The sequence below is a fragment of the Delphinus delphis genome, chromosome 20 (assembly GCF_949987515.2).
Source record: "Delphinus delphis chromosome 20, mDelDel1.2, whole genome shotgun sequence".
In the NCBI taxonomy this organism is placed as follows: Eukaryota; Metazoa; Chordata; class Mammalia; order Artiodactyla; family Delphinidae; genus Delphinus; species Delphinus delphis.
In genome coordinates, this window is record NC_082702.1 from 38,843,464 (window position 1) to 39,054,177 (window position 210,714).

At 43.3% G+C, this 210,714-nt stretch overlaps 2 long non-coding RNA genes across 5 annotated transcripts; one reads left to right on the top strand and one right to left on the bottom strand.

The window, feature by feature from the left end:
* Positions 1 to 22,741: 22,741 nt before the first annotated feature.
* On the top strand, positions 22,742 to 117,985 carry LOC132417124 (uncharacterized). 4 transcript variants are annotated; one of them, XR_009517757.1, is made up of 4 exons: positions 22,742 to 22,912; positions 78,260 to 78,371; positions 79,854 to 79,926; positions 117,597 to 117,985. It is a non-coding gene; the product is annotated as an uncharacterized lncRNA (long non-coding RNA). The 4 variants fall into 4 exon arrangements; XR_009517758.1 differs by having other exon boundaries at positions 78,260 to 78,367; XR_009517759.1 differs by lacking the exon at positions 79,854 to 79,926.
* LOC132417126 (uncharacterized) lies at positions 39,570 to 148,947 on the bottom strand. Its single transcript, XR_009517760.1, has 4 exons — positions 148,817 to 148,947; positions 133,698 to 133,987; positions 48,647 to 48,785; positions 39,570 to 39,774 (listed from the first exon to the last, which is right to left on the bottom strand). It is a non-coding gene; the product is annotated as an uncharacterized lncRNA (long non-coding RNA).
* Between the last annotated feature and the right edge of the window lie 61,767 nt (positions 148,948 to 210,714).

Consider the following 210,714-nt stretch of genomic DNA (forward strand, 5'->3'; position numbering starts at 1 on the left):
CGATTACTGGTCTTTGTAGTATAGTCTGAAGTCTGGGAGCCTGATTCCTCCAGCTCCGTTTTTCTTTCTCAAGATTGCTTTGGCTATTCAGGGTCTTTTGTTTCTCCATACTAATTGTGAAAATTTTTGTTCTAGTTTTGTGAAAAATGCCATAGGTAGTTTGATAGGGATTGCATTGAATCAGTAGATTGCTTTGGGTAGTATAGTCATTTTCACAATGTTGATTCTTCCACTCCAAGAACATGGTATATCTCTCCATCTGTTTGTATCATCTTTAATTTCTTTTGTCAGTTTCTTATAGTTAGAAACTCTTTATTTTGCTAATGTTGTTGTTGCTTTTTATGTTTTTTTCTGTTTTTTTTTTAACCAAGAGACAACAAAAGTGGAGAAAAGGTCTGTGGAGACACAAACTCAAAACAATGATCAAAAAGTTAGAACTAAAATGTTACTATATCTTATTCTAAAAAGGACTGTAACACTGTCTCAAATTTTTTCACACTGGTTTTGGCATGGGGGTCAACTCACATAAGGGGCGGGGCAGTCTACCCTTTGGGTTGGGGATAAAGGTCCATACTTGTGTTTTCCAGACCTCTAGTGAGTATATTCTGACAGACCCCACTTTTTTTCTAGGAAAGGGTCATATTTGTAAAGACAGGTGGAAGGTCATGGTGTAGGCTCTTGACATATAGATAAAGGGTATGTCCTAAGACCTTTGAAAATTCATGTTCATATTCATGACTACCCCAGTTGCACACGATTTACCCCCACAGAATTCAGTAAAGCACAGCTAATAAATGGAAGTTGGTGACCCCACTAGCTCTTTACATGGTGAGAAGTAGAAGCAAACCCGCTTGAGTTGTGGGTAGCGGTAGGTAGGTTAGGAACACTCGGGTTGAGAGGGTCACGCGATTGTGCCAGTGTCACACTAAATATCCATGCACAGACCCCAGAGAAATGGCATATTATAGACCCTTGAGGCCTCAGAAGTATGGTCAAAATCTAACTTCCCTCTGCCAATGCCAATGCACAGTTTTTGTTAGATGCCTTCTGACACCCATGCCCACTGGCCAAGCCTGCCCTCAAATCTGTGCCTCTCCTTGGCAGCACCCCCTAGCCATTGTGGTGAATGAATTGTTTATTTATTTGACGTCTTTCTCCTTTGTTGGATGGTGAATTCTGTAAGGGAAATGTCTGAGCCTAGTGTAATGATCGACATGGAGCTGAGTAAGCAAGTGCTCAATGAACATTCATTAAGTGAATGAATCAACCAACCAGTCGCCAAGATGCTTCCTTTCTCCAGTATGACTGCACAGGCCTTTTCATTCACATGGTTGTGTCTCCTTCCAGTTACCATAGATATGAATAAAACCTCAGCTTTCCCCCTCCTTTTCCTTTCTTCTTTTGAGGTGTATACATTGATAAATTGCTCCATACTTTGAGGAATATTTAGAGGCTGCCACATACCTGAGACTATTTTCTACCACCATCGTCCCCCATGAGATTAATTTCTAGAGAATCATTATCAGTGTTATGTATGTATGGTTGTCAGCTACCCATCTTTTATCTTCCTTTCCTATAAAATAGTCCCTTCAGAGCTTGAAGAAAATTGTGTTTCTTCCCCATTACTCTGGCCTTTCAAAATGAAGCTTTCTGGGAGCATGTTTAAGTGGAAGACATTGCTCAAACCTTCTCATTTCATCTTTCTTTGTTGACGTGTCATTGTAGTCTCCAGTCAGTTCCCACCATTTGTACAATGAAACAAATTGAGATGTGGTATCTAGGGATCAGGTCTTGAGGAAGGTGCTGAGAACACATGGAGAACCAGACACAGTCTCAGCCTTCACGAGTTTATACTTGTTCAAACATCAACTGAGACATATTAAAAATTTTGAGTTTATCTGAGCACAAATCGCTTGCAATCAGGCCACACCAAACCACAAGTAGTTAGAAGCACTCTGCCAACAGGAGTAGGAGGAAGGACTTGTTTGGAGAAAGTGTGGAAGCAAAAGAAGGAAAGTATTGTATTTGATTGGCTGGAGCTGAAAGCCTACTTGTCTGTCTCTGATTGGTTGTCCTTAATGTTTCAAGTTCCTAGGTTTGAGGTGTTCACAGCGTGAGATTTTGGTGTGCTTTACATAGGCTGCCACAGGTTAGAGACGTATCAGTCTAATGGCCTCCTTGTTTCATTAATTTAACACCCTGGATTGAGGAAGGTAGGCATTAAGCAAGTGTGTTAAATGTAATGAAAGTTAACAAAGAGAATTTCAAAAATGTGGTGGAGGGCTTCCCTGGTGGCGCAGTGGTTGAGAGTCCGCCTGCCGATGCAGGGGACGTGGGTTCATGCCCCGGTCCGGGAAGATCCCATATGCCGCGGAGCGGCTGGGTCCGTGAGCCACGGCCGCTGAGCCTGCGCGTCCGGAGCCTGCGCTCCGCAACGGGAGAGGCCACAACAGTGAGAGGCCCGCGTAAAGCAAAAAAAATAAAATAATAAAAAAAATGTGGTGGAAGCATAAATCAAAGAACGTAGTTGAGTCTAGTGTGTCAGGACAGGCCAGCTGGAGAATGTGACATTGAAGCTGAGAACGAAAGGAACGGGAAGGAGGGAGCCAAGTGGACAGAACTGGGCTGGGGATACGGTTACAGGCTGAGGGAAGAGTAGGTAAAAAAGCCATCACTGAGAAAGAACAAACTATGTTCAAGAAAATAAAGGAAGCCAGAACACTGGCAGAAGAAACAGTTCTCCCAGCACAACACGCAAACTATTTTGTGCCCCTCCACCTTCTTCACTCCTGCGGTTCCCTTGGTCTTGAATGCTGTTCCCCTTCTCAATCTAGTGCACACTTGGTTCAGTATTTACCTATGTTCTGAAAGTTTGCCCAACATCTCCCTGATGGAATTACTTCTTCCCCCACAACTCTTTATACGAATTCCTACCATGGAGCTCATCTATTTGCAGTTTTGCTGTATCACTTATGTCTTATCACCACATGATGATGGCCTCAGTACATCTCATTTCCCAGACTTACACAGTGGCCAGTGCAGAGAGGAACTCAATGCTTTTCCCAAAATGAACTGAATTAAATTGTTCGATTCAGCAACTCCCAGAGGGGAGAATACCCCAGAAAGCTTCCAGCCCACAATCCCACCTAATAGTGGAACACTTTCTTCAGCATTTCTGACTGACAACAAGGCTTTACAGCTAATTATTATCCCCGAGAAGGTCCATAGAGGGCAATGAGTATAAGCTTCTGAGTTGGGAAATATCTATAAAAAAACATATTGGGAGAAAGATTTAACTTCGGTAAGAAGATTAATAGTCTGAGCTTTAAAATCATTAAGATGTGAGGGAGGAATGAGGTTTGAATAAACAAAGCCATGTCTAATGAAACTTTTTTTATATCAAAGGCACATTACAAGCAGTGGGACTGACATTGGATTTATAAACTTCAGAGTGTCATGGATATTGGGAGCAGGAAGACCTGTCCCAGAAAGATGAGGCCACAAAAATTAGGTCAGCACTGAAGATCCAAGAACATTCTACAAGTTGCTCTAAATGGGGGTCCTCGGTTCAGTAACTGAGTTCTCTGCTTGTTCCTCGGATCCAGCTTGCATGTCCTCAGCTATTCTCGTCTCTGGGACCCTCTGCTCTTATCTTGGTAGGCAGTCGAACCCGTCAGTCTCTTCTGCGCTTGAGTTTGTCTTTGGGCTTATCCCTAGCATGTAACAGGTGCTCAAAAGCAAAGGAATATGTAAGATAATAATAACAATAACAGCAACAGCAATAATGATGCATTATTTTCAAAATAGTCTCTTCACCTCTGTAAACTGCCCTCTCTCCCTTTGTAAAATGCAGATCCTGATGTCCATCCCTAGGGCATAGGGTGTCATCAGGAAACAGGCCTGAAACTATAGTGTGTACACATAAAGGACCATTGGAAACAGAAGCATCATGTTGTGGTAGAAAAGCATCAATTTTTCCTTAGGTGAACTGGAGCAAACCTGACTTTATTATATGCATTCATTTATTCAATCATTTGTTCATCCCTTTATCCACAAATGTTTATTCCATGACTTAGCTTAGAAAACTCGCTAACCATCGTTAGTAATGCTCCATAGTTGCTCCCTCCCACTCATCATTCCATACAGAGTTGCCAAGGTGAGGACATTTGATTGCAAGTCAAGGCATAGAGTCTATTGGTTTAGAGCTTGTATTTGAAATCAGTTTGTTTGCTGTTTTCATAGCACATAGTATGAAGGGATTTTCTGTTCCATTTGGCTGCCCTGGGGCGTCTTGTTGTAGCTCAGTGTCCACAGCTCAGGAATGCTGTTGTCTATTTCTTCATGGGGCCCCCGGAGCCACCCAGTAGGAATTTTTGCTTTGACAAATCGTTTATATTTTATCTTATACCTTACAAAATATACCTTTCCAATTGCCAGTATGCCATCAAGAGCGTTTGTGAAATGTGGTAACAGTAAATCATAAATGCAGTTTTATTCATATGGACACTGTCTTAAACCTTGAGCATATGATCCCAAGCAAAGATGGTCCAGCACCTGCCCTCTTGCAACTTAAAATCGACAAGGGAAGACAAAATGTTTTGTGAGAAATCACAGGAAAGTATGATGAGTGTTAAAATAGGGGAATAATAGAGGAACATGCAAACATATAGCAGAGACCTAACTCAATTTAGGGGTCAGTGACATTTATATAAATATTTATGAGGGTGTAATTTTTAGCAATTCAAAGGCAGATATGAGCTTATGCAAGGAAGCAGTGGGGACTGGGGAAAGAGTACTCTAGTTATAACAAGCTGGCATTTTAAATCTGGCTCCTAAGCATAAAGGTTAATACCAGATGCTAAGGTTCAAATCATATCTCTATAACTTACTGTGTGACTCTGGGCAAGTTGTGTAACCTTATGGTGCCTCAATTTCCACATTTGTAAATGTTAAAATACAATGCCCGATCTTGTAGTATTATTTTGTTACTCTGATAAGTTCACACATAACAAACTCTTAGAAGAGTGGATAGCTCATGGCAAAAGCTATGCAAATGATAGCAGTTACGATCATGAGTATAGTCATGATTATTACTGCTGTTATTATTGTTTGCTATGTAATTTCAAAAGAGGCAAATAAACACCCAGAGCCTCAGGTTCCTCATACATAAAATGGTAATACAAATACCTTCATTGCAGGGGGATTATTAACTGAAATGATAAATGCAAAGTACGTGTATCTTCTAGGTATCCCATAGGTGTTCAGTTGATACCACCTGGTGTTCATAACAATAGCCCAAACCTCATGGAATGCCTTGGCCTTGAGCTTGGCCCTGACTGCTGCTTATAGGCTATGTTCATGTGTACATACCGACAGGTCTTCCTCCTCTGGGTTTGCCTGGGGTAACAAAGCTCGTGTAGAGGTCAAGTCAGCTGTACCACCCTCACCCAGACATAAAGATGGGCCACCTTCATAAGTCTTCCTTGCTTGTTAGTGACCCTGGCACTACCTGATGACTACACGTTTCCTTTATAAGATTTTTAATGATGGTGCTTCTGACACCCCTGACTCTGGACAGTTTTCTTTGTCTCTTGCCCTGCGTGTCACATTCAGTGGGGGAAAGGACGGCAAGAAAGAGGAGGTAGATACAACTAGGAAACTCTTATGCCAACACCTGTCAAAGAGAGATGCAATGATCTTCCAGTGGCTCCCCTTGGGCTCTCCTCATTGCAAAGATGGGAGGCAGAAGACTGGGCTGCTCTCTGCAAAAAGAATCCATCACCCAGCCATTTTCCCAGGCCCCATTAAAATGCTGACACCATTAATCTGCACTACTTTACTTCTCATTATGCAGAAATGTGCTCTTGATCACAAGTCCCCTTGTGTAGCAGCCCGATTCATCACCAGTAGCTGTGGGCCACACACCAGAAATTCATAATCAACTGACATTATCCACCCAAATCATTCCCAGGATTTGAACAACTCAGAACACGTCCGTCATTGGGAAGAGGCTGCCACACAGGATGCAGTATGCAAATAGGCCTGATAGTTAATACATCAGATTTAACAGGTTTAAATTAAGGAATGAACTGCTGTCTCCCTTTTAGGTATAGTTGACCCTTGGACAGCATGGGTTTGAACTGCATGGGTCCACTTACATGTGGATTGTTTTCAATAAATACATATATGTAGTATAAATGTATTTCTCTTCTTTATGATTTTCTTAATAACAGTTTTCCTCTAGCTTACTTCACTGTAAGAATATAGTATGTAACACATATAACTTACAAAATATGTGTTAATCGACTGCTTATATTATTATAAGGCTTCCAGTCAACAGCGGGCTATTAGTGGTTAAGGTTGGGGGGAGTCAAAAGTTATATGCAGATTTTCAATTACAAGGGGGTCAGCACCCCTAACATCCACGTTGTTCAAGGGTCAACTGTATTCAGGTCACCTATTTTCAGAGAACTCGTCTGCATTGACCCCACATGGGAACTAACCAGGCTGGAATTTGGAGACAAAGGGGGACCTAGGCTAGGGAGACACAGCATCAGGGACACAAAGCCACTTGTAAAAGACAGAGACATTTCTACTACTCCAGGCTTACACGCTTCTGAGTTCAGTGCCCCTTCTCCAGCACCCAGGTTTGCCAGGGGTGTGTGAATTTGGTCCAATCACTTGTATCCCATCCTCACTTCCTTCTTCTATCTCTGTCTCACCAAGGAGCGACCTGGGTTAAGTAAAACACTGCAAGTGTGTGACTGTGTTAAGCTTCTGTGTCTGTTCTCTGGACAGTAACCCCTAGGTTGACTACCAAATTTGGGGTAAGAAATGGGGTCCTAATCAAGCTTGTTAATAAAACGAATAGCCACCTGATTCCCTCTGAGATGATTAGGTACCAAATACCGTGTGTGTGCTTTGCAAGCATCATCGCAGTTATTTGTACAAACTGCCGTAAACTCATAGGGTTGTTACGGAAATTTAAAAAAATAAATACGTATAAAATGCTTAAAATATAGAAAGCACTCAATAAATGATATCCATTAGCATTATGGTCTTTGCTAAACATTACATATATAGGGTTGCTTTGCCTCTGTTTGAACACCTGACAAGAGAGTCACTTCCTCCCGGAGGCCTCTATCCCAGTTCTAAACACTTCTGGCCATTGGGTCGATCTGCCATCACTTGGGCTAGGATCTGAATCTTCTCATTTCCAAACCACTGTTTCTACATTCGCCCCCTACATAGAACAAGCCCAATTCTTTCTGTTAGGAGAAATTCCTGGAATAATTTAAAGAGATGAATCCTAATCTTGTCAAGTCTTCTATTTTCTAGGCTAAAAAAAGGTCATTTCTTTTAGTGGCTCTTGTATGACTTGACTTGAACTTCACATCCTAACTTATTTAAAACTGAGAAATTTCCTCATCTCTGTACTCACACTGAGTAAACAGTGGTGAACCAACCAAACGACTTCTCCAGTAAAGCAAGAGAGGGAATAGGAAATAATCAGACTCCCAGGTACTTTCCTCAGAGATTAAACAGATGCTATCGTTTTGCCATATTTGCTTCAATTTTCTTTTAAATAATAAATAATACCGTATGGCTTCACCTCCCTCCCCCTCTCCAGAGGGGAAGTCAATATCTGGGAGTTGATATGTAACTTTTTCATGCATGTATTCATATGTGGATGTTTCCACAAATAATATGTAGTACTGTTGCAAGCATTTAAAATTTAAATAAATGCTTCCATACTGTGCATATCATTTCATGTCTTGCTGTCTGCATCCATGTTATATTTGTGTTGATTTATCTATGTTGATATACACGTTAATTCATTTTAATTGTATAGCAATTCACTGAGTGAGTTAACTGTACTTTATTTACTCAATACTATTATAAAGGCCACTTACCTGTAGGTTCATTAGGTTAATTCCAATTTTTAAAATTTTTATTGGAGTATAGTTGATTTACAATGTTGTGTTAGCTTACAGCAAAGTGATTCAGTTATACATACATACATACAAATACACACACACACACACACACACACACACACACACATTCTTTTTTCAGATTCTTTTCCCATTTCCCATTTAGGTTAATACAGAATGTTGAGTAGCGTTCCCTGTGCTATACGGTAGGTCCTTGTTGGTTATCTATTTTATAAATAGTAGGATGTGTCTGTTAATCCCAAGCTCCTAATTTACCCCTCGCCCTGACATTTCCCCTTTGGTAACCATAAGTTTGTTTTCAAAATCTGTGAGTCTGTTTCTGTTTTGTAAATAAGTTCCCTTATATGACGTTTTAAATTAGATTCCATGTATGAGTGATATCATGATATTTGTATTTCTGTGTCTGACTTACTGCACTTAGTATGATAATCTCTAGCGCCATCCATGTTGCTGCAAAGGGCATTATTTCGTTCTTTTTTATGGCTGGGTAACATTCCATTGTATATATATATATACCATGTCCTCTTATCCATTCCTCTGTTGATGGACATTTAGGTTGCTTCCACGTCTGGGCTCTTATAAATAGTGCTGCAATGAACATTGGGGTGCACGTATCTTTTGGAAGTATGGTTTTCTCTGGATATATGCCCAGGAGAGGGATTGCTGGATCATATGGTAGTTCTATTTTTAGTTTTGTAGGAACGTCCATACTATTCTCCATAGTGGTTGTACCAATTTACATTCCCATGCAACAATGTAAGATGGTTCCCTTTTCTCCACATCTCCTTCAACATTTATTGTTTGTAGACTTTTTGGTGATGGCCGTTCTAACCAGTGTGAGGTGATACATCATTGCAGTTTTGTTTTGCATTTCTCTGATGATTAGTGATGTTGAGCATCTTTTCATGTGCTTTTCGGCCATCTGTATGTCCCTTTTGGAGAAATGGCTATTTAGATATTCTGCCCATTTTTTGATTGGGTTGTTTGTTTTTTTGACATAGAGCTGCATGAGCTGTTTGTATATTTTGGAGATTAAGCCCTTGTCAGTTGCTTCATTTAAAAATATTATTCCAATTTTTTTTGAAATTAAGGTTTTATCTATATATGCATGCACATATATATATATACATACATTCTCTTCTCCATATATGTGTGTGCAAACATGTAAACACACATATACACAAGGAGACATTGTATATATATATGTTTCATATAAATCTGTAAGTGAAATGGTTGTATCACAGAATACACACATCTACAGCATTATTGGACATTGACAAATTGTTCTCCCAAATCACTATGCTAATTTATTATCACCATCAATATATGAAATTACATACTTGATCTCAAAGGAAATTAATAAAATTAAAAAGAAGAGATTATAAAAGAAATGAAATTGAGTTATTTGTAGTGAGGTGGCTGGACCTAGAGTCTGTCATACAGAGTGAAGTAAGTCAGAAAGAGAAAAACAAATACCGTATGCTAACACATATATATGGAATCTAAAAAAAGAAATGGTTCTGATGAACCTAGGGGCAGGACAGGAATAAAGATGCAGATGTAGAGAGTGGACTTGAGGACACAGGGAGGGGAAAGGGTAAGCTGGGATGAAGTGAGATAGTGGCATGGACATCTATACACTACCAAATGTAAAACTGATAGCTAGTGGGAAGCAGCCGCATAACACAGGGAGATCAACTCAGTGCTTTGTGACCACCTAGAGGGATGAGATAGGGAGGGTGGGAGGGAGGGAGGAGATATGGGGATATATGTATATGTATGGCTGATTCACTCTGTTATAAAGCAGAAACTAACACCATTGTAGAGCAACTATACTCCAATAAAGATGTTAAAAAAAAGACTATAAAATTCACATTCCTTAAAATCCAATAAAATTAGAAATAGTTACCAAAAATAAGCAAAATCAAAATTACTTGAAAATTAAGAAAAATACTCCCAAATAATTGAATTATAAACCTAGAAAGCAGTGAAGAGGTAAATACTCACATACCAAAACCTACGGAAGTTAAAAAAAACTGTACTGAGTAACAACATATTTTGCAATAAGCTTTATTTTCACTCTATGAGAGCGTGTGCAGAAAATAGCTATTCAACTTCTTGGAACAATAGTATTGTAAAAAATATATATAAATCAAAAATGCCCCAAATTTTCTCCTTATAATTGAACAATCATGTCCTTCCTAACTTTCAGAGAATTAGGAGAGTTAACAGAATAATGCAAAATTGACCACAAGTCACTAAGAATGTAAGGTTCACAAGGGGAAAAACTAGCCCAACAGTCTCAACAGTATTATAGTCTCCCATCTTGGGAGGGTAGAAATGCTTTACATTTATTGTGTATATGTTGTTACTAGAAATGGTATTTATGTAACTATAATTTAATGAAATAGCTAGCAAAACAGACTAGAGGCACAGCAAGATTATGACTAATGCAGATTCTTGCAAAGCAACAATTACATTAATAATAATTACTAATAGATAGCTTGAGTGTTAGTTAATTGCTACTGATGTCATTAACTTTGAGAAAAGACTTGATGTTCACATGGAAGGAGACAACTCTATTTTACTTGGGTTGATGAAAATGCTAAGTCAACAGTCTAGGCAAAGCAGAAAAGAGAAAAACTGAAAAAAAGAGGTGTTTGCTAATTTTTTTAACCTCATTTAGGGATGGAGTTAGATATTAAACTTGAAGATAGTGTTAGTAAACAGACAGCAATACTTTTACTGAATGTTGTTCCATTCCCCAAATTTCCATGATTCTCAAATTTTTTTTACAAAAACTGTACTCAGGGGAAAATGTATAGCTACAAATTAAATTCATAAATTAAATGCATTCATTTCAGAATTTAAAAATAAGAAAAAACTAAGAAATGTAATAACTTTAATCAGAAGAAAGAAAAAAGAATTTTATAAAGTGTGTCATTAATAAAAGTTTAAAAGTAGCAATGAAACCCAACAACTGTTTCCTTGGAAAGACCAATAAAATAGACAAATCAGGAGTTTTGTTATAGAGAGAGAGAGAGAGATGTGCAAGATTATGAGAGAGAAGACATGATTGCAAATAGAAAGGAGATTAAAAGAATTAAGGAGAAATCATACCTACAACTTTATGGAATCAATTGGAAAACTTAGAAGAAATGTATAATTTCCTAGAAAGAGTGACTCAAGAAGGGAAAAAAAAGAATACTATATTACCCTAGATAATATTAGAAACGTAATTTAAAATTTATCACTGAAAAAGGCAACAAGACAGACTAGTTCAAAGTTGACTTTCATCCATCATTTATAATACACAATCAAATGTTGTATAAGTTCAGATCATAGGAAAAAAATAGAAAACTAGCCAATTTAAGATGCAGCCAGCAAAGTACCAAAACCTAATGAAGGTAGTATAAAACTGCAGAGAACTTTCACTTATGAATATGTAAGCACAAGTATTAAATGTTAACAAGTTGAACCAGTAATATACCAAAGACTAAGGCCTGTGAGAAGCAGCAAAGGTTGCAAAGATTCATTTCAATCCACAGGAAAAGAGTGGATTATTTCAAAATGGTTTTGGCACAACTGGCTATCCATCTGAATAAAACCAATGTCCAAGACCATATACAAGAATATTTATATACATTAAAGTCTTAAATGTAAAAATAAAATCCTACATAAAAATGAAGAAATATGCATAAGATATATAGGGATTGGGGACACTGTAGATCAAATCTGAGAACCCAGAAACTTTAAAAGAAAATATGGATACATTTACTCAAGTCAAAATTGAAAGAAAATTTTATAACACAATATAGTACACACAAAGTTAATATGAAAATAGTACTTCCCAAATGTCTTTGCATTGCATATGACCCTGGTTTTATAATATTTAAAGTAACCTTACATACTGACAAAAGAAACTTCACAGGAAAAATGGCAAGGTTATGAATAAACACACACAGGAAAGCAAATCAAAATGGATCAACAAGGATTTAAATATGTCCAAATTCAGAGTAAGAGGCATGAAAATTAAATCAAATAATAATTTACACTTGTGACTGGTAACTTTTTTAATTTATTGAAGCAAGTTTGATTTACAATGTTGTGTTAATTTCTACTGTACAGCAAAGTGATTCAGTTATACATACATACATTCTTATACATACATATACATTCTTTTTCATATTCCTTTCTATTATGGTTTATCACAGGATATTGAGTATAGTTCCTTGTGCTACACAGTAGGACTTCGTTCTTTATCCATTCCATATATAATAGTTTGCATCTGCTAATCCCAAACTACCAATCCATCCCTCCTGCACACCCCCTCCCCCTTGGCAACCACAAGTCTATTCTCTAAATCTGTGAGTCTGTCTCTGTTTCGTAGATAAGTTCATTTGTGTCATATTTTAGATTCCACATGTAAGTGACATCATATGGTTTTTGTCTTTCACTTTCTGATTTACTTCACTTTGTATGATAATCCCTAGGTCTATCCATGTTGCTGCAAATGGCATTATTTCATTCCTCTTTATGGCTGAGTAGTATTCCAGTGTGTGTGTGTGTGTGTGTGTGTGTGTGTGTGTGTGTGTGTGTGTATGTGTATGCATACACACAAACACACCACATTTTCTTTATCCATTCATCTGTTGATGGACATTTAGGTTGTTTACATGTCTTGGCTATTGTGAGTAGTGCTGCTATGAACATAGGGGTGCATGTATTTTTTTGAATTATAGTTTTGTCTGGATATATGGTCAGGAGTGGAATTGCTGGATCATATGGCAACTCTATTTTTAGATTTTTGAGGTACCCCTATGCTGTTCTGCAAGGTTGCTGCACCAATTTACATTCCCACCAACAGTGTAAGAGGGTTCCCTTTTCTCCACACCCTCTCCAGTGTTTGTTACTTGAAGATTTTTTAATGATGGCCATTATGATCAGTGTGAGGTGGACCTCATTGTAATTTTGATCTGCATTTCTCTAATAACTAGTGATATTGAGCATCTTTTCATGTGCCTGTTGGCCACCTGTATATCATCTTTGGAGAAATGTCTATTTAGGTCTTCTGCCCATTTTTCGATTGGGTTGTTTTGTTTTGTTGTTGTTGAGTTGTATGAGCCATTTGTATATTTTGGACATTAAGCCCTTGTCAGTTGCATCATTTGCAAATATTTTCTCCCATTCTGTAGGTTGTCTTTTTGTTTTGTTTATGGTTTCCTTTGCTGTGCGAAATACCACACTATTTTGATTACTGTAGCTTTGTAGTATTGTCTGAAGACTGGGAGGGCTATGCCTCCTGTTTTGTTCTTTTTCCTCAGGATTGCTCTAGCAATTCTGGGTCATTTTTTTAAATTTTATTGAAATATAGTTGATTTACAATGTTGTGTTAATTTCTGCTGTACAGCAAAGTCTGTATGTATATTACAGACTAACATCTCTTATGAATATAGATGCAAAAATCCTCAGCAAAATACTAGCACACCATACCTAGCAACATATATAAAGAATTATACACCAAGGCTGAGTGAGATTTATCCAAAAAAGGCAAATTTGATATAACATCCAAAAATCAGTTAATGCAATGCATTCTATAAATAGAATAAAGGATAAAAACCGTATGATCATCTCAGTAGATGCAGGAAGAGCATTTGACAAAATCAACACTCTTTCATGATTAAAAAAAAAGTCAACAAACTAGGAATAGAAGATAATTTCTTTAACCTGTTAAAGGATGCCTATGAAAAACCCACAGCTAAAACTTAGTGGAGAAAAGCAGGATGCTTTCTCCCCTAAAATGAGAAAGAAGACAAGGATGACTGCCTTCATCACTTCTATTCAACATCATACCAGAGATTCTAGGCAGGCCGTGTAGATAAGAACAAGAAATAAAAAGCATTCAGATTGGATAGGAAAGTAAAACTATATTTGAAGGTAACAGGATCTTATACTTAGAAGATCCTGAGGAATTCACTTAATATTAAAACCTATTAGAAATGATAAATGAGTTTAACAAGATTCCAGGATACAAGAGCAATATACTAAAGATTAATTGTATTTCTATACACTAGGAATGAAATATCTGAAAATGAAATTAAGAGCTTAATAATAAAACACCCAATTTTAAAAATTGGGCAAAGGGTATGAATATGTATTTCTCCAAAGAAGCTACACAAATGGTCAATAATCACATGAAAAGTGTTCCTATCATTAGCCATTGGGGAAATACAAATCAAAACCACAGTAAGATACCACTTCATACCCAGTAGGATAGTTATAATGGAACAGATAATAGCAAGTGTTGGCAAAGATGTGAAGAAATGGGAACTCTTACACAATGTCAGTGGGAATGTAAAATGATGCGGCCACTTTAGAAAATAGTTGGGCAGTCCCTTAAACATTTAAACGTAGAGTTGTCATGTGAGCCAGCGATTCCTCTACTAGGTAGATACATAAATACATATATCCAGACAAAAGTTTGTACATGAATGTTCAGAGCAGCATTGTTCACAAAGCCAAAAAGTGGAAACAACTCAAATGTTGAACAGAAAATGAATGGATGAATAAAACGTGCATTACTCATATGATAAAAAGCAATAAAAAGGAATGACGTTCTGATACATGCTATAATCTGGATAAACCTTGAAAACATTATACCAAGTGTTAAGTCAGAAAAGACCACATGTTGTATGATTCCATTTATATGAAATGTCCAGAATAGGTGAATCCGTAGGGACAAGAAGTAGATTAATGGTTGTCCTAGATTTGGGGAGATAACAGAGAGAGACTGCTAATGGGTATGGGGTTTCTTTTCTGGGTGATGAATATGTTCTGGAGTTGAGACTGTGGTGACGGTTGCACAATTTTATTCTAATAGCTCTTGAATTGTGCACTTTAAATGCGTGAACTATATTATATGTAAATTATATCTAAATAAACCATTTTTTTAATTTTTTAAAAAAAGGAATAATGGATTGAAAGTTCAAAGATGAATAACACTGGCCCACATTTGGGGCCTGGTATTATGAAAATGTTTCTTTTCACCTGTGAGACTCCAGGCTCTTTTCCTGTTCCAGTGTTCATTTTTAAATGAAATAAAGACAAACCTTTTATTCTTCCATGGAAATTTGTATTACATGTAAACTACCATTCTGCTGTAGAATATAGGGAACTATCTCATAAATGGTATGCCTATCCCCAAACTCATAGCTCAAAACAGCCGAAAAGCATGTTTTGAAATTTTAGAAATAATTAAGTTAATGGAAAGACCTATTTATAACATCAACAACCTTTATGCCAAAATGAGAAAATTAATTGTAAAGTGATTTGACAGGGCTGGATCAATGAAATAATTTTAAAACTATATAGATATATATTGGATTGACCAAAAAGTTCTTTTGGGATTTTCTATAACATCTTACAGAATATATATATATATAACATATATATATTCACTATATATATATTCAGTATTAATTAGCTTCTTAATATAGCAAACTACAAACTTTTATCTTGGAATGTGCTAGTTACAAAAATGAATGTTAACTGAGTGACTTCCTTCATAGAGCTCAACTTTGAATGTGATTTTTTTCTTTAGTATTCATTTGGGAATGAATTGTTGACTCAGACTTAACGCATATAGACCTTTTCTAGAAGTGTTCTAGGAAATTAACTAATAATCAAGTATGACACACTGAAAAAGAAAAAAAACATGTATCAGGGCTGATTCACAAGTAAGATCCTTCTGGAGCACCTGATGGTCGATGTGTAGTCACCTGGAGTCTTTGCAGCCACCACAAAACTTGTGGTTACCATCTTCTGACCATTTTAAATGAGCCCCACAGGCCAGCTCCAGATTACACTGGGATCTCATAAAAGGCCACTACAGTGTCTTGCTTTTGAAGTTTCTCCACACCATCTCCTATCAGCATGATCCTGTTCCCCAGCTTTTCTAAGTTAAATTCCCCTCTTCCAGTGCCATGCCTTAGCCTCTTGGCCTCATTTTGATTTGAGACTCCAGACCCCATCCATCCATTTCTACCATTATGTGATATGCCTGGAAACTGTCAATGAATCATATCTTCACCCCAGAACCTCCACCCTTCTCACTGGCTGGAGGTAATGAGTCAGTAGTATTAAGCACAAAGTATAAATTGAGACTGACATAGGTGCTTTATACAGATTAACTTTCAATCTTCATGGCCATTCTCTCCCTTGGGATTTCAGTGGAAATGCTCTAAATGTTGTAGGACCTTGCATACAATTACTCAACTAATATGGGCAGAATTCAAGTACTTCACTCCTGCACCACTGTTTCTCTCAACCTGGACAAAGAATGCCTATAAGGTCACCTGGAAGGTCACACACAGGTTCTCTGGCCCCAGCCCAGACCAACTGAATCAGATCAGGTGAATGGGAGGGTAGTATCCAGAGTCTTAGTACTTCACAGTATCCACTGGTGATTCTGATACACACCAGTTTAAACAACGCTGCATTATTCTTCCTTGAGCGCTTAGTACAGCATTTCAGCAATTTCCTAAAAAGATTCAAATCCCCTAATGGCCAAAATGCACATTGCCAGCATCATATTCACAATGGATGGGGAAGATGTTCTTCTACTTCTCTTTCCAATCCTTATTTGTTATTTGTTCATGACACATTATGTACCAGAAAATCCAAAAGGAAAAAAAAAATCTAGCAACAAACTACTCAGTGTGTCTGCAGCACCACTTGACTAAGAGGATGAGCTCGGAAATCTGATTTTTACTAGTCATTATTCAAACATACATAGAGGACCCTCACCCCAACAACTCGAATGGCTAAGCTGCAGGCTTGTTCTAGGTCCACTAAACCCTCTTGCTGATGAACTGGAGTTGGGTTTACAATCATGGTCCTTGTGCTCCTGTTTTAGACACAAAGATCCATACATGGAGAGATGTTGACAATCTTCACACTCTTGAGAACAAGGCTTCTCAACATGGGAAGGGGTTGTTGTTTTGTTGTTGAGTTGTACAAATTCTTTATATGTTCAATATTTTGGATATTAACTCCTTATGGGAAATATGATTTGCAAATATCTCCTCTGATTCAGTAGGTTGTCTTTTCATTTTGTTGATGGTTTCCTTTGCTGTGCAGAAGCATTTAGTTTGATGTTGACCCATTTGTTTATTTTTGCTTTTGTTGCCCCTGCCTGAGGAGATGTATCCAGAAAGATATTGCTAAGATCGATGTCAAAAAGCCTACAGCCTATGTTTTTTTCTAGTTTTATGGCTTCAGGTCTTACATTCAAGTCTTTAATCCATTTTGAGTTGATTTTTGTGTATGATGTGAGATAGTGGTATAGTTTCATTCTTTTCCCTGTGGTGGCAACAGTTGGAAACTAAATTTTTGGTGATGAGCATGTTGTATACACAGAAGTTGAAATATGATGTCGTACACATAAAACATATGTTATAAACCAATGTTACCTCAATTAAAAATTAATTTTGAAAAAGAAAATTAAAAGGAGGCATGTGCACAAAAAATGGGAAGAGGGGAAAAGTTTTATTGGGTGCTTGGTAGAAAGGGCATATTTAGGATTTAGCTCATTAGTTGTATGTACTGTCCCCAAATTTAATCTTCACTAACACCCAGCACAATGCCTTGCTAGTGGTAAGTTTCTTCATAAATATTTGCCGGGTGAATGAGTCAAGATACTAATCGGTCTTGCGTGAATATCAGAAGTAGAAGAGACCTTTGAGAGACTTGATTCAAACATCTCCATCTCCTTTTACAGTTGAGGAAACATGATCACTGGTCAGAACTCAACTCCTTTCCCCAAAAGGATGAGGTCACTCTCATTTCTCTCCCCACATTTCAGAGCACTTAGCTGAGGGTGTTTTCCCATCCGAGCTAAGGTCTCTATGAGTCTCTGACCTTTTATAGATTTCTCAGCTGTAATATTGTTTCCACACATCACTGTGGCTTCAGGAAGTGCTGTTTCTCCTCTCACCCTTTCCTTGATACTGATAACTGCCATATTCCTGAGAAAGAAAAATTAAAAGCACACTTGTTGAGAGAACCAAAGAAAGAGGCGAAAGGAGATAGAGCTCACTGAAAGACGAGTGGAGAGAAGAGAAAGGTGCAGAGGATAATTTCAAGAAAAAAACCACATTGAGCTAAAAGTGTGAAGCCTTAGAACACCCCCTCTCAGGGTAGAGTTTCATTCTCACTGATAGGACAAAGGTTTTCCCAACAGAAGAAGTTTAGCACGTTATATAAATACCCCAATATGCGTATGCAGTGGTAGTAATAATTAGTTTTCTCCCCCTTTCATCTCCACTGTTTCTGCCTACACATGTTTCCTATTTTGAGCTTTGGTGTAACAAATGCATCTTTCAAACGGGAAACCCACGCCTTGTTTGCACAAACACAGGTCTCTTTATCGCCCCGTGCAGTCCCTCCATCTCGCGGAACTGAACAATGAGGCATTTTCTTCTCTCCCCGGCCCCAGAGCTCTGACAAAATTCATTTAATTTCCATGGAAAATGTAATCTGCAGATAATAGTAGGTCACTCACGGCAATATCATTTCACTCTCCCAGATCACCCGTTGTTGTGCTAATTGTGGGACAATGTAATAGACAGCTAAGGCTTGCAGATGGAATTAGACGGGGCATTTTGTTTTTGCGATGCTATGAAGAAGGATATAAGAGAAAGTGTCAGCAAATGCCATAGACCTTGTCCCCCTTTTGTAAAATGACTCAAGCAACAAAGGGAAGTCTCCTCGTGTACAGGGCATCTTCGATATTCTTGGTGTCACCTGCAAACTCCACAGGATTTTGGTGTTTCACTGGGCATCTTTGGACCACTTCAATGCTCTACCCCACCTGATGAAGCAGGTGCTTCGGAAGCTGAGAGTAGCCAAGTAATTGCCTTGGCAGGTAACGATCACCCACTAATCCATCATTCTTGCTTTGAAATATTTTAAAAATATCGATCACCTCTTAGGTTCTTCCTTCTGAGAGAAGCAGAGGCCCTTTCTGTGTAGAACGACTTTCCTCAGTGCAGAAGCCTACACCTGCCCATGCGTGCTTAGGTTCTTGGTCTGTCTCTTTCTTTTTTTTATTGATTATAATTGACATGTAACACTCTCTTGTTTTTGAGTTGGCAAAGTCAGGAACTATCATGGAATCACGAAAAGTGGGCCCAAAGATGACCAAGCTCAACACTCTAATTTATTTCATGACTGTTTTCTTCTAACAGAGATCATTCGTGGTCATTGTACTTTATTTGAAAGGGTGAAGAAAGCAGAAAGAAGCCTATCCTCCAGCAAATCCCTAAGTGCAGACAAGAAAGGTGAAGGAAATTATTCTCCTTGAAGGAGCAGAGCAGGGGTGGGAGGGTGTGTTTACAATGAGATTTGGGAAGCGGATACTTGAAAAGTGTGTGTGTGTGTGTGTGTGTGTGTGTGTGTGTGTGTGTGTGTGTGTCCCTCAGCCATCTGCATCACTGATGCGCTGTGTCTGACCCACATGTGCTGCCCACTGTATGATGCAGAGGCAGGACAGCTCAGGCACAGCCCCCCAGCTCCTCTCCTGCCAAAAAAACAGAGAGGCCTGCTGGGTCGGCTCGAAGCTTGGCCAGCTCCAGGGCTTGAGGCCAGATTGTCAGGCTCTGATGAGGAAAAGAGCTGGCCCATTCCCTGCTCTCATGCCCCAGCCTGGTTTTGGTATGTGAGGATGGAAAATATCCCCACAAGCTGGGGAAAGAGAGAGAAAGATGGAGAAGTTCAGAGATCCTAGGAGACAGGACAAGAGAGAGTGAGCCCCAGGAAGAAAGAGAACCAACTGGAGACAGCAGACGGAGCTAAAGAAAAGGCAGAGAAGGAGAAAAACAGGGTGATGAGAGGGAGAGGGGCACAGGGAGAGAGGAGCCAGACAGGGACAGAGAACGAAGGGCACACAGAGAGGGGGTGAAAAGAAAAGAAACACACGCGAGGAGGATTGAAAGAGACAGAGAGACCCAGAGACAGAAAGTAGAAACCAACAGGAGTGCTGTGAGGCTCTGAGGAGAGAGGAGCCTCTAAAACCGACTGAGCCTGAGGCTGGAGGTGAGTGTGTGCATGAGGCTGTGTGTGTGTGTGATGGATGGAGGTGTGGGAGAGTATGCGTGCGCAGGTGATGGATGGATGTGTGGAAGCGGCCTTGGACAGGCACAGGATTTGAAAGCTTTCTCTAACTTACGCTATGCCCTCTGCCGCATCTACCCCTAAATACCTCAAGCACTTCTGTAAGTTTCAAAAAGATGTTTTATCTTCATTCTTCCACTCTTCCTTAAAAACCTTTAGTATTTCCCCCATTCCAGTCATTTTCTCAGCAGCTCAGTGACTCTCTGGTTTATAACTCTGCACGCTGAGACGCAGCAGGGGGTCATTCTGAAGGGGAGTCCTGTAGGCCTGAAAGCGGTGTGAGGAGAGCGAGCTCGGGTCCATCGCAGGGGTCAGACTCAGCTTCCACAGGGCACTGAGGGCTAAGTTGGATTTCTAGCTCTAAGGTCACTGATGGAGGAAGAGTCAGTCCTGAACAGTCAGATGGGTTAGGTGGGTTAGTTATAGTTAGTTAGTTATAGTTATAGTTAGTTATAGTTAGTCAGATGGGTTAGTTATATCCACGCACATATGTTCCCCATCCTGGAGGACAGCCTCTGGTCCATGAGCAGAGTATAGCAGCACTAGAATGGAGGGACACTGGATCCTGGGCACAAAGACCAGGAGAAAATTCTAGGAGTTGATTTGGGGTGGGGAAGCGTGGTGAATAGATAGTTATGTGTATGGGCAAGGCAGCCTAGGGACATCGGTCTCTGAGAATGAAGGCAAGTGTGGGAGACCCAGCATGGAAAAATGGGGCTCCCCAGCAGACGCAGCTGGGCTTCTCCACCCCAGCTCACTGTGGGTGACTTCATTCAAAGTCTCACGAGACAGAGCTGGAGCCTCCTGCCTGTGAAAGTTGTCTCGAGCCCTGGACAATGGTGGACCCAATTGTGAGGAATGGAGAGAATATAGTCCAGTGTGGTCCCTGGCCTGTACATAGGAGACAAAGGCACACACACACACACCCTTGATGCTCAAACTGTGGTCCATGGCCCAGCAACATCAGCATCACCTGTATGCTTGTTACAAATTCAGACTCTCAGACCTCATCACAGACATACAGATCAGGATCTGTGCTTTAGGAAGAGCACATTAAAGTCTGAGAAGCAATACTCCACATGGCGGGGGACCACGGAAGGCTTCTCAGAGGTGTAATAATTTCATGAGTTGGGCATTACTTTCTTTGTCTTGTAAGTAAGGGCGATGAAGTTTGAAAGATTCTGTATTAGTAGCCCAAGGTGGCCTAGCTATTAAGTGACAAAGGCTGGTCTCAAACTCAGGTGTAAGGACTCAAGATTAAACTTGGTAAGCCAAGACTACCACTTACTCACAGCTACTGTGTGCTAAGCCCAGACCTGAGCACTTGATTACATCTATTAACTACCTGGATTCGCACAGCAACCAGACAAGATATATTTTCGCCAGTCCACAGAGAAAGAAACAATAGTCTCAGGGAGGTCAATACTTTTTCCCAATGCCACACAGCTGGCAGGAAGCAGAGCTGGGATTCAAATCCACAACTGTCTCACCCCTGACCCTAGGCTTTATTTTTGATTCTGCTCTATATTGCCCAGCGGTTGGCCACTATACCTTTCTGCTTCATTTTCTAAAGATGTAAAATCTGTTCTAGTTTCAACTGCCATCCTGTCCCCCTTTTGGTCACAGTCAGCCTGTAGGAGCCAGGCCTGTACCAGCAAGGCAAGATCACTGAAGCCACATGTTGAGGGCAGGTAGCAGACAGATCTGGGCACGTGTGATCAATAGCACTGGAAATAAAGACTCCTGATCAGCCCAGCATTTGGAACCCAGTGGTGGGGTCAGAACTAGAAATTTGTGTTCTTTATGCCTGAGACACACGGATAATGCCTTCCCATGGCCACAGGCTGGATCCCCTGGAGCTGCCAGCCTGGGAAAAGTTCAAGGAAATCAGGTTCCCAGAATGTCTCCAGGTTTTCTGGTAGCAAAATGTCTGGAGGACAGTCTGCTCGACTGTTTTCTCTAATTATAACAAGATGTTTCTCAAGTCCCCGCCCCCTCCCTGCTCAGTGCCCCCCCCCCCCAAACGTGTGCAAACTCCAGGTTGCATTTCCCGTCCTTACAAGCTGTCGCCTCAGATGCAGGCAGCGAAGAGTCCCTGCCCTTCTTCGCTGATCTGCAAAGAGCTGACAAAAAGAATGCCGGTGACTTCTCAAGACTTTGTTATCTGAGTTCCAAACTCCCCTAGCCCGTGTGTGAGTGCATCTGCCGGCAGGAAGGAGCGTCCCCAAATGCAAACCACATGTGCCTAGATCCAGAAAGCTTGTTGTATTATGCCATTAAATAAAGACTAGCAAAGCCCCCACATCAAATCAAATTTCAGAGGTGACTCTGAAAATATCCATGGATCATAACATCTCCCTCAGGGACACAACCATTCAGAAGTCTCTTGAGTCTCAATTCTGATTTTCTGAAGTGACTGAGTCATTCCTCTCCTGGGTTCAGCTTGCCCTCAGGCAGGCTGGAGGCCCGGGGGTGGGGCGGGGAGGGGGCGCTCTGCACAGGTGGAGCTGCTGAGTGGAGCAGGTTTCTAATAAGGCAGGTGTCAGCCCAGGGCGAAGACATCATTAATGATTGTTTGTGAAGGAGGAGTGGCTGCGCGCAGGGTGAGCCGGGAAGGGAGATGGCTGTCCGCCTGAGGGGTTGGTGGTAGGGATATAAGATCCTCGTGCCCCAGCGCGGCTGGTAGGGATTCAGCAAGCAGGGGTACGCCGCTTCTGTCCCCGTGTTGGAGAGCAACAACTCAGGACAACAAGCCATCCTGCTACGAGGTTCGGCATCACCTACAGGTACAGAAATATTTAAGGAAAGCGGGGCCTGTTTGGCTGCACTCACTGTAAAAGTACAACGAGGCAGGCTTGATGATTGCGGGAAAGTTACCCCGGGAATGAAAACATGGCTTTCAGCTCTACAAATGCTTTTGAGATTAGAGGAGCCCCTTGGTGGCTGTGACTTTAAGTGGAGGTTGTTCCCTTGAGACAAATCAGCCTCAAATTTTCGAGAGCTCAGGGGCATAAGGAAGGAAATTGTTCCAGCAGGGAGGCTTTTATCAAAGAGCCTGGGGTAGCGTCAGAAGTGGAGAAAGGCTCTGAACAGTCAGTGGGGTGGGCTGCTGGAAGCCCTCCGCGGAGAGAGGGCTGAGGGTTCTCTGCGGCCCAGCCAAAGGTCACCCCTTCCCAGGGTGAGGGCTTCTCAGGGGACTGTAGGCAGAAAAGCACAAGCATGGAACTTACGGAGACTCCTGGCCTGGAGAAACAGGACTGTCCCAGCTTCTCCCTTAACCAGTCTTATCCCAGAAGGATAAACATTGTTTTGGTTTTTAGTTTTTTCTAACTGAATTATTTACATACAAGAGATTTTTGAAAAGGTGCAGCTGATTGAGTTTTGCAAAGGTATTACTCCTGTAGCCACCATCCCAATTAAAATACAGAATATTTCCATCACCCCAAAATGGTTCCCCCTGCCCCTTAAAATGGTTCCCCCTGCCCCTTTCAGCCAATACTCACCCCACCTCCCTTGCAGGGGCAAACACCATCTTGATTTCTGTCATCACAAGGTGAGTTTTGCTTGCCCTAGAGCTTCATATAAATGGAATCATACAATATTATTTTATGTCTGGCTTCTTTCACCCAAAAGAATGTTTTCAAGATTTGTCTCTGCTGTTGTGTGCAGTAAAAATTGCTTCCATTTTATTGCTGAATAGTATTCCATTATAAGAATATATCACAGTTTATCCATTTACCTGTAGGTGGACATTGGGGTTGATAACAGTTTTGGCTATTACAAGTAAAGCTATGAACATTCTTGTACAGATGTTTGTGGAAATATGCATTCATTTCACTTGGATAAATAAGACTGAGATTTCTGAGTCATAGGTAGCTGGATTTTTATTTTTATAAGCATCTACCAAATTATTTCTCAGCATGGTTGAACCATTTTACATTCCCATCAAGTTGCAGGATATTCTGCATCCTTACCAACCCTTGGTATTGTCAGTCTTTCTAATTTTAGCCATTCTGATGTCTGTCAGAATGATATCTGTCAGAGTGATATGGTGGTTTTGATTTGCACTTCCCTAATGACTGTGTGGTACATCATCTCATATGCTTATAGGCTAGGTGCATATCTTATTTTGCAAGTCATTTGTCCATTTTCTTATTGGGTTATTTTATTATTGAACTGCATGAATTCTTTGTATATTCTGGGTAAAATTTCTATGCGAATATATTTCCCAGTCTGATTTTTTTTTCAAGAGCAGATTCTAATTTTTCTAAAGTTTCATATGTTTTTCTTTTTGTGATTAGTACTGAATCCTATCTAAGAAATTTTCATCTACTTTAAGGCATGAAGATATTCTTTTATGTTTCTTCTAGAAGTTATCTAGTTTTAGCTTTATGCTTAGGTATACAATCCATCTCATATTAACTTCTGTGAAAGGTATGAGGTAAGGATTGAAATTCCCTGTTTTTTTCCATACAAGCATCTAGTTGATCCAACACTGTTTCTTTTTTTGTTTTTTTGTAAGCGTTGTTAGAAACATCTTCCAATACTATTTCTTGAAGACTTTCCTTTCCCCATTGAGTTGCCTTGACATCTATAGATATGAGTTTATTTATAGACTCTCCATTTTGTTCCAATCGATTGGTTTGTCTATCCTTAGAATACAACTACACAATCTTCATTATTGAAATTTTTTGTTAAGTCTTAAAAAGTCCTCTATCTTCTTTATCAACATAATTTGGCTATTGTAGAGCCTTTGCATTTACATAAAAATTTTAGACTCCCCTTATCAATTAGTACAAATAGGCTTGCTAGAATTTTAATTAAAGACATTAATTTTTTAACATCTTTATTGGAGTATAATTGTTTTACAATGGTGTGTTAGTTTCTGATTAACAAAGTGAATCAGCTATACATATACATATAGCCCCATATCTCCTCCCTCTTGCTTCTCCCTCCCACCCTCCCTATCCCATCCTTCTAGGTAGATAAAAAGCACCACGCTGATCTTCCCGTGCTATGTATCTGCTTCCCACTAGCTATCTGTTTTACATTTGGCAGTGTATATATGTCCCTGCCACTCTCTCACTTAGTTCCAGCTTACCCTTCCCCCTCCCCATGTCCTCAAGTCCATTCTCTACATCCGTGTCTTTATTCCTCTCCTGCCCCTAGGTTCTTCAGAACCATTTCTTTTTTTTAGATGCCATATATATGTGTTAGCATATGGTATTTGTTTCTCTTTCTGACTTACTTCACTCTATATGACAGTCTCTAGGTCCATCCACCTCACTACAAATAACTCAATTTTGTTTCTTTTTCTGGCTGAGTAATATTCCATTGTATATATGTGCCACATCTTCTTTATCCATTCATCTGTTGATGGACACATAGGTTGCTTCCATGTCCTGGCTATTGTAAATAGAGCTGCAATGAACATTGTGGCACATGACTCTTTTTGAATTATGGTTTTCTCAGGGTATATGCCCAGTAGTGGGATTGCTGGGTCGTATGGTAGTTCTATTTTTAGTTTTTTAAGGAACCTCCATACTGTTCTCCATAGTGGCTGTATCAATTTACATTCCCATCAACAGTGCAAGACGGTTCCCTTTTCTCCACACCCTCTCCAGCATTTATTGTTTGTAGATTTTTTGATGATGGCCATTCTGCCTGGTGTGAGGTGATACCTCATTGTAGTTTTGATTTGCATTTCTCTAATAATTAGTGATGTTGAGCATCCTTTCATGTGTTTGTTGGCAATCTGTATATCTTCTTTGGAGAAATGTCTGTTTAGGTCTTTGGCCCATTTTTGGATTGGATTGTTTGTTTTTTTGATATTGAGCTGCATGAGCTGCTTGTAAATTTTGTAGATTAATCCTTTTGTCAGTTGCTTCATTTGCAAATATTTTCCCCCATTCTGAGGGTTGTCCTTACGTCTTGTTTATGGTTTTCTTTGCTGTGCGAAGGCTTTTAAGTTTCATTAGGTCCCATTTGTTTATTTTTGTTTTTATTTCCATTTCTCTAGGAGGTGGGTCAAAAAGAATCTTGTTGTGATTTATGTCATAGAGTGTTCTGCCTATGTTTTCCTCTAAGAGTTTGATAGTGTCTGGCCTTACATTTAGGGCTTTAATCCATTTTGAGTTTATTTTTGTGTACGGTGTTAGGGAGTCTTCTAATTTCATTCTTTCACGTGTAGCTGTCCAGTTTTCCCAGCACCACTTATTGAAGAGTCTGAGAAAGACATTAATGTTTAAAGAACAATTTTGGGGAAAAAATACATCTTAACAATATTGAATCTTCCAATCCATGAACATGGTGAATCTTTTATTTAGGTCTTTTAAATTTTTTCTCAACCATGTTTTGTAGTTTTCAGCATAAAGTCCTGGCTTAAATTATTTTTAAAAGTGTATCCTCAAATATTTTCTTCATGTTTGTTAATGTTGTAGATGGTATTACTTTATATTTCATTTTCTAGTCAGTATTTTAGTTATCAATTGCTGTATAGTAAACCACTCAACAAGGCTCAAAATAACAGTAATCGTTTATTAGCTCTCATAGTCTCTATTGGTAAGAAATTTGGAGTCAGTTAGATGGGAAGTTTCAACTCAGGGTCTCTCCTAAGTTTACAGTAAAAAGTAAAATAGGGCTGCGGTGATCTTCAGACTTGACGAGAACTAGATGATCCCATCACAAATAAGCTCACTTGTATGGTTGGCGATTTGATGCTGATCACTGTCCATATGTGAGACTCCCCATGGGGTTGCTTGACTATCTTCACATCAGGGTAGCTGGCTTCCTCTACAGTAAGTGATCCAAAAGACCAAGACAAAAGGTGCAGTGCCTTTGGTGACCTAGCCTCAGAAATCACACATTGTTACTTTTGCCTTTATTCTATTGGTCACTTAAGGCAGCCCTGATTCAATGTCTGTGGAGACTAGGCAGGGAATAAAATAGTGGGAGGCAAGGGTCACTGAGGACCATTTTAGAGAATAGATACCAATCCAGTCTATAGAAATAGAACGACTTCTATATGTTGATTTGTATTCTGTGACCTTGCTAAGTTGACATTAATTTTAGTACGTTTTTTAGATGCCTTAGGATTTTCTATGTAAACAATTATGTCATCTGTGAATAAAGATATTCTCTCTTTTTAATGCACACCTTCTATTTTCCTTGCTTTAGTGCATTGGCTAGAATATGGAGCACAATGTTGAACAGAAGTGTTATGAATAGAAACCCCTGTCTTGTGCCCAGTCTTAGGTAGAACACATCCAGCATTTCACCTAAAGTACAATATTGGCTATAGGTTTATCATGGATGTTCTTTATTAGCTTGAAAAAGTTTCCTTCTATTCCTAGATTGCTGAGAGGGCTTTTTCCACCCTCATGGGAATTGAATTTTGTTCAATGCTTTTTCTGCATCTATTAAGGCAGTCATATAGTTTTTCTTCTTTATTTTGCTAATGTGGTAAATTATATTGATTTAGCATGCCCAGATCAGTCAATCTTGCATACCTGGAATAAATCCCAGTGATTCATTACCCCTTTTATATATTTCTGGATCAATTTTTCTAGCATACTTTTAAGCAATTTGGCATTTGTAATCATGAGGGATATTGGACTATAATTTTATTTACTAATAATATGTTTGTCAGGTTTTGGTATCAGAGTAATGTTGACCTTATGAAACAAGTCAGATGTGTTCCCTAATCCTCTGTTTTCCTAAAGAGTCTGTGTGAGATTAGTGATATTTCTTCCTAAAATATTTTGTAGAATTTATGAGTGACTGTATGGGTCTGGAATTTTTTTTGTCAGTACATTCTTTTCCTAACTCGATTTCTTTAAAAGATATATTACTGTTCAAAATTTTTCTTGCATTTGCTTTGGTATGTTGTCACTACCAAGAAATTTGCCATTTTGTTTCAGTTGACAAATAAGTAGACACAAAGTTGTTAGTTTTGTAACATTTATGGGATCTGCTGTTATTTCTCCTGTCATTCCATTAGCATGAAATTGTCAATTCTGTAATATTTGTAGGGTATCTAATCATGCAGAAAAGAGTTAACACAGCAGGTCTGACTGCTATTATTTGGAAGAAATGATTTCAAGATTGGCCCTTGGGTGGCATCTAGAAACTTAGATTTGGGGAGGGTCCTCACTGTCCTTATCTGATAAGAGGAGCACACTGTACCTAAACTGTACGAACAACACGGTGTGTGCTAAATATGTGCTTTCCTTCTGGAATTTTGTTACATGCTGAACAGAGGCTGCATACGTGACCAGCCCCTCCCCATCCATGGACACCAAATCTCTAATAAGCTCATTAGACATTTCACGTATGTTGTCGTAAGTAACTTTGGGGAACCTAAACATGTCTTATGTGACTTCACTGAGAGCAGAATCTTGAAAGCTTACACCTGGTTTCCTCTAAACTTCACTCCATGAACCTTTTCCCTTCGTTGATTCTGTTTTGTATTCTTTTGCTGTTAAAAAAGAAAAAAAAATTCTTAGCCATGAGTATGTCTATATGCTGAGTCTTTAAGTCCTTCTAGCAAACCTGGGTAGCCTGGGGACCACCAATACAGTAGTTATTTCTCCTCTATAATACCAGTATTTGTCATTTATATTTTCTCCTTTTGTCCTTAGTTGGTCTGGGAATCCTTTTAGAGAACAAGCTTTAGCCTTGTGGACTTGATGGCTCAACATTGGTCATGGTTGGTCTGTTTTCTATGTCATGATTTCTAACCTCATCTTCATTATTTCCTGATTTTTACTTTGTGATTAATTTGTACTTTTATTTGCTTCATACGGTGGAAGCTTAGATCACTGATTTTTAAGCCTATCTCCTTTTCTCATATAAGCACTTAAAACTTACACATTCATCTAAGTATTTCTTTAGTTCCTGCCCACAAATTTTGATATGTTGTGCTTTCATTACAATTTATTTCAAAATATTTTTAACCCCACCTTGTGATTTCTACTAATTTCCAAATATTTTAGAATTTTCCGGATATGTTACTGTTACTGATTTCAAATGATATTCTACTCTTGGCAAAGAATATACTCTGTATGATTCCAACCAGTGGATGATTATTGAGACTTCTTTTAAGGGCCAGCAGATGGTCTATCTTTATGAATGCACCATCTGCACTATATTTTTGCTTTCAGCTCATCCATGTGTTTATACTTAAAGTATATCTCCTAAAAACAATATGTACTTGGTTCTTCCTTTATGTCCGGGATGACAATCTCTTCCTTTATTTTGTTTTAAATAAATTTATTTATTTATTTATTTTCGGCTGCATTGGGTCTTCGTTGCTGCCCCTGGGCTTTCTCTAGTTGCGGCGAGGGGGGGCTACTCTTCATTGCAGTGTGAGGGCTTCTCATTGTGGTGGCTTCTCTTGTTGCGGAGCATGGGCTCTAGGTGCACGGGCTTCAGTAGTAGTGGCACGTGGGCTCTAGAGCACAGGCTGAGTAGTTGTGGTACACAGGCTTAGTTGCTCCCTGGCATGTGGGATCTTCCCGGACCAGGGCTCGAACCCGTGTCCCCTGCATTGGCAGGCGGATTCTTAACTGTGCCACCAGGGAAGCCCTCTTCCTTTAAATTGGAATGTGTAGTTTATTTGCATTTGATGTAAATATTAATATAGTTTGGATTAGTTATGCCATCATGCTATTCATTGTTTATTTGTACTCTCAGTTTTTGTTCTTTTGTTCCTCCTTTGCTGTCTTCTTTTGGGCTAATCAAGCTTTTGAAATTGTTTTAACCTGTCTCCTTTATTGGCATTTTCATTCTTATTTAGTTTTTTAAATTGTTATTCTGATAACAGTATGCATCCTTAGCTTATCTAAACCTAATGTGAATTAACTTTATATCATTTCACATATAATGGAAGAGTCTAGAATAGTATGTTCCCACCCTGTCTCAGTGCTGTCATCACATATTTTACCACTACTTTATCAGCCTCACTTTGTTATTAATTTTGCTCTACAGAGTTCATTACATAGTAGAAAATTTGAGAAAAGAAAATACAGCTTTTCATATTTACTCTTTGTAGCGCCCTTCCTTCCTTCCCTTCTTCCTTCCTTCCTTCCTTCCTTCCTTCCTTCCGATTTATGGTTCATTTGGTATTATTCACATTCAACCTGAATAACTTCCTATAGCATTTCTTGTAGTGTGAGTCAATATATTTTCTCAGCTTTCATTTACCTGAAAAAATGTCTTTATTTTTTCCTTCATTTTTAAAAAGATATTTTCACACTTGGTAGAGCAATCTATGTAATAGTCCCTCGCTGCACATCACCCCCTGACACTTGAAGATGTCATCCCTTTATCTTCTGGTCTCCATGCTTTCTCTGTCTGTCTTTTTACATAATAAATCTGCTGTCTCTTCTCTGGGTTCTCCTGTGTACGTCTCCCCACCTTCCATTCCCCCGAGCTTGTGAAGTTTTCCGCTTACCATGTTTGACAGCAGTTTAACGGTAAGGGGCCCAGGCATGATTTCCTTTGTATTTGTTCTGCCTGAGGTTTTCTGGCTTTATTGGATCTGTGGGTTGATGCTTTTGCTCAAACTTTGAAAAAGTTTGGACAACATTTCTTCCAATATACACTTTTTTTTCCCCTAATTCTCACTTTCCTCTCTTCTTGGACACAGTTACAGGTTGGTTTTTTTGTGTGTTTTGGGGGGGGGTTTCCAATTTTTCTTTTTCTTTCCTCTGTTCTTAGTCTGGATAATTACTATTAATGTATCTTTAAATTTATAAATACTTTCTTTTGTTGGATCTAATCTTCTGTTGATCCCATCCAATGACGCTTCTTTTAAATTTTAGCTATTGTATTTGTCTATTTAAGATCTCTATTTGATTCCTTTCTTTTTTAAGTTTTTATATTTCTTCTGAAATTATCCATTTCTTTATTATCATTATCTCTAACATTTTCTCTTTTTTATAACATTTTCATATTGGTTATTTTTTAATGAAGTGCAAATGCTTCCCCCCCCCCAGTTTTATTGAGATATAATTGACAAGGTAACCTTGTGTCAGTTTAAGGTGTATAATACCTTGAGTTGATACATTTACTAATTGTAAAATGATTACCACCATAGTATTAGCTACCCACCTCTATTGGTCACATAGTTACTGTTTCTTTTTTATACTGAGAAAATTAAAGATCTACTTTCTTGGCAATATTCAAGTATATGATACAGTATTATTAGCTATACTCACCATACTCAAGATCCCCAAACTTGTTAACCTTAGAACCTGAAGTTTGTATCCTTTGAGCAGTATCTGCCCATTATACCCAACCCCTAACATCTGAGAACCACCACTCTACTCTCTGTTTCTCTGAGTTTGTCTTTTTTAGATACCACATATAAGTGATATCATTCAGTATTTTTGTCTTTCTCTCTCTGACTTATCCACTTAGCAGAATGCTCTCAAGGTCACCCAAGTGGTTGCAAACTCCAAGATTTATTTCTTTCTTGTGGCTGAATAATATTCCTCTCTGTATATGTTTAAATAATCACATAATTTTTTATCCATCCATCAGTTGTGGACACAGGTTGTTTCCATGTCTTGGCTGTAGTGAGTAATGCTGCAGTGAAAATGGAAGTGCAGATATCTCTAGAAAATGCTGATTTAATTTCTTTGGGCATATACTCAGAAATGGGATAGCTGGATTATATGGTAGTAATGTTAATTTTTTTTTTTTTTTGAGGAGCTTCCATGCTGTTTTCCGCACTGGCTGTACCAATTGCATTCCTACCAACAATGCGCAAGAGTTCCCTTTTCCCCACACCCTCACCAACAGTTACCCCTTACCTGTTTGTTTATTTATTTATTGCTATGTCGGGTCTTTGTTGCTGAGCATGGGCTTTCTCTAGTTGCAGTGAGCAGGGGCTACTCTTCGTTGCGGTACGCGGGCTTCTCATTTTGGTTGCTTCTCTTGTTGCAGAGCACGGGCTCTAGGTGCACGAGTTTCAGTAGTTGTGGCTCACGGGCTCTAGAGCACAGGCTCAGTAGTTGTGGCGCACAGGCTTAGTTGCTCCGTGGCTTGTGGGATCTTTTCGGACCAGGGCTCAAACCCATGTCCCCTGAATTGGCAGGTGGATTCTTTTTTTTTTTTTGGCTGTGTTGGGTCTTTGTTTCTGTGCATGGGCTTTCTCTAGTTGTGGAGGGCGGGGACTGCTCTTCATTCCAGTGCACGGGCTTGTCACTGAGGTGACATCTCTTGTGGAGCATGGGCTCTAGGCCTGCGGGCTTCAGTAGTTGTGGCTCGCGGGCTCTAGAGAGCAGGCTCAGTAGTTGTGGCACATGGGCTTAGTTGCTCTGTGGCATGTGGGATCTTCCCGGACCAGGGCTCGAACCCGTGTCCCCTGCATTAACCACTGCGCCACCAGGGAAGTCTCCCTCTTGTCTTTTTGGTAATAGCCATTCTAACTGGTGTGAGGTGATATCTCATTGTGGTTTTAATTTGCATTTCCCTGATAATTTATGATGTTGAGCACCATTTCGTTTTCCTGTGGGCCATATGTATGACTTCTTTTGAAGACTGTCTATTAAGTTCCTCCCATTTTTTAATTATCTATTAGGGTTTTTTTGGCTGTTGAGTTGTATTGAGATATTTATATATTTTTGATATTAACCCCTTATCAGATATATGATTTGCAAATATTTTCTCTCATTCCTTAGGTTCCCTTTACATTTTGTTGTTTTTCTTTTGCTGTGCAGAAGCTTTTTAGTTTGATGTATTTAGTTTTTAGTTTAGTTTTTTAGTTTGATTTAGTATTTAGTTTTTAGTTTGATGTATTTATTTTTGCTTTTGTTGCTTGTGCTTTTGTTATTACATCCAGAAAATCACTGCTGAGACCAATGTCAAGGAGTTTTTTCTTATTTTATTTATAATTGTTTTATGGATTCAGATCTTAAATTTAAGTCTTTAATTCATTTCAATTTCAGTTTTGTCAGTGTGTAAGATAGAGGTCCAGTTTCATTATTCTGCATGTTACGCACTTTTCCAGTCACCATTTATTGAAGATATTATCCTTTCCTCATTGAGTATTCTTGGCACCCTTGTCAAATATTAGTTGCCCATATATGTGGGAGTTTATTTCTAGGCTCTGAATTATTTCATGGGTCTGTTTTTCTGTTTTTTTGTCAGTACCATACTCTTTTGAATACTGTATAGTATAGCTTGAAATAAGGAAATGTGATGCTTCTAGCTTTGTTCTTTCTCAAGATTGCTTTGGCTATTTGAGGTCCTTTGTTGCTCCATAAGAACGTCAGCATGGATGTTTTTCTATTTCTGTGACAAATGCCATTGGAATTTTGATAGGAATTACACTGAATCTATAAATGGCTTTGGGTAATATGGACATTTTTAACAATATCCTTCCAGTCCATGAACATGGGGTATCTTTCCATTTGTTTGTCTTCAATTTCTTTTATCAAAGTCTTGTAGTTTTTAGTGAACAGGTCTTTCACCTCCTTGGTTAAATTTATTTCAAAGTATTTTATTGCTTTTAATGCTATTGTGAACAAGATTGTTTTCGTTCTTTTTCATGTTTTGCCGTTAGCATACAAAACTGAAAGTTTTCTGTATGTTGATTTTGTATCCTGCATTCTTACTGAATTCATTGATTAGTTATGTTTTTCGGTCGAAAATATATGTGTATATATATGTATATATAATCATATCATCTGCAAACAAAGACAATTCTACCTCTTCCTTTCCTATTCTGATGCCTTTTATTTCTTTTTCTTGCCTAATTGTTCTGGCTAGGATTTCCAGTACTATGTTGAATAGGAATGGTGAAAGTGGGCACCCTTGTCTTGTTCCTGCTCTTAGAAAAAATTTTTCAAACTTTCACCATTGAGAATGATGTTGGCTTTGGGTTGTCATATATGGCCTTTATTGTGTTGAGGTATGTTCCTTTTATACCCAATATGTTGAGCATTTTTATCATGAAACCATGTTGTACCTTGTCAAATGCTTTTTCTGCATCTATCGAGATGATCATGATTTTTGTCTTTCATTCTATTAATGTGCTGTATCACATTTACTGATTTGCATAAATTGAACCATCCTTGCATCCTAAATCCCACTTGATCATAGTGAATAATGCTTTTTAACGTGCTGGTGAATTCAGTTTGCTAACATTTTGTTGAGACTTTTTTGTATCAATATTCATCAGGAATACTTGTCTGTAGTTTTCTTTTCTTGTATCCTTATCTGGCTTTGGTATCAGGGTGAGGCTAGCTTCATAAAATGAGTTTAGGAGTGTTCTCTCCTCTTGAATTTTTGTAGGGGTTAGTGGATGACATTAATTTTTCTTTAAATGTTTTATAGACTTCACCAGTGAATCCATCTGATCCTGGGCTTTTCTGTTTGGGGAGGTTTTTGATTGCTGATACTGTCTTCTTCCTTAATATTTATCTGTTCAGATTTCCTGTTACTTCATGATTCATTCTTGGTAGGTTGTATGTTTCTAGGAATGTATCTATTCTAGGTTGTCTAGTTTATGGGCATATAATTGTTCATAGTAGTCTCTCACGATCTTTTGTATTTCTGTAGTAACAGTTGTAATGTCTCCTTTCTCATTTTATTTTTTCAGTCCTCTTTTTTTCCTGTTAGTCTAGCTAAAAGTTTGTCAATTTTGTTTATCTTTTTCAAAAACCCTCAGTCACACAGCTGCAAAAGCCCAGGCTGGCTGTGAGCATAGCTCCTGGGCTCTGGTGGAGAGGGAGGACCCAAGTGGCTGATGTTTTACATTTGCACTGCCACAGAGACCTTGGATGGCTACCGGTGTGGGTGCAAGCCCTAGCAGGTGGTGGGGGTATGAAGGGAGCAGGGAAGGACTGAGGCATAATTGATGTTGGTGAACATAAATACCTGTAGGGCAGCTGGCAAGATCTGCACAGCCAGCCCATGACTTGGTCTATGGTGGGAGCTGCCAAATTTGTCTGCAGGGAAGGTCTCCCTGAACCACAATCACTCCCACTGTGTGTTTGCTAATAATAGTCTCTGCTCTTCTTTCTTTTTCCCTATCCAGCTCTCTTTGCTTATCTAGGCAGGATAAAACTGAGCTAGACCTTCACACTGTGCTGGGAAAGGCTAAAGAAGCTAGTCACTTGCCCCTCTCTTCCTTTCCTGGTGAGAGGAACTTTCACTAGCTGGGAAGTTCTTTCTTGGAGCTGAACGATGCCAGCTTGGGTCATGAGATGAGCCAGGCAAAATCAAGCCGCCTTCTTTTTCTTTTTGTGCATTTATCCTCAGATATTTTGTCCCATGGTGTTCCTGAAATGTCCTAAGTGGAATCTAAAGGTCTCCTGGAGCTGTGTTTGTTTGTGGGTAGCTGACTTGTCATCGAATTTTGTGGGAGGACAGGGAAGCTGGGATTTCTTACATTGCCATTTCCCTGAATGCCTTGGTTATTTTAAAGTGATTGCCTGCTAATTCCAGCTTCTGAACATTTCAGATCTACTTTTATTGACTGTTTTCTCCATAACTAAGAGTTACATTGTCCTGTTTTTTCACACATCTGGTAATTTTTAAAATTGTATGTTGGGCATCATTATTATGTTGTACAGACTCTGAATTGTGTTAGCTCATTTGAAGCAATGTTGCTTTTCTGTTCTAGCAGTTGAGTAGTTATTCACAGATCACCTTGATCCTGCAGCAGCTCAGTTTTAGACTTTATCAGGGTGGGGCTATGTTGGCTTTGCCCTTAGTCCTAAAGTCTCTTAGTTCTCAGAGTCTTTACTTCTAAGTTACAGCCTCTCTTCAACTTTTTTGCAAAGCAAAAGATATTTACCAAGCCCCTCTCATGTAGAGGGATTCTAACTCCATGCTCTTATACCTCTTTGGTGGGCAGTAGATTAAATCTCTGCTTAGCTCTCTTATCCTTCCGCTGTTAATATTGCCTCTGGGCTCCACAGAGCCTCATTCCAGCGTTCATAGTTAAGTATTTAGGCTAAGATTAGAAAGGAATTCATATGTGGGTTTTTGGAGCTTCTCTTCTGTGATTTTGTTCTCAGAATTTTCCTCCTCTATGTCCCAGGATCTCTGGAAAGAACTCCTAGGGTCTCTTTTTGTTTCAAGGATCAAATCTTTACTGGCTTATGTCTACTTTGGGGCACTCTTGGATTCCTCTAATTTTTTTCCTTTTCTTATGTTGTATCCATATTTTTTGTTTTTTTTTCTGGAATGATTAGTTCTATGCAAGCTTCACTGATATCTACATTGGAATGTCTTGAGTAGTCTTTATTCATGTATTTGACAAGTGTTTGTTGAACCCCTACATGTGCCTTGTACTGGCCTAGACATTGGAGATAAAATGGTAAAATTAAAAACATAAAGGGAGTGAAAGAAGAAAAAAAGGTTATAATTTCCATCTTTGTGAAACCTACAGTCTACTAAAAGAGACACAGGGAAATAACCAAGTAAATGTAAAATGAGAGCATGTGGTTATGAGAGCCTATAATAGAGCAATTTGAACTGATCAAGGAGAATCCAGGAATATGTCCCTGGGGAGGTAATCATGGAGCTGCCATCTAAATCTGCTGCTGGCACCTGGGAAGTAGTCACGCGGTTACAGAAGCTGAGTCCCCTTCACTTGCTGAGACCATGGCCACCACCTTGAAATCAGTTGAGCAGTAAACCGTGCACTGCTGTGTCAGACCCAGCAAAGGAATCCAGTGATATGTTGGATATCGTGGTGCAAGGCTGTATCCTGGATATAAGCTGTTTGGGAAAGCATCCTCTATGATAGAGCCCTGGACCAGGAGAGCTGTGATTGGAGTTGGGAGGGAGAAAGGGGGTACCACCAAACACATCACTCCATGCAGGGACATGTGTGAAAGTAAATGGCCACTTCTAGCACTTTTAAATAATTGTGAATAGATTTAAATGATATAGATGGGATAGAATCTGAGAACTGCTTTTTCTGCTGAATTATAAAAAGAAACAGGAGAAGGAGAAAAACAATTTCCTATATAGATTAAAAATTCTGTTGGCAACAGCAGAACTGTGAGACATGCAGGATTTTGTTTCTGCAGTGGAACCCTGTGAGTCCACCGGCAGGGGTTCATGTTGAGATCACCTGGGGAGTGATCTCCCCGGGAGATCTCCCCGGGAGGCCATGGGGTGAGGCTTGGGGCGCTGGAAGTGTGCACTCCCCCCGCAAAGCTTGGAAAGGTGAGGGCGCTTGTTCACTCCTTCCGTCTTGTCATGGCAACTGCTTAATTCTCTTTTATGAAGATTTATTCTGAGTCCTGTCAGCCTTATGGTAACGTTTTCTCAACTTAATTTATGATTATTGCATAATTATACATGGGTGACACAGATACTTAGTCCCTCTTTTTCTTTCTGTGCAGTGGTAGATATTCTGCTTGAAACTCCTGGTCTGATTAGCCGACCCTGGAAGTAACTTGCCTTTTGTAAATCTTCCTAGTCTAGTGGGAACATGAAAAATATCTCTAAGAAGGCATTCATTCTTTTAGTATCAATGAGATTTTAGTTAACAGAGGTTCTTATTCCATGAAGAATATTTAAGAAAACAGAATAGTAGGGGGAAAAACATAAAATCTGCATAGCCTATTACCTAAAGCTCACTGCTGCTAACATCCAAGGTTAAGTGCTTAGTACCTGTTAACAGAAGCATCTGGACAGAAATCAGGACTGACTGTGGGTCCCAGCATGGCTGGGTAGATAAGGCAAGAAAAGATGAGGTGGAGAGGTTTGCTGTGGTCAAATCACATATAGCCTTTTAAGGCACATGAAAGATTTTAGAACTTGTTCTTAAATGAAAAGCCATTGAAGATTTCTAAACAAGGAATATTCTCTAATCCTATTCACATCTTAAAAACTGCCCTGACTGCACTGTAGAGAATGCATCTGAATGTGGTAAGGGTGCATGGGGAGAGGCTGTCAGGAGGCTCTTGATGTCATCCTGATGATAGTCAACAATGGCCAGGAGGAAGATGGTAGTTCCGGACAAGGAGAGAAGTTCACAGGCTCAGGAGATATTCAGGAAGAGCAACTGAATGTGCGTGGTGATTGAGTGGACACGGGATTCGCTCCAGGCTTTTCTTTCTTACATATAGGTTTCTGCTTATCTTAATAGTATTATCTTCTGTACACAAATACTATACGCTGATTATTTTTACTTAACATTATTATTATATGCTGTTACTGAAGGCCGTGTGATAATTCATTGAGCTTATGCACCATCGCTTAATCCCCTGCTCCCCACTGTGTACGCTGAGGTTGTTCTCTGGGTTTCGCTAATGCGTGTAATTCTGTGATTGATATCTTTGGGCATAAAGGGCTTTCTTTATATCTGATTATTTATTAAGAATAAATTCCCACCAAAGGATTCATCGGGCTAAGATATACGATCATATTACGATTTGTATGGCCATAATTACATCATTTCTTTGGGGAAACCCTCTCATGTCAGGTTGATTACATTGAAGATCCTTTCATCATGGAATGGATAGTGGTTTGTCTTCCCTGCAGTAGATACAATTTCTGGATATAGATTTGTCTTTCTTGCCCACAGTGTACTGTCAGAACCACCATCCGTGGACTAAGAGAACATTTTATTTGCTGTCCTGGAAGAGTACACAACATAGCTTATGAACACAGAACTCATTTTATAGCAAAAGAGCTTACACTCATGGAATTCAGTGGTCTTATGTGTCCCATTCTCCCCAAAGCATCCAGTATGCTAGAATGATGGAATGGTGTACTGAAGAGTCAGTTATAGTTGCCTAATAGGAAACAACACCCCGAAAGCTTGGGGTTATATCTTAAAATATGTGGTATATGCTTTCAGTAAGCAACTGATATACAATTATTTCTCCCACAGCCAGAATATATGTGTCTGAGAATCAAAAGTGGGAACAACTCCTCTCATTATTATACCCATTCACAGAATATTTGCTCCCTGTCCCCTTTGAGCTCTTCTGATTTGAAAGTTTTAGTCCCCAATGGAGAAATATTTATGCGAGGGGACACAGCGTTCCACTGAATCAGCAGTCTCGATGGCCATCTGCCCATTTCAGGCTTGTTCCACCACTAATCCAACAGAGGGAAAAGTTACTGTACTGTCCTAACTACATGTTAGTTCCTGATTGTCAAGAGGAAATGTGAGTTGCTGCTACATAATGGGTCAGAAAGCACTGTGTCTAGAACCTTGAGGATTCTCTTGGGAAAGTTTTAGTATTCCCGTGTGCAGTACTAGAAGCTAATAGAAAACTGCAGCAACCAAAAAAGGCGAAACAACTAAGGATTTAGACCATACAGGAATGAAGATTGGGTTATCCACCTGCTAAAGAATGATGATTAGTGTAGATAACCGGTAAGGGGAAAGTTGTCAACAGCAACCATGGCCTTATGACCAGCTACAGAAATAAAGATGAGCGTGCATACACACAGACACAGCATTTAAAAAAATTTTATTGGGGCTTCCCTGGTGGCGCAGCGGTTGAGAGTCTGCCTACCGATGCAGGGAACACGGGTTCGTGCCCCGGTCCGGGAAGATCCCACATGCCGCGGAGCAGCTGGGCCCGTGAGCCATGGCCGCTGAGCCTGCGCGTCCAGAGCCTGTGCTCCACAACGGGAGAGGCCACAACAGTGAGAGGCCCGTGTACTGCAAAAAAAAAAAAAAATTATTGAAGTATAGTTGATTTACAATGTTAATTTCTACTGTATAGCAAAGTGATTCAGTTATACATGTATATACATTCTTTTTCATATTCTTTTCCATTATGGTTTATCACAGGATATTGAATATAGTTCCCTGTGCTATACACTAGGACTCTGTTCTTTATCCATTTCATATATAAAAGTTTGCATCTGCTAATCCCAAACTCCCAATCCATCACACCCCCCCTCTCCCCGGGCAACCACAAGTCTATTCTCTATGTCCATGATTCTGTTTCCGTTTTGTGGATAGGTTTATTTGTGTCATATTTTAGATTCCACGTATAAGTGATATCATATGGTATTTGTCTTTCTCTTTCTGACTTCACTTAGTATGATAATCTCTATATCCACTCAAATGGCATTATTTCATTTTTTATGAATGAATACTATTCCATTGTATATGTGTACCACATCTTCTTTATCCATTCATCTGTCAGTGGACATTTAGGTTGTTTCCATGTCTTGGCTATTGTAAATAGTGCTGCTATGAGGTACATGTATCTTTTTGAATTATAGTTTTGTCCGGATATATACCCAGGAATGGGATTGCAGGATCATATGGCAACTCTATTTTTAGTTTTTTAGGAACCTCCATACTGTTCTCCATAGTGGCTGCACCAATTTACATTCCCACCAGCAGTGTAGGAGGGTTCCCTTTTCTCCACACCCTCTCCAGCATTTGTTATTTGTAGATTTTTTAATGATGGCCATTCTGACTGGACATACTCCCTTTTATTCTTTTTCATTTATCCTCCTCCTTTCTGCTTATTTTATATAAGACAAATTGGCAGTGTTTGAGAGCATAAGTGGTATCCAGTACAGTTGTTATATATTTTTTTAAATGGTTTCATCATGTATACCAGGGCAAAATGAACGAAATGGAAAATTTTAGGTAGTATGTGGGCAGAACCTAAGGAGATACTGCATCCTTGAAGGACTGGCAGAGACAGAAGGAGATGCTTGTCCTTAATGACCTATGGATTTCAGATTAACATAAGAAAGAAGTTTTTAAAAGCACTACATGGGAAGGAAATGGCCCCATTGTCAATGTAATAAGTTCCCTGTCACCGGGAGCCTAAATGATACTTGACGGTGCATTAAATGCAAGATTGTGAAACCAAATAGGGTATTATTGTTGTTGTTTTACATTTAAGAAAAATAACTGCGGGAGAGTTGATGCACCTTGCCTGTCCTCACACAGCTACCAGTCCATCTAATACCATTTTGCTGGTAACCCAACAGGATCATGAAGAAAGTTACTAAATTTTTTTTCTCCTTCTCTCTGAGAGTTTTGGCTCTTCTTGGGAGCCAAAGAGATCTTTCTGGATATCAGGCAGCTTCTGTGGGCCTTATTTTAATATGTATTCAAAATGCATTATTAACTGAATAGTTAACCCAATTATTTACCCCCTTAATCTCTAAAAATTTATAGCAAACTGGCATATCATTAACACAACCCAAAGTCAATTACTGTCAGTATATTTGTGATGCTCCCCTTAACTTACCACTCTCAGCCCCACACAGCATCTCACACTCACTCGCTCGCTCACACTCCAGTTTTTTCATATGTGTGTTTGATCTTTAGAAGTGTCTCATTGTGCCTACTGATATAATTTTTAAAGTGGGAGCTGGCTACATTGTTTAGATACTTAGGTGTTTTTGTACAAATCAATGTTTTTTTCTTCCACTTTTATTGAGATATAATTGATGTACAGTACTGTGTAAGTTCAAGATGTGTAGCATAATGACCTGAGTTATATATAATGCATAATGATTAAAACAATAAGTTTAGTTAATATCCTCATCTCATACAGACATAAAAAAAGCAATTTTACCCTTGTGATAAGAACTTTAAGGATCTACCCTCTTAGCAACCTTCAAGTATACCACCAGCAGTGTAAACCAAACTCACAAAGTAGCACACTGTATCTCCAGTACTTATTATTCATAAGAATAATGAATTTTCTTGAAGTTTGTGCCTTTTGAGGAACTTCATCCAATTCCCCTACCCCTACCCCTTGCCTCTAGTAACAAGTCTGATCTCTTTTTCAGTGAGTTTGTTGTTGGGTGGGCTTTTTGTTTGTGTTTAAATTCCTCATATAAGTGAGATTAGTATTTTTCTTTCTCTCTCTGACTTAATTAACCTAATTAACTTAGCATGATGCCCTCAGTGTACACCTGTGTTCTTGCAAATGACAGCATTTCCTTTTTTTTATTGCCAAATAGTATTTTATTTTTTCAAATAGTATTTTATTGTCAGGACTAGGAATTAACTCCGCAGTCCGGGGAGAGCAGCGGAACCTGCTCCAAGGCTGGCAGTGCTTTGCGTTTGGGGTCTTGACTCAAGCCAAGCTGCACCCCAAGTTCCCTGGCCAAATAAGGCCACTGGCTTTGGTCTACAGATGGTCAGTGCTGCTGGCCAAGCTCTTACCTCCAGTGTTGCTGGGCTAGGTAGCTTCTTGGTTGCTCCAGCCAGGTTTCCTGGTTGGGACCGGCCAGGAGCTATACTCAGCAGTGGGCAAGGCTATGACTTAGCTCCCCTGCCCAGGCAGAGAGGCAGACCAGGCTCCAGAGATGGCAAGACTCTTTTTCTGAAGTGCCAAGTCAGGCAGACGTGTGCCCCCACCAGATTCCCTGATCAGACTGTACCACCATCTTGGCTCTGCAGCTGAGCACAGCCGCTGGTTGGGACTTCTACTTGGGCACTGGCAATAGGAACTCAGTCTGTCAAGATCCAGATGCTGGTTCCTGCAAGACTCTCCCCTCTTCTCCATCACAATCCAGTGGTCAAGTCCTGCAGATTCCCCCACCATCCCCATGGGGCAGGACCCTAGTGGGCCTCCCCAGAAGCAACTCACAATGTTGGGGGAGCAGGATGTCTACCAGGGCCCTCATTTTCCCCCTGGAGGAACTATGGGATCAGGGAGGTTCTCTTACCCTTCTAATGCAATCTGTCTCGGTGCTGTGGCGCAGGGGTTATACTTCTGCCTCACCCCTGTGTTCTAGGGTTTTCACAGTGGTGTCTTTTTCATAAATAGTTGTGTTAGTTGTTCTTCTTGTGAGGGGGAGCAAAGTCAGGAATGACCTGTGTCGCCACCTTGGTTACATCACTCCTCCCACACCAATGTTTCTAGTTCTCTTATCTATCCAGAGACATGGAAGGATTATACTGCCCTGTACCTTTGAGGTTCACCATAGCCATGTGACTCGCTTTATCTGATGAAATGTGACCATGAATTATCTGAGTCACCCTGAAGCCCCGGAATACTGAGATGTTGATGTCATAAGATGGTAGCATCTCCGTCAGGTTGGATCCTTGTGGGACTGCAGAGAGCAGAGCCCCCCCTCCCAGACTCAACTGGACACGCAGCTTGCACAAGAAACAATCCTTCGTTGTTTTAAGCCGCTGAGAAGCAGGATTTGAATGTTAATGCAGCAGAACCTAATCTATCCTTACGGATACACGTGCCTGCCAAGCCGTATATTAGAGATTGAATCTGCAAAAATCTCTGTGAGATAGACATGATTATTTCCATTTCATAAGTGAGAAAACTGAGGTTCAGTCACTAACATGCCCTAAATCACACAGTGACTTAGAGCTGAAGGGGTTGAAAGAGACAGTGATCCACGTTTCTGAGGAAGATAAGGCTTTGGGTTTGACACTGGACAGAGTCATGGTTTCTCCAAAGGAAAACCTTTTCATAGGCTTTGGTCCCTTTCCTTAACTGCCTTAATCTTGAGAAAGATAGGACATCTCCAAGATTGAGTTCTCAGCTGAGGTCAAATGAGAATGAGGACGGTGGAGGCAGAGGGCTGTGAAGGAACTGTCTTTTAAAATAAGAAACCCTACATACAAAAGAAAGGTTTTCTCTGGAAATCGAGGCCCACAGAAGGCTGCAAATATATCCGAGTGGACTGCAGCTGTCTGAAACAATAGCTGTTTGAATTGTAGGTGATAAAACAGCATCATAGTAGTGGATGAGGTCATGTGGATAAGTGTGCAACAGGAGAAAATAAAAGACAAAGGAAAAGGAAGGAATTCAAGGTATCAATTCTGGTGAATTAGGTGTGGAAAAGCCACATCATACTATTGTAGGTTACAACCCAGGTGTTAACTGCACATCATCTAAATTGTCCAATGCAAAATCCATGGAGGAATGGCAAATTTTTTTATTGTAGTAAGTTTATAAGCTTTCAAAATGACTGGCCTATTAAAACCGTTTCCTTACTTGACCTGCTGTGATCGACACAAGATGATGGAAGTGCTTGCTTCTATACATAGAAAGCAAGAAAGGGAAGATGTCCAAGTTCATCTTCTTAAAATGTTGTCCCATCTCTAAAAGCAAACCAACAAACCAATTATCACTTTACCTGGAATGTTCTCCAACAGATGATGGAGACGTATGGTCCCTAAACACAATCACTGTCTAAAAGTGAACTATATAAACTTGTTGTTTTATGCATTAGGAAAACTTGAGCATTTTAAAGGAGGCAAAATGATGTGCTTGGGGTCAAAGCTTGAGGTGGGGCAGCACAAGGAAGCCCTCTGCTCCCCCTTGACCTGCAGATACTCATTGCAATGGTCTTGTCTGATGTGCAACATTCAGGTACTCAGATGCCCTCTTCTTCTCTTTCCTTAACTTCCTTGATCTGCAGGCTGACCATTGTCTTTTACTTCACTGCAACAGCCCCCAAACTGGTCTTCCTGCCTCTAGTCTCCCCCTTGCAATCCCGTCTCCAATAGATGACTGAATGACTTTTCAAAATAATTAGATCACATCAGTACCCTGCTTTTAAGGTCTTCCATGGTTCCCTATAACCCTCAAGTGAAATCAAAACACCTCTTAGCTGAGAAGGCCCTTCCCAATCAGGCATCTCTCTACCTATTTTTCTCCTATTCCCTAGAATGTGCTCATAAACACCCTTCCCTTCAGTTCTGTGGAACCACGTGCAGTTTCCTTGTTCTGTATTCTCACTCACCCTTTGTTTCCTTCCAAACTCCCATTTATGCTTCAAAATCCAAACTAGGCATTTCTTTCTCCAAGAAGCCTCCCTAGATACATGCCCCCCTTAGCTTTTTTGAGATGCATTTGATACTTTGTTTCAATCCTCTTTTGATTTGACCCTCACCACCAATAAATTTCAAAGTCACTGAGATCAGGGAGTCAGTCTCATTCATTTTTTATCATGAGACATAATATATGCCAGTCATGTCAATATAGGAAGGGAGGGAGGGAGGAAAAAAGGGAGGAAGGAAAGAACAAAAAAGGGAAGAAAAAAGAAAACAATGTACCCACTCCCATGCTCCCTTTCTCTTGGTCCAGTCTTTTCTCCCATTTTATGGCTGCTTTGGCAATGTCTATAAATAAAATGTGACCATGTAGATATTTTGATAGTTAGTAAAAATGATATTCCTATATCATTTTCTTCTAGTTCAAGAAGAATAGTTAATATAGAAGTAATAGAATGTCTACAGTGAGGAGTTCTTGCAGAAGTATTGCAGTCTCAAAACCTGGTGTTTGAGGTTGGGCACTGCAGCGAGATAACCGTAAAAAGATGACCATAAGATCGTTTGTTATAGGGTTATACAATCTTTAAATAGCCTCCATGGGTACTATCTTACCTGGTATTCAGAAATACTCAGAATGCTTGCTAGGCGGACATTACTGCTTCCATCTTACAGAAGAGGAAGTGGGAGAGACAACGTGATTCTTCAAGGTCACCTTGCAAGTCATTGGCAGAGCAGGAGACTGTATGCAAACCTCTGAACTTCACATCATTAAACTTCACTTTCCACACACCCTGCTGAGTCACTTTGCTTTAAATAAAAAGGCAAGGATATTTCCTTGCTTCAACTGCTGCCCTTTGTTTGGGGTTTTATATTCAGCTTTCTATGCAAGTTGTTACAACTCAGCACTTACCCACTAATTTTCTCCAAGGGAAAGAATAACAATCGTTTCCTTGGGCTTATACTCTTTTCCCTAAGATCTCAAAATTACTATTTCCCAAAGATTTTCCCTGAAGTTTAGAGGGTATAAAACAAGAATGTATCAAAGAGGAAAAAAAAAGCCATTGGTCCTATGAAGCCAAGGACTCTTTATAACCAAAAACCAATTTCAAATGAAGATTTGATCCCTAACTTAAATTTATGGAGGAATTTTTGCATTAGTATGGGGAATTTATGCTAAAATATTTATTTCTTTAAGTGTCCCCTGGGCCTTTTTTCTTTCATTTGTTCAGTCAGTCATTTAGTGAACATTAAGCTCCCCCCGCACCGCACCGCACCAGGCATTTTTTGTACATAAGGACTTTGTTGTTATTTCTAAGCTTAAAATCCCAGATCTGGGGAGCATCTTAAATCTACTGGCATCTCTCTTCCCTCTTCTTTGTGAATTTCATTCTCAAATTTTCTCTACATTTCCATGCCAAGAGACTCTTCTGCCCAGGTTAGAATTGCTCTGCTGATGAGAATCTCATTACTTCTGGAGCTTCCTGAAGTTCAATAGGTTGCTACTTCCACTTGGTCAGTTTTCGAAGTAGACAATTCTCTCACCCTCAGGGAAGGACAGAAACACAGAGAAGCCAACTCATTAGGAGACTTTGTACAGCTTCCCTACGGTATTGCACTGGACTAGCAGACTCCAGCCTGTTTTAAGACAAAAGAGACCCAACTGTAATTAAATAGTCACAGAAATCCCTTGTGGGTTTCTGCCTTTGCACATTCAGAAGGACACTAATTAAGTGGGGAGCCCTTGTATGCGAGCTCCCCAGGCACAGAGGGGGGCTGCTTGGGGAGGATTCTTCCCTGACCAGCAGTAGTGTTTGGACCCCTCACTGACTCTCTAAATTGTGTTTGCCCCATTACTAAAGCCCTAACGGTGGGGGCCGGCAGACCGCCTGCCTTTCTCCATCCAGGGGACTCTGCTGTCCCCCAGTGTGGGCTGCTGAGCATGAATGAGCCCTTTGTCTTCATCTCAAATGTTATGGCAGTGCTTCTGAAAACAGTGGTGAATGCTAAACCACATGGTTCTAATTGTTTTCTCTGGGATCAGACCGATTTTCTTAGGGCATCCACTGCCAGCACTGTGCGCGCGCACACACGCACACGCACACACACGCGCACACACACACACACACACACACACACACACACGGTGCTTTGAGATCAACACTGTCCTTAGACTTCCAGCTAATACCCCGAATTGTGAATTTTTTTTAGAGAAGTACTGACATACACACAATTTTTTTTTCAGGGAGAATATCTTCTCTACCCAAGTTTAGTTATCAGCAGCCAGGTGAAAACAACAGGGTGTGATTTCCTTTCCAATTAAAAGGAAGACAAGCCACCTGTTTATATCAAGGAAGCTAGGAAAACCTTCAGAAGAGTGTTGCCATTTCTTGAATGAAGGAACAAATGAGTAACAACAGCTGAATGTAGAAGAAAGGAAGGGGAGAAGGTGGAGGAAAGTGTTTATCCCCAAACTGTGCTGCTACGACTGGATGTTTATCTGGCCCCTGTCACTGCGTCAGGGTATCTCAGCTACCGACATCTGAGGCTGGGTAATTCTTTGTGCTACGTGCTGTTCTGTGCATCTCTGCCTCTACCTACGAGATGCCAGTAGGAACCCCACACCCCCAGCTGTGACAATCTAGTATGTCTCAGATCTTGTCAAATGTCCACTGGGTGGGAGGGCTGAGGGCACAGAAATCATCCCCGGTTGAAAAATCACTGAATGAGATGAATCAAAAGGATAAGAGTTGCAGAAACGTCAATGAGAGTGGGCTCTAGAGTTGGCAGCTGGATAAGAATCCCAGCTTTGTCTGTTCCTAACTCTTGCGCATCCTCCCTGAACCTACCTTATAAAGTCATGAGGATTAAATGAGAAACTACACATAAGGTGCTTAGCACAATGTCAGGTACACAGTGAACGCACGATAAATGTGGACTGGTGTCAATACCATCCTCATGATTATTTCTGCCATTCCCAAGATGACAGACCTCTTTGCTTGAGAGTAAGATGCTCTATTTCTGCATCTGCTGGGCTCATTTAGAGCTGTTCATGTCAACCGTCAATTCTGGAGTTTCCTGCCTTCCTATTTTCAGACTTAGGAACAGCAGGGAGTGAGGACTCTGGTATCACCCGTGACCCCTTGGCCCCCCTCCTGGGGTCTGCATAAGCCAGGGGCTGAGAAAGAAAGATATTTCCCACAGAAGAGATGGCTGCTGACATTTTAAGAAGCACACTTGGCAGGCCTTAGGACCAGCCAGGGTCATAGGTCAGATTCCTGGTTCTCACAGTTTCCTTCCTCCAAAAGGAAAAGCCCCATGGCGCTAATGGGATACCTTCAGCCTCTGGTTACAGCCTGAGAAGGATGAGGTGTCCCAGCAGCCCGGTTGCTACAAAGATCCCCACACATCACACAGATGCTCCCACCAACAGTCCCGTCCTCAGCATGGCCCAAACTCTGCTCCCCAGACCCGCCTCCTGTCCAGCCCTCAGCTGCTCTGTCTCCTTTCTACGGGCTTCTCACCGTCCTCACCTTGTGTTCTAGGAAGTCTCTCTGCTGCTTCCGAGATGGGAGACTTGCAGCAGCCTCCTCACCATCCCCCACCTCCAGGGCATCCTCCAAACCACCAACCAGTGTGCAACTATGATCGTCACCCCATCCTTAAAAATCTTCCATGGCTCTGCGTTTATTTTGGCCTGAAGTCCTCAGCTTGAAATATAAGCTCCTGAATGTCCTTTGCCCTTGCCCACCTCCCCTCATCTTGCAAGAAGTATCCACCCTCGCCATCCCCACTCACCCCCACTCACCGTCTGCTCCCTGGGCAAACAACACCGTGCGAGTCCCTGAAAAGGTCCTACTCCTTTTCAGAACTGGTTCATCCTCTCAGCCCTATATACAAGATGCTTAGGGCCAGTGATGTCAAGAGCCTGCAAAAGTGTTTGAGGTCTGGAAAATATAGATGTATTAGATTATATATGTGAAAAGAAAACAAATCAAAATGAATAAACATTTAATTAAACATCCACAAAACAATACATTGTAACTAGTCAAATATAACTCACCTTACACAATTCTGTATAAATAGAACAGATGAAATTACATAAATAATCTTCTTTTGCCAAAAGTGAAAATTGAAAGTACAACGTGAGCTGTGTGGGTGTATTTATGTTTGATAAAAATGAGGTGGGGCTCCCATCATCAGAAGAGACATGAATGTGAAAAGGTGTAAAAATGTCTCTTTGAACCGTAGATCTTTGCATGTATTCTCTTTTTTCCCCAGGATTTTTGAGATATAACTGACAAGCAAGGTGGTGTAAGTTTAAGGTGTACAGCAAAATGACTTGACATGTACATATTGTGAAATGATCACCAGAGTAAGTTTCGTTAACGTTTATCACTTTATATAGTTACAAATTTTTCTCCTTGTGATGAGAACTTTTAGGATTTACTCTTAATAACTTTCAAATATACCACACAGCATCGTTAACTATATTCATCATATTGTACATTACATCACCAGCATTTATAAATGGAAGTTTGTATGTTTTGAATACCTTCACTCAATTCCCCTTGCCTCTGGAAACCACAAATCTGATCTCATTCTATGAATTTGAGGGTTTTTTTAGATTCTACACATGAGTGAGATGATACAGTATTTGTCTTTCTCTGACTTATATCACTCAGCATATTGCCCTGAAGGTCCGACCATGTTGTCACAAATGGCAAGATTTCCTTCTTTTTTATGGAAATAAATAGCATTTTGTTGTACGTACATATGTGTGTGTGTATGTATATATACATATGCACACACATCTCATGTACTTTATCCACTCATCTGTGGGTTGACACTTAGGATGTTTCCAGGCCTTGGCTATTTTAAATAATGCTGCAATGAACATAGAGGTGCAGATATCTTTGACATAGTTATTTCATTTTCTTTGGACATATCCCAGAAGTGGGATTGCTAGGTCATACAGCACTTCTATTTTTAATTTTTTGAAGAACCTCATACAGTTTTCCATGGAGGCATTGCCAATTCACATCCCCACCTACAGTGCACAAGGGTTCCCTTTTCTCCACAACCTTACCAGGATTTGTTTCTCCACAACCTTACCAGCATTTGTTATCCCTTGTATTTTTGATGGAAGCCATTCTAACAGGCATGAAGTGATGTCTCATTGTGGTTCTGATTCACATTTCCCTAATGATTAGTGATGTTGAGCACCTTTTTATGTATCTGTTAGCCATTTGAATATTTTCGTTAGAAAAATGTTTCCATTTTTAAATTGGATTGTTTGGGTATGTTTTTTTTTCTGTTGAGTTTTTTGAGTTTCATATCTATTTTGGACACAAACCTGTTATCAGATATATTATTTCCAAATAGTTCCTCCTTTTCTTTAGGTTGCCTTTTCATCTTGTTGATCATTTCTTTTGCTGTGCGGGAGCTTTTTAGTCCCATATAACCCAACTTGTGTTTTATTTTGCTGCTTGCGCTTTAGGTATCATATGCTAAAATCATTGCCAGGATCCATGTCAATAAGCTTTTCCCCTATGTTTTCTTCTAGCAGTTTTATGGTTTTATGTCTTACATTTAAGTCTTTAATCCATTCTGAGTTAATTTTTGTGAGTGGTGGAAGATAGGGGTCTAGTTTCATTCTTCTACATGAGAATATCCAATTTTTTCCCAGTACTATTTATTGAGAAGACTGCCTTTTCTCCATTGAGTAATTAGTAGTCAAATAGTAATTAACTGTATGTGCATGGGTTTATTTCTAGGTTCTTGAGTCTGTTCCATTGGTCTAAGTGTCTATTTTTCATGCCAGTACCATTCCGTTTTGATAGCTTTGTAAGGTAGCATGAAGTCGGAAAGTGTGATGCCTCTAGCATTGACTTCTAATGATTGATGTGGCTATGTGGGGTCTTTTACGGATCCATATTTTTTCTACTTCTGTAAAAATTACCATCAGAACATTGATAGGATTTGCATTGAATCAAAAGAGGGCTTTGAACAGTATGGATATTTTAACAATATTAATTTTTCCAGTCCATAAACATACAATATCACTTATTTGTGTTAACTTCAATTTCTTTCATCAGTGTCTGATAGTTTTCATCGTAGAGATATTTCACCTCCTTAAATGTATCCCTAAGTATTTTATTGTTTTAGATGCTATTGTGAATGGGATTGTTTTCTTTATTTCTCTTTTGGGTAATTCGTTGTTAACGTATAGAAATGCTACTGATTTCTGTAAGTTGATTGTGTATCCTGCAACTTTACTGATTTTGTTGATTAGATCTAATGGCGTTTTGGTAGTCTTTAGGATTTTCTGTATGTAGGATTTTCTGTATATAAAATCAAGTATCTGCAAATAGAGACAATTTACTTCTTCCTTCTCAATTCTATGCCTTTCTTCCTTCCTTCCTTCCCTCCCTTCCTTTCCTTCCTTCCCTCCCTTCCTTCCCTCCTTCCCTTTCTTCCCTTCCTTTCCTTCCTTCCTTTGACTGATTGCTCTGGCTAGGACTTCCACTACTATGGTGAATAGGAGTGGTGATAGTAGGCACCTTTGTCTTGTTTCTGATTTTAGAGGAAAAGTTTTCAGCCTTTCACCATTGAGTATGACGTTAGCTGTGGGCTTGTCATATATGACCTTTACTACATTGAAGAACATTCCTTCTATACCTAATTTGTAGAAAGTTTTCATCATAAAAGGTGGTTGTATTTTGTCAAATGCTTTTTATGAGTCTATTTAGGTGATCATGTGATTTTTATCTTTCATTCTATTAATGTGATGTATCACATATTCATTTGTGTATGTTGAACCATCCTCGTATCTCAGGTTTGAATCCCACTTGATCATGGTATAAGATCCTTTTAAATGTGCTGCTGAATTTGGTTTGCTAGTATTTTGTTGAATTTTTGCATCTATATTCATCAGAGATATTGGTCTGTAGTTTTCTTGTAGTGTCCTCATCTAGCTTTAGTATCAGGGTAATACTGGCCTTGTAAACTGCGTTTGGGAGCGTTCCTTTCTCTTTAACTTTTTGGAAGATTTTGAGAAGGATTGGTATTAGTTCTTCTTTAAATGTTTAGTAAAATTCATCAGTGAAGCCACCTAGCCCTGGGCTTTTATTTGTTGACAGTTTTTGTTTGTTTGTTTGCTTTGTTTTGTCTTTGTTACTGATCCAGTCTCCTTACTAGTAATTGGTCTGTTTAGACTTGCTGTTATTTCTGATTCAGTCTTGGTAGGCTCTAATTTCTAGAAATGTATCTAGCTTTTCTAGGTTGTCCAGTAGGTTGGCATACATATGTTCATAGTAGCCTCTTATGATCTTTTCTATTTCCGAGGTATCAGTTGTAATGTCTCTTCTTTCATTTATAATTCTGTAAATTTTGGTTCTCCTTTTTCCTCATATGTCTATCTAAAGGTTTGCCAATTTTGTGTATCTTTTCAAGGAACCAACTCTTAGTTTTTTAAATCTTTTCTATTCCTTTCCTGTTCTCTAGTTTATTTCTGTTCTAATCTTTATTATTCCCTTCCTTTTGCTAACTTTGGGCTCACTTTGTTCTTTTTCTAGTTCTTTGAGGTATAAAGTTAGGTTGTTTATTTGATATCTTTCTATTTAGTTCATATATGCATTTATAAATGCATATAAATGTCTCTTAGAATGCATATAAATGTCTCTTTATAAGTGTCTCTTAGAACTATTATTTATGCATCCCATGGGTTTTGATTTTTTTCCATTTTTGTTTCTCTTAAGATACTTTTTAATTTCCCTTTTATTTTAATGTTTGATCCATAGGTTGTTCAGGAAGAGTGCTGTTACATGTATTTGTAAATTTTCCAATTTTCCTCCTGTTACTCCTGTTAACAATCCTCCTATTACTGATTTCTAGTTTCATATCATTATGGTCAGAGAAGACACTCAGTATGATTTCTGTATTATTCAATTTGCTAAGACTTGTCTTGTTGTCTAACATATGATCTATCCTAGAAAATGTTTTCTGTAGGTTTGAGAAAAATGTGTATTCTTCTGATGTTAGAATGTTTTTTATGTGTCTGTTAGAACCATTTTGTCTACAGTATTGTTCAAATCTGTTTCCTTATTGATTCTGTCTGGATGATGTATCCATTGTTGAGAGTTGAGTATTAACATCCACAACTGTTATTGTTTGTTCTTTTAGTTTTGTTAGTATAGCTTGATATATTTTGGTGCTCCAATGTTGGTTCCATAAATATTTATAATTACTATATCCTCTTGATGGTTTGACCCCTTTATCATTATATAATGACCTGCTTTACATTTTTAAACATTATTAGCTTAGAGTCTGTTTTGTCTGATATAAGCGTAGCTACTCCTGCTTTTTTGGTTGTTGTTACCATTTGCTTGACATACCTTTTTTGACTCCTTCACTTTCAGTCTAGGTATGTGTTTGAAGCTAGAGAAAGTCTCTTGTAGACAACATATTTTTGCATCTTGTTTTTAATTCATTCAGTCATTCTATGTCTTTTGATTGGAGAATTTAATCCATTTATATTTAAAGTAATTATTGATACATAAGGATTTACTACTGCCATTTTGCTAAACATTTTCTGTTTTTAGTTCCTTTATTCCCCTTTACCCTGCTGTTGTCTTTTGTAATTTGCTGACTTTTTTTTTTTTTTGGTATGCTTTGATTTCTTTATCATGATCTTTTGTGCAACTACTACAGGCTTTTACTTTGTGGTTACCATGAGGCTTACATATAATATCTTAAATTTTAACACCTTATTTTAAACTGATAACAACTTAACTTCAATAGCACTTCTAAACTTTACATTCTTACTTCCCCCCTCCCATTTTAGTTGATTGATATTACAATTTACGTACTTTATATTGTATATCCAATAATAGATTATTGTAGTCCTGGCTATATTTAATACATTTGTTTTTTCACTTTTAAAGTAGTGTTGTAAGTGAATTACATACCACTATTTCCATATTAGAGAATCTGATTTGACTATATATTTACGATTACCAGTGAGTTTGACACTATTTTCAGATATATTTTTTTATAATGTTAATGAGCATCTTTTTACTTGCACTCAAAGAACTCCCTTTAGCATGTCTTTTATGGCCAGTATGATTGTGATGAACTCCTTCAGGTTTTGTTTGTTAGAGAAAATTGTTATCTGTCTTTTATTTCTGAAGGACAGCTTTGATGGGTATATAATTCTTGGTTGACTTTTTTTCTTTCAATATTTTGATTATATCATTCCATTCTTTCCTAGCCTGAAAAGTTCCTGTTGAGAAATATAATAATCTTACATGGTTTCTTTGTATGTAACTTGTTTCATTTCACTTGCTGCTTTCAAAATTATTTTTTTTACTTTGGCTTTTGACAGTTTAACTCTAATGTGTAGTGCTACCCTATTCACGTTTAACCTATTCGGCGTCCTTTGGGCCTCATGGATCTGGATGTCTGTTTTTCTCCACATGTTTGGGAAATTTTCAGATTTGCTTTAAGTATACTATGTCTCTTTCTCTTCTCCTTCTGGGATTCCCATGATGCATTTATTGTTTCTTTTGATGTTTTCCCATAAGTCTTATAGGCTTTCTTCAGTCTTTTTTATCCTTTTTCTTTTATGCTTCTCTGACTGGATAATTCCAAATGTTCTATCTTCTAGATCACTGATTATTTCTTCTCCATGATTGAGTCTACTGTTGAAGCTCTCTCGTGAATTCTTCAGTTCATCCTTTGTATTCTTCATCTCTAGGATTTATGTTTGGGTTTTTTTTTATGTTTTATATCTCTTTGTTGAACTTCTTGTTTTGTTCATGCATTGTTTTCCCAGTTTCTTTTTGTTGTCTGTCTGGTGTTCTTGTAGTCCTTAAACATCTTTAAGAGGATTATTCTGAAATTTGTGTCTAACAGTTCATAGATATTCATGTCTTTAGGGTCAATTATTGGAGCTTTATTGGTTTCCTTTGGTGGTGTCTTGTTAACCTACCTGATTTTTCGTGATCCTTGATTCTTTACATTGGTATCTGTGCATTTGAGTAAGTTGTCCCCTCTTCCAGACTCTGCATTTTCACTTTGGCAGAGACAGTTCTTTATAGTCAGCTTAGCTTGGCGTTCTGGACATGTCAGCTGGTAGCATCCCAGCAGCAGTGGGGCTTGCTGTCTGGGTCTACATGGGGGAAAGGCCACTGCCCAAGCTCTGAAGTTGGGTGGGGGCGTGCTACTGGCCGAGAGCATTTGGATAAGACCGTTGGCTTGGTTCCCTGAACTAGTGCAGCTGTAGCATAGGCTCTGCAGTGGTCTAGATTCTCTGGTCAGGCTTTCTAGATGGTCAGAACTGGATACTATACTCAGCAGTAGGTAGGGCTATGAATTAGCTTCCCTGCCCAGGTAGAGTAACAGAACAGGCACCAAGATCAGCACAGCTGGTTGTTAAATGACCCATGGAAGGCAGGACTGCACACTGAATTCTCCAGTCAGAAGGTGTCACTGGCTTTACTCTGCAGACAGGGAGAGGCACTGGCTGTGCTCTCTGTTCAAGTGCTGCTGTATGGAGAGCCATAGGATGGGCTACACAGCTTCCCATGTGCTCTGGTTAGGTTCCCTGGTCAAGCGGGCTGAAGGCTATTTTCAGCAGTGTCAGGCTTTCAATTAGTTTCCCTACCTGTGCAGGACCACCATACAGCCCCAAGGCTGTAGGGTCCTTGTTTGGGACCAAATTAGGCAGAACTATGCACCGTGTTCCCTGGCCTGACAGGCTACTGCCCTGACTATGCAGATAGGCAAGACCACTAGCTGGATTCCACTGTAATCAGGGTTACAGGATGAGCTACAGATTCCCAGTAACTCTGGTTAAGCTTCCTGGTTATGCAGGCTGGAGGACGTATTCAACAGTGGGTAAGGCTGTAAATCAGATTCCCTGCCCAGGTGGGGCCACAGAATAGACCCCAGGGCTGGCAAGGCTCTTTGTTTGGGGACCAAATCAGGCAGGACTGTGTACCAAGTCCAGATGGGGCCACTGCCCTGGCTCTACAGATGGGCAGAGCCACTGGCCATACTCTCCACTAAAGTGCTGTTGGGCTAAGCAGCTTTCCATGTGCTCTGCTCAGGCTTCCTGGTCAGGTTGGAATGGGAGCTACACTTAGCAGTAGGAGAGGCTATGAATCAGCTTCCCTGCCCAAGGGGCGTGGCTGAACTGGCTTCAAGGCCAACATAGCTTCTTATTTGGGTTCTTAAATCGGACAGACCAACTCCCGGATGAATTCCCTGCTCAAACTGGGCCACCATTGGCTCTGCAGATGAGCAGGGCCTCTGGGATATACACGGCTACTGTCTCAGCAGGCACTTGGTCTGCCAAGATCAAGCACTGGTTGCTGTAAGCCTCATTCTCCTCCATCACTGCCTGCTTCCCAGTGTTCAAGTTTCACAGATTCCCTCACAATCCATATGAACTGAGACGTGAGTGGGCCTCCTGAGAAGCGTCCCACAATGCTGGGGGAGCTGGATGTCCACCTCGGGCTCTTTCGCCACTAGAGGAACTGGAGGTTTGGGGTGGGGTGCCCTCTTGGTGTGCTGCTACACCAGTCTGGAGGAGGGGCAAGGCCCTCAAAGTGTAGCTGTGCCTCTTACTCTTCTAACGTGGCCCATCTCGTTCTCTGTGTTACAGGGAATACTTCAGCCTCACCTCCATGTTCTAGGATTTTTACAGGACTCTCTTGTCCATAGATAGTGGTCAGTTGGTCTTCTCATAGATTTTCTAAAGTTCAGAACAACCTATGTCACCATCTTAATGATGTCACTCTGCATCTGTTCTTTAGAACGTGCTCTCTAGTCTGTCTATTTGGAACGTTGTTTCTTTTTCTTCAAGGCTCAACGTAGATGGTGTCTCATCTAGGAAGCTACCCTGAGGTCTCTCACAGCCAGCTTTCCCTCGGGGTTCCCTGTGTTCTCTCTCAGAACTTCTCATATTCTCTGTGAGTCTGTGTCTCTCACCAGACTGTAGGGTGGAGTGGGGTTAATGAGGAAGAGGGAGGATTAATGTATTTTGTTCATGTTTAAGCAGTCCCCTAGTGCCTGGAACTTACTGTACCGTGACAGTAATGACAACAATGATAGTTATCCAGGTGCACTCAACTGGTAGATCCAGAACCCTGAGTTCTGGTCTTTTTTCTGTCTCTGTGGACACATCAGGACACCCTGTGCTCTGAGTGTGGGTCACGTCACAACCGGTAGCCATTAGCTGGACAGGTTGATCTTCCTCATCAGTATGACAGGGTTTCTCTCTCCAGACGATGTGGTAATAAATGAAACAGGCCTGTCTCAGATCCTGTTCCTCTAGATCACTAGTACCTCCAGGACCTGGCATGGCCCCTCTGCTTGAAGTAAGATCCTGAGGGGATTTCTCAGGCTTCGAACAAAGGACCAGCTATGCTGGGGCTGTGGTGGCAGTGAATGGCTTTTGTGGCTGAGGAAATGTGGAAGGTGAAATTCTGAGCAATCCAGGCATTGTGGCTGCAGTCCCTAAGGATATGGTAGAAATGTCACAAGACACTGTTTCTTTTTCCCCTTTCAGGGGCTGGGATGGGAGGGAAGGGAGCCAGAAGAGCCACGTTCTTGGTTCATGAAACAGATGCTTTGTGTTTTGTTTGTGGTGTTTGTTTTGTTTTGTTTTTTTTAATCATTGCTGAGAAAAACTGGGAAAAACAAGAAGTACCCTTGGGTGGTAGAAAAGAAGTGGCTTTTGGTGTGAGTTGGGCTTGGGTTTGAATCCCAGCTCTGCCACTTACAGTCTGTGTGATTGGGGAAAGATTACATAACGCCAACAAGCCTCGATTTCTTCCTTTGTGAACTGGGCATAACACATACCTTGAGTATTTGGTGTGAGTTCTGGAGTTTGTATCTTCATGGTTCGTGTTCAGTGATGGTGCTGTTGTAGATTTTACGTGCTGGGTGAGACTGATCCCGGCTCCACCACCACACCCCTCATTCCTTCACTTAAAATGGATTTTCCATATTCAGGAACAAAATCCTCAAAGAGAAAAAGGCTTTCCTGAGGAATCCTGCTTTCAAGGACTCTACTTGAAAGCAAGCCATGGCAATGAACCATGCTGCAAATGTTGGGATTTGATTTCATTCTGAGTCTTCCTCCAGTTGACTGAAGACAACAATGACTCATGTGAGGGAGTCTCCCAGAGACATCAGAGAAAGCTCTGAAGTGGGAGTCTGGACATCTGAGCTAACGCCTTGGGGAAGAAGTAGCCACAATCAGTCTGTACAGTTTCTGGGAATAACACTGACCAAGTGCTTTGCAAACACACGAAGTTCCTTTCACAGATGTGGCACTTCTTTCATGCACTGGGAGGTATACCAGTTGTATTGGCCTAGGCCATTTCACTTTATCTTTCCAGTGTCTCTAAAAGGAGTATCTTCACCTATAATTATCGTGATTAATACAAGGGGTTTTCACTTCACAGAGGTGAAGTGAAAAGTTACAGCCAATAAGCGGCTGAATCAGGATTTGAACCCCCAGATCTGTCTGATTCCAAAACTGTACCACTGGGTAGAGTTCCCTGGACCTTGGGAATGGAGTTATCAGATATAACAAATAAAAATATATGATACCCAGTTAAATTTGCATTCCAGATAAACAACCAATTTTTTTTTTTTTAGTATAAGTGTATCCCAGTATTACTTATACTTAAAAATACTTGTTATTTATGTTAAATGCAAGTTTAGCTGGGCATCTTGTATTTTATTTGGCAACCCTCCTTAAGAGGCTCATGTCACATGAGCCGGTGAGAAGTGGTATATCAGAGCCCTTCCCTAGGCTTGTAAGGTTGTTCTGAAGGGCACAAAAAGGTGCCCTTCAGAAATAGTAAACACTGTCTCCCATGACAGAAGTTCTAAGAATTTTATAAAAATTTAGGGGAAGAAAATCTCAGAGGTGATTTAGGATGTGTTTTCTAGACAAACGTGATACAGGTCTAGATACTCCAAAGGTGTGCAGAGCAAGAATTCCAAATCACAATTGACATATACAATATACTTGGCTGGGTAGGCTCAGGTTCACCCAGCAGCTCTCACTCTGAACTTGTGTAGGTCTCACTTGGAAGCCATGGCAAGGACCTGACCTGGAAGCCAATACTTACTGAAACCCACCACTGGCCCTTTATCTACAGCATCTCATTTAGAATCATGGCAGTGCTTTGAGGTGTGATAACCCCATTTACTGACTGATATGCTGAGATAGAGGAGTCAAAGCCACAGCTCATGAGTGGTAGAGCTGAATTTGATGTAGATCTGTCTGAACCCGACACCAGCATCATGCTGTATAGTTCATGGGAAGTCAGGTGGGCTACAACCCAATGACTGAGATATTTGTTGAATAGTCCCATGTAACAGAGTTCAAACTGTTCTTTATATAGTCATGCTACCTGAATGTTCTCCTATCTGTTCATCTGTACCTATCTTGACTCATCCTTCAAGGCCTATCTCAAATCCTGTCTTTCATGAGCCATGCTGATGTTTTCAATGGGATGTGGCCCCTCCTTTGCACCCCAAAGTTTTCCCTGGCTTGGTTTACAATGGCCTACAGATTTGGCCTCTAACTGTAGGAACTGGACACTTCCTTGTACTCTACAAGTGGTCTTCCACAACTACTAGAGAAGACACATAGCATAGTGGTTAAGAATACAGACTATGGAGTCCCACTAGTGGGTACCAGTTATCAGCTGTCAGGCCTTGGACAAATTGCATAGCATCTCCATGCCTCAGTTACCTCAACTTTACAATAGAAGATGGTAATAAAAATACCTACCTCAAGGGGTTGTCATGAGGACCAAATGAGTTGATGTGCATAAATCACTTAGAACAATGCCTGTCACATAGTAAGTGTTCAATACATATTATATTATTCCTGTTACTACTGTGATATCTGTCATGATTGGAACTTTTAGTAGGTGCCAGGCCCAGAGCGGAGCAACACACGTGCATCATGTCGTTTTATTCTCACCACCACCTTACAGGCAGGTACAATTCTCATTCAGCTAGTAAATCACGGAGTGAGGAGGCAAACCCTGGCTGACCACGGGGCCTATACTTTCATTTCCAATCCTTTTACTCTCATGTTTTCTCTTTCTTATAGCTTCTTGGAGGTACTTCAACATGATAGTTGACTTAAACTACATTATTCTCTCTATTAACTAACCCATGAAGAGATATGAACATTGTCCGTCTTCACAGAATTGAATGCTACCAGATCAAAACCATCTTTGTGTATATGTGCAAGTAGAAGAATGTGTATGGCAGGGGTTAGATGAGGCCATTTAAGTGTGGGTGTTAAGGGTTAGGCCGATCTAGCTCTCAATCTGTGAGCTGCCTTTCATGTACAATGACATGACCACTCCAGGCCTCAGATTTCTCCTTGGGTCATGAGGGTATCAGTATAAATTAATTAGTTTGGGGAGCATCATATATATTCAAATACCTTATCTGCCCTTTATTCCTTGATACAATAATTTTTAAGTTAGCACTTTGCTAACCTCAAGCTGGGATGGAATAGGGGGCAAAAGCAAAGAAAGTGTTCACGGTGTGTATCATGCAAAATAATACCCATTAATACCCAAATCTCTCAGAACACATTGTACCAAGCAAATCATTTATCTTGAGCAAACCATTCTTCACCTGATCGTGTAATCATCAGAGCCATCTACCTCCATCCATAGCCTACAAAAGACCCTAGACAGTCAACTTTGCCAATAGAAAGGAGTCTTTTCTAAAAGCCCCGAGCAGGATTTGTCTCAGTCATAGGTGAACAAATGAAACGAAACACTCCAGTCTGAGACCCGCATTGGTAGCTTCAGAAAGATACCTCGTCTTCACAGACCAGCAAAGAGATCAAAGTTTATGAAAAATTTCATGTGGCCTCAAAAGACACCACATGAGAGATAGCATCCATCTTGGGAAGCATCCAGGGACACCATGTCTTCACTGTTTGGCCATGGGCAAGTTTCTCAAATTCTCTGAACCCCAGCTTCTACATCTATGAGTTTGTGAAAATCGTCCTACGCAGAACTGAGATAGGTACGAAATGAAGTCACAGGTATCAAAGTGCCAGATGTGACTGCTCTCTACCAATCACGTTCTTTTGTTAGGGAACCTGTTTTCCCAAGTATCAATCTTACCCCTTCACAGCACACATCTTTCTGATTTGGGGAAGTAAGGATTCTTTTATCAATCTGGTCATTTCTGTGGCCATTGAAATTCAAAGACTCTCATCCTTTACTATTTAATGGCACTGATTGGCTGGATTTTCCCTTCTCACCCACCCATAGTTCAGTTATCTGAGTGAAAAGACGAAGATGAGCTATAAAAATATGATTGCATTGCTGTTGCAACTTCCCAGACTCAGATGGTTATAACCTGATGCAGGACATTCCAATTTTAACTATCTACTGCTGCTTTTATTTCATAAAGCCACTTAAAACATCCTGTACTGCTTTTATATACGTCACTACTTTTATGGCTTTTGTGTCATAATGAAAGGCAGTTTGTTGGAAGCTGAGGGTTTTTTTTTTTTCCAGCAGAAGAAGAGCCCACCTGGAATAAGACATTTCTGTCTAGTTTCTCTGCCTTCTAACTCTGTCGCACGTAATAAGTCCACGTTCCTCCAGGCTGCCAGATTATTCTCCCCAAAAAGCTATTTATAAGGCATTACCCTGCTCAGCCTTTAAAGGCTCCCCATTACATTGATGGGAAGGCCCTATGTCCTTAGCCTGGCTTTTAAAGATGTCTATTGTCTGGCCTCATAACTGACCCATATAAAACAAAACACCTAGATTGCTCTTCACCTGTTTCAGTACTCATGATTTCATACATAATGTGCCTTCTCCACCATTTCTGGGAAGCCCTTCTGCCTTGCTTCTTTTTTGTTTTTTTCTCTATTTTTAAAAATTGAAGTATAGTTGATTTACAATGTTGTGTTTAATTTCTGCTGTACAGCAAAGTGAATTAGTTATACACATATATATAAATTATTTTTTTAATATTCTTTTCCATTATGGTTTATCCCAGGAGATTAGACATAGTTCCCTGTGTTATACAGTAGGACCTTGTTTTTTATCCATTCTAAATGTAATAGTTCGCATCTACTAACCCCAAACTCCCAACCCATCACTCCCCCACCCCCAACCTTGGCAACCACAAGTCTGTCCTCTATGTCCGTGAGTCTGTTTCTGTTTTGTAGATAGGTTCATTTGTGCCATATTTTAGATTCCACATATAAGTGATCTCATATGGTATTTGTCTTTCTCTTTCTGACTTCACTTAGTATGATAATCTCTAGTTGCATCTGTGTTGCTGCAAATGGCATTATTTCATTATTTTTATGGCTGAGTAATATTCCATTGTATACATGTACTGCATCTTCTTTATCCATTCATCTGTTGATGGACATTTAGGTTATTTCCATGTCTTGGTTATTGTGAATATGGATATAGGAGTGTATACCTTTTTGAATTATACTTTTGTCCGAGTATATGCCCAAGAGTGGGATTGCTGGATCATATGGCAGTTCTGTTTTTAGTTTTCTGAGGAACCTCCATACTGTTCTCCATAGTGACTGTATCAATGTACATTCCCACCAACAGTGTAGGAGGGTTCCCTTTTCTCCACACCCTCTCCAGCATTTGTTATTTGTAGACTTTTTAATGATGGCCATTTTGACTGGTGTTAGATGATACCTCATTGTGGTTTTGATTTGCATTTCTCTGATAATCAGTGATGATGAGCATCTTTTCATGTGTGTATTGCCCATCTGTATGTCTTTTTGGAGAAATGTCTATTAAGGTCTTCTGCCCAGTTTTTGATTGGGTTGTTTATTTGTTGTTAAGTTGTATGAGCTGTTGGTATATTTTGTAGATTAAGCCCTTGTCGGTCACATTATTTGCAAATATTTTCTCCCATTCTGTAGGTTGTCTTTTCACTTTGTTTATGGTTTCCTTTGCTGTGCAAAGCTTGTAAGTTTGACTAGGTTCCATTTGTTTATTTTTATTTCTATTGCCTTGGGAGACTGACAAAGAAAACACTGGTACAATTTATGTCAGAATGTTTTGCCTATGCTCTCTTCTAGGAGTTTTATGGTGTCGTGTCTTATGTTTAAGTAGCCTGTGAAGTCATCTGGTCTTTGACTTTTGTTTGTAGGGAGTTTTTAAATTACAGATTCTATTGCACTTCTAGTGATCAGTCTGTTCAAATTATCTATTTCTTCTTGATTCAGTCTTGGTGGGCTGTATGTTTCTAGAAAGTTGTCCATTTCTTCTAGGTTGTCAAATTTGTTGGCATATAATTATTCATAGTATTCTCTTATGATTTTTTTGTATTTCTGCAGTATTGGTTGAGATTTCTCCTTTTTCATTCTTATTTTGTTTATTTGGGTTCTCTCTCTTTTCTTCTCGGTGAGCCTGGCCAGAGGTTTATCAATTTTGTTTGTCTTATTGATTTTTACTATTGTTTTTAAAATCTCTACTTATTTCCTCCCTGACCTTTATTATCTCCTCCCTTCTGCTGACTTTAGGGGGTTTTTTGTTCTTATTTTTATAATTCTAGGTGGTATGTTAGGTTATTTATTTGAGATTTTTCTTGTTTTTTTGTGGAAGTCCTTTATCACTATGAACTTTCCTCTAAGAACTGCTTTTGCTGCATCCCATAGATTTTGGATGTTTGTGTTTTCATTGTCGTTTGTCTCAAGGTATTTATTTAATTTCCTTTTTGATTCCCTTGTTGACCCATTGGTTTTTTATAGCAGGTTCTTTAGTCTCTGTGTAATTGTTTTTTTTCTCATTTCTTTTCCTGTGGTTGATTTCTAGTTTCATGCTGTTGTAGTCAGAGAAGATGCTTGAAATAATTTCTACTCTTAAATTTGTTGCAGTTAGTTTTCTGCCCTAGTATGTGGTCAATCCTAGAGAATGTTCCATGTGCACTGGAAAAGAATGTGTATTCTGTTTTTGGGTGGGGGGTGGTTGCATGTAATGTCCTGAAAATATCAATTTAGTCTAACTGTTCTATTGTATCATTTAGGATCTCTGTTGCCGTACTGATTTTCTGTCTAGAAGATCTGTCCATTGATGGGAGTGGGGTGTTAAAGTCTCCTACTATTATTGTATTCCCATCAATTTGTCCCTTTATGTCTGTTACTATTTGTTTTATGTATGCAGGTGCTCGTATATTAGATGCATATGTATTGATGAGTGTAAAATCCTCTTCTTGCATTGATCCTTTACCATTATATAGTGTCCTTCTCTATCCTTCTTTATGGCCTTTGTTTTAAAGTCTATTTTGTCTGATATGAATATTGCAACTCCTGCTTTCTTGTCATTTCCATTTGCATGAAATATCTTTTTCCATCCCCTCACTTTCAATCTATGTGTGTCCTTTGCCTTAAGGTCAGTCGCTTGTAGGCAACATACTGTAGGTTCTTGTTTTTTCTCCAGTTTGCCACTCTGTCTTTTGATTGGAGCACTCAATCCATTGACATTTAAGGTAGTTATTGATACATTGTATTTATTGTCATTTTAAACCTTGTTTTCCAGTTGATTCTGTTTCTTCTTTGGTCCTTTCTTTCTCCTTTTGTGGTTTGATGATTTTATTTTATGCTTGTGTTCTCTTCTTTTTGTTTTTTGTGAATCTGTTGTATGTTTTTGATTTGTGGTTGCCCTGTTTTTCAAGTATGTTAACCCTTTCCTGTATCTGCTTGCTTTAGACTAATAGGCATATAGGCTCAAATACATTCTAAGAAAAAAAATCTACATTTTTTTACCCTCTTTCCCCATATTTTATGATTTTGATGTCCTTTTTTACATCTTCATATGTATCTTTTTGCTATTCCTTGTGTACATCATTGCTTTCACAAATAGTTTTTTTCTTTTTGATCTGTATACTGGCTAATTTAAGTGATTTACTTTCCAATTGTGATTTCCTCCTTCCTATATCTTCTTCTTTTCTATTTAGAGAAGACTTTTCAGTGTTTTTCTTAGGGTGGGTTTAGTATTGCTGTGTTCTTTTAGTTTTTGCTTGTCTGAAATTCTTTATCATTTAGAATAGGAGGAGAAAGAATTTTGCTGGGTAGAGCATTCTACGTCACAGATTTTTCCCTTTCAAGATTTTGAATATATTTTTGCCACTCCCTCTGGCCTGCAGCATTTCTGTAGAGAAATCAGCTAATAGCCTTATGGCAGTTCCCTTAAGGGAAAGTTAAAAGAGTAATTAACTATTTTTTTTCTCTCTTGCTGCCCTTAGAATCCTCTCTTTAACTTCTGCCATTTTTATTATAATATGTCTTGGTGTAGGTCTGTTTGGGTTCATCTCGTTTGGGACCCTCTGTGCTTCCTGTATCTGGATATCTGTTTCCTTCTTTAGGTTTGGGAAGTTTCCAGCCATAATTTCTTCAAATACATTTTCATTCTCCTTCTGGAATCCCCATAGATTGGCATGCTTTATATTATCCCATAGGTCTGTTATAGTGCTTTCATTTGGTTTTCTGTCCACTGTTTTGATTGGGTAATTTCCATTATTCTATCTTCCAGATCACTTATTCTTTCTTCTGCATTATTCCTTCTGCTATTCATTGCCTTTAGCTCAGCTTTCATCTAGGCAAATGAATTGTCTAATTTTTCTTGGCTCCTACTTACAGTTTCTAGTTCCTTTTTACACTAGTCTGCATTTCTGGCAATAGCCTTTATTAACTCCTTCAGTATTTTCATTATCTCCTTTTCGAACTTGGTGTCTATTAGACTGAAGAGGTCTGCTTCATTGTTTGTTCCTTCAGGGGAATTCTCTTGGTCTTTCAACTGGGAGTGGTTCCTCTGCTTCTTCATTTTGCTTATATTTCTCTTACTCTGGGAATTTAGGAGAAGCGATTATCTATTTTAGTTTTGGAGGACTGTTTATACATGGGAGCATCCCTGCATAACTTGTGTGGATTTAATTTTTTGGGGCATGGGGGCTGTTTTTGGTTTGGATGCTTGCCGTCTCTTTACTCAGTGTGTGCTTGCCATTATCCCCTTGTTAGGGGGTGTGCAGGTATGTGGCCCAGGTGCATTCCCGAGAAGGCGGGGGCAATGGTTGGTGCCCAGGCATGGGACCCTTGGAGGTGGTGGGTTGTGCACACGCCTGAGGAGATGGGGACAGTGGTTGGTACCCAGTTGTGGGACCCTGGGAGGCAGCAGGAGTCCGTGCCTGCCTCTGGAGTCTTAGATGGCAGCAGTGGCTCACACCTGCCCTTGGAGTGCAAGTAGGCAGTACCCTGCCACCTGAGACCGCATGCCTGGATAAAGAAGCTCCTATGCTGGTCCTGCCCCTCTCCTCGCATACCCCCAAACAATGGCACCTTGCCTCTCTGGCGGGCCCTGGCTTCTTCCCAGACTCCCTTGGTTGTGGTGCACCACACCCTAGCCCCCTCAAGCTGTCTCCATGCAGCCAACCCCAACCCAGGCCCTGCCTGCCCCAGCAGGGGAGCATGTCAGGCTGGGGAGTGCCAGGCAGTGGCACGGACTGTCTGTGTAGGTCTCTCTCTGCTTTGCCCTCTGCAAACTGGTTGCTGCCCTTTCCTCCAAGTCTTTGAAGCTCCTCCTCTGTCTTGGCTGATCTCCCCGCCAGTGAGGGGACTTCCCAGGGTGCGGAAGCCTTTCCTCTTTCATAGCTCCCTCCCAAGGGCGCAGGGCTTGTCCTGATTCCTTTTTTTTTTTTTTTTGCCTTTCTTCTTTTTTCCTACCCAGCTATGTGGAGATTTTTCTTGCCCTTTTGGAAGTCTGAGGTCTTCTGCCAGCATTCAGTAGATGTTCTGTGAGAATATCATTTCACATGTAGATGTATCTTTGATGTTTCTGTCGGAGAAGGTAAGCTCCACGTCCTACTCTTCTGCCATCTTGATCCGATCCCTCCTTGCTTCTCTCCCTCAGTTGAATTCTTATCAATAAAAACCTAGCTCTCTATCCAGCTTTTCCATGAATTCCTCCCTGGGATTTCTCCCTCTCCTAACCCTTAGCAGAACTTACCGCTCCCTCTTTTCTTTCAACACAACCATGTTCTGCCCCGTCAGGTGGCTTTGGTTGTTGCCTTGTGTTATCACTTGTGTGATTCTACAAATCGAGGTCCAAAGTTCCCTTAGATTAGGAAACAGGTGTTATATCTTTAGCCTGCACTATGCCTGTACTGCACATTGTGTAATGATACATTAGAAAAGGGAAAGACTCTAGGAGGAAACTCAGCAGATGCCTCCTTTTACAGAGATTAAGTGCCTTGGCCCTGGTCACATGGAAGTTTACAGGAGATCACTTGAAGCCCACTACAGTGTACTTTCCAGGAATGGGGAAGAGAGGGATGGATAGATGGATAGATGCATGTATGCATTGTAAGTAGGTATCTGTCAAACTCTTGATTCAAGGGTGTGGGGAAAACCTGATAATAGAGAAATGACAACTAATGTGTCCAGTTCATAAGAGATGGAAGTTCCTCTCTACTTCCGCCAGACTCACAAAAGGTAACCCCCCAAGACCTTGGCAGAGCAGCCAACAGGTCCTGGGGGGAAAGACGTTAGGTTCCTGGGCAACATTATAACTGGTTGTTCTAATGGTACATTTTGAATCGAAGACCTGGCCTCCCGTACTATGTCCTCCTCCCCAGTCAGAGCTCTCCCTCGCACTTCAGGGTCTTTGCCACTCAAATCCCAAACCCACTTCACTAAGGCAACTGACTCCAAGGACTGATATATGATTAGTGATTTATATTATAATGTGTCCACCATAGTGGACTATGTTTATGCCATTGTGGCATCTTAGAAAATCGCCTATCAGGGCATCTCTCACACGGACAGATCACCTGACAGGCGACTCTCCAGACTCTGATAATAAGCATCTAGTGACAGAATTGATAACCAGCCCAGGAAGTCCTTATACTTTTCAGACAATTCTGACTCCTATAAAGTCCCTTGTTGAATACGTTTAATCACTTTGTTCAGCTTGTCAACAAACAGTTGTTAATATTGGATGGCGTGGTTGACACAATGTGACACATGGAGATTACGGCATAGACACGGCCCCTTGTCTTAAGGCACGTTCAGTCTAGGTAAAATCTCTTTCTCTGTAATCCCCCCCTCCCATTAATTCTTGGATCAAACAGAACATTTTGATTATCATTGAATAACCAGCCCTAGAGGAATGTGAAAAACAAATCTTTCCTTCCTTACGAGCATCTCTCCTCCTAACTAACCATCTCAGTGCCCTCCAGTTCTTGATAATATGCCATTACCTGATTTTCTCTACATTCTTGGCCACACCGTCTTTGACCGCCTCTCACTCTTGGGAGCATGAGAGTTACAAACAAAAGAGCCATGTATGTGATTTCAGCCCTTGATACTGATAGAAACTCTCTAGTCCAACAGTCCCTTATTATAGACCATAAAGTAGGTTAGGTGAATTCAGACCAAAGACAGATCAGTAATCCCCAGCACTGGAACATCAAAGTCATCACTAACCTAGAAACCATGACATCTCACTTTCATAGTAGGTGGCTATCCATCTCCAAGGTAGCCTGCTGTGAGAGGAGTAACTTCAGGTGTTAATGACCTAAATATCTAAGGTCCCCCAAATGCATCCTCCGCATGGGTTTCACGGATGCTCACCTGGCCTGGCCTGTTCAAAAAATTCCCACCATGCCCCATGATGTCCCTGATATAGTAGAACCTTCTGGAGGGGACCTCATTTTGGTCCAAATACAGGTCCTTCCTTAACCACATACCTCAAGTGATGGTGTTCCTGTAATAGGTGACTATAACTTTTTTTTTTTTTTTTTTTTGGCCGTACGCGGGCCTCTCACTGCTGTGGCCTCTTCTGTTGTGGAGCACAGGCTCCGAACGCGCAGGCTCAGCAGCCATGGCTCACGGGCCCAGCCGCTCCGCGGCATGTGGGATCTTCTCGGACCGGGGCACCAACCCATGTCCCCTGCATCGGCAGGCAGACTCCCAACCACTGCACCACCAGGGAAGCCCGACTATAACTTTTAATGAGAAAATATAATACGTGTTAACCTCACATTCATCTTCCTGCCTTCTTCACATGTAATACATAAATGGTGCTTTACAGGAGATTAAAATAAGACAAAGGCTGGAGCACAGTGTGTGTGAGCTTACCTATTATCAGTATTAGGAGTCAGAATGATTCATATATCCAACAGCTTCTACTGTATCTGGCTCTGAGCTTGGTTATGTAGTACCAAGATGAATAAGGGGCATTCTGTCAGATATGATCTAGTAAGAGTGTTAAGGTAGTTTTCTGCTTCATCCCCCACCCTCACGTTTAAGAAAATCCATGGTACTTTATTCTGATGTTGGCACCAGTGAGGAAATATCTAGGAAAGTCTGACCTCACCTTGGGGTTTCTCATGATGATACTTTTGTCACCATCATATTGACCCCTAGAAGTCCTATGATATCACCAGTGTGGATACTGGCTTCTTTTCATGTGGTACCAATAAAACACAGATGAATCATTAAGGTGAAATTTTATTAAAGGTTCGTAATTAACAAGAAGGAAATTGTCGCGTTAGAACTTGTGCTCTGCAGTCAGATCTGAGATGTGAATTTTGGCTTGGTCAGCTTGTATTTCTGTGAACTTAGACACATCATTTAGCTTTTCTGTATCAAACCATCTTCATATTAAAATTAAGGATTGTAGTATTGACCACATTGGGCTGTTGTTAAGGGTTTACTGAGAACAATAGAAGATGCCAGGTACCAAAAGAATTGGCTACAGTTAAACACAGGACAGCAGTAATCTGGCTTACGTGGAAGGTCTGCTCTCAAGACTTCCCCATAATTGTTAGTCTACTTTTATACTGTAGGTAACAACCACGCACCAGACTTTCAAGAACATACCTCAAAACGCAGACCCAGAAAAGAATGACACCCTTGCCCTTCTCATCTCTTAAAATGCAAACTTTATTTGCTTCACATTTTCTCTCCAAAGTATTAAACATATGGTATTTCATCTGTCTCCGTAAAATTTTAAAGCAGATACAGATGTTCTTCTCTACTAAGTGTTGAATTTAGAGTCAGAAGACCCGGTTGTGAATTCTGCCTCATGCACTTATTAACAGTGGGATCTGAATCAGCTGGCTTCCTCTCTCTGAGCCTTGGTGTCCCCATCTGCAAAGGAGTAACAATGATGTGATGATGGTGGCAGTGATGGTAAGACAAGGATGCCTCACAAACTTTTAGACTTAGATAAACTATTGTGTGATAATGGTTGCAATGTTTAAACTGGAAAGTCCCCATTTGTCTTATTATTTACGATCAGGGGAACCAAAGCTCATGGCATAGAGAAGAGGCTCAAGGTCACCCGTAGTCAGACTGTGCCCATGAATGTCAAATTGGGACACTCCCAATGGAATGAGTGCCTGTACAACCTCTGGAGTTTGTTCACCTTTGGCCCAAATCTGGTTCACCTTCAAGATGAAGTTTCCATTTTCCCCCTGGACCCAATCGGAGATGCCATCAACTACAGTGTTATTCCACACTGGCTCTGTGAGGACACAACAGTGAGTAAGACAGTGGCAGGGCCCTCACGGCTTATAGCTTATTACAGTCTAATAGAAGTAGAATGACCTTAATGATAGTCTGGTTTTAAGGCTTCCTTAAAATCATGAGGCTGCTGAGACTTATGGTGACTACATAGCTTGTCACACCTCATCCAGGGAAAGGGGAAAGGTAGACTGTGAGCTCAGATTTTCCAGATCCCCAGGCTCATGCTGAGTCCCATGTAACTCTGACATAAATAAGTCCTGCCACTAATTCTTTTCTGTTTCAAATAGGATCGCCCTGTGACTTCAGAAGATAGTTTGCTTAGGGTATTAGGCATTAAAGAATTAATCCACCTTCTTCATTCCTACTTTGGTAGAATACCCATGGGCAAGAGGAGGTCCAGCATCTTCACATATGGATGGTTTTAATGTGATGGACAGACATCCCTCTGCAAAAGGATGGTATTTAAGCTTTTAACTTAATTAACACCCTATCTTAATTAGGGCACCTTTGGCTAGCTGAAGTAAATTGGGGGATTTACTGGAAAGCTCCTAGGGTGTCTTGTGAAACTGATGCAACAGCTGAACTTGGCAAAGGAGATAACCAAAGAGGCTCTGGGGATTCCGTAGTAGAAGCTGAAGGCCATAAAAGTGGCCTCTAGAGGTGTGCTGTCCAATACAATAGACACTAGCTATTAAATGTAAATTTAAGTAAAATTAAAAAGTCAGTTCCTCAGTCACAGTAGCCACATTTCAGTTGCTTGGTATCCACATGTGGCTACTGTATTGGACAGTGCAAGCTACAGAACATTTCCATCACTGAGAAGGTTCTACAGCAGAGCACTGCTCTAGACTGATGCATTCAAGTGGCTCATTCCTAAGACTCCCAGACTCGGTATCACCTTCTTCCAATTTTCTGATTTTCTGGAGAGAGAACTTAGCCAGGTTTACACTGTGTCTACCAATCAACTATGACCGGGGAGGACAGGGTCATTTACTACAGACCTTGCCCGGCTCTGGCTGGCTGCCTCCACGGGGGTGGGGCCTGTAAGAGATCCTTGCCAGAAAAGGGTGTGGTCATGTCACCTCCTAGACTCTCCAAACCTGGTCTTTTTTTTTTTTTTTTAAAGGAAGTATAGTTGATTTACAATGTTGTGTTACTTACTGCTGCACTGCAAAGTGATTCAGTTATACATATGTATGTTCTTTTTTCATATTCTTTTCCATTATGGCTTGTCATAAGATATGGAATGTAGTTCCCTGTGCTATATACAGTAGGACCTTGTTGTTGATCCATCCTATATATAATAGCTTACATCTGCTAACCCTGGCATCCCACTCCATCCCTCCCCCAACCCCCTTCCCCTTGGCAACCACTAGTCTGTTTTCTGTGTCTGTGATTCTGTTTCATAGATAGGTTCATTTGTGTCATATTTTAGATTCCACATATAAGTGATATCATATGGTATTTGTCTTTCTCTTTCTGACTTACTTCACTTAGTATGATAATCTCTAGGTCCATCCATGTTGTTGCAAATGGCATTATTTCATTCTTTTTTATGGCTGAGAAGTATTTCATTGTATATATATACGCCGTATCTTTTATATGACTTTTCATCATTTAAAAAAATTGTAGTTGATTTACAATGTTGTGTTAGTTTCAGGTGTTCAACAAAGTGATTCAGTTTATACACACACACACACACACACACACGTTTCAGATTCTTTTCCCTTACAGATTATTATAAAATATTGAGCATCGTTCCCTGTGCTATACAGTTGGTCCCTGTTGGTTATCTATTTTATATATAGTAGTGAGGGATTTTTTTTTAATAGATGTTTACTGGAGTATAACTGCTTCACAATACTATGTTAGTTTCTGTTGTACAGCAAAGTGAATCAGCTATATGTATACATATATCCCCACATCCCCTCCCTCTTGAGCTTCCCTCCCACCCTCCCTATCCCACCCCTCTATGTCGTCACAAAACACTGAGCTGATCTCCCTGTGCTATGCTGCTGCTTCCCACTAGCTAGCTATTTTACATTTGGTAGTGTATATATGTCGATGCGAGTCTCACTTCGCCCCAGCTTCCCCCGCCCTGCCACTGTGTCCTCAAGTCCATTCTCTATGTCTACGTCTTTATTCTGCCCTGACACTAGGTTAATCGGTACCATTTTTTTAAAATTCCATATATATGCGTTAGCAAATGGTATTTCTTTTTCTTTCTGACTTACTTCACTCTGACAGACTCTAGGTCCATCCACCTCACTACTAATAATTTCATTTCTTTTTATGGCTGAGTAATATTCCATTGTATACATGTGCCACATCTTCTTAATCCATTCATCTGTCAATGGACATTTAGGTTGCTTCCATGTCCTGGCTGTTGTAAATAGTGCTGCAGTGAACATTTTGGTACATGTCTCTTTTTGAATTATGGTTTTCTCAGGGTATATGCCCAGTAGTGGGATTGCTGGGTTGTGTGGTAGTTCTATTTTTAGTTTTTTGAGGAACCTCCATACTGTTCTCCATAGTGGCTGTTTCAATTTACATTCCCACCAACAGTGCAGGAGGGTTCCCTTTTCACCACACCCTTTCCAGTATTTATTGTTTGTAGATTTTTTGATGATGGCCATTCTGACCGGTGTGAGGTGATACAGCATTGTAGTTTTGATTTGTATTTTTCTAATAATTAGTGATGTTGAGCATCTTTTCATGTGCCTCTTGGCCATCTGTATGTCTTTATTGGTGAAATGTTTATTTAGGTCTTCCGCCCATTTTTTAATTGTATTTGATTTTTTGATATTGAGCTTCATGAGCTGCTGTATATTTTGGAGATTAATCCTTTTGTCCATTGTTTCATTTGCAAAAATTGTCTCCCATTCTGAGGGTTCTCTTTTTGTCTTGTTTATGGTTTCCTTTGCTGTGCAAAAGCTTTTAAGTTTAACTAGGTCCCATTTGATTATTTTTGTTTTTATTTTCATTACTTCAGGAGGTGAGTCAAAAAAGATCTTGCTGTGGTTTATGTCAAAGAGTGTTTTTCCTATGGTTTCTTCTAAGAGTTTTATAGTGTTTGGCCTTACATTTAGGTCTTTAATCCATCTGGAGTTTATTTTTATGTATGGTGTTAGGGAGTGTTCTAATTTCATTCTTTTACATGTATCTGTCCAGTTTTCCCAGCACCACTTATTGAAGAGGCTGTCTTTTCCCCATTGTATATTCTTGCGTCCTTTGTCATAAATTAGTTGACCATATGTGAGTGGGTTTATCTCTGGGCATTCTGTCCTGTTCCATTGGTCTATATTTCTGTTTTTGTGCCAGTACCATACCGTCTTGATTACTGTAGCTTTGTGGTATAGTTTGAAGCTGGGGAGCCTGATTCCTCCAGCTCCGTTTTTCTTTCTGAAGATTGCTTTGGCTATTCAGTGCCTTTTGTGTTTCCATACAAATTGTAAAATTCTTTTGTTCTAATTCTGTGAAGAATGCCATTGGTAGTTTGATAGGGATTGCATTGAATCTGTAGACTGCTTTGGGTAGTAGAGTCATTTTCACAATATTGATTCTTCCAAGAACATGGCATTTTTATCCATCTGTTTATGTCATCTTTAATCTCTTTCATCAGTGTTTTATAGTTTTCTGAGTACAAGTCTTTTGCCTCCTTAGGGAGGTTTATTCCTAGGTATTTTATTCTTTTTGTTGCAATGGTAAATAGGATTGTTTCTTTAATTTCTCTTTCTGATTTTTTCGTTGTTACTGTATAGGAATGCCAGAGATTTCTGTGCATTAATTTTGTATCCTGCAGCCTTACCAAATTCATTGATTAGCTCTAGTAGTTTTCTGGTGGCATCTTTAGGATTCTCTATGTATAGTATCATGTCATATGCAAACAGTGACAGTTTTACTTCTTTTCCAATTTGTATTCCTTTTATTCCTTCTCTGATTGTCATGGCTAGGACTTCCAAAACTATGTTGAATAAGGGTGGCGAGAGTGGACATCCTTATCTTTTTCCTGATCTTAGTGGAAATGCTATCAGTTTTTCACCATTGAGTATGATGTTTGCTGTGGGTTTGTTATATATGGCCTTTATTATGTTGAGGTAGATTCCCTCTACCCATTTTCTGGACAGTATACATATATATTTTTTTGTGGTACACGGGCCTCTCACTGTCATGGAGCACAGGCTCCAGACACACAGGATCAGTGGCCATGGCTCACGGGCCCAGCTGCTCCGCGGCATGTGGGATCTTCCCGGACCGGGGCATGAACCCGTGTCCCCTGCATCGGCAGGCAGACTCTCAACCACTGCACCACCAGGGAAGCCCTGGACAGTTTTTATCATAAATGGGTGTTGAATTTTGTCAAAAGCTTTCTCTGCATCTATTGAGATGATCATATGATTTTTATTTAATTTGTTAATATGGTGTATCACATTGATTGATTTGCATATATTGAAGAATCCCTGCATCCCTGAGATAAATCCCACTTGATCATGGTGTATGATCCTTTTTAATATATTGTTGGATTCTGTTTGCTAGTATTTTGTTCAGGATTTTTGCATCTATATTCATCAGTGATATTGGCCTATAATTTTCTCTTTTTGTGATATCTTTTTCTGGTTTGGGTATTAGGTTGATGGTGGCTTCATAGAATGGATTTGGGAGTGTTTCTCCCTCTGCAGTTTTTTGCAAGAGTTTGAGATGGGTGTTAGCTCTTCTCAAAATGTTTGATAGAATTTGCCTGTGAAGCCATCTGGTCCTGGACTTTTGTTTGTTGGAAGATTTTTAATCACAGTTTCAATTTCATTACTTGTGATAGGTCTGTTTATATTTTCTAAATCTTCCTGGTTCAGTCTTGGAAAAGTGTACCTTTCCAAGAATTTGTCCATTTCTTGTGGTTGTCCGTTTTATTGGCATAGAGTTGTTTGTAGTAGTTTCTTATAACTTTGTATTTCTGCAGTGTCAGTTGTGATTTCTCCTTTTTTATTTCTAATTCTATTGATTTGAGTCTTCTCCGTTATTTTCTTGATGAGTCTGGCTAATGGTTTATCAATTTTGTTTATCTTCTCAAAGAACCAGCTTTTAGTTTTATGGATCTTTGCTACTGTTTTCTTTGTTTCTATTTCATTTATTTCTGCTCTGATCTTTATGATTTCTTTCCTTCTGCTGACTGGGTTTTCTTTGTTCTTCTTTCTCTAGTTGCTTTAGGTGTAGGGATAGATTGTTTATTTGAGATTTTTCTTGAGGTGAGATTGTATTGTTATGAACTTCCCTCTTAGAACCGCTTTTGCTGTGTCCCATAGGTTTTGGGCCGTTGTGTTTTCATTGTCACTTGTTTTTATGTACTTTTTATTTCTTCTTTGATTTCTTCAGTGATCTCTTGGTTATTCAGTGATCTCTTGGTTATTTAGTAGTGCACTGTTTAGCCTCCATGTATCTGTGCTTTTTACAGTTTTTTTTCCTGTAGGTGATTTCCAGTGTCATAGCGTTGTGGTCAGAAAAGATGCTTGATACAATTTCAATTTTCGTAAATTTTCCTTGGCTTGATTTGTGACCCAAGATGTGATCTATCCTGGAGAATGTTCCATGTGCACTTAAGAAGAAAGTGTAATCTGCTGTTTTTGGATGGAATGTCCTATAAATATCAATTAAATCTACCTGGTCTGTTGTGTCATTTAAAGCTACTGCTTCCATATTTACTTTCATTTTGGATGATCTGTCCATTGGTGAAAGTGGGGTGTTAAAGTTCCCTACTATCACTGTGTTACTGTCGATTTCCTCTTTATAGCTGTTAGCATTTGCCTTATGTATTGAGGTTCTCCTATGTTGGGTGCATATATATTTATCATTGTTATATCTTCTTCTTGGATCGATCCCTTGATCATTATGTAGTGTCCTTCCTTGTCTCTTGTAACATTCTTTATTTTAAAGTCTATTTTATCTGATATGAGTATTGCTACTCCAGCTTTCTTTTGATTTCCATTTGCATGGAATATCTTTTTCCATTCCTTCACCTTCAGTCTGTATGTGTCCCTAGGTCTGAAGTGGGTCTCTTGTAGATAGATGGGTCTTGTTTTTGTATCCATTCAGCCAGTCTGTGTCTTTTGGTTGGGGCATTTAATCCATTTACATTCAAGGTTATTATTAATATGTATGTTCCTGTTACCAGGAACTTCTGCCTCAGTTATTCTGTTATTGATTCCTTCTGGTGTATTTTTCATTTCAGTTATTGTGTTGTTCATCTTTGTTCTTTAGTGCTTCTAGATCTCTGTTAAACATTTATTTCCTCAATCCATGTCTCCATTCTATTTCTGAGATTCTGGATCATCTTTACTCTCATTACTCTGAATTCTTTTTTCAGGTAGATTGCCTATTTCCTCTTCATTTATTTGTCTTGTAGGATTTTACCTTGTTCCTTCATCTGTGACATATTTTTTTGCCATCTCATTTTTTTTTTTTTTTTTTTGGATGAGTGGGATTGTGTTCCTGTCTTACTGGTTGTTTGGCCTGAGGCTTCCAACAGTGGAGTTTGTAGGCTGTTGGGTAGAGCTGGGTTGGTGCTGAGATGAATATTCCCTGGGGGTCCGAGGGTCTCTGTTAGTCCAGTGGTTTGGACTCAGAGCTCTCACTGCAGGAGCTTCTCCCTGACCCCCAGCTTGTAAACCAAGATCCTGCAAGCTGTGCAGTGGGGGTGTGGGGGGGGGGGAGAAAGTGGAAAAGGCCTTGGCTGTGGAGGGCAGGGCCTATGCTTAGGACCCAGAGGGCTGGAAAATGCCCTGGGGGTGTGGCTTATAGAATGGAAGGGGCCCAGGCGTGCCTCCTGCCTCTGGTCTCAGAGGGTGGGGGTCCCCACCTGGGAGCCCAGCAGGCTTCCCGGGCCTGAGTGGGCGGGGCCAATGTCCTTGCTCCTCTCCTGCTCTTCAGGTCCTGGAGTGCCCCTCCCACCTGCCTCCCTCCTATGCCCCCAGGACCCACGTGGCCCGGAGAGGGCTTTGTAGGGCAGGGGACTGGCATAAGAGCTCAGTAGGGTTCCCAGGCTCGAGTGGGCGGGGCCAACACCCTCACCACATCTTCTTTATCCATTCATCTGTTGATGGACATTTAGGTTGTTTCCATGTCTTGGCTATTGTCAGTAGTGCTGCTGTGAACATAGAGGAACGTGTATCTTGTTGAATTAGCATTTTGTCTGGATATATTCCCAGGAGTGGAATTGCTGGATCATATGGTAGTTCTGTTTTTAGTCAAACGTGATATCTTAACAGTATTCTGCATAATGCCTCCCAGAACTTCCTGTTCATCTCTATAGCATCCTGAGATGATGAAATGGAGAATCTGGGAGGTAGATTCAGGGTTCACAACCCACTTCCTGCGTCTTGTTTGCTACATTCATAATGCCTTCTTTCACATTCCTCTTTTAAAAATCTAATTTATTAGGAACAGTATTTATATTCATGTTCTTGTTCATTTTAGAGAGCATTCTTGAAAACATCCTAATAAACATCAGCCCTCTTTTAAGAAGTCCCACTGGGCATGTTAATAGGAACAAAACGCCACCTGTTTATGTCTCTTCATCTCAAGGTATATAACCCAATGTATATGGGGCTGTGTACACCAAAGGGATGATTTATTTTAAATCTAGCGAACCCTCTGAATGCATGATCCATTTTTTAGAACGCAAGTTCAGAGGAATGACAGAAAAGCCAGAGAGGTTTCACTTAGGAGCTTTTGTCCCTTCTATGAAAAGCATCTGCACTAATAACAAACTGAATGCACAAAACTAATTACTGGAGTCATTTTCAATTAACCTGGCCAGCTAATGCAATCCCTGGAACATTTGTTTATCCATAGGAGTTTTATCTTGAAGACAAAATCATCACTGGTTTTTGTACTCATTGGATCAGTGTGGATTGAGCAGCATCGAATCCTTGTATCGAGCGGACGTGTTTGCAGATCTAGGTCGGTAAGTGGGCTGAGGGAGTTAGTTTCCCCCACTGCTTACAATTTCTCCTTGAGTCTGTCTCCCCATAGACTTCCTTTTTTAGGTCTCCCCCAGAACTCTCAGGTCTTGTGTCTTATGGTGTCTGAACTCTATGCATACCCTGGCTCAGAGCTGCTGTGTGTCACCTGTCTGCACACCCAGTGGTGTTCTGAGGATGCACACACCTGAAAACCTTCCAGGGTGGCAGTTCTCAGCCTTGCCTGCACATTAGAATTGCCTGAGGAGCTTTTAAAAAGACCCAGTATAGCTGTACTCCAGGCCAATTAAATCAGAACATCTAAGGGAGGGACCAGCATCAGTGATTTTTACAGCTTCCCAGGTTACTGCAAAGATGCTGCTGACCACTTACTTGAGTGGCAAGTAAGTGGTCAGCAGTGTGAGTGCCACCTGGGTTTGTTAGAAATGCAGGTTCCCTGACACCTCCCCCCACCCAGACCTACTGAACAAGGATCTGCATTCTACTACGGTATCCTAGGTCTGTTCAGATGCATATTCAAGATCAATAAAGAAGCACTGCCCCACTAGGAGCTCTCAAGCTGGAGCATGCATCAGAAGCACTTGGAGGGCCTGTTACAATGTAGGATTCTAGTTCTAGGGTGAGGCTGTGCATTTCTGGCAGTGACGTAATACAGGTGATGCTCCTACCAGGCAGGAACCATCTAAGGCATACTTTACCCCCAGTTCATTTACTCTCCCACTATCTGGGAGGAGCACATGAAGATTCTGAGGCACAGGGGCTACTGTAGTGAATAAGGAGTTAAATTCTAGAGGAAGTCCAGACAATAAATAAGCAGACAAACAACTAAATTACTGAAAAATTGCAGATCATGTTAAGTCTTTACGAAAAAAATTAAGTGGTCAGGTAAGGCCTTTCTGAAGGACTGCCATTTGAGCAAAGACCTGATGGATGAAGGTCTGAAAAGCACAACCAAGAAAAGAACAAGAGAAACCGGGTTCTAGGCAGAAGGAAATATAAATGCCCTGACCAAAGGTAGGCTTCGTAAACTCCAAGTAGGATGGGAGGGCCCAGGGAAAGAGGTTCCTCCTCCACCTCCAGAGCCACAACCTACTGGCTGAACGATTTGGGGAATCCTACCTTTCCTTTTGTGGCCTGTTTACTCATCAAGCTTCCCTCGTAGCATTCTTTGGAAGATTAGCAAGAATTGAATTCACGCTCTATTCACACCGAAGTTACACTTGCCTGCTGGCATCAGGTCTCCAAGGGGGAAAGAAACCAGAACTTTCCAACAGCAGTGGGTGAGCCATCCATCTCTACTGTACCTTGTAATAGAGACATATGAAGGATGCAGTGATTTCACTGCCATCAGGAAACCCTGAGAGGCAGGAGGAAACGAGAAGGCTGCACAGGTATGAATTACGGGGTGGGGGTGATGCCATCAAGATGGCGCCATGGGGAGCTACTGATTTCATTCCCCCTCGCAGAGCAACTATTCCTGGACAAGACACGGCTGAGAAAATCCTAGAACACAGGGCGGAGACAGACCACACAAGAAGGGTAAGACGAGCAGCTACACACTGACCACATTGCCCCTCCTCAGGCTGGTGCAGCACCACCCCCGGAGGGCTCCTCCAGTGAGAAAAGAAGGCCCAGGGTGGACATCCAGCTGCCCCAGCAACGTGGGTAACTTGGGGGAGGGAGTCCCCATTCAGAATCAGATTGTGATGGAGAAGAGGGGAGGGGTTTGAACAACCAACAAACACTTGGATCTTGGCCAACTGAGTTCCTACCTGCAGTGCCCAAGTAGAAGTCTTAACCACTAGCTTCACTCATCTGCTGAGCTGAGGTGGTGGCAACTCAGTGGGGTACAGGTCTGCCTGATTTGGGGCCTCGGAGGAAAAGCTGAGCCTGGCCCCTATACCCTTAGGGGAGCTAACTCATGGCCCTGCTCAACCAGGAAGCTGCAGCACCCGGAAAATGACTTAGCATAGCAGCACCTGAGCAGGGAGCCTGGCCAGGGGTTCTGCCCATCTGGGGTCACTGGCTGGTCTCTGCAAACAGTTTGATAGACAGGACTGCCTCCTTAGTCCCCAAATGGGTCTTATCAGCCTCGGGGCCTTTTCTGTGGCTCCCCTGCCCGCCCTGTGCAGAGAAACTAAGCTGTAGCCCTGCCCACTGCTGCATACAGCCTCTAACCAGTGTTCCTGGGAATCTTGGTAGCATAACCTGCAGGCCTGATTACAGTGGTATTTGAAGAGAGAACATGACTGGTGGCTTTGTGCCTGCAGAGTCAAGATGGTGACCCATCTTCTCCAGGGAGCTTAGCATACAGGTCTGTCTTATTTGATTCCCAAACAAACAAAGCCCTTGCTGGGCAGGGAAGCTAACGTACAGCCCCACCCAACAAGGAACCCTAACCAGAGTTCCCAGGAATCTGTGTAGCCCATCTTGCACCTCCAGTTACACTGCCACCAAGAACCTGGTCGGTGGTCCTACCCATCTGTAGAACTGGGACAGTGGCTACTGAGGCCAGGGAACTTGGGTACCAAGTTCTGCCTAATTTGACCTCCAAATAAGAGCCTTGCCAGCCTTAGAGCCTACAAAGGGCCCTGTTGAGCAGAAAAACTAATTTGCAGGAACCCAATTCTGACTACAGCCTGCTAACCAGGGGACCTAAACAGAGCACATAGGAAGCTGTGGAGCCCATTTAACAGCCTTGCTTACAGTGAAGAGAAAGCAAATCCCAGGGTTATCCCCATCTGCAGCACAAAATGGTGGCCCTGTCAGGCAAGGAAATTCAGGGCGTAGTCTTGCCTAGTTCAGTTCCCCAAACAATGAGTCCTCCAGACCTTGATGCCTTTTTCTGCTGCCCCATCAGGACAGGGATGCTCATTCATGGCCCTCTCTACTGCTGAGTATAATATATACCCCGTCCCAATGAGAAAGCCTGACCAGAGAACCCAGGAAATAGCTGAGGCCATTGTACAGTCCCATTGGGGCAGGGAGCAAAATCAAGAGTGGCAACACCTCAGAGCTCGGGCAAAAGCCTTGCCTAAATAGACCCCACCTGCCAAGGACATTGCAGACTGACACATGCAGAAACCCAATTAAGTGGGCTGGTAAAGTCTGGAGGAGGAGACGCCTTACTCAAGCATGTAGATACCAGCATAAGAAATCAGGGATCACAAAAAATGGTCAATATGACACCACCAAAGGAAACTAATTAATAAAGCTCTTATAACTGACCATAAGAAATGGAGACCTATGAACTGTCAAAGAATTTGGAATAAACCTCTTTTAAAAAGTTTAGTGAACTACAAGCACACAAAGACAACTAAATGAAATTAGGAAAACAATTCATGAACAAAAGTTCAACCAACAAATCCCAAAGGAAAAGGAAACTACAGTAGAAGTCAATAGAGAGCTTGAACAGTAGATTCATCCATGCAGAAGAATCAGTGATCTAGAAGACGGGGCATTTGGAATTAGTCAGAGGAGCAAGAGAAAAGAGTGAAGAAAGCCTACAGGATAAATGGGACAAAATTAAAAGGAAAAACAGCCATGTTATGGGAATCCCAGAAGGAGAAGAAACAAGGAAAGTATATTTAAAGCGATAATGGTTGGAAATTTCCCAAACCTGGAGAGAGAAATGGACATCCAGATCCATGAGGCCTAAAGGATCCAAAATAGGTTGAACCCCAACAGGACTACACTGGGACACATAATTAAATTGTCAAATACAAAGAATTTTGAAAGCAGCAAGGGAAGAGAGGGAAGTTACATGAACGGGAATCTCCATAAGACTATAGGTGCATTTTTCAGTAGCAGCGTTCAGGCCAGGAGTGGGTGGGATGATACATTTAAAACACTGAAAGGAAGACACTGTTAACCAAGAATTATTCAAAAATGAAAGAATAACTTTCCTGAACAAACGAAAGGTAAGCGAGTTCATCACCTCTAGACCTGCCTTACAAGAAATGCTAAGAGGAGTTCTAGTGGAAGTAAAAAAACACCAATTAACATCATATAAAACATAAGGTATGTCATAAAACTTACTGGTAATGGTAAATTTATAATCACAGATTTTTCAATATGGTAATGGGGGGATGTTCCATTTACAACTCTAGTTTAAAAACTAAAAACAAATGTAAAAATAACCTGTTATGGCTGTGAAATATTAAAAATATGTAAATTGTAACATCAAAATAGGATGTTCTAATTTTAAGATACTTCATGTAAGCCTCATGGTAACCACAAGGCTAAAAACTGTAGTAATTACCCAAAAGAACATAATAATCAGGTTAAAGCATACTAATACCAAAAGGCTTCAAAACACACATGCAAAAGAACAGGATAAGCAGCAAGGAACAGTGTATCTACAAGCCAGTCAGAAAACAATTATGGCAATAGTAAGTCCTTACCTATCAATAATTACTTTAAAAGTAAATGAATTAAATTGTCTAATCAAAAGATACAGCATGGCTGAATGCATTAAAAAAAATCAAGATCCAACAATATGCTGCCTATAAGACTCACTTTAGCTCTAAAGAGATGCATAGAGAGAGTAAAGAAATGAAAAAAAAGATATTTCAAGCAAACGGTAATAAAAAGCTAGGAGTAGCTATACTTACAATAGGTAAAATAAACTTTAAAAATATTAAAAGAGACAAAGACATTATATAATGATTGATAGAGGCATCAGTCCTTCAAGAAGATCTAACAATTATAATATTTACAATTACCCTATATCAGAGCACCTCAATATATAAACCAAAAACAGAACTAAAAGGAGAAATAAACAGCAATACAATAATAGTTGGGGACTTTAATATCCCACTCTCAATAGTGGATAGATTATCCAGAGAATCAGTAAGGAAACAGTGGATTTGAACAACATTATAGACTAGATGGACTTACACAAAACATTTTATTCAACAGCAGAATACACATTCAAGTGCATATGGAGTGTTTTCTAGGATAGATGGTATATTAGGCAACAAAAGTCTTAGAAACTTTAAGAAGATAGAAATCATGTTGAGTATCTCTGACCAAAATGGCATGAACCTAAAAATCAATAACAGTAGAGAATTGGATAACTCTTGAACACAGAAATCAGACAACTCTCTCCTGAACCACCAATGGATTAAAGAAGAAATTAAATAGTAAAGTACCTTGAGACAAATGAAACTGGAAACACAACATACCAAAACTGATGGGATATAGCAAATCCAGTTCTAAGAGGGAAGTTCATAATAATAAAGGCCTACATTAAGAAACAGAAAGATATCAAATAAGCAAGCTAACTATGCTTCAAGGAACTAGAAAAAGTAAAATAAACCCAAAGTTAGCAGAAAGAAGGAAATAATATTAGCAGAAACAGGACAGGAAAACAATACAAAAGATTAAAACAACTAAGAGGTAGTTCTTTGAAAAGATAAAAAATAGACAAGTCTTTAACTAGACTAATAAAGGAAAAAGGAGACATTACATCTGGTACTACAGAAATGCAAAGCATCCTAAGAGGCTACTATGAACAGCTATATACCAACAAACTGGACATCCTAGAAGAAATGGAAAAATTCTTAGAAATATATTACCTACCAACACCAAATTAGGAGGAAACAGACTATCTGAACAGATCAGTTACTAGTAAGGATATTGAATCCCATGCTCTTGGATTGGAAGAATTAATGTTATTAAAATGGCCACACTACCCAAAACAATCTACAGATTTAATGCAATCCCCATCAAATTACCCAGGACATTTTTCACAGGACTAGAACAAATAATCCTAAAATTTATATGGAACCATAAAAGACCCAGAATTGCCAAAGCAATCCTGAGGCAAAAGAATAAAGCAGGATGCATAACCTCCCAGACTTCAGACAATACTACAATCAAAACAGCATGGTATTGGCACAAAAACAGACATACGGATCAATGGAATAGAAGAGAGAGCCCAGAAATAAATCCACACACCTATGGACAACTAATCTTGGACAAAGGACGCAAGAATATAAAATGAGAAAAAAAACAGTCTCTTCAGCAGGTGGTGCTGGGACAGTTGCATGTAAATCAGTGATGTTAGAACACACCCTCCCACCATACACAAAAACAAACTCAAAGTGACTTACACGATACCATAAAACTACTAGAAGAGAACACAGGCAAAACATTCTTTGACACAAATCATACTGACGTTTTCTTAGGTCAATCTCCCCAGGAAATAGAAATAAACACAAAAATAAACAAATGGGACCTAATCAAACTTATAAGCTTGTGCACAGAAAACACAACCATAAACAAAATGAAAAGACAACCTATGGACTGGGAGAAATTATTTGCAAATGATGTGACCAACAAGAGTTTCATTTCCAAAATATACAAACAGTTCATACAATAACAAAAAAACCCAAAACAACCCAATCAAAAAATGGGCACAAGACCTGAATAGACGTTTCTCCAAAGAAGACATACAGTTGGCCAAAAGGCACATGAAAAGATGCTCAACGTTGTTAATTATTAGAGAAATTCAAATCAAAAGTACAATGAGGTACCACCTCACACCAGTCAGAATGGCCTTCATTAAAAAGTCTACAAATAAGAATTGCTGGAGAGGGTGTGGAGAAAAGGGTGTCACACACATGACCAGGAGAAAGCAGTCTGAGCAGTGTGAGTTGGGATGGTGGCAGGGATGTATACTCTCAAACTGAACTAACCTTTGGCCAAATACATGGATCTGACTGCTTAGTACAGACTTGGATCTGCTGAGATGATAGTTTGGGCCTGAGACCACAGTGCTTTAACAATGCTGTTAGATTCTGTGAGATGCACAATTACAAGGTTGGGACAGTGGCTTGTGCCCTGTGAGTACTTAGTATATGAACTGATGAATTATGAAAAGTATTAAAATTGCTCTATAATATTAAGGACAGTTAAAGAGTGTAGGTTCCTCCTACACTGTTGGTGGAAATGTAAATTGGTGCAGCCACTATAGAGAACACTATGGAAGTTCCTCAAAAAACTAAAAAGAGTTGCCATATGATCCAGCAATCCCCCTCCTGGGACAAAACTATAATTTGAAAAGATACATGCACCTCTGTGTTCACAGCAGCCCTGTTTACAACAGCCAAGACATGGAAACAACCTGAATGTCCATCGACAGATGAATGGATAAAGAAGATGTGGTATATACATACATACAATGGAATACTACTCAGTCATAAAAAAGAATGAAATAACGTCCTTTGCAGCTACATGGATGGACCTAGAGATTATCATACTAAGTGAAGTAAGTCTGAAAGAGAGAGAAAGACAAATACCATATGAGATCACTTATATGTGGAATCTAAAATATGGCACAAAGGAACATATCTATGAAATAGAAACAGACTCACAGACATAGAGAACAGACTTGTGGTTCCACGGTGGAGGGCGGGTAGAGGAGGGCTGGATTGGGAGTTTGGGACTAGCAGCTGCAAACTACTGTATATAGAGTGGATAAATAAGGTCCTACTGTATAGCACTGGGAGCTATATTCAATATCCTGTAATAAACCATAATGGAAAAGAATATGAAGAATATATACACACACACACATATATATACACATACATATATATGTATGTATAACTGAAAAAAATAAACTAGTAAGGATATTGAATTAGTAATTAAAAAAAAAATCTTCCAACAAAGAAAAGCCTAGGACCAGATGGCTTCACTGGTGAATTTTACCAAACATTTAAAAAAGAATTAATGCCAAACCTTCTACTCTTCAAAAAAATCAAACAAGAGGGAATAGTCCCAAACTCATTTTACAAGGCCAACATTACCTTGATACTAAAGCCAGAAAAGATTCAAGAAAACTGTAGGCTGATATCCTTCATGAATATAGATATAAAAATGCTCAATAAAATACTAGCAAACCAAATTCAACAGCACATTTAAAGGATCACTCACCATCATCGAGATTTACCCCTAGAATGCAAGGCTGATTCAGCATATGTAAATTAGTTACATCACACAAATAGAATGAAAGCAAAAAATTGTGTGATCATCTCAACAGATAGAGAAAAATTTGGATTTGACAAAATTCAACATCCATTCATGATAAAACTCTTAATAAATTGGGCATAGGAGGAATACACCTCAACATAAAAGCCATATATGACAGGTCCACAGTTAACATCATACTCAATGGTGAAAGGTTGAAAATTTTTCCTCTCACATCAGGAACAAGACAAGGGTGCCCACTCTCACCACTCCTATTCACCACAGTACTGGAGGTCCTAGCCAGAGCAATCAAGAAAGCAAAACAAAAAGTAAAGGCATCAGAATTGGAAAGAAAGAAGTTAAATTTTCTCTGCAGATGACATGACTTTATAGATAGAAAATCCTAAATATTCCACCAAAAAATTCCTAGATCTAATCAACAACATCAGTAAAGTTGAAGGATACAAAATTAACATGCAAAAATTAGTACTGTTTCTATTCATTAACAAAAAATTATCTGAAAAATTAATTTTTCTCATTTACAATTCCATCTAAAACAATAAAATACTTGGGAATACATTTAACCGAGGAGGTGAAAGATCTCTACACTGAAAAATACAAAACATTGATGAAAGAAATTGAAGAAAACACAAATAAATGGAAAGGTGTCCTGTGTTCATGGATTAGAAGGATTAATATTGTTGAAATGTTCAAACTACCCACAGGCATCTGTAGAAGCAACACAATCCCTATCAAGATTCCAATGGCATTTTTTACAGAAGTAGATAAAACAATCCTAAAATATATGGAACCATCAAAGACCCCAAATAGCCAAAGCAATTCTGAGAAAGAAGAAGAAAGTAGGAGGCATCACACTTTCTGATTTTAAACTGCATTATAAAGCTATAGTAATTGAAACAGTACAGTACAGGCATTAAAACAAACACATAGAACAATGGAGCAGAACTGAGAACCCAGAAATAAACCCAAGCATATATGGTCAACTAAAATTAACCAGGGACCCAAGAATGCTCAGTGGAGAAATTGAAGAATGCTTGAGTAAACGGTGCTGGGAAAAAAGCACCTATAAACAAAAATGAAGCTATACTCCTGTCTTCTACCCTTCACAAAAAACCAACTCGAAATGAATTAAAGACTTAAATGAAAGACCTGAAACCATAAAACTAGAAGAAAAGATAGGGAAAAAGCTCCTTGAGATGGGTCTTAGCAATGATTTTTTTTAGATATTTAAAAATAAACAAGTGGGATTACATCAAACTACAAAGCTTCTACACAACAAAAGAATCAACAAAATGAAAAACTATAGAATGGGAAGAAATATTTGCAAATCATATATCTGATAAGGAGTTAATATCCAAAGTATATTTAAAAACTCATACAACTCTGTAGCAAAAAATAATTCAGTTAAAAAATGGGCAGGTAGTTCCCTGGTGGTGCAATGGTTAAGAATCTGCCTACCAATGCAGGGGACACGGGTTCGAGCCCTGCTCCGGGAAGATCCCACATGCCGTGGACCAACTAAGCCCGTGCGCCACAACTACAGAGCCTGCGCTCTACAGCCCACAAGCCACAACTACTGAAGCCCGCGTGTCTAGAGCCCGTGCTCCACAACAGAAGCCACCACAATGAGAAGCCCGCACACCACAGTGAAGAGTAGCCTCCACTCGCCGCAACTAGAGAAAGCCCGTGGGCAGCAATGAAGACCCAATGCAGCCAAAAGTAATAAATTAATTTTTTTTAAATGGGCAAAGGACCTGAATAGACACTTTTCCAAAGAAGATAGTTGATTCAAATGGCTAACAGGTACATGAAATGGTGCTTAGCGTCACTGGGGAAATGCAAATCGAAGCCACATGAGATATCTTCTCACATCTGTTAGAATGGCTCTTATGAAAAAGACAAGAGAACAAATGCTGTCAAGGAGATGGAGAAAAGGGAATCCTAGTACACTGTTGGTGGGAATGTAAACTGGTAAAGTCACTATGGAAAACAGTATGGAGGTTCCACCAAAATGTAAAAACAGAACTACCAAAAGACCCAGCAATCTCAGTTCTTGGTGTATTTCCAAAGGAAATGAAAACACATGTTGAAGAGATATCTCCACCCCCGTGTTTACTATAGCATTATTTATAAGCGCCAAGACATGGAAACAACCTAAGTGTTTATCGATGGATGAATGGATAAAGAAATTGTGATATAATATCTTTAGATAAGTACTATATATACATATAAATACAGATATACAATGAAATATTATTCAACCATTAAACAAGGAAATCCTGCCATTTGCGACAACATGAATGGACCTTGAGAGCACTATGCTAAGGAGAATTAGGAAGACAATACTGTATGATCTCACATTTGGAATCTTAAAGAAAAACTCATAGATATCTACAAAACAGAAATAAAGATGTAGAAAACAAACTTATGGTTACCGGGGGTAAGGGGTGGGGGGTAAATTGGGATTGACATATACACACTACTCTATGGAAAATAGATAACTAATAAGGACCTACTGTATAGCACAGGGAACTCTACTCAGTACTCTGTAATGACCTATATGGGAAAAGAATCTAAAGAAGAGTGGATGTACGTATATGTATAACTGATTCACTTTGCTGTACACCTGAAACTAACACAACATTGTAAATCAACTATATTCCAATAAAAATTTAAAAAGAAAAATTCATAGAAAAAGATCAGATTTGTGGTTGCCAGAGATGGGGCGGGCGCTGGGGGGCATTGGATGAAGGTGGTCAAAGGTACAAGCTTAGAGTTATAAGATAAATAAGTACGGGGGACGTAACGTACAATGTGTTTACTCTAATGAACACTGCTGGATGGTATATTTGGAAGTTGCTAAGAGAGTACATCCTAAGAGTTCTCATCACAAGTGAAAAAACACTCTTTGTGTGTGTGTGCGTGTCTATATGAGATGATGGATGTTAACTTACTGTGGTAATCGCTTCACAGTATATCTAAGTTAGGTCCGTATGCTGCACACCTTCAACTTACACAGTGCTGTATGTCAGTTGTATCTCAATAACTGGAAAAATTGTGGAATGCACAACTGGGAGCTACCACAAAGACTAAAGCAGTCCAGGAAGGATACCATTAGAGGTGGGGTTTCAAGGAGGCATTATAGGGGGAGTAGGGCTGGAATAAGAGGCCCTATATAAATATATATGAATGAACCATATAATTGTATCTGTTTGTTTTTTTTTTGTTTGTTTGTTGTTTTTTTTTTGCGGTACGCGGGCCTCTCACTGTTGTGGCCTCTCCGGTTGCAGAGCACAGGCTCCGGACGCGCAGGCTCAGCGGCCATGGCTCACAGGCCTAGCCACTCCGCGGCATGTGGGATCTTCCCGGACTGGGGTACGAACCCGTGTCCCCTGCATTGGCAGGCAGACTCCCAACCACTGCGCCACCAGGGAAGCCCTATCTGTTTGTTTTACTGAAGAGCTACGTGCATAAAGTCTGAAGATGATGCTACCAAACGAACTTTAAACACCTTGTCTTCAGAGTTTACAGGCCTCATCGTTCTGCAAAATACCTTCATTCCTTATTTCCCTCCCTGACTTCCCTTCTGGGAAGCACAGAGTCAAAATTAATACCCACTTAGAGAAAACATATTTGCATACGTTGTATATTAACGATTTGCCTCTTTCATCCACAGCCTTAATATTATATAATAATAACATTTTAAAAATTACCCAAAGTGGGAATTTCTTGACCTTGGGTTCAAGCAGATCTATATTTGAAAGTTCCAGTAATTTTTAGCTTTGAAGGAATAAGTAAGTCTTAAGGTCACTGAACATCTATTTCTTCATATAAAATGGAAACTTTTAAAGTCACTATTTACTGAGTTTGTTGTATCATTCTAGAAAAAGCAATATGTAGAAGCGAAAGGGTTAGTTCCTGGTGTATGGTAGGTGCCCTGTAAATGCCGTTTCCCTTTACTCCTGCGTTATGGGAGTTGCCATCCCTCTTTTCTGCCCTGGTCTGAACAACACAGAGTCGTCCTATGTTTGATCAGAAAATATTCCCATATGCTTAGGCCTAACTGATGTTCCACCTCCAGCTCCCTTCCATCCCAGCCCTAGTTAAATGCTGCATAAATGATCCCCAGCTCACACACATTTTCCCCCCTGACTTCCCCCTAGGTAAATAACAGATGCCATTGTCTTCTGTTAGGCTCATTAGAGATGTTTAATCATCCGAGCCTCTACGGTTGCACAGCCATAAAGGAGATGGCCTTACCAGGGTGTGGGGAGGGACAGAGCTTCACTTTTGTGAGTCCTAAAATTGATGAGGGAGTTGGCAGTGCCTCTGAGTCCCACAGCCTAACGTCAGGGGAATCCCCCTTCCTGATTTGGATGTTCTGTTACTTATTATATTTGAAATGTCAAAGAATATTTCACAACTGTACTTCTCCTCCTTTAACCCTGTCTGATGCCAAAAGAGACCTCTCTGGTCAACAGCTGTTCGTAAGGGACGAATGAAACAAGATGCATTTAGAATGTTCCTTTAACAGCCTAAGCGAAAAGCAAGGCAGCCTTGGAGCTGGGCTTGTTTGGAACGTTGGCCAGTTAGCCAAGTGCATAGGAATGAGGGTTATTTCAGTCCAATTCTATGAGGATTTCTGAGCACGTGGAGTCCACCACCACCCACGCCCTAGCTCCATCTCCAGCTCCCACGCTGACCAAGTTGACCTCACAGGCAGAAGCAGTGCACATGCAGGTGACTCCGTGACAAGGGCACAGACACCAAATTGACACCCAGGTGCTTCTCTTCATTAAGTCTGAAGACTTTGAAGCATCTGTACCTGGCTTTCGTGGTGTCTACTTCTGAGCATCTGTTCATGGGTCTATTTCAGGGACACGTCTATGGATTCCTGGTGCACCCGGTAGTTAACATTCATGTCTGGCCGCTCTGGGTGCCAGACATAATCTTCTCCTCACTCTCCTCCGTGTCCTAATACAGCGGATGCTTCTGGCGCCCAGAGTAACATCCCTTTGATCCGCATCTGATTTCAGCCACAGCTGTGGTTGACAGCTCAATTCACCCTGAGAGCTCCCCAGCTTAGTTAATGCACAGGGCAAGGGGTCCTGGCTGATGGGTAAGAATAGCCCATCACAGCCCCAGCATCTTAGAACAACTTGGTTCATTCTCTCCCGCCTTCGCTCTTTTCCCTCCCCCCATATATAGATACGAAGATATGTCATAGTTACAGAGATCTGAAAGTGGGGTTCATGGGTTAGCAACATCATAAGGTTTACCTGAGAGACTGACAGAAATGCAGGATCTCCGGTAGGTCCCATCTCAAACTACTGTATCCTACTCTGCATTTAAAAAAGATCTTCAGATTATTCTAATGAACACTAAAATTTGAGAAGTGCTAGTCTGGATTGTTTTATGCATAGGGAAAAAAAAACGTCTGACCCAAAGAAGCTCATCAGCCCTGTGTCTGCTTACAGATAATGATGGCGGCTCTAATATGAAATGGAGTAGACAAGACCCTTTTTTTTAAATTAAAGGGGAAAACTGCCTCATACTGTTCCCATGTTATATTTCATTGTCAAACATCAAGAATCATTCACTTAATTAACTTGGAAAACAGTTACTTTAGATTACTGAATGCAGGTTAATTCTGGTGCTTAAACACCGGCAGTGCCAGAAAGAATAATTTCCTGAAACCCTCCTATTGCCACACAAAGGAAGTCATTCTTGAAAAAAATAACAGTCCTAATATAATCGCTTTTCATTTGCACACATGCAGGAAGTTGCCAAATGTTTGCGCTTACCCGCTCTATCAAAAAGTTGCTTTCTTGCCATAATTAAAATATACGTTGGCTGCCCCATTAGCCATGTCATGACACTGGCCCAGGTATTGAGAATTTCTCAGCTAAACCTCCCTGTTATGAGTAGAGCTTAGGCTGTTGAAGCTGGGATAGGCTTTATGCATGAATCTGGACCAACTCCTTTATTTTATAGGACACACCATGTGCACAAGTAGGCGTGAGCTCACACATGGGGGCTTCAAGGAATTGTCATAGCTGGAATTCTATTACAGACCCCTCAACTCTGAACACGAGTCTCTCCCTATGTCTTTTCAATGTATGAGCATTTCTTTCATCAAAAGAAAGACTGGAAGTTGAGAAAAACTAGTTCATTCTAGCTGTATCTATATTTACCTACCTATCCCCTATTCCTTCCCTCCCTTACTTCCTTTTCTTTCATCTACCTACCTACCGACGTTATCAGCAACTGTTTAAAGCTAAATAACATTAATTTGAGCAAACTCAGAGACACCCAGCATGGAACATATCTATCCCTATAATTTTTCATGTAAATTCTGTCAGTGGTAGCTGGTGTTTGGCCCTGCACGTCATGACATGAAGAAGCATTCATTCCTCTGAGTTTGGGCTAGATTTGCTCCTTTGGGTCACCTATAATCACATTCTAAAGACAGCTGGCTGGGCGTAACTTAGTAGCTCTACTCTGTAAATGGCCACTATTTCTGAATCCTGAGTGACTTCTGGTTCCTGCCCATATCTCCTTTGGGTTCAGCAAGGGGAGAATTTCTAGTTCTGTCTTCAGAGGCCCCAGGAAACACCCTGTCCGCTTCTGGAATTGGCATACTCCAGCTCTTGTAAATAATCGGGGTTTTTTGTTGTTTCTTTTTCTGAGACAGAAACCTACCTCTTGCTGTTCACCAAGCTACAAGGGGAAAAGGAATGCCTAGAATCACACACAGGCAGACCCCACAAATTAAAGGAATGAAGTCACATCTTTTCATACAAGTGACACTTCCTTATATCAGCCCAAATGCTCATTTTTTTTTACATCGCATGCATCACCCAATTTGACCGTCATCATCACAACCCCATAAGATGGGCAGGTCCTACACCTTTAGTTCCATTTTACAGAAAAACAAAAGCTTGAGGCTCAGAGAGAAAGACTTGCTGCTCATGAGGTCACCTCCTCGGTTCTAAGAAGCCCTGGTCTGAATGTTCCCATGGCTAGGAAAATGCCTGGCCTCAACAGGCACATCAAACCTCTCTCAGCCCTCATTACAGATTATTCTGGGCCAGTTTTGCTAAAGAAACTGAATGGTGTACAAATGCAAAGGGGCCTGGAAGGCATGCCTTCAGGAAACGGTGTTTCTTGGGATGTGGACACCATGTACGGCTCACGCTTACTTACAGTGCTAAACTTTAACTTCTTGGCCGTGGGTTTCCTCTCTCACCTTTTTTTTTTTTTTAACATCTTTATTGGAGTATAACTGCTTTACAATGGTGTGTTAGTTTCTGCTTTATAAGAAAGTGAATCAGCTATACATATACATATGAAAAAACCCAAACAACCCAATCCAAAAATGGGCAGAAGACCTAAGTAGACATTTCTCCAAAGAAGATATACAGATGGCCAGCAAACACATGAAAGGATGCTCAACATCACTAATCATTAGAGAAATGCAAATCAAAACTACAATGAGGTATCATCTCACACCGGTCAGAATGGGCATCATCAGAAAATCTACAAACAACAAATGCTGGAGAGGGTGTGGAGAAAAGGGAACCCTCTCGCACTGTTGGTGGGAATGTCAATTGATACAGCCACTATGGAGAACAGTATGGAGGTTCCTTAAAAAACTACAAATAGAACTACCATACGACCCAGCAATCCCTCTCTCACCTTTTAAACTCTCACACATGAAGCCTACTTGACCACTAATACATTGTGATGGCTTCAAAGTAAGTCCCCACAAATGGAAGCTGCTCTTTAATTATTCAGAAATATGACAACACGTATCATCAGTCCCCAGGTCTGAGTCACCCTGGGACCCCAGCAGCAGTTCAGACATTCTGAACTGCCCTGTCCACAGCCACTTGGACAAGAATAACAGCAGATGCTCAGGCTTCCTCAGCAACTGACCCAGGGATAAACCCACCCCTTGGGGATCTGTCCCCTGGCTGTTGCCTGCCAGGATGACAAGGGTTTTCAATCGGTGCTATGAGGCCAGGAAACCACCCTCCCCCAATACATACACAATCACATTCACACACTCATGCTCATAATGTAAATCAGTCTAAGAAGCAGACTAAGAATGAAAGATCCGTAAACTATCACTCATACCACTATTATTTTTGTCTTTTTAGGCAAACCTGTTTGCCCCACTGCTTTCAACCAGTTACTGTAATTTTCATAGTGATGGTTAGATACTCTATGCATCTCCTTACTATATCCTTCTTTATGCATTCCCTTTGTTCTGAGCACTTAGTTTCTGCTAAGCCCTGTACTGGGCACTGGAGTGTTAGGGACAAGCATCACCAGCCCCTTCACTGAAAGACAAACCACACCAACACTATATGAGACACTGCAAAGAGTAGCTGGGGGTGGTCCAGCTTACTGTAGGCTGGGCACCATGCCACGCCCATCCATCATTCATGTGCATCATCTAATCGAGGCCATGCCCTAACCTGTGACAGAGGATCTGCTGTCATTCTGTTTGTTTCACAGATGAGGAAACTGAGGCCTGGTGATGCTTATGGACTTTGCTCAGGCATAGCTAGAGTGGCTGCTATGGTCTGAATGTTTGTGTCCCTGTAAAATTCCTGTGTTGAAATCCTAATGCCCAATGTGATGGTATTAGAAGGTGAGGCCTTTGGGAGGTGCTTAGGTCATGAGGGTGGAGCCCACATGAATGGGATTAGTGCCCTTATAAAAGAAGCTCCAGAGAGAACCCTAGCCCCATCTACCGTATGAATACACAGCAGAAGGCATGAGTTATAAACCAGGAAGAGGGCCCTCACCAGAAGGCAACCATGCTGGCGCCTTGATCTTGGACTTCTCAGCCTCTAGAACTGTGAGCAAGAAATTTCTGGTGTTTGTAAGCCACCCAGTCAGTGGTACTTTGTTACAGTAGTCAGGACAGGCTAAGACAGTGGCCCATGCTCTGGCCATCCCAACATCCCACTATAGAGATATACAGATTTTTAGATGGAGTATTATAGGACACAGAAGAGGGCCCCAAACTGAGATGGACAGAGGTGAAGCAGAGCCTGGGTAGGCTCTCCCCAAAAGATGACCCCTGAGGTCAGTGCTGACAATAAGCAAGCAGCAATTATTCATGGAACGGACAGTGGAAACAGCACCCCAGCAGGGAGAGTAGCACAGCATGGGCACAGACATGGCACCACGGAGCAGCAATAAGTCTTCAGGATGCTCACCGTGGCTGGAGGAGAGTGGATGCAGAGGGAAGGGGAGCGAGAAAAGGCAGAACAGTCTCGGGACGGGCTGTGCTCAGCCATAGCCAGCAGTGCTGTGCTGGGGGTGGGGGCAGAGTCCCACAACAGAGAATCGTGGGGCCGCTTCTGGTATCCTGATGTAATGTGACCATACCTCCCTGCCACGCTCACAGCACACACCCTGAGCAGGCGGTCCTGGGGGGCTGGAGACCCAAGCAGAGCCACATGGGCCCAGGAAAGACAACCAGACGGCATGGTTGGGGTGCAGGGCATACTTTCAAGGGGAACTACCCAGGGTGGGAGGATATCCTTTGTTCCAATTTTAAAGGCGCTCTAAGGGCTCAGAAAGAACAATCGTGGGGGCATGTGGACCAAGAGGTGGAGACTTCTCTACAGCCTCAGAGTGCCCTGGGGCCGGGTGGGCACGGGGCGTGGATGACCAGCAGGGGTGCTGAGCAGGAAGACCCTACCACCCGCCCCTGCAGTCACGGGAGGGGCCTGCACCTCTTGGGCCTCAGCCCCCAGCCCACTCTCAGGCTGGGGGAGACGTGTAGCCCTCCTTTTCTGGTCAGTAAAAGACAGGAGTGCACTTGTCCTTCACAGCCCAAAAACTGCACACTGATGCTTCTGTAAATGGAAGCTCTTTGCACAATATGTCTGTAATGTGCTGTAAGTGAGCGTGAAAGAGTGAGCTGACAGTTTTGGGTCACAGTCGCCATCCCCGGGGGTAGATGCAGGCAGTGTGACATGGGAAGGCTGAAGAGGAGGTGGGAGAATGGGGCGTGGTGTGTGTGTGTGTTTCATGCCACCAGAATGAAGGCCAGATCGTTCCCTTCCAGATGCGGGGAAGATGGCGACAGGAGAGTGGGACAACGATGGGACGGAAGGGAACCCAGCCTCCTCTTCTGCACCGGGAAGGCTTTGGGAGAGTGAGCGAGCGTGCTGATGTACAGCTGAGGGTGGACCTGCCGGGGTTCCGAAGGAAATGAGATAAAATCACAAACTGAGCAGCTGAGTCACCCCCAGCCTTTCTGATGGAAATACAGATGGTCCAGGAAGTGGGGACGTGGAGCCTACGGAGTCCACCTGCCATGAGTCACCTAGTGGGTCATTTCCTCAAGGCCAGAGCCCAGAGCACCTGGAGTGAGCTTCCTCCTCCTACTACTGGGGGCCCCCCACACTCATGCCTTCTCTGTTGAACCCTCCAGCTGCACTGGGCAACCTGGAGCCCAGAAGTAGGCTCTGACAACACAGAACTTTGCCAACCCCAGCTCCCCCAGGACGGCAGGACGATACCCTGCACCCCGATACTCTAGGTTCTGTGCTGGTCCAGGCTCAGAGGGTAAAGGGACCACGATGGGGCAATAATGCCAATGTGTGCCTGAAGCCATGCTGATGCCAACCCAAAGCCCCTGATGCTGAGCCTACCCTGTGTGTGGATGCCAGTTTAGAGGTAGCCAATCCCCCCCCCCCCGGGACAGCGGGATTTATTCCTACCTGGGACCCCAACCTGACACCCAATTGTACCATTAGATGGGCTCCCCAGGTCCTGATCCCAACTCGGCCTCCCTCACCTGCCAGCCTCTGTGGAGGCTCCCACAGGCCTCCCCACGATGCACAGGTGTGGGTCCAAATCGGCTCCACCTCCCTGCTTTGGCGCCCACGTCTATCACGTGGCATGTCATCCTCCCTGCCAGGTTGTGTCACTCATAGAGCTTCTGGGCCCTCATCCTCATCACTGTTAGAACTACTGATCCGACAGTGCTAAGAGGGGTCAGGTTCACTCTATGTGAGCAGTTTCCGAGATCACCTCCACCTTGTCCATTGGGAGGTCTCCCCACAGGAGGTCAGTTCCTGAGACACAGGGACCATGGCTGTGCGGCTGCCAGGCTTGTGAGGAGAGAGGGAGCTAACAGGGGGAAGGCCGAACAGGACAGTGGTAAGGACCCTCCTTCAGAGTGAGGCATGCTTGCTGGAATGCTGCCTCTAACATGGACAGCTGTAAGACGCTTGAACAGTTCTCTTAGGGATGAGAACAACTTCTTGAGAGCTATTTAAATAAGTTCTTATCAGGATGCAAGGTGACCCACCGTGCACGCAGCCTGACTGAGCACTGTGTAGAGGTGACTCCCCCTTGGTCCTCTGTGTCATCCCTGGGAACCAGGGATTATTCCCATTTTACAGATGGGGGGAGTTGGGCTCAGAGAGAGGAGATGTAAACAAGATCCCATGATGACGCAATACTGAAGCCAGTATTCGGACCTTGGTCTGGACATCTCCAAAGCCTACGTTTCTTTCCCCACCACACACAGCCTTCCTCTTTGTCTCTCGTGACCATATTAGGAGGAAACGTCAAGTATAATTCCTGAATCTTGAGCTTGAGAAAGCTTGAGAAAGTGAGGCCAAGAAGTGCAGCAAATATAGTACACATGACAGATCTGGTGGGAAGATAAAAAATGTCAAGTTTTGAAACCATGAATTATTTTCCTTCTGTTTCCTCAAATCAGAACAAGCCCATCTGTGTGTGGTTTTCCTAAGGCAATATGCTGAGAACAAGGTTCGTCCAGGTCTGTCCCACTTCCTTAAGCCTCCCATGACATTATCTGAATATGCACAGAAAGCACAAGGGTTAGAAAAACGGTGACTGCCTTGTAGTAGATTTCAGAAGCCCAGGCAAGACCTTGAACCCTATTCCTAAATACCCAGCCTGGCTGCAGATACCTCTCCTTAAATTTCTTTTCTTATTAATTGTTAAATGATAAGAAAACATGCCTTCATTCCTCAATCAGAAAAATGGAGCTTGTTAAGAAATTCCCCAGGACAACACGTTCTAAATTTCTTACTAAGGTGTGCATGACTGATACTAGGGAGAGGAAGAAGATGCAGGTTCAGCACTTTATATACATTTTCCCATTCATCTTTATACTAACCATACAGGGTCTGTGCTGTTATCATTGCTCCCATCTTACAGATGAGGCTCAACCTGATGGAATATGTTTTTGTAATCAGTGACTACTAAAATCCAAAGAACATTCCTCTGGGCAAACACAGACACATTCGTGGAAGAGCTAGAGTTTGGACTAAGGCAGATGAACTCCAGAGACTGCAAATACTGGAGCACTGATAGACTCCTTAGAGAAAATGTGACCCACTGTTCCCATTTCATAGATATAGAATGTGAGTCCCAGACAAAAAGACGTGCCTTGAAAGTGTTTACATAATACGTTAGAGTCTTTGTTCTCTAACGTATTATGCAGGGTCTGCTTAGGCTCTTATTTACTCACACTTCCAATGACACATCTTTTCTTAAGTGCTCTGAGAACTAACTACCTGAAGTGAACACCTTTAGTTATTCTGCCTAGATCCTCTTTTCCAGGTGGGGGCACCCATCTCCCAAGTGCTGTGAATGCCGGTTGCTGATGGCTCACAGCTGCAACCCTCTCAGGTGACTTGCCCTTGACTGATGGGAGCCACATGACCTCAGTGGACTGAGAGGCGATTCCCAGGCTGTGCCCCCCACAGGGGCATTGCATAGCCAATGAATGACTCATGTGAGAGTGTGTAAGCCCAGGCCCCTTACTTTATGATGGGGCCATAACTCTCCAGAGCTCCTCGTGAGATCAGGCTAAAAACAGGTCTCCGGCTAAAAACAAAACATCCTTTCTTAGCTTATTTTCCTTTACCCTATTTTTACTTCTCTCAGTTTCCTCTTCCTTAATACACTCCTTCCATAAGTCACGTGCACGAGAAGCACCCCTGCCTCAGGCTCTGCTGCTAGGGAGCCCATCCGAAGACACTGTCTAAGGAAGAAGGGGGACGTCGCACAGGCAGGTCATCGCGAGTGGACGCCGAAGACTCTGCCTCGAAACTGTGCTCTGGGTATTGTACTACAATGTGTCCTAGGGTCTCAAAATAAGACCTCCATGTTGTTTAAACTCAGAGCGGCCTTCAAGACATCTGGTCAAGCCTTTCATTTCAGAGACGGGATGGCCAACACCCAGTGAGGGGGAGCAACTTACCCAGCTCACACAGACTTGGAACTCCGATCAATTCCCACAAATAATAGTACAGTCAGACCAAAGGCAAGCCACATTCCTATTCTACTATGGAATGTGTATCACCAGCTCCAGTGGAGCTGGGAGAACGTCTCTGTGGTGGAAGAAGGTGGGGTTGGTGCTCAGAGGTTTGACCAGATCTGATCTGGCTATTCGCTCTTTTTTTTTTTTTAAATAAATTTTATTTATTTGGCTGCAACGGGTCTCCGTTGCTGCATGCGGGCTTTCTCTAGTTGTGGCGAGTGGGGGCTACTCTTTGTTATGGTGCCCGGGCTGGCTTCTCATTGTGGTGGCTTCTCATGTTGAGGAGACAGGCTCTAGGTACGTGGGCTCAGTAGTTGTGGCACGGGCTCTAGGGAGCATGGGCTTTAGTAGTTGCGGCACACAGGCTCAGTAGCTGTGGCTCACGGACTCCAGAGCACAGGCTCAGTAGTTGTGGTGCACGGGCTTAGTTGCTCCGCGGCTCCGTGGGAGCTTCCTGGACCAGGGATCGAACCCGTGTCCCCTGCATTGGCAGGTGTATTCTTAACCACTGCATCACCAGGGAAATCCCTGGCTATTCTCTTGTCTATAAACCATCGCTCATAGAATGAAAGCCATGCTCCTTGGCCCAATGTTTAGATACAGTTAAGTCCCCTAAATACGAACAAGTTCTGTTCCAAGAGTGCAACTGGAAGTCCAATTTGTTTGTAAGTCCAACAAAGTTAGCCTAGGTACCCAACTAACACAATCAGCTATATAGTACTGTACTGTAATAGGTTTATAATACTTCTCACACAAATAATACATAAAAAATAAATGCAAACAAATGAAGAAAACATCTTTAATCTTACAGTACAGTACCTTGAAAAGTACAGTAGTACCACCTACACCACCGCTTCTTTTATGCTTGCTTCTGGACACCCTGGGCTTGAAATAAAGATACTGTACTACTGTACTCTATGCAGTTCTGTACAGTAAAGAACACAAACGCACAACCACTTGTAGAGGATGCACACACGTGACAATGTACATCAGACACATGAACTAACTTACATGATTGGACATGGAAACGCACGTCTGCATCTTTGAAAGTTTGCAACTTGAAGGTTTGTATGTAGGTGACTTACTGTACTTTCACACAGCAATGCCCTTGAGCCTTTGTGCTTGACATCCCATGCTCCCCAAGACACTCTGAGTTACATGTGCCCCTCACCTTTCCCTGAGCCCAAGCATGCTGTGGTATTGCTGGTCCATACTAGAATATATGTAGAATTACAAGATAAAATACAAATGCCCAGTAAAATACGAATTTCAGTTAAACAACAAATATGTTCTGGGATAAGTATATCCCAGGTACTGCATGGGACATACTCATACAAAAAAAGTATCTATCTAATCTGGCATATTGTTTACTCCTTTTGCCTGAAATCCTCTGCCCTACAGAGTCTTGGGACGGGGGGAACCTCCTCATCCTCCAAAACCAGATCAAAATGAACTTTTTATGGACAGCTTTCTCTAATTTCGGAAATAGTCACTGTCTCCTCGGGCACAATGCCCTGGGTTCTGCTCAGTTAGAGTACCACTGTTAGTGGTATAATATGTTATCAGGAATGGCTTCAATGCTGGGATCACCAGGAACCACATGGAAAGGAGGGGTCTGTACTTTCCTTCACACATTTATTCATGCACATGTTCATTCATTCCATAACATGTACTCAGCACCTTCTCTATGTCCAGCTCATGTTGGGTGCAGGGTTCACACATCAGTAAATAAGACAGTTATATTGTCTGGCATAGTAGGGCTTACAGCCCCATGGATCAGGAAGGTATTGGAAAATAAATGAATAATTGATTTTAAGTTATGATCAGTCCTACAGAGGAACAAACTAGGCACTTCAATAAGGACATGGGCATTCATCCCAGGGTCACAGGATGGTTCAACATATGCAAATCAGTCAATGTGATATACCACATCAACAAAAGAAAAGATAAAAATAACATGATCATCTCAATAGATGCAGAAAAAGCATTTGATAAAATTCAACATCCATTTATGATAAAAACACAAAAGTGGGTAGAGGGAACATATCTCAACATAATAAAAGCTACTTATGACAAACCCACAGCCAATGTAATACTCAACAGTGTAAAGATGAAAGCCTTCCCACTAAAATCTGGAACAAGACAAGGATGCCTGCTCTCACCATTTCTCCTCAACATGGTATTGGAAGTCCTAGCCACAGCAATCAGACAAGAAAAAGAAAAGGTACCCAAATTGGAAGGAAAGAGGTAAAATTGTTACTATATGCAGATTATATAGAAAATCCTAAGGACTCCACACAAAAACTACTAGAACTGATAAATGAATTCAGCAAGGTAGCAGGATACAGATTAACGTACAGAAATCAGTTGCATTTCTTTACACTAACAAAGACATATCAGAAAGGGAATGTAAACAAACAATCCCTTTTTAAAAATCTTTACTGGAGTATAATTGCTTCACAATACTGTGTTAGTTTCTGTTGTACACCAAAGTGAGTCAGCCATAGGCATCCATATGTCCCCATATCCTCTCCCTCTTGAGCCTCCCTCCCAGCCTCCCTATCCCACCCGTCTAGGTCATTGCAAAGCACTGAGCTGATCTCCCTGTGCTATACTGCTGCTTCCCACTAGCTATTTTACATTCGGCAGTGTATAAATGTTGATGCTACTCTCACTTCACCCCAGCTTCCCCCTCCCACCCCATGTCCTCAAGTCCATTCTCTATGTCTACATCTTTATTCCTGCCTTGCAAGTAGGTTCATCAGTACCATTTTTTTTTTTTTTTTAGATTCCATACATATGTGTTAGCATACAGTATTTGTTTTTCTCTTTCTGACTTACTTCACTCTGTATGACAGGCTCTAGGTCCATCCACCTCACTGCAAACAACTCAATTTCATTTCTTCTTATGGCTGAGTAATATTCCATTGCATATATGTGCCACATCTTCTTTGTCCATTCATCTGTCAATGGACATTTAGGTTTGTTCCATGTCCTGGCTATTGTAAATACTGTTGCAATGAACATTGTGGTACATGTCACTTTTTGAATTATGGTTTTCTCAGGGTATATGCCCAGGAGTGGGATTGCCAAGTCATATGGTAGTTCTATTTTTAGTTTTTTGAGGAACCTCCATACTGTTTTCCATAGTGGTTGTATCAATTTACATTCCCACCAACATTGCAGGAGAGTTCCCTTTTCACCACCTCCTTTCCAGCATTTATTGTTTCTAGATATTTTGTTAATGGCCATTCTGACTGGCATGAGATGATACCTCATTGTAGTTTTGATCTGCGTTTCTCTGTTGAGCATCTTTTCATGTGCCTCTTGGCCATCTGTATGTCTTCTTTGGTGAAAAGTCTATTTAGGTCTTCTGCCCATTTTTTAATTGGATTGTTTGTTTTTTTTGATATTGAGCTCCATGAGCTGTCTGTATGTTTTGGAGATTAATCCTTTGTTGTTTCATTTGCAAATATTTTCTCCCATTCTGAGGGTTGTCTTTTTGTCTTGTTTATGGATTCCTTTGCTGTGCAAAAGCTTTTAAGTTTAATTAAGCCCCATTTATTTATTTTTGTTTTTATTTTCATTACTTTAGGAGGTGGGTCAAAAAAGGTCTTGCTGTGGTTTATGTCAAAGAGTGTTTTTCCTATATTTTCCTCTAAGAGTTTTGTAGTGTCTGATCTTACATTTAGGTCTTTAATCCATTTGGAGTTTATTTTTGTATATGGTGTTAGGTAGTGTTCTAATTTCATTCTTTTACATGTAGCTGTCCAGTTTTCCCAGCACCACTAAAGAGGTTGTCTTTTCTCCATTATATGTTCTTGCCTCCTTTGTCATAAAAGAGGTGACCATATGTGCATAGGTTTATCTCTGGGCAAAGAGATATCTCTATCCTGTACCATTTATCTATATTTCTGTTTTTGTGCCAGTACCATACTGTCTTGATTACTGTAGCTTTGTAGTATAGTTTGAAGTCAGGGAGCCTGATTCCTCCAACTCCGTTGTTCTTTCTCAGGATCGCTTGGCTATTCTGGGTCTTTTGTGTTGCCATATAAACTGTAAAATTTTTTGTTCTAATTCTGTGAAGAATGCCACTGGTAGTTTGATAGGGATTGCACTGAATCTGTAAATTGCTTTGGGTAGTATAGTCATTTTCACAATATTGATTCTTCCAATCCAAGAACATAGTATATTTCTCCATCTGTTTATGTCATCTTTGATTTCCTTCATCAGTGTTTTATGGTTTTTTTGAGTACAAGTCTTTCACCTCCTTAGGGAGGTTTATTCCTAGGTATTTTATTCTTTTTGTTGCAGTGGTAAATGGGAGTGTTTCCTTAATTTGTCTTTCTGATTTTTCGTTGTTGGTGTATAGGAATGCCAGAGACTTCTGTGCATTAATTTTGTATCCTGCAACCTTACCAATTCATTGATTAGTTCTAGTAGTTTTCTGGTGGCATCTTTAGGATTTTCTACATATAGTATCATGTCATCTGCAAACGGTGACAGTTCTACTTCTTCTTTTCCAATTTGTATTCCTTTTATTTCTTTTTCTTCTGTGATTGCTGTGGCTAGGACTTCCAAAACTATGTTGAATAAGAGTGGCAAGAGTGGACATCCTTGTCTTTTTCCTGATCTTACTGGAAATGCTTTCAGTTTTTCACCATTGAGTATGATGCTTGCTGTGGATTTGTCATATATGGCCTTTATTATGTTGAGGTGGGTTCCCTCTATGCCCATTTTCTGGAGAAGGATGGGTGTTCTCATCAAAAAAATTTAGGAATAAACCTCACCAAGGAGGTGAAAGACTTACATGCAGAGAACTACCAAACATTAATAAGGGAAACTGAAGATGATTCAAAGAACTGTAAAGATATCCCATGCTCTTGGATTGGAAGAATTAATAGTGTTGAAATGGCCATACTACCCAAAGCAATCTACAGATTTAATGCAATCCCTATCAAATTACCCATGACATTTTTTATAGAACTAGAACAAATAATCCTAAAATTTATATGGAACCATAAAAGACCCAGAATTGCCAAAGCAATCCTGGGGGGGGGGGGGCGGAAAGCAGGGCACATAACCCTCCCAGACTTCAGACAATACTACAAAGCTACAGTAATCAAAACAGCATGGTATTGGCACAAAAACAGACAAACGGATCAATGGAACAGAATACAGTGCCCAGAAATAAACCTACACACCTATGGACCATTAATCTTCAACAAAAGGGGCAAGAATATACAATGGGGAAAAGACAATCTCTTAAGCAAGTGGTATTGGACAACTGCATGTAAATCAATGCAGTTAGAACACACGCTCACACCGTGCCAAAAATAAAGTCAAAATGGCTTAAAGACTTAAATATAAGACAAGACACCATAAAACTCCTAGAAGAGAACATAGGCAAAACATTCTGTGACATAAATCATACCAATGTTTTCTTAGGTCTGACTCCAAAGGCAATAGAAATAAAAGCAAAAATAAACAAATGGGACTTATTTGACCCTTGCTTTCCCTATCTGTAACAGGACCTTTGGACTTCCATCTGACACTTTTCCATCCAGGAAGAATGGTGTCCCACTGTTTACATGCCCCCACTGTAAAGAAAGTTATCAGAGAGGTATTTTAAATTCTCAGAACCCCCATCCTCACTGGAAGGGGCTTTGGTCTAAAGAAGAGCTGAAATACAACTTAGCAAACTTTACCAAGTAGTATTTTGGCTTTTAAATTAAATATCAGCACTGGATTTCCACTGGGCATCTGGCCCAGGCTTCTGGAGAGCAAGATCTGATCAACAACACGGGTCAGACCCCCAGGATGGGGCACAAGAGAAACTACCTTCAGGACCTGGGAGGATGGCTTTGCATCATCATAAAGGAGAAAGTGATGGAGGAAAGAATGATGCTGTCCACACTCCCTTCCCCACAGTCTACCCTCTTCATCCAGGGAAGACCCAGCACTGAGGATCTTACAGGCATCTTCTGTTGAGGACCTAACCCATAGGCACCAGGATATTAACTCCCAAAGCTGGGGGAGGAAAAGAAGGAAGGGTCTGGGAGGATCTCCTTTCCTGCTTTTTTCTTCTTGGCTGGGATTTTTTGAACCTCAAATAAAGTCCATATGCCTTATCTCAGGAAACTATGGTCTCCAAAATTTCCCCTAATGTATTTCAAGTTTGAAAGCCTATTGCTCCTCTTCTCTTTCGCAGCCCACCCCACCCCCAACATACCTTACACTGCAATCAAACCTAAATACTCTTTGCTCAAAAACTCTCTCCCCATTTTTATTTTCACCTCCCAAATGGCAAAATTCTTAGCACCCATCCTAGGCCTCAAGGTCTTCTGGCCTACCCTACTCTTCCTCTGCACTAGTGGGAAGGTCCATACCCTGCCCTGAGCACCCACTGCCCTGCATCTGGACCTTTCTCACATCCTGGCTGTTGTCCACCACATGCTAAGGTCAATTACATCCCACCATAGCGATCAGCTCTTTAAAAGCCAGGAATACCAGTTCTCCCTCTTTGAATGCCCCGCAGGGTCAACCTCCATTGTTGGACGAAGGAGAGAAAAGAGGCAGAGAGCAATACTAACTAGCATCTCATCTCATTTTAATTTTTATTTATTTGTTTTCATAAATTTATTTATTGGCTGCATTGGGTCTTCATTGATGCACACAGACTTTCTCTAGTTGTGGTGGGTGGGGGCTACTCTTCGTTGCAGTGCACGGGCTTCTCATTGCGGTGGCTTCTCTTGTTGCAGAGCACTGGCTCTAGGCACGCAGGCTCTAGAGCGCAGGCTCAGTAGTTGTGGCGCACAGGCTTAGTTGCTCCACGGCATGTGGGATCTACCCGGACCAGGGCTCGAACCTGTGTCGCCTGCATTGGCTCGCAGATTCTTAACCACTGCGCCACCAGGGAAGTCCCTCATCTCATTTTTACAACCCTGCATGATAATCCTACTATCCACAATTTTCAGATGAGAAAACTGAGGCTCACAGAGGTTAAGCAAAAACCCCAATCCCCTAAGTCCTAAGCATCCAAGCCCATCTAATTCTAAAACTGGTGTCTCCCCAGCCCCCATTCAAGGCCACCCAAACAAAGCTACTTCGCTTTTTAAGACTATCTGCCTCCCTTTCCCATCTGTTACACACTCTTCCCCTGCACTTACTGCAAAGATCATTTGTACCACATCTCACAGCTCTCCCCCAGCCCTTCCCTGAAATCTGGCGTTTAATGGGAGTGAGCTAGCTAAGCCTCCTGCAAACACTACAGGACTGTAGGGACTGTTTGGTTTCCAAGGGACCAGCTTGGACCAGAAGCACCAGAGTGTCGTACATCTGCCACAAGAGCGATGAGACATTTTGGTCTTCACTTGTTTGCAGATCTCATCTGGAACATTTCTCAGAGAAAGCAAATGTTATAGTCACCAGCAAAAAAAAAAAAAAAAAATCATTTTACCCTGCTCTGCTGGTCAGAAGTGGTTACTGAGAGCAAGAAGTCTCCTTCTAGTTGACTACTGCCAAAAAATAAACTCTCCTCTGCAAAGGCTGAGAGACTTTTTGTGATCAGGCCCCTGTTCCAGTCCACCCACAGCTGGGCTCTGACCACACAGAGGGCTGAGACTGCCCCCATCCCAGGACCTTAACATGAAATTAAGGCTACACTCCTGGTGTTCTTTCCTCTACCTAGAATCTCTTCCTATCTATGTTTCCTTGTGAGCTTCTTCTCAACCTCTAAAATGTATCTCACCAACAACCCTTTCTTGCACCTTCTCTGAATCCCTGTGACTTTGTTAGCAGAATGAATCACTTTCAAAAGTGATGAGAACACAGCACCTTGTACAAGCCTCTAACCATCATTCATACAACAGCTATATATGCATCACCTGCTTTGTACCAGGCGCTGTGTCCAGCCCTGGGGATACAGCAATGGATCAAAGAAATTAAACCCCTTTCTTCATGGGATTTATGATTGCCTCACCATATGAGGCTCCTCCAGTGCACTGTCGGTATCTCCAGCAAAGAACACTTAATTCCTATCTTTGTTTCTCCAGGACAAAGCATGGCGCCCAGCACTTGGTAAACATTCAACCATTGTCTTTATGTTCAACCGGGGAAGACACATGTCATGACTAACGCTCACCAGGAAGTCAGGATGCCTGGCTCTGCCCCCAAACAACCTGCATGATCTGAGACCAAAACCAGTTCCCATTCTCAGAAATAATTCCCTTGCTGAAACTGAGAGCCAGGGAGGAGATGCTCTCAGGGGTTACTCAGGGCAATACGCTTCCAATGAACTACATAATCCACAGTGTGTTTTTCATAGGAGAGAAAAATAAAATACAAAGCTCTGGGCAGATCCTAACTGGATTTGGAGTCAGAATTACCAGGAAGTCTCAAGATCTTAGTCAGTTCCTTCTGATCCTAAGCCCAGGGCCTGCTGGCAACCTGACAGCCTATCTTCAAATCAATCCCATTGATGTTGCTCTGAAACAAAGCCACTTCCCAACAGACCACAGCTCGGAGGTGCTTATTGGGGTTTCCTGCCATCCTGTGTAGCAGATACAGACACAGGTCTGTATCTCTATGCAGAGACAGAGGGTGTATGAGGCATGTCCAGAAGGGTTGACCCTTTTTGTGTTAATAGTGTGACAGCGACCTTTCTTCCTGACACAAAATAGTTCTGCACGTGGTGTGAAGGAGAACTTGAAACCTCACCAATCCATCCTCCAGATACAGACAGTTTCTCTCACAAAATAGAGGAGACAAAGGCATTTTGGTGGATTTTATGAACAGAATGGGGAAAACCCCTTAGGTTCTTTTCTCATCACCTAGAAATGTCAGTCATTGTGACCTAAAGATGGTTAATGACTGGAGGAATAGAACCATTTCATCACTATGTCTTAGGTCTTTGTATGGAAAGCCTCCTCTCAAGGTTGAAAAGAGGAAGAATGTCCAAGTGGGGAGGAGTCATTGGACCTCCCAGCGTGAAACCCATCCCTTGATAATCACCCTCAAGAGACTTCTCACCACCTCCTGCTGCCAAGTCTACACTGGCTTCTGGGGGCGCTGTTTCCCCTGTAAACTTGCTATCCCCAGTATGGGCACAGGACCCTGCCCTAAATTCTTTGTGCCACAACTGAAACAAGAGCTGGAACCTCCAACTCAGGTTGATTAAAGACCTAGGCAAAACAAAAGGGAAATCCACTCAGAGGACCGTGTAAAAGTTGAAAATCAGATCACTCGACTTAGCAGATTCGACTTGACCTCTGGACTCGGGGGCGTCTCCATTCTAGCAGTAGGTTGGCCTCCATGAAATCACACCACCCAGGAGCCCACAGCCTGAGGTCTGTCCTCTCGGCATTCCAGGCACAAGAGAATGAACCTCAGAAAAAAAGGCAAGAGAGCGTTCCCCTGTGCTGTTAAGGTCTTGCTTAGCAAGATCCAGTTTTCTAAGGAACACAATCTCCTGCTGGGGGCCTGCCTCCTGTAGAAGGGACCTCAGTTCTACTTCATGGCCTCAGGGTTGACCAGGTGAAAATTTAGCTCAATAAGGCCAACATCCTCCTTCCTGACAAGTGATAGATTTGTGTGGTTTCAGAAGAGTTGGAGTTTGCTGTTTGTACATCCAACTGCTTGTTGGACGTTTCTTCCAGCTCCTCAAAGGCAACTCAGGATCACCTTCCTCCTGGACCCCCAGACTGCCCCTCCTCTCATCCCCCGTTTCAGACACACCAGACACCCCGCAGGCAAACATATAAGCTCTCTGCATTCTTTCCCTCAACCTTTCCACGTCCCCTCTTCACCAAGCCGTGGTGACATTATCCTGACAAGTCCCAGCTGTCCTTACTGTCCACCTCCACAGTTTCGTCCTCTTTCAGACCACTGTCTCCTCTTCCCCGAATAGCTGGAACATCCTCCTAACTGGTCCTGTTTACCCTGGATCCCTCCTTTACCAAGCACATGGCTCTTGGGATACAGTTCCCTGAAAACAGCTCAAGTCTTATTATTCCTCTGCCTCAAAACCTCCAGAAGCTTCCCATGGCCATAAAAACAAGGATTTTATTCTCAAGCGTTGTAGCGAGTGTTCCACAGGCTAAGTATAATACAAAAAGAGATTTCCTGAAAAATACATCTGGGAAACTAGGTTAATACACTTGAAAAATGTGTTTAAATGCAGGACTTCTCAGTGCTTTTGATAAGATATTGATAAGTAAATTGATAAGTATATTGAAGTTCCATGGGTGTAATATATTGGGCAAATTCCAAAGATTATTTTATCAACAAGTATTTTAGCAGTATTCCATGGTACTGTATTTAAACATTCTTGTGTGTAATATGAAGCACAAAGCCTATATGCTGGCATTTAATGTACTGTGTAATTTAACTCCATTTTTGCTTCTTCAATTTCATCCACGAACAATGCTTAGCTTATTGGGTTGTTTTGTTTTTTCTTTTTTTTTTTAACATCTTTATTGGACTATAATTGCTTTACAATGGTTTGTTAGTTTCTGCTTTATAAAAAAGTGAATCAGTTGTACATATACATATGTTCCCATATCTCTTCCCTCTTGCGTCTCCCTCCCTCCCACCCTCCCTATCCCACCCCTCTAGGTGGTCACAAACCACCGAACTGATCTCCCTGTGCTATGCGGCTGCTTCCCACTAGCTAGCTATTTTACGTTTGGTAGTGTATATATGTCCATGCCACTCTGTCACTTTGTCCCAGCTTACCCTTCCCCCTCCCCGTATCCTCAAGTCCATTCTCTAGTAGGTCTGTGTCTTTATTCCCATCTTACCCCTAGGTTCTTCATGACCTTTTTTTGGGGGGGGTTTAATTATAAAATAAATGCATGTTTTTTTATGAAGTTAAATAAGAAATTTTGTAAAGAATTTAAAATTGATTTTTTCTTCAAACTAGTGCCTTAAGGTAACAAAACGATACCATTTTTATCATTCTGTTTCTCTCTTTTGCTATGCTTATAGACACAGAGACAAAGATATACAGGCTTCCTTATTCTTCTTCCGTCTTTTTTCTTTTCACTAAAGTAATCGTAATATTTCATACATTATTCTGCAGCTTCTTTTTATGTCATTGACAGTGTTTTCCTGGACATCTTTCCAGATTAACATTGATCTTTATCATTCACTGAAGTAGCTTTGTGATCCACTACAGTACAAATGCACCAAAACACCACAGTTTCTTCAATCGTTCCCCTATTAATGGATTGCTAGCATTCTAGTTGTTTCCAGGATATTTATTTTTATTTTTTGTTTAACACATGCAATGCTACAATAAACATTCATAATTAAATACTTTCATTTTATTTCTGAAGGATTAGTGCCCCAAAAGTTGACCAAACTCATTTTTTTTTTAAACCAAAAACTCATATTATTCACTTTTAGTAGCTCTTGGGTGTGATGAAAACCTACTGAAATGGTCAAGGGGAGATTCTAAACCCCTGGCTGGTGCCCATTATTCTAAATGCCAGATAAAATGACCTTCTGCCCTTTTGAAGTCAACTCTTAGGATGCCTTTCTGGACATGGTGGGCAGATGGTCAGCCTCCTGGTTCATCACAGGACACTGGTCCCCAACCACCTCCTTCCTGCCTTTACTCACGCTCCACGATGATCCCTCCTGAGCTGGGTCTCAGTGATGCCTTCCTTTAGAGAAGAACCAAAAGACATCGACCATGTGACCACAGCAGGAGATGCACAAGAGCACATGACTCAGAGACTGCTGTGCCCACAAAGTCCACGAGAAGGACTCAGGAGGGAGCGGAGCTGACATGGGGACGGGGGGTGCTCTCAACCTCTAGAGAGGCTATGCATTGCACACGTGGACTCCGCCTGGAAACTGAATTCCAGTGGACCCCGTTCAGGGGAGTCAGTTCTGGGAGACTTCAACCTTCCTTCCTCTCCTCCTCACCGTCTCTCCCCTTTGAAACCCATCCTGCTGACCAAGCTGCAAGTGACCCTACAAGTTACTCACACATTTTGTTCTCCTGGCCTCAGTTTCATCAACCATAAAATGGGAATCATAGTAACATAGGGATGTGAAGATTTAATAAGTATAATTTATTTCCTTTCAAATCAGTGTCCAGATGTAGACAGATATAGATATAAACATAGATATTATACATATAAAGTGCTTAAAACAGTGGCCTGTAGCAATCTCCCAGGAAGGCTTAGCTCTTACTATTGGCTACATGCTCATCACCAGGCCAGGTCTCCCTGGAATACTCCAGCCCGAGACACCATGGACCACTCTTTGTTCCCTACACATGGCATGATGCCAAGCCCCTGCACCTTTGCCCATGTCCCTGCCTCCCCTCAGACTAACCCTCCCCCAGTCCAATGCCTGCTTGCCCAAGTCCTTCTCCTCTTCAAAAGCTCACTTCAAATCAGCTCACTTCTGAAGCTAGAGCCCTCCTATGGGCACGTGTCCACACACCTCACCAATTCGTCATCACCTGTGCCAGAGCCCACATTTTAATCTGAAATGCAGTGTCTGATCCAACTGAAATGGAATACAGGGAAGGTCGAATCCTATTAAGTCATCAGACCATAAAGCAGAAAGGTATAAAGTTGACAAATTGCTTCTCCCAGAGGCAGCAGCTGTGAGACACTCAGCAAGGCTGGGCTCCGACCCAGGAAAGGGCCAACAGATGGTCACTCCTTTTTCCCAGAGCCTGGTCTCAAGGTGCAACATCCTCTCCCAGCCGAGGGGGCTTAAGTGTTTAATGAGTAAGTGTTTAGCACGGTTCCTTGTATTTTGTTCAAACAGAACCTGGGTGTACCAGGTCAGGTCAGCCTACTGGATAGTAAGTCCACAGTAACTCCTTAAAAAAGGATTTCTGCCAGTTGTGCACCAAGTTACAATTGCACAAGTCCCACCATCCTGCCCTTTCCCTCCCAGACAGTCCTGGGAGGAGCTGAGGCTGTCGGTCATATGTTCCTGAGTTCTCGTGGCTCCACTGGAGTATGCACCCTACTCCTTCTTTTATGCTCTGTCAGCCACCAAGGTGACTGTGTCCAGGAGGGGGGAGGTTAAGGAGGGAGGAAAATGGTGCGTACATTTCATCTACATTATCCCCCAGAATTCTCCCTACAACCATGTAATGTCCGTATTATGGCCCCCATTGTAAAAATGAACAAAGAGAGGTCCAGCGAGGATAGGTACTTATCCAAGGTCAAGCAGGTCAAGCAGCTAGTAAAAAGTTAAGTTGGATTCAAGGTTGAATCTTCCTGATTAAAGGTAACATTTAGTCCATCACATAACACACTTCTCTTGCTTCCTCCAAAGCCCCTACTCTAGTCCACAACTGCCTTCCTGAAATATGAAACGCAGCACCCTCCCTCTAAAAAGTGTGCTTTACTTGTTCCTAGGTTTCCGTTCCTTCCAGGACCTTTCAATGGACTTTACAACTTTCTAGAAACAGCCTGCTAAGAGTTCTGTAAACAGAGCTATGCTGCTGGCCTCTGGCCTCAGTATTTCTCCAGGGCACCTGCCCATTCGACCCAGACAGTTCGTGCTCTTAGACTCACTGCTATGCTGATGCCCACCCCCTACCCACCTCAGCTCTTAAACGTGGTTCTCAGTTCTCAATTCAGACCCCTTGGTCTGATGGGCTATTAGGAAAAAAGCTTAGAAAAAGCTCTGAACTGCAACTGTTCTTTGCTCAAATAGAATTTTGAAATGGGACTCATAGACCATAGGTAAGGGACCCTTTTTCCTTCTACTTAAGCATGCTAGTGAACCTCTGTAAGTCTCAGTTTCCTCACCTGTCAAAGGGATAGTAATTGTTCCTCTTTCCTTGGACATAAAAGGTCAGTCCTGTCCTATGCATATAAAGTGCTCAGAGTAGTAACTAGCACAGAATGAAAGCTCAGCAGACGTTAGCCCATCCTTCTCCTCGTCAGCCACTCTGCACTGGGCTTCAGATCTTTCTAGGGAGTCTATATTCCTCATGCGAAGGCTCTCATGGCAACACATCCCGCGAGCTCTCCAAACACTGGAATCCATTGGGTTGGGAAAACTTTTTTTTTTCCCCTCAAATAACGTAGAGACAGAATTAGGGCCACCACTCTACTGACTGGGTCTTCCCCCCTTCCTCCTTCCTCAGCTGCAGTTAGTTATAACCATTGGCAACTGCATCCATCCTTAACATCCATACTCATTAACTGGTTATTTGAATAGATTGTTTAACTCTACCCAGGAGATTCCAAATCCTGACTTCTTTCAGGAGCGTATTTTAATTTTCAAAGTATAAACTTAATAATAAAGAATAGTATTATAAGTATTACAAATAAATCCAAAACAGATCCCAGAATTACAATGGAAGTATTTGCATAGTGCCGTGGAAGCACAGAGGAGCGTTAGTCAGCGCCGTTCTCTCTGAAAAAAGACTAACCTGATGCCGTTCTACTCTCGGAACATGCCTCCCTCCTTCAAGTTGTGGCTCAAACTTCAGCTCCTTTGGGAAGCCATTCCAATGAACAATTTAAACTTTCAGGAAAATATAGCAAATTCCAAGGACTGAAAGCAGGGTTACTGGGTTCCATCTAAACTTCGTCCTGACAGTTTGGGGAATACAGTTTGATCTGGGAAGTAACTAGATTTGGAGTCTGCTGAGCCACACAAAAATAGGTGTTTCCCAGAAGTTCTCTTGAGCACGAGGAAGAGGAGGAATCTAGGAAACTCTTCCACCTTTTCGGCTGAAGCTTCTCAACATCTGGGAGGTTCTTACCCCAATCAGTGGTCTTGGGAATTTCCAAGCAGACTACACCGTGATGCACCCCTCCTTCCACTGTAGGTCTTTTCATTTTGTATGTGGAGGGTGGAGAGTGGGGAGTGGGTTTTTTTTCTGGGGAAAGCTCTGAAAAAGGCTTGTCATTTGTAATCTGTTAAGTCAATTATCACATTCAACTAATGATTAGATCCAAGAATAATTAGCAACCATTTCACCCAAGGGGCTACTTTTCTTCAGAGAGCACCAAGGGGCTTCTTAATTTTCCTAACTGTTTTGCTATTAGTGCTTCATTTAATGCCAGAAGGCATCAAGAACAATCCCATTCCCCTTCTCACCTACACCATTCCCATGACTGCACAGGCACGAGAATTCAGTGACAGAGATGGGGGAAGGCACTGATCTTTGCTTAGTCAAACCTTCAACTTTCCTAATTGGATTTAGGAAGACATGATTATTTTCATTCATTGTTCTCCCTACCGAATGTAAAAGGAGAGAGTCAGACTCATGTCAGAGTTCCAGCTTTTCACACGATGGATCTAAACAATATTGCCTCTTATGAGCAAGTCTGGTTCTGTAGCACAACCTCTGGTTATGAATGAATGATGACTCCTTCCCCCAGTCAGACAGTGACTCCAAGATTTGCATATCCAACCAAAATCTGTATCCTGAGAATCAGTTATCACTGAACACCCCAGTGCACCAAGGCGTAAGTTCATCATCTCCCTCCCCATATCTTCTTCCCTCTGTGCTCCCATACTGGTGAAGAGGCCACCCAGCCTTGCACTTCAGGAACCTGTGCACCATCTTGCAATTCTCCTCCCCCTCATCTCCAAGTCTTACTGAGTCTATCTTCTTATAATCAATAATAGCATCTTTTCTCCACCCCGACCTCTATGACACAGCTCAGCTCCTTATCACTTCATGCATGAATTCCTTGAATATCTCCTGCATGTGCCCCACCCCCAAGCTTGACCTGCCCCCTAAACTTTCCCTACCGCCCTAGTAATCTTTCTCCAATGTAAATCTCATTAAGTCACTACATTCTTTCCCTTATTGCTCATTTCCCTTCAGGATCGATTTCAAGTTTCTTACACTTCCTGAAGAGCCTCCATCCTCTGTATCTGGTCCTCCTCCTGGCCCCTGCCCTAAATGCACTCTATAATCTGTGGAAATATTTACATCCCTTCATCATGAACATTCTTTTATGACTGTGATTTAGTGTCCCTGTGGCACATGGCATAGAGAATGATTGGGTTTTATCTCTCAATCTGAGAATCACTGTCTTTTAGCAAGTGACATTAACTCGTTCATAGAATTGGACCTAAGTGTCCAGGTGTATATTAGTAATTACAATGCTGTGAATGAGTTAATTCAGTCTCTGTTTGCTGCTCTTTCTGGTTATTTCCTTATTCTTTGTTTCTTCTCTGACTTGTCTTGAATTGATTGAGGTTCTTCTGCCCTGCTTCTCCTGACCTGAATATTTAGTGGCTTAGGGACTGTACTCTAGGTCTATTTTTATAATTATTACTTTACACTTTTGATAAACGTACTTGAACATGGATTATTCAGGACAATTTTAAGGACAATCAGCATGTATATTCTCCCTATAACAAGAGTCTCAGCATGCTTTAAATTCCATCTGCCCCTTTATGCAGCACAAGCATGTTGCATTTGGAATCAGCTGAAGTATTTTAGTTAGAAAATTAATTTTTTAAAACATCAAAATAAGGTTTTTCCTGGTTTATTTGTTCACAGTTGTTTCTTTTTTGTCTTTTTTTTTTTTTTTTTTTTCTTTTTGCGGTACGCAGGCCTCTCACTGCTGTGGCCTCTCCCGTTGCGGAGCACAGGCTCCGGACGCGCAGGCTCAGCAGCCATGGCTCACGGGCCCAGCCGCTCCACGGCATGTGGGACCTTCCCGGACCGGGGCACGAACCCGTGTCCCCTGCATCGGCAGGTGGACTCTCAACCACTGTGCCACCAGGGAAGCCCCACAATTGTTTCTTTTATCCTACTTCTTCTTCTTGGATGTTTCCCCCCCCCCGGCTCATAATTCTTTTCAAGGGATCTGCACATGGCAAATTTTCTAAATCTTTGCATATCAGAAAATCTGTGGATTTTACCCTTCAGCTTGAATAAACTTGATTAGATATAGCAATCCAGATTCAAAGTTAATTGTCTCCCTGACGTTTGAAAATATTGCCCCATTATCTGGTGTATCAATAGCTGCTGCTGAGAAGTCTGGTGTCAACCTGATTCACATCCCTTTATAGGTAATCAGCCCGCCCAGCCCACTGTACCTCACTCCAGAAGCTTTTGGAATTTCCTTTAATGACCTAAAATTTCACCATATAGTGTCTTATATGGATTTAATTTTTCATTTATTTGTTCTGCTTGACATCTAAGATTTGCCTTTCTGTCTAAGAAATTATTAGATTCTTAAATCCTATGAAATCACCTTCTAGTATGTGTTTTACATATTGCTGGGTACATTCTGCTCTTCAACTCATGTGCTGCTGTTTCTTCTTTCAACAATGTACTTTTTAATATCTTGCATCTCTAGTTATTCTGTCTGGGATTATTAAGAGCTGCCAAATTGAGTTCTAAAAAGTGTCTTATTAAGTGGAAAAATCATGCTAGAATGAGTTATTATCTGGATTGAATAGCTTGGAAACAAATGTGCCCAATTTCATAAATCTAGTTTTCACTCTAGAAGTTTGTGACAGACCTGAGAAATTCAGGATTTTAAATCCTCAGATGGAGTAAGAGAAGGCAAGGAAAGCATAGCTCTGGACAAATAACTGGCCACATACTTCTGTGGTGGTCTTCCAAAGACCAATCACACCCTTGAAATCAAGGTACCTCTGGTGGTAGTGAAACTGCAGGACCCTGTGGGGCTCCTGGGCACAAAAGCCTTTCTATGTCCCCCATTTCTTGTTTGTAGGGAATAGGCTCCAGCCTCCATGACCTTCCCTGAGTTCCAAAGGGCAGGTTCAAACAGTTGCTAATCAGGGAAGGAAGGGACTCCAAGACAAGGGAGGACCAGTCAAAAAACAACAGTGCGGCCTTGGGACAGGGTCCTGGTTCCACCTCAAGGGATACACATAACAATATCTTTGCGCTCTTCTACAGAACTAAAACCCTCAAGAAGTGGAAGACGTTAACTACTTGATGAAGCATTCTTCATTCCAGAGAAAAAGTCATGGTTTGATAACCCTGAGAACCTCAGAAGCTCATCAGGACACCACCTGAGGCCAGATGAAAGGAATGCAGGCCCTGCACACACCCCGATCTTTATTAGCAACTCCACCCTTGAACCATCGCTATAAAACCCCTCACCAAATCTCCCCAGGGTGGGACACACACTTTTGAGGGGCACAAGCCCTCTGTGTCCCCCTTTGCCTGGCAAAGCAATAATACTATTCTTTTCTACTTCACCCAGAACTCTGTCTCCAAGATTTGATTTGGTACTGGTGCACAGAGGCACTCTGAGCATCAGTAGGTGTACAAAAGTAAACGACTTAAACACACCCTAACAAAACAAAGAAGACAGTGTCCCCGTGGCATCTTTCATGCATCCGCACCGCATCCACTTAAGTTGAATTAGTGCTTCCCAGTGCCACGTGATGCACACGAGCCAGGGAGAGCACGGATCCGTCTTCGCTTTTGGTATTCGGAGACCCTGGGGTATTTATATTCTCAGCTACACTGTTTTATTGGCCTAGTGTATGCATTTAACACCTAGTTTCATACTGAAAACATGTAGATGGTGAATGACTTTGAGCTCCTTGAAAAAGCCATGAGCTCCAAATAACAAAGGCAGTGTGTTAGAAGATGTTGTTATTAACTCCCTAGACATCCTTCAGAGTGTCAAAAGCATCTTCCCAAGGAGCAGGGAGTCTAATATGGGTACAGATTCCCCAGATCTTGACATTCAATTTCAGGGTTTTAATTTACTCCAGACTCACACATCCTGTGTCCCATGAAAGACAACAGCCAACTGCAAGATCTCATCACCACCCTCCCCGCAGACTGTCTGAAACTCTGGGGACTCCAAGGGAAAGATGGAGAGATTCTGTCAGATCATTAGCACCCTATTTTCAGAGGTCTTCCGCGAGGCGGAAGTGGAAATACTTAACCTGAGTCTGTGATCAAGTCCCTCAGCTATCAAAGACATGCATCTGGAAAGTTTATTACATATTAAAAAAAAATCCACCTGTTATAATACTGGCCTTCATGACCCTTTCTGGTCAAGGCATTACCCTTACCCTGATGAAACAGGAAAAGGTATAAACAAAGCCCCATGCTAGTTTTCTAACATAAAAGAAAGAGAAGGGAACTGATTAACTTAGTAAATCTAATGTTTACCACTTGGCTTCACTCTCTCTCTGTCTCTCTCTCTCTCTCTGTCTCTCACACACACACACAATTATAGATATAGAGATAGTCACAGACACAGATATGGATGTTCATTTTCCCCAATATAATCCTTTGAGGTAGATGGATTATCTCATTATTGGATGCGCAAACTGAGGCACAGAGCAATAAAACCCCCTCGGGGAAGTGATAATGTGTTCTCAGTTGTTATTTTTCCCAGTTGCTACTCAGGAACTAAATCTGTTTCATTCATCCCAGGATCCTTCTGCCTAGCAGAGAGTTTGGAACATAGTGGGTGGTCAGTGAAATGTGAACCCCTGTCTCTAAAGCCTGTCATTCTTCATTATAACTTGTATTACTGCCACATCAACACCAGCTCATTTACTCAGTGAAATTTCACTGACTACCTCCTATGTGCCAGACCCTCTGTTAGGCAGAGTGATACAGGAATGAATGAAACAGAAATAGTCTCTGACCATCTAATGGGATAAATAACAAGAATTCATTATTAGCTGAGCGCTAAAAAAAAAAAAAAAAAAAAAAAAGGTTCCTGCAAAGGAGATGACCTTCAGAAGTGGGAGAGGAGTTGGTGGGTGATATCCCACCTTACATTAGATATCAGGGCTAGGGAAATCCTATCTCTCAGGAGGTCATCATGACCTTTTGTCGTATCCACACACCTCAAACCACATGGTCAAGATCTGTTGCCTTTGGAGCACACACACACCAAATACTGCATTTCCTAGAACCTGGCATAGCCAGATTTAGCAAATTAAAACACGGGATTCCCAGTTAAGTTTGATTTTCAGATAAACAATGACTTTTTACTATAAGTATATCTCAAATATTACATGGGGTATACTTACACTAAAATATTTTTGTTTATCTGAAATTCAGAATTAACTAGGTGTCTTACACTTTCTCAAACTTACTAGAGAATCATTCAATCATTTTAAAGGTAAATGGAATAAAATGTAGAAATAGAGGTTGGAGACCTCAATTTGATTGGGTGTTAATTACATACTTTAATTACTGAGAAGAGTTAACTTTCAAAGAAGAAAGCAATGTCTGCATAACCTCTTTATCTGTCATGATTAATGCAGCCAATGAAGACAACAGGACACCAAGCCTTGTACACAACAGACACTCCATATCAACTGTGGTTGTTTATTTTCATTATTGCTGGGGGTGTGCTCATCAATCCATTATGCTAAAATCAAAGGAACCTTATTATTTTCCAGGCACTGTATGTACACGATCTCTCTCAATCCCTCCAGCACCCTTATGAGAAAAACATTATCATCCTGAGTTTACAGATGAGGAAACTGAGGCTCAGTGGTGAGAGAATCTGTGTTTTAACCTAATTCACCCCTCATTCCAAGTCCTGTGGCTTCTCCATCATAATAAGTGCAAGCACAGGGTGTTTGGGTTTTAATTTAAAACCTTACCATAAAGGAAGGAGAATGAATTCAAGAGAGATAATTCTAATTAAGCAGTGCTAAATATATCTAGCATATTTTTGCAGTAAGATTCTCTTTGCTGTATGTGGTTACTTGTGACAGGTCACCCACCTATCTTCTTTGCAGGCATAAATAACTCCAAGCATTTGCAAGGAGGTGTGGAAAGCTGCAGAAAGAACAAAGGAACTTTGGTACAGAAATGCCACATTTGCTAGAATAAACAGGAGCCAAAAACAGCAATGGATTGCGGGCCTTAGACTCTGTGCTACTGACCCAAAACAAAGAGGGGATGGGACGGAGGGAATGAACCCAATACCGCTGCCCTTAAGTGTAGTGAGTAGGTACCACTGCGAGGTGGAAAGGGACTCAAGTTGTCTGGGACACTCCTTAAGCTCCTTGCCCTCCAATGTAATGTTCCATCAGCTAAACATTAAGGGTGACAAAGCCTGTGAATTCCTGGGTTGTCCATCCAGTAACCGGAAGTCCCCAGACAGGGAGGAGGTGTTGCACAGAGTGACGGACAGAGTCGCAACAGCCTGCAAAGCTCTTCTTCTGGGTAAATGTGAGTAATAAAAATAACAACAAAACTGACATCCCCAGTGTATAATTTCCAGAGCTCCCTGTAGTGTAAGTATGATAGTCATAATTAACGCTCATTTTGCAGCTGAGGTCCCAGAAGACCTGAGAGGTTGGTTAAGCTATTCTCCCAGTTTCAGAGCACACCGCAGGAGAGCTGGAAACAGAAGGTGGGTCCAGAGCACGCACCAGAGGTGCTGGATCTCGTGCTATTAAAGGTGTCTCATCTATCTGACTGTCCATGTTTTCCACCTTCTCTTTCATTGCTAGAGATGAACCTATCTGAGGCCAATTTCCCCACTTGCACAAAAGCCCATGCTCCTTTTCCCACCCAAAGACATCATTCCAAATATTAAGCCCTCCAGTCGTGCCTTTGCTCCTTGATCATCCTCATCCAAATGCTGCCTATGTACAACCATGCCTGCACATACACACGTGGATACGTACACGTAAACAGAGAGGTCTTCTCTCTCCCCATCTCACCCCAGTGCTGCCCCATTTCTCTACTCCTTTAACATAAAAAAGGATGGATTGCTAAGTGGATATACAATTGGATAAACAGCCATGAGAAGGCAAATCTATTCAAAGGTTAAGTATAGAGAGCATATGGGTATTTACTGTACTCTTCTTTCAACCTTTCTGCATATTTGAAAATTTTCAAAGTAAAATATGGGGGAGGGGGAAACTGTCTCCATTTTCTTTCAACTCCTTTCCTCCTATTATCTTCTGAAACCACCCCAGTAAGACTTTCACCACCACTATCCACCAGTTCCTATCAGTCACCCATGACCTTCACATTGCTGAATGCAGTGGTCACTCCCCAACCCTCTTACTTGACCTGCTGGCAGTGTTTGACTCTCTCCTTCTTCTACCACTTTCTCCCCACCCCCACTCAGTTTCCGGGATGTCACTATTTTCCTTATAGGTCATTGGCTTCTCCTTCTTAGCCTCTTTACCTGTTTTTTTCCTCACCTTCCCAACAGCTCAACAGTAGTGAGCCTTAGGACTTATTCCTTAGACTTCTCTTCATACTCCTATGCTGAGTTCGCCCAGTCTCATGGGTCTAAGTGATATCTTTGTAGATGACTTCCAAATATATGTCTTTAACCCAGACCTTGCTCCTGAACTCTGGACTCCTATGTCCAGCTGCCTATTCTATATCGGCCTATTCTATATCTGTATCATCCCAATCTTAAAACGTCCAAAGTCAAACTCCTGGTTTTATACCAGCACTCCCAGTCTCACCCAAATCTGCTTATCACCCTACGAACAAGCCCAGCTTAGCCACCTGGAGGACGAGAGGCCACGTAGAACCAAGGCATTCTGTCAACTGCCAGACATCTGAGTGAGGCCATCCCAGATCAGCAAGTCACCAGCCAAGAAACCAGCCACGGTAGATGCATGTGTGGTCTCAGGAGAGATGAGCTGAGTCAACCAAGCCAACTCACAGGATTATGAGACCAATAAAAGCCTGCTTTGTTAAGCCATTAAGACTTGGGATGGTTTGTTCTTGATGAAAAGTTCCAGAATACCTAAATTATTCTAGAAAGTACGTGTGAGTTTAAGCAGAAAGGGTCACTCTTGAAGAAAATTACCTAATTCTTTAAATGCATGAATTGGGAGCTGGTCTTGTCTTCTGCCCTTATTTTCCTGAATAGGGTCCCTTAAGCTGCCCCCGTTTTCTCACCTTGGAAAGTTTTCATGCTAGGACAGCTTCTTTCAACTACCTTTGAGAGTCTTGGGTGGAGCCTTATGCATGCTTCCTCTAGGATGTGAAGACACCTGAGTTGATACACTACCTTCTCAGTGAACCTGCAGACAGGTCTATACAGAAGTGTCCTCTTTTTTTTAGTTTAACGCCATGTGACAGTCCCTGGATTTTAAAGCTGATTAGTATGGTCTACATGGCAAATACTCCTCCATTTTGTATCGATTAACTTTTGAGATCGAATCGAAACATGCTGAATTATTAAAAAATTAATTTTTGACTCTGGACTGAATGCCAATCTGTTTTCAAAATTTATTATATTTCTAAAATTTTTCCCTTAAATTGTATTAGGAAGCCATTGAGAGGTACCAGTTTTGCCCTTGATCTGTTAGAGTGGTCCAAGGACTTCACAACCACATAGGCCCCACATATGACCCAGAGCAGTTACATTTGACTTAACAAAATATTGTTAATGAATCAGCAGCCTGAGTGGATTGCTGGAGGAAAACAAAGATACTGCAGGGCCCACTAAACCCTAAAGATGACTACTGCCACACCTTTTCTCCTTCTCATTTGCTTGGCTCCCTTCTATATTCGATCACCTGGAGGGATCTAGGCCCATAGACCCCCTGCCTGAACCCCTCCCACCTAGCCTCATTTACATGATTCCCCTCTGTGCCCTCACACCTCCCTTTCGGACATCCGGTTAGCTCGTAATGTATGGCATCGCCACTATGAGTTTATCAGCCTTCTGCCCTACTAGACTGATATTCCTTGAGGTCAAGCACTAAGTCTTATTTATATCTGCATGTCTTATACCCAGCACAGGATTTGACATAATGCTGGTGCTCCCAATAGGGCTGTTGATCGAATGAAATAAATAGCCTCATGTCTCCTTATCAAGTACAAATCTCCCCCAAGAAGCTTCAGGACCGATGACATCTGTACAAGTGTGTTACCATCATCATCATCATCATCACGATCACTCATTTCATTTCGATAGCTGTGCTTCCTGGATTTCATTTGTTTCCCCAATCTTTATTATCTCGGAAGCAGCGGGAGGCTGGGCAGAAATCCAGGCCTCCTGGCTCAGAGTCAGTTAATCCTTCTGCACAACATTATTACCGTTAGCCTGATGGAAACCCAGAGAGGTCATCAAAGCCAAAGTGGCAGAGACAAGTCTAGAAGAGCACATCAGAGCCACCGCCCCCAGGAACGAGCGGCAAGAACGTTACCATTCAGAAAACAATAACTCTGTCCTATCCTTGTGCTCGTCGCTCTGTTTCACCTCTTAAAAAAAAAAAAACCCAGACTTTAGTTTTTCAAGCAGTTTTAAGTTCATGGCAAAATTAAGAGGAAGGTGCAAGAGATTTCCACATATTCCCTGGCCCCATACACACCTAGCTTCCCCCCATTATCAACATCCCCACCAGAGTGATACATTTGTTACAACTGATGAACCTACACTGACACGTCATTATCACCCAAAGTCCATAATTCACATCAGGGTTTACTCTTGGTGTTGTACATTCTATGGGTTTAAACTATGTTGAATGACACGTATTCATCATTGTAGAATCAGAGAGAGTAGTTTCGCTGCCCTAAAACTGCTCTGCACTTCGCCTATTCATCTCGCTCCCCAGCCCCTGGCAACCGCTAATCTTCCTGTCTCCATAGTTTTGCCTTTTCCAGAATGTCGTATAGTTGAAATCATACAGTATGTAGCCTTTTCAGATTCGATTCTTTCATTTAATAACATGCATTTAAGTTTCCTCCATTCTTATTCATGGCTTAATAGCTCATTTCTTTTTAGTACTGGATAATACGCCATTGACTGGATCTACCACACATTAGTTATCTATACATACTCAAGGACATCTTGGTTGCTTCCAAGTTTCGGCGATTATGAATAAAGCTGCTATAAACATCCGTGTGCAGGGCTCTGTGTAGATAAAACTTCTTTACTCCTTTGGATAAACATCAAGGAGTGTAACTGCTGGATCATATAAGAGTATGTGTAGTTTTGTAAGAAACTGCTGAACTGCCTTCCAGAGTGGCTGCACCGATTTGCACGCTTCACCTCTTTTTAATTCTTACATTTCACCTCTTTGTAATTCTTACATTTCACCTTTTTAATTCTTACAAGACCACTATGAGATCAGGAATAGTTTTACAGATGAGAAAATGGAGCTGCAGTGAATTTTCTAGGCAAGGCAGTGAAGAAGTGACTCACCACTCACCACCCTTCAAACCAACTTGCCATCCTAGATGTTCTACAGATGTTCCTACACAGCTTTAAAAAGTTGCCCACAGCCCTATCTCCAGGTAAAAGAGAAAATCTATGACCTCCATTAACACGGTCAACTTTATTGGAGGCTGGGTAAAGAGGAGAATGCTGTTAGGAAAAACAAACAGAAAACTATGCCTCGAGGACCGAACGGCCCTTTAAGTCGGAAGGAGGACTTAAGCAAGCATGCTTTGTGAATATGAAACTGTCCTTATCCAAAGTGTCTGAGCCCTGGAAAGTTTAAATATGTGTGTGTGACGCTCCCAGCCCATGGGTTTCATAGGCGTTCTGAGAGCTTGGAGGATTTCGGAGGAGGATACCTCAGAGGTGTTGCATGGGGCACCCAAATAGTGCACGGAGCACACTTAAACTAAAAAATGTCCTTTATCTGAAATTCAAATTTAACTGGGTGTCTGGGTTTTTTTTGTTTGTTTGTTTGTTTTACTATATCTTGCACTTACAAAGGTCTCATTTTGACAGTGAGGAAGACTGGTCCTCCAGTGTCACTGACCAGAACTGTGACCCGTGTTCATGCCTGTATCCACCCTTAGCAAGGGGGGTGGAACTTCCATGCATGACTTGAATCACTGTGGATCATCTCTCTGAGCCTCCGGAAGCACAGGGTCGTGGGTATAAAGTAGGGCTTGTGAGCCCCAGGGACGGGAGGTGGGATCTAGAAAGGCAACCGTCAGCGTCAGCCCCATGACCATCATCGTTCCATGGCTCACACCCTCTTTTCCAGTCCCAGCCGAGCACACAATTCTTAGGATTTAGGCTGAAGCCCCTATAGAAGGACTTGGATACATGAAGCAAGGAAACGTCTAGTCTGCTTTATTCTTTACTTATTTTCGGCACATCCTTCAGTAGCCGCTTCCTGTCCCTCACTTCCTTCAAGACAACGCCTCAGAGGTCTTGCTGTAGAAAGTGAGCTGCCCTGCCTTGCTGAGCGATGGCTCCAGCTCTGCATCACGTGTACCTTTGGGCAAGAAGCCTCCTCTTCCCGGGCCTCCGTCTACTCCCTTGTGAAAGGGGCGTGGTTACTATAAAGGAGGAAAGTCCCTTCTCCCTCTGTCTTTTCGCATAGTCGCCTTCCGGCCCCTCCCACCTACACCAGCTTTGGCATCTCTTCATAGTCACTCTTTCTTTCATTCTTTTCTCTCTTCTCCTTCTTCTTCAGAGTTCTAAGAAGTGGCAGCTAGATCCTGGGCACTATTCGGCAGGTGCTGCCGATAAAAGATAAATAAAATGTGTTCCCCGCAGCCATCCCTGAGCCCACAGTGCAAGAGGAGAGACAGACATGCACACAGCTAAGTGCCGTTCAAGGTGGGAGTGCCACTGCAGTTACAAAGAATTAGAGGATGCCAGAGGACGGAGGGAGCAAGCACCCCTGTGTAAGGGAATCTGGGAAGAGTTTAGAGTTGAACTGGCTCTGGAAAGGTAAGTAGGGCTTTACCATTCAGGTGAGGCGCCTGGTGTGTTCAGGGAGCAGTTAAGAGCTTCATTTGGATGAGAGAAGTTTCCATGATAATGACTGATGATGAAAGGAGGGGGAGGGACTGCTTCCATAGCAATGGGGATAAAAGAGCAGAATGAATCCATCAGCTGAGGTGAGCATCTAGAAGACAATTATTCCTAATGCCTCAATTCTTAAAATGCCTTTCCTGGCAACATAAATTCACTTTAGGTGATACTGAAGCCTCTGAGAAAAATAGGGCTGCCAGCCATGCATCTCCTAGTGACGTGATGCGAGATCCTGGAGCGGTGCTTAAATGCAATGAGAATGTGGCATACTTCGAGGCGTTTGACTCATTTGTAACATGGATCCCAGCAGAGTGGACACGTTCCACAAGCAGTTCCTGTCTTTCTATCTCGTGGTGTTTTATCACGTCCTCAACATAAATGAGGCGCCTGGAAGGATGAGTGGTGGCTTTCAGGTTGAAAATCAGTGTCTATTCCTTTTAGAGGGAAGCTGATATCTCAGTTTTTAAAGGTGACATGCCATTACAGAGATGCATTGAAAGGTTAAAATTCGAGCACACTCTCGAACATTCTAAGTGGCACACGAGCTAGAAAGGAGCTCTCATTAGTTGTAATGGCCCTTCTACCTTGAAATGCGGGAGAAGGACACACGCTGAGAGAAAATATAACAACACGTGTTGGGTAAATAAACACACTCGCAAAGAAATCAAACAGACTGGGTTTCATTCAAAATGGCGCAGCCCCGTGCATCTCTGGAAAAAGGGAGCCGAGCCGTATGTAGACGGAGCTCGGATTTGTTAGACGTCTCCTTGCAAAAATGGCCACGGCCAAAATGCTGATGTATAAGCTAAAACAGCAATTACCGATGAGCACTTCAACAGCCCAGGATTAAGAGACTTAGTCTGGTGACTCTTATATACCTCAGATGATATATTATCACAATGATTCTCTTATTAACAGGAAGAAGTTGATGACTAAGTAGGTTGCTATGAAACGGGTCCAGGGATTGACACAGTTTAGTGAATGAATAGTTTTGCAGGGGGAAAACATGAAGAAACTGGTAAGAAGAAAAATTAAAACATTAGAAGATAATAATTTTTAGTAAGTCAATAACTCTAAAATAATGTCTGGGTGTGTGACATACATTTTTGTTGTGTTGGTATTTGAGAGGGAGCAAATATTTGATCCTTAGCTTTTGCTATTCTGAGTATCAGTGGATATACGTACTCTTTAGAAAGTAAAGAAAGGAGATATGAAAAAAAAATGGCCATGGCACTGTGCAAGAGCATGGGGAGGACAGCTGGATTTCCAGCAAGGGCCATTTAGTTACCTTTATCATCATCCCATAACAGTATCTGGGAATGACATTCACCGAGCTTGAGTGATCTAAGAGTCTTCCTCGCAAAAGCCTCCCCAAATGAATGGACATTATAATCTCCACTTTGAGATAAGGACACAGAGAGATGGCTAAACATCATCTAGAGAGTGACAGTACCACAGTAAATCCAGGTTTTCATGAAACCAGATGGAACATCTTTCTGCTGAAGCCCAGAGAAAGTAAATGATTTACTCAAGTTCACTAGACCCTGAAGGGGGTTGGAATTTGAACCAAGAACCTCGTTTTTCTCACTAAATTCAGATTATGCCCTTTCAATATGCTGAGAAGAGCTTCCTCTCTCCAACCTCTTGACCCACTTTAAACTTTGTCAACTTTCCTTCAACAACCACCGTCTCTGGTATTGCTGCTCTGTCTGAAAGGGAGTAACTTGATAACCTTTAAAAGCTTTCTTTAGAGGGAAAAAAAAAAAACAACCCAGCTATACTCCTGCTGCAATCCTCAAGGCTCTACCTGCCTCTGAGCTGGCTTCCTTGGCCTCCCTTGTACCTTGGGCTTTGGTAACAAACTCTCTTTGAGGGCAGGGTGAGAAATGGTAATTCAGCCACTCACAGGGGCGACAGAAGGCAAGCCTGTAAGGTTTCCAGACAGCCAGCAGGCACAGGCCACATTTTCAATGGATAAGAACAAAAGAGTCAAGAGTCATTTTCCCCATGTAGCCCTTATGAGCCTGCATGAGACAGAAAGGGAGGAGGACAGGGCAAGAGAAGGGTAAATAGAAGGAGAGATTATACCAGGAGCAGGGAATCATCAGTTTAGGCTTTTTCAAAATAAATTTAACTTTTGGGCAGAATCTTGGTTTCCAAGGAGGCTTACAGAATCTCCATTTTTCTCATTCCAAAGCTTCCTATTGCATCCAGCATTTCTACAAATATTTCTTTGTAGAGAAGTAGCAGTATAAGAACAAAGAGGTGCCATAAAATAGAAATTGGGACACAACACATTCTCCTCCAAACAGCAATGTATCAAAGGCGTGGTTCTGACCCAAGGAGGGGAAGAATTCCCAAGGTGAGGGGTGGTTTGAATTCTTCCTGCCCACCTGCATGCCACAAGCTGAGAAAATATAAAAACACAGCATAGTCTTCAACACTCTGTATGTACAAGGAAGAACTGGCCAAAACTACAAGAGTCACCCCCGTGGATGGGTGGGATGTCAGGACCCAGGGGCCCAAAGCTCTGACCCTATTTTGCCATTTCCCTGCAGGTAACTCAGTTTGCTACCCACTGACCTCATTACAACACACTCTGGGGCATGGCGTCCTGCTTCCCACCTAAGACCTGAGTCTGGGCTTCCATGTTTTCCTCTGTTTCCTTTAGCATAATTAGAGGAAAAGATTTTACTGAAGTCTCAGGGAGAAAGGATTGAAAATAAACTCAGTGAACATAAAGGCCATAAAGATGGGTGTAGTTGGGGGGAGGGGGAATCTACTTTTCAATCTTCATGTTTCTTTCCTGTAAAACTCCTTTGAGCTCTAAGACTCATATTTAGACACAAAAGAAGACCTCAAACCAGCTTCCAACTTGAAGCTCATCAGTTAAAACCTGGGTGCAGAGGACATGGGGAGGGGGAAGGGTAAGCTGGGACGAAGTGAGAGAGTGGCATGGACATATATACAATACCAAATGTAAAACAGATAGCTAGTGGGAAGCAGCCGCATAGCACAGGGAGATCAGCTCCGTGCTTTGTGTCCACCTAGAAGGGTGGGATAGGGAGGGTGGGAGAGAGACGCAAGATGGAGGAGATATGGGGATATATGTATAGCTGATTCACTTTGTTATACAGGAGAAACTAACACATCATTGTAAAGCAATTATACTCCAACAAAGATGTTAAAAAAAAAAAAGAAAACCTGGGTGCATGCTTATATATACCATGGAGTATTATTCAACCTTAAAAAACAAGGAAATTCTGACACATGCTACAACACGGATGAAACTTGAGAGCATCATGCTAAGTAAAATAAGCCATTCATAAAAAGACAAAACTGCATGATTCCACTTATAGGAGCTACCTGGAGTAATCAAATTCACAGACACGGAAAGTACAACGGTGGTTGCCACGGGCTAGGGAAAAGGGGAAAAGGGGTAGTTATTTAACGGGTAGAAAGTTTCAGTTTTGCAAGATGAAAAGACTTCTGGAGAAGAATGGTGGTTGCACAGCAATGTGAATGTACTTATACCACTGAACTTTACACTCAAAAATGGTTAAGATAGTAAATTTTATGTTATATGTATTTTACCACAGTAAAATTTTTTTTTAAACCTGGGTTACAGTTAACATCATACTCAAAGGTAAAAAAGAGGAAAGCTTTTCTTCTAAGGTCAGGAACAAGACAAGGATGCCCACTCTTGCCACTTTTATTCAATATAATATTGGAAGTCCCAGCCAGAGAAATTGGGCAAGAAAAAGAAATGAAAGTCACCCAAATTGGAAGAAAAGTAAAACTATCACTATTTGCAGATGACATGATATTATATACAGAAAACCCTAAATACTCCACCAAAAGGTGTTAGAACTAATAAACAAATTCAGTAAAGTTGTAGGTTATAAAACAAACATAAAAATCTGTGGCATTTCTATTCACTAACAACAAACTATCAGAAAGAGAAATGAAGAAAACAATCCCATTTACAATTGCATCAAAAAGAATACAATACCTAGGAATAAATTTAACCAAATAGGTGAAAGACCTGTATGTACAATGAAAACTATATACCATTGATGAAACAGATTGAAGATGACACAAATAAATGGAAAGATATTCCATGCCCCTGGATTGGAAAAATTAATATTGTTAAAATGTCCAGGACTTCCCTGGCGGCCCAGTGGTTAAGAATCTGCCTGATAATGCAGGGGACATGGGTTTGAGCCCTGGTATCGGAAGATCCCACATGCCACAGAGCCACTAAGCCCATACACCACAACTACTGAGCCTGCTCTCTAGGGTCCATGAGCCACAACTACTGAGCCCATGCACCACAACTACTGAAGCCCATGTGCCTAGAGCCCGTGCTCCACAACAAGAGAAGCCACTGCGATGAGAAGCCCGCACACCACAATGAAGAGTAGCTCCTGCTCGCCGCAACTAGAGAAAGCCCTCATGCAGCAACGAAGACCCAATGCAGCCAAAAAATAAATTAATTAAAAAAAAATGTCCATACGACCCAAAGCAATCTACAGAGTCCCATTAAAATTCCAATGGCATTTTTCATAGAAATAAACAATCTTAAAATTTATATGGCATCACAAAAGACCCCAAATAAGCCAAAGCAATGTTGAGAAAAAAGTACAAAGCTAGAGGCATTCCTCTCTCTTATTTCAAATTATATTACAAAGCTATTAAAATCAGAACAGTACGGTATTGGCATAGAAAACTGACACATAGATCAATGGAACAGAACAGAGAACCCAAAAATAAACCCATGCATGTATAGTCAACTAATTTATGACAAAGGTGCAGGCTAGAAAGTGGGCAAATAAAACTATGTGGCTATGAGTTTCTAATTGAATTCTCCTTCCTATCTAAATGGAATTAAAGGGCTATTGTTTTGCCTACATTCACAACAACTCATTTGATTCCCATATTAGTCTATCTTTCTGAAACACCCACCCTGGCAGTTCCCAATCCTGGCTCATCAGAAGCATCACTCCGGCTCCCCTAGAGCCACACATCAATGTGAAGTTCCGAGTGGAGCTGAGGAGAAAGAGATTTTGGTGTCCTAAGTGTGTAGGCAGATGGTGGAAGAAGCCCGTAGGCTTCCAGAGGTTGTTCCAGCAAAAGACAGTGAGAACAGAGGAATGAGGACAAAAACCTGAAGACCATCAACACCCAAGGGAACGAGCAGAGACGTAGAAGGACCAGAAGAAGGACGGGTCACCAGATTCACAGGAGAAAGGGGCTGGGAGCAGAAACTCATAATCAACAGCATCTAATGTAGGATAAGAAGTGGTGAGTCATTAGGATGTAACACTTAGGGGGTCCCCTGGTAGTTTTAGAAAACCGTTTCCATAGAGTTGGGTGGTAAAAGTGATAGTGACACGAGAATAGAATATGATGGAGCAAATAAATGCGGACAGTTCTTTTAAGATGATTGACTGGGAAGTGAATGAGGCAAGGAGAGAAGTCTCAAAGGGAGGTAGGTGGATGCAAGGCTGGGAGGTTGTGAAGGTGCTCTCTGTTGTTGAACGTGGGTTGGAGTTGAGTACTTTTGTAGGTTGTGGTCAGAGTGATTTGGAGAGAGGGGGAGAGAGAGAGATTGAGATTCAAGATGCAAGAAGCAGAAGTGTGGCCAGAGGAGGGAAGATCCTAGGGTTGTGATAGATGGGAGCCAGAACCAGACAGGAGGGCATGCCCTACATGGGAGGAAAAACCCTTTTACAAAGGAAATGCAGACCAAGCTCAATGCCTCCTCTTCCACGGAGCCCCCATGCAGACCCAGCTTACCTAATGCCAGTCCCCTTCCTCCCAGTGGCAGGGCCTGGTGCAGAGCAATTACTTCTAGCCAACGGGATAGAGAGGCTATGTCTCACAAGGCTCAGCAATGGACTCCGTGCGGAACCCTGAGTGCGGAGCCAGCTCCGTGTGGGCATGGCCAGCAGGGGCTCTGCCCAGGGATGGCTGCTGCTCTCTGATTCTCCGACTTTGCCCCCTCCTTCCCACTTAACCCCCATCCTCTGATGTCTTGTGCATTTCTCTTCCAGAGGACAGAGACCCTGGGGCGTTCTGTCATGTGCTGGGAAAACCCAGAGCCCTTTGTGAAAAGGCAGCCCGAGCCTTTCTTCTTCACCACGGGAGACCTGAGCAGTGCTCAGCCAGGCGGTGGGAAGGGCTGCTCATCTTCCTCCTTCCCTCCCCTCCCCTGTCCCCCAACCGGCATTTTTCTGGAAGCACGAATGGTGCCTCAGGTCATGCGGTGCCCAGCCACGAAGTGAGGCCCACTCCCCTGAAGAAGCCAGCAGTCACCTGCTTCGCAGTAGATGGGAGAAATGGAACACTTAGCAGCGAGCTGGAGGATGGGGGCATCCTGTCTGCCGGCTGCCGCCCTGCCCACCCCTCTCCACCGCCCCACTCATGGGCTGATGGACCCAACTGAGAGGCTCAGCCCAGCCCACGGAAGAAGGGCAGGCCCCCCACCTGGGGCTGACTTGCCCCCTTGTCCTCTCTCTGCAGGTGGGCTTCACTCCCTGCAGGGGGGGTGCAGACCCCAGGCCTCCTCCTGAGAACTCGGCTCTGCCTCAATCCGAAGGCAGCCCCACCCTGTGTCCCAGACTGAGTCTTGGGATAACCGCCTCCCTAGAGATAAAGCTGTCGCTACCCTCACCTTGACTGTCCCCGCTGTGGGACATGCGCTCTGCTCCCAGGCAGCAGTCTCGTTCATGAGTCCCCACTCCCGTGCCTCAGTTCCAAAGCACAGACAGCAGTCGCCTCCCTCATTCGCCCTGCACCGCCAGGACACCTGGCGGAGACCCTCCAGTGCGGATTCCTCACCTGAGCCCCGCCACCCTTGCCTCACTGAGCAGCCTTTCTCGTTCCACAGTGGCCTCAGTTTCTTCCACTGTCAAATGGGCACGATGACAGCACCCACTTTACAGGGTGGCGTGAGGCTTTGGTGAGATGGAGAGGTGGAGCGTGCCTCTGACGCCTGCACCTGAACACTGCCCGTATCTTGCTCTGGTCTTTGAAAGCACCTCTGGCAGCCTCTGCTCCTAGCCGGCGGTCCTACCTCAATCTCGGCGTGCACAATGTACCCCCAAGAAGGTGCCCAGCTGGGAAACAGGCAGACCAGCATAGATTCGAGTCCAGACAGACCCAAGTTCGAATCTAGACTCCAGTACAATCTGTGTGACTGACAGTGACATCATTACCCCCTAGAGCTTCAGCGTGTTCATCTATAAAGCGTCCCTAGTGGGTATTATGGGATAATGAAGTGAGGCGACGTAGGAACCCACCTGGCTTCCGTAGGCATTGAAGTCTGCACTCCCGGCCATCATCCTCTCTTCGGAAGAAGCAGACAGGCCACCCGGGCTTTGAGCCAGACCACCTCAGGATTCCCTTGGAAAAGCTCTGGAGCCTCGCCCCGGAGGGAACTGTGATGCTGGTAGCACATGCGGTCGCCTCCTCCATGGGCCTAGGGACGCGTTGGATGTGATCAACAACTGCCCGTGTCTGTTGGCTGAATCCCGGCACGCAGGCTTGCATCTGACGAGCCTGCTCCCGTTCCTCCAAGTTAAAGGGGAGCCTGGGGAGAGAACGACTTGTCAGGATATGGGGTCAAGAACGGCCCTCCTGTTCTCCTACGATGGTTATTTACAGCTGTGTGCTTCTCCCTGGCCGAGTGTTAGCTGCTAACAGCAACCTTCTCAAGAAGGACTGGAAGGTGTATGAACGGGGCCCCGCCAGCTCCTCTGCACCAAGCCGGCTCAGGAGGGCCTGGGACGGGGTCTGGGGAGGTGTTGAGGAGCGAGGGCTCTGGGATCACACTGCCAGGGCCAGGTTCCCAGCTTACTAGCTTGACTAGTTTGGGACTCTAGGAAAGTAACTCTACCTTTTTGAGCCCCTGTTTCCAAATCTGTCAAGTGGGCATTACAACATCGCCAGAGGGTGCAGTGTGGCAAAGTGCATGGCAAGGTGCTGACGTGCTGTAAGTGCTGGCATCGTGATTAGCTAGAGTTGAATGATCAGTACACGAGCTCTGGGTATTCTGTTAATGGAGAGGAAGGGAAAGCAGCGGTGGCGTAAAGCACGTACTACGTGCTTTTGTATTTAATCCTCAAAACAAGCCAGGGAAGTGGGTGCAGTATTCCCATTCTAAGGGAGAAGAAAGCCTCAGAGGTTAAGTGACAGACTGAAACTGGTATCAATAGCAAGAGATGTTCAGCCACATGTGCCTGCCTTCTGGGTACCCTGTGATGCCAGGAGGCCTCGGGGGCTGCGGGGAGATTAGCAAGTCACAGGTGGGCTGGGCGGCTGCCTCCTCTCCTCAGAGGAGGAGAGACGACATGAGACAATGGGGCTGACTCACTGAGGAGGACAACATCCCTCCAGGACACACCCTGAAGCCTCAGGAGCAGGCATGCAGGGCACTGCCCATGGCTGGTCCCCCACCCCGAGAGCAAAGGGGCTTCCTCTGGCCTTTCGGCACCAGACCGAGGGAAGGGAAGGCATCCAGAGGTGAAGTAGACACAGCTAGGTCTGCTGTAACCACCCAGATCAAAGCAGCCCACAGCCTCCAGCCTGGATACCCTCCAGAGGCACGCTGGGTCCCCAGCCCTTCCTGCATGTGCTCCCTCTGCTTGGAACTCTTCTGCATGCTTTTCGGCCGGAATTCCTGTCTCTGTATAAAAAGCCCTTCCCTGGGGATCCCTCCAGGAACTACCAGTGTGAGTGAGAGACTCTGTCCTGAGCTCCCAAAGCATCCTGCATTCTGCCTGTCCTGGAACTCTGCTACCCCCGTACCCTGTGCAATTGGCCACCTCCACCCAGACTATATGCTCCGAGAGGACGAGGTCTGTGTCTGTCTCACTGCCCTGCTGCATGTAGTTCAAACTCCATCACACAGGGTGGGGTACGCTAACGTCGTTGCTAATGATATCATTGCTGAGTGAGACGCCGTAGGTGAAATTCTGTGTACACGGCGCGGTGATGTACACGTGGGCAAGGGGAGATGCTCCAGGTGGGTTAGGTACAGTCTTTACAGTGAAACAGGTTCTAGGCTGTTGGTGGAAGTGCTTCTCCATCCATTCACTCATGTGTTCATTCATTCAGCACGTGTCTTTTTGGTGTCAGGTGAAACTACGTAGAAGATCCAAACGTTGGTAAGACATAAAGGATGGCGGCACCGGGCATAAAAAGGCATGAATGCCGCAGTGCGTGGCAGGTGCTGTGCTGGAGGTCAAAGGCAGGGAGTGCATGATTCTACCTGGGACCAGCAGAAAAGGCTAGTTTGGCAAACAAGGAGAAGGCAGGACCTGCTGGGCCGCAGGGAATCATGACGGACGTGGGACAGAGGTGCAGCTAGTGGGGTTCAAAGTATTTCCGTCCAGAATGAGGGAGCATTGGGACATTTTATAAAATCCCCAAGAGCACTGACGTGCCAACCAGAGAGAGAGGGGAACGAGGACTCAAGTCTTCAGCCCCGGTCCTATTTCCTTCTTGGGTGGGCGTCTAGGCTGGGCTGCATGGCAACCTCTGCCCAGCAGTTAAGTCCTGAGTCCTGGTGAGTGTCAGTGTCATTGACAAATGCTGAGACAGTCTGAGCTGCCGCTCTCAGTGTCCGGATGTGGCTGAAACATGACACATTAGAGACCCCGGCTGGAAGGGGGTTGCTTTAGGGGACTCCTTCCAGGCTGGGACTGTCTTCATCAAACCATCTCCCCCTAAAAGGCTTTTCCTTCTCACTCAGGTATGATTAGAAAAATGACCAGGCTTTAAGCTAAAAATACGAATGCTTTATGTTCTTCCACAGGGGGAGAAAAATAAGACAAGAGAACCTATGAAAGTAACAAGGAATTTCATCCTTCAGCGGACTCCAGAATGGGTATTTTAGACTCAGCCATCCATAAACACTGCGTAATAGCAGACTCTTGTAGTGCAGAATGGATTCCACAGAACGAGCCACAAATCTGCATTGGGCCCAGCAAGGCGCAGGGCTGAGGGGCCGGGGTGTCTCTATGAGCACTGAACAATCTAAGTGATGACTGGCAACCTCTGTGCCCAGGTAAACAGATGGCACCATCAAGGGCCAATCCACCGAACAGCATCGTCTGCTGGGATGTGCAGAGGGGAGAGCCCAGGCAGCTCGAGTCTCCTGGGGACGGGGTTTTGAACCGAAGGAACCCCGATCTCATCCACCCCTTGCCTGTGACCTGTCTTGGATCCTAGCGGATGCAGGGCTTGTGAGGTGCTGAGTGATTTGGCCCCAACTTCTGCCCGGGCATTATCTCTACAACCCGCTTCCATTCTCACCCTCGACTCAGGGCGACAAAGCTGTCTGTCCCTCTAGCTGTCCTCCCTCCATCCTCTGCAAGCCCTGGGATTCTGTGCTTGCAAGTCCCCCCGCCTAGTTTAGCCATTCCCCAGGACTTCAGCTTCCAGCTTAAGCATCACACCCTCTGGAAGGCCCCCTGATGGAGATTAGCTGCCTCTTCTGCAGTGACTTGTTGATTTGAGGCAGTAAATGCCAAGCCTGCCATACGCTCAGTGCCACCTCTCTCCCAGCCCCACCCGCGCCCGGGCTTCCTCCTTGTCTTGCTGCATTAACCAAGCTACACACACACACACACACACACACACACACACACACACTCACACACACACACAACTCTCTCTCTCTCTCTCCCCCTCTCCCCCTCCCCCCCCCCACCCTGCCAAACCTATGAGTCCCCCATTCCTGGAGCCAACGTCCTTCCCACATCTAAGTCTCCATCTGTGCAGTGATTTAGGGAACTTCCCATCTTTGTCAAATTGAATTAAAAACTCAGAACCTCCTCCTCTTCCTTCAGTGCTGAGCTCATACGTCACCTCCCTGAAGCCCCTCCTAACCAGAATCCACAAAACTGCCCTCTCTCATTTGTGCCCCTACATCCCCTCCACCTCCCAGCAGCAGTCTGTCCACATGGGTGTCCCAGTCAGCCGAGTTCAGACCATAACACCTGGTTCTAAGCCACTTTTAACATCCCTGCTTTCTGCACTGCTCCTGACACACAGGAACCTATGTCACTCCAACACCAGGAACAGGGACACTAAAGGGGCTTCCTTCCCTCGTTTTATGAGCTTGTACCCTGGGGCCCACGAGGAAGGGGCTTGCAAAGACTGAGGGTCTCAGAGGGTTACACCCACTCCTCCGCTCAATTCAGGAGCACGTGTCTGAGATTACCAAATAGGGGGGCAAATTCTGCCTCAGGAAGTCCGCGCTCTGTCCATTCTGGGTTTGGGAAAAGAAGGTAACAGTGTTTACTAAAAGCCAGCATTACAGGTTGGGGATATACAAAACAGCCAGCAGTGTGGAGGATTCGCGGTGTACCGACCCAGCCCCACGCTACACATCTTACATCCCTTCTCTCCTTTATCCTCAAAACAACCTGATGAGCTAAGTTCAACTACCCCGGCTTTACCGAACAGGAAATCAAGACAGCGAGTAGCAGAGTATCTGCCTGGCCGGCCACACAGATATTAAGTGGTCAAGCTGCCTTTCAGGGTTCAAGCTCCAGTGACCTGGGCCCAGGGCCGCAGCTCAGAACTGCCGTGCGAGCCCCAGCTCTCTGCCTTTGGATTTCTTCAGCACGTATCTGGAGTCTGGCTGGCGCTCGGAGAGACCGAACAGCTTGCACACGTTTAGGTCAACTTGTCAACGGCAGGCTTGCTCACGACAGATCTTCCCCATCCATCCTCCCCTGACTCGGGAGGCTGACAGAGTGGTATATTGGATTTCCAAAGGTGTGTTTCATTAGAAAAATACATTCTTTTGATCACCCTCTGTCTTCCCAAAGTCACAAAGGCTGAAAATCAAGTTGCCCAGCGGAACTCCATTCATCACAGACATAAACATCAACCGTCTACTCCTCCTACCGCCACCTTCAAAGAGCACATGTCACCTGGAGGGAGGACAAGACGACGGGGCCAGGGACTGGGGAGGCCTGGGTTTGAATCCAAGCTCTGCTGCTACCCTTGGGCAAGTGTGACCTTGGGCAAGTCACTTCTCCTCTCTTGGTTTTTGTTTCTCCATCTGTACAGCAAGCCTGGCCTGTCTAAACTATGAAATGACTGAATGAATGAACTGATGAATTAATGAATGATGTGATACACCCACCATCTCCCTGCCCTGAGATACTATGACTCTGACGCATTGATCTAGTGAACAGCACAGCCTGGTTACTAACCACACCAGAACCCAGGCACGCAGACGCGGAACCAGCATGATACACGTAGTCTCTTTACTTGAGAAGACTTAAAGCAGCAAGGCTTTAAGCTAGACCCCAAGCAGGATGAGAGGTTTGTGAAGGTTGGGCCTCTCCTTTTCTGCTCACACTTGAACCCAGCTGCCACTCACAGGCTGCCAGCATGGGGCGAGGGGCTGCCCAGGGCTGGGGGCAGCTGAGTTGAACACAAGCTGACCCCTCAAGGTCGCTCCAAGCTCCAGCTTCTCTGATTCAGTATAGTGGCTGTGAATAATAGATCTGGTCTCTGACACTGTGCATGAAAAAAGGACCTGGTACAAAGTCCTATTAAGATAAATCACATTTAAGTTTAGGAAATTATATGTTTGAATCCTGTAATTTAATGTCACTGTGACGCAGGAGAGGAAGGTGAGGGAACTCAATTAGAGGCTGATTAGACCACGTGACTCAGCAGTGCTGGGTTGCCTCCTGCCTCTGCTGAAGAGAGTTAAGCATGGTAACTCCAGCCCTCATGCCTGTTTTCCCGCCTGTAAAATGGGGACAGTCCTAGTGAAAGAGAGGAAGTGTGGCCTTGAATCAAAGAGAGAAGCAAGGGCCCCAAGGAAAGGCCTGAGGGTCCCCAGTTAGGCACCGCCCCCCCCCCCCAGCCCAGCACCTTCTTTCTTCCCTGACCCTGGCGGCTCCTCCGGGGGTCCCGGGTAGGCTTCAGAGAGTCTGTAAACTCTGCACCACAGGACGTAAGATCTGTGTGGGGGTCAAGTTTGCAGGGAAGGTGGGTCTCTCAGAGCTTCCATCAGACCTTCAGAAGGTGGCAGAGCTCAAAACACCACAAACCGCCACACCTCTCCATCCTCTGCTTCAGCATCGGCTGCTCTAAAATCTCTCCCTCCCTAACCAACACTCAGCTTCCTGCTGCGACCCCTCTTGGCTAGAATCACCATCCTAGCTTCTCACTCTGTCCTGCCGTTACTCCCATCTCCCCCTCCCACTCCTACCGACACTGCTTGTTCCAGCGTCACCGCTGGTCTCCTAGGAGCCACCTCCATCAGTCTTCATCCATCTTGACATCTCTCCAGCATCAGCCACTCTTTGCCATTTCACTGAATCCCCATCCCCTTTCGGCATCTGTGAACCCAGACATAGTCCTTCCAGAATCATTGCCAAACAAGCTTCTCTTGTATTTCTCCTGGGTTCCAGCCTCTTCCCTTCTCCACTCATGCAGCGTGGTCTCCCTGGTCAGCCCTTCCAGCACCTCCAGGTTGAGGGGGCCCAGGTTAATGCCCACACAGACATCTTCTTGAAGGTTCAGACCCATCTATCCAACTACCTCCTAGATCCCACGGAGACCCCTGGCATTCAGCATTTAAGAACAAACTCATTCATTTCACATCCATCTCATGTAGCTGAGATCACTACAAACTCAGCGGCTACAAGCAGAAGATTTCCTCCTAAACTTCATATCTCTTTTATCCCCAATATTCTGTTGGACATCAAGAGATGTCCTTTGAGGGGAGGAATATTCCATCAGGGGAATCATGAGGGTCAAGGATCCCATGAAGAGGTTAAGGCATTGAGGGAGGTTCTGTAAGGATGGAGCGGAGGTTCCAGAATGCGTGGGGTGGAAGTAAGTAGGTGGGAGAGGGTGGGTGGAGGCTGAGCGGGGGTGTGGAGGCCATAAGGAAGGAGGTGAGAGTGCTCGGTCCAAGGAGACGTGTCACTGACATGGAGACGGTGATGGGTAGAGTCAAGGGCAGAGTGGGATTTGGGGAAAGGATACAGATGAGCTGAGCTGACATCTACGTTCAAAATGGAACATGGGGGCTTCCCTGGTGGCGCAGTGGTTGAGAGTTCGCCTGCCGATGCAGGGGACACGGGTTCGTGCCCTGGTCCGGGAAGATCCCACATGCCGCGGAGCGGCTGGGCCCGTGAGCCATGGCCGCTGAGCCTGTGCTCCGCAATGGGAGAGGCCACAACAGTGACAGGCCCGCATACCACAAAAAAAAAAAAAAAAGGAACATGGGTGCAAGTTTTCTGTAGTGCTGCCACAAATGTGCTGCCCCCCCACCCCCTGCTTTCTGCCAGAGTCTGAGTCCACTTGTCTTACGAAAGCTCAGTAGGTGAGCTAGTGAGGGGGTGAGAAGAAAGATCTTAGCAAGGGATGCAGGCCTATCACAGCACGGCAACCAAGCTCTACAAGATGGAGGTGGAAGGAAGCAGCATGGGAGTCCTGGGGGCCCGAGACCAGCACGAAAGGAGTGGCAGAAACAGAACACGGGTGCTCGGTCTCCAGTAATTAATATCAAAGAAGGATTCCCTTTACGACTGCTTCGACCGAATGATGATGGTGACTGTGACGACTCTGACAGAAATAATAAAAGAAGAGCTTCTCTTTCTGCAGCACTTCCTGAGTCTTAGCGAAGTCTTAAGCTTTAATAGCTTCAGAGACAGAAATGCTATAAATACACAAAAAACTCATTTGAAAGTTGGTCTACATTTCTTTTGCATTTATTCACGTTGGTGAATTTTTTAAAATAAGTCTTTAAATTTCCTTTTTTTTCTTCCCAGCTCCTCCGGCTAAACACAGCGAATACTGACGGAAACAAAAATTTAAATTAAAAATGTATAAATTCACAAAACTAAACACTTAAAGAATGGAAAAGCTTCAACTTTCAAATAATTCATTTGGTAGGTTTATAGCATGTATGCTTCTGATGTTATTAAAGCTCAAAATTGCACTGAAGCTTTTGGGACACTGCATTTAAAAGGCATCATCACCTTATCCAGTTCTCACGACAATCCCCCAAAGGTAGGTACAGTGATCACCCCCATTTTAGAGACAAAAAACTGAGGGTCCGTGAGGTTAAGAGACTTGCCTGAGGTTACTCAGGGAGAAATTCTGGAACAGAGGCTACTGCCCCTCGTAATCAAAATGAAATTCCAACTAAGGAGAGTTTGGGGAAGGATGTCCCCCAGCTCAGGCAACGGCCTCTCTCAGAGGACCTGCCAAGCAAGTTGCCTTATGAAATAGCAAGGAGTCATTTGAGCAGACCACAGCATGGAAGGAAAAGCAGAGAGTGGGCCTGAGAGATTGTCTCAGGAGGAGCGCTCTAGGGTATAAGGGGAATCAGCCTTGGGCTGGGCTGGGCGGGGACAAGCTGAGGCGTTTCAGCGCTGTTTACACTGACTGCACTGGGTTCTTCAGTCCGTCCTGACTGGGGGTGTGTGGACCAGATGGGGAAGGACTAAGGGAGAATAAAAGGAAACCCAAAGGGCGAGGCGAGAGTTGCAGGAGCAGAAATGGATGAGAAACGTGGGGCCTGGTGACATGCACACCCTGCACGGCTGCTCAAATATTAATCCACAATGTATTTTAATGACACAGACACCAGTCAGCCTGAGAAGGAACATGAAGGGCTTCGGATACCCTGAATGACGGTGTTGTCACTCCAGATTTTCATGGTCTCATCCTGAGCAGGAGCTTCAGCAAAACCCCCAAGCAAATAATCAAGGTGCCGGATGCCGGCTTCCGTACGTGAGCCAGCGGCTCCCTTACGATCGCATTGCATCTGCATCCCCTAAAGCAACAGACCTCACAGACCACATCTCAGATCCTACTGGGAAAGGGTCAGGCTTAGGGGCTGCTCAAAAAATGAGCCCCTGCGTGCCCTTGTGCACGTGATGGAACACCTGAAATTCAGTTCTGACGTCTGTGAAGTGGGAGGACGTTAGGCTTGGGGTGAACATTAGCGACACGGCGTGTGAGAGGACCTGCGTGGGCCCAGGCACGCAGTACGTGCGGAGACCAGCTCTGGACCCTTACGTTCCCAGGGCTCACCGGTTCCCAGCACTTCCTCATTGGGGCTGCTTGGGGTTGGGGCTCCGAGCAGAGCAGCGAGTCACCCACCGTCACACAGCTTGTTGTAGAAGGACGGGGCCCTCGGCTCCCCCAGCTGCTGTGTGCTGACTCCTCCCAGAAGGGCCAGCCAGCCGTAGGGGGGCAGAGGAAACCTGGCTCACTCCCGTGTGACCTGGAGAGACCACCCCTCATCTTCTAAAGATGAGAAGGGATGAAACGCTAGTTTTCTTAGACCCATGGTAGAGAGAGACTCTGAACATGGATGTGAACAGAAACAGGACTTAGGGGCTGCCTCTGAAAGCCACGGGACCCTGCTTGTTCCTGAGGGGGACGCAAGACAGCCAGCACGTCCATGGTCAAGGGCAGGAAGAGAGACCTCACGCGCTGGACACAGGCAGCCTGCTTGAGAGCGTCCATCTACAACGCCTTCATCCTTCAAGGAGACAGAATGGGCTCAGGAAGCAAGTGCACGGCCCAGGGTCTCTCAGCTCCTCAGCGGCCACAGTGAGATGAGTGAGCCCAGAATGCAATGCTCCTGACTCAAAGGCCCCATCCGTGCCCCACGGGGCTACCTCTCCAAGGCTCAGGTCAGGTCAGGGAGACTAAAAGACCCCAATCTGGGTCACCTGCAGGCCGTTCACGTTCCAACCTTCCTGCCAGGACAAAGGGAGCGGGGTGCACACCTGGGAGGAAAGGGCTGGCATCAGGCTCGGGGAGGACACCCCACGTGGGGACGTGATGCGGGGAAGGGCGGGCCTACGCATGAGTCCTGGCTCCCCCTTCAGCTTCAGTTTTCCCAAGCAGAAGATGGGAGCGACAGCAGTAATACCCGTCTACCTCACAGGACGCTGAGGGTCAAAACGCAGAAACGCCTCCGACGTGGCAAACACTACACAGGTGTTGTTTGCCTCTTCCCCTCCCTTATGCAGCCACAGAATCATTCTTCCAAACGGACCTCCACATGCCCCTCTCCTCACAAGCTGCTGGCCTCAGCTTCTACATCAGAAAATCTGAGGCTGTGAAGCTGCCTTCCAGGCCGGGCTGCCGCAGACAGCTGCACAGGCTGTGCACTGTACAAATCCAGGGGGCGCCACATGTAAGGAGCACCCCTGGAGCTGAGCAGAGCTGTGATCTTTCATCCAAAGGGGTACTGTGAGAATTTCATTTGTTAGATCAGTTTGGAAAATGCCAAAAACTGAGAAGATTAGCCATCATCACAATAGCTATCAAAAGAAGTCTCACAATTACCCTCTCTCCACTGATCCTCTATTGGCAGAGTCTAAGCATTTGCAGTACTTACTCTCCACCGCACTGTCCGATCAGCAATGACGAACACACACACAAATTATTTAAACTCAGGTGTTAATCACAACCCCGAAGATTGCTCTCTCTCATAACGCGGTATTTTCCAAACTTGAATGTGTATGTGAATCATTTGGAAAATGTTGTGAAAATGCAGATTCTAACTGCGGGGGGGGGGGGCGGGGGGAGGTTTAGGAGGAGGAGAAAGAAGAGAAGGGAGGTGCTGAGACTCTGCCTTCTGACCGTCTCCCCAGACCTTGTTACGTGAGGCTGATGCCGCGTTCCACTTTGCGGAGTGAATTCGTTAACTCCCGCACCACCATGCCTCGGCATGAGGGATGTACTTTATTTTCCTCTCGATTTGTTGAGGACCAGCTAGAAATGTTGGGTCAGGAAACTGAGGCCCACAGGCCACATCTAGCCTGCTGCCTCCTCTTGTAAATGCAATTTTATCCACGCCCATGGGGCTGTATTTATAACAGGGTGGTGCTTATTTATCCACATATTGTCCACAGCCCTCTCTGCACAATGGCAGCAGGGCTGAGCAGCTGTGACAGAGGCCATACGGCCTGCAAAGCTGAAAATATGTACTCTCTGGTCCTTTAAGAAAAAGCTTTCTGACCCCCGAGTGAGACGACCAAGCCATTAAAGGGAGACAAACTTGCATTGGGTGGGTGCAGGGGCCAGGGTGAGAGAGACAGGAGGGAGGAATGCTGAATTTAAAACCAAACACACTCCATTACACTGTGTTTTTGGCCCCAGGGCCCGGCTAGCCCACTTGTTTCAGAGTTACTGTCGGTCCTTCTCCACAGCATGATGGTAGATGGGGTCTCCTCAGGTTTCCCTGTTGGTGGAGAAGCGGATACACCCCGGGAAGCCGAGGCGAGTCCATCCTGGCCTCCATCACACAGGCCTAATGGAATTGGCAGAAGCCGACCTGTACGCAGGGGAATGTGATCTGTTTATTGCGTCCAAGGTGTTCTAGGAAACCCAGCTGGCCCCGGCTGTGTCCGCAGGCATGGCCCGCCTCCCCTCAGAGAGCCAATTCATCCTGACACTAAGCCACCCAGCAAAGGATCACTGTCGAGGGGCTGGCGATAAATAACCCTTTGGGGTGATTTCAGCATTTGTTCAGGAAACATGTATTTTATGGTTCTAGAGACTCTCCAAGCCGGGCTGCTCTGATCCCTCCAGTGAGTCACAAAATTCTCTCAACCAGAGTTCTGACCAGGTGACTCCAGCTTCTGTTTGAACACTTCTGGTGATGGGGAGCTCACTACCACACACACACACGTGCCTGTGTAACTACTTGCAAGGAAGATACTCCGTGAATAGAGTTCACACTTGCTTCCACGTGACTCCCATCCACTCTCCGAGTGCTGTGTTCCAGAGCCAGAGAGAAAGTCTCACCCGTGTCACCATCGCAGAGCTTCAAACCTCTTCTTGGAGGTGAACTTGGGTGGATACACTGCTTGACCCCTTGGAGCCTCCATTCCCTCACATTTGCACGAGGAAGGCCCTGAACGAACACGTAGAATGTGTGTGAGGGTCAGTTTAGCAGCACTCGTCCAGCTGTCCGCAGTATCACATGGCATGCTCACACCAACTGTGTGGAGTGGAAATCAGTGATTCTCATTCTACGAATAAGGAAACTGATGCTCAGATGGGTAAGTGACTCAGCTGGGGAGGGTTTCAAATCCAAGCAGGCCTGATGCAGACTTCATGCTCTGTGGGTCTTCTCACCTCCCTGGAACGTAGGGGACCAATTTGGGAAGGAGGAAACCCTCAAGCCTACGAATTCCAGATCTGAGGGTTCCAAAATAAGCCCGTGAAGGTTTGAAATGAATCAGTCAATGAAAACCTCTCTGTTTAGAAAAAGGAAATGTTTTCTCAACTTCTCCAACAGGAAATCTGATTTCCGTCCTTGTCACCACTTGATCATTTCTTCCCAGCTGCTACCGAGATCACAGCTTCAGAGATGGTTAAATGTTTGTCACATTTAATACTATCATCCCCATTTTTCAAGTACGGGAAGCTGACGGATGCTTGAAATGCTGGGATTAAAACTCCACTGCCTTATACCGTGAGAAAACCATAATTCAAAAAGAGTCATGTACCACAATGTTCACTGCAGCTCTATTTACAATAGCCAGGGCATGGAATCAACCTAAGTGTCCACTGACAGATGAATGGATCAAGAAGATGTGGCACATATATACAGTGGAATATTACTCAGCCAGAAAAAAAAGAAATTGAGTTGTTTGTAGTGAGGTGGATGGACCTAGAGATTGTCATACAGAATGAAGTAATTCAGAAAGAGAAAAATACCGTATGCTAACACATATATATGGAATCTAAAAAAAAAAGTGGTTCTGATGAACCTAGGGGCAGAACAGGAATAAAGGCGCAGACATAGAGAATGGACTTGAGGACATGGGAAGGGTAAGCTGGGGCGAAGTGAGAGAGTGGCATTGACATATGTACACTACCAAATGTAAAAGAGATAGCTAGTGGGGAGCAGCCGCATAGCACAGGGAGGTCAGCTCGGTGCTTTGTGACCACCTAGAGGGGTGGGATAGGGAGGGTGGGAGGGAGATGCAAGAGGGAGGGGATGTATTATACATATAGCTGATGCACTTTGTTATACAGCAGAAACCAACACAACATTGTAAACCAATTATACTCCAAAAAAGATATTAAAAAAATAAAAAATTAAATTTAAAAAATTAAAAAAAAAACTCAGCTGCTTGTGCAACTGTGTGTGCAGGGCCAACGTGCACACTGCTGCCCAGACGTTTGTCATGGGGGTGGCATAGGATGGGGTCTTCTCTGACATGCAGGAGCGAGGCTGGGCAGCCAGAGACAGGGGCCGGCGGGGTGCTAAGTCGTTCTCTGCACCCATGTCCCTAACATCCCCCTTTCTGTCTAGTTGTTCCCACCACCCCTGCAATTTTTTTTTTTTTTTTTTTTTTTTGCGGTACGCGGGCCTCTCACTGTTGTGGCCTCTCCCGTCACAGAGCACAGGCTCCGGACGCGCAGGCTCAGCGGACATGGCTCACGGGCCCAGCCGCTCCGCGGCATGTGGGATCCTCCCGGACCGGGGCACGAACCCGTGGTCCCCTGCATCGGCAGGCGGACTCCCAACCACTGCGCCACCAGGGAAGCCCCACCCCTGCCTTTTTGAAGGCATCCATCTCTCTCACCTGCTGACTTCAACCCCATCCTCCATGCCAGTGTCACTGGCTCCCTCTGCAAACTTTTTCCCACATTCCCCACACGGCCACCAGAGTGATCCTCAGGTATAAATCAGATCGTGTCACATCCCTGCTCAGAATCCTTCAGTGCCTTCCTGTTGTCCCCAGGGCAAATCCCACACTCCATGACACGTCCCAACAAGGTCTGCTCTGCTTGACCTCTGCCCTCTCTGAAGCCTGGTCCCTGACTGCGGCCCCTGCAGCCTCGGGTCCAGCCTCTGAGGGCTTGCTTCCCATCACCCCCACTGGGTCAGGCTCTCACCTCTGCACTCTGCCTGGAACCCACTTTCCAGCTCTCCATGATGGCAGATTCCAGATGGCCACGGACGCCTTGGCCCGTCTCCGTCAACAGCGGCGGCCTTCGTCCTCTCCCCTTGAATCTGGGCAGGCTCCGTGGCTGCCTTGAGCAGCGGGGCTCGGGGAGGGAACACCCTACCAGCTTGTGGCCCCAAACCTTAAGAGACTGGCAGCTGCCACCCCCTCTCTGTTGGACCCCTGCGTGGCCTGCAAGAAAGCTGCCTGCCTACTGGAGAGGCCAGCCGCCAACTGCCCCCTCCGAGGCCCCGGGCGTCAGAGGCAAGCCCTCTAGGATCCACCAGACCAGACTAGCCTCCAGCTGAATACTGTCAAAGGGCCTCAATTAATGCCACATGGAGCAGAATTCCCCAGATGAGCCCTATCCAAACTCCCGGCTCACAGAATCGTGAGATACAGCAAAATGGTGGCTGTCTCAACCACTACGTTTTGGGGCAGCTAGTTACACAGTAACAGAGAACCCCACACTCTCTCTCCCTCCCCTCTGTTGACTAACAGGCATGCACCCGTTCCTTGGGAAGCCTTTTCAGATGACACAAGTCCATCTTAGGTGCCTCCGCTCCACATTCCCACAGAAATCCACACCTTGCCCATCTGAATGTGCCCAACTTCTCTCCCAATGCCTTAAAGGTCATACAGAGTGAAGTCAGTCAGAAAGAGAAAAACAAATACCGTATGCTAACACATATATATGGACTCTAAAAAAAAAAAGGTCATGAAGAACCTAGAAGCAAGACGGCAATAAAGACGCAGACATAGAGAATGGAGTTGAGGACACGGGGAGGGGGAAGGGTAAGCTAGGACAAAGTGAGAGAGTGGCATGGATATATACACACTACCAAATGTAAAATAGCTAGCTAGTGGGAAGCAGCCGCATAGCACAGGGAGATCAGCTCAGTGCTTTGTGACCACCTAGAGGGGTGGGATAGGGAGGGTGGGAGGGAGATGCAAGAGGGAAGAGATATGGGAACATATGTATATGTATAACTGATTCACTTTGTTGTAAAGCAGAAACCAACACACCATTGTAAAGCAATCATACTCCAATAAAGATGTTTAAAGAAAACAAACAAAAAAAAGGTCTCCAGAGGCAAGGATCCCATGTCTGTCTGCCTCAGCCCTGTGCCTCTAACAGGGAGCACAGTCGCTGTCCAGTAAATATGAATGAGGAATGCAACACCGGGATTTCTAAGGGGTTCCTGATTAGGGGTGAGAAGTGAGCTAAGGACACAGCCAAATTCTTAAAGCCAGCAAGCAGGCTAGGAAGGAACTGATGCATAAATTATGTCCAGCCGAGGAGGCTGGGCATACAGATATTCCAACACGTGACTATTAAACAGCTCTAAACATTTCCATCCGTGATGAGCGATTCCTAACAATATTACTTGATAAGACAGGTGACAACTCCCCCGCCGCCAACACCCCCTCCAGACACTTGCACTCACCTGAACACTGGCCTGGTTTATTTGTCCATCATTCCTCCATGCATTCATGTGTTCAAGAAGCGTCCATCACGCATCTCCTGTGTACCGGTTGCTTTGCCAGTTGCTGGAGGTTTAAAGCCAAAAAACCACGAGGTCACCAGGGCCATGACAGCCAGACCTGGAGCACCTCAGACAGACTCAGTGCTAATCAGGGAAGGCTGCTCCCTTGCAGGACCTGGGGTGAGTTCTTGAGGAAGCAGCCCCAGGTAGAGAACTCCCTGCATGCCTCGCTCCTGAGTCATCAAGAAACCGATTCCTCGTGGCTGCTAATCATGATATTCAAAGCAGCTGAGGACTGGGGCTAAAAAAGGGAGGTATCCTCAGTGGTGGGGCAGGAGCAGATGCTTCTCAGAAGAGAGAAATCAAACAGGCAATGCCCAAGGCTTTCAGTGATGGAGGAGGGCTGAGACCTGTTACAGAGAAAAAAAAAGGAAAGCTTGAGGCAAAACCCAGAGTTAAAGCTTAATTAAGAAAGCAGGAATTTTAGGTTCACACAAATAAGCAAACAATCCCCTCAGCCCCTCCTAATCATCACCAAGTAATTGCTTCAAAGCTGTGGTTTGCTCTGCCTGGACGATCCTTAAATACAAGTTGATAAAAGCCATGGGCATACGAGTGAGTGGAGAAGACGCCCCTTGACACCTCACTTCCTAGCTTGACCTTGGCCGTGTGTGACCCAGGCAGGTCCCCTCTCCCCGGTGGCGTCTCTGTTTCCCTCCACCCCAAACACCAGGGTGTGGGGGATGAAGTCAAATGGATCCTGCGTCTCCCCTTGTCCCGGAGCGTGTGACCTACTTTGATATTTGGCACAAACTCACTTTGAGTGAAATCCACTGGGGTTCACGCCTTACCTCCATCATTTATGACCTGTATGACCTTGGGCACAGCACGTTAGCACTTGGGACTTTGTTTTTTCTCACCTTCAGATTGGAGTTTTTAATGCCAACCCCCTACTTCTGTGAGAATTAGGGAAACCAAGGTCCAAAGCTCAGGACACAGGTAAGTTCATCTTATTTCTCCACAGGAGAGCTGCGGCTGTCTCTCACAGGGCACTGCCCAGCCAGCCACCATCAACAACTCCAGAAGGCCGAGTGGTGCTCTCATGCAAAGGATGCTGGCAGCGGCATCACCAGGGGCTTGTACTGGCTCTCCCGCTGCGTGGAACAGTTCCTTCTCCCCGGAAGAGGAGCTCTTGCTTGACTAATAATCCCTCCTTACTCTCCAGGCCATGACTTGGGAGCCCCTTCCTCCTGGGTGCTACCCCAGAGCCCCAGGTTCAGGGCTGATTCTCTTGCTACCATCAGACCCTTCAGGACGTACACAATTACCCACCTCTTTGTCCCCCCCATCCCTCCCTCCACTCCCAGGACTGGAAGCTCTGTGAGGGCAGGGACCGAACCTGTTTCCTTCACTGCTGGGTCTCCCGGACGCTGTCTGACACTTCATAGCAACGCCATGACTGTTATCTAGGTCAGCTTTTTGAGTCATTCCAACCCTGCTCCTGCATGGCCACTAGCTAACTGCCTCATCTTAGGGAAAACAAAACACATCTAGTTTCTAGTTTCACCTGTGAAATGCACTCAGGAGTAACTAGTATATTACTAGTTACTCACCAGAAGACACCATCGATTGCAGGACACCTGTTTTCTTATATATCACTAAGAAAGAAAGACGACTTCCAAAAACCTTTGACCTGATGTTTTTTATCTCTTGGAATTTTCATTTCATAATTAGCTTAAAGTCTCTTTGAGATTTAATTGGCGTAGATTTTATCCCATGTCACTCTTGGGCACACATAAAAAGGAAAACTGATAAATGAATCAAATTGGTTGAAGTATTCCTAAACGTTCTTCATATTCAGAGTCACTCTGCCATCCAAAATCATCAGATAGGTAACTTTCCCCGGCCCTCCGTGTCATCAAGATTATTGGTGACACAGCATTTCTTACAAGAATCCTGAAAAGAGCCAAAAGTCGTGTTTGCTGAGTGTTTAATCTGGCTTTGCAGCAACGGAGCACTGGTCTACTATCGATGTCTTCCCCCCAGACATTGCTAAATAGCTCTGATCGGCCAATTCTGCATCCCTTCCTCCACAATTGTTTGATTCCTGGGGTCTAAAAGAATGCTCCTAGAATGCTTCTAGGATTTTCTTCCAACTTGCCGACACCCATTCTGTGGGTTTTGATGCTTGTACAAACACAGCCAATGACAGGTACATCACGATGCTACAGGACCAACAGCAATTATAAGATGACAGCAGTGATAAGGCACAGCCCAATTTCCAGACATTAATGAATGAAAAAATATGCCTCTTGATACTGATGAATTACAGTGCCTCGTGGGGGCTGCCCTTAGCATGAAAGCATGACTGTTTTGAAAAGCTTCTCGCATAGGGCCTTGCACACGGTGGGAAATAACATCATGTTTCTTTCTTTCTCTCTTTTTTGCCAGCCTGGAGATGTTACCTCTGATTGTAAGTCTCCTGACTATGATGAGTGGTTGATGGAAGGGAAGGGAGGTTTCAACACACAGAATGAGCATCTGATGGGAAACAGGGAAAAGATGACAGGCAATATAGGGCACTGGGTTTCTAAACCTACATCTACAGTGACCGTATCATTTATCATCCAAGCCAGGACACTTTTGACAGTAACAAAGGTAGCTCTCAATAATTTCACTGGGCCCATAATCAAAAACTGAGGCTGGCCCAGAAGATCCTGGGTGTATGACAACCTACCATATCCCATCTTCCATCCAGAAAGTCAGGCTGAAATCACATGCAAAATCCACTCTGCTTGGAGTGCCTTTTTGTCCAAAACGAGAAAGGCCATGAGATAACTGATGGGCATGCAGGTACTCTTGGTGCCCATCCCAAGAAGGCTTAACAATAAATTCCAAAATTGGTTAAAATACGAAGTCGCTGTGTTGTGGGAGATGCTCCCCTTCCCCAGCTGTTATTTATGGTGCAGAGAAAAAGGAACTGCAATGATGATAGATCTGCTTTTCTTGGATAAAAATGGGAGGGACAGTAAAAGATCATGGTGAGATAACATGCAGAATTTCAGGAGGACACTTTAAAAACGTGTATTAGAGGAAATGAATTTTTCACTGGCTAAAATATATCCATTTACAGTCGGAACATTCCTATATTTATGAGTGTTTTTAGCTCTCAAAATAGTAACTCAGGACAGAATAACAAACAGTCTCTTAATAGCCCTAATTTATCAGACTCAGCAGTTTAAGAAGAATAAATAAAAAGGAATAGGAATGTGAGAGAGAGAAAGTAGGAATCCGAAATACTGGAAATGGTACCGCCCAAAAGTTTACCCCATGTCAGTCTTCTTAAGAAAATGAATCTTAGAGAGATTTTAGCTCAAAGAAAGCCAAGAGTGGCTTTAAAGGCACCCAAGGTTGGGTGCTGATGGGGGCGATGCAAGGTGGGGGTGAGGAAAGGAGCTTGGCCGTGTTACTCCATCTCCCTTTTATGAATGAAGACCTTTGCCTTCACATCTTTGAACGTATTTCTTTGAGGACTCCAATTCTCAATCCCCTAATTGTTTTCTTCACTCTCCTGTCTCTTTCCTTGCCTGGTCTTTTCTGTGGGCTGCAACCAATTTATATCTGCAACATCACTTGGATCACCACCTCCCTCTGGGTTGCCAAGATGCCACAGAGTGGAAAGTACACAGAAGTTGGAGACAGACAGACAGACCTGCGTTCAAATAACATTTCTGATGCTTTGTGCTGTGTGACCTGTGGCAAGTTACTGGACCTCTCTGAGTCTCAGTTTACCTCTCCATGAAATGAGATTAACACAGAACCACTAATCCCTTCTTTGCATAACTTTCCTTTGTCACTAGAATTGTCGTCTTCATCCATTCATGGCTCAACTGCACAGCAGAGATGGGCACAACGTTGTAAATCATCTACGCTTCAATAAAAAGAGGATAAAAACCCAACATGGCTCATAGTGTTCAACTCACTACGATTTCAACCTAAGGAAAAACATTATTTGCCACATAAATATTAGTTCCCTTAATATATAAAGATTCCTAAGATATTAATAAGAAAAGCATAGCCAAAGCAAAATAATCATAATTGTAATGAGAATCATAAGAAAGGACGTGAGCAGGAAACTGGCAAAAGAAGAAATAAAAATGACCAACCAAAAATGACTATTTAAAAAGAGAAAATCATCCAAACTGGTAATTAAAGAAATCGAAATTAAAACAATGCCTGTGAACTTTTAAAAGTTCAAAAAGAATAATAGTAAGTGCAGAAAACTGGTGCTCATGGAGCTGTAAAATTGGTAAAACTTTTCAGGATGGCAATTTCAAATACCTGTCCAAAGTCTTAAATATCTGGCAACACTTCGGCTTTAAAATTTCATTCAAGAAATTTATCTCGGGGCTTCCCTGGTGACGCAGTGGTTGAGAGTCCGCCTGCCTATGCTGGGGACACGGGTTCGTGCCCCGGTCCGGGAGGATCCCACATACCGCAGAGCGGCTGGGCCCGTGAGCCATGGCCGCTGAGCCTGCGCGTCCGGAGCCTGTGCTCCGCAACAGGAGGGGCCACAACAGTGAGAGGCCCGCGTACCGAAAAAAAAAAAAGAAAAGTATCTCAAGGACAGTGTTTTTTTTATAAGTTCACAAAGACTTAATGTATAATGATGTTTATCATGTTATTTAAATTATAGAAAAGGTGAAAACATTCTAAATGTCCGACAACAAAAGATGGGTAATGTTAAGTAAAATAAAATGAAATTCATTGCAGACATTTAAAATTATGCTTTTGAGAAAATTTAACAACAGGCAAGTGTGCATAAAATAATTACTAGATGCAAATAGTAGTTATCTCTAGATAGTGGGATTATGAATGACTGTTCTCTTTGCAAATTTCTGGATTTTGAAATTTTCGTTTTAAAGGAAGGAAGGAGGAAAGAACAGAAGAGGGAAGGAGGAAAGAGTGGACACTGGCAAGAGACAAATTTGTTTCTACGATGTCCTCTACTGGATGGCAGTGCAAATATTAGAACGAGTCAGGAAAGAGGAGGTGGAATTGGGTGATGGGCTTGTCACTGACGTACAGTGTGAGGTTCTGCTCTTTCCTTCACCTTGCGGCACCGCAGTTTCCTCCCCTGTCAGATGAGGACAAAAGTTGCCAGCCCAGCTTATGTGCTGGGCTGCTGTGAGGATCAAAAGGGGTGCCACGTGTGAAAGCACTCATAGAACTGCAAAGTGCTCTACAAGTCCTGGGAAGCGTATTGCCTTCGTTAGTGCGATCGTTCTCTCTTGCTCCATTATCCTTTGCTGGAGAGCTGCTTGTCAGGCGATGAGGCGCACTCGGTATTTCCACATACGCAAAGTGAACTGCATGGGGCTACCCAGGTCTATTTCAACAGATCTGCCATTGAGACATCACCAAGCAGGCACCAGAGACCTCTGTGACTGTGGGCGGGAGCACACGTGGACCTAAGAGAACAAACCTGGCACTGGGCGACCGGGCTTGGAGTTAAACTTGTCCATTGTAAGCTGTGTGGACTCAGACAACCTGCTCCAGCTGCCTGTGTGCCACTCATTCATCTGTGAAATGGCGATAGTAACGCCAGTCCTAATTCCATCACGTGATCCTTTGGGAGGATGCGTTCAAAGCATGTGATTCTTGATGACCACCAACATTGGACACAACATTGAGCGTGCTGTGTAATCCTGGCCATATGGTTATATTGCATAGGAAATACAAGCCCTGCAGGATGGGGTTCCTCTCGAACTAACAAGCAATATTTGAAAGAGGCTGCATGAGCACATTCTGCAGAATCACTGATTTTAAACAATAATAAGTATTATTATAATAAAACAAGTTTTTGTTAAGACTTCTCAAAGGCCTTACTATGCTTTTGTATATGTGAATCTCCAAGAGTAGGTTCAATTTCCCAAAGACCTTGGGCCATGGAACCCTGTTTTTATGAAGCATCTGCCTCACGTTCCTTAGCACAAACCTGGTAGATGTTGACCTGAAACAAAACCAAGCTGAGGGCCCCGGCTGGGTTCTAACCTTGTCTCTCCAATGCATTGCTCTCCAGAGCCCTTTTATCCTGAACCAAAGATGGAACATCTAGTTTTCTTAACGGAAATATCACTCTTACCCATTTAGGCATGTTAGTGCCAACATGTCTTATCCACTCACCCATCGCCTTCCTATTATTGGTTTTTAATTAATCCATCTATCTATCCATCTATCCATCTGTCCATCCATATGTTTATTCCTATTTTACAGACTGAAAAACCAAGGATCAAGAAGATGAAGTAATCTGCTTCAGGGTAAGCAGAGCTTAGGCTCAACTCTAGATGTCTGATTCCAGGGTCTGCTGTCTTTTCATTGGATCACCGTGCCCCACCTCCCCACCGCCCCTGCCAGGCCCCAGACACCAGAGAGTCAGGAAGTCAAATACAGAAGTAGGAGAGGAGAAGGAAGCCACAGCTAGACTATCACGCAGGAGCAGCTGTGAGCCCTGGAGTGGCAGGGAGCTAGCGAGGGCCGGACTGGAGAGAGACTGGAGCTCCCTCCATCCTGTGGGTGTGAGCTGGGCCTGAGAACTAGGCTCATCTGGCCGCTGTACTGGGGCCCTCACCGAGCTCACTTTTCTTCTCAATCAATTGTGATGATAATACCTGTTGGTCAGAGGCTCTGAGAATTCAGTGAGCTCATGTGTATAAAGGCCTTGGTGAAGCTCTTGTCCAAGGGCTCGGCAAATGGTACCATGCCGCATTTCATCCCAAGTCCATATAGCCCGGTCACATACCAGCTTCCACTGGTGGAGTCATCACTTACTGGATACCCACCATAGGTCAAGGGTGTTTTATGGACAAAAACCTAGTTCCTCCCCCGCAAGAGACCACAACCTATTTGACCTCATTCGCATCTCTGCTCTTCTTGGCAGGGAGGACTTGAGGTATCAAGAGGCTTCTTGACAAGCTCTGGAAAATCAGCTGAAACATCCAAGGCTTGTCTGTATCTGATGAAAAGATTGTCAGAGAGCAAATTCATGAACTCTGAGAACACCAAGTTCTAAGAGATTATACTACTACTATTATTAATAATAGTAATAACAGGAGCAGCAACCTTGACCAAAGTCACGCTATACATTTCCTAATGTTATCTTTCCTCAACGGTGATTTTTGTTAACCGAAACCCAATAAGTAGACTTTCTCATCCCTGAAAGACCCTGTAATTTCCTTTTCTCTTTTTGTTCATTAAAAGCAAAAGAAGAAGAAAGTGTTTCCTGTTAAAGATTGTCCCGTGCTGCAAAGGGCACTGGATACAAGGATTGTGTTTTAGTCGAGAACACAGAGAGCAGAAAAGCTTGACTAATTATGTTCTTAATCACTTAAAGCATCTTCCATTTGACAATATAATTATGCCAGAGTGAGTTGTCTCAGTTACTGAGAGGAAGGAAAGAAGCCCCCTCCCCACCACCCTTCCCCTTGCTGTTATTTAGGCTGGATTTAAAAAACTTTTTGTCGGACTTCCCTGGTGGCACAGTGGTTAAGAATCCACCTGCCAATGCAGGGGACATGGGTTCGAGCCCTGGTCCGGGAAGATGCCACATGCTGCGGAGCAACTAAGCCTGTGCACCACAACTACTGAGCTTGAGCTCTAGAGCCCACATGCCCCAACTACTGAGCCCGCGTGCCACAACTACTGAAGCCCACATGCCTAGAGCCCGTGCTCCGCAACAAGAGAAGCCATCACAGTGAGAAGCCCATGCACCGCGACAAAGAGCAGCCCCTACTCGCCGCAACTAGAGAAAGCCCGCGCGCAGCAACAAAGACCCAACGCGGCCAAAAAATAAATTAATTAATTTTTAAAATAAATAAAAAACTTTTTCTCAACTCAGAGGTTATTTACCAAAAAATGAAGCCCCACTCCTCTCTCTTCAGCCATGACAGGCTACGTACAGGCTGGTTACTTTTTCCTCCAACAGCAGGAATTCCATAAATAAATAAGGTTTGCTCAAAGGAAACAGACCTCTCAGGGACTATCCACCTACTCTATTGTCCTCAGTTAAGGTTCAGTTCTCAGCAGGGTGTGACCTCCAGCAGAATCTTTAAGAATATTCCAGAAGGATTAAAAATGAGAAGGCAAATAATAGTTCTTTCTTGTAGTCAGGTTCTAAACATGCCAGGATTGAAGTGGACGTCAGTTCTGAGATGCCTCCAGTTAAAAAGGTTGGTAGATGCAAGCCAGGTGCAGGGGCAAAGAGATTGGCTAAAGGGAGCAGAATGAGACACAGAGGGATGAGCAATTGTTAATGAAATCCTTGCACCGAGTGACTTGTCAAGTTGATGGTGAAGCAGCCCTGACTTCTTCCCTCATCCTCTTGGAACCACAGTTTCCTAAATGGTAAAACAGCTGGTTGGGTGAGCTTGTGTGGTCTACAGACCAGCTGCATCAGCATCACCTGGGGGTTTGTTAGAACTGCAGAATCTCAGGCCTCTCCCCAGACTTACTGCATTTCAGAAAGATCACCCAGGTAATTCATGTCCACATTAAAGTTTAAGAAGCTCTGGAATAGCGTACATTTCCTTTCACCCTGACATACTTCCTTTCACCCTTTCTCAAAAGACAATCTCAAATTAACATATTCCCCCAGGCCCTTCCTTTCATACATTTCTAGAAAGCCTCTTGACAGACCAAGTCACCTGCAGGTATGGAAACTACTTTTCATATCTGATTGATTAGTACTGCCTACCTGGAGTGCTGTTTGGGTAAAGGATAATTAGGCAGCATCAAAACCCAGCAGGAAAGAACTCTGTGATCAATTAGTGATGTCTGCCATGGGCACAGGCTGGGGATTACAGGTGTGCTCAATTAGATCTCAGAGGGTTTGCTTCTTAAAAGAGGACTTGGAGGCAAGGGGTGGGTAATGGGCGAAGGCCCTGGGCACTAACCAACCTGGATTCCTGGGACTCCATTCTTGGTTTCAGACCTCAGATGCGAAGGTTTTGGACTCAGATCAGAGAGGACCTTACTACCCTGATGTTCTTCAATCCCACCACCTTTGATCACATGCATATACAGTCATCATACCCGCTCGTGTTCTCAGGAAAGCAGGTTTTGTTCCTATGTCACAACAGCCGCAGCTTCCCTTAAACCAGAGCCCTCGTCTTAAATAATAGTCTGGCAGTGGAAAGCGGAAGCCGCCAAGCACACTGGCCTGAAGCAGAGCCCAGCCCTCTACCTCTGCTAGGCATCTGTTTCCAATGAAGCTAAGGAAATTCCTCACCCCACTCCTGCATTCTCTGATTGCTGCCTTGCCCTCGCCTCCACAGCAGCCTCTCCCCTCTGCGGGCTCTAAGCTAAGCCAAAACTCCCCACGGGCTCTCGGGGGCCAGGAAGCAGAACAAGGCCTGGCGCCCTGACTCCCCTGGCGTAGTGAGCTGCCAGATTTGATTCCCAGAGGCTGCCTAAAGGTGCCTACGAGGAAAATCCACCTTCATAAGGTGTTTGAAGTCTGCCTTCGACATGGCTGTGTATTAGGAGAGTTCTAAACTGAACCCTCAGTGATGTGCCTTTTCTAGAGATACCTGTCCACGTGTATCCAGAAATTACCTGCTACTACCCGACACTGCAGAACAAAAGCTGAAAGTGCACCTGGGAAGCCATAAGTGAGAGGCAGTGCTTCTCAACTGGGGGAGATTTTACCCCTCTGGGCGCATTTGGCAATGTCGGGTGACATTTGGGGTTGTCACAAATGGAGGGGACAGTGTTACTGGCCAAGGATGCTGCTGAACATCCTATCATGCACAGGAAGCCCTGCACAACAAAGAATTATCCAGACCAAGATGTCCATAGGTTGACCCAGCCGCCGGGTTTATAGCTTGGAAAACTGCTGTCCACACAGGAATCCAGACCTGCTCCAGTGAGCTGGCAGTAAGGCTAAGCTAGGTGCTCCAGCCCCATATCTACCCAGCTGCACAGCCAGGGAAGATGGAAGAAGAAGACTGGTCCTGAGGATGGCCCCGCCCAGGCTCATAGCGAGAAGCTGAAGAGAAGGAATGGAACATGGGAATGAGGAGCTTTAAGGTACAGTCACCAGGCCCAACAGCGAGACACAACTCAGTGGCTCTCCTGGATCATTCAGGTTAACAACACCTTCCTGCTTACTGGTAATTAGAAAGGGGAGCGGAAAGAGAGGAAACACACGGAGGGAAGGAGCTGAGGAGACTACATTCCCCATAGACATACTATGAGCCACAAAGAAACCCAAACAGCAGGTAATTTGTTTTTGTTGTTGTTACTGTTATTTGCAGTTTTTCCTCTAGAAAGTGGTTCTTTGGACACTGTTTTGAGATTCATCCAAGTATGTCACTGGCTAGTCTCAGGGAGTAAGTACCACCATCATTCAGTGCCTCTGATTTACAACCTCCATCATGAATCAGGCAAGTGGAGAGATGGCCCCCACCCATGATCCAGATTTAGGTCTGAAGTCTGAAGTTCTGGGCCAGAGCAACTTCTTTGCCATCTTGTTTCCAAGTTATTCTAATCACCCTGCTGTTGTGACATCGGTGCCTTCAGAAGTAGATGAAGCAGATGGAAACACTGACATAAGCCTCTGTCCCCTGATCTCCATCTGGTTAAGACCGTCCATAGTCACTGTGTCCAACCCAACCAACTACCCCGTGTCATCCAAGGAGATCCTTTTACTACAACTACCCCACCATCTTACATACATGCACAGACGTGTTTGAAATGTCCATTTACAAATGGCCCAAAGTGATGCTAAAGGTGGGGCTCATTCTGGAGGGTCTTTACAGAGCCTGTAGCCTCACAATCTCTCTGATGGCTCTGCCAACTGGCCCTCACCACTGTCGTTCCTGCAGCCTATCCAGAAGCCAGTCCCACTTTAAAAAATCAACATGTTTTCTGATTTTAAAAGCAATCCACATACATTGCAAAATACATATGCAAAAGAAAATAAATGTCACCTGAAACAGCCCCAGCAAGAAATGATCACTGTTAAGTAGTAGTGCATATCCTTCTACATTTTTTCAGTAAGTGTGTGTACCTGCATCTATATCTACCCCTACGGAGCATACACAAATACACAGAAATATTTGAATTTAGTCTCGTTGCCTAAAAACTTTCACCACCTGCTCTTTCATCAAACTATATGTCATGTGTCTTTCCCTGCCATTATGTCCTTTTCTGCATCATCACTGCATGGCATTCCATCATCTCAATCTACGCTAATTCAATGAACTCATACCTTACAATTAGATGATATTTTTCTTCTTTTACTGCTGTAAATAACACTGTAATGAACATACTTACAATACACCTTTGAGTGCATCTATAGCTTCCTAGGGTGAATTCCTTACAGAGAAACCGCTGGGACAAAGTCTATGTACCATTTTTATGACTTTTGAGGCACACCTTCAAACTGCGAGATCAAACTTTTGAAAATATTAGGAACCCCCTTGAAACATGCAGGTGTATAAATCCCCACATTGGAAAAATTAGCGGAATGACTCTTTTGTCCAATATTTGGGAAGTTAAGATCTAATTCTAGTCCTAAAAACATTACAGCTCACTCCTCATTGGTTCTATACTTGCAATTCAGTAATTGACCACTAGTGGCCACTCTCTGGCTTTGAAGGATGAGGGCAAGACTTACAGGAGTCACAGGGGTATCCAATACTGTAAACCCACCAACATTATAGCAAATACTATTCACAACCCTGTTTCTCCCTTCAGAAAGAGATCCTCAAGGGAAGGTGCCACATATATTTAATCTCAGAAAGCCTAAAGATAAGCAAAGTGTCTGCCACAGAGTACACGTTTATTTTATGGTTCGTAAGTTGCCTTCAACATCTAAACATAAGCCTTAATAAAATTTACATAGTAAAGGTGCCACTAAGGCCCCAGTGAATTTTGCTTAATTAAAAAGGTGATGCCATCTCCAGTGTGAATCTTAGTGCCAGTCCAGGAATAAGTGCATTTTTTTCCATTCTCCCAGAGGGAGGAATATGTTTAAATGAAGATATTTCTTAGAAGAGAATGATAATTTTAAATACGGGAAAAATAAGAAAATAAAAAGAAGGTGGTTTATGGTATTTTAGGGTAACCAGCCAAAGGATGACATTTCTTTCCTGGTTTTCAGTGCCTATTTCTGGGAACAGATTAGGCTATAAATGGAAATAAGAGTGTGCATCATTCCAGGTCCTAGAAAACAGACGGTGAGAGGCAAGTTGGTTCCTTTCAAAAACAGAGGGTCTGACTTTGAACTGCTTGATGGCGAATGAACCAACCTTCCCTGAAATGTCTGGCTAAGGCTTCTGTCTACACTGAGTGCCAAGGACATTTAAATGTGTGATATTTGATTTGCTGGGTGCAAAGCTCAGATGGGGCCTGGAAAATCCATCTGTACACTCATAGCTTTTCAAAGGGAAACAAGGTTATTAACATTTATGTAGGCTTTAATATCATGGGTCAGGCACCAGGAGTATAAGAACTCACCCAATGGTATGGATCCTATGATAAGCTCTCAAAACAGTAGAGAGGATGGTGAATTCTGGCCAGGCCTGGAAGGCACATTAGGATCATACTCTTTAAGGTGGAGAAAGTAAGCCCCACAGAAGGAAAATAACTCACCCAAGATGACCCAGCTAGCTAGAATCCTACCTAAATCAAACAAATAAACAAAAATTCCTGGTCTGTTAACCTGCAGATTAATTACTCTGTCCCTCTTCTCAATTCTGTTTTGATCTTCTGTCTCGTGTTTCATTTCATGGAAACATAAAAACTGGTGATAAATAAAAGCATTCCTGCCTGACTAAGCATCATTCTCTACAGGCTGAGTGACATGACAAGGGGTCTGAAAAGACCACTGATACTTGAGATCTGGTGGACAGTATTCCAAACGGTGGAATGTCATAATGGCAAGGGATACCTTTTGGGTCAAGGATACAAGGAATTTCAACTCTAGGTAGGATTTTGATTAAGGATATCTCCAAACCTTCTCCTCCCCTCCAGCCCTGGGGCAACACCCTTACTTAGACCGTCACATATTTTACATGTATGACTCCAATAGACAGCTGTCTCAGTCAAACAGAAAAACAGAAACCGCTCTAAGTATTTAAACAGGAGGAACTGAATACAGGAATGTGGTTATACCAGTGTTAGAAGAGCTGAGAACCCAAATAGGTGAGGTAAAGTAGAGACTCTAAGAAGCTGCTGTCTTCTTAGATTTCAGGGGCAGAGGGGTGAGGGGACATTATTGGAATCCAGGGTCTGGAATCATGTGGGGAAAGTTGAAACCATGGCAGGCCTGTTTCGCAAAGAGATAGGGTGAGGGAGAGGGAAGAGGGAGAGAGAAAGAAAAGAAGATATAGTATCCTGGCTTCCTCCTGAAGCTAGAAAGCAGAAACAAGGAGAAAGCTAAGGGATGAGTCTAAGTGTCAACAGCTCCAAACCTAAATTTTGATCCAACTCCTAATTTATTTCATTGCCTCTCATCTCTCCCTTGCAGAATCTGTCCTGAGTGATCTAACATACAAGTCTGACACTGTCATCTCCTGCTTGACATTCTTCTTGGGCTTCTCCTGCATTTTGGGGAAATGACCCTCACCTCTAGCCTAACATACAAGGTTCCTCTCCATCTGGATGAATGTATGTAAGGCAGACCAAAGCTACTGAAGTTTTCACTCTGGAGCGGCAAATCCACTGGGCTTCAGGAAGGAGGTGGCCTGTTGTGAGCTGCACCAGGCTGGCAAGTGAGGAAGAAGGGCGTGAACGGAGGCCCTTCCAAGTGGAGGAGGATGATCCTGGGCGGAGAGGGAGAGCACACGAGGTGGGGGCCCAGGGAAGGCTAGTGGTGGGCTTCAAACCGCGGTCCCCCTGGTTCCAAAGCCCACCAATGAGAAAAGGGATGAGTTGGGTCTTTGTAAGAGAAAATTCCTTCTTCACCCCATGTGAATCTCCCATGTGAATGGGTCAAGAATGTGGGAGACATTCCAGGCATGCGAAAGATAATAGTTTGAGGATAAAGATGAAAGTACAACTTAGGCCAAAGAACTAGGCCCTTGAATGCCCTCCCAATGAGCACAGACTTCACTCAGCAGGCAGGTGACATAAGCCCAGCTGGGGGACAGAAAGCCCACTCTCACCCCACTGTGTGGCATGGCCCGGCCGGGGAGGAAGCTGGGAGGAGGAGCCTCCTGTGGGGCTGGCTGCTGCCCCCTGCCCAGCGGATGCAGTGGGGGGCCTCTGCAGCCCCGACTCAGGCCCACACCCCTTGCACCAAGAGCTGTACCTCGTGTTCTTCCAAGGCAGAGAAGTCAATCAACTCGTTTTCTCACAGAAAGAGGATGTCTTTGGGAAGGCCCTGGGGAGTTTGTCTGCAGAGCTGAATTTCTGTTGAAGGCTCCTGAGTAGGCAAAAATAGGGAAGGAGGGGCGCGCAGGAGGAGAAACCGAAAGCGCTGCCATCTGTCGGCTGAGAGCTTGACTTCACCAGGGCTTTTAGGTGCATGATCTCATGCGATGCTTGCCACAGCCTTGGGAGGCGGGAGACTGTGAGGGCAGGGGTAGAACCTGGAAGGGGTCAGGGAGGCCGTCTGATCTCTAATACGACAGAGAATTATCAAGGGACTCTGGGCGCCGGGCATCCAGCCAGGTGCGGGGGACCCAGCGATGGACGTGACATCATCCCTTTCCCCAAAGATCTTTCAGTCTTGTGTTGGAAAATGACACGTTGAGAGGCCTTTAGAGCCCGTTTCCGGTGCGTTAACCTCCACTCACGTTTCCGCCTGATCGCCTCTGGGAACCAAGAATGGTCACCTCTCAAGAAATTTACCAAACATCTGTAAGTATATGACAGACGTTTCTTTTCCATCTGCATTAGCTTTCAAACACCTGGATGCATCTTAAAATTGATACAGGAATTGAATGTAGTTGATTTTTTCCTTAAAAGAATATGTACACATATATACATATGTATGTATGTAGTGTTATTGAATCAATGGTGTGGATCGATAGCGTCTCCAACCTGAGTAAGCATGGAAAATGTTTATAATCGAGACGTTATTACCTCTCATTTGGGAGGCACAATGTAGAGTGGGGGGAGGTGATGGGGGATACAATTTACATCCCTTCTCTCTGGTGATGCATGCCCATTTCATAAACATGATTTTAACTAATGTCCCATGTGAGTCAATTAATGTCACCATGAAAAACAAGCCAAAAAGGAGATGTGCTCCTTCATGTTACTTCACATGAAAATGCAGCTCTTGGAGGAGGACGAGTGTGGACCAGTTCAAGCTCCAGTCTCTGACCAATGGCTCAGTCAAGATGGGAATCTGGATGCATGTGAGGAACTGTGTTGGTAGCATTCTTGACAAGGGAGCAACACGGACCATCACAAAACATCCTGTCTTTCCGTTTGTTAAGCCACAATCACACGTGAAAACATTTCAACTTATTTGTGGACCCCAAACTCAATTCCATCTGACTTACAAATTCCCCAACCTTCCTAGAGTCTGAAGATTGAGAATAATATGTAGGTTTAAAAAGGATGCAGAATGCATTTCAGTTCCCCTCTGGAGTGGTCCTAAATTCAGTGCAGTGGAAGGAAATGGAGGTGAGACATCTTGGGTGCATTTGCAAAAGGTCACACACAGGGCTGGATGTGTGTTTGGAAATGAGGTGGCTTCAGAAACACACTGGGTCCATCAGAAAGTGGGGTCACCCAGGCCACGTGAGCTGAGCAGGATCATTACAGGCTCCTGCTCTCCTCTTCCAAATGGGATACGAGATAATGTGATTAAAAACTAAATCTCCTCAGCTCTGGGGATCTCCAGGGAACATTTGTTCTGATGAGATTTCAGGCCTGATTTTCAAGAAAAAGGAGGTGCCAATTATTTGTACAAGCTCCTCCAACAGCATGATCTCTGGCCCTTAGGAGATTTATCTTTTATTTATACAGAGTATTTTTAAAAGCCTGTTACTGTAACAAAGAAATAACGGAGAGGCTTCATGTAAAAGGCAACACAAACATGTTTTTAGAGGCTGCATTTAAAGAAAATATGTGCATAATATTATAAAACAACTGAGTTGAAGGATAGGTAGAAGATTTCAGTCATTCACTTAAACCCACTTTTAATTTGGCACTGGTAGGCACAGGGGAGGTGAATCTGAACACAAGACATTGTCCCTGAGGAAGGAACGATCTGGAGGAGGGAAGTGATTTGTAAAAATACTAATTTCAGCTTTGAGAGACACAAGGTAGAATAAAGAAGCCACAACACAGAGAAGAAAGAGTAACTACTTCCCTGATGGAATCAGTGAAGGTTTTCCTGAGGCCGTGGCTTGTGTTTTGTCTAGAAAAAGTACATCCTCTTAACCTAGCATCTATGCTAACGTATTAGATATCTGTAGCTACATGACAGATGACCGTAAAATTTAGTGGCATATAATAAAAATAAACATTTATTATTTCACATAGTTTCTGTATGGCAGGGATTTGGGTACTTCTTTGCTGATTAATTCTGTTTCAGAAACTCTGATGATGTTACATTCAAGATTGGTTCAGAGCTACGGTTCTCTGCAGGCTGACTGAGACCGGAGGATTTGCTTCCGAGGCAGCTCTCTCGCATGGCCGGCTAGCTGGCGCTGGTGGGAGCCTCAGTTCCCTACTGTGGGGACCTCTCCACAAGGCTGCTTGAGTGTCCTCACAGCATGGCAGCTGGCTTCACCAGAGCTAGTGATCCCAGGAAGAGCTAAGCACAAACTGCTATGTCTTTTGGGATTCGGCCTCCTCAAAAGGCATTCTTTATCCTATCCACAATATCCCATTGACTACACAAATCAGCTCTATTCAGTGTGGGAGGGAATTACATGAGGGTCTGACTACCAAGAGGTAAGAAGCATCAGAAGCCCCCTTGGAAGCTGGCTACCACAGCTAATGATGCTGCCTGAGGTGCCGGTAGTTTGTTATTATATTTGGTCTGTAGTGATTGGGGTAAGAGTGATGGGGGAAATTTATTCAGTGCATAGCAACATCAGACTTGTGAACCACATAAGTCTCGGTTCAAATCTGGGCCCATCTGGCTTCTCTGCTGGTGGGGAGATGATAAAAGCTGGAAAAGCCACATTAGATGCAGGATGGAAGCCATATGTTGAAACAAGCCAGCCACACCCAGCAGTCCTGGGTCACCCTCCTGTGGACTATTATGGGAGAAAAAAGTAAACTTCTACCATATTTAAGACATTGTGTTTTAGGGTCTCTTTGTTATAAGAGCTTCACCTGTACCCTGATGTATTTTAATTGGTACAAAAAAGTTTAACCTCTGAATCTAATGTTCCTCATCTGTAAAGTAGGGATAGAAAAACAAACCTCACATTTTTCTTGTGAAGGAAAATGAAATAAGGAACGAAAGTATTTGTCCAGTGTCTGGCCCAGAATTCACACACTCATCTTTGTCACTCTTGTCCAGTTTGAATTTATGATCAGTGTCAACATACTGGAGGCAATAGAAATATTCAGTGAATTCAGCAAATGTGTGTATCCATCCACCAACAGTGTCACTCCCAGGGAGTTTAAAACAATTTGCTTTGGGAACTTGTGGGGTTTAAATAAACACGGCATTGGTTTCACAAAAAGATCTTTCAGTGACTGGTTTGGGGCCAAGATCTGCCATAAACATCTTGTCCTCTCGAGTCCTCAGTTTCCAACTCTGGAAAATGAAAGAGAGAGAAAAAAGAGAAGGAATGAAGGAGGGAGGGAAGAAAGAAAGGGACAAGATCGATGTTTCTCAAATCCCCGAAGTTCCAGAAAGCAACCGCAGCACATAGTTCTGCTGTTTCCCGAGTTACAGCATCAGCTCTGAATAGCATTTTGCTGAGGAAAGTGTTCTATTCTATAAACAAGCTTGCAAACCACAAGATGGACAAGATGATCCACAAGGCACAGTCTGGTTCTGTGAATGTTTCCTAAGACACTTCATCTCCAGTGATAACTCCTGCTTCAAGTCAAAGAAACCCCCTACTTCTTCCACTCTTAGGGGTGCGCCGTTTGTCCCAAAGGAACTTGACAAAAGACAGACACAAGTCCACAGAGGACTTCCTTAGCTGTGGCTAAATCTCTGCAACTCGGCCAGTCTGAGCCATGCCATCTAGTGAACAAACTGGGCAGTGAAGCCTCCTCCAAAGATGGGCTAAGAATTCTCCTTGCAGTTGCAATGGCCACTTAAATACAGAACTAAAATGAGGAAATGAGTGATCCTGCTGAAATCTCAGCTCTAGCCAACGTCCTGGGCCTGAAATGATCAAAACTGTCATTTTATTTTCTCCTCTCTTAAAATGACTACTTTTAATTTGCCTTCTGAAGTTTCTTTGGCCAACTCATCCAATTTTCCATCAAAATTACCCACAGAATTAATTTGTATGCATTGGCACAAAAGAATGGGCTGATAGGATGGGCCACATCCAAGTGAAAAGTAAACAAAAAATGCCCCCCACCCACCAAAGGAATCCAGTAGACGGAAGAGTGGGGTGACTGGTGTGAATGCCAGAAAGTACTGCCCACTGAATTCCTGCCTTCCCTCCTGAGGCTTAGTGTCTCACACCCACAGCTGCAGAAGCTTTTCCTCACAGGACCAAAGTCTGATGCCAACAGTTCTGTGTCCCCTGGACCCTCCTCTGCAGGTAGAATCTGAGTTATGAATGAACACCTGGGGCAGCTCTGGCTGGATCAGGAAGTCCCAGAGGGCATGTTGACAAGAAGAAGGGAGACATAAAAAATAAAGTCGAGCCTGATGATGCCAAGTCAGTAATGACAATAAACGTACGGTCACACATCTCTTTGGTTAATTAAATATATTTATTTATTATCGGGCATTCTTCTTGAGGAGGGGGAGAGAGGGATGAAGACAAGATGGTCAGGGCCCAGTAGGTTAAGGCTAGGCTTCAAGGCAGAGTCCCCGGTTGGTTCTAATGATTTCTAGATATACAGATAGTACATGAATGACCTTGGGCCAGATGACAACTTCTTTAAGCCTCAGTTTCTTCATCTGTGAAACAGAACTTACACCACTCTCCTCAGTGTGGTTATGAGGATACGTTATCCTCAGCCTCTTTTAATCCTTTCTGGAACAGTGTGAGGTATTAAGAAACAAGATGACTGAGGCCAGGGGCTTGGGTTGCATTAACTGTATAATAAGTGCTGGTCTCCTTGCCCCTGGGGCTGAGCTATCCACCCTGTGAAATCTTTCTCTCACTGCCTCTCTGGGCCCGATCAGGAGTCAGGAAACAGCTGAGAAAAGCATCAGGGAGCTGGTGAGTCCCGGTCACGGCAGCGTCAATAACGCTGTTACAGTGACACAAGATATCAGCCCACTCTGGGCTCTGATGCCCAAAGGTGCCCCACAAGGTCTAGACGCATAGACACTCAGATGCTCGTAGATTTCATCAGAAATTGCTGTTTTTTTGTAAACCTGATCTTTGTTTAGTTTTGCAACTATTTAATAAGTGCTCCCATTCAGTCAGAAAGCAATTATTTTGCATTTACTCCGCCAGGCATTGGGCAAGGAGTGTGAGAAACAGAGAAGCACCAGTCATTTGCATCACGCCCTCCAAAGGCTTGCAGCCTACTGGAGAAGACACGACCATAAAAGCAAAGTCCTGGGACTTGCCTGGTGGTCCAGTGGTAAAGAATCCGCCTTACAATGCAGGGGACTAGGGTTCAATCCCTAGACAGGGAACTGAGGTCCCACATGCCGCGGGGCAACTAAGCCCGCGCAGCACAACTACTGAGCCGGCGAGCCTCAACGAGAGAGCCCACGCACTCTGGAGCCCACGTGCCACAACTAGAGAGAAGCCCGTGCACTGCCACGAAGATCCCACATGCCTCAACGAAGATCCCGCATGCCACAACGAAGACCCGATGCAGCCAAATAAATAAATTAAATAAATAAGTAAATACAAATTAAAAAAAAAAAAAGCCAAGTCCCCTTACAATGGCTTATAAGTGAGAACAGCACAGAGGTGGGGAAACTTCTACCTGCAACAACAGAGAAGGCTTTCCAGGGAGCGAGCCCTCTGATGAACTGACAGGGGTAGGGGGGAGGGCGGATGGGAACATCTCTCAGCCAGAGGGCACAGAGTCTGCAAAGAAAGGCAGGGAGAGCTTGCCCAGCCCGCTTGGGGAAGAGCTACGATATCAGAGTGGCTGGAATCAACTTTGCGAGAAGACATTTTGTGGTGAACAAGGTCAGGAAGTTAGTAAGTCGGGGGTGAATGAAGGCCGTTGGGAGCCAGGATCAGTAGGGGAATCCAGGTGAGCTGGTACCTTTCACAGCTTCCAGGCAGGGAAGGCTGTGTGCTCTGCCTGGAGGTTTAGTTTGAACAATGCTCTGCATACGCTGGCCGTTTGGCTGGGTGCACAGCGGACGCTCAGTAAATGGCTCAGGCGGTCAGATGAAGAGTCCATGGACTCATAGGAAATCTTTGTCAACTAATTTGCACAAACTTACACGAATATGTTTATGTGCTTTAGCTGAGCGACACACAAAACAAAAATGGGAGTTCCTGGGACATTTTCTCATGCTGTACAAAAAAATTACCTGAAAGCTTATTTTCAGAGAAACCAAATATGGGACCCAGGGGTCTGCATTTCTGGGTCTTAGAGAATGACGGAAACTTGAGGAGGTGTAGCCCTCTCCTTGACTCCTGAGAGCCACAGGCGCCCGGACCCCAGGCCCAGTGATGGATGGAGGGTTACCCTTCACGGCCAGCTGCAGACATCCGTCCCAGGCAAGAGGCCGAGCTGTTGCCTAGATTCTGTCTATTTTCTACCATGTTAGGAAATTTATCTTGAGAAAGCACATTCCTTCTGAGTTCACCCCATAATTAGCATTTTGTACAAAAAAAAAATAAAACTCAGAGCTGAAATTTCTTCTCCTGCCTCCGCCTAACTCAAGTCCAGTTGGTTTTCATTTATTTCACTGTGTACTTTGGAATCGGAGCCCTGCGCTTTCCTTAACTCCCACCACCTGGGGGATGTTATTTTGTGGGGGGCAGGGACTCTGGCTCGTCCCCTGCACCCACCTCTTTCTCCACATGGCCTCCCTCTACACAGAGGGAGAGAGAGAGGGAGAGGCAAAGGGAGAGGGAGCGGGCCTGGACCCTTCCTGCATTCAGGGTAGTGACTGCCTTCAGCCAGAAACTGCAAAGCCAGAGCCAGCAGGGGCATGGTTCTCTGAAGCGACCCCCTGTGCTTGGATCACATATTGGGGGGAGGCTAATCAAGATGGGATGTGTGACTTCAAAACAGCTGGGAAGCATTACAGGTCAAAAGTTGAAATCAAGTTAACAGCCATCGGAATGCACAAGCCCCGTTGTTTCCAATCTGTCTCCCCCTCTAGTCCGCACCATGCTCCTTGTGGACAAGACGTCTCAGGCAGGGCTGGTGTTGACACAGGGGCCCAGGAAGGTACGTTCGTGAAGGCGGGGCCGCAGAGGCTGTCTGAGCTTATTTCTTGGCAAAATAAAGAAGGGGTCAACCCCAGGGGAAAATATAAACGAGAGACATGTAGAGTCAGAATACGAAAGCTGAAAAGATGAATCATTCAAACCCCTTCATTGCAAGTGTGAAAACAGGCCCAGAGAGGCGAACATATTAAATCATGCCACACGCCTGTCCCAAACCCGGTGGCCTATGCTTGCCATTAAGATGAAGTGAAATTTCTCTGGCCTGTGAGGCCTTGGGTGATCTGGTTCCCCTACTGCTCTGTTTGCTGGGGCTACACCTCACCTTTGCCACCGTCCTCCTGGCATCTTAGCATCTTCTCCACTCTGGAGATTCATGAAGTCCTTTCCCACTTCTGAGTTTGAGGACTCGTTATTTCTCCTTTCTAGAAGATGTTATTTTCCCCTCAGTTCCTCTCTCAGCCAGCAGGTAAAACACTACTTCCTCAGCCTGGCCTCTGATGAAACTGTCCAGAGTCCTTCCACAGGAACCCTCTCTCTTGTAAATTAGCTCAGGTCCTTCCTCGCACCCGCTCCATCATCTTCTCCACTTGTTCCTTGGTTACAATTGCCCCTCCCATTCCAGCAGTAGAAGCTGCTGAGGAGGAAATTGTCTGTATTCTGTTTTGCTGTTATAGCCTGGTGTCCAACACATGACAATTGTTCAATAAGTATTTGATTAACAGGTTAATCAATCAACCAGTTAGAGAATCAATGAATTCAATGATAGCCTCTTATTGTCTCAGAGATTAAGCACTGGGATGTGTGGAGATTAAAGATGGCCAAAAATCACTTCGGGAGGGGGCCTATGACCCTCCTCTGGAGTCTAGGCGGATCCTGCGATGTTTTAGTTAATAGAAAAATGTCAGAAGTGGCCTGTGCCACTTTCTCAGCTTTAAGAGACTGACAGCTTCCACCTGCAACTGTCTCTGGGAGCCCTGAGGGGCTACCCTGAGATGACCACCAACCTAGAGAGACCACATCAAGTTGCTTCAGTCACTAGCCCCAGCAAAGCCCCCTGCCCAGCCATCCCTGACAAGTTACCGAGGAAGTGGAAGGAGTCACTTTGGACCCCCATCTCCCAAACATCTCAGCCACCAACTGAATCCCACCAAATGACCTCAGCCAATACCACACGGAGCAGAAGAAACACCCAGCAGAGCCCTGCCCGAATTCGGTGACTGTAATTGATGGGGATTGGTTTCAGCTGCTACATTTCAGCTTGTTATGCAGCAATAGATAACGACCACAGGGCTCTATAGCCAGATGGTTTGGATTCAAATCCTAGTCCCACCATTTCTTTAGTATCTGGGTGACCTCCTACATGTCAATCTTCCTTAACCATCAATAGCTGGATCATCTGCAAAAGGGGCACGGCGGGATTCCCCACCCGAAGAGTTGTTAGGAGACTAAATGAAATCCACGTCAAGCGCTTAGCAAGGTGCCTAGCTAGTGCTGCCAAATGATCAGTAGGCTTTGAGCTAACATTATCCGTATGCTCTTTGACACATCCTTCCAGCTAAGGAGAGCTCTTCTTTCATATGTGAGTCACGAGAGAAGAGATTCCATGCACTCAGATCACACCATTCACTTGCCATTAATTCATCTATAGGTCCCATCCCCAAAGGAAAAAGTCCAAAACTCATTATGATTTGCAAAGCTCTTGCCCTGCCTATACTCAGAGCACCGTCCCGGCCCCTCCTCCTCTCAAATCCTGTTCTTAGCCCTACCTGCCCACCCACACACTCCCAACAGCAACAGGAAGGAAATGGATAAATATTTCCACAATGAATTCTTCTGAGTAGAAGGATTATAGGCTTATTTGCTTCCTTCCTTGTGATTCATTTTTGTATTTTCTAAACCTTCTACGGCAGACACTTTATTTTCATAAAATATAATAAAGCTTACAAACAACAGGAAATGACGATTTCTTCTACTAGAAGACAAAGACGCTACTTTACTTGTCTTCCTCATAGGATCCACCTGAATGTCTCTTGTACTGTTGAATAAATGAATGAATGAGCTAAGAGGGGTGCACGGTTCATTGTGTATACATGGGCAGAGTAGCCTCAGTTTATACACTAAATATATTTGTAAAAATATAAACTTTAAAAGTTCTTCTTTTTTGATTATCAGTTTTTGCTGTTTTTTTTTTTTTAAAGATACTTATGGTGAAGCCTTTTTTTTTTTTAAATGAAAAAACCCTTTGGTGAAGTGACTCATCATTCTGCAATTCACTTTTTTGAAACCAGTAAGCCAGAGTTTCTTAACATGAGTTTCTCCTTCTGCATCTAGGTTGATAAACTAATGACAGGCTCTTAAACATTCACTTAGCAATGAGAAAGTTCCAAGACAGTGCGCTATATTCTGCTTAGGAGAATTCAGTTTAACCAAACATATATAAACGGCGCATACCCCAACAGAGATGAGGTCTCCGGGAACAGTCAACCCCAGAGTACAGATCTGTCGCCACAAACAAGTCTTCTCTTGGGGCAGCACGTGAGCTGACTGGATGGGGCACAGCCTTGGGGGCCCTGCCCAGGCACACTGGATAAGCTTCTACAAGTCCTTTTCTTCCCCTGTGTTTCTTTCTGCTGCCTAGCTTGCTGGATTCAAAGACCTTGCATCTCCAATTCTTTCACAAGTTTTCTGAATAGGTTACTAGTTCATGTGCTGGAGTTCTGGGCTCTTGTCAATTCACCAGCTCAGTGTAACCCGAATCAGTCCAGCCTGTGTGAGATGAATTCAGTGAACATGGAAAGTGCTTCCAAGTTCTTCACGCCTCCAACGCAGACACAGGCTCTCCCTGAGCTCCCGTTTTGGATTCCTTTTGCATTAGCAGGAAAGCCAACCACTTCGAACATGCTAGCACTCCCGCCTTCCCCCTTCTCGTCTGTATTATCTCAGGAGAGTTTTGACTCTAAGTCAGCCCAACAGCCTTCTTTTTTTGGTCATTTCTCATCACTTAGATCTATAAATATTAATTACAAGCCTCATATTTTAAAACCCCTTTGAGCATACTAACTATGTAGCCACATAAATCAATCCTAAACTAATCTTAGTGGTTCGTGATACTTTTGCAAGTTCCAGAACTTTCTATTTTAGCTCCCACGCTTCACTGTTTTTGCTACCAAAGTTATTTAATACCTTTTCAACCTACTAGGCCTTCTTTAGATAAAAGGAACAGAAAGGGAAGGGTGGAGCAAGGGAGGGAGAGAGAGAGAGAAGTGGGGAGAAGAAAAGAGGGAAGAGGAGGAGGTTGTTAAGAGAAAGGAGAAATGAAGGAAACACAGGTGAGGGGGATAAACACCGCGGGGACCTGAAGATCAGGGACCTACTTCTGAGTCTCTAACTGGCCCTGGGAGTCCTGAGAAAGTCACTTAGCCTCCCTGGGGTTGGCTTGGTTTAGAAGCTGGCTCTAGCATTTTCTTACTGGCAAATTATCCTCCTACCGTAAGATCTAGAGTTTTCTCTCTTTGTTACCAGATCACCCTTCTAAAAGGATCCCAAGGTAGCACAGAGGTACCTCTTTTCTAAGTACTCACCTGAGCAGGTCAAGAAATCCAAGATTACTGGCCAACAGGGGTCCCCAACCCCTGCTTCAAGATTCACTGGAGGACACAGGCTCGGTGGGTGGGTATTTCTACACAGCCTGTATTCAGGTCAATTAGCTTTCAGGGTGCATATGAAAACCTAGTTATATGAAAACCACTCAGCTCCCCTAGGAATACCTGGGGAAATCCTAATAGCATGGATTGCTTTGCAGCCGCTATCTTAAGAAGGATCAGGGCAGGGGGTTGGGGAAGTGGGGAGTCAGAGTAACAGAGAGCAGAGGCAGACTGGCCAGGGCTCGAATACCGGCCCCCGCAACGTGTTCAACAGTACACCAGGCGCCTCACCTCCCAGAGATGCATTTCCCCCACCTGTACAGTAGAGAAGCTTCTGCGTGCTTCATCTGGCTGTTATCCAGAACAAAAGAGACACTGCTCCAATGCACACCACTCGACACCTGACTCAGTTAGCGTTCAATAAATGTGAGCTTTTATTATTACCATATTTCCTCTATGCTGAGACGCCATCGATCGGAAGTCAAAGCATCAATTTGATAACTTCTCGGGTGGGGGGGAACATGTTCCCATTTTAAGACATCACAATTTCAACAATATTAAAAGGTGAAAAGAAATGTGTCTTAAAAATCAATGAATTACGGTCTTATTACTGTCACATTTTGGAACCGTTTTAAGTCATTTGCTCGCTTACTTGCCTTTTTCCTGTTTGTCTGGCTTACCCCAGGAAGACACCTAGGTTCCATGAGAATAAAGAGATAGTTGTTCATCACTGGGCTCCCAGTGCCTAGGACAGGTGGCAAATAAATATTTGTTTGATAAGATGGTTCTGTGTCATCTTTTCTTTTTAATAAATTTATTTGTTTGTTTGTTGGCTGCGTTGGTTCTTCGTTGTTGCGCGCAGGTTTTCTCTAGTTGCAGCGAACGCGGGCTGCTCTTCATTGCGGTGCACGGGCTTCTCACTGCGGTGGCTTCTCTTGTTGCGGAGCATGGCCTCTAGGCGCACAGGCTTCTAAAGCTCGGGCTCAGTAGTTGTGGCACACAGGCTTAGTTGCTCCACGGCATGTGGGATCTTCCCAGACCAGGGCTCAAACCCGTGTCCCCTGCATTGGCAGGCGGATTCTTAACCACTGCACCACCAGGGAAGCCCCTCTGTGTCATCTTAATATGAGGGCATCACTGATGAAAACCCCACTGATGTTGCCATTGGTTCGTATAATGAAATTTTACCACGCCTTTCTCAATCCATTTCAACTCAGTTCCTTACCAGCCTTGGAAGAGAGGTTTGTTTGTTTGAATGTGTATTTGTTGAGAATTGGTATTTTCCTTGAACTATACACACAAGAAATGAGGATGAAAGCAGATAACAACTGCAGAGCATCTACCGTAACCCCTGACATAGAGGTAACGGTCATACATCACACTTGAAATTGAATGCAAAGCAAGGGTGGGGTACGGGTCCTAGTCGGCTTAAAAACTATGCTGTCAATTTGCATGTCCTTAGGATCTGTAGATATGCATCAGACATTAATAAATATCTATTTATGGAAGCAACTAAAATTTCAACTTACAAACCAAAAAAATAAACATTAACATCATCTCCCCAGTGCAAATGACTTTTACTTGCCCATTTATAAACCAAACATTCATTCTTTCAATCAGCAAGTATTTACTGAGGGCCTACAATGCGCTGGGCGTGTGCCAGGTGCTGGGAGTAAGAAGAAAGCTAGGATGGCCTGGAGGACAGGGAAGATGAATGAGGAAAACTTCTGTATTTCCATTGCTCCATCTCAGGTAGAAACAGGCACTGGCTCATGGCGGTGGAGCCCCAAGGTAGGGAGCCGGAATGATTTCAAAGAAGAGAGTGTTATCCCCAACAAAATGACTGGTGGGGGGAATCTCTGATTTTCCATCACTCCAGCCCTTTCAGAAGATTTCCTATAGCATTAACCAAATCCCAGGCCAGGACACCTGTCAGACTCCAAGGGATGATCTAGGGTCTTGTTGAAAATGAAATGGCTTCTAGGAGAGGAATGCAAATTTTACTTATTCACTTGCCTTGCAGGGGAGCGGGGAGGTAATCACACAAATAAAAGTGACTTTTAACTTATCATGAAATAGTAGTTTTCAAATAATTAACATAAACAAGCAATTGGGTCCCCTTACCGCAATCATGAGGAATGTGTTTGACAAGAGCCTGTGCCAGGGTGTCCTCCTCCTTAATGACAATGAGGAAGATTCATTAGAGGGGTAAGGAAGCAGCCTCTTCATGTGAACAAGGACTTAAGAGGAACTGAGCAGTAGAGAGAGCTGTGAGCCTGGCTCTCAGGCCCAGCTCTCAATAGGTCATAGCTGGACTGACCGGATGGACAACATGAGAAGTCCCAGGATGTCAGACTCGGCTTCACAGAGATGGGGGCAGGAAGTGTTGTTGGAACAGGATGGCCCTTGGCTGGTTTTCAACCATAAGAAGAAATTCACTATTAGCAGGAAGGAAGGAATGTCACCATAGGCTGAGAGAGCATTGGAGCCGCCAAGGGGCTAATCCAATATGGCGCCAGCATACAGAGAGGAAGTTGGTGACGAAGAGGGAAGTGTGGGCAGCAGCTCATTCAAGGTGGATCTCCATTATACAAGGAGCTCAGAGTTGTGTTGTTTCAATTTGCTTCAGCTGGCATTGAGGATACAAGTTTTGAGCAGGAAAGTGATACTATCGGATGTGTGTTTCAGGAAGGTAATTCTGGTGGTGCTGAAGTTCAGCTGGGAGAGATGAGAAACACAGGAATGGAACACAGTTACTGCAATAGTTCAGGTGACGGATGGCAGGGTCAGAGCTCATACACTGAGGAGGCGGATGGATGAGGCTTGGAGATCAATTAGCTGAAAAGGAAGCGGGTGAGGAAAAACACCCTGCCTGCTACATTAGTAGACTGACAATGGTTAACCCCTTACGTTCTCCTAAAGGAATATACTGGAACACTTACAGCAGCACTCTCCCTAATGGCCACATGGAAGTTACCCAACGTCCATACAGGTATGAGAGAAAAGCTCCCCAACAGAACGGTCAACATGGGTGAAATGCACACACCAGACCCTCCAAACACCCACCAAAAAACTCAACCAACCAACCACTAAACAACGACAACAAAACAGAGTGTATACCGTACGATCCCATTGATGATAAGCTCAAAGCCAGGCAAAATGAACCTACGGTGTCAGAAATTATGAGTTAACGCTTTGGTGGCGGTTCCCACCAGGTCATGATCCTGGGAACACGGGCACCCGTACAGTGAGTTCTGGGGTTCCAGTTCCAAGTTCTGGTTACTTCGGTGTGTTCACCGCGTGAAAAATCCATCTAGCTGTATACACACGATCTATGTGTACTTTCACGCAAATATATTATACTCAGAAATTACAAAAAAGAAAAGTATCCTTATGTGCAGTGCCTGCTGTACAACATTAAAGCAATGTCAATAATCCCAGCAACAGCAACGATGCCTTTCACTCAGGGCAGGCTAATCCTATGTGCTAGAAACCGGTAGGTGCTGGCGGACAGCCCTGTGTGAGATCAATTGTAACTCCCATTGTACAGATAAGAGCGCGGAAGCTCTGAGATGTTAAGTAACACCTAAAGCCACCACATTCTTTAGAAACAGAGAGGGCACTGGAACCCAAGAAGCCCTACACCGGGCTGCCTCATGATTCTACAAGAGTGTTTCAAGAAATCTGGCTGTGATTTTCTACTTTAGGCATGGACTCCGCTGTGTCTATACGACCCTACTTTCCCACGATAAGCCGGATCTGTCACCCACGTATTTCCAAACATCTGGGTTATCTATGTACTATTTTAGCACCCCACAACGTGCTTATTCCATCCACAATCCGAGACCTCTCCCACACACGTCTTCCTTATGAAATTTTCAATCAAACAAATGAATTCAACCCCGAAAAGCAAACACGTTTTGGATAGAACACTTGCCTTTTTTAATCAGTTTTTGTGTTTCCTATATAAACCTGCAGCCCAGAGGTACTATTTCTGAAAGCATTTTGTAATGGAAGATTTTACCTAACTGCTGTTTAGTATTGTCATTACTATCCTTGTTATTAATAATAATGATTTATAGAAGAGGGTGAGGAGACACCGCTCTCTAGAGAGTAGGAACAGCAAACCTGATCTGACACTTAAGTCAGCAAAGGTAATAAAGAGCAGACGCCAGGGGAGGAATTAAAACAGACGGTTCTGTCTTGGGTCGACATTATCTTCAGGGACCAAGAAGCAGGTAATATGAAGAACAGGTTCAGCAAAAATGGAACTCAAGGACAAACATTTCCTCCACGACGACACAGCAAGAGATGCGGTCTGCTGAAATTCACAGAGCCTCGCCAAAGGCTGGGACACCTTGACAAATTAACTTCCGACATGGAGACATACCAGGAGAGTTTCCAGAGCGGTTCAATAAACAAGATGGCACGTGACCTTTGCAGGACTGCTGAGAGCTAGGCAGGGGTGGCAGAGCTTCACACCTCCACGCCTGTCATACTGGAGAAGCAAAGCATCACACGACCACATTACAGAACACCACCCTGACGACTCTGCCCTGTAAACGGGCTAGAGCCGGCCGGCAAGGGATCTCAGGAGCTATCTTGTCAGCAGTTCACAGATATCACTGACTAAAAAAGCCACTTGGGAATCTTGATAAGGATGCAAATTCCTGGATCCCTAACAAGGATCCCAGCCCCATCTTAGACCCGGGGGGGGGGGGGGGGGGAACCAGGAACTTCTATTTAACAAACCAAACTTCCTAAGGAAATAATTATAGAAATGAAAGAAGAACTCAGGTCTTCAGAATGATAGACTCACTGACAGCACTGCAGAAGATGAACAAACAGAAAACCCTTCCCTAGCATCCTAAGGAGCGTCCAGACTAGCAAAGATGAAGAGAAAATCCTGAAAGCTTAAGAGGAAGAAAGGTGTTATCTTCAATGGGACGGTAATCAGATTCGCATCAGTCCTCGCCTTTTGAGGGAAAATGCATTTCAATTATACACTAAGACCACATACATATAAGGACACTAACGTTTCTGCAGAGAATGGTTTCTGCAAAACAGCAATAAAATTGAGAATATACTTCAGCGAAATGAAAAAGAAATCCAAGGAAAATAGAAAAGGGGTCCAGGAAATCCAGGAAAGAATGGAAACTAAACCCAGAGACGAATAAAATGAAATCGCAGGATGACAAGTGTGCAGCAAAAAGCAATCAGTCCAGATGGGAACAGGAAGCCGACAGGTGCCAGAAATAACATAGTCAAGAGGGGAGTTGACTCTGTCATCTCATTTGTATGATGAAGAAGCTGCAACCCCTTAATGGGAAAACGAGGGCATAGATTTTTCTCTGTCAGGAAAAACTAAAGAAACCTCCCCCCCCCCCCCCCCCGGAAAAACAAAAGCATGTATATGAAAGGCATGGGCTAACAATGAAAAACTAAAATGCAGTCTATTTCTGAGGAATTCATTGGGCATAAGAAAGAAAGTTGTTATGTTTTCCCCGTAGTCCTTCAAGTGCTGTGAGCTTAGGGCACAGCCTTGCATTCCCTTCTCTGAGTCCAGCCAGCCCACGTGACTGCGGTCAGTGCCGTGGACACTGAGAGGTCACAGAACATACTGGCTCTGAGCAAGGGCTCTGAGGTCATGGACGGAGCTCATACTGCATCTGCTGCTTGTTCTGTGTCCTTGGAAAATTTACTTAACTTCTCTAGGCCTCAGTTCTCTCCTTTCTAAAATGTCACCGACCTCAGAGGAATGTTACAGAGATTACATGAGCTAATATATAATGTATTTAGAATGGTTATTGAAATAATAAGCATGCAAACAGTAGAGGTCATCACTGTTACTGTTACAATATTAAAATATAGAAAGGACAGTTGATTTTTGATGTAAAGGCTGTTATTAAAATCAGCCTCTTACCAAAACACAGAAGACTAAGCCAGAATTAAATATCATAAACTAGGGCTTCCCTGGTGGCGCAGTGGTTGGGAGTCCGCCTGCCGATGCGGGGAACGCGGGTTCGTGCCCCGGTCTGGGAGGATCCCACATGCCACGGAGCGGCTGGTCCTGTGAGCCATGGCCGCTGAGCCTGCGCTTCCGGAGCCTGTGCTCCGCTACGGGAGAGGCCACAACAGTGACAGGCCTGCATATCGCAAAATATATATATATATATCATAAACTAAATGTAAAAATCAAGAAGGGAAAATAAAAATACAGCTGACAAAGCAGAGAGGAAGGAAGGAGATGCCGCAGAAAGAGGAAGGGGGTTGTTAATTCCTTCATCGAAGATGGAAGCAACCAGAGACTGTACAAGATAAATAGATTAAGCAATAAAGAGTTTTGAGCATAAATATATAACTTAAAATATGTAAATAATTTTTCATTAAAATTGTTTAATTTCTCAGTTATACTTACGTAAGTATATTTTACCTACAAATTATCTATAATATTTATAATACATAAACATACAGAGAAATAATGTTGAATGTATCTACACATTATATGTAATTATAATAAATAATCAACCCATTCATTTAAATGTAATTTAAAATAAGAAAACAAACAGTAAACATGATATTTCTAAATACCAAAAAGCAGGTGGTGGAGAGGGAAGGAGAAGTGAGAGGTAACAACCGCTGACCTTGGCATAGTGCTTATTCCATGCCAGGCACTGTTCTAAGGGCTGTGCATATATTATCTCATTTAATCCTCTAACGACCCTAAAAGTTAAATATTATTATGCTTCTGCTGATGACCATTTTACAGATGAGGAATTTGAGGCGGAGAGAGACCGAGTGTCTCCCCAGGCCACTCGACTAGTGAAAGACCAGTGACTCTTAGCCACTGCCTTCTGCAACCTCTAACAGTGCTCAGCTTTCACAGCGGGGCAGTGGTCATAGTGGTTTACAGGTAGGATTGAGTGTTAGGGTGGCAAATGCCAAAGGAAAAATGAACAACTGTAGTGGGATGAACGGTGTCCCACAAAAATTTGATGTCTACCCAGAACCTCAGAATGGGACCTTATTTGGAAATAGAGTCTTTGCAGATGTAATTAGTTAAGATGAGGTCACACTGGATTATAGTAGATCCTAAATCCAAGGACTGGTGTCCTCCTAAGAAGACGAAAAGAAAACACAAACAGGGAAGAAGCCCAGGTGACAACAGAGGCAGAGACTGGAATGATACTGCTACACATCAAGGAACAGGGATTGCTGGGAGCCACCAGAAGTTAGGAAAGGGCAAGGAAGAACCCTTCCCTAGAGCCTTAGTAGGAATGTGGCCCTGCCACACCTTGATTCCATACTCCTAGCCCCCAGAACTATGAAAGAATAAAGTTCTGTTGTTTCATGCCACCCGCTACGTGATAAGTTGTTATGTCAGCCTTCGGAGACTGATGCAGCAACTAACCAAAAACTTACAAGAAAAACAGTTAAAATGAGTGGAGAAAAGGACAATTTGACCTTGTACTTTACAGCTTTCTGTACCTTTTGCTTTAAAAAATAAAACAAAACAAAACTATCAGGTGTTACTCTTTGCGGTAGGCAGGCTCTAAGGTGGACCCCCTTATCCTGCCTCCTGGTGTTCTCACCATTCTGTAACCCGCTCTTTCCTCTTCTTCAGTGTGAGTGGGACCTACGATGTGTTTCTAACCAATAGAACACAGCACATCCAGGTGACAGGATGCCTCCTCCATGATTATATCATAGAAGACAGTAATATGGTCTTGTTAGACTCTCTCCCTTGTTGGCTTTGACGAAGCAGGTGGTCACGTTGGGGAAGCCCACATGGCAAGGAACAGAGACACATCTATGGCCAACAACTATCTGGGACCTAAGGGTGGTCTCAACCCACGGCCAGCACGAAATTGGGGCTCCTAGCCCAACAGGCTAAAAAGAACTGAATTCTGCCGACCATGTGGGCTTGGAAACATATCCCTCCCCAGTCCAACCTCAGATGAGACCACTACCTCATCCAACACCTTGGTTGTTGCCTGTGAGACCCTGAAGCAGAGGACTCAGCCAAGTTGTACACAACCCCGACCCACAGAAACTGATATGATAAACGTAATAAAGACATGGGATTTTCAGCCGCTAGATTTGTGATAATATTGTTATGCATCAATAGATAACTAATATTCTCCTATAATTAATAATAGTAATCATAATGATACTTGGAGGTTTTTTCAATTAGCAATAGTTTGCTACAATTAAAAATAAATTTAAGACAACAAATAATTCTGATGATCCATCAGGTTTGGGAAAAACTCCCTTATTAAACACATAAGGAAACCAAAGCACAGAGAAGTGGAGCGGCAGGGACAGGTCCAGAGAGGAGAAACAACATGCACACACGTTCACACAGATCATCTGTAAACTGAAACGTCCCTCAAGACACACATCCCCAAGGTGGGGAGGGCTCTCCATCCTCCATCTCCTTGCTGCCTGCACAGTGACAACTGGAATTAAAAAAAAAAAAAAGTAGTCAAGAGCAAGATAATTGCTCAGATCAAGGGCAAAGATTCAGCTTTGTCTTAGGTTATATTCATGGCAAGTGCCATTCCTGACATCACCCCAGCTCCTGGGAGGGTAGATGTGTTAAACAGGCACTTATTAGACAATTTTTTTGATAGCTGCTGCCTTTGCAATTACTGTAGTATATTTTTTTCTTCTGAATAGCTCTAGATTTGTTTTTGTCTGAGCTGAGGTGGAAAATTGAAAAATAACGGATCTGACGATAATTGACTTTATTAGGAATATGAATGTATTACACACGCCATATATTAAAAGCTCATTGCTCTTATATTGGCCTCACACACTGTATACTACTTTTATGGGTCCCGAGTCTCCAATGCTCCCCCTTCTGTACTGTTCCCATCCACTTTATGTTCCTCATTCCCTGTCACGCGGAGGAAATAAATGGTTAAAAATCTACGTGCTCATCAGACACAAGCCAGAGTTAATAAAGGAAAGCGTGCAGGCTTTCATAATTTAAGATATTGCTATGAGCTGGTGTTGCCAAAAATGATGCACTTATTGAACCATAAACACAAGCAATTAAGGTGAGATGTTGATTACTGTGAAGAGAAGCCCCCAACAATATAGAGAAGCAAAGGCCCCAGAGGGAGTCTAATTTGCATAAATATCTCTGGAATCCTGGGAGATCCAAGGAGAGCTGCAGGAGACCCTTTTGCAAAAGGATCCTGGTTTCTCTTGGGAGGAATCCTGAGAAAGCCGCTGCACAGGGAATCACAACCACCAGGCACAGAGCAGAGACAAAGGCTGACTGTTTCTTTAGAGCACAGTCAGGAAGGAAAGCAGTCCCTCTGAGATAGAAGGAAGGCCTAAGACACGTGGCAAACCACAGCCGGAATGAAATGCTGTTGAATTTTACCTAGCACAGCATCGCTCCAGGCCAGCATTGAAGAACTCACTGGAGAAAGCTGGGAACTCAGAGAAAGAGGACGAGACCCCCTGCTGCTATCTTGAATGGCTGGACGCCCCCCCCACCCAGGTTAGCCAAAAAAGCTGCTCTGATTTGAAGGGCTGAGCAGAAAAAGCCTGGATCGACAGCTGGCAGAGTGCTGGCTGATGCCCGTCTGCAGAAGGGGCTAGAACCACAGAAGCGAGAATGTATCTTAGTTGCCGCAGAGGAGGGAACGATGTAGGGATGGTTGGAAACAGAACTAGGTGACAGGTCTGGACAAATACTTAGCAAGAGCTGATCCCCTACTCCACTCGGCCCTAAGCCCTCAACCACCCCTGCAGCTAGAGGTGCAGGAACAATTAATGACACAATAGGAATCTCTGAACACTGATTGTGTTTTCATCTCTTTCTGGAGTAGAAAGGCAACCCTGATTATGGAGAACTGTACCTGAAAATTCCCAGGAGCACGGCACATGGGAGATGCCCCACAACAGTTCATGGGAGAAAGAAAGAGAAAACAAGGGATGGATAGATGAACAGATGGAGTGAATGGAATGAGTGAAGGTGCCACTGAGACACCACGTAAGGCCAGGACTGATGTTCTGAGTTTCCTTGAGGAGGCAGCGTAGTGGAAAAAGCACGCCAGGCAGAGCGCCCTGAGACACATGGTCAGCCCGGAGCAGGGGGAAGGCAGGCGAGGAAAGAGAAATGAGTGGCCAGCCAGCCACACGATGCTGGCTCAACTAGGTCCTTCCCCTTCTGCCTGGAGAAACTCTGCAGCATGCCTTACAGCCTGACGATCAGCCTCTGCGAGCAGTGATTGGCATCCGTGAACCCAGCACCTTCAAGGAGACTGACATTTGGGCAGACAGGTCCAAATGTCACCAGCCAAAGGCCACAGTGCTTTGCAGCCTGGCCGGGGCCACTCAGACAGGGAAGGTGACCCTCAGACCAATACAATCACCCTGAGTAGTGGTCTGAAATTCACTGCCTGCAGCCAGTTCATTTACGCAGGAGGCATCTCTGCGTTGGAATAGATGCCTCTTACCAGGGTGTGGGAAGCCAGGGAAAGGAAACCAATGTGTAGAGATCACCTATTTGGGGCCAGGCTCCGTACTAAGGGCATAACACCAGCCTGTCGAATAGTCAGCAAAACGCTAAGTCAGGGTTACTAGCCCTCTTTTAAAAGAACTCGGGCTCAGATAAATAAGTGGTCTTTTAAAATTCACATGGATGATAAGAGATAGAACCAGGATCAAATCTGGATTTCCTGAGCCACGGAAGTCCTGTTCTTCCTACTGGTCTACACTTTGGACACTGACTCCAAGAGATGCAGAGCTATGCAAGGCGAGATATTTTCCAAGGCAAAGAGGCAGAGAGGGAGGAATTTTTAAAGTGTTTCTTCGGACACTGCTGTTGCTATTCTGCAACTGAAGGAGAAATAATTCCTGAGGCAGACGGAGAATAAGATGCTCCACAGGGGTAGCAAGCAGAGAAGGAAGTGTCCTGTTGTGCACTGGGCTTTGTATTCGTCCAGAATTCCACGGTGCATAAGATGGACGCTGGGAGCAGAGTTGAGTCATTGTTGCTGGCAGGATTAGGGTCAGGGCAGACGCTAAAGCAGGGGGTCCCCAACCAGGCTGCACGGCAGGAGGTGCGCGACGCGGGGAGCGAGCGAAGCTTCATCTGCCGTTCCTCATGGCTCCCCACTGCTTGCATTACTGCAAAGGACCACCAGGAAGGTAAAGTAAGTGAAGTCCAGGAGCCTGGATAACTTCGATACATTGTGCCAAGTGAGGCAAAAGAGACAAGGGACGCAGAGGTCCAGGATTCATTCAACAAACATTGCTGAGTGTTGTATCTGCTGCCCTCAACCCCATGGGTAAAAAAGCTCAGGGGAGGAAGTCTTGTCTACATAGCAGTTGGAATCAAGGAGGAGGACAGACACGGGGAAGGACATGGGCAAGGTTACAAGATGATGCTCTCTCTAGGGAAATGTAGCTTCCAAGACCAAGTCTGTAGGATTGTGTGATTTAATTCATTTATTCAATAAATATTTATTGAGTGGCTCCCATGGGACAGACGATTATAGGCGTGGATCAGTGAACAAAATAGATAATAAAGTCTCTGATCTCCTTATGCTTGTGTTCTTGGGTAGTGTATCATGTCTATGCCCGGTCTCGGCACATTTATTTTCCACATGTCTATCAACATAGTCCTGTGGTCTCCCTCCTCAGGGAAGTGGATGGCAGGGATTGAGGGTGAGGTTTTTATACACAGGCAGCCCTAGATTTGAATCCTGGATTTGTCACATCCTAACTAAGAGATCAACTAAATCTAACACATTGCAAGGGTATTTTCTTCCTTATAATAATTAGGGGGACAATAATCTTTTCCTTGAAGGGGTTTGAGACAAGTTCATTTGAGTATGTGTAAGTATCTAGACTGACATATAGACACTGAAAATACAACACTCTCTCTTCCTTAGTTGAGTCCTCTAACTCCCCCAAGCCTAAATTACTGTATCAGATTGTAAACCACATACCCTGCTTCCAGTTCCAGCTCTGTCCCCACAGCAGCTCCTGCAGACTGTGGACATCTGCGTCAACTGGAAACACTAATTATGTTATCCCACCATAGCACATAGAAAACTCAAATCATCAACTGGGGAAGTGGGGGAGGGAAGAAGCGGGGGAATAGAGGCAAGGAGACCAAAACAAGGCATTTCTCTGGTCAAAAACAACAAATGAGACCCTTTACTGGGACTGTGATCACGTAGACCAGGAAGAAATGCTTTTGAGAGATTTCTGGGAAGTTCTTATCTCAACATCATGCCTGCTGACGAGACATTAGGGCTGAGACAAAGGGAAACACTCAGCATGGCCCAGTTTCTGATCTGGGCTACTGGGTACAGAAGAGTGTTACCTATAAAGACTCAACAGGGGCAGAGCAGAGTTACAAGCTGCTGCAGATACGTTACATGTGATGCGTCTGGTGTGCAGGCAGGTGGTGAGAGCAACAAGGAGTTAATGTAAGACTGCATCCTTTATTGGAGAAGACTGGGCAGATCAAGATGCGGGAGCTATTGGGATGTAGCTGGTACCTCTTACCATGAGAGGAAATGAGGTGGTTGGAGGAGAGGTAAGAGAGTGAGAGGAGGGAACTGGGGGTAAAGGACCAGGGACACTGCTGTTTAAAAGTGGACAAGGAGGGGTTCCTGGTGGCGCAGTGGTTAAGAATCCGCCTGCCAATGCAGGGGACATGGGTTCGAGCCCTGGTCTGGGAAAAGCCCACATGCCGTGGAGCAACTAAGCCCGTGTGCCACTACTGAGACTGTGCTCTAGAGCCCGTGAGCCACAACTACTGAGCCCACGAGCCACAACTACTGAGACTGCACTCTAGAGCCCGTGAGCCACAACTACTGAGCCCGCATGCCACAACTACTGAGCCCACGAGCCACAACTACTGAGACTGCACTCTAGAGCCCGCGAGCCACAACTACTGAAGCCCACGTGCCCAGAGCCCGTGCTCCTCAACAAGAGAAGCCCACGCATTGCAACAGAGTAGCCCCCGCTTGCCACAACTAGGGAAAGCCCACGCACAACAACAGAGACCCAACATAGCCAAAGAACAAAAAAGTGGACGAGGAGGCAAAGTCAACGAAGTGAATACAGAAGAGGCAGGCAGAGCCAGAGGCTAAGAAACTCTTCAACTGAACTGTGAACAAGCGTTGGCATCAGGACCAAGGATGGAGAAACCTGGCCAAGTCCTCTCCCTTAACTCATAACAGGCAGGATGGGCACACCAAGAGCTCCCTGGGATGTACCCTTCTGCAAGGACTGCAGAGAGCTGCCTTGGCAAATTACAAGAGCAGCCATAAGATTTGCCTGAAAAATGTAACACTGGAGGAGTCCCAGACCCAAAAAAGCAGAGTATCAGGGCAGCAGTGACCAAGAGTGTACCTCAGATGGGCTGCTCTGAAGATGAAGAGTGTTCATTTGGTTTCCTGGGACTTTCTGGACGATTCCTCCCTCCCTTCGTCTGGGAGGTGGAAATGCTTTAGAAAGGAATCTTCCCCGGTTATAAATTCTCTCAGTTCCTTCTTTTTTTTTTTTTCCTAAATTTTTTTTAAAAATTTATTTATTTTTGGCTGCATCGGGTCTTCATTGTGGTGCGTGGGCTTCTCATTGCGGTGGCTTCTCTTGTTGTGGAGAACGGGCTCTAGGCACGCAGACTTCCGTAACTGTGGCACGTGGGTTCAGTAGTTGTGGCTCGCGGGCTCTAGAGCGCCAGCTCAGTAGTTGTGGTGCACAGGCTTAGTTGCTCCACAGCGTGTGGGATCTCCCCGGACCAGGGCTCAAACCCATGTCCCCTGCATTGGCAGGCGGATTCTTAACCACTGTGCCACCAGGGAAGCTCTCTCGGTTCCTTCTCAAGCAGTCAGGCAAGACTGATGGTTGACACAGGAGGCTGACACAGAAGCAACTGGGAATATCATTATTTGCCTTGTATTTATCTGCATTTATGTTAATGGGTTTGTTCTTGGTCAGAGCAGCCACTAAACTAGGGTAAATATTTATTGCACTTAAAGTTTTCCTGTGATGAATTATGTGGGAGTCACAGAATAGCCAATGCACAGACTATGTAGAAAACATTTCCCCTTGTTTTTTCTTGTCTGCTTCTGATCCCAATAGCAGAGGCCTTCTGCATACTTGGGACTAAATCAACTCAATATTTCATATTCTGCTTTCTCAGCTGATTGATTTAATGCTTCTTGTGGTCAGACTTTGCAGAGAAAAAGAACACACAAACAATTTCTCTCTCTGGCATGCTCTCTGTTTCTTGATCTTTTTTTTTTTTTTCTTTTTTTCTGATGGGCAATTTCATAAAATCACAGGGCTGGGAAGGACCTTTGTGTGCAGTCCTTCCCAGCTCCGTACTGTACAGAAGCACTTGGGAGAAAAAAGAGATGGAAAGAAGTAACTTTGGGGAGATCTTTCACAGGTCAGGCTGTGGGCTCAGAGGCCTCATTTGCATTCTCGTATTTAATCTTCATAAAACTCTATTGCCCCCGTGGTGAAGATGGATACATTGAGGCTTGGAGATGTAGGCCACAGGTTGGCCAGCTACTGCCTGTGGCCCAAATTGAGCCCACTTTCTGTTTATGTAAATAATGTTTTCTTGGACGGCAACCATACTCATTTATCACCTTATGTATCATCTATAGCTGCTCTCAAGCCACAACGGCAGAGCAGAGGGGTTGCCACGAAGACCATTCAGCCCACAAAGCCTAAAATCTTTACTATCTGGCCCTTTATAGAAAAAGTTTGCTAACTACTGGTTTATTAGTTACATTGCCCTAGTCACAGGTAGTCTGTGACCATGCATGGAGTACAGATCCCGTTCTCAGTCCAAACCCTCTTTCTTCCCTGTTACTGCTATGCCTGTTCACAATATCTACCACATGGAGGACGAACCGATTCAGGTGGCCTCTCTGTGTGATCTACTCCAAAAAAGTACCCACCCACCTACTTACACACCAGTAAGGTTTCCTGCAGCAAATTACAGGAAGCAGCAAGGAGATATCTGCATGGAAGTATTTGCAAAATAGGAATTTAGTCTCCTTCTCACCCTTCACCCCACAGTGGGTTTCCTTTTCTGTTTTGCAGAAAGGAAATCAGAATGGATATTAGCTTAATATCATTTCATAAAGATTTTAATATTCTTAATAACTCCCTTTAGTAGAAAAGTCTTCCTGGCAAAGGTAGAATTTGATGTGTTTTTCATGTCACTGGTTATATAATGGAAAGGAAAATGGTTTTGTGAGATGAGGAGATTTACCCAAGATTTCACAGTTAGCAAGTGGTAGAGACAGGATTTGAACTCAGGTCTGTACACAAAGTCCACCGTCCTTCCCCTGTAGCACTTCTTGAATGAGGCCAGCAGATAAAGAAGTAACTTTCAGAACTGGTCCCCAAAGTAGTGTCCAAGTTTTCTCAGGGTTAGCTTTTCTTAGAGGTGAAGTAAACTTGACTGAACAGATACCAATCAAAGGCAGATATTCCTATCCTGATGGGAGTTAAGAATCTGAAGATGAGAGAAAAAGAAGGTGGGACAGATAGAGGGTGTGAAGAGAGAGGGCTTGAGGGGAACCGAAATGGACAGAAAAAAAACTCTGAGTGCAGGCTCCCTGCACTGGGAGACTGTGGGGACCAGTCAGAGCTAAGAGACCCAAGAGAGACCAGATGTCATCCGTCCATGGAGCTCCAGGCTACAAGGCATCAGAAGGGTGACACATCTGACCCTGGGGATTTGATCTGAAGTGTGATTTCCACAGAAGCAGAGGGTCTGATTAATCAGAGAATTTTAGGACATCAGGCAAAGAATGGGAGTTACGGGTCATCGGGTCTGATCTTTCTTCTGATCCTGACACCTCTCTACAATGCCCACCACCAGGGATGCCCAGACCCTACCTGATCATGTCCAGTGACAGAACACCTAGTTCCTACAGCACCAGGCAGCTCAAGCAAGACAGGTGATTCCCCTGTGACTGGAACCAATTAATCCCAATTCTCCCTGCAGGAGACATTCAGGACAAACAGAACTACCCTTTCACAAAAAATTTCTTAAAAGACACAAAGACAGCTTTGTGTATTTTACGACTTTTAGGACCTTTACAACCGTCCTCTCCAAGTTAAACATAAAAATCACTATTTGTAGACGCCTTCTGTGTATGACCAGATCACCAGGAACTTTATTTCTTATATCCCTAAGAGGTTTTCATTCCTACACCCACTTCACAGGAGAGAAAACTGAGGCTCAGAGAATATAAGTTCCCCATGGTAACATCAACATGCAGGGGTGGCGAGGGGCAGTGGAGAACAAGAGCCAGATTTCCAACATAAGTCATTCTTTGAATCCCATGCGGTTCCTGATACCAGGATTTTGTTTTCGTTTTTGTTTTTTTTGGCGGTACGCGGGCCTCTCACTGTTGTGGCCTCTCCTGTTGCGGAGCACAGGCTCCGGACGCGCAGGCTCAGCGGCCATGGCTCACGGGCTCGGCCGCTCCGCGGCACGTGGGATCCTCCCGGACCAGGACACGAACCCGTGTCCGCTGCATTGGGAGGCAGACTCTCAACCACTGCGCCACCAGGGAAGCCCTGACACCAGGATTTTGAATTCCCTCAGCAATATGGTACCTTTATTTTGGACTTAAAAAAGTAGAAAAGAATAAGTGGGCATGTTTTTATTTGTTTTTTCATTATATCGACATGGAAGAGAAAAAGTAAGTCAGGTTGAGTCAGAGCTATATAAGAAGGACAACTGACCAGTTGAAGAGTATCTTCTTGTAAAATTCCTTAGGTTGTTTCTGATGTTTAAAATAAAAATCCGTGGTGCATGTCTCTGTAAATTTAGGAAAGAAATTCACCAGTCTCCCAGGAACAGTCAATAAAATCATATTTCCTTATACTCATCAAACAGCGGTAATATATATTTGGCATTAATGGAATAAACTCCCTCTCCTTGTTATTTTAAAATCAATAACATCTTTAAAATGTATTTTCATGATAATTTCCTCTAAGAAAAAGTGTCAGAAGAGACAGTTTCATGGGCTATAACTTTAAAGACAACGAGGTTAATCAAGCTGGATCCATTTTCAAAACTGGCCATGAGCTCTCAAGCCTCCAACGTCACAAAGCAGAAATCAACTATAACATTTTTGTTTGAAGTGGCACCATAAAGGCCAACGCCAGTTACCATTTCCAGCTCCTCTTCCTTCAATTCTCATGCCCAATGCTATTTCAAATCAGGAACTGGACTTCTGTGGGCACCTTCATGAAGCTGTAACTCCTGTGAGTCCTTCATCTGGGACAACTCCCTTGTGTTACAGATGAAACATCCACCGCCTCATGAGCTGAAAGTCTGACTTCCAAATGCCCAGGGCACTCACTGTCTGACACACACTTACTTTTTGAATATTTTAAAGACAAGGGGATTAGACACTTAAAAATAACAGATTCTGCTTTGCATGAAAATATGTTTCCATCTTAATAATGTAAAAGAACAGCTTGTTATCGTGGTGCATCCGAAGAAAAAACAAATTATACATGCAAATGTTTTTATGGCTAATTAATTCAACTCTGAAGATAAAATTGGGACAGTACAGAATTTCAAGCAGATTCCTAATAATTTCTGGAATCTAACAATTTTTAACTAAGATACCAGACCATCTATTTCCAGGAGATGAAGCTTCTTGCAGACCCTTATGTTGGTGCCTGATTTATTCCAGGTTTGCAAAGAGCCTTAATAGGCTGATTCGTTATTTGTCCCATCACTTGTACTATGTAAAAAGTTCAGGGTCAAAATTTAGACTGAATAGGTGAAAGTTCTAGTTAACTTGCACAAATTAAAATACCTCCCAGGAAAACAGACTTCATCTACTGCAGTGATATAAAGGCGACATTATAAAACCTATGCCAGTTACACAATTAAAACGATCTTTGAATCTGAAGGCACAACTCCATTTAAATTAGTGGAAAGTACTTGGACTTGGAGTCACACAGATCTGGATTTGAATAATGAACCTGCCAGCTATTTGCTATGTAAGAGGGAATAATAGTTAAAAGCCCTAATACATACTCATTTTTTTCAGCTGTAAAGTGGGATTTAAAATGTTCATCTTTAAGGGTTTTTGTTGTTGTTGTTTGTTTTCCTTTTGAGGAGAATTAGAACCAAAAATGTATTTGTGTTGGGGGAAAAAAACAAAAACAAACTTTACAACCCCAGCTGCCTTTTATGTATGTTGGTTCCTAATAAAAGAATCCTTTTGTTCTGCCACGAGAGAAAGAGGCCTTGAAAGTCATAAAAATCTTGAGGAAGGCTTTGGACTTCCACGAGGCGTGGATAGAAAAGGTGATTAAGCTTGTCTCATCCGGAATTCAGGAATCAAGAAAGACTCTAGATTACACAGTAAAGAAGCTATCTCAGAGCTTGTGTACTCAAGAATGTATTTCTTTCCCATCTAAAGGCATCGTTTCTGTGCTATATAGTGCCCCAGTTTTCTAGAAGGAGTATCAAGAAGTTCACATCTTGTTACAGGAGCATCGAATTCCTTCAGCTCAGAAGCAGAAAGAGAGAATTTTTATTACACACCTGATGGTGGCCCCAGAAAAGTGGCCGGAGGTCTAGGAAAAGAGTATACAGAAGGCGCATAAAGTGTGTGCACATAGAATCAACACACCCCAACCTCTGGCTGGGAAAGATGCTACTGGTCTATGACAGAACTGCCTGGGACTCCAGACCTCCACACGGCTAAGGACCTGAAGTTGGCCTGAAGGAATAAACACATTTCCCATTATTCGTGTATTCCAATAAAAGGGGACTTTTTGGTGTCTCTGCCCAGGATCACCTCTCTGAATGTCCCTGTCAGTCAGGACAGAAAAATACTGAGGGTCACTGGCTGCGAGGCTTGCCATCAGATGGACTTGTTCAGATCACAGAAATCAGGGTTTTAGTTTGTAGTCAAGGGAGACAAAGACCACCTGAACTGGTGTCCCAGAAAAGAGCTGAGAGCAAGGCGAAGGGGCAACAGAACCAATAATGGTCAGGGCAAAGAAGAACCAGTGGGGCACGGACAGAGAGCTGAAACAGGGCACTGAGCCTAGACAGGGCCAGGCAGGGGCACCAGGCCAGGACATTGGATTCCCAGCATTTCCCATGTCTTGACGGACTTAGACCAGGAAGCAGGGTTGAGAGGAAGATACCCAGAGCAGAAGTAAGGGGAAGATGTGAGTCTAGAAAACTGCTAAGGGGCCACAGGCATGGCAGCCAGGACTGGAAGCTTGACCCAAGGATGAGGACTCATGGGACTCCTGTAATGCTGCCACCCCAAATAGTTTTCATCTCCAAGGAATGCCTTAAATCTTGTACCTATCTGGGAAAAGCCCAAGGGCAGGCAAAAGCCATTCTTCCAAGTCAAGGTAGCAGAGGTCATTTTGATCTTCCTGATGGTGGGAATGAACCCCAAATCCCTTCAAACCATGCTGAATGGATCCAACATGATCACATAGTCTACACTGTCTCTTCTCTAAAATACCACACCGACATCTCTTCCCTTAAATGCTTCTGAATTACTGCCACTGACATTGATTTCTCTGAGCACCAGTCTTCTCATCTATCAGCTGATGAGAATAATATTTATTTTTTATTTTTATTTATTTATTTTTTTTGGCGGTACACGGGCCTCTCACTGTTGCGGCCTCTCCCGTTGCGGAGCACAGGCTCCGGACGCGCAGGCTCAGCAGCCATGGCTCACGGGCGCAGCCGCTCTGCGGCATGTGGGATCCTCCCGGACCGGGGCACGAACCCGCAGGCGGACTCTCAACCACTGCGCCACCAGGGAAGCCCGAGAATAATATTTAGATGGTGGTAAGTCTCAAGACAGAATTTCAGTAGGAACTAGGGAACTATCCTAGCTCTCTGGCTAAGCAACTCTGAATTCCAGAGTTACGTCTGTCTCATTATTTTGGCTCCTATTTCATGATCTCTGAAATTCAACTCTGAAACAGAAAACAAGTGACTTCCCTGGTGGGACAGTGGTTAAGAATCCACCTGCCAAGGCAGGGGACACGGATTCGAGCCCTAGTCCAGGAAGACCCCACATGCCGCGGAGCAACTAAGCCCGTGCGCCACAACTACTGAGCCTGCGCTCTAGAGCCCACGAGCCACAACTACCGAGCCCGCGTGCCACAACTCCCGAAGGCTGCGTGCCTAGAGCCCATGCTCCACAACAAGAGAAGCTACGACAACGAGAAGCCCATGCACCGCAATGAAGAGTAGCCCCCGCTCGCCGCAACTAGAGAAAGAAAGCCCGCACGCAGCAACAAAGACCCAACACAGCCAAAAATAAATAAATAAACTAGATAAATAAATAAGTAGAAAACAAGGCCCCCATGGATGATCTGAATCCCTTCTTGGTTAGAGCCCTTTGCCTCCATCTCTAACTAGTGAAGGAGCAGGATTTACGCAATCATGTTTTATTTTGGCAGCACAATGTTTAACTTGGGCAAAGACCCAAATGGCATCAGGACTGTTAGGAGTTCAGAGAAACCCACATTCATGTGGAAATTGTTCAGGATTCATAAGTACAAGGAAAAAAAAAACAATTTCTTTTGCTTTATTAACAGCACTCTGACACCACATGTGTGGGGATTTTCCCACACCAACCAATTCTCCAGTTCTCCAGACTCTGACTGGGTGTTCTATAGTTCATATGACCCTAACTACCTAGAGTCAGTACAGACCCCAAAAGTTAGGGGCTCAGTCACATAAGGCTCCCCCCGCAACTTCAGATGCCAATAGCAGTAGTGGGTCCCAGGTCACCACACTTCTGTCCCACCTGGCTACTCAGCAGCTCCTTTAACCCCCTCCTTGGATTCAGGAACTTGCTATAACAGCTCACAGAACTCAGGGAAACACTTACTTATGTTTACCAGTTTATTATAACAGATATGATAAAGGATCCAGGTGAACAGTCAGAATGAAAGATACACAGGGTGAAGTCTGGAAGGGTCAAGGGTGCAGGAGCTTCTGTCCCCGTGGAGCTGGGGTGCACTACCTTCCAAGCACGTGAATGTCATCACCAACCTAGAAGCTCTCCAAATCCCCTACTTCAGGGATTTTTATGGAAGCTTTATTACATTAGTGTGATTCATCATTAACTCAATCTCCAGCTTCTCTCTCCTTCCCAGAGGATGATGGGGGGCAGGGCTGCAAGTTTCAAGCTTCTCTTCATGGCTTGGTCTTCCTGGTGATCAACCCCCATCCTGAAGCCCACCAAAAGTTGCCTCATTAGAACAAAAGATGCTCCTATCACCCAGGAAATTCCAAGAGATTTAGGAACCAGGGTCAAAGACCAAGTATTAGAATAAAAGATGCTCCTAACAATCCTATCACTCAGGAAATTACAGGGGTTTTGAGAGCTCTGTGTCAGAAACCTGGGACAGAGATCAAATATATATATTTCTTATTACGTCACAAGAGGTGATCGCTATGCAATCCCTATGAAATTACCAATGGCATTTTTCAAAAAACTAGAACAAAAAATTTTAAAATGTGTACGGAAACACAAAAGACCCCGAACAGCCAAAGCAATTCTGAGAAAGAAAAACGGAGCTGGAGGAATCAGACTCCCTGGTTTCAGACTATACTACAAAGCTACAGTCATCAAAACAGTATGGAACTGGCACAAAAATAGGAATATAGACCAATGGAACAGGATAGAAAGCCCAGAAATAAACTCACAGACCTATGGTCAATTAATCTATGACAAAGGAGGCAAGAATATACAATGAAGAAAAATCAGTCTCTTTAATAACCTGTGCTGTGAAAACTGTACAGCTACATGTAAAAGAATGAAATTAGAACATTCTCTAACACCATACACAAAAATAAACCCAAAATGGATCAAAGACCTAAATGTAATGCTGGACACTATAAAACTCCTAGAGGAAAACATAGGCAGAACACTCTTGACATAAATCACAGCAATATGTTTTTTGATCCACCTCCTAGAGTAATAAAAATAAAAACAAAAGTAAACCAATGGGACCTAATTAAACTTAAAAGCTTCTGCACAGCAAAGGAAACCATAAAAAAGACGAAAAGACAACCCCCAGAATGGGAGAAAATATTTGCAAATGAGCAAAAGACAAGGGATTAATCTCCAAAATATACAAACAGCTCATGCAGCTCAATATCAAAATAAAACACAAACAATCCAATCAAAAAATGGGTGCAAGATCTAAATATACATTTCTTCAAAGAATACATACAGGTGGCCAAAAAGCACATGAAAAGATGCTCAACATCACTATCAGAGAAATGCAAATCAAAACTACAATGAGGTATCACCTCACACCGGTCAGAATGGCCATCATCAAAAGGTCTACAAACAATAAATGCAGGAGAGGGTGTGGAGAAAAGGGAACCCTCCTATACTGTTGGTGGGAATATAAATTGATAAAACCACTATGGGGAACAGTATGGAAGTTCCTTAAAAAACTAAAAATAGAGCTACCATATGATCCAGCAATCCCACTCCTAGGCATACATCTGGAGAAAACTATAATTCGAAAAGATACATGCACCCCAATGTTTATTGCAGTACTATTTACAATAGCCAAGACATGGAAGCAACCTAAATGTCCATCAACAGAGGAATGGATAAAGAAGATGTGGTACATATATACAATGAGATATTACTCAGCCATAAAAAAGAACGAAATAATGCACTTTGCAGCAACATGGATGGACCTAGAAATTATCACACTAAGTGAATTAAGTCAGAGCGACAAATATATGATATCACTCATACGTGGAATCTAATTAAAAATGATATAAATGAACTTATTTACAAAAGAGAAACAGACTCACAGACTTCAAGAACAAACTTATGGTTACCAAAGGGGAAGTGTGGAGGGGGAAGGGATAAATCAGGAGCTTGGGATGAACATACACACACTACTATATATAGGATATATAACCAACTACTGTAGAGCACAGCACCTACTGTATAGCACAGGGAACTCTATTCAGTATTCTGGGATAACGTATATAAGAAAAGAATCTGAAAAAGAATGAGTATATGTATATGTATATCTGAATCACTTTGCTGTACACCTGAAACTAACACAACACTGTAAATCAACTATAATCCAATAAAATTTTAAAAACAAACAAAGAGGGCTTCCCTGGTGGCGCAGTGGTTGGGAGTCCGCCTGCCGATGCAGGGGACACGGGTTCGTGCCCCGGTCCGGGAAGATCCCACATGCCGCGGAGCGGCTGGGCCCGTGAGCCATGGCCGCTGAGCCTGCGCGTCCAGAGCCTGTGCTCCGCAATGGACGAGACCACAGCAGTGAGAGGCCCGCTTACCGCAAAAAACAGAACAACAACAACAAAAAACAAAGAAATCACACAGACACACACACACACACACACACACACACACACACACACACACACACACGGTGATTGTTGTTACTGTGGAAGGACTCAGGAAAATTTTTGAAACCTCGTCCTCCTCACTCTTCACCTGTCAAGGCAGATGGGTCTTTATGGTAATATTAATAATAGCTAACATTTATTGAGTGTTCACTATATGGCAGGTATGGTTAAATGTATTAAGTGAATTGTCTCCTTCTCCTTATAAGAACCCTAGGAGATGAATACTACTGCTTATCCTCACTTTAGTGATAAGGCAACGGAGTGATGTGGGTAAAGAAACTTGCCCAAGGTCGCCCCCCTATACAGTGGAAAAGCCGGTATTTGAATTCAGGTGGTGATTGCAGAGCCCTAGCTGTAAGTCTCTGTTACACAGTATTCAGAGTTAGGGGAGGTGAATGACTGGGGAAGGGATTTTCAGTGGAGGAGGAGAGGGCTGATTTCTATAAACATTGATCACAATGTTCTCCTTGAGGCTGAGACTCAGGTACCATAATGCCAGGGGCATCATAAATTAATAGAGTTGACTATACTATATGAGAGTCAGGCCTGTCATGTTCTCTGTAATGACTCCAGCTCCTAAAGGGAAGTTTAGAGGAGAGGGGAAAACAAAAGACCAGAACACTGACCATCTTCCTGAGCCTTTCTGGGGCAGAGCCTGGTCCTGCCCCATCTAATCCTCTAATTGCATTGATCTTCAAATTCCCAAAGCCTCACCCATGCAGGAATGTGGTGGGGCAGACAAGTACATCATCCTTGCTTTCTAATTCCTTTTTTCATCTTCTTATCACAAGTTCTTTGGTAATTTTCCGATTTCAAAGGAAATATTTGGAAGGATATCTGAGAACTGGATGCGTTGTTTTACACCAAATGCTTTCAACATGAGAATCCGCCCCATTGTACCTAATAAAAATACCCTTCCTGAGCTGGTACCAGGAGGTTTCATTAAAATAGCAGTTGATAACAGAGCTGATTTGGCACCGAGGAAGAAAAAATCACAGGCATATCAGGCCTCTGGAATTCAAGAGTGCAGCTGACTCTAAGCCCTTGTTAGTGGTCTTAGGACCTTATTCTGAGTCTTGCCTGTCGGACACTGAGGAATATATTATGCCAAACAGTGTTGAACGGTCAACTTGAGAGTAGTATTAGAGGTCTTTTCTCTCTCCATCTGGAAGCCATCATTGCCACAAGGGAATTGGAAGGAGGAAGGAATTATTCCCAGCTGGTAGAAGCACGGAAGGCTTCCTGGAGGAAATGGCATCTAAACTGGGCTTTGATTGTGGGTGAGACCTGGGCATCAAAATGGGAGAGGGCATACTTGGAGGGGTAATTAGCACAAGTTAAGAGGATGCGAGACCAGGGCTGGGGGTGACCAAGGGACATACAGGGAATAATTACAAGTTCAGGCTGCCCCGGGTTACAGGGCTGTGGAGGGCATGAGGGCAAAAATGGTCAAACCATCGTCATTGGCTTCTGCTATTTGGATATAAGTTTATTCATTAACCCAATGCATATGCTGAGGTCTCTTCCAGCTCTGATCATTCCTAATTCTAACTCCATCATTTTGATACAGCTGAAACCTTGGGTATTCTGTAAGGATGAAGGGGATACTGAGAACCATGAGCTGAAACCCTGGCAAGCAAAAGCCTCCTGAAATCACTCTAATTTGTGTTTCTCTAGTCTAATTCCAATCCTTTGCGCACGGTGTTTCCCCTGACTGACGTCCTCTCGGCTTTCTCTACTCAACGTGGTTGGAGAGAAAGAGACTCAGCTCAGATATCGCCTCTTCTGTGTCTAAAGGTTGTCCTCTTCCTGGCCACCTGGCAGCTCTGAGCTCCTGGTTTCCTCTTCCGCTTTCCCATGACACTCTGCCCACCCCTTCAGCCCTGGCCACACTGTGCTGAGTTTATGTGTGTCAGTAACAACAGCAATGGTAACTGTGGATGCCGTTTTCAGAGCTCTCAGGGCCAGCTGGGTTCTCCCTGCAACACTCCATCACTTCCTCAGATAGCCTGGAATTCATTAACAAGAGGACCTTACCCTAGAGTGAAGAGCGTGGGCCCTGAAGCCAGGCTGCCGGGGTTTGCATCCTGGTTCTGCCACTTATCCAGCTGGGTGAATTTGGGTAAGTTACCAGCCGCCCTGGGCCACAGTTTTTCTCATCTGAAATATGGGGACAACAATAACACTCATCTCACAAGTGTTATTAAAACTGCCATAAACTATCTGAGAAAACGGAGGCCCCCGCGGCTGTGGTGGAGGTTCAGTGAGTTGATGATATATATAACACACTTAGTGCTTGGCACAGAGGCGGTGTTCTACACAGGCATGTTTATTTTATTATGTTTACGTTTGAACTCAGAGTTTCCTATGTCTCGCAACTGTGTTGAATACAGGAGCAGATTTTCCCAAGGTTCCTCCCAGCTCTAGCATTTTCCAGTCCCAGCTGTCACTCAGTGGCCTGAGGGGAGGGCAGGGCAGAGCCCTTGGGAAGGCCCTGTTACCCCAGCACATCAGGGCAGCCCCCAGCCCAGGGGCACGTCTGGATACTCATCACACAGACGTTTCAGGTTAAAGCCTGTGTGACTTAGTAGAGCTATGGAAAAAGCATCCTTCAAAAGATTTTACTTTTTTATTTCCAGGACATGAATTAGGTCTTAAAAAAAACAGAAGAAAAAAAAAAGAAAAAGAAAAGTAACTGATCTGTTATGTGCTAGAGCTGTCCCGTGTCTCCAAACACTTAATCCAGCCGCTCTCATTGTCTGGGATCAAAGCGCCTTCCCCACACGCCGGCTTTGTTCTACTTGGAGCAGAGGAACAGGCTGAAAGGAGAGCTCCTCCAGGCTTCCTGCCCCTCCCTCTCCCTGAACTGTGAGAGAACAAAGAGATTTACAAGGCGAGGATCCCAACTACAAGGTGCTAATGATCAGAATCACATGCACGCAGGTCTGTACGAGTGTTCACAAGTCAGAAAGCTTCCGGGCGGGGGAGGCGCTGTTGGGGGGCGCCCAGCGGAGCCAGGAACCCAGAGCTCGCTGGATTTGCCTCTTGGAACGCAGCGCACTCCCAGGCAAAAGTGCGTCTCATCCAGGAAGAATCCCGACCCCCGGGGTTGCTCACAGGGTTCTCAGCCCTCTAGGAATCAGGAGGCTTCACCCGGCCCAGGTCCCCTCTTGCACAGCACCTAGAAGTTACTGTCTAGTCTGTGCAGACAGTGGGCAAAGGGTTTGCTCAGAATGACAGAGCACAGGCTCTGGAAGGAGACCTGTTTAGCATGAATCAGAACCACCTCCAGGGCTTGTTGAAATATAGATCGCTGGGCCCCAGGCTCAGAGTTTCCCATTCAGTAAGTCTGGGTAGAGCTTGAGAATTTGCATTTTAACAAGGTCCCAGATGCTGCTGGTTCAGGGACCATTATCGGAGAGCCTCTGCCCTGTACAACTTACTCTTACAAAAATCATGCAGGGGGCTTCCCTGGTGGCGCAGTGGTTGAGAGTCCGCCAGCCGATGCAGGGGACACGGGTTCGTGCCCCGGCCCGGGAAGATCCCACATGCCGCGAAGCGGCTGGGCCCGTGAGCCATGGCCGCTGAGCCTGCGCGTCTGGGGCCTGTGCTCCGCAACGGGAGAGGCCACAACAGTGAGAGGCCCGCGTAACGCAAAAAAAAAAAAAAAAAAACAAAAAAAACAACTCATGCAGGGCCTGTTATGGTCTCTCATCTCAGCTTCTGGTTGTTTTTCCCCAAGGAGCAGGAGACCCCATGAGCAATGGAGCTGAGTGAGTGGTCACTGCCCACGCTGGGCCTCTCTTCTCCCTGGTGCCACACGGTCAGGTCAGGGTGGAAACCTCACATCCTGCTCTAAAACCCTTGGTGTAAATCACCGAGATACACGGGATAATGTTGTGAAAAGCAGAGTGGCAGCACTGTGGCAGGGCAGAGGGAGAGGACATTGCTCAAGCAGACTCTCTGGGTGGGTCCTGGAAACCCACGTAGTAGCTGTGGCCAAGTTACTGCAACACCATGAGGCTCTGTCTCCTTCCTGGAGAATGAGGAATGGGATAGACTGCTCCTTGCTGAGTTGTTAGAGATTCTAGAACCCAAGTATCACCTCAGATCGGGCTCTGTGATAATGTGAGTTTAAAAGCCAACCTCACCTATGTAACCTGCCTCTCTACCTTAAACTCTGTCCTTTCTGTGAGCTTAGCTTTTGCCTGCAACCCATGGTGGTGGAAGGGATGCTTTGAACCCCAGAGAGCAAAATAGATGCCTTCCTGCCTGAAGTCCCAACAGAAACATGGACACCAGTACCTGTGTATCCCATTACCTGACCCACCCCCAGTGGCAGGGGCACACGGCATCTCTGTTTAACTTGGCCACGCCCGGGATTCTGACATTCCGGGTCCAGCCTGTACTGCCAGAGAAGCTCCTGTTTCCAGGGAAAGACGCTTGCTAGGGAAACGGTCTCATCACTTGGGCAGGTAAGAACTGAGGCTGCTAGGATTTCAGAGGGATTCTTGCAAGACAGCCTCAGGAAGGAGATGTTAGCTCACACTGGCAGAACAAATGGATTCCCAAATATTTTCCATTTGAAACAGAAGAACTAAAAGTAAAGTGTGGTGACTTTCCTCATCTAGTGAACATCTATAAAAAGGCATCAGGCCTGACTCCCCCAGGACGCTGCTCAGGGGAAGCCTTGAAAACACATCAGCTTGCGTGTTGCTGTAAGCACTTTCTGTCCACAGGCTGAGCGTCTGAACCTCTTGGTGAGCAAGTTAAGACCTTCTGCGTGGTCTCAAAAGAATCCAATCAATGACCAGATACCTCCAATGTCACAGAGCTGAAGCATCTGTGAGGGGCAAGGTGGCTCCTGGGCTGCCAGCTGGGCTCAAGTCCCCATAACCTTGAGCCAGGCACACACAGCAGACCGGGGCCCCGCTGCTCAGAGAATCGAAGGAGAGGCTGCAGGCCAAGGCTGAAATCGGGGAGGCCAATAGTGCACCAGCCTCATGAGTGAGAACTGTATAAAGAAACTGTAAAAAATAAAAGGCATGAGCTGCTCAAATCACTTTTTCAAATATCAGTAGAATAAATGGTATTTCCACGAAAATACGTGGTCAGGGCAAGGTGTCTCCAGCCAGTCTAGGTGGTCCTTCCTTTGGGGAATCCAACCAAGTGCTGTTTCAGGTCCTCGGCCCTCGGGTTTTGACAGCATTTGAAGGGCAGGCCCATCTCACTGGGCCAAACTCCCACCTTTTAGGCTCAGAGAAGCTGACAGACAAAGGGCCGATCTATTCATGACCCTCCAGAGGCACAAATGCCGCATAAGCCGATGCTTGCCTCTGCAAGACCGGTCTGTTCTGTCCCTATCACCCACACATTACCCTGTCCCAGGGTAAAAGGTGCCCTGCTAGGCCTCAAATCAGCGCAGGGGCCAAGCTCAGGGTCCACAGTAGGTGAAGGTCAACTCAGAGGACCAAGTACACTCGTGGGTCAGAGTTTCTCAGACTCCAGCTCAGGCTGCTAGGCTGATGTGATAAACTGAAGAGCAGCCCCCAAAGACATCCAGGTCCTTATCCCTGGAACCTGTGTTACCTTAAATGCCACAGGCGGGGGAGGGGGAGGGGTGCAGGTGTGATGAAATTAAAGCTCTCCATACAGGGAGATTGTCTTGGAGTACCCACGTGGGCCCTAAACGTAATCACAAGGTCCCTATAAGGGGAAGTCAGAGGAGATTTGATGGCAGAGCAGAAGATAAAGGTGATGTAACGACTGAAGCAAGATGCTTCGCTGCTGGCTTGAAGATGCTGGCAGAAGGGGCCAAAAGCCAAGGAATGCAAGGAACAGAGCTCTAGAAGCTGGAAAAATACAGGGCTCTCCTGAAGCCTCCAGAGGGAGTGTGGCCCTGCTGACACTTTGATTTCCGCTCAGTGAAACTGATTTGGGACCTGTGATTTTCCGAATTCTGAGAGAACACAGGTGTGTTGTTTCAGCCACTAAATGTGTAGTGATTGGTTACAGTAGCCGCAGGAACAAATACAACTGGGCACTGCCTCACTGAACGGCACTCTTCCCGGCTCCCTGTGGAATTACCCCTATCCTGCTGTGGGCACCGTCTTTCCCAGCGAGGCACCCACAACACACTGGTCTTCATGTACCTCAGTCCTGCCCACAGGTGATAACCCCCGGTCACTTCAAAGGAGGGTCATACAGAGTGAAATAAGTCAGAAAGAGAAAAACAAATACCAGGAAGACACAAACAAGTATATATGCTATCTAGAAGACACCCACTTCAGGGAAACATACAGACTGAAAGTCAGAGTATGGAAAAAGTTATTCCATGCGAATGGCAATCTAAAGAAAGTTGGAGTAGCAATTCTCATATATCAGACAAAATAGACTTTAAAATAAAGACTATTAGAAGAGACAAAGAAGGACACTACATAATGATCAAGGGATCAATCAGAAGAAGGTATAACAACTGTAAATATTTACGCACCCAACATAGGAGCACCTCAATACATAAGGCAAATGTTAACAGCCATAAAATGGAAAATCGACAGTAACCCAACAATAGTAGGGGACTTTAACACTCCACTTTCACCAATGGACAGATCATCCTAAATGAAAATAAATAAGAAAACACAAGCTTTAAATGACGCATTAGACAAGATGGACTTAACTGATATTTATGGGACATTCCATCCCAAAACAACAGAATACACTTTCTTCTCAAGTGCTCATGGAACATTCTCCAGGATAGATCATACCTTGGGTCACAAATCAAGCCTTGGTAAATTTAAGAAAATTGATATCATATCAAGTAACTTTTCCAACCACAGCGCTATGAGACTAGATATCAATTACAGGAGAAAAACTAAAAAATACAAACCCATGGAAGCTAAACAATACACTGCTAAACAACCAAAAGATCACTGAAGAAATCAAAGAGGAACTCAGAAAATACCTAGAAACAAATGACAATGAACACACGACAACCCCAAACCTATGGGATACAGCAAAAGCAGTTCTGAAGGGGAATTTTAGAGCAATACAATCCTACCTCAAGAAACAAGATACACCTCAAGTAAACAACCTAACCTTACACCTAAAGGAATTAGAGAAAGAAGAACAACCCCCCCCCAAAGTTAGCAGAAGGAAAGAAATCATAAAGATAGATCAGAAATAAATGACAAAGAAATGAAGGAAATGATAGTTAAGATCAATAAAACTAAAAGCTGATTCTTTGAGGAGATAAACAAAACTGATAACCCATTAGCCAGACTCATCAAGAAAAAAACGGAGAAAACTCAGATCAACAGAATTAGAAAGGAAAAAGGAGAGGTAACAACTGACACTGCAGAAATAGAAGGATCATGAGGGATTACTACAAGCAGCTATATGCCAATAAAATGGACAACCTGGAAAAAACGTACAAATTCTTAGAAAAGCACAGCCAAGACTGAACCAGGAAGAAGTAGAAAATATGAACAAACCAATCACAAGCACTCCAGTTGAAACTGTGATTAAAAATCTTCCAACAAACAAAATCCCAGGACCAGATAGCTTCACAGGTGAATTCTATCACACATTTAGAGAACAGCTAACACCTACCCTCTGCAAACTCTTCCAAAATATAGCAGAGGAAGGAAAACTCCCAAACTCATTCTGTGAGGCCACCATCACTCTGATACCAAAACCAGACAAAGATGTCACAAAGAGAGAAAACTACAGGCCAATATCACTGATGAACACAGATGCAAAAATCCTCAACAAAAGACTAGCAAACAGAATCTAACAGCACATTATAAGGATCATACACCATGATCAAGTGGGGTTTATCCCAGGAATGCAAGGATTCTTCAATATACACAAATCAATCAATGTGATACACCATATTAACAAATTGAAAGATAAAAACCATATGATCATCTCAATAGATGCAGAAAAAGCTTTTGACAAAATTCAACACCCGCTTATGATAAAAACTCTAGAGAAAGTAGGCATAGAGGGAACCTACCTCAACATAATAAAGTCCACATATGACAAACCCACAGCCAACATCGTTCTCAATGGTGAAAAACTGAAACCATTTCCTCGAAGATTAGGAACAAGACAAGGTTGCCCACTCTCACCACTATTATTCAACATAGTTTTGGAAGTTTTAGCCATGACAATCAGGGTAGAAAAAGCAATAAAAGGAATCCAAATAGGAAAAGAAGAAGTAAAACTGTCACTGTTTTCAGATGACATGGTACTATACATAGAGAATCCTAAAGATGCTACCAGAAAACTACTAGAGCTAATCAATGAATTTGGTAAAGTAGCAGGATACAAAATTAATGCACAGAAATCTCTTGCATTCCTATACAGTAATGATGAAAAATCTGAAAGAGAAATTAAGGAAACACTCCCATTTACCATTGCAACAAAAAGAATAAACTACCTAGGGATAAACCCAGCTAAGGAGACAAAAGACCTGTATGCAGAAAACTTAATACACTGATGAAAGAAATTAAAGACGATACAAACAGATGGAGAAATACGCCATGTTCTTGGATTGGAAGAATCAACATTGTGAAAATGAATATATTACCCAAAGCAACCCACAGATTCAATGCAATCCCTATCAAACTACCAATGGCATTTTTCATGGCACTAGAACAAAAAATTTCACAATGTGTATGGAAACAAAAAAGACCCCAAATAACCAGAGCAATCTTGAGACAGAAAAACGCAGCTAGAGGAATCAGGCGCCCAGACTTCAGACTATACTACAAAGCTACAGTAATCAAGACAGTATGGTACTGGCACAAAAACAGAAATATGGATCAATGGAACAGGATAGAAAGGTCAGAGATATACCCATACACATATGGTCACCTTATCTTTGATAAAGGAGGCAAGAATATATAATGGAAAAAAGACAGCCTCTTCAATAAGTGGTGCTGGGAAAACTGGACAGCTACATGTAAAAGAATGAAATTAGAACACTCCCTAACACCATACACGAAAATAAACTCAAAATGGATTAAAGACCTAAATTTAAGGCCAGACACTATAAAACTCTTAGAGGAAAACACAGGCAGAACCCTCTATGACATAAATCACAGCAAGATCCTTTTTGACCCATCTAGAGAAATTGAAATAAAAACAAAAATAAACCTAAAATGGGACCTAATGAAACTTCAAAGCTTTTGCACAGCAAAGGAAACCATAAACAAGACGAAAAGACAACCCTCAGAATGGGAGAAAATATTTGCAAACGAAGCAACAGACAAAGGAATAATCTCCAAAATATACAAGCAGCTCATGCAGCTCAATATCAAAAAAACACATAACCTAATCCAAAAATGGGCGGAAAACCTAAACAGACATTTTTCCAAAGAAGATATACAGATTGCCAACAAACACATGAAAGGTTGCTCAACATCACTAATCATTAGAGAAATGCAAATCAAAACTACAATGAGGTATCACCTCACACTGGTCAGAATGGCCATCATCAAAAAATCTACAAACAATGAATGCTGGAGAGGGTGTGGAGAAAAGGGAACTCTCCTGCACTGCTGGTGGGAATGTAAATTGATACAGCCACTATGGAGAACAGTATGGAGGTTCCTTAAAAAACTAAAAATAGAACTACTAAATGATCCAGCAATCCCACTGCTCAGCATGTACCCTGAGAAAACCATAATTCAAAAAGAGTCATGTACCACAATGTTCACTGCAGCACTATTTACAATAGCCAGGACATGGAAGCAACCTTAGTGTCCATCGACAGATGAATGGATAAAGAAGATGTGGTATAGATATACATGGAATATTACTCAGCCGTAAAAAGAAACGAAATTGAGTTATTTGTAGTGAGGTGGCTGGACCTAGAGTCTGTCATACAGAGTGAAGTAAGTCAGAAAGAGAAAAACAAATACTGTATGCTAACACATATATATGGAATCTTAAAAAAAAAAAAACGGTTCTGATGAACCTAGGGGCAGGACAGGAATAACGATGCAGATGCAGAGAATGGACATGAGGACATAGGGAGGGAGAAGGGTAAGCTGGGACGAAGTGAGAGCATAGCATTGGCATGTATACACTACCAAATGTAAAACAGATAGCTAGTGGGAAGCAGCCGCATAGCACAGGGAGATCAGCTCGGTGCTTTGTGACCACCTAGAGGGGTGGGATGGGGAGGGTGGGAGGGAGGCGCAAGAGGGAGGAGATATGGGGATATATGTATATGTATAGCTGATTCACTTTGTCATACAGCAGAAACTAACACAACATTGTAAAGCAATTATACTCCAATAAAGATGTTAAAAAAAAAAGAAGAAGAAGAAGAATTCCAAGCTACATCCTAAAGCATTTGAATCAGAATTTCTAAGGATTAAAAAATCCAGGCTGTAGGATTTTTTTAACTCTTCAGGTTGTACCAATGTAGAGTCGAGAGTGAGAACCACTGGCTTAGCCCAACCCAGGGAGAGGGGAAGGGGCAGAGGTGGCTTCCTAGAAGTCAACCTGAGCTTGGTCTAGATGGCAATGCACGTTCTAGCAATGAAACACAAGTGTGTGGCTAGGTAGAGAATTTGCTCTCAAACATGGTCACACCATGAAATCACCTGAAAATCTGTAGTGAATGCAGCCTCCTGGTACCACCGTCAGAGATGGCCTGAGTGCTAGGATAATGAAAAGTTCCCTAAGTATGCAACCAAAGTGGGAAGCAACTGCCACGGGCAGAAGGGCATGAACTCATCAGGGTGATTGTCTGAATATGATAGAAGTCAACTTTGGTAATGTCAACAAAGAAGGAATTTACTGGAAGATGTGAATCAGCTCACAGTTGTTGGGAAGGCTGGAGAGAGGGCTGAAACAGTGGGCAGGGATGAGGTAGGCTGGTCCACAGAAGCCAAAGACCAACCACGTTCCAGAGTCTGGTGGGAAGGTCTCTGGTCTACCACAAACACTACTGACCCACCAACCCTGGATACTGGCACACTGGCCACCAGGCACCAAGGACCCTGAAATTGGTCCTAAACTGTCACCTTGTTCTTTGTCACTCATCCCAGATGCAACATCCCACACTGGAGCCTCTGGGTGACCCTGCTCAGGCCACTTCCTAACCGTCAAGATACCGACTGACTGTCAAGTGGAGAGAACCACCTGCCTCCTTGGGGTTCCCAAAGTAGAAAGCAAAGCTCTGCCTGCCACCCACCTGTCTCAGGGTCCCTCTACATTAGAATGGGTATTCTGATGCTGGGAAGCCAAAAATGACCTATGTCTATTGGGAGTGTAAATTATCCGGTCAGATCATGGGCAAGGAACTCCAAACCTTCAGTGTAAAACGGTGAGTAGCTGGAAAGGGACAGGACGGGGAAGGTCCAAGTACAGAAGACTGGAACCGGCACATGAAGCAGTGTGGGTCCTTCTGCATCATGCAGCAGCAGGAGAGAAAGGCAGGGGTTACACGCTCCAGAAGAGGTCAGAGGAGCTTTCACTAGCTGCTTCCCTCTTCCCCTCGCCCTGTATCATCATGGCTGCCGTTTACTGAGCACTTACTATGGGCCCAGGGCCAGTGCAGAGCACCATCTCTCCCTTTAGTGGGCTTTTCAACATTTTCCTTGTAATGTTTATCACTTCTACCATACTTATCACTTCTACCATACTACTCACCTATCTTGTGTATTATCCCTTTCCCTTCACCACTAAAATGTAAACTGCAAGAGTGCAGGGATTTTTGTCCGTTTTCGCTCAAGCTCTCTTCCCAGGCAGATGAGAGGACCTGGCACATAGCAGGTGTTTGATAAGTGCCTGTAGAGTGAACAGATTTCTCATCTGGGCAGATGGAGTTGCTGTCTGTTGTACAGATGACTAGTGGGGACATCAGGAAAGGGAAGATCCAGAATTCAAAGTCAGGCCTGTTGGGATTCAGAGCCCATGACGTTTGCCTTCCCAAAAGGCTGTGGGTTGGAAGAGATAGAGTTTCCTTAAGGAAGATGCATAAGGCATAATAAGACAAAGAGTCAGAGGTGAGAGAACAAATCAGTAAGTCTAGGAAAAGCCACAGTTCGGACAAAAAGTGCCCAGGGCTGGAAACAGGTTCAGGGTTGAGGGAGCTAGGGCAGGCCTAGAATCAGTGGGGTGAGGGATGAGAATAGGGGTGGGGATGGCAGAAAGGGGGCAGGGCCTTGGGCAACTGCCGGCAACCCACCCTCATGGACCAGGTGGAGGGGGCTGCCTGGAAGTACTCAAGACACGACAGACAAGAGCTCTATGGCCTTGGCCACGACACTGAATCACAGACTATAAGATCTGATGAGCTTTGACTTCACATTCCTATTTTAAACTACAGGGATTTTTACATTTTCTGAATAAGGGTAACAATAACTTCACAGGCCTTTGGTGAGAATCAAATGGAACTTTGTGTGTGAGTTATTTATATTAATATTATATTAATTACATATTTTATATACAATTTTTATATACTAAACTAATTATGTAAAATTATATTGATTCTATGGAGTCAAGTTTTCTGTCATAGACTCTATGACACATATAAAGGTCATTCTATTACGAGGGAGCACATAACAGCCCTCTGCCATAGCTCTTATTGTGCCCATTTTACAGATGAGAAAACTGACTTTTAGAAAGGTAGAGGAGCTTGTGTAAGGTCACAGAGCTGACAGACGGTGGAGCCGGGACAGAACTTAGGCAGTCTGACTTGAGAGTCTGTCCCCCAGCCACCTCTTGCCACTGCAGTGAATGTGTGTGTAGGGTCACTACAAGGTCATTATAGGTTCCTTGGAAGCTGACGGTGTGGATCACTGTCCCTGTCTGTGCGCCTTCAGCCAGTACCATGTCATCCCCAGGCTTCAGCTACTGAGACCCGTGTCGTCCCAATTCAGGAGACATTATTGGGAGCCACGGCTCAGCATTGAGGCTAATTGCCTCCAAATCAGTACGTTCCATTATGAGATCAGCCAACAAGCCGCAGGCAGCCAGGTGGCCGTGAGGACATGCTCAGCCCATTTCCAATGCCTGTGAGGTGAGGGGGACACAGCTCAGATGGAACCCCAGGGCCTGCTCTGAGCCCGTCTTGTCCACCGAAGCTGACTGACGTTTTCTGGTGAAGCATTACTGGCAGCCTGTTACTGACACTTAGGAGCAGTTTAAATAACATGGGTTCCTTGGAGAGAGAAACTCAGAACATGCCCGACCATGTCTTAGTCCAGTTTCCTACATTCATCCGTATAGTAAACACTTACTGAGCATCTGCTACTCTCTACTGTACTGATTCCTGGG